The sequence below is a fragment of the Triturus cristatus genome, chromosome 7 (genome assembly GCF_964204655.1).
Source record: "Triturus cristatus chromosome 7, aTriCri1.1, whole genome shotgun sequence".
NCBI lineage: Eukaryota > Metazoa > Chordata > Amphibia > Caudata > Salamandridae > Triturus > Triturus cristatus.
In genome coordinates this window covers 1,166,064,587-1,166,352,944 of record NC_140590.1, presented here as the reverse complement: position 1 = coordinate 1,166,352,944, position 288,358 = coordinate 1,166,064,587, and the positions used below count along the sequence as shown (strand labels likewise).

At 46.0% G+C, this 288,358-nt stretch overlaps 2 protein-coding genes across 7 annotated transcripts in view; one reads left to right on the top strand and one right to left on the bottom strand.

The window, feature by feature from the left end:
• PRR14 (proline rich 14) overlaps window positions 1–12,290 on the bottom strand; it is a 593,350-nt gene extending 581,060 nt beyond the window's left edge. For 2 of the 5 annotated variants that reach the window (XM_085618443.1, XM_085618444.1), the window contains exon 1: window positions 12,133–12,290. The gene's annotated coding sequence lies outside the window, so the exon portion shown is untranslated. Of the gene's footprint in view, window positions 1–11,707 lie in introns of all 5 variants that reach the window. The other 3 variants (XM_085618442.1, XM_085618445.1, XM_085618446.1) reach the window with 3 other exon arrangements.
• A 76,481-nt stretch (window positions 12,291–88,771) lies between these two features.
• Window positions 88,772–271,075, top strand: RUSF1 (RUS family member 1). 2 transcript variants are annotated; one of them, XM_085618441.1, is made up of 15 exons: window positions 88,772–88,903; window positions 118,414–118,565; window positions 140,323–140,400; window positions 143,508–143,622; window positions 175,413–175,458; window positions 176,979–177,011; window positions 186,925–187,030; window positions 192,999–193,100; window positions 227,090–227,160; window positions 227,318–227,502; window positions 243,667–243,724; window positions 244,394–244,464; window positions 244,759–244,917; window positions 252,111–252,188; window positions 265,351–271,075. In XM_085618441.1, the coding sequence occupies exons 2-15, from the start codon at window positions 118,422–118,424 to the stop codon at window positions 265,443–265,445; spliced, it is 1,341 nt and encodes a 446-aa protein (XP_085474567.1). In that variant the 5' UTR covers window positions 88,772–88,903; window positions 118,414–118,421; the 3' UTR covers window positions 265,446–271,075. The 2 variants fall into 2 exon arrangements, with proteins under 2 accessions (XP_085474567.1, XP_085474566.1); XM_085618440.1 differs by lacking the exon at window positions 88,772–88,903 and adding an exon at window positions 89,615–89,767.
• Window positions 271,076–288,358: the final 17,283 nt, after the last annotated feature.

Here is a 288,358-nt window from a genome sequence, read left to right as displayed (position 1 = left end):
AATCATGGTCAGGACTTCACTGTCAGTCGGATATTCATCGTGAACAGTAGGACTAGGTCTTTCTAGCATTATCTAAGAGGAGTATTCCTGATGTTTATTTGGGCTTTCTAAGTTATTTCTAAGACCGCATCGGAGTCTGATTTACCACGTCTCTCTCTGAGTAGTTTTCAGAGAACTGTTTGGCTGCCGCCCCCTCTACCATTTTCTCTTTTTTTATTTATCGTTGAAACATCTTTCTGTGCCCTGAAGGTGTGTGGTCGGCTTACCACTTTACACCTAAATGTGCGTCGGCACCTGTGCTAGAGCCATTCAGATACCGAACAAAAGTAGAATTTGTATCTGTGAAATGTTTTTTTCTCAAATTATGTATGGTGTAAAAAGTGAATATACTTTATGTACAGGAGCGGCCATCCTGATAGACCTGCAAATTCATATACCTGGTCTATATGCATCATTTGAAGTAGAATTAAGTTGTGCTAATTAGTTGAGCACTTTGAGGAGATGCTCATATTATGGTGCTTTGTAAGGCGGGTTACATGTATGTTTTAAAGGTTCTATTGTGTCTTATGACGGTATGCAAGGTATGAATTTTATGTGTGGAGTTATTAAAAAATAGTTTGGGGGTGAGGATTTATATACATGTGCATGCTTGAATCATTGTTTTGAAAACATGTCTGTGCGCTTTAAATGAAATGAAAGAAAGATATTTCCAATGAATTAAGTCTGTGTGTTTCTGTATTTGATTTACAACTATTTATTTTTTTAGCACGTTTTTGGAAGTGGGTTGTCATTTTTCTTTTTGCTTAGAGATACTATCACTTCAGCGCTTATCTTACTTTATAATGCATCACAAATGGCCTATTATAAAGGTATTGGAGACAGGAGTTTAAACAGGGATTGCAAAGTGCCATGAATTATAAAGTCAATATCCAGACAAAATTAACAACATAGCAGCAAACCTAAAATACTTTGCCCAGAATATAGCAAGTGAACAGTTTATAACATGAACTAGGATACAACTTCTCAAACCAAGGTTTCTTCGATAGAGTAATATCAGGACTACTGTTAAATCGATACCTATTCCAAAAGAATTGTCAACAATTGCTTCAACCGCAGAAGCTATATTAATCTGCCCTGCTTTAGCACCCTTCCTCTTTTTGTCTTGTTGCTGCTGAGTTAATAATTGTGCAGCTCAGACAAACCAAACCTATGGACTGCTTCAATGTTGCTGCCAAGGAGGCGGTTTCTGTCAACCTTTTACGAAGTAATCGCACCCAATATTCAAAGCATCTGCATCTCATCAAATGAGGGCCTAGAGGCTAACTCAATGAATAGAAAGCAATTAAGACTCTCTCAAGTAAGAAACCAAGTAGTTATCAAATAACAGGTGGGCACCCTATTATAAATAAAACCCAGAGGAAGACTGTAACGAAGCAGTTGCAGAAACACTCGGAATGCCACTCAGACTGTAGGCAGCCAGGGCACCAGGAGGGTCAGTGTTGTTTTTCACAACTAAATATATCGTCCCAAGCTGCCGTTGGTGGGTTTATTACAGCTTTTACACTTACCAATCTGTTCTGTTGCTCGTTCTGGGCTGGTACAAAGAGAGGCATTGGCGTGCACATGGGCTTTAGAACATTTCCAGGCATTTGTCCAGGGTAAACCTGTCATCATCCGTTGTGACCACAAACCATTGGTAAAACTATTGCCCACGGAATGGAGTGTGTCTGCCTCTGCAAGAATTGAAAGATTATCTATGTGTATTAGGGCTTGGTGTATAATATTGTGCACATGACGGGCAGAGAGAATGTAACTGCGGATTGCTTGTCAAGGATGCCTGCTCCTTTGGAAGAATGTAAGGATGTCGCGTGGAAAGATTAAGTAGTGATTTTCACTTGTTCATTTACAAAGTGTGGTAGTATGGATAATTTTATATTGGATTGTGTTACCCCTCTAACAATTGTCTTTCTTTGTTCTTTACCTAGTTGCGCAGTTTTGTTTTAAAGTAAGGGGAGTGGGTGTGTTGTTGCTTGGTTATTTATTGTTGCAGTAAGTGGGGGGGGGTGTGTTCCTCGTTCTGTGCAGGTGCATGGAATGCCTCAGGGCAGAACATGCAGGTGCATGGAATGCTTGGGGGTATGACATGTGGTTCTATGGCTCAAGGTTCATTGAGTGAGATAGCTGGATTCAAGGAAGCCAAGCAGACATGTTTCCTGTGTACGGAGCTAAATAAAGAATCCAACTATACCGGAGTCCCGTGTGCTATGTTTTGGCAACACTTAATCTTTCTTCCTAAGTAAAAAACAATTATTTGATAAATACTTCGCAATGGAACAGCACGTTAAACTGGTTTCCACAAAGGATGATCTGATAGGTGTGACTTACTGTAAGTCACATATCTGATAATTTGTTGCATTAACTCATGTTTGGGTTTTAGAAACAGTGTAGCTGTAGTAGTGTCAAAATCGGTACTGAAGATGGCAGTAACTATGGAATTTAATTTGTAGCATATTTCGAGAAAGGATAGTGTAGAAGAGCAGTCAAATATAGCCCTTAACTCTATAGTTCTGCTGAATAAACAACTACTATTTACAGCTATTACAATTCCCCCGAGTTGGTAGGGGCTTTATATAATGACCTTGGAAGTCTGGGGTGGCTGAGTTGGATTTAAACTTACGACATGCGGATGACAAGGATGTCAGGAGGAAGGCGTTTACAGAGCATTTGCCATAAGAAACCGGAGCAGATAGCTAAAGAGTGCATCAGAGTCAAATTATAATAATGCCTGATGAATATGAATTAAGTGGGCAATGACAAAACATTCATGAAAAATAGATTAATTAAACCCCAAACCACCAGGACTCTTACAGACTTTTTGACTTATAGAACATTCTAGGAGTTCCGTCCAATATGGGACTGGGCCACTTCTACCACAGTTACCTCAAGTTATGATATTTTTTCACGGCCTACTTTTGTGGTAAAACATTAAACAGAAAATACTAGGGCCTTCTTATAACTCCTCTGTTCACATACGTTTCCATGGTAGTTCAGCATCAACATTTGCTACCTACAGGTAAAAGGTTTATCAGCAGCTAGAGATGTACTAATGCATAGGCTTTTGTACAAGTTATGTTATGTTATGTTGATTTATTATGCGCACAGCTACTCCAGCCAAGGAGCCTCCCGGCGCAAAGACAAGGAGAAACACAACACAACAGAAACGGGAGAACCTGAGATGAACAACTAAAACAAAAAAGTCTTAATGGCTCTCCGGAAAGAAAGCAGATCGTCTAACTGACGGACTTCAACTGGGAGGGTGTTCCAAATTAGTGCAGCTTTCACGCTGAAGGAACGACCCCCCATCCGACTGAGTCTAAATCTAGGGACCACAGCAAGGGCCTGGCCCTGAGATCGGAGGCTACGGGCGGGGACATAGAAAGAAATAAAATTGGACAGGATTTCAGGGCCTATACCTCTTAATATTTTAAAAGCCAAGCAAAGGACCTTGAAAAGAATACGCTTCCTTACAGGGAGCCAATGCAAGGAGCGGAGGACATTCGCCACCGGGCAAAATCTAGGTAGGCCAACAATGGCTCTGGCCGCAGCATTTTGAACCCGCTGTAGGCGGGTTAACTCAGCCTGATTAGCCCCAGCCAGAAGAGAGCTAGCGTAGTCCAGGCGAGAGATGATAGTAGCCTGGACTACAAGCTGTCTGGTTTGGGCATCAAAATATTTGAGAACTGGTCTAAGTCCTCTTAACAGACCAAAACAACAGGCTGCCGTTTTTTTGGTATGTCCTATAAAGGTAAGGCCAACGTCCAACCAGACCCCAAGATTTTTCACCTCCGACACAGGGGTCGGAGTGGGGCCCAGCTCAGAAGGCCACCACTGATCGCCCCAAAGCTCCACTCCCTTCCCAACAACCATCACCTCTGTTTTTGTGGCATTCAGCTGGAGACAGTTTTCTGTCAGCCAGCAAGCCACCGCCTTCAGTCCAGACTGAAACCTGGGGGCATCTTGTTGAACATCTCCGCTAAGGGTAACCGCCAGCTGAGTGTCATCGGCATATGAGACCAAAGTGAGGCCCCACTGCCTCGCGACATCAGCCAGCGGTCTCACGTAAAGATTGAACAACGTGGGACTTAGCGAGGACCCTTGCGGAACCCCCATGGCCAGAGGCTGGAAACTGGACGAAAAGGGAGGAATGGCCACACAGAAGGAACGGTTGTCCAGGAAGGAGCGGAACCACTGCAGCGCCAGACCACTGACACCGATCTCCTCAAGCCGATGCAGGAGGATGCCGTGAGATACAGTGTCGAAGGCGGCGCTGAGATCTAACAATATCAGCGCCGCCGTCTGACCCGCATCCAACCTTGCACGCAGATATTCCACCATTGCGAGGAGGGCGGTCTCCGTGCTGTGACCAGCACGGAAACCGTTCTGTGTGGGATCAAGGGCGTTGGTCCGGGCTAGATGTTCTGACAGGGCCAGATTGACATGGGCCTCTGTCAACTTTGCCGGCCAAGGTAGCAGCGAGATGGGGCGAAAACTTTCAGGCTTAGACGGGTCTAAGGAGGGTTTTTGATGATCGGAGACACTACCGCCTGCTTCCATTTAGTTGGAACTACCCCCGACTCCAGGGAGAGGTTGACAAGGGAACGCACAACAGGGCGCCCCAAAAAGGTCTGGTCTCGAAAGAGAGCAGGCCTTAATGGATCAGATGGAGATCCAGATTTAACTTGCAAAGCAAGTTTGTCAAACCCGTCCGAGGTGAGAGGGGGAAATGAAGGCAGGGTGATCTGACGTGGTGTCTCATTGGAACTTCCCAGCGGAACCCCAATGCTAGGGAAAGTCCGATAAATGGCTTGGACCTTTCCCAAAAAATAGGAAGTCAGGGATTCACAGTGGGAGACAGAGCTCTCGGCTAAAGAGGTAGTCCGTTTGGCCATAAGATCTTTAACCGCCTTGAAGATGGCCTTCGACGGGTTGGTGCTGTTCCGGAATTCTTCGGCATAGAAGGCCGCACGAGCACGACATATGGCCCGATGATAGAGCTTAACTGACGCGGCATATGCTGCTTTTAAATCAGCCCCATATGTCTTCCGCCAGGCCCTCTCCGCCCGTCTACTGGCTCCCTTCAAGGCGCGTAAGGCCCCGTCATACCAGGGACTCGACTCGCGAGGATTGATCTTAGTCGATACAATAGGTATCAGAGCGTCCAGAGCCCTAGTAAGCCAGGAGCAGAAGAGGTCATACCCTTCATCAACATTGTTCAATGGGCCCAAGGGCTCCACCAACAAAAGATGGTGAAAGTCTTCCAGCCTGAGTTTGTTCCAAGATCTCCTGAGTACCCGTCTAGCTGAAGAAGTGGGAGTAGTCACTGATACGGGACACTGGATAGACACCAGGAAATGGTCAGACCATTCTACTGGGGTAATCGCAGTGACTTTGGCCTCAGTCAAGTTGGTGAAGAAAGGGTCCAAAGTATGTCCCCCGATGTGCGTAGGCTGGGAAACCAGCTGGAACAATTGACAAGCCTCTAAGTCCAAGGAGATGGCACGAGCTGTCAAACTGGACAGTGTATCGAAATGCAGATTTAAATCGCCCAGTATAGAAAAGTTGGCGCAGTCAGTGATCAAAGTGCCGACAGTATCCGAAAAAGCATTTCTAAACAGCACGTCACTGCCCGGCGGACGATATACCACCATCCCAGAGAGTGTAAACTCTGGGTTGACAGAGACTTTAAAAGAGGCGCTTTCACAGCCAGCGATCTTAAGGCTGTTCCACACACAGGGAAAGCAAGACCTAACTATCAGCGCTATTCCACCCCCTCTAGATGCTCTATTCAAGGTGAACATCGAATAGTCAGAGGGGCATGCCAGATTGAGAATGGCAGTGTCAGCTTCCTGAAGCCATGTTTCAGTTATAGCAAGGATATCCGGAGCTTTATCCTCAATGAGATCGTACAGATTCTGCTGATGTTTCAAGATCGACCTCACATTTAGGTTCATTATCCGCAGAGAGGGAGAGGAGACCCTGCTATGATGGACAACAGAGGGAAATTTCCGAGGGAGAGGCAATGGGGGGTCAAGTATCAGACCATTGCAAGGACAACGATACGGACCACAGAGAGGGTGGACAGGCGGAAGTGCACAGCAGCGGCTCACCTGGTTGATGGACATCAGGCTCTCCCTAGAATATGTCGGCATGGCACCAACCAGTAGTTATGGCTATCACGAACCAGAGCCCGCCACGTCCCGCGCGGCCTTAGCGCGGACGGGCACAGACGGGCAGGACTCTGGCACGACTCCGGCCACGCGAAGACACGCCTGCTGCGCGATCCCGCTGCGCTAGGGGAGGAGCATTAAATATGCGTTCCCCCGCTGGCGCATGCGCAATGAAGCGCTGTCGGTCTAATCCCTCACCTCACCCAAAACCAAGATGTCCGCCACCCCAGGACCAACCCGCCAAGCGGCGGTGAGGGGCACGATTATAGTGCAAGTAAGGGGAGCAGGAGAGCGAGGGTCTGAAAGACCTAAAAGAAAAACAATCAGGTGAGTTAAAATTCAGCTAAGCAGCAAGCGCCGTAACGCTCCTGCCAGCAGTACGCTCCTTGTCAGGGGGAGGGAAAGGCGGGGACTCGCTTTAAATATGCGTTCCCCCGCTGGCGCATGCGCAATGAGCGCTGTCGGACCAATCCTCACCACCCCAAACCAAGATGTCCGCCTCCCCGGAACCAGCCCGCCAAACGGCGGTGAGGGGCACAATTATAGTGCAAGTGAGGGGAGCAGAGAAGCGCGAATCCGGGTACCTAAAAGAAAATAAACAGGTGAGTTTAAAAGTTGCACAGCAAGCGCCGTAACGCTCCTGCCAGCAGTACGCTCCTTGTCCCGAATCAATCACAAAGCCGGAAATGATGTAGCACTTCTTAACTACCCGTGTTCTCTAGCCTCTACAAGGGCATGACGTTAATTTTCTTCAGCTTCTCGTGAGCACACACTGCCTTTTGCTGGCAGAGTGAGCAAGGCAGGTAAGCTATGTTTCTAGGCAACTATCATGGTTCTTCTCTACTGGAGACCTTGACTTTTTCCGCTGGTTAACAATCACACTCAGGGGCAGAATGTATCATATTTGCTTGTGGTGTGCCTCCATTTCGCTCAGTCTGACAAAGCGCTGCAAAAAGCTCCTGAGATTGCACTAGATCAGTCCAGTGGAGCTACATGGTTGATAGCGTAATGACTAGGTGTATTCAATGGACCTTCAGTTCCTCAGAGTTAAATTTGGTCCTTAAATATCGTACTGTCAATTTTTTCTGGCCATCGTCTGCACATAAGCTGAGGAATCTTGCAATTCAACAGTAAACATGCTTTTTCTACCATCTGTGTGCTACGACAATGATCACCTTAGCTGTAGTCTCCATTCTGAGGGTTTAAAATGCTTTACAACCGCTATCATATTCTTTACACGGATGCAGAATTTTCCTTTTAGAACTGATTTCGAGCCTTTCGGGTGGGAGACTCCGCGAGTACAACGGACATCACTGCACATCTGTAAAATTCCTTCAAGTGACTGAAACACACTGTTAGGCCCCACACAAAAGTAGCGGGCAAGGTAATGTGGGGTGCGAGACAGATAACTAAGAAGAATGTACATTTCACCTGGACCTACATTCCATCTCAGATTGCCCATAAATGTAATGATCTACACACAATGCCGATCTTCAAGATATGTCCTTTAAAGATAGTGGAGGAAAGAGAGAGATTGGTGAACACTAAATGTGCTTGGGAAAAGCTTTAAAAAATATGGGTGATGTAATGCCCCTTAAATGCAATTAAAACATACTACTACCACATGATAGAGATTCTTGGGGGGCAGAGGGAGATGGGGCAAGGCCATGGAAAGAAGCAAACATACTTTGGTGAATACTGGAACGGGATCTGCAACTAACATTAACCATAGTTTCTTTATAAAGACTGTTGCCAAACACTGATTTTTATTGTGATTGTCAAGTTGAAATGATGTATGTATTTATTAAATGAATTATGCGTTGATCTTGAACTAACCACATAATAAAGAATGAATTTGAAATATTGAAAATGTATTTTCATCTTGGACCGAGGAAGGAAAACAAATGAGAGGGCACTCCTAACTAATAATAAAAGGAGAGACAGCACTTTCGCAAACAGCCAGATCTTGATTGCTGGACTCCTCTGAAGACAAACTGAATACTTGATATAACTGTTGCAAACACAGACGAAAACAGCGGGGTTTCAATAAGCAGAAAAATGGGCTAAGAGAAGTCAAATAAGAGTATTAATTTGGAAGGTCGATACCACCCACAAATGTATTTGAAGAAAGACAATAGGATTCTCATGCTGGTTTGCATGACTTGAGTTAAAAGCAATACAGAAAATACACAGATGCTTTAATTACTTTTGGCATCATCTTACGTACCATTAATCCTGTGGTATGACTTGTCAAAATCGGGCTCCCACCTGCGTCAGAGAAGGTACTGTGGATGTTTGCCACACTAGATCAGTGCACTGCCGAAAGACTAACAACGGATGCTAAGTAGACTCATAGGCCTTAATAAAGAGAATAACCGGAGCACTGGACTGAAAATAATGTCTTGTTAGCAACTAAGAAAACTACTTAGTTTCATATCAGTGTATCCCTGGGGAGTTAACTTCCTCGGTAAAGGTCAGTAAAGAGTCTTAGGAAATAGAGCCAATGACAAAGCCCTAAGGGACATAACATCAAGGGGAAGCACTATAAATATCGCCGCTTTAGCGTCAGTTTTCGGGCGAAAAACGGTGATAATTCCATCGCACTATCAGCAAGGACATGCTAACACGTGTTCCTATGCCTAAGCGCCAGTTTCCCTAACGCCCATCTTTGCAATGCCAATTATATGCAAAGTGGGCTTACCCTACTAAAATAACGTGGAAAATGTCGCTAACAGACATTTCTCCAATTATCAAACAAATCTCTAAACTGTGTAGCGACGAGAAAAGTAGCGCTTATCGCAGGTTTCATTACGCCTGCTTTTCAACTGACTAAGCCATTATAGCCTATGGGTGGTGGATTTTGAGGATGAGACCACCCTGCCTTATCATCAACGTATCGCCTATCGCTGTGCGATTATCGCTGTATTTCTAGCAATAATCGCACATTTAGCAGCTATCGCTGGATTTTTTTATCGCATTGGAGATAAGCGTTGCTGATAGCACGCTATCTCTACAATAAAATCCAGCGATAGCCGGCGATAATTATCCTCGCGCTAAGCGCGCTTAGTGATAATTATCGCCGGCTGTTGCTGATATGCCCCTAAATACATTAGGGCGATGCAAAAAATATAAAGCTGAGACTGCTTAAACGCGTAGATGTTTATCGTCTGAAAATAAAGATCCGAGTGATTCAACCCTTCTGGAGTGCTGGACGATTATTTCCTATATACAAAGGAGAATCTTATTTTTGAATATGAATATATCGCTCCTGGAACTTTTCAGCCGCCCACCCGGACTACAGGTACCAGCATGCACCTGCTCGTGGGAGTGTCAGCGCGATGCAAGTGCACGTAATTTGGAGGAGGGGCGTTAAGAACATTGAAACAGGGACGGAATTCACAGCAGCTGTACCCTGTACTGACCCCCTAATGGAGTCAGTGAAACCTGCACTGACGAAGGCGATTTACCGCTGAAACGCGTATGCACCTGCGTTTCATGGACTGTTAGCACTGCGCATTTTCTCAACAATCAAGCCCTCAAAGATTCCGGAGTGTGTCGTGCTTTTCCTTCAGGGAACAAGCGTGGTTTGGTGTTTAGTCAGCAAGCTGGTCGCTGACATACAGCACACCCTCTCGATCTGGAGCACATTGAAAGACCAGCAGTGTGTGGAAAATTGCATTATTGGTAAAACACGGCGCCCCCCCAGCAGTTATATGTATAGGCTGCAATGGGGAGAGAGGAGTGTGGCCCGTGCTCATCCTATTGGGAGCACCACTGTGTGTTCGGAGCGCTCCTGGAACTTTTCAGCCGCCCACCCAGACTACAGGTACCAGCATGCATCTGCTCGTGGGAGTGTCAGCGCGATGCAAGTGCACGCAATTTGGAGGAGGGGCGTTAAGAACATTGAAACAGGTGCGGAATTCACAGCAGTTGTGCCCTGTACTGACCCTCTAATGGAGTCCGTGAAACCAGCACTGACGAAGGCGATTTACCGCTGAAACGCGTATGCCCCTGCGTTTCATGGACTGTCAGCACTGCGCATTTTATCAATAACGCCCTCAAAGATTCCGGAGTGTGTCGTGTTTTTCCTTCAGGGAACAAGCGTAGTTTGATATAGATAGATAGATATAATATATATAAAGCATAACTAGAGAGTAAGTCTGATGACTACACACGAAGTGCTAATTTCATAGTTCAGAAATACAAGATGTATTGGAAAGTGCCTCTCAATTCAAATGCATGCCTTCCCTCTCAAACCCCACACCCACCGCAATGGAAAAAAATATATGTGTACAAGCAACATTAAGCACAACTTTTACTACAAATGTATTACAAAAAACAGAAGACTCAAAAAGAAAGAACTTTGGATTTCTGCATGGGGCAACAGTACACAGCTGGCCGTGTACAATGCATGAGAAGACCTACAAAGCAAGTTCAATATTGCTTGGAATTGAAACGTGATAAGTCCCGAGCCTAGTGCACCGTGGAGTCACTGCATCAAAAGAAAGCTTGCCATTCATTTCATATTACAGCCACTAAGAATGTTACAATTTGAAATATTTCCTTTTAATATGCCTGAACCAACACGAGTTTAGTGCAACTGTTTAAACAAGGCGTCGTGTACCTTAAGGTTCAATAATGACTGCAGAGGTTATTTTGTAACTCTTTACAGAATGCCAACAATAAAACCGTCCTTAACTAAAATGCAAAGATTAACTGCAATAAGCAAATAAACAAGGTTTTTATATTTGATCATCAACGAAAAGTAGGGGCTCTGCTTTAAGAAGGACCTACAAAAAACATTGGCAAAGCCTGTAGTCTAGCCTTTGTCATCAAGTGGCTATGCAAAAGTTACAAAATTACGCGATATTGTGCTAAATGTCACTCTGGCATGTTGCACTATTTTTCAAGCGTGAACTATATCTTTGCAAAGAAGGATTTCGCACAAGGGGGATGCACAAGCGTTGCGAACAAGCATTCACGTACTATTCATTGCGTGCTTCCCGTGCTCGTAAGATTAGATTTTAACCCGAAAGCAATATCAGGCATTTCGTGTATGCAAAATGCCAAAGATTGCAGAGGCATAAACAAAAATGTTCCTAGGCCCAGCCTTCACATTCGACGACCCACAACATTCTCCAGCCCACTGCTGGATGTCCACCAACCCCACCCCACACCCACTCAAGTTGACCCATTATTCCTATTTGTTAAAGAAGACAATCCACTCATACTATAACTACCACTGCTTAGCACCCCCCACATCCCCCGCCGCAAAGTCGGTCCGAAGGCATGTCAAGTTAAAACTTTCAGCCAAACTTGCCGTTCATGCGGAGCTTGTAAGTGTACCGGGTAGGTGTACGTGCGAGTAGATCATTGAAATCCATCATTTCCTTTAATGTTATCAGTAGTATTATTACATTTTAATTTCACGACAACACACACCAAAGTAAACTGAAGAGGCAACCCATGCATGAACCTACAGAATTTTGCAGCTCTGTTCGTATCCCACATTATGTATTTATTCGGGAACTCACTCATGTAGCACTATAAACCGCTATATCAGAGAATCGAAAAAGCCAGAACTGTGAAACGTGTCAGACAGGACATGGGTCTACTTGCCAGCTATGTTCGAGTTCCTTCAGTGCGCGCCCGTATTAACCGCTCACCCTTAGGTGGTGGAGTTACTCAATTGGACTACAACCTACGTCACACACTGCGCTCAGCGCGCGTGAGCTCTTTCTGGTGCCCCGTTAACGACCCCTCCCTCTCGCTTTGGAAGGTAGCTTATTCCTTTTTCCACCAGGGGACCCGATATTCTCGTCCTGCGCTGACTGATTCACGTACAAACTGCTGAAGGCACTTTGCACCATAAAAGGTCCCCAATCCAACTTTTTTACGTCCTCACCGGCCACTTTTAGCACCCCAGGTGCCCATCGTTAACCATACTTCCGGTCTTGACCTGCTCACTTCCGGTTTCTGTGCCGCCACGGCGGGCAATTTGCCACGAACGCTTCCCTGCAGCAGATACTAGCTGTAATCGACTCGGGCGCGGCTCCGCCAACCGAAACCGTCTGTTTTCGTTTCACAAGCCGATTCCACCAATTGGAAGAAACGTCACATTGAACTCCCAGAATTTTGACTAATAATAGATCGCCATACATCAGGAAAGCCGGTCATACGCCAATCAGACATATCTATCAGCTGAAGGGGGCGGGTCGATGCCAGAGCAGGATTGCGTCGTCCCTCTTGAAATGGGTCTTTTTACCGGCGTTTGTAGAGAAGCAGAACAGCGAGCGCCATCTTCCTACGGTTCGAGTGGTGCCATTTACCGCAGTATGTATAAATACAGCGCAGACATCACCGACTTACTCTAAAGTTTTAACTCGAATGATACTTTTTTTTGCCTGGCTCTACGGCATTGTTGTCCGCAAAAAAAAAAAAATCTATATACAGTGGACTTTTTGTCACGAGTGACTTTTTTACGAATGAGAAGTACATTACATCTAAGTCCCTCAACCCAATCATTAATAAGGATTATTAAGACTCACAGGACGGGGGATCAAACGTGAATGCTGTAACTAACCGACGTTCTATAAGAAGAGAGCATCCCGATAGTGCTTCTAGTTCTGGTTCGTGGGATGAGGACATGGCATTGTTGAGGGTTAGCATTTACAACCTCAAACATGTAACAACGTTTTTCTCCCTGTCTTCAAGAAACCAATTCGTACTAGATTAATAGAGCGCTTGTGTAGTGATGCGCTCTAGTGTTTGTGAGCGCGCCAAGGGCATGCCGGGAAGGGGCGCGGCTACGCGCCAGATTGCAGCGAGGCAACGCAGCGGAAAGGACGCGGTCCGGCGCTTGGGGTAAATAAAGTTAATTTAGAAACCTCCAACCTGCCTTTTGAGTTATTGATGAGGCAGGAATTTACTACATAAAGTGGCGACGAGTCCGGGATACCAACACAATGGTCTAAGGAGCAGCAAGTGTCCTTATACACCGAACCTGACAACAACCCCGAGCGCGGCAGCGGAGCGTCCCCACCACGTGCGTAGAGGCCTACGGAAGAGGCCAAGTGCGGTTCCCCAGCACCACTCTCCGCCAACAGGTGAGCCCAACTGCGCCTGCAAGGTCTGTCAGTGTCCTAACAGCCTTAAGGGCATGTGTGAGGCCACGAAGAGACCCGATAATGAAGGCCAGGAGGTGAGGGTCCCGAGGCACCACCATAAGAGTGCAAGGTAGCTCCAAAAGTGAAGGCGCACCAATCCACAAAACCCAAGGCCAGGACCAGCAGCATCACCCACAAGCAGTACCAAGAAAGCATCGGGCGCAGCAGGCCGGAGCAGTGCGACCTTGCGCACGCCAGGGGAGAGTTACCCAGTGGTCAGAACGCTAGAAGGGAGCAACAGAACTAGCGGCCCCAGGGTCATCGCGAGTAGGGCAAGGAAGTCCTTCACCCACGCAATCCGGCGAGTCAGGAGAGAGGCAAGCGCCAGGGAGCCCACCAGAGATAGACACTAGACAAAGCCCTGTCCAACGCAACAAGGACAGAATGTGCGCGCAGGCAACGTCGCTTACCAACCTGGTCCCCTTCCTACCCAAGAGAGGCGAGCCGGCTATGCCATGGGAAGATTGGAAGCGGTATCTCCTGAACTACCTAGAGGCCTTAGAAGAAGAAAGCCAAGGGGAGTTCTCCAGTTCAAGGAGAAAGAAAATACTTCTACACAAACTAGGTCCGGTAAGCATCAGGGTATTCGACAACCTGGTGAAGACGACCAGGCCCGCGGACGACACAAATGTGTTCCAACACGCGCTGGAAGATCTAGACTCTCACTACCGCCCAGTGGTGTGCACAGCCATAGACAGATGCAACTTCTTCCAAAGGAAACAAAGCAGCAGTGAGTCGATAGACGAGTATGTAGCAGCCTTACAGAAGTTAGCAGTGACGTGCAAATTCGGCACCCTCCACGATGAGCTCATCAGAGATCAGATCATAATGCACACCGCCAACACGGCCATACAAGAGATGTTGTGGGTCAACGGCAACGCTCCCCTGAAGGAAGTAGTGACACTGGTGAAAAAGGCGGAACTATCAAAAAGATGCGCAGAAGCGGCAAAAAGAGAGAGCAGTGACAGAACACCCGTATGCATGATATCAGACAAAGACAGACCAGAAACACCTAGGCAGCACGCACCGACCAATACGAGGTACCAGAGGAAATACTCTCAGAAGGCCACAAGAACCCAGAGACCACAAGGAGAGAGCAAACACACATGCTACAGATGTGGCAGCCAAACACATTCAAGCAACGACACGCGTGTCCAGCATTCCGAGCCAAATGCTCCTACTGCGGAATAATGGGACACTATGAGAAGGTGTGCTGGCGCAAGCTCAGCAGAATGGAGGTGAAGTACGTCGCCCAGGAAGCGGACGGTGATGACGAAGTCCGAGAAGGAGGAAATAAAGAAGATGAAGTCCTGTGCATAGACGACCAGATCTTGGGAGTAAACTGCGCGAGATCCAAGAAACCAGCGTTACAGATGGAGATCGGAGGTGGACATGGTGGCGGATTCCGGCTCCCCATACACCATTATTCAACGAACCATATGGGAAAACGACTTCAAGCCCAGAGTGGGTGAGGAGTTACTCCCCACAGACATCCACCCAGTCACGTTTACAGGAGAACCCATACCCATGGTGGGGTACCGTCCGCTACGATTCGAGTTCAAAGGACGAAAGGCAGAGGGGAAACTGTACGTTACGGAGAAAGGGCCCTCCATGCTAGGATGGATGGATCAAGGAGCTTTAGGAATACAACTCAACCCAGGCGGGACCACCCAAGTGTTAATGGTGGACGCAGCACACGTACGCGAAGAAAACTGATGGAAGATGGAATATCCAGAAGTCTTCAAGGAAACAATAGGACGGATGACGAAATTCACGCATGTGAGATGTTGGCCTGGCATATGCTGGTCACTAGTTACAGTGGCCACCTTGCACCAGTCCAATTCGACTCTTATGGTAGATAGGTTTAAGACAACCTTTTAAAGAAAGCTATCCTAGTGGTAGCTGTGGAGAGCAGCCTTCAGGCTAAGTCTCAGAGGAATGTAAAGCAGCTTGTTTTACCTTATAATCTCTTGAATTACCAAATGAAAGGACACCACACAGGTATATATATCAAATATGTTGGACCTGGCCTCGTGGTGTGGTTCCGAACCCTCCTACCCGACCCGACGGGGGCAGCCCCCACCCTTCGGGGTCCCTCCGGATTGTACTTTGCTACCCGCACCAGCCTGCGCGACACGGCTCGCCCTGGCCTCGGCCCCAGCGAAGCCCCGACATCGAGGCACCAAGATCCGGCCAGGGGGTACCAAGTGGCCACTCCACCGATCCCGGAGGAGGGGAGTTTCGATGGGACCCCCAACCGTCCCTCAACGCCTGGCTTCAATCGCCCTACGGCCCTCCTGGGCGCTGGCGCTTCTCCCGCTGGGTGTCTGGCCTCTCCTATCCCGGCCCCTCCGCCCCCCAGGCGCAAGGGTCCGGACATCAAAGGGCTCCAGACTTATATCTGGGGCAACCTCAAGCCAGGACGGCAGTTGTATCCTGGAGTCAAGAGCCCTGCTGATCGGATCGCGGCTGACCCTACGGAGAAAGACTCACTACTTGGAACTTGGACCTCTGAGCCCTGCTGACTGCGTCGCGGCTCCCCCCTTTTGCTGAGAAAAAGATCCTCCCGGAACATCGGAGCCCTGCTGACCTCGTCGCGGCTCGACCTCGCAGAAGTGAACCATCGGAGCCCTGCTGATCTCGTCGCGGCTCGACCTCGCAGAAGTAAACCATCGGAGCCTTGCTGACCTCGTCGCGGCTCGACCTCACCGTATCAATCCCCCGAACCGTGCGGACTCGAGGATTGAGAGCTTGGCGCAGGGTGTCCAGTACCAGGCTAAGACTGAGACTGTCCCGCTACCCCATCCCCACCAGACTTTGAGACTCTCTTGGATCCCTCGATCCACCTGTAAATATTGCCCCAGAAACCTGCCTTGATAACCGATAAAATCTTATAAGAATAAATACCCTGGCGGTGTCCCTTTGTGGTGGTGGGGTTGCTTGGCTGATAAGATCTTAGGAGAAGGACCTCGCCCAGGAGGCTTCTCAGCGGCGCTCGGCTACTCGCCTACGGAACGGTGGCCCTCGGGGTGGTTAGTCCGACACCATCGGGCTCCCGGAGGGCGCCTTTCTAACATTGGTGGCCAGCGGTGCGATCCGAGTCCGACGCAGATTGTACAGCGAGTAACTCACCCACTACCTACCTAGACACAGGGTAACCATGAACGACCAACAGACCACCCCAACCGCGGAGTTCCGACAAGAACGGTTGGAGGAGTATACCCATAAGGAACTAAAACAGTTTTGTAAAGACAAAGGCATCGCAACCACCGGATTAAACACAAAAGAGGACCTGCAAAAAGCCCTAAAGACCTGGGCAGAGTCCGAAGCGGACTCCCCCCAAACCGAAGAAAACCCGGTGCCGAACGTACACCGGCAACCAACCGCTGCCCCGGCAGAGGGGAGGACAACCAGCATAGAGACCGGCCTCTCCCCGGAAGAGATACGAGAACGGGAGAGGGTCAGGACCCACGAATTAGAGCTCGCCCGACTCCGCCTGGACGGCGAACTCCTGCTAGCCGAAAAGAAACTGGCCTTAGAACAACTGCGGCTGCAAGAAGAGATAGAGGAGAAAAAGCGGCACCGAGAACTGGAAGAGAGGAGGCTAACCCTCGAGCATGAGCGGGGCCTTAAAGAACTTGAAATCAAGTCCAGAAATGGAGAGACCGGCACCCCCGGAAACCGAGACACCCCCACACCAGTCGAGGCGAAAGTACACATCCCCAAGGATGTCGTCAAAGAGTACTACAAGAACGACGACATCCAACAATGGTTCAAGGCCTACGAAGTAGCTATGACCGCCCATCGGGTACCCCGGAAAGATTGGGGTGCCGGCCTATGGGGACGGTTCCTCAGCGAAGGCCGAGACACCCTGCTACAGCTCCCAGACGCAGTGATGACCTCCTATGACCATATGAAGGAGGCCCTGATCACCCGCTATGGGCTCACCCCAGAGATGTACCGCCAACGCTTCCGGGACTGCAAGAAGCTCCCCGGTACCACCTGGGTGGAATACGTAGACTTTTTCAGCAGAGCCCTGGAAGGGTGGATCAAGGGCAGCAAAGTCACCTCCTACGAACAGCTGTTCGACCTCATTGTATGGGAGCACCTCTCCAACAACTGCTTCATCGAGCTGAGACAGCACCTCCTCGACAGCAAGCTGACCGAGCCGCGGAAGCTCGCCGCTGAGGCCGATCGATGGGTGAACACCCGGGTCCCTCGGAACTCGATGGGGGAGTACCAGCGGAACACCACAGAGCCCACCAGCCAGCGGGGCGGAGGAGGGGGATCGAACAGAAACAGAGACTTTCAAGCGGGGCCACCCCGGAGTCCCCCCCCGGGGACCGCCCTCAAACCGCACGTCCCCGTCCCTCGCCCGAAGGGGGGCCCCCCTAGCCCGACCAGGGCCTCGACCGACGGTGACGTGCTACAATTGCCAACAACCAGGGCACTATGCCAGTGACCCCACCTGCCCCGTGAACCGACGGGCGGGGACCACCGGGCCACCCCCCGCCAGTTGGCGGCCGCTGCCCTGGGGGAAGGGGGAGAAGAGGAAGAGAACGATGACGCTGGACCAACCGAGTGGGAACCCGCCGCCATGACATTAGTCTGCCTGGGCAGCCGGGAGATGGTACCCCGGGCGCCCATCCCGAGCAACACCCAGAAGTACCAACAGTGGGTCACCATTAATGGACGCCGGGCCGAGGCCCTCCGAGACACCGGAGCCAGCGTGACAGCCGTCCGCTGCCACTTGGTGACCCCCGAACAGATCTTGCCTAATGTACTGTGCCCCATCCGGTCGGCAGACAACACTGAGAGCTTGTGCCAGATGGCCCGGATCCCCTTCGAGTGGGGGGGAGTGTCAGGCATGCTGAAGGTCACCGTCCGCGACGACGCCCCCGTGGACTGCCTCCTCGGGAACGACCTGGAAAGTTTCCCCTGGGCCCACGTCGACCGCCGAGAGCATCTGGGGATGCTGGGACTGCCCGAATGGGTCTGCACAACCACCCGGTCCACGACCGCCCGGGCCATCCAACCGAGCGTCGAGGCTCCCCCAGAAGAGCCGGAATGGCCCGAACCACCAGCCCCCTCCGTCGAAGAAGAAGCCGACACCGAGGCCGGGCTGCCCGAACTCGCCCCGGACGAGGTCGCTGCGCTCGGCGACCTCCCTGAACTCGCACAATGGCGCCAAGAAGGTGGCCCCACAAGGGAGCAGTTCCGCCAAGAACAAAAAACCTGCCCCTCCCTCGAAGGGACCCGACAGCAAGCTGCCGCCCAGGTCGCCGGAGACCAGGCGGGGACCCACTGGGTCTATTGGGACAATGACCTCCTCTACAGCGAGCAGAAGACCGCAGAATTGGGGGCCAGCCGCGTGCTGGTGGTCCCCCTCAGATTCCGGGACTTCCTCCTCAATCTGGTGCATGATGTGCCCCTCGCCGGGCACCTGGGGCAGGACAAAACATACAGCCGCCCGGTGACCCACTTCTACTGGCCCCGCATGCGGAAAGACGTGGACAATCATTGCCGGACCTGCCCGACCTGCCAAGCCAGCGGGAAGAGCGGGGGAAGGGTCAAAGCCCCTCTCCAGCCCTTTCCAGTAGTCAACACCCCGTTCGAGCGGGTGGGGATCGACATCGTGGGGCCCCTGGACCCCCGAACCTCCCAGGGGCATCACTTCATCCTCGTCCTGGTCGACCATGCCACCCGATACCCCGAGGCCATCCCTCTCCGAACAGTGACGGCCCCCGTGGTGGGCCGGGCCTTGATGGGAATCTTCTCCCGAGTAGGCTTCCCCCGGGAGGTGGTGAGCGAACCGAGGCACCAACTTTATCTCGAAGTATATGCGGTCCCTGTGGCAACAGTGCGGGGTCACCTACAAATTCACTACCCCGTACCACCCCCAGGGGAACGGTCTAGTCGAACGATTCAACCGGACATTGAAAGGGATGATCAAAGGCCTGGAGGAGCCCCTGAGACGCAAGTGGGACGTCCTGCTGCCCTGCCTCCTGTTTGCCTATCGGGAGGTCCCGCAAAAGTCTCTGGGGTTCAGCCCCTTCGAACTCCTGTACGGACACCCTGTCCGAGGCCCTCTCAGCCTGGTCAAGGAAGGCTGGGAGACCACCATCCAAGATGCTCGCCCTGACGTCTACCGGTACCTCCTGACCCTGCGAAACCAAACACGGAAATTCAGGGAGCTGGCCGAAGCCAACCTCGAGGCCAGCCAGGAGGAGATGAAACGCTGGTATGACCAGAACGCCTCCTCCATCGAGTTCGAGCCCGGCCAGCAGGTCTGGGTCATGTCGCCCGTCGACCCCTGTGCCCTCCAAGACAAGTGGACCGGGCCCTTCAAGGTGGTCGAGAAGAAGAGCCCCGTCACCTACCTGGTCGACCTGGAATCCCCCAGGAACCCTCTCCGGGTCCTCCACGCCAACAGGCTCAAACCCCACTTTGCCCGAACCGAACTTAGTCTGTTGATGGCTACGGACGATGGGGCCGAGGACGACTCTGAACCCCTACCCGACCTCCTGAAAACCTCCGAAAAGGACGGCTCCGTGGAAGGAGTCATCCTCTCTGCTACCCTGACTCCCGATCAGCGCCGAGATTGTCAAAAACTGCTGCATCGCTTCGCTGCTCTCTTCTCCCTCACTCCCGGAGTCACCCGATGGTGCATCCACGACGTCGACACCGGGGACAGCCCCCCCGTGCGACACCAAGCCTACCGGGTCCCCGAGCGAGTGCGGGCCTGCATCAACGCCGAGGTCACCAAGATGTTGGCCCTGGGGTCATCAAGCCCTCCGACAGCCCCTGGGCCAGCCCGGTGTTCCTGGTGCCGAAAGCTGCCGCCCCCGGCACCACCCCGGAGCTCCGGTTTTGTGTGGACTATCGGGGATTGAATGCCGTCACCAAAACCGATGCCAATCCCATTCCTCGGGCAGATGAACTGATCGACCGCCTAGGAGCAGCCCGCTACCTTAGCACCTTCGACCTCACCGCCGGATACTGGCAGATCGGGCTCACCCCCGGCGCCCAGGAGCGTTCCGCTTTCTCCACCCCCGATGGCCACTACCACTTCTGCGTGATGCCCTTCGGCATGAAAAATGCCCCGGCGACCTTCCAGAGGCTGGTAAATAAGGTACTGGACGGCCTGGAAGCGTTCAGCGCCGCCTACCTGGACGATATTGCGGTGTTCAGCAGCCACTGGGCCGAGCACCTGGGGCACCTCGGGGAGGTCCTGACCGCCCTCCAGAGGGCCGGACTTACCGTAAAAGCCAGCAAGTGTCAGATAGGCCAAGGGTCAGTAACCTATCTGGGACATCAAGTGGGGAGCGGCCATGTGGCTCCCCTCCAGCCAAAGATCGACGCCATCGTGGCCTGGGAGCCCCCAACCATCCAAACAGCTGTGAGGGCCTTCCTGGGACTCACGGGTTATTACCGGCGGTTCATTCAGAACTATGGGAGCATTGTGGGCCCCCTCACGGAGCTCACATCAAAGAAGCAGCCCAAGAAAGTGCACTGGACGCCCCGCTGTCAGGCGGCCTTCGAGACCCTCAAGACAGCAATGTGTACGGCTCCCGTGCTGCAGGCCCCCGACTACAGCAAGGGGTTTGTGGTGCAGACGGATGCCTCGGAGTACGGAATCGGGGCCGTCTTGTCCCAGGTGAACGCTGAGGGGGTTGACCAGCCGGTGGCCTTCATCAGCCGGCGCCTGCTGCCCAGGGAGCAAAGATGGAGCACCATCGAACGAGAGGCCTTCGCCGTGGTGTGGGCCCTCAATAAGCTCCGGCCCTACCTCTTTGGCACCCACTTTCGGGTCCAAACCGACCACCGACCCTTGCGGTGGTTGATGCAGATGAGAGGCGAGAACCCGAAGTTGTTGCGATGGTCTATCTCTCTGCAGGGGATGGACTTCACCGTAGATCATCGGCCCGGCAACGACCACGCCAACGCCGACGGCCTGTCCTGCTTCTTCCGCCTCGGCAAGGAGAACCCCCAAGACGATGGGTGACTCTCCCTGCCTTCCGCTGGGGGGGGACGCCTGTTGGACCTGGCCTCGTGGCGTGGTCCCGAACCCTCCTACTCGACCCGACGGGGGCAGCCCCCACCCTTCGAGGTCCCTCCGGATTGTACTTTGCTACCCGCACCAGCCTGCGCGACACGGCTCGCCCCGGCCTCGGCCCCAGCGAAGCCCCGACATCGAGGCACCAAGATCCGGCCAGGGGGTACCAAGTGGCCACTCCACCGATCCCGGAGGAGGGGAGTTTCGATGGGACCCCCAACCGTCCCTCAACGCCTGGCTTCAATCGCCCTCCGGCCCTCCTGGGCGTTGGCGCCTCTCCCGCTGGGTGTCTGGCCTCTCCTATCCCGGCCCCTCCGCCCCCCAGGCACAAGGGTCCGGACATCAAAGGGCTCCAGACCTATATCTGGGGCAACCTCAAGCCAGGACGGCAGTTGTATCCTGGAGTCAAGAGCCCTGCTGATCGGATCGCGGCTGACCTTACGGAGAAAGACTCACTACTTGGAACTTGGACCTCTGAGCCCTGCTGACTGCATCGCGGCTCCCCCCTTTTGCTGAGAAAAAGATCCTCCCGGAACATCGGAGCCCTGCTGACCTCGTCGCGGCTCGACCTCGCAGAAGTGAACCATCGGAGCCCTGCTGACCTCGTCGCGGCTCGACCTCGCAGAAGTAAACCATCGGAGCCTTGCTGACCTCGTCGCGGCTCGACCTCACCGCATCAATCCCCCGAACCGTGCGGACGACGTCCCGGTTCCCGGAACCCCCCGGCTCGAGGATTGAGAGCTTGGCGCAGGGTGTCCAGTACCAGGCTAAGACTGAGACTGTCCCGCTACCCCATCCCCACCAGACTTTGAGACTCTCTTGGATCCCTCGATCCACCTGTAAATATTGCCCCAGAAACCTGCCTTGATAACCGATAAAATCTTATAAGAATAAATACCCTGGCGGTGTCCCTTTGTGGTGGTGGGGTTGCTTGGCTGATACGATCTTAGGAGAAGGACCTCGCCCAGGAGGCTTCTCAGCGGCGCTCGGCTACTCGCCTACGGAACGGTGGCCCTCGGGGTGATTAGTCCGACACCATCGGGCTCCCGGAGGGCGCCTTTCTAACAAAATATATATGTATTTATTACTAGACACACTCTACTTATCTCTTTATGAGATTAGAACCCAGGAACACATTCAAATATCAACGTTTCACAATAAGTTAAGCACAAATATGGCTGGAGCCCTAGGGGCGTACCAGACCATATACTTAAAAAAATGGGTTAAGAATGTCGACTTGCAAAATGACAAGGCCTAGGGCCTGTAGAATCGCTGGGGCTTCACTACTGCAGTGAAAGCAGGTAAGTAACAGGCCCACGGGAGACGTGTGCAGTGTGTGAACACAGCCGCGGGTTCCCTATTGATTACAATGGAGCAAGTCGCGGTTTGATTTTTAAAGTTTAAGGGTACTTCCAGGAAGTCTGCAAGCAAGCCACTTACAAGGTAAGTATTTCGAAGGCCAACACCGACTAGGGCACCGGAGTGCACGAGTTACCTCACCCAGGGAAGCCGGGTGCATAGGTGTCTTTTGGTGTCGGGTCGCGTCGCTGTTTTCTATGGAGACCAAAGAAGACTTGCTGCTTGTGTCGACTGAAGAAGTGTCCGGTGGAATCCAAGGGTGGATTCAAGATGGAGATGACCTGAAAATTGAAGGGACAGTGTTCAAAGTCACTTGCCAGTGACCGGTGGCCAGGAAGATGGCTGACCACGGATGTCGGGTGATTTCAGGTCATCGATGGTGTTTTGACTCTTCGCCCACGAGGTCCAGGAGAGATCAACGATGACCAGCAGCTGGATTTGGAGTGTCCCACGACGTCTGCAGCTGGCTGCGGTGTCGGCAACCGGATTGGAGCCAACAAGCCTTGGCAACTTGTAACGCCCTGAACGTCTCAGGATCGTTTAACAGACACGATAATGAGGACGCAACCACTTGTGAAGGGTTAGTTATTTTAATTAAGGCAAATATAATACAAAGAATAAACAAAAGTTATAGTCACTGGAATCCTCCAGGCTAAGTACGTTACCAGCCCACAGCACGGATGGTCCTAACCGTCCTCTGCATATACGCCGATCCCGGCGTATGCCAACAGAGGGCAGAAATGAAATGGCCGACAATGCCAATCGGTAGGCTGTGAGGGGCTCGAAGAGTGTTGGGGAGAAGCGAGGAGTCAGGGAAACACCCAGCCGGGGTCTCTACCTGAAGGGAGCAGCCGCTCAACCTCTTCCTCAGACTGCACCGGGACGCGGAGTCACCTCCTGGTGATGCGTCACCGATACCCCAATCACAAGCAAGAAGACTGAACCGAGAGCAGCCGCTCGATCGATCCTGTGGACTTCCGAGTCTGTAACGCGGCAAACACCTCCTGGTGTGCGTTACAGCTGGCAGTCCCTGTGTCTCTGGTCGGGCTGGGAGTTACGACTCCAACCAGCAAAAGCGCCACTGCGCTTGGACTCAGCCGAGTCAAAAAGCGAAGCTCAATGGTTGACCGGTAGAGCTTCCGGGTCCTTCACAGGTGACGATGGGGCAAGACACGGCCCAGGGAGTAACGACTCGACCTACCTCCGTTCTTGCCTTACTGGAGCACCACTCCGGAACACTGCTCTTCACGAAGCAGGTACGTCGGTGTAAACACAATATCCGACAGCCTTGTGCCTCCCGGTTCCTCCCTTTATAGGGCGTGTTTTCCTTGAGGTATGTAACAGCTCTCCTGTTTACATAAGGGCGTGTTTTCCTTGAGTTATATAACAGCTCTCCTGTTTACATAAGGGCGTGTTTTCCTTGAGTTATGTAACAGCTCTCCTGTTTACATAAGGGCGTGTTTTCCTTGAGTTATGTAACAGCTCTCCTGTTTACATAACCTCTCAACCGCTAAGCATCCTGGGAGATGTAGTCCGTTTTCGCTGGTTAGCGTTTTCCTCCCCTCGCATGACATGAATTCTTGACAGTACATCCTCCCTCTCAGCGGCTCCCCACGGGTCCAGCGCTGGCAGGAAAACGCCGATGGAACAAGGAGACCAAGCGCGGAGCATGAACCCCTTCAGCCGGTTCCCATGAATGCTCCTCCGGGCCATAGCCTTTCCACGCAACCAGGTACCACAGCTTCCCCCTGCGCCATTTGGACGCCCGTATGCCCGACACTTCATACTCCACCTCCGACTCCACGCATACCGGCCTAGGTGTCCCAGACGGCTTGGAGGGTGCTGGTTTGAGCAATGATACATGAAAGACAGGGTGTATCCGCACTGACTGGGGCAAGCCCACCTTCACGTTCACGGGACCCATACACTTGGTAATTCGATAGGGGCCCATGTACTTGGGATGGAACACACTGTTCTTTCGAAACCTCATGTTTCTTGTGGATATCCAGACGTAGTCTCCAGTGCGGTACAGTGGCCCGGGCCTTCTCTTCCTGTCTGCCGCAGCCTTGTATCTTCTCTTGGCCTCTATTAGGACAGCCCTTGAGCGCATCAACGTGTCTTTTATGTGTGCCACCCTGTCCGCTGTGGCGGGAATCCTGTCCTCTCTGAACGGATGTAGAAATGGCAAGAACCTGGGATGTTGGCCATAGTTGCTATAGAACGGAGATGACTGTGTGGAGCTGTGAGTGGCGTTGTTATAGGCTATCTCTGCAACCCATAGCAAGTCGACCCATTCTTCCCTGCCCTGGTCCACAAAACATCGCAGATACTGTTTGAGCGTTTGGTTCAGGCGCTCGGTTTGGCCGTCCGTTTGAGGGTGGTAGCTGGTAGACAGGGCGGTCTTAACATGCAGCGCAGTGCACCAAGTCTTCCAGAATTGCGCAGTAAACTGCGACCCCCGGTCCGACACGATCACCCCAGGTAATGCATGCAGTCGTACCACATTCTTTAGGAGTAGAGACGCCAATTCCCCGGCCGTAGGGACTCTCTTGCAGGGGATGAAGTGCCCCATTTTCGTCAAGTAATCCACCACCACCAGTATTGCCGTCATCCCCTGGTCTACCGGTAGGCCCACCACGAAGTCCAGTGATATGCTATCCCATGGTCTATCCGGGGTCGGAAGTGGATGTAAGAGCCCTTGGGTTCGGCCATGGTCGGCCTTCATGGTAGCACACGTAGGACACTCCTGTCCCCACCTCCTGACATCCACTTTCATGGTTGGCCACCAGAAATGCCGTCCCATGCTAGCCACTGTTTTTTCAAAGCCCAAATGACCTGCGCATGGAGAGTCATGGCACCAGATGAATGCTTGTTTCCTTAGCCTAGGCGTGGGTATCAATAGGCACCTGCCCTTCAGGGGTATCCCGTCCTTCAGCTGCCATTCTCTGTGACTGAGGACCCACCTCCGCCATGCGAATGACCTGATCCCTCTCTTTATTCCCCTCAGGAAAGTATCCGGTTGGATAACCCCCAATACCATCCTCGGGGAAATGATGGAACGCTCGGTCGCAGGCAATGGTTCCTTAACTGCAGATTGACGGGACAGAGCGTCCGCCTTCCGGTTTTCCGTCCCCGGCCGATATGTGATGCGGAAGTTGAACCCCGCAAAGAAGATCATCCATCGCAGCTGCCTGGGAGAAAGGTGTCGTGTGGCCGTCATGAACTGTAGGTTCCGATGGTCCGTGTACACCGATACCACATGTCTTGCCCCCATCAACCAATGCCTCCATTCGGTGAAGGCGTCCTTGATTGCGAGAAGCTCCTTCTCCGCAATATGGTAGTTGCGTTCGGCGTCGTTGAGTTTGCGGGACATGTACGCAACGGGATGAAGCACCCCTGTGTCGTGGTTGCGTTGGGACAAGATAGCCCCCAGCGCCACATCCGATGCGTCCGCTTCCACCACGTAGGGGAGATCCGGATCGGGGTGAGCCAACACCGGCGCCTTACCAAAGGCGCTTTTCAGGGCCTCAAAGGCTTTGTTCGCTTCAGGGGACCAGACAAACTCCTTGGACTTCCTCAGTAGCTGTGTGATTGGGGCCACCAATCCCGAAAATCCATCTATAAACCGCCTGTAAAAGTTGGCGAAGCCAATGAAACTTTGGACGTCCTTCACGCTTTGGGGCACCGGCCATTCTTTCACCGCCTTGATCTTTCGTTCTGCCATCTCCTGTCCCTCTGGACTCAGCATCACTCCGAGGAATTCCACGGATGTGACGTGGAAGTCACACTTGCTGAGTTTACAAAACAGCATGTTTTCCCTCAGCTTTTGGAGCACAGCTTTGACGTGGTGTACGTGCTCCTCCACACTGGACGAATAGATGAGGATGTCGTCGATATATACGACCACGTAGATATCCAACTCCTCTCTGAATACCTCATTCAAAAAGTACTGAAAGGCTGCCGGGGCGTTGCACAGACCGAACGGCATGACGAGGTACTCAAAAAGGCCGAACCTGGTCTTAAAGGCGGTCTTCCACTCGTCTCCGTCCCTCATGCGCACCAGATGGTATGCCCCTTTCCAATCCAACTTGGTGTAGATACGAGCTTTCTTGACCTGTTCCAGAAGTACACTGATGAGAGGCAAGGGGTACCGATTTTTTATGGTTATCGCATTCAATGCCCGAAAGTCCACACAGGCTCTCAGCTCCCCATTAGCCTTCGGGATGAAGAAGAGTGGCGAGGCGGCCGGAGACTTGGACGGGCGGATGAATCCTAGCTTGAGGAGTTTATCCAGGTACCCCCGAAGATGCACGTTTTCAGGCTCCGTCAGGGCATACAGCCTGCCGCTGGGAACGCTGGCCCCTGGCACCAGGTCGATCTGGCAGTCAAACTGTCTATGTGGTGGTAGCACTTCCGCCTTCACCTCATCAAATATATCCTCAAAACTGTGATAAGCCTGGGGGAGAGCCACATCTTTTTCTGCCGCTGTAGCCACCGTCTGACTCCCGCTCTCATCTGCGTCAAGGGATTCCGTTCTTATTCCACAATGCAGGATGCAATACGGTGACGTCATTTCGATGCGATGTGTTGGCCAATCCACAGAGGGGTTGTGTTTCTGTAGCCACGGCAATCCCAATATGACGCCATATTGGGGCGCTCGGATGATGTTAAAATCGATTTGTTCCAAATGGTCCCTCCCATATCTCATCGGAAGGACCCCCGTGTGCTGCCCGATGGGCCCCGTCACCAATCGCCTTCCGTCTACAGCATAGACGTCTTCGGGTACAGCTTTGGGAAGAAGTACTAGCCCTAGCCTGCATGCCTCGTTGTGGTCCATAAACATGCCAGTGGCCCCTGAATCCACCATGGCCACAACGGGTATCCACTGGTCATGCACTCCCACGTGCACCGTGAGAAACAGGTGTCGTTGTCCCTTAGTGACCGAGTTGGAAAGTGAAGGGATGGATGAGTGACTCAGAGATGCCCCTTCTTTGGTCTTGGAGTCCTCTAGTTTTCCGCCGGTATGTCCACCACGGCTGTTACCGACCGGTTGGCCCGATAACGTGACGTCTTCGGTTTGGCAGGGCATTCACGTACATAGTGGCCTTTTTTGCCACAATATAGGCACAATCCTTGTTTACGGCGTGACTCTTTCTCCGTGGCTGTGAGGCTCGCTCGTATTGCGCCGATGTCCATGGGTTCTCCCTTGGATGCGGTGGAAGTTTCAGGACTTCCAACCGTCACATAGGATGGAAGGGATTTTCCTTTTCTCCCATGATCCCCCTTTCTTTCACTTAGCCTATGTTCCAGCCGTAATACCAGGTTGATAAGGCCCTCACATGTCTTGGGTTGAGGGTCAATATGAGCCACGGCGTCCTTGAGCTCATCGCACAGCCCTTGATGGAAGAGCGCCGTCTGTTTAGCAACAGGCCACTTGGTTTCCGCAACCAGCCTTCGGAACGCGTTGAGATACTGCACCAGGTCGTTGGATCCCTGTCTCAACTCAAGCATTTCACGGTCCGCCGTGTACGAGTCAGCCCTTCTGTCGAATACCTTCAGGAATTCCTCGCGAAAAGCACCCCAATCACATAAGATGGGGTCGTCCCTGCTCACCAGAGGTACGGCCCATTGTGCCGCGTTTCCAGCCAAATAGGATATAAGGAAAGCCACACGAGCCTGACTCGTGGGGAACGCCTTTGGTTTGCACGATAAATGTAGCGCCACTTGTGTGAGGAATACCTGCACTGTGTTAGGATCCCCACTGTACCTCTCTGGTGTTGCCAAGGGGATGGCTACCTGCATTTCCACTACTACCGCAGGGGTCTGGTTCGTGAGGGAGGTGCTGGGCGTGAGTGGGTCCAATTGGATAGCATCCAGTCTGGCTTTTACATCGGCTGTTTCTTGCCTAGAGGCAGCCACTTCAACTTGCATGGCCGCTAAAGCAGCCAGCACATCATCAAGTGTTGCCATGTCTGTTATCGACCGGGAGACAGTTAGTGTTATTAAGGTCGGATATTTTGTAACGCCCTGAACGTCTCAGGATCGTTTAACAGACACGATAATGAGGACGCAACCACTTGTGAAGGGTTAGTTATTTTAATGAAGGCAAATATAATACAAAGAATAAACAAAAGTTATAGTCACTGGAATCCTCCAGGCTAAGTACGTTACCAGCCCACAGCACGGATGGTCCTAACCGTCCTCTGCATATACGCCGATCCCGGCGTATGCCAACAGAGGGCAGAAATGAAATGGCCGACAATGCCAATCGGTAGGCTGTGAGGGGCACGAAGAGTGTTGGGGAGAAGCGAGGAGTCAGGGAAACACCCAGCCGGGGTCTCTACCTGAAGGGAGCAGCCGCTCAACCTCTTCCTCAGACTGCACCGGGACGCGGAGTCACCTCCTGGTGATGCGTCACCGATACCCCAATCACAAGCAAGAAGACTGAACCGAGAGCAGCCGCTCGATCGATCCTGTGGACTTCCGAGTCTGTAACGCGGCAAACACCTCCTGGTGTGCGTTACAGCTGGCAGTCCCTGTGTCTCTGGTCGGGCTGGGAGTTACGACTCCAACCAGCAAAAGCGCCACCGCGCTTGGACTCAGCCGAGTCAAAAAGCGAAGCTCAATGGTTGACCGGTAGAGCTTCCGGGTCCTTCACAGGTGACGATGGGGCAAGACACGGCCCAGGGAGTAACGACTCGACCTACCTCCGTTCTTGCCTTACTGGAGCACCACTCCGGAACACTGCTCTTCACGAAGCAGGTACGTCGGTGTAAACACAATATCCGACAGCCTTGTGCCTCCCGGTTCCTCCCTTTATAGGGCGTGTTTTCCTTGAGTTATGTAACAGCTCTCCTGTTTACATAAGGGCGTGTTTTCCTTGAGTTATGTAACAGCTCTCCTGTTTACATAAGGGCGTGTTTTCCTTGAGTTATGTAACAGCTCTCCTGTTTACATAACCTCTCAACCGCTAAGCATCCTGGGAGATGTAGTCCGTTTTCGCTGGTTACCGTTTTCCTCCCCTCGCATGACAGGAATTCTTGACACAACTGCAAGTCTCGTGGAAATCGAAGAAAGTCAGTGGTGCAGACCGGCAAGGTCTGAGGGACTCACCCTGCAAGGGTGAATGAGGGCAGGCCTGGAGCAACCAGGGGAGCCCTTTGAATCTATAAGAAATTCTTCGGGGGACCCACAAGCCAACGGGCAAGGGATCGCAAAGACGCCTCTTGAGGAAATGCTTCACAGGAGCCCACGGTCACTCGGGACGGGGTAGGCTTCTGATTTTCGCTGCAAAACCTGCTGAAGGCTTGGGCCACATATGGTCCAGTGCACAATTTCGTAGAACATCGTGAAGTGGTTGCACTCGACAATAGTGCACGGTACCCGGGTATTGCTGTTCCTCGTCACTCATGGGGTCCACTCGCCACAGCTTTGCTGGGGACTCACAATGGCCGCCGAGAAGTCAGGAAATCCACTTCCGGGGCTGCAGGGACTTCGAACTCCGGCGGGAGCGGGAAAGTTTGCGACCGTTGATTAAGGTTTTTGGTGCCTGCCAAGCAGGGGAGTCCCTCCTTGACTCCAAGGGAGATTCTTCTGTATTCCAAAGGTAGTGGAACGTCAAAGGGCCAGGATTCTTCTTTGTAGAGCGTCGTCCAGGGTTATCTGTTTTGCAATGGCAAAGTTTGCTATCTTATACTGAAGATAGGGGAGGGACTAGCTCTATGACCACTCCTCTAGGAGGGTCAGGGTAGGGGGTGGTTACACCCACTTCCCTTTGTCCAGTTTCGCGCCAGAGCAGGGACATGTAGCCCCTGAACCGGTTTGAGCTGGCATATGCACAGAGGAGCCTACTGCTCCCCCAGAGCAGGACTTCAAAGCACTCTAGAAGTGCACCCACCCAGCTCCAATACACTAAATCCTGTCTGGAAGGTGGTGACACCTCCCTGTGACAGGATGCCTATTGTTGGGCTTCCTCCACTGCGAGTTTCAGTCAGCAGCAGGAGGGCAGCCCGGTGTCTGTGCTGATGGCATCCATTTTGTGATGCCAGGGCTCTTTCAGATTTCTGTCGTTTTACTACAGTGGGTACATGTCGTCCTCTCTAGAAGGGTGGGATCATACTCCCACACCAGTTACTGGTGTGGGGGTAGGATTCCAAGTTGTTTGACACCAAACACGACATGTTTTGATGCAGTCATTCCAAAGTTAGCATTTACCATTGGGTTATAATGCACTTAAGAGTATATGGTTTAACCGCATCCACAAACAGCCACAGAGAATAGACTCTGCCAGCTGCAGAGGGGTCCTGCACATGCAGAGGCACCCCCTCACATAGTAAACCAAGCACCCTGCCCTCAGGATTGATAGGGCCTGCCATAGGGGTGGCTGATAGGTTTATATGTGTGTGCATGGTGAGATATAGGAACCTATACCTCAGTGAGGAGTGCTAACACTACCTCACCCAGGCTGCAGTAGCAGGCCTGTGGTGTCAGATTGAGTCTGCTTCCCAGGGGTGGCATAATACATGCTTCAGCCCCTGGTAGGCCTCTGAAGTACCAATGCCCTAGGTACCTAAGGTACCATATACTAGGGGCTCATAAGGTACCACAGTATCCAATCACTAGTGCATCTAATATGCACACCAAGTCGTTTAGAGAGAACAGAGAGACTGGGGCCCTGATTAGCAGGGACCCAGCTAGACTATAGCCAGAAACCAGTGTATACATCAGAAAAAAAGTGGGGGCAACATAAGTGCAGATCCTACTTTCCTACACCCCCCCCCCCCCCCCCCAACGCAGGGACATGAAACTAACCTTGACCGGTTGAGTCTTCATGTTCTAAGTGGAAATACCTTGAGAGTCCATCTGCATTGGCATGTTGGGTCCCAGGTCTATGTTCCACTGTATAGTCCATCCCCTGTAGGGAAATGGACCACCTGAGCAGTTTAGGATTTTCACCTTTCATCTGTTTGAGCCATAGGAGGGGCTTGTGGTCAGTCTGAACTATGAAGTGAGTGCCAAACAAGTATGGCCTCGGCTTCTTCAGGGCCCACACCACAGCAAAGGCCTCCCTCTCTATAGCTGACCAACGTTTCTCTCTAGGGGTCAACCTTCTGCTTATGAAAGCTACTGGCTGGTCTTGACCTTCATCATTAAGTTGAGACAGTACAACTCCCACACCGAGCTCTGAAGCATCTGTTTGAACAACAAACTTCTTTTTGTAATCTGGACTCTGCAAGATGGGGGCAGTGCACATTGCCTGCTTGAGGTCATCAAATGCCTTTTGACAGCTAGCTGTCCACTGAACCTTTTTTGGCATTTTCTTAGAGGTCAGATCATTTAAGGGGGTCACTATAGATTCATATCCCTTAACAAACCTCCTATAGTACCCAGCCAGGCCTAAAAAGGCTCTAACCTGTGTCTGGGTTGTTGGAGCTACCCATTCCATTATGGTTTGGATTTTGCTCTGCAATGGTTGAACCTGGCCTCCACCTACAAGATGGCCCAGGTACACAAACTGACTCTCCCCTATCTGGCACTTAGTGGCCTTGATAGTGAGGCCTGCTTTTTGCAGGGCCTCCAAAACATTCCTGAGGTGGACCAGGTGATCCTGGCAGGTGGAACTAAAGACAGCAATATCATCAAGATAAGCTGAGCAATAAGTTTCCATACCAGTCAGAACTTTATTCACCAACCTCTGAAAAGTGGCAGGTGCATTTTTCAAACCAAAGGGCATTACCACAAAGTGATAGTGCCCACCAGGGGTTGAAAATGCTGTTTTGGCCTTGGCATCATCAGCTAACTTGATTTGCCAATAGCCAGCTGTTAGGTTAAATGTACTGAGATACTTGGCTGAGGCCAACGTGTCTATAAGTTCATCTGCCCTTGGAATTGGATAGGCATCAGTCCTGGTGACTGCATTGAGGCCTCTGTAGTCAACACAAAACCTCATTTCTTTCTTACCACCCTGGGTATGAGGTTTAGGTACAAGGACTACTGGGCTAGCCCAAGGGCTATCTGAAGGCTCAATAACACCTAGTTCCAACATTTTCTGGACTTCAGTCCTGATACAGTCCCTGACATGGTTAGGTTGCCTGTAGATGTTACTCTTTACAGGCAGACTGTCTCCAGTGTCCACCTCATGGGTCCACCAGGAAGTCCGACTTGGGGTCAGGCTAAACATATGTCTGAACTGTTGCAGAACTTGTCTGCATTCAGTTTGCTGATGCTCAGTGAGGCTGCTTGCCAAAGCAACACCATCAACTGACCCATCATCAGGGTTCTGTGAGAGCAGGTCAGGGAGAGGGTCACTCTCCTCCTCCTGATCCTCATCAGTTGCCATGAGCAAGCCCATGTCAGCCCTGTCCACATATGGCTTAAGTCTGTTGACATGGAGCACCCTAAGGGGGCTCCTGGGAGTTCCAAGATCCACCAAGTAGGTGACTTCTCCCTTTTTCTCAACAATTGTATGGGGGCCACTCCATTTGTCCTGGAGAGCTGCTGGGGCCACAGGCTCCAACACCCACACTTTCTGGCCTGGCTGATAAACAGTCAGGACAGCCTTTTGGTCATGCCAAGCTTTTTGTAATTCTTGGCTAGCCTCAAGGTTTTTAGTTGCCTTCTTCATGTACTCTGCCATCCGGGAGCGGAGACCAAGTACATAGTCCATCACATCCCGTTTGGGAGGGTTGAGAGGTAACACCCATCCCTCCTTCACCAAACATAATGGGCCTCTGACAGGGTGCCCAAACAGAAGTTCAAAAGGGCTGTAGCCAACCCCTTTCTGTAGGACCTCCCTGTATGCAAACAGAAGGCAGGGAAGTAAAAGGTCCCATTTTTGCCTAAGCTTTTCTGGGAGGCCTTTAATCATTCCCTTTAGGGTTTTGTTGAACCTTTCAACTAACCCATTGCATTGTGGGTGGTAGGGAGTAGTGAATTTGTAATTGCCTTAAATGTGGATTGTCCCAAAGCTGGTAATCGTCACATACCGGTTCTACTGTATGCTGACGATGCCGTCCTGCTTGCCAGGACGGCCGTGAGCCTACAACAATTGGTCAATGGATTTGTGGAGTTTATGGACGAATTAGATTTGTCCGTAAATTTGAGCAAATCGTATGTCATGATAGCTGGCAAGAAACCAAGCAGGAAATTTGCTTTTAAAATAGGGTCGCACAAATTGGAAACAGTGAGCTCTTTTTCTTATCTGGGTCTACTGTTTGACGGGGATACAAAGTTTGATCTGTTAATGGAGGATAGATGCAGAAAGCTGGTATCGGCAAATGGGGCTATTCATAACTTTGCTCGTAGACTGGGGAGGTGGTCGCCGGAACAGGTGATGAATCTGTATGTGGCGGTTAGCACTGCAAAAGCCATTTACGGAGCGGAGGTCTGGGGATTTAGAGATGTAAGGCCCCTGCAACTGGAGGAAGATACATTTTTAGGAGGATATTGAAGCTACCACAGGGTACCCCAGCAGGAATAACACACACAAAACTGGGGTTACCTTATATCACCGACTGGGTAAAGGTGAGACCCATTATGCTATGGCTCAGGTTATGGGTGAATCCCGCAGCGGAACTAAGCAGGCAAATAGCTCAGGACTGCTTGCAAATGGACAACCACCTACGTATCCCATGGCTGAGGTACATAAAAGAGACATTGGATTCAATCGACCACCTATCTCTTTTCAGTGATCCTACCTCCATTACCCCCACATGTAGAAACCAGATTAAAAGAGAGCTACTGGATAAATTTGAAGCACAAAGAGCAAGCACTGACTCCTTAAAGAAATCAGTCATAGCACACCACCGAGTGAGCAATGGAGCAGGAATGGAGCCCTATTTATATCTAATGCATAATCACCAGGACAGATTTTTAATGTGCCGTTTTAGGCTCAACCTGTTACACCACATTTTAGCTTATCCTCCAGGTTTCACAGTAACGGTTGAGCAGAAGGGTGCCTGCGGCTGCGACAATAGGTCTCCGCAGGACACCCTTCATTTTGTACTTCTGTGTTCTTTTTATCAAATCCCCCTTCGCAAATTTCTTGTTCATATCCTAAAGGAGGCTAAAATACGTGAAGCCAAGAGTGCCCTGAATTTCGTACAAATGGCCGTGGACACCTGCACTTTGTGCTCGATTGTAAATTTCTTGAGAGTGTCGGTAAGATTGAGGAATACCCGTGATTGAATAATGATGAATTAATAATGTAATGTGCCCTTTGCAAAGTGCCTTTTTAAAGTTTTGTTTTTAACCTGTTTTTAATGTCCGTCGGCTCAGATCTAATGTAAATATACTGTACACTGTATATTGTATTTGTATTTTGTACTTTTTATGTTGATTTTTAATCAGCGAAATAAAGATTTACTGAACTGAATTGACACCACACTCCTTCCACATTGCTTTTAGATATCCTGACATGAAGTTGGTACCTCTGTCAGATATAACCTCCTTAGGGAAACCCACTCTGGAGAAGACTCCAATGAGGGCTCTTGCCACTACAGGGGCTGTAGTGGTCCTGAGGGGAATGGCTTCTGGGTACCTGGTGGCATGATCCACTACCACCAGTATAAATCTGTGCCCAGATGCAGTTGGAGGGTCAAGGGGACCGACAATGTCAATCCCTACCCTTTCAGAGGGAACCCCCACCACAGGTAGTGATATCAGAGGGGCCTTTGTTGTGCCACCTGACTTGCCACTGCCTTGGCAAGTGACACAGGAGCGACAAAATTCCTTGGTATCCTCTGACATGTGTGGCCAATGAAAATGTGGAACAAGCCTGTCCCAGGTCTTGTTTTGGCCCAAGTGTCCTGCCAATGGGATATCATGTGCTAGGGTCAAGAGGATCCCCTAAACTTCTGAGGTATTACCAACCTCCTGGTGGCTCCAGGGGTAGGATCTCTAGCCTCAGAATATAGGAGTCCCTCATCCCAATAAACTTTATGGGACCCACTAGCACTCCCAGCAGCCTCAGCAGCAGCTTGCTGTCTGAGGGGTTCAAGAGAGGGGCAGCACTGTTGCTCCTTGCTCAGATCTTCCCTGGAAGGTCCCCCTGCCCCCAAGAGCTCAACCTGACCAGGCTCAAGTTCCTCTGGGGCAGTTCCTTCTTCAGGCTCTGCTTCTCCTCCCTCAGGAGGGGAATCTGAGATCTGAGACAGAAGGGAAGGCACAGCCTTAACCCTACTGCTCCTCCTCTTGGGTAGCAACTGGTCCATAGTTTCAGGATCCAGAACTGGTTCAGATTTATGCATTTTGGCCTGTGACCTGGTCACAGCAAACACCTATGCAGGTATGCTTAACATCTCAGCATGAGTCCATAATTCCACTTCAGACCAGGCTGAAGTCTCCAGATCATTGCCCAACAAACATTCGACCGGGAGGTCTGCACTGACTACTACCTTTTTGAGGCCAGTTACCCCTCCCCAGGAGAAATTCACAACTGCCAGACTATGGTTGGTCCTGACATTGCTTGCATTGGTAACCTGGTACATTAAACCCAGGATGATCTGTGCAGGGTCCACTAGATCCTCTGCCACCATGGTGACACTAGCACCTGTGTCCCTGAATGCCAAAGCCTGTTTGCCATTTATGATAGGCTTCTGTTTGTACTTGCCCAGATTACTGGGGCTCACTAGGAAGGACATATCAAGGTCTCCCTCACAAACTAGCAATGCCTGTGTTGGTACTCTGACTAGGCCCGAGTCCACATCAGAACCCAGGGTCAACCCTACTACACCCTTAGTCTGATTACCACCTCCACCAATGACTGCACTAGGGGCAACAGTTGCCTTAGGGGCTGGAGTGGTGGTGGTTTGGTCTTTGGACTTGGTACAATCAGAAGTCCAGTGCCCTTTCTGTTTACAGAATTTGCACCAGGGCTTCTTTTGGCCTTTTCCCTTTGTAGACTGCGAATCCCCACCAGATGCAGATTTTTGGGGCCCTTGTGAAGACTTCTGGTCTTTTGACTTATCCCCGCCTTTATCTGAGCCTTTAGGATCTTGCTTCTTGGTGTCACCCCCTTGGTTCTGGGTTTTCTGCCTCACCCTGGTTCTGACCCATTTGTCTGCCTTCTTTCCCAATTCTTGGGGAGAGGTCAGATCAGAGTCCACCAGGTACTGATGCAACAACTGTTTTTGGCAATTATTAAGGACCTGTTCTCTCATGATAAGATTATACAATCCCTTAAAATCAGTAACTCTACTACCAACCAGCCAATCTTCTAGAGCCTTGGTTGCACAATCAACAAAGTCAGTCCAATCCTGAGTCTGTGCTTTCTGGGTATCTCTGAACTTCAACCTGTACTGTTCAGTGGTTAAGCCAAACCCATCTATTAATGCACTCTTCAGGGCTTCATAGTCATTAGCATCCTCTTCTCTAACAGTGAGGAGCTTGTCTCTACCTTTATCGGAAAAGGAGAGCCACAAGATTGCTGCCCACTGTTTCTCGGGGACCTGTTGAACTTTACAGGCCCTCTCCATAGCAGTTATCCATTTGTGGATATCATCCCCACTCTGGTAGGGAGGAACAAACTTGGACAGGCTTCTATGGTCTGGAATGTAATCTCTGCCTCTAGGGACACTGTTGCTGCCACCAGGGGTATCTAACCCCTCTTTTCTAGAAGCTCCCTGGAGCTCAAAGGCTTCTCTATCTAAGGCCAATTGCTTGGTTCTGAGGGCAAGCCTAGCTTCCTCATACTGGAGCATCTTGTACCTTCTTTCAGAGGAGGCCTCTCTATGTAAGTATGAGTTCCTCTGATGGACAGAATCCTTGTCAGAGTGATATGAGAGGTTAGATTCCCTTGAAGGGGACCTATGCCTTTCTTCCACTCTTTCATCTCTCTTAGGGAGAATTCCTCTGTCCTGTTCAGACCTTTCTGGGTCTGGCCCTTCAATCACAGACTCCAGGTCATCTTGATTTTCATCATCAGACCCAGAGACTATGGCTGACACACCCCCTGATCCAGATCCACCAGCTCCTAGAGCCAGTCTAAGATCATCTGCAATAAGTAGATTTATCAGGTGTAGTGTGGAGGGACTCTGTCCTAATGCCAGGTGTCTTGCAACACACATGGCCTTCAAGTCAAAGAAGGTCATGTCCTTATACTGGGGTTGGGTTGACCCACTGGCACAGGGTCAGACTGATTTGCATATGGCCATGTTTGAACTGGGGTGGCAGAGTGGGCTAAAGAACGGTGATGGATTAAACCCAGATCAGTTGACTGGGGGTGAGTGCTTGCAATGTTCAACACTCCGTCCATCATTTCCTTTGATTTTTGCTTTGTTCGCCATAAGTTGGCAGGGTATGCTCAGACGTGAGTCCCTTGCTCACTTTGCCACTGGATTCAAGCAAGCCTGGTTGAAGACGGCTGAAATGCTAGTAACCGGTCCTAGGAAGCTTGTTTCCGGTCCAGGGAAGACATGGCTTGGCAGTTCGGCCTGGACTGTTCCCATGAGGCACAGGGTCAGACTGATTTGCATATGGCCATGTCTGAACTGGGGTGGCAGAGTGGGCTAAAGAACGGTGATGGATTAAACCCAGATCAGTTGACTGGGGGTGAGTGCTTGCAATGTTCAACACTCCGTCCATCATTTCCTTTGGTTTTTGCCTTGGACCCACTGGCTCCATCCCTTAAGGACATTCTAGTGTTATGCAGTGTTGCACTACTTAAACTAGTTTGTGGCCTACTGATCCTAGCTTGAGCTGTAGCAAGGGTGTGCTATCCCTTCACAAACAACTCTAAATTCAGTAGAACTTATTGATACTAAGCTTGACTTTTATATGTACCTTGAGTGCCTTTAGTGGTTTTCAGTTAGTAATTCAAATAGAGATTTTCTGGTAAAACAATGGCAAGCTGGAATCCCACACGCTGCCCACCAATGTGAGAAGTTGGCCTGGCATATGCTGGTCACTAGTTATAGTGGCCACCTTGCACCAGTCCAATTCGACTCTTATGGTAGATAGGTTTAAGACAACCTTTTAAAGAAAGCTATCCTAGTGGTAGCTGTGGAGAGCAGCCTTCAGGCTAAGTCTCAGAAGAATGTAAAGCAGCTTGTTTTACCTTATAATCTCTTGAATTACCAAATGAAAGGACAACACACAGATATATATATCAAATATATATGTATTTATTACTAGACACACTCTACTAATCTCTTTATGAGATTAGAAGCCAGGAACACATTCAAATGTCAACGTTTCACAATAAGTTAAGCACAAATATGGCTGGAGGCCTAGGGGCGTACCAGACCATATACTAAAAAAATGGGTTAAGAATGTCGACTTGCAAAATGACAAGGCCTAGGGCCTGTAGAATCACTGGGGCTTCACTACTGCAGTGAAAGCAGGTAAGTAACAGGCCCACGGGAGACGTGTGCAGTGTGTGAACACAGCCGCGGGTTCCCTATTGATTACAATGGAGCAAGTCGCGGTTTGATTTTTAAAGTTTAAGGGTACTACGAGGAAGTCTACAAGCAAGCCACTTACAAGGTAAGTATTTCGAGGGCCAACACCCACTAGGGCACCGGAGTGCACGAGTCACCTCACCCAGGGAAGCCGGGTGTATAGGTGTCTTTTGGTGTCGGGTCGCTGTTTTCTATGGAGACCAAAGACCAAAGAAGACTTGCTGCTTGTGTCGACTGAAGAAGTGTCAGGTGGAATCCAAGGGTGGATTCAAGATGGAGATGACCTGAAAATTGAAGGGACAGTGTTCAAAGTCACTTGCCAGTGACCGGTGGCCAGGAAGATGGCTGACCACGGATGTCGGGTGATTTCAGGTCGTCGATGATGTTTTGACTCTTCGCTCACGAGGTCCAGGAGAGATCAACGATGACCAGCAGCTGGATTTGGAGTGTCCCACGACGTCTGCAGCTGACTGCGGTGTCGGCAACCGGATTGGAGCCAACAAGCCGTGGCAACTGCAAGTCTCATGGAAATCGAAGAAAGTCAGCGGTGAGACCGGCAAGGGTGAGTGAGGGCAGGCCTGGAGCAACCAGGGGAGCCCTTTGAATCGATAAGAAAGTCTTCGGGGGACCCACAAGCCAACGGGCAAGGGATCGCGAAGACGCCTCTTGAGGAAATGCTTCACAGGAGCCCACGGTCACTCGGGACTGGGTAGGCCTCTGATTTTCGCTGCAAAACCTACTGGAGGCTTGGGCCACAAATGGTCCAATGCACAAGTTCGTAGATCGTCGTGTAGGGGTTGCACTCGACAATAGTGCACAGTACCCGGGTATTGCTGTTCCTAGTCACTCATGGGGTCCACTCGCCACAGCTTTGGCCGTCGAGAAGTCAGGAAATCCACTTCCGGGGCAGGGACTTCGAACTCCGGTGGGAGCGGGAAAGTTTGCGACCGTTGATTAAGGTTTTTGGTGCCTGCCAAGCAGGGGAGTCACTCCTTGACTCCAAGGGAGATTCTTCTGTCTTCCAAAGGTAGTGGAACGTCGAAGGGCCAGGATTCTTCTTTGTAGAGCGTCGTCCAGGGTTATCTGTTTTGCAATGGCAAAGTTTGCTATCTTATACTGAAGATAGGGGAGGGACTAGCTCAATGACCACTCCTCTAGGAGGGTCAGGGTAGGGGGTGGTTACACCCACTTCCCTTAGTCCAGTTTCGCGCCAGAGCAGGGACAGGTTTGCCCCTGAACCGGTTTGAGCTGGCATATGCACAGAGGAGCCTACTGCTCCCCCAGTGCAGGACTTCAAAGCACTCCACAAGTGCACCCACCTTGCTCCAATACACTAAATCCTGTCTGGAAGGTGGTGACACCTCCCTGTGACAGGATGCCTATTGTTGGGCTTCCTCCACTGCGAGTTTCAGTCAGCAGCAGGAGGGCAGCCCAGCGTCTGTGCTGGTGGCATCCATTTTGTGATGCCAGGGCTCTTTCAGATTTCTGTCATTTTACTACAGTGTGTACATGTCGTCCCCTCTAGAAGGGTGGGATCATACTCCCACACCAGTTACTGGTGTGGGGTATGATTCCAAGTTGTTTGACACCAAACATGACATGTTTTGATGCAGTCATTCCAAAGTTAGCATTTACCGTTGGGTTATAATGCACTTAAGAGTATATGGTTTAACTGCATCCACAAACAGCCACAGAGAATAGACTCTGCCAGCTGCAGAGGGGTCCTGCTCATGCAGAGGCACCCCCTCACATAGTAAACCAAACACCCTGCCCTCAGGATTGATAGGGCCTGCCATAAGGGTGGCTGATAGGTTTATATGTGTGTGCATGGTGAGATATAGGAACCTATACCTCAGTGAGGAGTGCTAACACCCAGGCTGCAGTAGCAGGCCTGCGGTGTCAGATTGAGTCTACTTCCCAAAGGTGGCATAATACATGCTTCAGCCCCTGGTAGGCCTGTGAAGTACCAATGCCCTAGGTACCTAAGGTACCATATATTAGGGGCTCATAAGGTACCACAGTATCCAATCACTAGTGCATCTAATATGCACACCAAGTCGTTTAGCGAGATCAGAGAGACTGGGGCCCTGATTAGCAGGGACCCAGCCAGACAATAGCCAGAAACCAGTGTATACATCAGAAAAAAATTGGGGGCAACATAAGTGCAGATCCTACTCTCCTACAACGCACAAGATACGCCTGAAGGCCGGAGCGACGCCAGTAAGCCACAAAGCTCGCAACATCCCTTTCAGGAGCAGGGAAGCGGTCCAAGAAGAATTGCAACACCTAGAGAGAAATGGAGTCATAGAAGCCATCGAAAGTGCAGAATGGCTCGCACCACTGGTGGTCGCCCAGAAACCCAATGGGAAGGTGCACCTGTGTATGGATTTGAGGGAGCTCAAGAAGAACATCTTGGTGGATAAGTTCCCGCTACCCCGGATAAACGAGATGTTGGCGAAAACAAAGGGAGTCAAGTGGTTCTCAACAGTGGATCTCACCACCAAATTGCTTTGCATGCATCATGCAATCACCTAACATCGTTCATCGCACCTTTTGGCTGTTACAAGTTTCTCAGGATGCCGTTCGGACTTGCCTCAGGCGCCGCGGTGTTCCAAAAGCTCATGCACCGGCTGTTCCAGAAGGTGGAAGGAGTTCAGTACTTCCAGGATGACATCCTCGTCATGGGGAAATCGAAGGAAGACCACGACGAGAAACTGCACACCGTCTTAGCGATACTAGCACAAAATGGTCTCACCACTGAATAGGAAAAATGCAGATTTGGAGTAGGATCGGTGATGTACCTGGGCCACGAAATCAGCGGAAGGGGGATAGAACCGAAGCGAGCCAACGTTGCAGCCATCAAAGAAGCGCCTACACCCAAAAGGAAGGAAGACGTTCGTTCCTTCCTAGGCATGGCGGAGTTCTACAGCAAGTTTGTCCCTCTCTTCGCATCCCAAACACACCACTTAAGACAGCTCTTGAAAGAAAAGAACACCTTCAAGTGGACGCACGAAGAGCAAGAAGAATTTGGAAAGCTAAAACAAGACATCTGTACCGCCATTCCCCTTGAGGGGTTCGACCAAGAAGCTCTATCCATACTAATCACCGATGCCAGTGACAAGGGACTGGGTGCGGTGTTAATGCAGAGATCCCAAAACGGAGAAGTCACCACTGTCAGTTTTGCCTCGCAGTCCTTAGCAACCAACAAGGAGAAATTCAGTGTGATAGAGAAGGAAATGCTGGCAACCGTCTGGGCCATGGAACGGTTCAGACAGTTTCTTTGGGGTGCGAAGTTTCTACTCCGCTCGGATCACAAAACATTGGTGAAAGTCCTGACATCAACCGGACACGCACATGCGAACCCTCGCATCGCGAAGATGACCCTGAGACTGTTGGATTACGTGTACGATGTGGAGTACCTCCCCGGGTCCAAAAACAAGGTAGCCGACTTTTTGAGCAGAGCAGCCGCAATGGAGCCAGCGGGAGATCAAGTGCCCTCCGAATGGGAAGGATACATGGTGGCACTCACACAAGACCACGAAGGAGCGGTCAGCGCACAAGAGTGGGAAGAAGCGTACGCAGCTGACGAGACTCTAGGAGCAGTGAAGAGTTACGTAACCCAAGGATGGCCAGACAAGAAGCACCTTAACAGTGAATTGAGGAAATACTGGGAAGTCCGGGAGGAACTATCCATCGGAGACAATCCAGTGTTCCTACTGAGAGGGGATAAGGTGGTCCATCCGCAAGCCTTGGTGAGCCATCTTCTAACCATCCTACACGAAGGACATCTTGGCGTCATGAAGACCAAGGCGAGAACGAAGCAGGCATACTGGTGGCCAGCAATGGACGGGCAACTGGAGAGGCACGTCAGAACGTGCGAATTGTGCAACCGGGCAGGCAAAACGCAAGTATTACTACGCCCGCCACTAGGGAAGTTCACCTGTCCGTCCAGCCCGTGGGAAATGCTTTCAGTGGACATACTGGGTCCCATTCTGAATGCAGAAGGTGTACCCAAATACGCCATAGTATTAGTAGACAGATACTCTAAATGGCCTGAGGTGGAAGTATGTGAAACGGCAGACAGCGAGGCTGTGATAGCCTTCCTCACGACCACATTCTTGAGGGAAGGAATCCCAAAGGTGATTACCTGCGACAATGGTCCACAATTTGTGTCAGCAAAATGGAACGCATTCATGGACTGAAATGGAATAGTGGTCAAACACACTCCTGTCTACCACCCGGCGGGGAATGGACTAGCAGAGAGGTTTAACCGGGTAATCATGGGGTCGGTACAAGCAGCGATAAGCGCAGGACTTAACTGGGAAAAGGAGCTCCAACGAATGCTGTGGGCCTATCGAATCACCCCGACAAACACCGGGTACAGTCCATTCAAAATCCTCCGTGGGCGTGATCCTTTCACAAAGGACAATTTAGCATGGAAACAACTCCTTGTACAAAGCAGATGGTCGCCAGCGGTGGTAAGACGCAACATGGACAAGGTGCAAGCCTTATACACCGAGTACTACAACAAACGACGTAACGTCAAGGAAGTAACCCTAGAAAGGGGAGAGTGGGTGAGAGTGAAACAAGCTATTCTGAGGAGGAAAGGAGACAGTAAATTCAGTCCACCATTGCAAGTGGTAGAACCCTATACCAGGTCAGCCCTGTTGAGTGACGGGAAGATATGGTCGCAGGATAGGATGGCGAAGTGCAACAAAATCATGAAGTGGGAAGATCCGGAGGACAGAAGGTTACCAATCTCGGAGGAAGGAAATGAGCCTGAGATAGACAGGGAACAGGATAATGTAGAGCAAGGGCCTGCCACTCCCAAGAAAGGTAGGGAAGATCAAGACGCCTCAGGAGGAAGTGGAGGAAGAGAAACGACTAGTCAAAGTACACCAAAGAACTCAGACGTCAGAGCAAAGGAGAGAGAGATGCAAGGAGAAGCGAAAGTAGGCGGAGAACTCCTGACAGGGGACCAAAGAACCGCTCATGTCCCTAAACAGACCCGTACTAGACTGGGCAGAGTGATCAAGGTGCCGAGGAGGTTTGAAGACTTTGACACACGAATCCAGTAAGACTGTAAATGTTTATGCTAGCTGTTGGCCCCATTGTTGGTTGGTCTAAAGGAGGGAGATATGTAGTGACGCGCTCTAGTGTTTGTGAGCGCGCCAAGGGCATGCCGGGAAGGGGCGCGGCTACGTGCCAGATCGCCACGAGGTAACGCGGCAGAAAGGACGCGTCCCGGCACTCTGGCAAATAAAGTTAATTTAGAAACCTCCAACCTGCCTTTTGAGTTATTGATGAGGCAGGAATTTACTACAGCTTGTGTCATCCGCTAGAGTATCTCCGCGCTGTCTTGGGGTGAACTCTAGTACCATGATGAGTGCTGTGGGGCGTATGGACATGATCCCTAAACTGTTTAAAGTAAGCCTAATTGTTCAGATGCAGTTGGTTGGCAAATACGTGGCCGATTTTGCTGCAGTCTGAATCAGCGATATGTCATTTTAAAAATAATTAACCCCTTGGTTTAAGTTTGAGGGTGGCTTTTGATTAACTTTTGAGTGCCTAAATTTCTGCATATAGCTTAATTATTTCTCTTCTCATATAATCACTTGATTGGGCGTTGTTTTGTGTAATGAGTTGGAAAATCAATGGAAAATTTCAGAAATGATGGAAATCAAGATCACATTTTTGTAGAACTACATGCCGTTATCTCTCAGAAAACTACTGAGGGGTTTCTTTTGTAAGTTCTGTGGTATGCAGCACTGAGAAAGGCATTAGACAGACTGAAAATGGGTGGTTGAAGTTTTGGGTATTATACTTAAGTTACCACAAAAGCAATGTCCTTTTTACAACTTAACCATTAATTCAGATAGGCAGTGGGGGCTATTAGATTTGAAAAGGGGTGAGGCAGAAATTATATACCGGAGTATAACGAGCACACTTGAATTACAAAGGTGGGTGCATTGGAGTTTCACAGGCAAGCACACCCAACTAAACAAGCATTTGTAATGCAATAGGTCGCGCATGTACTAGAGTTTGAGCTATTGGCATTGTAGATTACAATGCCTTTTATTAATGTGTTGGTTTTTTAAGCAAATAAATAAAAGGCATTGTCATTTACAATGCCAATAGCATAAACTCTCGCAAATGCGAGACCTATTGCATTGAAAATGCTTGTTTATAGTATGCCTGCGTACCGCTGAGCCCCAAGATCAAATTGTGGGCCAAAATTGCTAATGTTCGATGCGCCGAACTTAGCCGGTTCGAGTCTCTGCAGATAGTGTTTATGACTTTGAACTCCAACAGTGTTATTGTATATTAAATATGGCCCGCGCATTCCGGTGTCTGCCGCACACTCACCCTACCTCCAGTACTCTTCGATATCTGTTGCGTGTTGGAGGTTCCGTCGCCCTGCTCCTGTTTACCTCCTGAGATTGGTATCTGCCGCCCGAATGGCCGCGCGGTACCAACTCTGCCGTGTGTGTACCGGCCGTGGGTCACGGCGAGGGCTTCTCTCCGCGCTCCGGGGGTAGCTGAGATCAATTACAGGCCTCAATCGGGGTCGCCAGATGCACCGCTCTTCAGCCCGGGTCGCTAGGTTCGCCCCCAGCCACCGTCAGTTGGCAGCACCCGTGCTGTGCAACTACCGCAGCACCCCAGGGCCAAGAGCCCACCTTCGAGGTGGTGCGGCAATAATCAGCCGCACTTACTGCCGCTGTAGGACGTGCCGTTCTTCGGATGTTACATGGGCGGCCGCACATGATTTAGCTCAGTGGAGCGGCCCCAAGGAACCTGTGAGTGGGCTAGTATTCGTCTGCCAGCCTCTGGATCCGCTTTTGGGACGATGCCGGTAGGATATTCAGCGGATTTTGGGAAGGGCTACAGGAGCTGTTCTATCTCGCGTCCACCATGTCTGACTGCTTGGCCACGTCCCCAAGAGGGTTAAGTTTGAGCTGGAAAAGATTAAAGTCCTTAGAAATCGAATCAAATCTTTGTGGCTTTCAAACATCCTGAGTTTGTCCTCTCTCCAATTAAAGCTTGTCAAAATGACTGCCTGCATGCATCAACGTTTGTCACAAGAAGACTTACAAGTCTCTTCAAGAACAAGCGCTCGCCAGTCAGCCGCTGTTTATTTATTTTTGCATCGTGCTTTCACTTTAAAGTGAAAGCGCGATGCAAAAATAAACACGCGGCACCCTGTCTTCTTTTGAGACGGCCCATCCGTACTAGATCGCAGGGCTTGTTTACATAACACGCTTCTTGCGATAAGAAACTGCTTCACAACAGCCGTGAAGTAGGCGATCCAGTTCGGATGGGCCGGACAAAAAAGCGAAAAGTAGGCACCCCAGAAAGCTTATTTCCAAATGGCAGGCCACCGTTTACCACAAACGGTGACGCAAGCCAATGGAAATATGGGGCGGGGCTTCAAGCCCTTCTCTCAAAGTCCTCCTTCACAATAAATCTCGCCGAGTGAGCTGCGCATGTGCGCAGCAACGCTAGGCGAAACCTAAAAAGGCACTCCAAATGTGTCCTACGTGTAACAAAACTCTGCCTCTTTTCTGTATTGGTTGATAAAGTCATGAAGGTCCAGACTGGTGGTAACGTCGTTCATGGTAAACACTACAATAATTTGATTGCGAACGGCTTTGACACTCCTGTTACACCACTGCTAATAATAATAATAATACTCAGAGAATAAATGAATGGATGGAATTAGTATGTGGGTGCCGCAGGCAGCCTGGAGTCCTTTTGTTCAATAGTGTCCCTAGAAATAAGGAGGAAACAGCATGGATACGCATCTGGTGGCTGAATCAACCTTCGTGTGATGCTTCAGGAACAATGTAACACAAACTAGAAGTAATAAAAGTGTAATCAAAACATTTTAGTGACCTGAAGTTTGTTCAAAGCATTTCTTTGTTTTTGTTATAGCGCGTAAAAATAAATGAGACCTATAAATATGAAAAGGCAGGCGTTGGACATGTGTTTACTCAAGACAACATCCATTGCAGTTTTTCTGAGCCCTCAGCACTGGTGAGTGGCAACTGATGAGAGAACTACCTGCATTCAAGGCCAGCTTTTGTTCTGATGGCACCAGGTGCAACAATCTTCATTGGTGGCCTCTTTCCCCCAATGATCACCTTCTCCATGGATTCCCTCACTTCCATCCTCCAACTGTGACCTTCATCTCTCCATAGCCCTCTCTATCACATGCTTTTAATTTCTTTTATAGTGCTTTGTATCCCAATATAGGGCGTCAGAACGATTTATTTTAATCACACATTATAGAGACCATGCCTCTTTTTAAGTGTGTAAATCAATGCATAGGAAATGTTACGTAAGACCATGATGACGGCAAGGTGTAGAAGTGAATGGTCATCCATACGAGTTGACCTTATATGTTAAGAGTGCATGGTTGATAGAAACACAAACTTGGGATTTACAACACAGCACAGTGATTTAGGTTGTACTTACTAATAAGAATGTATTAGCATCCAAAAGGAACACATATTTATAGCAACCTTAGACTAAGAAACGATTGGGGGGACTATAAAGTTCTAACCCCATGCCTTGCTGTTTGCATGCAGCTGTTTGGTGTTAGTTCATAGCTACCTGTGCTATATTAGGATGGTAACATTTGAACTGTAAGTAACAAAAGGATCTCTGAGACAAAAGCAGTAACTCACTGTGCTATACTCTGTGATCTGAGTGTTACATGTTGTAATTTGCAGCAGGCACATCAACCCTCTACACTAGTTAACACTAAATACAACTCAGATCTCTTGGTGGGTACATTAATCACCAGCTTTACCATGCCATTTGTATTGCTGGCTGAGATTTGCTGGAAACACAAGGAACTCTTCACAAATAAATGTCTTTAACCCATTAAGATGTTTCCCAATTGAAGCCCCCACCCTGCAGCTTGGCGCCTGGTGTGGAAAGCATGCACTGGTGGTCATACCATGGTGACTTTATTGGCACACTTATTAGGGCTTTTCAAATGGGAAACGTGTCTCCAAGATTTTACACTGCCCTATTCTTTTAGGATAGGAGATTACAAAACAACTGCACCCTTAAAACAAAAAATACAGCAGTGCTTCCGATTAAGCCACACAGGCCTCCCAAGCCCCTCCAGAGGGTAGGAGAAAGTGACATTTGATTGTGTACAGGGTATGGAAGGAACTGACTAGCAGCCCTCTTTCCAATGGAAGCCGAGCACATGACGGGGCTCCGGGCAACATTATTATTTTATTAAATGATTCTAACACACGTCTTTTTAAAAATATGGACTATGTTGGCTACAATTAATATAGGCAAACCCCAAATGCTTGGGTTTCAGCATGGAAATCGGAGGGAGGCTAGAGGGGAAATAACATGTTGCTTAGAAACTTCGGAAACTTAGCGCCAAGCAAATTTCACACCCAACTGAAATTAGCGTGTGTCCTAGAATAATTCACAACATTACTAAAGTACACAGGTTAGATCCAGAGAGATTCTGAGTTTGTGGCTAGCTGTGAAGAGGGGGAGGGTGCTGCTGTGAAAACATGAAAAAATCTGAGCATGATGCTACAAATCTGCCACACACCTAAGTGCAAGGTTGCTGGGTTCAGAAACCCTACAGAGTTAGAGTTGGGTATAAATCCAAACACTTATATGAACACTGTGCTCCCACACATGCAATGCCCACACAAGTGCGCAAAATGGTTCACTTTCGTTCTCTGAGAAACTGGCTACTTTAAAATCTGTGTGTGTAAACCTCAGAAGGCAGCAGATATTTATTTTTCTTTCATTTCGAGATTATAATATTTAATTAGACCTGTACCAGCCTCACCACCCTCTCCCTGCGAAACCTCTGCCTAGCGCAAGCTGGAGTCGAGTGAAGCCCCCTTCTCAACTTGCTGCTGTGGGGACATGCCGAGTTTAAGAGATTTATATCGAAGAGACAACAGAAGCCAGAAAATTCACTAACCCGTACAGCAAATTAACTAATATATGTGGAGAGAGAGGGAAGCACAGAGAAATAGAGGGAGATGACCAGATATGAGAGAGGGGGACTTACTGTTTCACAAAGCCCAGAGTCCAATAGAACGTTTAGGTAGCTGAGAGCTCTCACAAATGTAAAGTACTTTTAAAAAACACAGGTTTTTAATAAAAACAAAAACTAACTGCACACCAAGACTCACCAAGATATTCTTCCTGGTGGTGACTGGTCTACACTGGCAAAAAGAAAACAAAAACCCATGCTGTACCTCTTTCCTTGACCTCGAAGGAAGCTGCTGGACTCCTCCCTTAGACCCCAGCCTACCCATTAGGAAGGTCATCAATATGTGTTGCTAGGTGGTAGTGACTGAGGCAGAGGTCACAGACACACCCCACTCCTACAGTATCTCAATCGGCCTGCCCCACCCCTGGATATTAAGATTAATGGGGCTCTTCGGACCGCGCTCTGGACCATGAAACTAACGCCCAAAACGAAACTACCACACCGCACCCACCAGTGTGATGTCACTGCCCTGGCTTTTGCCTCCATAGCAAGGAAAACCTTGTCCAGTTAACACATAAACAGGGCCCAGTCAACACCCCCTTTCCCTCAAAATAAATACAGATTGAAACTATTTTGTCACGGAGCAACAAGCGCAATATATTTACAGCAGCTCGGTGCAAATTCTCATCCACTTGTTACTCCCCAAGGGGTGGTAGGGCGATGCCCCTTTCACTCATTCTTACCATACGCCCCTGCAGATAAGCTAGATAATTGGATTACATGGCCCATTGGAACTATAACGTGTGGTAAAAGTAGCTGAAATCTCTATGTGAAACACCAGGGGAAAAAAGTGCAATAATCAGTGAGGAAGCACTGATTCCCACATATACTTCCTTCAAATCTCATACTCTGTGTTATTTCCACGTCTGGTTACTTTAATTCTGGGGGAGAGGGGATTCTGCAGATACTAATAAGCCATTTTTAACATTGATGCTAGACTCAGCCATTTAATAGTTAGCATTGGCACTTGGGCCTTGATTCTGACTTGGTCAGAATTTACTGACCCCTGCGCAAACCCACACTTGGTAATTACTAGTGTGTTAAATATTTCATCCTTCATTAAATTTCAGGTGGTAACATTTGCCAGAAATTAACAGGGGAAACAATAGAGTATTCACCCCAGTAGGCAAATGTTGGTGTGTTAAGCCCTAAAATCCTTATCCTATTCCCCCAAAACTCTTGGGATATGTGCTATTTATCACACCCAATAAATACCTAACCTCACAGTATCAGATGTTATGAGGTGCAATGAATAGCAACTACACTTCAACTCAACACAGTCTGAATCAGGGCCAATGTTTGTTTTAGCTGAGCCTTAGTGCTTAACTATTAAGTAATAAGGTAGCCAGAAAAAAAGCACAAAGGCATACTTCTTAACTCAACCTCATTTGCATGGCCCAGTGAGTTAACACTCTGCCCCTACGTCTGCTGTATTATGCAGGTCGCAATTCTGCATCTCAGCAAGGCTAACTCAGGCTTCTGTTCTTCCGATGTTGATTTAATGGGCACCATTAGAATGGCTATTACCATTACATGTTATTTACAACACTTAAAAAGTCAGTAGTGGTTCATGAAGCAGTACTGTTATATTGTTTTTTCCACTCAATATATCCTTCTCATGATGCCTGTTTACTCTGTCTTCTTTCACCTTTCCCCATCGCTTTCTTTCTCCTGCAAGAAGGTTCCCATAAATTCTATGGACAGAATATTAGGGAATAAGGGTTAGAAGCTTAGTGGTTGGGAACTCATAAGTGAGAATGCTTCTTAATGATATGTCAATGCTGTGAGATGCTTGTCTACTGTTAAATATTAAACCACATTACCTGAAGCACTATAGAAAAACAGGTCAATTATTTCAGCGTTAAAAAAGATAGCAGTGAGTTGGAGTTGGCAGAGGGGCCAGACTGGGGATAGTGTGATATTCATCTTGGCCAAAGGAGGGGATTACTCAAAACCTTTATTTTAGAAGTTAAGGTAAAACTTCTCTGGTGAAGCACAAACATAATAAGAAAGCAACTGCTTCTTTCTTAGCTCTTTAAATCACTCTTATTTTAAATAAACTTTTACAATTACAGATTATCTTCCAGGAATGTAAGATATTATTTATATAATACAATTAATTAACTTTTGGCCACAGCGCTCTTCTATTAAGGAGTCGGGGAAGTTTGTCGTTACATATAGTTCCCTAGATAAGGTGCAAGCCTCACTTAAAAAAATCGTTGCTCCTAAGGTTTTTCCCCAGGCTGGCCATGGTAGAGGGCTCTTGGCCAGACGCTTCCCCTCCAATTCCCCACCAAGAGGCCAAGGTTCTCCGCGTGGACAGTGGCATGATCAACATAGATTTGGAGGTTTCTTCCTTCCAGAAGTTTCCAGAGACAACGGGGGCCAGAGAAAGTGTGTGTGGATACATGCAAGGTGCAAACCAAGGTAAGACTTCTCCTTTCTTCCCATCTAAAAGTGGGATGGAGATTGCCAAAATTATTCCACAAGTGGAGAACCCTCTCATCAGATGGTTGGGTTCTTCATGACAGTCCAAAGGTTCCACATAGAATTCTACAGTACCCTGTTTCAACCTCACAAGCCAAGACTTTTATCCTTCTCTGCTCAGGAAGCCACCCTTATCAACAGAGAAATAGTAGATTTGCTGGAAAAGGGGGCAATTGTTCCAACCAGCATCCATCCAGATAGTTTTGTGAGCAGCCTTTCCCTCAGTGGAAAAATGGGATGGTGGCGAACACCTGGTAATCAACCTTCGGGAATTCAATGAGTGGCTGGTGTGCTGTCATTTCAAGATGAAGGGCATCCACCTGTTACGCGATCCACCGAGACCATGCAACAGGATCGTACGGCTTGATCTAAAGAGTGCATATCTGACAGTGCCAATATTTCCCCTGCATTCCTGCAGTTCGTGTGGGCTCATCAAACCTTCGAATTTCAGAACCTGCCCGTTAGTCTCTCTTCAGCACCACAGTCCTTTAAGAAGGTGCTGTGGCCAGCCATGGAATACCTTGGTTCCCAGGGAGTCTGCATCTTAGTCTCCCTGGACAACATTCTTTTAAAGGATCAATGTCCGAGACGGTTGTTGGAATATATTCAGATGACAGATCTGGGCATTGTCAACAAGAACAAGTCTCTCCTTACTCTCCCTCCCCCTCCAAAAAAACCGACTTTCTTGGGTTTAGTCATAGATGCCAGAGCAACCACCTTAAGTCTGCAATCCAGGAGATGACAAAAATATGACTCTGGAAAACATTGTCACGACAGACAACCTAGCTAAGACAGATTGCCTGTGTGGTGGGCTTATTGGCATCTTCAATACAAGCAATATTTCTGGGCCCCCTGTATTGCAGGGAGCTCCAGAGGCTGAAGGCGACCATCTGCACAGGGGCTTGTCTTATTTGGAAATGGTTCCAGTGATGGAGGAGGTCAAATAAGAGTTGAGGTGGCGGTTAACCCATTTGGAGGCCTGGAACGGGAGAACAATCTTCAGATATAGCCCGGATATCATTATGGAATCTGATGCCAGCAAAACCGGTTGGGGTTCCAGATGTGGGTGCTGTGTCCACAAGAGGAAAATGGTCTGCACAAGAACAACAATCGCACGTAAACTGGCTAGAATTTTTGATGGGATCCTTTGCAGTATAATGCTGGACAAAAAAAAGTGCAATGTTGCGTGTTGCTGTAAATGGGCAGCATCTCAGAGGGATGCTAATTTAGCCATTTGGGAGGTTCTCGTTTCAGAGCCCTCACAGGCTTTACAAAGGATTTCTGGCAATTCTACCTGGATCACAATATCTTAGTGATGGCGGACTATCTCCTGGGTCAAGCCAACAAAGTGGTGATTGGCATTCAAGACGTCTGCAAGACCTAATCTTGTGGAAGTTGAATGCAGATGTGTTCAAGAGTATAAATTTCAGGTGGGGACCTATCTAGATCTATTTGCCTCACGACTGGATCGTCAAGTGGAGAAATACTTCAGCTGGAGACCGGACATGCAAGCAACATCCACGGATGCATTTCTCCATGATTGGAGTCAGGAGAAAGGGTATGCCTTTCCCTCATTTATGATGATCACAAGGTTGCTGGCTCAGGTTAGAAGATAGAGCTGGCATCATCACACTGCTTTGGCGATCGCATCCCTGGTTTCCAATGATAATGGAACTTTCTTGGGATGCTCCAGTCTTTCTACCCAGAAGAAAGCTCTTCTCCAGGACCCTCTGGGGAATCACCATCATCTATGAAAGAGAAGCTACAACCCACGTTATGGATGATTACAGGGAACGATGGAAAATCCCAGGAGTTTCAAAGGAAGCTGAACAGCTCTTGTCAAAGGCATGGGCAGATGGAACAGTTAAACAATATAGATCTGCCTGGCCTATAGGGATGAATTGGTGTTTGCAAAGGGGTACAGGTCCTGTGGGGTCGATGTCCATATGCAGAACTTCTTATCCTCCTTGGTTTCCGCAGGAATGTGGTACAGGTCAATGAATACCTTTAGATCGGCCATTTCTGCGGGACATCTCCCCATAGTAGATTCCCCAGTAGGAGAACACAATTTAGTCAAAAAATTGATGAGGTGAATTCAGTTATCGTTTCCTCCTTGGAACCCATGTACTCCTTTCTATAGGGATGTGAATAAGGTCCTTAATCTCTTCATCTCCTGGCAATACAATAAATACCTTACCCGGCAGTAATTTTCTCGTAAGTTGGCTATGCTCCTGTTCCTCATCTCTTGTCTGACGTTCAAGCCATAAACATTACAGATACAGTATTTACTTGGAAAACAATCCTTAGCACACGTACTAATTATACAAATTTAAAGGTATAACGTGTTTTCACAGCAAGATTCAATCAAGTGTACAAAAGAAATGAATTAGTCTTTTTCTCTTCTTGGTCGTTCTTTTATTGGTTGCCAGTCTTCTCAGTGGTTCGTAACAGCCAACACGTGTTTCGTCGCTACAAGGGAATGTAGTACCGCGACTTTTTCAAGGCTGTGTTTACAGAAAAGATTAAAAGAACTAAAGTATCTATCCTGAAGAAAAACATGTTGTACTTATTGATAATATCACAACATCACGGTAGTGGAACTAGAACCCAAACGGGGTGTGGGTGAAGCCTATATCCAATTGAATAAATAACTTTACGACCAATTGTCATAGTAACAATACAGTGTGAATTCGTGACTCTAATCGCGATGGAGAGAGCTAATAAAAGTGCATTTTGTGAAAAGGTTCGGTAAATACTAGTCGAGTCCTAATTGTGAACAACACACCAGCATTGTAAATATCAGAAGGAAGTGAGGTGGGTGTAGTTGGTGTTCATAGGTTCTAGGGAGTGTGAGTTCGCGCATTTCAGGTGATTAAAAACTTGTGCTGTACATTGGTGCCAGACCTGTGAGTGAAACAAAGTGCATCTAATCATAGCTACCTATTTCCGGCTTGGTACACATATCTGGAAAGAATAATATCAGACTGACGTCAAAAGGAAAATGTTCTTTTAGAGTTCAAAAAATAAAAATAAATATATCATAAGTGAGAGACCTACTTAGTAAGCGGTGATAATTCCAAACCGCCTATGGTTTCTGAGGCTGTGGCGTCACTTGTTGTCATAGGATACTGCAATCCTTAATGAAATCCTGTTTCCCTTTTAGGACTCGACTAGTATTTACCGATCAATAAGTACAACATGTTTTTCTTCAGGATAGATACTTTAGTTCTTTTAATCTTTTCTGTAAACACAGCCTTGAAAAAGTCGCGGGACTACATTCCCTTGTAGCGACGAAACACGTGTTGGCTGTTACGAACCACTGAGAAGACTGGCAACCAATAAAAGAACGACCAAGAAGAGAAAAAGACTAATTCATTTATTTTGTACACTTGATTGAATATTGCTGTGAAAATACGTTATACCTTTAAATTTGTATAATTAGTACGTGTGCTAAGGATTGTTTTCCAAGTTGTACTGGGCCAAGGCCCATAATTCTGGGAAGTAAGGTGGTACTTCTCACCTTGTAGCACCGTCAATCAATAAGTTCAGGACAAATAATATATGTAAATTTTCCCTGTGGTGCCTTTACCTAAAACCAAAAACCACCGTTTACAGCATTTCAGATACAGTATTTACCCTGGATGGGTACTTTTCATATTTCAAGAAGACTTAAATGTAATTCCAAACTAGTTTCATAGCCAGCTTTCGATGAGGTGCCCAAACTAAGTGTGGTACGGTGCATTAAGATCTATGAAGCCGTGAATGAAGAAGTTCACCCAGTCAAGAACAACAACTTCTGATTTATCTACAAAAAAAGTTTAAAGCAGTTTTTTACCCCCACTATAGCCAGGTGGATGGGAGGTATCATGTAGGAAGCAGACATTGATACTTCCCTTTTTGGAGCACATTTAACACAAGGAGTAATCTCCTCTGAGGCTTTTTCACTGGGGGCAAGGCACGAGGATATTTTTAATGTTTCAGACTGGTCTTCAGACACTACGTTGAAGAGGTTTTATTTTAAACCAGTTGTAAACATGGCAGCCCTAGTGGCGGATAAGCTTTAAACTGGCATAATCCTAGCCTCCGGTCTTGACATAGAATATATCTGTCAAAACTGAAAGTTTCAATTCTATTAAGAAGAATAAATATTTCCTTTGGTGGTTTGATCATATATTCAGATTAAAAAAAACCTCATACATTCATACTCCACACATATCAAAGCCCAACAGTTCTATAATTGTAGTGCCACAACTACACGAAAGGTGAGAAAAGATATAATATATTTATTAAGGTACATAAGTCATAAGTTAAAACATTGCTCCACACATAAAAATCATTTCGTGATTATAACATTTTCCTTGTGTAATACATGATTATAACATATTTTTTTTTTTAATATTGGGAGAACAGACCAGTTTCAATACAAAGATAGCTTCAATATTTTATACAGTCCAGTACAATACCTTGTAAAGGAAACATAAGTAAAAATTTGAAATTAGAAACAAGGAGGAGAGACAAAAAGAAGGAGAGACACAAAACATATATGACAATACACTTCTTTATAGTTTGTGGACTAATCCATAAAGAAAATAAAAAAACAGGCATATGATTAGTACAAACATCTTTATCGATTATGCCAGCCTGTTGAGTGGATTTATTTAATTCAGTGCATCAACACGTTTCAGCGGTGTTCTTAGGAATAGTAACCACCTTTTTCAAGACAGAATTATTTCTATGTCTCTCTTTAAAAATCTTTTTCAATATGACCGAACAAACTCATAGAGTTGTCTTAAAAAGTAGGATCCTTATGGGTAAGTGAATATTTCACTGGGCCTCATAGCTCCAGCCCCACAATGTAGGGGTTCAATTACATATATTCTTTTGTTTGGGATAGTTGTTGTAAGAAAGCTGTAACAGCTATATCATCAGTCGTGAGTATATTAAAATCACTCCGATATTGGGACCATTGGTCTCCCAAGAGTATAAATTCACCCTGTACTCGCGTAACTGCTGGCGTTCATGCATCCTGCCTTCTGCCTTCTTATTTCAGTACTTGGGGCCTCTCTCATAATATTGGTCAATTCTATTAAGGACACAGAGGCAAAGACTGATTATTGACATTGTTTTCCCACCCAAAGGTAAAGTGTAGAGAAGGAACAACTCTGTATGGGGCTAATTGTCGCCGCCCTGTATAAGTATAGTTTTCTGGATTCTTATTGCTTAGGGTGATCTTTTTTTTCTCTCTGATGGTCTGTTACAATGTATATGAGATAATTTGGTAAATCATAATAAGTCGAACAAAGGTCTTCAGTTCTGAAAGATTGGTAATGCTATCCTTATTGTTGTAGGAAATGAGAACTCCAAGCAAAAATGAGGCACAAATTGGGAAGGACGGCTGTTGCATGAAGAAAGAAGGGGCATAAAGAAAGACAATGGACTATGAATACTGGCAGAAGCTATGATTGGTTTATATTATTTTCTGTTTCTTTTCCTTTTTGGCTCATAAGAAGGAGGGTCTTTTTCATTTTTTGAAGGCTGTTAAATAAAAAGGAAGGAAAGTTGAGCATAATCCTCGCCTCTGTGTCCTTAATAAAATTGAAACTTTCTCTTACTATAGCTAGGAAATTTTATATTCGTCTTTTGAAAATCTGATCAACTAACATACGGCTGAAAGTTTTTCTACTCTATTATCTTTATAGGTGCCATAAAGTAAGCTATGTTTGAATGTCATTGAAAACATGATGCACATTATGTACTGCTGTGTGGCTTTATATTCAGAAACACGTTTTTTCCAAGACCAGCTTTCAGGTATTTTAATAGCTCAGATCTTCAGTTAGTAAGGAGCTTTGTAAAGTTCATTTAAGTAACACAAAATCAGATAATTGCGGTTAATGTCTCATTCAAGAATACACACCTTGACTAACAAATTTTAGCTTTTGTATTTTAGTTTCTTTGTGTTTGTTTGCTAGAACACTGGCTCATTTGACTACGATAGCTACTGATATTAACTGTTTTATTTGTTGTAATTATTATTATGGTTTTGTAATTGATATGTTTTTCTTTAATTGTTCAATAAATTGATTTGATTTGCCTTCATGGGCAGGCAGAGCAGGGTAGAAAGGAAAAGAGCTGACCTGAAGGAAAAAACACACATTCTTGGTTATTTTTTCCTGCTGCTTCTGCGCATTTAATTTAGATAGCAACCTCTATTATCCATTCAATGCAATATTATATTCATTTTATAATGTCTCTGATGTTACTTTCCACATTCTCATTGTTACCAAAAGTTGTGTAGCAGTATATCCTGTTATTCCATCAAGTATGCTAATTTGTTCTAGCAATTCTGAAGTTTTGAGACCTCTGTTCACGAGCACATTCAATAACAGACTGTCGGGGTTGTTGGCAGTGGGGGTGAAGGGAAGAGGGGGGAATGCCCGGTGCCCGCTACGACCAGTCCCGCCCGGTAGACTGTGCACCTTATTCAGTGCCACTGTGTGTCACACAATATCGGGTCTTTTCTAATGGTCACTTGATGAATATCTGATATCACAGGGTGAGCACAAGAAAAGCCGGTAACTCCTATTTAGAGTGGGTTTCTAGATTCTATTTGGAGGCTTTGCACCTAATGATTTCACAATTGCCCAATAATATATGGGAGGTGGCTTCAGAAGTCTTTTTTGTTCGGTCAGTGTAGGAGTGACCATCCCCCTTTCTGTGTGACCATCCCCCTTTCTGTGCCCTGCCTCCAAAGTTTTTCCAAGGGCCTCAGACTGTGATGGCCCAAAAGCCCTTCCCCGTTGCCAGAACCATGTGTCTCCAAGACCTCACCTCCTCTCTCACATGGTGAGAAATATTGCCTAACTGGCAGGCTTTCAAAAATGAACACATTAAATTCTTTAATTCATTTATGCATTATAATTTCCTAAATTACCACCACCATTACTACCACACATGCCAACATTTTAGAACGGGAAAGTGGGAGATATTGAAACTAACTGGGGTAATATATTTTCCTTATTGACATGTATTGAAGCAGGGACAATTTCAGATGGGAGACAGCTAAAATGAAGCCATTTTTGGATTCAAATATCGGGAGTATCCCGTCTCAATTGTGTCTATTGGCATGTATGCGCTACTATTACTGCCACCAGCATCAAACAAGCATTGAAAATGCAATAGGTCTCGCCTTTCATTAAGTTAAAGCCATTTGCTTTGCTATACAATACCATCAGCAAAGCAAATGGCTTTAACTTAATCAAAGGCGAGACCTATTGCATTATTAATGCTTGTACTCCTTTGTGCATTTTCCACAGTTTTTCCATAGCGCGGTATTGGAGCACTTTACATACGCACAAGTTAGATCACGCACGGGCACATTCATCTTTTAATGGCACTGGTAGGCAAAGTGATTTGCCCAGAATCACAGGATGTTGAGCCCACAACGTGTCTTGAACCTGGTTCCCCAGTGCCACAAAGTGAACGGACTCGACACCACATCCTGGGTAGAGCGGAGGGTGGCAGGCAGCAGCCACATGAAAGCTGGGCTCGCTATGGTGCCAAAAATTGCAGCTCTGGCCACTGCACCACATCCTCTTCATGAAGCACATTCTTTCGTCCTGGAGGATGATTGATAAAAACAGGTCTTTATTGATCATATAGGGAATACCAATGCATTGCCAATGCGTGTGTAACATGCTGTCACTGCCATCTGAGTTCTGCTATCCATCCGCAGTGGATAAATTAAGTGTCTCTAGCGCCAACAGACAGTAAATGTGTTGTGCACGCTTTATGAAATGACCAGGTTTGTTACTATACTAACGCAGGCTGATTCAGGTTATCGTTTCCAATTTGTGGAACTTTGTCAAAAATATTTCACTCAAGAACAGCTGGACTGTTCATGAGCACTCTAGAGTGGGGCGGGATACGGTTTCTTTTATCCAAAAATGGTAACATGTTTATAAGTTTATCTAATATCCAGAAGGTGGGTGTTGTAGGACCTGTGCATTCCTGGCCCACTCCTGGAAGCAGTGGCTTCAGGAGGAACGTACACCTATCTAGGTGGGGCTGACGGAAGAGCGCAGGAAAAAATCCAATTATTCAGATGGGGGAAAATGTACACTTCTGAAATACACAAAGAGATTAATCAGCCCAGCTGGTATCACTACATAACTGGCAGTGGTATGCTCCTAGCCAACCACAGAAGCGTTATAGCTAGGGAGATATGTGCATCTGCTCAGGATCAGGCAACACGTCAGAGTAGAGTCGGGATTCCAAACACAGACCCTTAACAGTTACAACAAGCATCAATCCGTATAGAGCATCCATACCGTATGCTTTGTTATAGAACATCCATACCGTACGCTTTGTTATAGAACATCCATACCGTACGCTTTGTTATAGCTGCTGTTTTATTTGAACAGGGAACTGTTTCTTTCTGGTTTTCTCACGCATGGACCGGGCCATTTGAAGGTTTGGAGGGGCGGAGCGTTGAACACTAATAATGCATGGGCTCAATGTTTGTACTACTTGGCAAGGGTCATGGTAAGATGGCCATGTCTGTAAATCTGCCCAATACAGATACTAGTCTGTTAACAAAGGTTATCTTTGTCTGAGCAGGTTTGACTCAGCCTTTCATCCATGGATGTCAACACACTAAAATGGCAGGAGCAGCTCTTTCCTTCGTTCTTTAGTCCTGGACTCCGACCCGCTCATTATCCATCACATAGGCGAAGCCAATGCATTACCAATGCCTGTTACTAGTGTGAACTCAACTTGCGTGTTTTGTGCTGAGATGTTGGGCGCTTTGCTTTGGGGCGCCCACAGCTGAGGCTGTGTGCGGAATTAGAAACAGGTTCCACAAGGACGCCTTTCAGGTCTCCCCTCCAACCTGTCCGCCTTGTTGAGTCTCTGTGGGCAGCCGTTTCCCTGAAATGTGCCTGGCTCGAACCCACCACTATCGGCCTTGTAGAGGTACCAGTCAGCTCCTCCGAAGCCCTTCCGAGGGGACCCTGCCATATGACTGACTTTACTCCAACCACACTTGTCCTTTCAATATAGCCTGACATACAGGTAAACCTGATATGTGGCTGTCTGTCCCCCAGCCTTTCTCGGGCACTAGCCTGGCACGGGGCTCACCCTGACCCGCCCCTGGCCACCCTACAGAGGAACTGGCCACTGTCCCAGCCCAGCTGTCCTTTCAGTAACTCTACTCCAGCCACGCTGTCCTTTAGAGAGCTTGCGACATTGCTTACTCTGACCCACCCCTGGCCATCCTGCAGAGGCACTGGCCACTGTCCTAGCCCAGCTGTCTGTCCTTTAGAGTGCTTGCCGCATGACTTGTTCTGCCCCAGCCCAATTGTCCTTTATGGAGGCACGCCCCCATGTCACCAGCCAGCCCGGCTCCCTACTGGCATTCAAGATGTATTAGCCTGCAATCTGTCAGATGCATCCGCCTACCATGAAACTCACTGTGCCCCAGCCCTGCAAGCCTTTCCGAACCACTCTCCTTCCACTAAAGCCCAGTGAGCTTTCACTGGAATATTATCTTTTTTATAAAATGTCCAATCATAAGGGACCTAACCCCACCCTGTTGACCGTCATTTGCATAAGGCATTCGTCCCAGGATGCACCTGTGCGGATCTCGCGTTTGGCTGCATTAATTATGAAAGAGTAGGAACGCGCGTGAGACTTTGACAACAGAGGAAATCCTCAGGGTAAATAGACAATTTAAGTACAGCCTGAGAACAATATCTGTAGAAGCAGCCTAACGCCAAATGTAATGGAGAACTCAGAAATCAGAGTAAATTAAGCAAAATATTCTGGCACCTAGCGAAATTAGTTTTTTTCCGGACATTAAACACAGTAAAACAGGAGATTCACATCTGTACAAGGTCACACAATACACCTGCTACGGTCTTGCCAGAGTATGTCCTATGCATTGAGCCCCTCGCCATCTTACCCCCCTCCCCACCCACCACACAGCACAGGGGAGCGATAAACGGCATTTGGTCATTTACCTGGCGGAGGTAGCTCCGTCCGGGCTGAGCAGAGGTCGTCCTCGCAGTCACAGCACCTCTTCCCTCCCTGGACTGGGCTCCACGCCGCAGTCACTGCGCTTCAAGAGACCCTGGGTGCGAGCCAGGGAGAAACTCTAATGAAGAAGAGGAGGAGGGAAAGAGGAAGCAATAAAAAACACAACCTCGCCAGGTTCTTTCTTCCGGCGGCGAGGCCGAGGCAGCGGCCCTCGCCAGTCTGTGGTGGTAAACTGGGCATGTGGAAGTCTCAGAGAGACAGACCGACAACTATAGAAAACCACACCAGGCAGTCACCGACAGCACACGAAGAAGACACCCACATATTGGCAGGCAAGCACAACAAACTGACAACAAGCATTTGCAATGCAATAGGTCCGATTGCATTGTAAATGCTTAAGTTTAAAGATCAGCGCGGCGCCGCTTCACGGACACCGCGCTTGGTTTCTTTATATATTTCTTAACTTCAACACTGAGCGCGGTGTCCTTGAAGCGGGCGCTGCGCTCAGTGTTAAAGTTAAGAAATATATAAATAATCTGAGCGCGGTGTCCGTGAAGCGGCGCCGCGCTCAGTTTCAAAGTTAAATAAAAAACAAACTGTTGTGTTTACATCTATCCCATCCTCGTCGCCAATTTGTAGAGATGGAATTCCGGAAGCAGGTGTAATCATATTGTCCTTACAATTGCTCACTCTACTTTGTGTTTACCGCTCCTCCTGTTTTTATTTTTCCTGTAAATGAGGAGATGTGTTGTGTTTACATCTATCTGTCCTCGCGACTCGTCTCGCGCCACCTTCCGCCACGAGCCCTCGCCCAGGGTTCCATGACATTTCCCTGTTCTATTCTGGAACCTTGGGCGAGGGTGACGGTTGGAGGGACAGTTGACAACTTCTTGGTAGATTGTCAGACGCTTCTTGGTGTCAGGGCTTATCTGGATTAAACTTTATTTATTCAACCATTACCTGCTTCCAGAATTCCATCTCTACACAAACAAACAGGCACGGTTCACTCTGATTCGTACCCCACTGAAAATGAAAACAAAACTATCCAATCCCGGTGGGCAGGGATAAAAGGAGACAGGCTGGCAACAAGCAGTGAGTGACATGCCTTCGGTGCAATCATTGCACTGCCTTAGGCATAATTTGTGACGCCAAATGACGTGCACGAATCACCACTGAAGGCGGAGCTGGGAAACGTATAGATTCCAAGAAGCCTCGTATGACGAGGCAGCGCATGCGCAGCTTACGTCAGGCCGAGACCTAAAAAGGTCACGCAGTTTAACCTACTGCACAGATGGAAACAAGCATTAGCAAAACCAGTAGGCCTCAACCTATCTGCTCTGTGAAAGCATTTTACCATGCTGTGCACTATCTGGAAATAAATAAATAAAGGCGCTATGATGTAAACATGCACATGAGTGCATGAGCATCTGGATGCTCCTGGTGGCCACGTCACTTTGAAGACATGCTCATGTGATGAGTTTGTTACATGCGTCACCACACATACGTGGCCCATGAAAGGACGTTTTTAATTTTTTTTACCGATCTTAGATGGTGGACGCCACTTAGAGCAATACATTAAAAAATAATTACATTTTACTGGTCCATGAGCACGTTTTTGAAAATTGAGGGACCAGTCTGCACATGGCCGGGACCTTCCAAAATATGAAAAATAAAATATTCTCTTTTAAGGATCACAAGGGTTCAGGGAGCAAAGGAGAAGTGGATTGGGGGAATCAATGACGAGTGGGTGGGTAGTTTAAAAAAATAACAAAGTAAAGCCAGAATGGGAATGAAAGGGTTAAGGGGAGAGAGCAACATGGAGTACATAGGGTTGGGGCAGGTATTAAACAGGAGAGGGTTAGAGCAAGTAGCTGGAGGAGGGAGCAACCTGGAATGTGTACTGGGGCAGATATTTTAAGCAGAAGAAGAACACAAGAGGGTGCAAGAAAACACATACACTCTTATGCATTGCTTAAATAAAAAAAGTAGTTCTCTAAATGTGAGCAGTGGAAGGATACACGTCATTCATTCAGAAGGATGGTAAAGAATCTATGCCCCTTGGGGGGGGGGGGACAAACACCAGAAGAGGAAAGAAAGCCATTAAATAATAAGCAAGCAAATGAAAGTGACATTAAAGGCAACCCACGGTAAGTAAATGGAGGGCTCTAAGCCCACTGCAAGTTTTTGAAGGATGCACAAAAGGTCTTTTGCAAACAGACATCTAAACCTGTTGTAGTCGAGATCTAAAAAGTAATCTTTCATTCTTAGGCTAGATGAAAGCCCACCCAGTTCAGCAGTCAAAATGTATCAATAAATGATGGAGCATCTAAAGAGTTCCCACTCATCTACCCCTGTGAGGTTGGTGAATTAGTCCATATCATAGGCAAATGTTGGTCTGCTGTCAACAGATAGCAATAGTGAAGAAATGTGACAATATTTTGATGTAAAACCGAATGGGAAAAGGGCTCGTAAACTGAAGCTGTTAAATAGACTCGCAATTTCTTTTCACTTACCTCCCTTGGGGCTTGGCCAAGATGGTGACCGAGTAGGACGTGCCTGCTTGTCACTCCGTCTGACTTCCTGGGCCCACTGCCCTAGAGTTACATAGCTGGACCAGAGGACTTGCTTCGCACCCCCGCTGACACACCCGGGGACTGGCGAGGACAGAAGGCGCCCAAGAATCGTGAGCGGTGAGGGGGCTCTGGTGGCCGAGCAGCAAGAACAGACTGGCACACGAGAGGCCGCCATAGATCGGATCGAGGGAGCGCTACGGACTTGGTGACTCCTCGATGGAGCTTACCAGCTTGTGCGGAGGGCTCTGGGCTGCGGCGGGGGCCCTGCGGAGCAACCCAGCAGTGGGTTGTGCCCTCCAGAGAGCCGAGAGATCCCGACTTGCCCTGGGGCGGAGGCAGTCAACTGGCCGGTCCGAGCAGGCTGGACCGGTACTGCTGCGACTGGCGGCTGACTACAGAAGACCTCAGCTCTCCTCCGGACCCGTTCCCAGCGAATTGTGAGACGTCCGCCTCCCCGAGCCTCAAGCTCAAAACTGGTGAGGAGGCCTGTGCCAGGGGCGGGAGACTGCAGCAGGTATAACGGAGAGGTGGAAAGAGTCGGAGGCCTGGGACTGCATTTATCTCTTGGCAGCGGCCTGCTCAGCTCACTGCCGGGAGAGGGGTGGGTCTGTGCTCCCTCCAACGCAAGAGTACTGCACCCCCCTCCAGAGGCCTGGGGTAATCCCCATGCATTAAACACCATACTTGGCTGTAAAGACTTGGGAAAGGAGAGAGGGATGGAGGGCCCGGCCCCAACGTCTCAGAAGACCAGATTGCCCCTGCTGAAGTCCCCGGCAGTATTGTGGCCGGACAGCCGTGAAAACAGACCTCCTGCTGGCTGGAATACCAACCAGGCTACACCCTCCTATTCAGCTAGAGATGCGGTGTGTAACTGAAGCCTTACTGGCAGGATAGTACAACACCCTTTTACTCACTCACCTGGTCAAGGGCCACTGGAAACCACATCCTCCTCCCTCCCCCTGGCCTGCAACACATCTACTATTAGCAGCAGAATCATCAGCTTGCTCTGCACATTGTTGAGAGAGGGGTGAGTCCTGTGCTTACTCCACCGTGGCCCCTTTCCAGAGGCCTGGGACCTTCACCTAGGCCCCGAGTACTGTGCTGGTCCTGCGGAGACCTGTGAAGGGGGCGAGGAGGGAGGATCCTAGCTTCAACATATCAGAATATTGGACAGCTTCTACTGAGGCCCCTGGTTACACTGTGGCTGATCAGCTGCGAAATTGGGCCTCTCACTGGCCGGAACATTAATCAAGGCTCTGTTATCCTCTCTTCCCCTGGCCTGTGTTGGGGCGAGGACAGATCCCATGTAGACCAGCAAATTCAAGCTTTCCTCCCAACCGATACACACAGAGGCTGTCGGAGGGGAGGTGAGTAGGGCCCTTGCAGTGTTTGACTTACTACCTCTAAAATGGCAGTCAACAAAGGGAAAAAAGATTGCTCAGTCAAAGATCTCCTTCTCAAGACACCCGGCTCTGGTATGTAGGCCCCAGAAACGCAAGAGCCCCCAGACCAGGCAGATGCTGAAGCTCCGCTCACTCGCTCCTTCATTGAAACGCTCTTTGCCTCCTTAAAGGAAGATCTGAAAACCATGAAGACGGAGCTGGCACAAGAGATACGAGAGGTGAGAAGAGATGTAGATACATTGGGGGAAAGAGTCGGCGCACTGGAGACGCAGGGCTCCAGTCGTGACAAGGAGCTCGAACAACTCCAGCAAGAGGTGATCCACCTCAGAGACCAACATCTAGACCTCCAGGCACACGCCAAAGATGTTGAGAATTGCTCAAGACGCAACAATATCCGTACCCGTGGTATTCCACACGGAGTGAGGGCCAGAACATTGCATCATTCATGAATGGCCTTTTTAGATCTATTTTGGAGGCCCCCTCGGACTTGGAAATTAAGCTTGACCGCACGCACCAAGTGGGACCGAAGAGGCCATCCTCTAAGCCCCCACTAACATTCTCACTTACGTTCATGATTTTCAACTAAAAGAGTGCATTCTCCAAAAAGCAAGAGACAACCACCCAGTTCAATACCAGGGGCACCAACTCACTCTGTTCCAGGATCTTGCTGCCTCCAACCTACAAAAAAGGAGGACATTCCGGCTGATCACAACCCATCTGCGAGACATTAAAGTTCCATATTCCTGGGGGCACCCGTTCCGACTAATCTTCCGCCGAAATGGGAAAATTCACCAATTACGCTCACTTCAAGAGGCTCGCCAACTGCTGAATATCACCGAAGACTTGCCCGAAGGGTCATTGCCGGCTCCAGCAGAACTGGAGAGTCTTGCACACGGAAGACGGTGAGACATACCTCCAGGAGACTACGCCCGGACCCAGAGACAATAGCTAAAGACCGTCAAGTGGTCATAGACTCTCTGGGAGACGACTCCGCCAGCCCAGCATGATCCGACCTTCGCTTACCCCTTGAGTCACCAGAGCTATGTTAACATGAGTTTCTCCTAGTCCTTTATTTGCCTGTTCAGAGAGGGGTGGGCCTGGGTGGGACGGTGGGGCATGTCGCTCCAATTAAATCCACTCCTTTCCTGTGGGTCTTATCACCCGGGACATTAACTGTAAATCCCGTCAAATGTTGAACTTTAATTTTATGGAAATGGGCTTGTTGGGTCTCCTCCTTCCCCCACTCTCTAGGCCCGATTCCAAGGGCAATATTGCTACTGAGTCACGGGCATGGGCCACCGACCTCCAATGCTGGAAAGTCACAATGTTCGCCCCCCCTCCATCAATGAGGCACTTTCTAGCTTTTTTCAATGACCGTTGTAATGTCACAGTCGCCTAAAATAATTACCCTAAATGTTAAAGGACTTAACAATCCAGTTAAACGCCGCGCTATCCTTTCTTATCTCGAACACTCAGTGGCACATATTTGCCTCTTCCAAGAAACCCATCTCCTCCCTGGGGTACATATAGGCTTCGCTCCAAGGCATTCCCCCAACAGCTTTTCTCCTCCCTATCCACAAAAACAGCAGGGGTAACCATCCTGGTCTCATCCACGTTTCTTGGAAAGCTGGGTTCTAAGCAAGCAGAAATTAAAGGGAGACTGTTGTATATTCCTTTATTTTAGGCTCAACCACACTCACTATAGGCTCGGTCTACGTCCCCAATGAAGTACAGGAGGTATTTATTCAGAGGATAGTTGGGGAGATTAGTGGATCTTCTGACAAGGGGCTATTATTGGGAGGAGGCCTAAATCTGGCTTTTGATAACGCTCTTGACAGGTCGGCCCAAAGGCAGGGACAGTCAGGGGCTCTCTCCGAAGAGGAACATCAGATTCTACAAGGGGCGGGCCTGCGAGACATCTGGAGAGCCATACATCCCACAGACAGGGAATACACCTTCTACTCCAACTCCCACAAAACATATGCTAGAATCGATTACTTCTTGGGCACACAGAGTATACAATCCCACACTCAACAAATGAGAGATATTACCTTATTCACTGTTGGACCCCTCACCGCTATTGCTTGTCCTCTCCCTACTGGGTACCCGCCCTCCGCCACGATCCTGGCGCCTCACGGACACATTATTACACCGCCTCAGGGGATTTAACAGATCTCAAAAACACTACAGGACTACCTGGAGATAAACGACACCCGGAAACTCAGGTGACCATTCTTTGGGATGCCCTAAAGGTGGTTATCAGGGGGGAATGTATTGCTATTGCAGCTTCGGACAATAGGACCCGTAGAGACAACAGAGACCTTCTTACAAGAATTAGAGTGCATTCACCTGAGGACAGGCACCTCTAGTGTCTGGCGACAACTGGAAGCTGCACGAGCCCAACTAAACGCCTTAGACATAGATAGGGTGGAGTATGCAGCACTCTGACTCCACCATACCTTTTACACAGGGGGAGATAGATGTGGGAGGTTGCTAGCTAACCGACTGAGAGTACAAAGACAAACAGATGGGATCGCATCACTCCTCACCCCAAACAGAGAGGAAAGGGTCACAGACTAACAGATTGCTGAAACATTCAGGAAATACTGCGCGGGGCTCTATGAGGCACAAGATCTCCTATTAAACAGCCCGCCCAGTACTTGCGAGACGTCACTACTGCCAAAATAACACCAAATCAAGCTGAGACTCTAGAATCCCCTATTAGAATAAAGGAAGTCATAACTGCTATCTCAAAACAGAAGCTGCTTAAATCCCCAGGCCCAGATGGATTTACTGCTCTTTTTTACAAGACCTTCTGCCCCCTCATAGCCTCTGTCCTCACTAGAGTGTATAATGCCATAGGTGTCTCCTCGCCACTCCCAACAACAATGCTAGAAGCCTTGGTGGTTGTAATACCCAAACCTGGAAAGGACATGCACCAGTGAGCCTCCTACATGCCAATTTCACTTCTCAACGTGGACCTCAAACTATTCACTGGAATCCTAGCCTCAAGGGTCTCCCCCTTCCTCCCTGGCCTAATAGACCTGGACCAAGTGGGGTTTGTTCCCAATCATCAATGCGCCGACAATACTGAGACTGCTTCACATTATAGATAAAACACAGCGCTTTGACACCGAATGCATGCTCCTCTCCATCGACGCAGAAAAAGCGTTTGATAGGGTATTGGCCTTACCTGAGCGACATTTTGGGCTTCCCGATAGATTTATAAATTAGGTCCTAAGCAGCTACACTAGCCCAAGAGCATGGGTGTGAGTAAATGGATACACATCCATTCCTTTTCTAATACAAAGAGGCACTAGGCAGGGGTGCGCCCTCTCTTCCCTACTCTTTGCTCTATATATGGAGCCAATGGCCCAGAGGACACGCAATAATCCCCATAGCACCGGCATATGCTTTGGGCAAGAACATCATACCCTTAGCTCATAAGCAGACGACGTGATAGCAGCAGTAGAAAATCCCCGATCATCCCTCCCGGCCTTCTTGGCTGAACTGGTGCAGTTCTCCGTAGTGGCAGGCTTTAAAATCAATATTCATAAATCTCTGGCTCTCAACTTATCTCTTAAAGATTCAACGCTAACAGAATTACAACATACCTGCCCTATCCAATGGACACCTGCTGCAATACCGTACCATGGAATACAGATTACAGCTTCCATACAGGTTACTATAACACTAAATTACTAAACACTACTCACCCAACTAAAAGCAGACCTATGCCGCTGAAGACCCTACACTCTGTCCTAGTTAGGTCTCATAGTGGCAGTCAAGATGACTATACTTCCCAAAATATTATTTCTCTTCCAGACCCTGCCGCTAGAACCCCCACCGACACTCTGCACTCCCTGCAGAGGGAGGTAGAGTGATTCATATGGGCCGACAAGCGACCCTGGCTACACTAAAATCTGTGATACAGGTCTCCCAAAGAGGGTTGCCTTGGGGTGCCAAACTTACAGGAGTACTACTGGGCGGATCAGATGAAGATATTCGTGGAATGGTCACGTCCCGAGTCAGAAAAGCACTGGTTTTTCATGGACAGGGCGGTGGCGGGCCAGTCACTGTGGAAAATTCCCTTCCTTCCCAAAAGGGCGCGACCCCAGAGACTTTATCTCTCACCTGTCACACGTGCCCCTCTAGTGGCATGGGACAGAGCCGCGGAGAAGAGAGCACTAACAGAGTTCCCATCTCCACTAACACCTATAGTAGGTAACTTAGAATTCACTCCAAGCCTGAGTGAAAGGACCTTTACCCAGAGGATTCAGGAAGGCCGCTGGTACCTAGGACACCTCTTTGATTAATGCAGCCCCTTTACCTTCGAGGACTTCTGGTTACGCAAGCACTCCCAGAATATGAACGATACCGGTATCACCAAATCAGACACTGGGTGATGCACCCTGAGGTCCACTCGTAGGCACAGCGACATCTAACCGCATTTGAAAAATGGCTGCTATCTAAATCCTCAGACACCTATCTTATATCCGAATTATACAGCCTACTACAACCGGCCCCAGCGGATACTAGGACCTCGGGACAGAGGAGGTGGGAACTGGACCTAGGCCGTACACTCAAGCAACGGGAATGGGAGGACATATATTATAGGGCCTGACACACGGCACGCAATGTAGCATGTATAGAAGCTGCCAATAAAATAGCCACCTATTGGTACCTTACACCAGCCAGGCTACACAGGGGGAACCCTGCAAGAGATCCTCTGTGTTGGCGGGACTCCGGGTCTCCTAGTACACTGACACACATACTATGGGAACGCCCCAAACTTGCAAGCTATTGGACACAAGTGCTAGATGATGTTGATAATTACACATGTACCTCGATTCCCGGCCTACATCCTCCAAGGATTGCCTAACGTTCTAACATTTCCTCTTAAATCTTGCAGAGGTCGCCAGATAGGCTTAGCATTAGGAGAGGGCCTTCAGAATATTCTGGCGATGTGGGGGTCCACACGCCTCCCCACACATTTAGGGTGGCTACACCACATATGGTATATCCTAGGCATGGAGCACATCACCCTTTCTTTGAGTAATCAAGGAACCTCGTTTCCTGAGCACTGGAAACCGTTCTTGACAATACTCTCCTATGAATTCTGAGAACTTACATGCCCAAAGTACCTACGACTCCTAAGACTTACAGACCCCCCCCCCCCCCCGTCAGCAGCTCCTTAATAGAGGAGGTTGGCCAGCAATGACTCTCTCAATGAATAATAGATGGATGGAGGGAGGGAGAGGGCAGGTGGGAAGGTAGGCCCAACTGGGGTGTGGGGGGAGGTTGGGGTTGTTTAGTTTTGACAATGTTATATGCCCCTTACCTTCGTATGGTCATAGACTTGTATTGCTTTCCTAACTATTTTTTCACGTATTGAAAATCAATAAAGAAATGTAAACCATAACTTACCACCCCTTCTTCGTTAATGACTGCATTTTTAAAGAGGGTGGGATTTCTGCTGAAAAATGTGGGCAAGGAGCAACACAAATTACCTTTAAGTTGCAACCGATGAAGGGTCAAATTGGTGAAACTTCTGAAGAGCTAATCACTTTGATGCCAAGGTTAGTCCCGATGAAGAGACTATTAAATCTGAAAACTTTTACAATTTAACATTTAAAAGCTATCCTGATTTAGTCCCTCAGCAAGTGAGTGTTAGGATTGACTGCCTGAGTGGGTCAAAGTATCTCTGATCATAGTACCGATCAGCATCAGAAAAGTGGTCTCGATAGCACCAATACTGATAACTTTCAGTTGGTTATTTCAAATATAAATCATGATATGTCCCCCTGAATGTTTTATAGGGATATGCTTCTCTGTACTGTGAATCGTATCCGACAGAAAATGCTTAACAATGTCAAAATTTTGGCAGCGATGTCTCGTGAAGGGGGGGTATATGCTCAGTCGAAATGATCAAATATTAAAAGAAATTAACTTCATGGATTGCTCAGGTCTCCATGACATTCATTCCAGGAGACGCGGCTGGGGGTGACTCAAGTATAAGAGAATATATTACCCTTAGTAAATATCAATCTCCTACCATTTAGGGCAACCTTCAAGAAGGTTGTTACTGTTAATATCAAAAAAGACAGTAAGCTCAGTGTGTTGGTTCCTTAATACCTGTGCATGTGCTGATGCCTGCTGTGTTAAACTGTAACTATAATGCCTTTGTGTTAATAATGTGTCTGATAAAACTAATATGTCTAATTTTATCACTTTCAGAAATGTTTGAAGTACCTCATCCAAACTATTCCCTAGGGTTTGAAAAATTGTAGCAGGTGATTTTAACATGTAACTTGTATTTGATTTTCTACAAACTTTCAACACACCAAGTGCTCAGTCTCCAACAATATCTGGTTTGAAATATGCCTTACCGTTGGGTGAAATATTTGCATGTTTAGGCATGGTCTGCATAAATGGTACCTTTCCATCTGACGGACTGCCTGGTTTGACTTTTCAATGCAGACAGAGTGGTGGAGTAGCCGGGGTGACATGGGCCCTAGTGCGATCAAGAAAAGTGGGGCCCCTACTCCTAGTTGGATAGAAAATTACAAATGTCATCAGGGTTCAGTGGGCCCCTCAGGACACTGGGCCCCAGTGCCACTGTTGATGCTTTCCTTCTATAAAAAAGGTACAATCACAAGCTAGTGGAAAGCACTCCGACGAGTCGGATCCGGAGTGTTTTCCGACCGAGCCGGACCCCTACTGTCCGACCGAGCGAGTATGATGCGCACGTATGCTGTCGGACTCGGTTCGGTCGGACCGCAATAGAAGTCAATGGGAGCCAGTTGTACGACACGTACATGTGCTCCCATTGACTGAATGGGTACGTCTCGAACAAGTGCGCCCCCTACAGTGAGTACGCGTCGGTACCATCCGCGCTGTACATTCCTGTGTGGGGGAGTCCCATGGGTCTCCCCCTGTGTGCGAGTCGTATGGCTGCGGGTGTCGGGGGGTCCGACGTGGACCCCCGAAGTCCGACCCTGGGAGCTTTTGTGAGCCGGTCACTCCGGCTCGCACAGGCTGTCTGATGTCTTGAATAGCATCCATTGCAGGCCACGGTTAGCTTACGACCGAGACGTACGGAGCGGTTCGGACCCGGAAACGACTCGGTCAGTGAATTTCATGTAGCTCGCATCATACTGGCTCGCGCGTACAGCTGTACGAGTCGGGCGGAAAACACGCATACAGCTCGTAGTTTTTCCGGCCAGATCGCGTTCGGTGCCCTTCCGACCCGGATCAGAATCGGCCCCTTAATGTTTTTATCATTAGATTCATTCAGTAACTGTAGCCAACAAAAATAGTACAAAACATAAAGTCAATTGTATGTCTAAGGAAACAATTAAACCAGATTAAATAGACATATTCACACAGTCATGTTATTCAGAATAAGTAACAAAATGCTCTGCACAAGAAAAACAAAGCCCGTAAAATGCCAAGTAAGTTAAAGTGAGCCTGCCAACAAGGGAGCTTCAAAGCAATAATATAATTTAAAATAATCACTGGCAGCAAAAAAGCAATTTTGCAAAACTATCTGAAAAGATCCCAAATGAAATGTCATCGAAAAAGGGCTCTGAAAACAGGGCAGAGAGCAACAGACAGAAACTTCAATCCATTTATACTGTTTTGCCCAATAAACATTGTACAAAACAAATTGTGATATTTTAAATACATAACATTCTGTCAGCAATGGATTTAGAAAGTGAGATGTTACACAAGAATAAAAACATTTGTCTTGCTTTCTGTCTGGACACTGGTATTGTTACTAAAATATTACTAAAATATTCTAAAAGTATTCATTATTATTGTAATTTTTGCACCAAAAATAAAATAACTTTAAAATGTATTGCATAATGCATCCTTTTGCACATCGTTCTTCCTGCTTGTATCCTGCTGAAAGAAGCTTTGTATAGTAATGAAAACATTTGCTTCTGCCAACAGGCTGCAGTCTTCCCCTTGAGGTGTAATAGCTTATTAACTAAGGAAAATTACAGAGACCCACAATGGCCAGGCCAATTAAAACTATTTAACTATATTTTTCTATTTTACAGGGAGAAAGGAGTTGGAGGAGTTGGCCTAAAGGCTAGGGCGCTCGACCTCGGACCTGGGGAACTGGGTTTGAGTCTCGGTAATGACGCTGAACTTCCTGTGATTCTGGGCAAATCACTTAATCTCCCCGTGCCTAACAAAAAATGAATGTGTGTCCTCATGTAACGTAACTGGTGCTATGTAAAGCGCTCTGATACCTGATTGGATTCGGGTCAAGTTCGCGCTATATAAAACTCTGCAAAAAAAAAACAACACTTTTTCACACATTCATTTGCCATGCATGTTTTAAAGACCTTTTGTTAGCAACACAAAAATGATGTTGAGTACATTTTTAATTTGTTAATTAGCTTTCTCAACACTGCACCTTCTGCACCATTTATAGTTATGTCCCTGGGCAACAGTTTTGTTTGAACGTATTGACATTCTTCTCATTTGGTGTTGTTTACTTATCTCCAGGTGTCTTTACCTAGAATGGATGATCTACACTGTTTAGAGAATGCCCACATGAAATGTATATAAAATATATCATGTTTATTTTCCTTAATTTATAAACGCAAAATCTTACCAGTCTCTCTGCTTTTGAACGCCAGGACGCTTCTACTGAAGCAGCCGAGCACTTTACAAATGGCATTGCTTGATTGATTACAACAAATCATAAACCTTTTTAAAAAAAAAAAATTGTTAGTCAACATCTCACAGAAGTTCTTACTTGCACATGCCTTATTACCATTTCATATCATCCTTTAATTTTTAATCATCACACAATATTGTAAGTTCTTCCTTGTTCCTGTATTGTATAATGTAAAAAACAGTGATGAGTTTCTAAACAATTGCCGATGCAGCACTTTAGTGTCTTGTTTGGTTAACTCTGCCTTCTTCATGACACTATATAAAATCAAATATGTCTTTAAATGGGTAAATAATCTTGTGATGCCCAGTATTATCTTTTAGCCACCATCAAACTGTCCTAGATCAAGCTTGGTCCAATTCCAGATTTTAAATGACCAAGGTAACTTTTGCAGGCACAGATAAAGATTCTGCCCATTTAAATACTTGAGGTCAGATGTACTAAGGCTTTTCGTGATCACAAAGGGTCTAAATGGCATAATCGGGCTGTTTGTGACCATAAAAAGGCCATTTGGTATATAACTAACACAAATTCAGATTTCGTAACACATTACCTAATTGAATTTGGTTTGTGTCTACAAACCGATTTGGTATTTGAAAGGGGCATGTTTAGGGCATCCATTACAAAAACTGATTTGGAATCGAAAGTATTGATATTTTGTGATTGAAATCCAGTCCCAAAATAATAATATATTACAAACAAGACACAAAAATAGTGGTAACCCATTCACAAATGGGAAGAAGTCCACATGGGACCCCTTCCCCTTTATGAATGTTGACAAAACATTTTTAAGAGTAGGTAGTGGTCCACTCTTAAAAATTGTTAAACTTTTCATTTTTTAATGCATCCTGTTTCCCTCTAAGGAAAACAGGCTGCATTAAAAAAAAAAAACAATTGCTTTATTTAAAAACACAATAGCAGGACCATCCCCGCGATGGCTGCAAATTGTACTGGGTCACAATTTGTGATGCCCCTCATTAATATTCATGAGATAAGTTGAATTGAGACCCACTACGATTCCGTATTTTGCAAGCTGACCTATTTGTACATGGGCCAGTTTGTAAAAGGCCACACTGGTCACAAAAATACTGGTAGCAAATTGCGACCAGTTTTTTCCGACCAGTGCTTGTGTAACTTGCCCTTGATTCCATTACTGTGCAGATATATTCTGAACCCACATATACACTGATACACTATTCCTGTGCCAGATGATTCCACCAATCTCTCAATTTGAAAAGTGTTTAAATTGCATGCATCTAATATATGCCTTTAACATCTCAAATTATTCCACATGCCTTTTGTAATGCTGTCACAGATATGCGTTACGTATGTAACTAAACCATATAAAACGTCACCTGAAGTTAGATTGTATGTTTGGTCCTGAAAAAGGTGGGGTTAACCAATACAGCGATAAACATGATATATTTTTATATAAATTTCACATTAATTGGAATGATGTTACACTTCAATAAACAGGTTTAATAAATTAGTAGTGTGCTCTGTCAATTTTGACGATATAGCAAATAGACTAAGAATAAATATCTTGTAACTGTTTCGGCTATAATCAACAAGAGTTGTTTCTGTTGTTCTTTGTATTGAGTTAGTCCATTAGTGTTCCATTTTTCCTTTTAAAAGTGTCCTTTGACTCTTTCTCTCATCTCCTTTTTTTGTTTGTATTGAATGTTGCAGCTCCCTAGTCAGTCCTACCGGGCTGCCTGCTTTCCAACCATTTCATCTGCGATGTGTACATTCTAGGCTGCCACCATTTTTAAACTGGGTGGCTTGTATGAGTGCAAGGATGAGTGACAGAGCTCATGTATGATGACTTATTAAGATCTTAATGTCGTCAATGACTGAAAAGGCACTTTCAATTAAAGCCTGACCTATTGGAATCGCCAGGTTTTTTTTCAGGCATGGATAAGTTACTTTACTTTGTGAAGCCATTTTCATAGTAGTGATCTATTGATCCATTGCCTCTGCTGCTATACTCATCTGTTGGCTGTAAAACTATCTGTGAACAGGCAGTCTGGCGATAGACATTTCAGAGTCCAGGTGTGGGGCATGGGGGGAAAGGAGATTGGCGGATGAGTGACCACTATGAAGCGTGTTACTGATGCAGAGGTAATTTCACAGTAATTTCTGAATGCAAAACCTCATTACCTCCAATTCACTGCTGTAAAGGTACTGGACCCTTCTCACTGTATATTACCTTCAGGAGACTAAACATGAAAAATCAAAAATGCATTTAATATTTAAGCCAATAAAGAGAGTTGTGAGTATTTTTAAAGGGTTTTATTTTCTTAGTTAAAAGTGAAGTTTTTCTGACCCTTTATTCATTAGTCAAATATCAATCAGGTTACAGAATTTGGAAATTAGGAAAAATAGCATTAATATAGAAAATATTACATTCTGCATAATAGCATCACATGTAGAAAAGAAAATGGGGCGCAAAATGTCAGTCAAAACTCTTAAAGAGTTTCTAAGGAAAGAGTGAGTCTTGCAAGGCTAGTCAATAATTAATAAATGACAAAAATCTCCCATAAAGAGAAATAAATGCATAAGACAAATAAATCTTTTCAAAAACTAATTAATTAGTCAAAGCATGAACCTGTTCTATCCAGCTCCACTCTCTGCCCTGGTCTGATCATCTGTGTCTCTGTGCTACACAAGGAGTAAGACCGCCCCTCCTTCACAGACCATCAGAGGAATGTGATCTGCCTTGCCAAAAATATGACGTGCAAGGACTCTCTGAAAAAATATGAGCAAAAGGCTCCCCACCTCCCTCTGTTTCTCCTCGGACGCAATCTCCACCCAGGCTGCACCCGCGACAATCACGTACCTAACCCCTATAATTTCTGGCCTTATCTGCTGCCTTTCCTCTCTCCTCCTCCTAAAAGCAGCTAAGCAGCAAAAAGGCACACGCCCCCAAAGAGGTCATTATTTATACTCTAATTCTTGGCAGACTATATTAATAATTGTTTCAAATTCAGAGAAACTCGCACTGTGATTGGTTACCATAGATGACATGAGGGTCTCACCATCCTGTTCTCATTGCAAATTCCAAACCATACTGGTTTTAACAAAAGAAGCGTTAATGATAAATATATTCATATATTTCAGCAATATTTACTAGGAAAAATGTTTCAGTCCAGTTTTCTGCATCCTGTGACATCGCACGCAGGATAAGCACTGTCGGAGGGAGGGTCGGAAACAGAAGCGAGGAGGCCGTAGGGGATGTATTTTTGTGAAGCTTTATTAAGGTGGGTGAAGAGGGTTTAAAGGTGAAGGTATTTGGTGTAAGATCTCACACTTTTTTGGGCATGCGCAGGTTGGGGTGGTGAAATGGCACAAAAACAAACAAAGTGGTCCTCTATGCTCCCGCTTTTCAACCTTCCCTCCGCCCGATTCACGTACCGCTCTCCGCCGCAACCCTCCTGGGTTGCGGCCGCTCTGCAGCCTCCTCCGGGATCCACCAATCCTCCGTCCACACTTCTGGGTTCTCCGGGTCTGCGTCTCCTCCGTCACCGTCTCGGTTTGCCACTCGGGTACTCCGTTCATCCTCCGCGTCTTCCCTTGAATCGCCAGCACTTCCTCCACTCTCCCGCCTCTCTTGCTCGGTAGCTGAACCACTTGATAGGCTCCCGTCTTCCTTTTTCAGCCACTCCCGCGGAGCGTACGTCCTTCCTGATTGGATGTCCTGGACTTCCGCTCCGCCCCTCCAAGGATGGATTGCTTCCGGGTAATGTTCGCCGATCTGTGTTGTGGAGAAAGAGTCCGTAATTACTGGGGTGATTGGATCCATGCCCCCGCAGTCCTCACTCTGGCGCGAACGGTATGGTTCCCATGGGTCTTGACTAACTGTCCGCTCGGGAGTAGGAAGGGTACGCCCACGGGTTTCCTCACAAGCACATTCCACAAACTCTGGTACTTTGGCAGAATAGAAAGAATTTAGAGTTCACAGTGGCTTTGAACTAGGTCTTCACTCGAGGCAAGCTGGTATAATCTGCGCATCCCGCTCCACTTCCTGATGCTGGCTTCCCCGCGACTCCCGCGTTGCTACGGCAACTCACTGGGGGAGCCGCGCTCAGCCTCAGGAAGAGAGGCAACTTCTTCTCGTCTCACCCGGGCCCCCTCCTGGGACCCGGGACTTGGCCGCGATGCCGAGGGAGGCGGGGTAGGCTCCCGTCCTCCCTCCCGCCTGTACTGCTTCCGCTCCTCGCCTGGCTTCCGGGTCGGCGACCATCATTTGCTCGGGCCGCGGCGATTCCTTCGGCGACATAAGCGGGGTGGGCACCCGTATTCTAAACATAACAATAGCAGGGTAGGCTCCCGCTAGGCCGCATAAACATAAGGAACAAGCATTTGCAATGCAATAGGTCTCGCATTTATAAGAGTTTGAGCTATTGGCATTGTAAAATTACAATGCCTTTTATTTATGTTTTGGTTTTAAAACAAATAAAAGGCATTGTCATTTACAATGTCAGTAGCATAAACTCGCATAAAAGCAGTGTGTGGAGTGCAGCAGTGTGCGGCGTGCAGCAGTGTGTGGTGTGCAGCAGTGTGCGGCATGCAGCAGTGTGCGGCATGCAGCAGTGTGAGGCGTGCAGCAGTGTGCGGCGTGCAGCAGTGTGTAATGGAGCAGTGTGTAATGCAGCAGTGTGCGCAGCAGTGTGTGGCGTGCGGTAGTGTGCGGCATGCAGCAGTGTGCGGCGTGCAGCAGTGTGTGGTGTGCAGCAGTGTGTGGCGTGCAGCAGTATGTGGCGTGGTTTGTAAACAACAAGAAAAGCGGACATCAAAGGAAGGGTGGGAGGGAACGAGCATATGGGGTGTGAGTTATAACGAAAGTTACTTGTTGTAAGAGGGGATGCAGGAAGTGAGGCCGAGCGCGCGCTGGGGAAAGCAGTCTGCTGCTTTCAAGTCCAATGCCAGATGCCAGCTTCGCGCTTGAATGCCTCACATGCACTGGCCATAAACCACATTCCTAAGGTCTTGTGCCCCTTACTAAATCTCTCTGAATGCGTGAGGCGGCGCACGCGCAGGAAGTAGCTGATGGCAAATGGAATGCGCGTGGTTGTGCGCGTAACCGCCACCCGATCCGCCTGGGAAGCCTTTGAGAGCATTTTCTGAAGCCCCTACATAAGTCTCGCCTGGCTATCGCTTACGCGATAGCCAGGCGAGACCTAAAAAGCGGGGTAGGCTCCCGTTATTGCAGGTAAAACGCGGGGGAATCCCTACACCGGGGATTCCCTCCTGCACAGACAGCTTTGCGCTGCGGAGCCCTCGCGCTCCTTCTTAGGACAATAACAGCGCCTGGCTATAATGGAAATACAGCGCTCCCAGGGCGCTAGAACAGCAAGCAAAAAGGTCCTGTACCAAGAAGAAACAAGTCCCAATAGTCCTTAGAGCATCCAGGGGGCAATGCAGGGCCCAGGGAGGCAAGCCCTCATGGCAGCCCCCCCCCCTGGGCCCCAGCAGCAGCACGCCCCGCAGGGTCAGGATCCAAAGCAGAACTGAACCTTTGCATGGGGTCACAGCCTCTTCTTGTATACACCATTTCCCTGTGTCTACCACTGTAGGGCAAGGGGAGAACCAGATACAACTGGTTCAGGGGAGCTCCTGAGCACTTTGTTTTGCCCAGCTTCTCTCTCCCTTTCACAGGACAGGCTAGGTGCTCAGACGCACCACAGGGGGCGGAGCCAGCATTGTGGAGGGAAGGCACAGCCCTATTCAGGTCCCAGGTGCAACTCCTCCCTCCCATCTACATGCAGATCTCTCCATTCACCACCGGGCAGACTCACCATGGCTCCTGGAATTCCCCAGCCCTCTCCGCTCCTGTCAATCACAAGCCAGACATGCACTCCACATCAGGCAGGCAGACACACAGTACAGAGAAAGGCCAACTTCTAGAAGTGGCACTTCTCCACCAGTCACCATAAATCTGCGCACACCATTGCGCAGCATTTATTCTCACGAGTTCGCACATACCAAACTCAACCCTGCACTCCTCTCATACCAGGAACTACCAGGGACACACATATCCCCCATGCATTCCTATGGGAGGGCAGGCCCATCTCACCACACCTACACAGAGCGCACGCACTTTACACTGGACCCCAGTGCTAAAGTGCTCAGAGGCCTAAAATCACCAACACCAGGTTACAGGAAAAGGCTAGGAGAATGCAAAAAGTTTTAGGGGTGACCTTGCCAGAAGGGCCAAGTCCAACACAACCCCCTTCCAGTCAAAATGCAGGGCAGACCAATCACCACTGTGATGGTCTTTCCTGCTTTGGGCGATAGAACGCGGACGCGGGCCCGCAACGGCAGGGACACCCTCCGGTTCTACGCCACTCTGAACCCACGTGGTTCCCTCTGAAAAAGAACTCTCCGGCCCAACTAGGCTACCCCACTGGTACTCCCTAGTTGTCCACGGCCTGGACCAGGCCCTAAGCCATCCAGATGTCACAGGTCCTTGCTAATCCACAGAGTGGGGGCAGTAACCCCTGGCACACAAAAGCCATTCTCCACTCTCCCTCTCAGTGTAGTCACAAACTACCACCGATGATTCAACCTAGGGTCCTCACCCTCAGGCTGACCAGAGGTCACGGGCAAGAGTGCCGCACCCTACCTCTAATTCTGGGGTTCCGCACCCTCCCAGGTAAGCCCCCAGCAGAACACCACTCTCCCACCAGTTCAGGACCTCTCTCCATCAACTGGTCTACCACCTGGGATCTAGAAACTTTTGTCTTCAGACAAACAAAGCACACAGCACAGTTCCTCTTCAAGCTGGGGGGGACACCGCACACAGCAAAGTTCCTTAGTCCTCTACCTCAGCAGAAACAACAAACTATAGATCAGCCCCCAGACACATATCAATGGCGGCACTCAGCGTCGAAAAACAAGCAACAGCATCAGTCCTGAAACCCTGGGGAGGCGATGCGACAACCCCGCTGCATGCAGTGGGCGTGTGCAACGAATCCGGTCTGTATGGGGAGTGAGGCGATACTTGTATGGATTCCAAAGCGTAGCTTTTCCTAAGTCTATTCAGCTGTTCTCTTTGGCAGGGATTCCCCCTCGACCACAAAGTTTCCAAGCCTCCCAACCTAGGGTCTAAAGCCTCAGGTTGCACCGGGGTCAGAGGCGAGGACGCCCTCCCTCTGCACCCCCTTCCAGAGTTCTGCACCCTGCCACCTAGGAGCGGTACCCCTGGAAGACGAACCGGTCAGGACACTGATTACAGATGCCCTTCCCTCCAGGTCAGGCTGAACCTGAACCTGGCCTCCCCAACCTCGGAGCTTAACCCTTTTGGTCAGACAATTGCCCAGAGAACCAAGACTTCCGGGGGAGCACGCATGCCCCCCCTTGAGGGTGACACATAACTAATGGGTCATGTGACAGTCTGCCTGGCTCTAATCTCGCGACCTCCTGTCCACCTGACAGGGCGCAGAGATTCCCCAGGACAGAAGTAGCGTCACCATGGTCACTCATTGGTCGCTCAGCCCTTCTGGCTGGCCCTGACCCAACGGCTCTTCCACTGGGGACTCTTCCCCCTCTCACCCCTCAACCAGGACTTCTGCACCCTCCACTTAGGAGAGGTACTGCCCAACACCAGGACCCCTGGAGCTCTGGTTACAGACACTCCACGTCCTCTAGACACTGGAAGATCCTCCTCAAATGACCTACAAGTACAGCCTAGGCCCCCGACCTGGCGCTCCCTTAGGGTACCCTCCAGGCCCTGAGACGGGGTTTCGGGCCACCGTGGGACACACCGTCCCACACTCACTCCATCTCCACTGAGACCGGACGTGAGCCCCTACACCCCTCCCATTCCACTGGGACCTAGCTGGGCTACACTGAACCTCTTCCCCCACACAGGAACAGAAGATACCTAAGCCACTACTTTTGGAATCACTCCCCAATGCCTCTGCAAGGCCTCTAGCACACAGCCAGAGGTCCACCTTCCATGCAAGCTCCTTATCACAAAAAGAACTCACACTCCTTTGTCCAGTGCAATACATCACTCATCCACACACGACCCCCCCAGACTGGTGGGACAGTTCCTCACTGCCACTGAATCTCAACCTGCACCCCTCTTACTGAGTACCAGGTACCATACTCTGGGAACGGGAATGGGGCTTCCTGCACTTGACACACTTCTGCTGCCACCACTGGATCCCACCCTTACTGGTGAATCCAGACACTCACACTACGCTCAGGGGATAACCACCTTCCTGAGCTAGCTGTTTCTCCTCCACACTCCCTCTCTTCCCTCCTATCTACCCACACCTCTGGGGACAGGAACAGGGATTGGGCACTGGACCCAGCAAGGGACTCCCTATCTATGGGAACCTCCCCACCTACTGGCGTCCCGCCCTGTCATTTTCTCTCTTCTGCCACACAACATAAAGGCGCAGAAAACACCATTTAAAAATGACACTCTTGAGGAGAAAACAAAATCATAAACAATAATCCCCAACATGTGACTATCTAAAATGCAGAGTTTTGTAGTGTAGCCAGTTGTCGCTGTGGTACTGCGCAAATGCAAGTCCTAATCCCACCGCTGCCACCAATGTTAGAAATGGGATTTCTGGTTGGCTAAGGCTTGCGCCAAAGCCAGGCAGAAACCACCACTCTAGTCAGGGCAAGGGAGTTACACGCCAAAGATAACCCCTGCTCACCCCCTTGGTAGCTTGGCACGAGCAGTCAGGCTTATCCCGGAGGCAATGTGTAAAGCATTTGCGCACGCACACAGCAACAACATCCCAGGCACACCACAAAATGAACTCCACACAAGGTTATATCAAAAATAGCCTTTGTATTCTCATAACACATTAGAATAGTAATCACACAATATAAACTGTGCCAACTGGCACGGGGCAATATTTACAAGGGATTATTTACACCTGACAGGGCCAACTGGACCACTGTCAGTACCATCACAAAGTGAACTTAGTAAAAGTAAAACATACAACCAGTAAACACTAGTAATCACTGTACTTAGCATCAGCCTGTAACATAATCTACATTATGCACAGCATCACATCAGGCGCAAATTACATTCTGCGCCAACCTCACCAGTATAAACACATTATGCAGTCCTCTCACAAGTCTAAACACATTAGACCCTAACCTCCTAAGCGCAACTCACATTAGGGGCATAAATCACACAGAGACATAATCTCACTAGCATAAACCATGATATGCAAAACAACCTCATAATCATAAAAGACCACATTTAGAGGTATAACACAGGGTGCGTAAAACATACTACATGAATTACATTTCCTAGCACCACATCACATTAGCACAGGGTCTCGTACAAAGACCATAGTAGAGGCATACATTACATTAGGGCCTGGCGCCCTAATAACCTAATAGTCCCAAAAGTCAGGGCGCGCTGCCTAAGCAGCGAAAGTCAAGGGTGCACAATCTGCGCAGACCTAAACGTTGCAGCTGCCCACTACTTGCTGGGCAGCTGGGAAAGTATGGGGCAAAGGAATGCGTCTCACTCCTAACTCAAAAGATGCCCCAAAGAACTGTGCGCCTAAACGTTGCAGCTGCCCACTACTTATTGGGCAGCTGGGAAGATTTAAATGGGGCCTGGCACCAAGGTGCTTTCTGGAACAATTTCCAGAAGGTTGCAGCTGCCATCTGTCTGTTGGGGCAGCTGTGAAAATCGCCAAACTGGTAGGGACACAGGCCCCTCTGGCCCTCTCAAGACAAATATGCCCCCTTCGTTGGAGCCACACTGGGCTCTAAAAGTAATTATGCCCAAGCTGTTGCAGCGGCCCGCAACTGCGGCGCCGCTGTGAAAATCAGCACCACACAGGGGCACTGAAAATGCTCACGGGCCCCTCTGGCCCTTTAACCAACAATGTGCCCCCTTCGTTGGAGCGACCCCTTATCAGGCGGGGGCCGCTCTGGAAATAGGCGGGAATGCAGGGAACAAGCCGGGCCCCTCTGGGCCCCCTCAGGACAGGGGCCACCCATGTAGGATCCAATACTGTGCCTCACAAGGCACCACACCATAGATGAAGCCCCTACTCACCGGGGCTTCGCAGGACTCCACTCGCTGCTCTCCGGGTCTCCTCACCAGGATCGGCAGCACTTCACCTACGCCGGCACTTCTGTTCACCCGGGCCCCCTCCTGGGACCCGGGACTTCTGCGGACATAGGCGGGACTCTCCTTGTCACACGGGAGCCCCGCCTCGATGCTGGCAGCTCTTCCTGGCATCCTGCTCCACTTCCTGACGCTGGCTTCCCCGCGACTCCCGCGTTGCTACGACAACTCACTGGGGGAGCCGCGCTCAGCCTCAGGAACAGAGGCAACTTCTTCTCGCCTCACCCGGGCCCCCTCCTGGGACCCGGGACTTGGCCACGATGCAGAGGGAGGCGGGGTAGGCTCCCGTCCTCCCTCCCGCCTGTACTGCTTCCGCTCCTGCTGCCGGCCCCGCCCAGAAGCAGGCGAACTTCGCCTGGCTTTCGGGTCGGCGGCCATCATTTGCTCGGGCCGCGGCGATTCCTTCGGCGACATAAGTGGGGTGGGCACCCATATTCTAAACATAACAATAGCGGGGTAGGCTCCCGCTAGGCCGCGTAAACATAAGGAAAAAGCGGGGTAGGCTCCCGTTATTGCAGGTAAAACGCGGGGGAATCCCTACACCGGGGATTCCCTCCTGCACAGACAGCTTTGCGCTGCGGATCCCTCGCGCTCCTTCTTAGGACAATAAAAGTGCCTGGCTATAATGGAAATACAGCGCTCCCAGGGCGCTAGAACAGCAAGCAAAAGGTCCTGTACCAAGAAGAAACAATTCCCAATAGTCCTTAGAGCATCCAGGGGGCAATGCATGGCTCAGGGAGGCAAGCCATCATGGCAGCCCCCCCCTGGGCCCCAGCAGCAGCACGCCCCACAGGGTCAGGATCCAAAGCAGAACTGAACCTTTGCATGGGGTCACAGCCCCTTCTTTTATACACCATTTCCCTTTGTCTACCACTGTAGGGCAAGGGGAGAACCAGATACAACTGGTTCAGGGGAGCTCCTGAGCACTTTGTTTTGCCCAGCTTCTCTCTCCCTTTCACAGGACAGGCTAGGTGCTCAGACGCACAACAGGGGGCGGAGCCAGCATTGTGGAGGGAAGGCACAGCCCTATTCAGGTCCCAGGTGCAACTCCTCCCTCCCATCTACATGCAGATCTCTCCATTCACCACCGGGCAGACTCACCATGGCTCCTGGAATTCCCCAGCCCTCTCCGCTCCTGTCAATCACAAGCCAGACATGCACTCCACATCAGGCAGGCAGACACACAGTACAGAGAAAGGCCAACTTCTAGAAGTGGCACTTCTCCACCAGTCACCATAAATCTGCGCACACCATTGCGCAGCATTTATTCTCACGAGTTCGCACATACCAAACTCAGCCCTGCTCTCCTCTCATACCAGGAACTACCAGGGACACACATATCCTCCATGCATTCCTATGGTAGGGCAGGTCCATCTCACCACACCTACACAGAGCGCACGCACTTTACACTGGACCCCAGTGCTAAAGTGCTCAGAGGCCTAAAATCACCAACACCAGGTTACAGGAAAAGGCTAGGAGAACGCAAAAAGTTTTAGGGGTGACCTTGCCAGAAGGGCCAAGTCCAACACAAGCCCTTGCTGATTTCCTGCACAAATTTGCATTTGCCACAGATTAGTTTGTTTTGTTTTCCTTTTTGTACTGATTGCGAGCCGTCTCTTGGGCTCACTCTTTTAGCATGGACCAGCAAACAAACGGAGTAGGCAGCTTGGATGGGTCTCTTCCCTTTCTTCGCCTGAGCCCTAGATTGTAGGACGTCCGGCCTGGTTGAGCACCCGCTGCCTGTGCGGTCCTGGCTGAAACACTCCTCGGCCCCTGGAACACCCAGAACACTAGTATCAAACGGAACCGGACTGGAGCGGCCAGAAACAGGCTGCAGGCTCAAGTGGTGATGATCCCGACACGGCCCCGGCCCCCGAACCGCAAGAGTGCGATGGTGATGGTATCAGCCGCGGCTGAAATATACTGTCCCCGGGATCCTAGGTCAGAAGCTGTCCCACTCTGGCTCTGAATGTGCCTCGACTAGGGGGGGGGGCGCGCCGGAAGGGAACAAAGTTTGTGAGTATATCCCCTCAAATCTCTCAAGTCCTTGATCTGCTGGGTGGTTCTTCAGCCTTGTGTGCCTGGATTGCTGATTTAAGCGGATTTTAGCTGGCTGACTGGCTGAGGCGGTGAGTCACTAAGAGCTGATAGTTTGGAGGTATACTTAAATGTTAAAAAAAAAAAAAATACTGCGAAGTGCAACCAGAATATTTGTAGATGTTAATGGCCAGCTCACCGCTCACGGCTCTCAGCTCACAGCAGTTCTACCGGCTTCTCTCGGCGAATCTTGGTGCTCCTTGCCCCTCGCTCCGTCCTTGAGCAACTGTAACTGTGAACTCCAGATGAGAGGAGCGGTCACAGCCGTGGCCGCGGCCGTGCCTACCGCCCGGTCGCCAATCTGTAGCATTGTCGCCTGATGTTGTCTGTTTCTCCTTTCTCAAGTACAGTGGAGACTCCGGAGACACAGAAATGCGGGGAATGCGGGTACGGGTACGCGGTATGATTGTCAACCACCGGCCGTTAATGTTTTTCGCCGCTCTGCTCCGCTCCCGCTCTCGCTCCCGCTGCTGCTGCTCTGCACGTCATGTCTCGCTTCAGAATCTGGGCGAAAACACGGACTGAAGAAAGCAGCAGTTTGAGGAGACGTTCAGGCTGACCCCTAAAATCAAGAGTATTCTCTACACTGCATAAACACATGTTAATTCAGCACAAGCATTTCAGACTGAAAGCATTGACCAGGCCTTATTTCATGCCTTTCATTTGTAGGTACCAAAAGTGTTACCCTTTAAAAGCATCTGATTCTTGTTTTCACTTTTCATGCACCAAAATCTGCCACTTAAAAAGAATATATTTGACCAGGCCTTATGTCATGTTTTCATTTTGCTTGCGCCAAATCTGCGTCATTTTAAATGCAGTCTGTCTGAAGCACAAAAATAAAGCAATGCCTAATCTTGATGAAATCTAGCTCTATCATTACCACCAAACACTGGTGAGTTAAAAGGTATGTTTACTATCATTACTACCACCACCATGCCCAGTCCTGTCAAGTTCTCCAGGTCTGTGTGTGATATGCTGCTCCAATCCAGGTTTTTTCTTTTATTTCTGTGACCTGTAGTCTTGTTTATTCCAGTATAAAACAGCACTACAGTATAAAACAAAACTACAAGTCCCAGAATTCAGAGGAAAACACATTGACTAGAGCAACACATCACACATGGCATACATGCCAATCCTCCTGATTCAGACGGGAGACTACCGATTTAAAGGCAAGTCTCCCGCCTTCCGAGTCCTACATGCAAAAATCTGATTTCTCTACAGGCTTCTGGTGACAAGGACTTGTCTTGTGTGACTCCAAGTATTCCCTGCCATTTACCTGCTCCTTCGTCACGCTCTCTTTGCCTGCCATAGTGCCTTATCCCTGCTTCTGACAGGCAAGGGAAAAAAATTGTATATTTGCATTTCTAATATCCGATCCTGCATCAGCACGCTTGCAAGTCCCATAAATGACAATATACCCCATTCCGGCCTCAACAGGAGCCAATGGAAGAAATACAGTTTCCAGATTATTTTTTGTAAATCTCCCACTTTCCTCTTCTAAAATGAAATGTTGGCACATGGACCTGGGAAACTTAGCAGCTATGCATGACTGGGGCAGGAAGTGGGGGGGAGGGGTGGGGGAGGCTGTTAGACACTGCGAGTGTGCTAGCGGCAAAAAAGCTTTGGGAAAGCCAAAAGGTCTTCCTTTAATGTGGTAAATCATGCAAACGCCAGTTCTTCATAGCAGTTTGTATGTATTACCAAGTTCAATGTAGAGATGGTGGCATTGCGTTTCAAAATACATAAGAAAAAGAGAGGCAACAGAAAAGCAGTAAAGTAGTCAAAGAAATGTTTTTGGGTCTTCAGTAAAAAGAATTATTTTTATTGATTTCAATCACGTAAGAGGTCCATTGCTGTTCATCTTTGCATGCACGCTAGCCTTAGTTCACGAATCATTCCCTTCTGTACTCAGACTCGAGGCTGTTATTCTAGTTTGCTATTTATTTCGCTCGTATTTATAGAATGTGATTTATTTCCATAACTAAACATATACTCTGAAGTGTTTTTTCTAATCCATAGGCTGTCTTCACTTCCTATAGCCCTTAGTCCTGTTACCGTGACTAATTGTCCTTCTTCTATGTTAGTTGTTCTCGGTACCGCTCTTCTGTTGATCCACACAGAAGCCAATGGTTGCTGGCCGCTAAGGCTCTGCCCAATGAAAATATTGTAAGCAGCAGGCCAGCCAATCATAGAGCCGAAAAATGGGCGGCGCATAATCCCACAGGGCCGCCAGCCTTAAAGAGTAACTGGTGAGTGCCACGTAGCTGGGGGTCGCTTTGTTGTGCTGTACTTATATCTTGTAGTGAGGATCTTCTCACGTCCCAGCAGGGTCCCACCTTGGCCTTACATCTATTCGAAGTCGAGAAATGCTGTATGCCTAAATTAGCTAACAAGAACACCTATTATTCACAGCGTTTAAAAAGGAGAGCGTTTGATATGAACCGCTATTTAACAGCACACCGGTATTAGAAGCAGTATACATCCCCGAAGCTCGTTAGCACATTGCAGTGTCTCTGTGCCGCCGTCTCCTAATTCGATGTGTCGCTATGATTTGCTTATAACCAGGCAGAATGGTAGCACACTTTTATTCTTAATATCGTAAATATTGCTGTCCCGGAGAGCGCCTTGATTTGTAGCGTCTACCCCAGACTGGGAATGTTGGAATCTGTTTATGATGCCGCAGGTGATTGTGTAGACTGATACCATATGCATAACATCTTACTCCCACGGCGGAAGTTGCAGTTTGCTCGTGGTCCCGCAGTCCGATAATTTACAGCCTGCTGTTCATTTCTCGGGCAGAGAATGTTAGTTCGCATGCGTTCCCCCTCCTGCCAGGCAAGATACTCTCTAGTCTCACCCCCGGTGTACACGGGCAGCTCAGATGCTCTCACAACCAGGACACTCCCCTTCCCAGGTGTCCCCAGCCCAGGAGCTGCCGCTAACTCCTGCGCCCCTCCCCTGGCTCTGACAGGTGTTCGTAGCTCGGCGAGGGCGGATCTAAAAAGCTTACACTATGTGCCTGGTGCGCGAGGAGCAGACTGCGGCTCCGGCTCGAAACCGAGATTATTGAGGGCTCAGTCTGGCAAGGATCTCAGGCTAGGACGACATCACAGGTACGTTCGTGCCAACTCGCCAGCATTTGGCGAATGCAGTGACGTGACAAAATAATGGGGCTTCCTGTAGAATGTGAGACTGATTAGAGGTCCTTGAGTTCTCTATGTCTCACAGATTTTCTTTGCTCTTGGTCTTCATGGGGTCCCTCTGAAGGTTGGGACCCCTGAAATCTCCCCCCTTCCCCGCAGGGGTCTGCATTACGCGTGTGTGATTCCCTGTTTATGTATTATCACCCTTCAGAAGAATAAAATGTATCTAGTGGTGTCACGTCACCCGCTAAATTTTTCATCCCGCATTCACCTTATTACTGGGATCACCCTGTTAAACACTTAACTCCATCTGCATTTTTGGCCTATATGGTCTCATTCCACCATAGAGACCATGTGGGTTTAGCGAGGCCACTTAGTAACTAACTATATGCGATCACAAACCGAGATCCCTTTAATATGCTGCTGCATAGACAGGGCGACTTTCTTCCTGTTCGTGCTTCATGGGCGGGTGCGGGCTAGTTGTACTCTTTAGGGCAAAGGCTAGGTAGGACATCTCTCACCTGCGATCATCATCCTATCCAGTATCCACTCCCTGCCTTCCTCCTATCCGGCTCCCGACAAACCAAGACTCGAAGATAAAAGGACCACCTCCTAATTAATATTAGCACTTTTCTTGGAAATCGCTTGCGATACTTTTCAAACAGCACGTTGGGAGAGCGTCTGACTTGTCTGTAACATAGCTGGCAAGTAAACCACCTGCTATTGCTATCTGCCTACAGCCTTGGATTACCGGTTCACATCCCAGAAGAAGGGTACACTCAGCCATTCATGTTTTGTGGGCAAATAAATTCAGTTATTTAACCTTTCTTCGCTGACATCTGCGGTTATCTACAGGTACTGAGTTCTAATCGCGCAAGACCGTCCCATCCATTTTTATTGGGTCGTGCAATTGAACATCCTAAATCAGGGAAATACTAACTAATACCTGGTGGGTGTATGCAGTGCTTAGAAAAGGCAGGTCTATTAAACGCTATATTGAGAGAAGTTATTTTGTGGTTGATAAAATGGGTGTTACTGAGATGATTATTACGGATCTGGTACGCGTCTCATAAGGGAAGACCGTCGGGAAGGAAGTATGCCCCAACGCTGAGGTTAACTTTGTGTAGCTCTGTTTTCTATATTCACCGTGACCTAGCCCAAACCTATCTTGCGAGCTTGCCCGCCCGCGCATTCTTTTGTTCTAACCGCATGCACTGTATGCTTTAACCCCATGATGGTGCCTTCCCAACTACTGCAAATATCTTGGGAGACTTCCAGGTGCGCAACTAGACCCGAACTTCGGGGTGGGGAAGGTGGGGCTAAGACTCCCAGTCAGGGCCGGCTAGTGGCGCCTGTTACGACTTTTTTTTTTTTTTGGCACTCTCCTCCCCCATATCCTCTTTCTCCATTACTACCCCTCTCCAACAGAGTACCTCATCTCCCCATCGCCTCTTTCTGTCGTACATTTAATTTTTTATAGTGCTACTCATAGTCCACTCACGCTCTGTTGTGTGATCTGCATGGTACACGTTCTTTGCAGCAGGCACATTAACCCTCCCTGAAACTTTACGATGAACCAAAATTCCCACTAGACAAAATTCTGAACTCTCACCAGTAGGAACATTATTCACCAGATTTATCTTCAGATTTTTATTGTTGCCTGACAACTACCTGATGCACAAGGCAGTCATATGCTGTTAAACCCCCCAAATGTTTTTGAACACAGCGGCCCCCACCAAAGGCAGTGCCAGGTGCGTCTGCACTGCCCTAAAACCAGTACTGCTCCCAGCATTGGTCCATGACAAGCTTTTCCAGAAAAGGCATGAGAGCTAACCTCATAGCCATTATATAAGGAAAAAGATCTGTGTAAGTGATGGGGTGTGACCCCAACTTCAAGCAAGCAAAAGAAGTTAACAGATTTCGTGTAGATGATTTAAGGGAGAGTAGACTTCTCCCCTGAGAATTTTTTGAAACTTTTGGGATCAAATTTGCTAGAACGCCGCAGGCCCTTATAGGGCATTCATGAAATATTCCAGTACTTTTGTGGTGCACCAGGGAAACCTGGCCTTTCCTAGAAGTCCATCTCGTTTTTCCAAATATCTTAAGTAAGAAATTACTTCCACTATAACAAGGCCCTCGTTTTTTCACGAGTGAACCCCTTCTGCCATGGAGTACATTCAATATGACAGTGCCAGAAATGTACCATGGAAACTTCACCCACAGTCATGGGTACCTCTAAAAATTCCCTTCGGTATACAAGGGTCAGCATTTTGCCAATGATCCACCAATAAAATGAGTACATGAAATCTTATGACGAGTTAACTCAAGTATCCGTTCCAACATTTTGTTATGGATCCACCACGTATGCTAAGAATTATGTGCATCATGTCAGGAACTTCGACCAGGTGTGGTGGTGCTTGTTCTGTATTCCTGCCGCTGGATATCACTGGGCTAGCGGCTTTCTCAGATAGTTCGAATCCCCACAGCCAATAATGGTGTCTGAACAGAAGCATGTCAGGGCCTGCAGTTTGCCATAGGTAACACCAATGCTATTCGCGTCCTTGTACATAAGGCAAGAATAACCTCTAGTCTGCCAGACCAGCAGCACACGTAACACACATTCTCACTATTTCTTTTGCACTCTTTCGTACATTTGTTCTGTGTCTCACTCTCACTCTCACTCTCTGCTTTTGTGTTAGGAAAGTTTGCCTTGCTGCTTCTGCTATACCTGCCTTGCCCATTAATGAAGCTTAATAAAAACGTATTCTCTATATGCTATTCAAAAATATATTGCCTTGTCAATGTTTGATACAAGCATGATGTGAATGAAAAGTACACTTCCTTTAAAATAGCTGTACAGGGCTTATATTTGGTTTCACATGTGGATCAAGCAGCTACAGTTATGGAAGTGAGCTAATATATGTTCTAACATGTAATATTACAGCATCCAACTGATCTTATGAAATACTTGACTTCTTCTGCAACCATGGATTTTATCCGGTAACACTTTGCATTTTAGGGTTTTTGAGACCCAGCATACATTGTAAAAAAAAAAAAAAACCTACATATCTTGGAATGAAGCATTGTGGTGAATGGAAAGCCAGGAATGGCTGAAGGTGTCACACAATTCTCGATCTATCACCATACCCCAAAGTCTCAGCCCGTGTCTCCCTTCCTTGTGCCATCCCACGTTCTCAGTCCACTCTCCCCTATTGCACCAGCCCCTTTGTTGCAGATGGAATTAAGTAGGAGTCTAGTACTGCAGAAAGAGCAGGTATTCTGTGGGTGCCTATGTAGAAATGAACTTTAATTCTTGATCCGTGAGGTTAGAAGCTTGGGTGGCACGCGGAAGCCACATGAAAACTCGACTCGTTTTCAGGATCAAAGAGTACCCTCGAGCTGAGCAAAAGCCAGCCATCTGGCTCAAACTGGCAGTGGCTCGCCCACCTCGAACTTCAAGTTCCATCTTAGCACATTGCCTATGCTGATTAGACCTCATGCCACCATTTTTAGGTCTTGCCTAGTGAACGCAGCGCATGTGCTGCTTTCGCCTTGGTGAGACATTGTTGTCGGTTTAGCTAGCGAAGGGAGACAAACCACGTGCGCGCACGAACAGGCGATGTGCACGCGCATGGCGTCTCCTCTTTTGGCGTTTCAGGACAGGAGATGTGCACGCGTATGGCGTCTCTCGTGGGACTCTGCTTTGTGATGGCGCACGCTCCTCGCAGGGATCTCGTTGCCTTGTCGCGCGTTCACCACTTGTCTTTAAAATATTGCCTTAATCCACGTTATTTTATATAATTAACACACAACAACGGTAGTAATACTGAGTCCTGCTCCTGTGCAGAAACCAACTCCTGTCGGGAGGTTGAATTGTAGAAAGGACATAGATGGACCAGAAGTAGCCATGGTGTTCCTCTGTAATTGGGATTTTTGTAGCCTATACTACGCTATATTTTGTTTTGTACAGAGCAAAAATGGGTAGTATCTTGTTGTGCTATTCGTTGCTTAAGAAGGGAGCTGTCTAGTATCCTGTACTGCGCCTCAAATGCCAGAGTACTGCTTGGTGAATGTCTGTGGGGTTTCCACGCTCCTCTGAGGTATGTGAGATGTAGTAGCCATCTACGGGTCTGTATTAGTTCCTACTTAGTCTAGCCAGTTGATAATATGGACGAGCAGGGGAAATAATGCCATCTGTGGGACGTAATTAAACAGAGACCAGTCTGCATCATAATTAGATTAAAATAGATGATTTTATGTGCGACACCCGAGTGATATACTAATTGGAACGTTAATGGTCAGAGTAGATGGTGCTCTCTTCGCCGAAAAACACAAAGCACCTAATCTTAATCAATATCATAGAGAGGTGTCCTGAATGAACCCTCTAGCCCTTTACTCTATGGTTCCCTCTTGCGTGCTCTGGTACTTCCTCATTGGCAGTGACATCCCATTGAGAGACAGCTCAGAGATCGAAGTGACACTTAGGACAATGGAGTCCTGTATTTCTGGACTTAATGCAAATGTGCCTACCTGGACATTAGCAATATTGCTCGAGTGATGTGTTTAACAATTAAAAAGAGAGGACAACTAATATTCCGGAAGCTGAGTGGATGCAAATCTCAAAACACTGTTGTATTCAGACAAGCACAAATACATTTTCTCAACGATTAAGGTAGGTGGGCATAAGAATAATTTTTCAGGATCTGCATCACGCTCATCCTTTTGATGTAAATATTAGTGAGCTCTTTCTACAAGTGCACCGGAACATGTCATCACTCGAGTCAGAGAGCGGCTCTGGAAATACAACTATTCCTGACTAAACTCAATGACCCATTGGAAGGTTTGGATGCATCCGCGTGAGGAGGGGGCACGCTTTACATTCACTGACACTGTGCTGACCCCGACTAATAAGAAAGGCCACCTCACAGGAATCTTGTGCTGACTGAAAATGGCACAGGCACCTTTTTATCCTGTTGAACTATTATTTGGAAGTAGCAGTCTCGCTCAACAGTCTGTGACATTATTTACTCTGTGTGTGTGTGTGTGTGTGTGTGTGTGTATATATATATATATATATGTGTGTGTGTATTTATAATATTTTAAAAGTTTGCCCGCAGCATTTCTGCTTTTTAAGAGCGGGATGCAATAAGAGTCAAGACAACTGCAGGACCAGACCAACCATCTATTCGAACGGGCATTTCCGCACAGGACTGGAGTCATTGGAGGCCAGTTTTTGAGGCCCAGGGCTGCGGCTGGCACCTTTGTCACTTTCTCCAGATCTCGTAGGATCATTCAAGCAGGCACAGGCAGGTTTCAGGAGTAAGAAAGAGAGATAGATAGAGAGAGAGAGGAAGGGCGAGAGAAGGGAATGAATGGATGGATGGATGAATGGACGGGGGTCGAAGAAAGCAGGGATCGTTTCAACATTTTTGCCAGAGCTGCTTTTAGTTACCAGACAGTTACATTTTCTGATATCCGCTTCACTTTGGAACATAAGTGTGAGAAAGTTCCATAGGAATGAGTCTTCAGTGGAATTACTTCACATTGGACTATTTGTAGCACACCCAGCAAAACCGGAATCTATTCTGGGCAAACAAACTTAAAAATATGGCCTGTGGCTATGAATGCACCAACTTTGACAAGTATTGAAGTGCACGCTGTCCAGTGCTTTGTGTATAAGACCCATGGTTGTAGTGTGCAAAAAAGAAAATGGAGTCAAAAAGTGTGATATTATACTAATATCAAAATCATGCCAATATACTGTGGCTCCCACCAGTCTGGTTGCAATACGCTTAACCCATAAACATTTGTCATAGAAATTATTTATGCAAATAACCTCAAGTGCGCCACAGTCGGGTTAACAGAAATTAAAATTCCCCTTAGCATGGATAACACTGCACCTGCTAGGAGTGAACATGTCCCTCTGCAGTAGTGCTTAGTGATGGTATGTGTGAGCTATGCAGAAGTTTCATTAGGTCTCGCTAAGACAGCGAAAGCTGTCTCTTTGAGACATTTTGTAAGTGAGTTTTCAAAGTGCTTCCCCTGGCATAGAGCTACAATGCACGAGGCGTGCACGCGCGCAAAGCAGCCATATGGCTTTACGTCGCTCTCCCTCGTAGCCCCTCTCCGCCCCTTCCCTGCTGCTATTTCACACCAGTTTATCAGAACTCCCGCTTCTCTCCCCCACCCCCCCACCATCGCGTCTCGCGCGTCCAATGCTTGTTCATTCTCCCCGCCCCCCATCGCGTTTTGCGCGGCCAATGCTTGTTACTTTCTGCCACCACTCAACGAAAACCATGGGAGGAAAAACGTGTTTTAATTTTACAGAGCTCCTTATAATTTGAGTTGATTAATGCGCCGCTTTCAGTAAAAAAAATTCCATTCCATTTATGCACACTCCGCTGTATTCTTCTTGCCAGTCTGTCCCTTCCGCCCCCGTCTCTTGTTTTCTCGATCGGTTTATTGCTTTTTCCTCTATTATACACCCACACTCCTTTGCTTGTTTTACATTTTTTTTTCACTTTTGTACCCCCACTCGAACCCGGTATCACAGCATCAAAGTGCCGCTCCAGCCATATCCTCTTCATTCCCCTTTCTGCTTGCTCCTTCCTTCTCGCACCAATCGCAGGCGCTTTCTGAAAAAGCGGTCACGTACCAGAGGTTACCATTCAAAAGAGGGTTCCATGTCTTTTACAAACAGGGAGACAGATTTCCTCTGCTCGGGTCCTGCCTTGCAGTTTTGGGACGTGCTCCTTTTCTGGTAGGGGCTTCTAAATGAATTACGAAAAATGCAATCCTGGAGAGTATTGGGAACATCGAGCCTCATTAGGTTCAGCAGCGGGAGCGTCCTTCACATCAAAATTGTGTATCTTTTTCTACAGAGCATTAATTTTGCTTTATTAAGTTTCACATTTGAATTTGAACATATTTGGTGAGAATAGTTTTTCTGCGCGTTACATATTTCATATTAAGTCTACACAACAGTCCATAGTTTGCAAGGAATATTTATGGTCTTTTATTGTTTAACATCGTTTTACAGAAGTTGTCAAATTAATTAGGATATGAGATAGACATCGACGTGTTTAAGATTTCACATAGTTGCATGTGAGCACGGTAGGTTGTGCGGTGGTTCTTCACATATTTCTTACATGTTTATTTAGGATTAACTTTCACAGTCACATGTTGTTAAAGCTCAGCCATGAGGCGTTCAACGAAGGCAGCATGCAAGGCAAGGAGGCACCGTGCATAGCTCTTATTCCCCAGCCTCTTATGGCGGTATCACACAATACCACTCAGTGCCACACAATTACACGCCACATTTACACTCTACTCAATGCAACATAAAAACACTCCACATAATACCACTCAGTGTCACATAATTATATGCCACATAATTACACTGCACTCAGTGCAACATGCACTCCACATAATACCATTCGGTGCCACATAATTACACACTCCATAATTACTCTACTGAATGCAACATACACTCCACATAATACCACACAGTGCCACATAATTATACTCTACTCAATGCAACATAAATACACTCCACATAATACCCCTCAGTGCCACATAATTATATGCTACATAATTACACTGCACTCAATGCAACACACACTCCAAATAATACCACTCAGTGCCACATAGATACACTCCCCATAATTACACTCAACTGAATGCAACATACACTCCACATAATACCACACAGTGTCACATAATTACACTCTACTCAATGCAACATAAATACACTCCACATAATACCACTCAGTACCACATAATCACACGTCACAATTACACTCTATTCAATGCAACATAAATACACTCCACATAATACCACTCAGTGCCACATAATTACACGCCACATATTTACACTCTACTCAATGCAACATAAATACACTCAACATAATACCACTCAGTGCGACAGTTACATGCCACATAATTACACTCTACTCAATGCAACTTAAATACACTCCACATACCCCTCAGTACCACATAATTAAACACCACATAATTGCACTCTACTCAATGCAACATAAATACACTCCACATAAATGCACTCTATGCCACATACCACCAATCAACATAAATGCACTCCACACCATGACACAATTTCACTAAGCATAATTTAATTCAACACCACAGTTCAAGGCCACACAAATCAACTCCACATATATCCAATACTCACCAAACAATATATTTCAATTCCACAATGCACAACGTACCTCCAATCCACACCATATAGTGGGACCACCTGAGCACCAAACATCACTTACCACCACCATTTTGCATCAGCGCACCATCTAAGCATCATCTAAACATCACCAAATAATCACGTCAGTTTGCCCTCTGAATCTGGCATCTGTTGATTCTCCCCTAGTGTACGTCCGCTCGTATTCTAATTAAATTACTGTTTTCCAACCTCCACTTCCCCGTTATTTATGTCCCGCTCCCCCATAACAAAATTTTTTTTAACAAACAAGCACGCGCACAGGCAGGAAGAAGTTGCCAGCAGTGCAAGTACAAAAAATCTAGAAGACATTTTTTATGTTAAAATCTTTTTTTAATCAGGTTGTTCAGTTGTATACAATGTCGTCTTGGTTTGTATGCAAGTAACAAAAATGCTTAACACTTATTATAACTTTTCAACACGATGCACAGCAGCCACAATGCTCTACAACATAGCCCAAAAGTTCTGGCTAAACACATAAGGCCCCAAAGGCGAGACCTATTGGCTATGCCAATGCTTGTTTTTTTAGGCACGGGGAGATTAAGTGATTTGCCCAGAATCACAGGATGTTTAGCGACATTACCGAGACTCGAACCCAGGTCCGAGGCCGAGCGCCCTAGCCGTTAGGCCAACTCCTCTCCCCACACTTGGTGCCTCCTCAGGTGCTACTGATTGTAAACACTGTGAGGCACATTACTAACCCTTATCATTTATACTTAATAGAACCTTCTACATGATCAACTCAAATTCCTATGGAAAGAGCTCTTAAAGATAGTAAATATTTATCTAATTCAGTTCATGTATATTGTAGGTTAATTAAAATCATAACAATATGAATACATATATAGAATCAAAAGTTTTTTAAAAAAAGTTAAAGACTGTGACCGACAGTGTTCAGATCTTAATAAGTAATCATTCAGAGTCTCCTTGGGAGCATTGTTACAAATTTGCTACATCGTTCAAAAGACTGTCAGTCTTTAGGTCATGATCAGTCGCTAGTTCTTTTCCAAATTCTGACACTCACCCAGGTCAGTATTAAAAAGTGATACCTAGTTCTAAAAAGTTTTGTTTTCACAAAATGGATATTAAATTTTCATTGATCCTGTTTCTATTGGGGAGCCAGCTGTGTCATCTCCTTCAAGCTTCACAAAATGCTCAGTGAATGATAGGTGCAGTGGTTGTGAGCAAATGAAGAATTTTGTCAATGAAATGGTCAAACACACTGCTTCATGGCTTATTCTATGGACCATAAAAAAAACCTGTAGACATTGAATGGGGTGTGGTCTTAAGTTTCTCCGTAATCCGAAGACGCTGCAGGTTTCTCATTTCTTTCCGCAGGATATAGCATCTGCATGGAAGTCTTGCGCCATTAGCCACCCAGTACTTGCATTAGCTGTAGCAAGAAGCAAGAGTTACAACCTCATAAATGCTGTCCCTATATTATTTTTAAGTTAGCTTGAAGGACCTGCTGTAGCAGTGGTCCACTATATGATTCTAGTGTGAGATGGATCCTTTTGTATTATAAAAATCTTTCCACATTGTCCACACAGGAGAGTAGTTTATGTTTATTTTTAGCTCTTTTTTTAATTTGGCGCATGGCAATGCATTATTCCATTCATCTGCCATATTCAGCTGTGCTATGATTCTATTTATGCTTTCAACCACATGAAAGATTGATTGAGGAATATTTTACTAATCTCTTTACATATTTAAGATTCGAGAGCTCTCCTGAGACAATTACAATAATTTCAAAGTGTGTATTGATGGTATGAGACATGTCTAACAACCAGTTATAGCCTTAGCTGTTCAGGTGGACATGAGTCTGGTAGAAAATGATGTGTCTGAGGGCTTTGTTCATTGTCTTTTAAAGCCCAAAGTTCAGTTTGCTCCCAAATGTTATGCGCCATATGTAATTGTAGGGATACATGTTGCTGTACTCAGCAATGGTTGGAGATGCCCTAGGGCTTACCCTGTTTATGTACAGCCCGCTCGGTATGTGCTGTAGAAAGGTTGTTTTTTTTACTTTCTGCAGTTGGGTTTTGGGACCCGCCCTTCTATCTTGCCACAAAGAATGCACATTTTGCATCTCGTCGTACTATATTAATTGTTTTACTGATCTCCAGTACCAGGTAATTCTTGTGGTTCTGCGTATTGTGTTTTCAGGGAGTGATGTGGCCCTATTGGACTTACATGTAGGATGACTGCTTCGTTGGCGTGTTGGAGCAGTGGTGCATTCTTGGCTTCTAATACAGAGAGAAAGTTTTTGGCACTGTGTAGGGCCTCTCTCCCCTGATTATAGCTTCCCATTGCTTCGATGGAAACGGGAGTTTTGTATCTCATCCTGTTGTACTAGGCCCTTTTTCCAGGGTTATCTTTGTGCTTCTTCCTCCTATTTTTTCCTGACCTGTGGTTGTTGGTTTTAGGACTCTGGGCACTTTACCACTGCTAATCAGTACTAAAGTGCATATGCTCTCTCCGTAAATTATTATGATTGATTCTCCCTGATTGGCATATTTGATTTACTGGTCAGTCCCCAGTAAAGTGCACTGAGTGTGCCGGGGCTAGTAAATCAAACACTACTAGTGGGCCTGCAGCACTGATTATACCACCCACATGAGTAGATCTGAAAAGGTAACTCAGACCTGCCACTGCAGTGTCTGTGCGCAGTTGTTAACTGCCATGTCAACTTGGCAAGTGCACCCACTTGCCATGCCCTAACCTTCCCTTTTCTTACATGTCAGTCACCCCCAAGGTAGGCCCAAGGTACCCCTGTGGGCAGGGTGCAGTGTATGTGAAAGGTAGGACATGTACTGGTGTGTGTGACATGTCCTGATAGTGAAATACAGCCAATTTGGTTTTTCACTATTAAAAGGCTATCTTGCCCCATAGGACAGAAGGGGAATTCTTTGTAACATTTTACAAGCATATCTTTCCATAGGGATAAGATAGAAAAATAAAGTTTAGGCTCTCTGAACTCAGAATTTAATAACGCATCTTTTACTAAAGATGGTTTTTAAATTGGTGTTTAAAAATGCCAATTTTAGAAAGTAGGCATTTTGTTGTTTAACCATTCTGAGTGCCTCTGCCTGTTTGTGTATTGACTGTCTGGTTTTGGAGTGACAGGGGCTGGGGAGGTGCATTCTCTCAGACAGCCGTTGGGGTGGGGTTGGCTGGTTTGATGTATGTCCTGCCTTTCCTGAATGAGTCAGCACTAGGTTGAATAGGCCTGATCTGCATTTGGAGTGCTGAGAGGAGTAGCACCTGTATCTGAATAGGGCTGTGCCTGCCTTCCACAATGCTGGCTCCACCCCCCTGTGGTGTGTCTGGAGCCAAGGGCTCACACTGACAATGGAGGTTGTTGTGTACTTGCAAAGTGCCCCCAAAACTGGTTTGGACTGGGCTCAGAGTCCTGGGCCAGTAGAGAACAAAGAGATTTACTGTATAAAAAGAGGGGCCCAGACCCCAGACTTTTAGACTACTTCTGGAATCGAGAAGAACCTTTTCCAAGGAGAAGAGCTGGAGAAACTGAGGTGAAGTACTGCCCTTGTTGTGTGTCTGGGGTTGGCCTGCAGTTGCTGTTTCTGCCAAGGAAATGAGAAGGACTTTGCTGTGTGCTGTGTCCCCTGCTTGAGGAAAGTCTCCAAGGGCTTGAGTAGAGCTTGCCTCCTGTTTTGAAGTCTCAGGAACACAAGACTTCACCCACAGCTCCCCTGAACTTCCTTGCTGGGAGTTCTGACCTGCCAGGAGAGCCAGTGGCTGTATGTGGCCTCTGGAGGTTGTTTCTGCTACAGGGAGCAGGAAAGCAACGCAACGAGAAAATCAACGCATAGCTCTTCTTGCACCAGTTTTTCTGACGCAACGCCGTGGTGCGAGAAGAATCTCCCTGCACCGCCGTGCTGCTTCTGAAACCGCCGCTGCGCCTGTCGCCGCTGCAAGAATCTACGCATTGAGGGATCGCGGCTGAAGAAATCGACGCAGCGCCGCTTGACGCCGCTGCATCGTTCGCTGACGCAGCCTGGATTTCCACCCATCGTTCCTGTGCGGGAAGTTTTCCCCAACACATCACCCGCAGATCGGAGTCATCTCAGAATCGACGCATCGCTTCTCCCTACAGACCGGACCCGAAGCACCGCTCCCCTGTGTCCCGCGAAACTGTTGCATCGCATCCACGAACTTCTCAGAAATCGACGCATCTCTTTGTTTGTCTACGCATCCCATCGCTGCAGCTGTTTGGCTTGGTGAATTTTGTTGCAACAACAGGTACTTTGCAAGAAATCACGCATCCATAGTTTTCTATGGACTCAGTTGCTAAAACCTTTTGAAAGTAATTTTTCTTAATACTTGTATGTTGGATTTTTGTCATTTTGGTCTTGTTAAGTTTAGATAAAGATACTTTATTTTTCTAGACCGGTGTGGTGTCCATTTGTGGTGTTATCACTGTGTTACTGTGAGTGTTGATACAAATACTTTACACATTGCCTTTGGGATAAGCCTGTCAGCTCGTGCCAAGCTACAAAAGGGGTGAGCAGGGGTTATCTAAAGTGTGTATACCCTGACTACAAGCAAGGGTCCCTATTTGGACAAAGGTACCTAACTCTGCAAATTAGAGACCCCCATTTCTAACACATCCCCTTTTTAGGTCTCACATAGGCAGCGCATGCGCTGCCTCTCCGAGGCATCAAGTAATCAGTATTAGTGGTGAAACTCCACCCATTGCGTTTCTATTTGTTTTGTCACTTGCCATTGTTTAAATCTGGCATTGCTCTTCTTATCCCGCTCATTGATCAGCTGGTGGTACGATACGTTGCTTCAGTTTTGAAGGAAGCAGCACCGGCTAACTACAGTTTAGTTCCGCTGCTGGGCTGTTATCTTTTTATTTAGGGACTACTTCCTTGTTTTGTACTGCTGCTCTTCCCTGCACTACAAGCCTATTTCGTGTGTTCAGTGCCCCTGCTCATCAGCACCTAATCTCTCCGTGCGCCGTCGCTGCGCCTATCCACATGGCTGCAGCTGCGTGTCTTCATGCCCCTGTGTGTCACTACCCCTTCTCCGTGTGGTGCACTCCACCACCATCTTCCGTCGCTGCGCCTATCCCCATCAGCCGTGCGCTGCACTCACTTCTGGTTTATATTGCTTATCATTATGGGGAAACACTTGCCCATTTCCCTCCCAGCATTGCATGCAGTATTCCGCCTGTCTTCACTTTGCCTTTCCCTTTACTTTCTTCTGGTTCCGTTCACCCCTAACCTTAACTGCTGCCTTTTTCCGCCTTTCTGAAAAGCAGACAAACATACGTTTCGGACCTGTACAGCGATCTCATGTATGAGGTGAAGGTAAGTGAGCACACAAGTCAGATTTGATCCTTTGTTTAGCATTTAACCATGTATTTTCTTCTTCAGTAAATTTGGTAACAGGAGCATAAAATATTCTGTACGTTTTTATAAAAATAACGCAAATGATATTGGTCATTTTTATATAGCACACACTGCAAGTTGAACTGCCCGCTGTCAATTTAATATACGCTTTACCAGTCCCACAGTTCAGTGGGCCCCTCGCATCCACCATGGGGAGATAAAGGTCCGAGCTGGCCCTACTGGGGCTTGCTCCTGTAGGCTCAATACAGACATTTACAACAGGCACTCAATGCACAGTACTATCTCACCTGCTGAGAGTGTAACTCTTTATGTATCGCGTTATTCGTGTGACCCCCAGGACACCTTAACGAAGTAGGGAAAGAGGAAAGGTTGTGTGTTGTTTGCTGTACGACAAATGCACTGTTCACTAATATCATTTGGATCAATCCATTTCAGACATGGTTTAGGAGACTTGTAGACTGACTTACAGAGCTCGCAAGGTTGTAAGATTCAAATGGCAGAATGGCCTGGAGGCTCAGGTTTCGCGGGCTCTGGTTTTCGTCCTGCTCAGGGGTATAAGAGGAGCGACCAAAGTGGCCCATTGCGCATGCGCAGGTTTTCCACAGGTTTTGAAAGCATATTTCTCATTCAAATAGGATTTTTGCAATAAATCATATCAAGAACGGCTTTTTAGAATCTTCAAAAGAGACGGCACGGGTGCGAATGTGCACTCTCAGTTGGAGCCCCAGCCCATCCAGCCTTCCTGTGCTTCCCTCTCTGCCCCTGTGCGGTCTCCAGCTTCACCCATGTTTAGTCAGTGCCATTGTTTGTTAATTTAGAACGGTTTTGCCTTCACCAGTTCTTATGGGACAAGCCATCCTGCATTCACCACATTTCAGGAGAAAAATCCATTTTCAGAGCGCACTTCGCTGCAAGGGGAAAATGAGTACAAGCTGTTTGCATCTGGCACACCTGCTATTTACAGTGCTTCAAATCAGCATTGGGATGCATCAACCGCTACCTAAAACTTTGTGTGTGTCGAACGTATTCAAGTGAGAGCATTATACATGACATCACCCATTTTGGAAGATAAGGGGCTCCAGCCAATGGTTTATCTCCCCTCGTCATCACTGTTTATTTGTTTGGCGCCGGCATAACACAGACAATAATGGAGATGTCCACGATTAGAGTCCCTGCATCTCCACTCTGCATATTGCTGGGAGAATCATGCTTTGTAGTGACATGCAATGTAATGGTTGCGTTGTAGTGAAATGCGTTGTAAAGGATGTTGCAATGTAATGACTGCGTTGTAAATGTAGTGCGATGTAATGACTGCGTTGTATAGGTTGTTTCCCTGCTAATAGAAATGCAACGCCAAATAGTCCAAACTTGCAGTAATGCGAGACAATCTTACATTGCAAAGGCTTGCTTGTACACTACAACGCATGTCACTGCAACGCAGGCATTACATTGTATGCCATTACAATGTACACCATTACAACGCATAGTACACCTACACTATCCAACACTTACCCTACTGTTGCACCCCCTGGAGTTAGAATAGTAATTTTTACCTCTACACTATCCAACACTTACCCTACTGTTGCACCCCCTGGAGTTAGAATAGTAATTTTTACCCCTACACTATCCAATACTTACTTTAAATGCAATGTAATGGTATGCGTTGTAATGGTATGCCTTGTAAAGGTATAATGCAATGGAATGTATTGTAAATGTAGTTTTAAAAAATTTGTTGTAATGGCATGCGATGTAAATGAATGCGCTGTAAAGGATGTTGCGATGTAAAAACTGCATTGTAAAGGCATGCGTTGTGAATGTATGTGTTGTAACATCATACATTCCAATTAGAAAGGCCAATTGCTAAAAATTTTGGTAATGCGAGACCTATTGCATTGAAAATGCTTGTTTTTTACTAGTCACTCATTGCCTTTCCTGGAGTCATTGAAGAGATCAAAGTTCACATGAACAGGACTAAATTGGGAAGATGGATTTGGCATGTCCTAGATAGACACAAATTTTCAATCTGTGCTGACGGAAATTAAAGTACATTTCCACCCAAGTGAACAAAGACGATAATTAAACAACCAAAAATGAGATCTAAAGTGCACTAACACTTGAATCACAAAGACCTGCACGAGACACGGAGAGATGCAAAATACACAAATATTACATTTCTTCACTCTCCTGCTTAAAAACGAATTTCTGCAATGAAAGGAGCAAAGAAACTGACCTACCACAGGTAGGAACAAAGTACTACTTTATTTGGAAACCAGGAACCACAGAAAAAAACAAGCATTTGCAATGCAATAGGTCTCGCAGTTGAGAGTTTGAGCTATTGGCATTGTAAATGGCAATGCCTTTTATTTACGTGTTGGTTTTTAAAACATAAATAAAAGGCATTGTCATTTACAATACCAAGAGCTTAAACTCTCCAAATGCGAGACCTATTGCATTGCAAATGCTTGGTTTAGGCTTGTGCTGTGCTTAAAAGGCACGAGGACAACGAGCAAATTCAGCCCTTTACGGAGAATAGAGTTTTTATCACACTCTTTCAAAATATGAAAGAATCGGGTGAAATTGCCCTGCGAGGGCTTAACTCATGTTAAAAAGTCACCTAACTTACCGACAGGAGAATGGTTCGAGCAGCAAATGTCTCTTGGCAGGATCGAATCGGTCTCCATGGGCAAAATATTACACAGAATTGCATAATGCAAATTTTCGTCAAGTGTCATTAAAATGTCGCCCTGGCCTTGTCTGTATTTCGTGCATTAATTGAGGGTTCTGCCACCTCTGGAAAAATATATTTCCAATTTAAGTCCCCCCCATTGGTTGCTGTCACTCAGGCCAGGTGGCTCAGACAAGGTAACACATTTTTAACGATATTGATAGATGCATTTTTTTTTTTTTTACTACATTTTGTATTTTTTGTTTCATAAACATTGTCTTCAAATCTGGCTAGACGGGTCCCTTAATATAATTGAAATATATTTCTTTTGTGACTTGTTTGCTGATTTTGAGCTCTTTGAATAGTGCAGTTGACTCATTAATTTCCTCTGATTTCAGTTTGGCATAAATGTACGAGTAATTACCCGAGAAACTCTTTTCTTAGTGTGCAAACAGCTGGGTGATATTTCTGTTTTCAGTTAGTGCTGTTTGGATCATTAAGTTCATGCAGTCCCGAGGGCATTGTTGCCAACACAGCAAAAACTCGCTTTGAAGGTTGTGCTGTCAACAAATTATCCAGCGTTGTTTTTAACCTGCAACCTCCCCATGGGGCGATCTCTGCCTTAAAATATAAAAAACATTAATGCCCGAGAGACTCCGTGCACAGCGGTTTATTTTTACTCTTCTTATCAGATCTCTTTGTCGTAGCAGAAATCCGCACCCCGATCGTGAAAGTGCACCCCAATACAGGGACCCTGATCAGGTTTTTAAAATGATCCACTCTGTAGGAAATGAGCCCATGTTGCTTTTTCCTGGCCATCTTTGATTTAGGTGACTGTGTGCAGGCTTACAACCTCTCTCTCATCCTTCATGAAGACGTCGACACTAACCGTCAAGAGTGGCTTTCATTAGTCCGGGTAAAATCTACATGTCCACGATAAATATGCGTTTTCAGGTAAAAGGTTTTGTAGGCACGCGCGTATTTTCTCATGCTCTTAATTTACAAAAAGATAATGAGCAGAGCTGGTTACGCGCTGAACTTGATATATACCAAAGGCTTTCTGTTTTATTGGATTTGTGTGCACGAACTATAATAGTCCACATGGGTGTCGACAGTGCTTTAAATTGGCTGGTACTGCCCGGTATGGAGTACCGGCACTTTTTTATTTTGAGAGGGAGAGTACCAGCACTTCTCAAGAGAGACGTAATACTTTTAATTGGAGAGTACCGGCACTTCTTGGAAACAAGCAGGTACTCTGGCACTGAGTACCTGCTCTTCTATTTTTCCATTTCAAGCACTGGGTTTTGATAAAACGCTTTCAAGGGGCACTGTTGGGGAGGATTTGGCCCAACGGCCAGATCTGCCTACTGTGGAGCTGGGGAATCTGGTTCGAATCTCGGCGTCTGCTCAACATCCCGTGATTCTGGGCAAATCACTTCATCTCCCAGTGCCCACCAAAAAATGAATGTGTCCTTTGTGTAATGTAACTGGTGCTCATGTAAAGCGTTCTAATACCTTCGGGTTCAGTCCGCGCTATATAAAACTGGAAAAAAAAACGTTTAAGGACAAAAAGGCGATTGAATACTTCCCCATGCGGCCACACACCGACAGGCACTCTCGCACATCGACCAACTGCCATTCAGTAATCTAAGCATCCAAACATAAATATAGCCATTGAACATGTATCACCGGTCATGCAGTCATCTATGCACCTAGGCCACCAAAAATACAAGTACCAAAGCGCACAGACTAGCACATGTACAAGCACACACAAAGAACAGAGCAACTGACTGATAGATAAAGGCATGTAAGAGTATGTAAAATAATATTCCCCTAGTACATGTTTACATAATTTGTCATGCAATTGTATCATTTATATATATATATATATATATATATATATATATATATATATATATATATATATATATATATATATATATATTGTTCAACTACTAAGGACTGTTTCCTATTTGGACATATACTAATAAAGAGTTGGACGTTTCTGGCTGACTCACAAAGTCTTGCAACAGTACTCTTGTAGCACTATTTCCCATACTCATAAATGCTTTTGTGAATCCACCCCATATTGCCCAGGAACACACAACCTCGCACACAAAGATGGATGGATGGATGGATGGACAGACCGAGTGAAGGCCAGGTGGAGCCAGTGGCAATAGGTCCTGGACAGTTGGACGTAGGCTCCATGTCAACTACATCTTTCGCTCCTCTTCAGAGGATATCACATTTGAGGTGGAAAACAGAGTAGTGTTATTCATCCATTCAGTCATTTCTATTTCTACTGGATGATTGAACAATCACAAATGACTTCACAGCAGAGTTTGGGTAGGTCGTCCGGTGGAGTCTTCACTACAACTTTTACACCGAATTAGCGTACTCTCTGCTCCCACTCAAGGAGACAGAATTGCTACCCTAATTGGGACAGCTTTTCCTTTCAAAAGAAAACAATACCAAGGTATCAAAACATACCACATCTAGGTCATTTGTGATTGGATATTCTTTGATATAACCCCAGATTCCAACCACAGTGTAGATTATGGTAAAATTGGTCCTGACGAATTGCCAGCTGACATTATTGACTTACCAGTAGTAAGAAACATGTTGACCGTTTAAAGCTATTGTAGATTATTATGTCTGGTGATAGCCACCACGTTTTTAACTCGACAAGTAGACTCGCCTATTAAAATCTTATTTAGAGGACTACCTTGTCTATTTTAATATGCACTTTTTAGTGCACATATTCACTCCCGCACTTCAATCTACACAACAGGCCCTACACCCACACTTCACATACAGGATTGGGACAAAAGATTTCTGATAAAGAGCCCCCTTGTGGGTGCCCATCGGGCATTGCAGCACCGGCCAGATGAGGAGCACACCCTATGATGAAGCATGACACCCATCTGGGTGTGTGAGGGCTCCTGTTCCTAAGGGAGCTGACCCCCGTCCGTTCCCTTAATTTCTGACCGACCTCCTATTCTCTCTCTCCTCTTTTCTGGAAGGAACTTCATACCCTAGTTGTAAATACTTGAGCCATGGGAGCACGTATGCTGGACCTATTAGCTCTCCCAGTCCCCCCCCATCTTTTGTGAGATGTTCTAAAATGCTAGCATGTATCATTTAGCAAGTAATATGCTGTGTCTCTTTAAAATTCATGACTTGTTAGCATCAGGAAACGGAGCGATATCTATGCACACTGGATTCTACAGCAAATTCATGGCTTCAAAGTGGTTTCTGTAGAGACCGAATGTTATTTTGAGCAGGGCCACTGCTGAAAACCACAGATATCACGTTATTGTGATGCAACACCTGAACTTCGTTTCTGAATCATGATGCTTGTAATCCTCTCTTACTCACCTAATTACAAAGCTAGCAAATTCCAGACATTTGCCCCCTAGTCCTGTATCATGAAAAAATGATATGAATGCCACATGCAGCATTCTCCCTCTAACTCTCTCTACCCCCCCTCTCTCCCCCCTCCTCTCTCTCTCCCCCCCTCCTCCTTCATCGTTTTACAGCGCCCTTATGAGGTTGGAGTGAGAGACCAGGTGGTTGCTTGGCTGCTTCCCTTTGTTGTGGTCCAATATAGGCAATATATATCCTTCCACTTAAAATCTTTGTTTGAGACCCTTGGCCTTCAGTCCCTCCCCTCTCTCCCAGTCTCACCGTTAAGTCCTTATGACTTCCCATTGTTTTCCTGTATGGCTGACACACTTGTCATCCTCCATGATGAAGGAAGGGATGACGGTCATCCAGAAGAACTTTAAGGATTGTCTCTGTCATTGCCAGGTGGATGCACTCAAATCGCCTAAGGTTGAGGTCCATCTAACAAGATGGAGGTCATTGTCCTTTGTGTCCCTTAGATTTTCTGATATGACTATTTGTGGCCCAGTGGCTTGGACTACCTCAAATCAGTTTGGTCAGCCCAGAATTTCGGCATTATGTTTGACTCTTGCATGTCCTCCTAAAGTATGTCAACAAGATGCTGTCCATCTACTTCTACTTTCTCAGGGTCCTATAAAAACCCTCGTTTGACTTCTGTCTCCTTTTATAGTGCCAGTGTCCACGCAGCACTAGGGCACCTGTATAGGTAGCAATGCGCTTAATAAAACTGATAAAATGTCTTCCTTGCTGGTCTCATCGCAATCCTCTGTCCCTAAGCCTTCCATTGTATTTCTTTTGCAGATTTTGCAGGGGTACAGAATGCAGCATTCTAGTCTCAGAAGATACTCTGACATTACTTCTCATTTTCCCTTTTTGTATTTGCTACATAATGCTAAACAATATCTCTTTAAATTCCCCTCTATCTCTTAATACTCTGTCTGCCTTCATCCGCCTTGTGTTTACCAGGCAAAGGCCCTGACATGTTGTGCAGTCTTTCATGGCGAACCTCATTGTATTACCCCAATGTGCTTGCATTGTAGAGCATGCTTTTTCTTTCCTGACTACTAAAGCGTGGAGCTTTCTTCTTTGTTCTTTAAGATCAATTGCCAACTAGTATAGCTTTGGTAAGACACTCAAAATGTGTCTAATCCTTTTTTTGTAATTCCTCTACCTCCTTGTTCTCATTTGCCCTCAACCCTTAATTTGTCTAGGAGCCAGTGCAAGGACCACTGTACCAGTTGGACTCTATAGATAGTATTAATTCATTCTTCAGCCATTCACCTTGGGCTTGTGTTGAACCTTGAATAAAAAATGAAATGATGATTGCCTCCTCCGAGCTCTTGTCCTCTGACTATTTTATCCTGTATTGGACCCGCCCACCTCCCAGTCCTAGACATTGGCCTTGCTTTCTTGGTAGATTCTGGAGCCTTGCACACACTTCAACAGTGATTGAGCTTCTTACATGGGCCTAGGCCTTTGTGACAAATCTCTCCAGCAGTACCCGCTCTCTATACTTTTATTCTGACTACTACTTGGTAGTTTAACTTTTTTTTAGCTCCCAATGACACGCCTGGGCATGGAATTGTGGCTTGTACTTGGTCCACTGCTTCAACATTCTCTCGTTTGAAAGTGCCACTAAATGTTTCCATGTTGGGTGCTCGTGTATTTGCAAATTTATACCACATCAAACTGTCCAGTTTGGTGGTCAAAGTTATAGCAGGTTTCCAAATCCTCTGCCTTTAGAGTTTGGTGGACTTGATGCATCATTACATTACTAGTTTAATTGCCTTGTCATTGGCCTTTACCAATGTGGACATGCATGTGTTGGCTTGCTTTCTAATCCCGTCATGAAATGCGCCAATTGACTTGCTTGGATTTTGTTTCTGTCTTAGTAGACATCTCTTGCAGTCCTCGTTCTCTTGAGCTTCAACAGGCAGGAAAGGTGATGACTGCAACATTGACATCTGCTCCATCGCCTAGAGCAGCATACAGATATTTTGTGTGAATCCTGTCTTTAGGGTGCTGACAAAGCTGCTGAAGCTTGCGAAAAAGGTGGCTGTCTATTGTGTTGTAATGCTTACTCTTTAAACTTCTCAATTTTTACCTTTCAGGTTAGTAAACTCTTTTAACAAAGCCTGTTTCATAGAGATGAGCAGCATTTGCTGACATCACCTAGGATCTTTCCATAGCCCTGTTCAGGGATGTGTAGCTATCCCAGCGGAGATTAGGTCTTTGTCAATCCTAGGTCTCCAGTTGACTTTCAGTGCTGAGAGAAGAGAGCTCAAGTGGCACCATGGTTTTTCATAGATATTATGGAGGGCAAGCAAAGGTTTTAATGTGTGTAGTTGTGTCGCAGTCCTGGAAATTCTGCAGTCGGTCACATCTAAATCTGAAATGCGACCTACCTTCTCATGGAAAAAGGTTTTGTGAAAATTATTTTAAAACCCAGGGAAAAGAATATACATGGTTGTGACAAGCTGATTTTAAATACTGATTTGAGCAATTAGGTGGCATTGATCTCGGGAGTAAACATTGCCAAAAGGCTGGCTTTGTACTTCCTTTTTCTGCTGTTTAGATGCATTGAAAAGGGACATTTTCTAGACCAGGCTGGGGGTGGGTAGAAATTCCACCTATATAGACATCAAGCATCAGCCTTCTTAGGTCTCGCTGAGCCAGCGCATGCGCTGCTCTGCGAGAAATTTAGTGAGTGGCATTTGAAAGTGCTACCAGAGGCTTTTGCTGGCCTCAAGCTTGCGTTCACGCGTGCGTGCACGTGCACAGCCGCCATGTGGGTTTCCATCAAGGCTCATTAAGCCTTGCGTGCCTCTCTCCGCCTTGTTTCATTTACTTTTTGCGCGCGCACAGAACTCCCAGTCGCGGCTGAACTTCTTGCTCATGATCACTTTTTTCTTTTTGCGTGCTTGTTTTTATTTCCTTTTTGCGCGTGCGCACACAACTCCCGGTCGCGATCACTTTTGCTGCACCCTGCGCACACAACTCCCGGTCGCGATCACTTTTGCTGCACCCGTACTCGAAACCATGCCTGTAATAGGTTCTTAATTGTGCCCCAGCCAGATTGTCCAAACAGTGACTTTTATTGCTGTAGTATTACGACATCACAGTTAGCGATGTTAATATGGCTACTGCGATTGGTAAATGTATTATTTAAATGTTGTTCCTCTTAAAGTCAACATTGTTTTTGGTCTCATAAACCTCATTAGTAAACAGTCCACTGAAAATATGTCCTATATCCTTTTTTCTGTCTCTCTGTTTCTTTCTCCTTCTCTCTCACCCTGCTCAACCACTCTGTATATCTCTCTGGCTGCTTCTCTCTCTCTCCATTGTATCTCCATCCCGCCCCTCCCTTTTCTTTCGCCTTTTATATTTCTCCAGTCTCTTATGATTTTTCTCCTTTCTCCTCTCCCTGTGTTATCTCCCGTCTTCGCCCCTCTCACTCTCTCTCCTTTCTTTTTGTGTTTCCTCACTCTTTCTTTCTTCTCGTTTTCTCTACATGTCTTTCTCTCCATTTCTTTCACTGTATCTTCCCTCTAATGTTCTTTTTCTCGTTCTTTCTTTCTCCGTCTTCTCTGCTCCCTCTCATCTCTCTCTCTGTCATCTCACTTTTTCTCTCTTCTCTCCATTCTCCCTCACCTCTCACACTCTAGTTCTATGACTTTTTCTCACCTCTTTTTCTCTCTGCTCCCACTCCTTCTCTCTCTCTCTCTTTCTAGCTCCATTGCTTTTTCCTCTCTTTCCATATGTCTCTTCCTATACCGATCCTCCGTTTTCCATTCAGATAAGGACAGAAAATGTGGGTCTTTGAAAGGAAGTGCTAGCTCTGTTCAATTAAAGGTGTGGCAGACATTACGTACTGAGAAGTGCTAGTATGTGTAGCACTAAATGTATAGCGGATTTGGTCATATATATATATGCTGCTACTGCCCTACTACGAGTAAAGCCTCCCTGCTGAGGAGTTAAGGTACTCTTATAATAAATATACAGCAGTCTGCTGAGCAGCACTGAAACTGCCCCATTAGGAAGTAAAGCAGCCCTGCTGATAAGTTATGGCACTGCCCCACTAAACGTAAACATCGCTGCTGAGAAGGTCTGGGACACTCGGTTAATAAATTTATAGTAGTCTGCTGAGTCCCCTGATATTTACTGTCCGATGAAACAATAAAGTAGCCCTGCTGAGAAGGTCTTGTACTGTCCATTTAAAGTGTAAACTAGCAATGCTGAGAAGTGCTTCTACTGTCCTAATACAAAGTAAATAAGCCACCTGAGAAGTCCTGATTCTGTTCCACTAAAAGGAAAGACTCCCTGCTGAGATATTCTGGCATCTTCTTCATATATTCACAACAGTCTGCTGGGAAGTGCTGTGACTGCCCTGTTAAATGATAACACAGGCCTGCTGAGAAGTGTTTGTACTGTCCCACTAAAACGTAAAGCAGCCTTGTTGAGAAGTGCTAGTACTGTCCCACTAAGAAGTAAAACAGCCCTTCTGAGGCGTTCTATCACTGTCCCATTACAAAGTAAAACATTCCTTCTGAGGCGTTCTACCACTGTCCCATTACAAAGTAAAACAGTCCTTCTGAGGAGCTCTAGCACTGCCCCATTACAAAGTAAAACATTGCTTCTAAGGCGTTCTAGCACAGTCCCATTACAAAATAAATCAGTCCTTCTGAGGCGTCCTAGCACTGTCCCATTAAAAGGTAGCCCAGCTGAAAAGTGCTGCTGCTGCCCCACTGCCAGTAAAGCATGCTTGCTGAGATGCTCTGCTACTGTCTTAATATATTTACAGCAGCCTGCAGAGAAGTACTGGTACTGTCCCACTAAACGTAAACCATCCCTGCTGAGAAATTCTGGTACTCTGCTAATATATTTACTGCAGTGTGCTGAGAGGCGATGAACCTCTTCCATTAAAAAGTAAAGCTGCCCCGATGAGAAGTGCTCGTACTGTCACATTAAAATGTAAAGTAGCCCTGCCGGTAGTTTCCCATAACTTGTCTGGGAGCAGTGTTGCGAAATCCTTGTATTGTCCCATTGGAACCACAGCACCCAGCTAAGAAAGGCTACCATTAAAGGGATTTTAGCCTTGCTGAGAAGTGAAAGCAATATCCAGTTCATAGTAAATCAGTTCTCCTACTAAGTGCCGGCACTATCTCACTATTGCATAAATGAGACATTCGAGTCATGCCTGTTTAAAAAAAAAAAAAAAAAAGTGCCCCTACAATCTGTTACAGGTATATCATTCTTGGTGATAAGTGATATCACTTTCACATTGAAGGGATTGCAGCCCTTGCGATAAGGGCTGATACTGTCAAATGTTAAACATAGTAGCCCTGGTGCAAAGTACTGTTACAATCCTGTTCAAAGTGTAGCTACTGAGAATTCAATATTGTAGTATTAAATTGCAGGCACTTTGCTAAGAAGTGCTTTTAGTATGCCATTCAAAGTATACCAGCCCTGCTGGACAATACTCGTGCGTGTCCTTTAAAAGCATAGAAGACCTGAGGCCTTACTGAAAAGTCTTGGTCCTTCTGTCCAATTGAAGGTCTAAGATCACTGCGAGAATGTTCGGAGCTGTGTCTTCAAAGATATAGCAGTCTAGAAATGAAGTGCTGATTCTGTCCAGATAGAAGTACTGGCACTTAAACCAGCTGCAGCCCCACAGCAGCCCTGCTGAGAAGTATTGGTACTTTTCTATTAAAGGTCTAACATCACTGTGAGAATGGTTTCATTCAAGAGATAGCAGCCTAGGAGAGCAGTGTGCATTCTATCCAGTTTTGAGTACTGGCACTTAGAGCCGACTGCAGTACTCATTAAAACTAAGCATACCAGCCCTACTGAGGAGTACTGCCCCCTTCCAATTAAAGATCTAACATCACTGTGAGAATTGTCAATTATTGTCTCATTAAAGATATAGCAGTCTAGCAGGGAAGTGTTGACTCTTTCCAGCTAGAAGTACTGGCACTTACAACCAGCTGCAGTGACCCATTAAAAGCAGAGCAGCCCTACTGAGAAGTGTTGGCCCTGTCCAATTAAAGGGCTAACATCACTGTGAGAATTGTCTCATTACAGATATAGCAGCCTAGAAGAGCAGTGTGCATTCTGTCCAGTTCGAAGTGCTGGCACTTCCAACCAGCTGCAGTGACCCCTTAAAAGCATAGCAGCCTTACCGAGGAGTACTGGTCCCTTCCAATTAAAAGTCTAACATCATTGCCAGAATTGCGTGTGCTGTCTCATTAAAGGTGATAATCCTGAGGGAAGTGTTTGAAGTACAACCACTGACAACTGACTGTACTGTTCCTTTAAAACTTTAGAAGGCTTGCTGAGAAGTCCTGGAAATGTCCTACCAAAAAGTAAACCAGCATTGGCATAGCCAATAGGTCTGGCCTTTGGGACCTTATAAGTGTTTAGCCATGCAACAGTTGATGTTGTTGCACCAAGGATATTGTGCTGCATAACTAAATACTTATAAGGTCCCAAAAGTGAGACCTATTGGCTATGCCAATGCTTGTTTTAAGGGATCTTCCTTCACCAAAGCAGGACACACAAGATGTACATTCCAAGACACAGAAAATATACTGGTAGGAAGATTACATCCCAGCAACCATTAGTGAAGTAAATATTTACACTTCCATTAGAGCTCAGGATGGCCTCAAAGTATTTTTATTTTATCCCATCATCACACTGTATGGGTGTCAAAAGAATGATATTAGACGAGTTATAATCCAGTCTCCTCAAAACATCTTATGCTTTAAACATCTATTTACAGCAACAAAGTACAATCATTGGGGCTAAATATGCCCATCATGCATAAATCTTTGGGCAAGGTCGACGAAAGTCCATAGCTTTGTATGAGAGTTCCTGCAGACCACTCATCCCATAAAATCTTCAGGCGACACTGCATAGATGATAGTAAAAACAAAAAAACCTTCTCCAGGATTTTATACATGCATTTTTATAGCTCCTGCAATCTTTTACATTTCTACTACACATGTGTAATTGCTTGACTTGGGAATATAAGCACAGGCAAGCAGACTTCCTTCATACCAGACTATTCAGAAAACCCACAACTATTCACTTGCATTCAATAAGCTGGCATCCAAAACATCAATTACAAATGTACTAAAAAATGACCGTGAATTAATATAAATTGCAGCAACAAGAGTTTTAAAATCAAGACCTGAAAATGTACCAACAAATTTCTTCAATTGGGTTTTTCTCACATAGTCATCGATACTGCATTTACGTCACTTTGTCAAGAAGATGGAACAAAATTGAGTGTGCTCCAAAGAAGACCCAAGGCTGGACAACATGTCATACGCCAGGCCCTTGGAAAATCTGGTACCAGAGAAATAATATATTTTTTTTAGATATTGTGTTGAACAATCAGTAGCTTTCAAGAAGTTAGCTAACTTAAGGCACAAACGTTTCTCATCTGAGTTAAAGACAAACTCATTAATCTTATCCAATAGTTGTGGAACAAAAAGGTTTTTACATATGCTGTAAATTTTCTTCTTGTGTGGGTGGCACCATATCAAAATAAACAAATGTAATTACCACAGTAGCACCTTTTTGATTGCGTACTTATAAAAAAAGAAAAATCATCTTTAGGATCCGTCATTTAGCCAAGCAAAATCAAGATTCAGGAGCACTACTGCATTATTTAGAAGACGGACCTCAAATTTCCACAAGCCAAACACTATATGGTCAAAAATACATGACCTTTGTCACTGTAGATAAAATTCCATAGATTTCTTGGGGAGGAAATCACGATTTATTTTTTGCTACGCCAACCAGAAAATAAGTGGATCACCTGACTTGACACTTGATTTAAAATTGACAATGTTTTACTCTATTGGCTCGTGTAGGGATTCTCGCATGACTGGTTTCTACAGTTTTTTTGTTTTATTGCAGTAAGCTTGGTCTGACCCGATGAAGAATATCTATTTGTACCTACCAAAGATTCTGTCTGGTCTTTCTTATCGGTTTCTAATTGTTTGAACTTATTACTACATTGCTGTAATCTGCTTTCTGTCTGCTTGCTGCTTTAAATGTGTACAAATATACATTCTAGTCCCAGAATGGGCATCTTTTCAAATGACAAAATGTACATATGCTGTGAATTACTCATGCCCTTTTGTAACGTGTCTGTAAAGTATTTTTATGTATTATCATTATTAATCTTATTATACATTAGACCACTCATGATCAGAATTGTACACTGTCCTTGGACTTGCGAGCAGCACTTTAGATTTTGTGGACTTCGCTGTTAAAATCTCATTAAATTATACTGTGCACATTCATTACTCAAAATGCTTAAGATGGCTGATTTAGCGGCCCCTGTTACTTCCCCCTCACTAGTCTTTTGATGTTACTTGGATCATCCTCTCTTCAAAAGCACTTCTTAGAATTGCCCAGACATTTGTTGCTGGCGAGGTAAGGCACAACACTTAGATTATAATGCTAACTAGAAACCTAATCTTCTGGCTGCATCTGTATCCCTTCTGTTACATTTATTTATTAACTTAAATTAAGCTTTATGTGACTGGTATTTCAGAGTTTGTCTGACTCTGTTCTCTCCCTACCTGTTCCTTCCATCCTAACTTTTCTTGGACTGGAAAAAAAAGTAATAACTTGTGGTGAGGCAGTTTCAATGTTTAGATATAAATTTAGGTGACTGCAAAGTGGATCCTGAATTTGAGAGAGCACAGCATATATGGATACATTAAAAGTTTAATAAAAAGCTAGATAAAAATAAAGGCTGCCATTCACACAGTGGCGGCATGATTCCTATTGGTATCTATTACTCCCTATGAAGTTCTGTACTTTGCTGTCACTGTTGAACTCCTAGATCACTGCCTCTGCATTACTCCTCTTCACTGATGATTCCTTCCTCTTTTGGTCATTGGCGCCTCTTTACTGCCCTATTTAGGAGCAGTGATGGAGTTTGGAGAGGATCTCATCTGCACGGAGCGGTATGGCACCCGTTTTATGCAAGGATACATTGAGGATCCGAATGGGCAGCTGCGGTGTGTTAAAGAACGAACGGATGACCGCTACCGGTCTCTCCGAGACTTCTTCACAGTGAGTAATATTAAGAAGTAATGTATTAATGTTGACCAATGTATTGTGCCCCGGGGATTATATAACCAGTGTCATCACTCCTGAATTATTAGTTGTCATTTCACATTTCTTAGATGAAAAGAGTTGGGGAAGACACCACCGTATTTAAGCATCTGACTGCAGATTAAACCGAGATCTCTACTACAGATGCTAAATGATGAGATTTTCAACCAGCTTAGTCAATGTCTAACATGTGGTAGGGGCTGGCCTTGCATCTCTTAATGACTATGTGAGATCACAAAGGACTTCCATTGCTGTAATGATCAGGATATGTGAGATCACAAAGGACTTCCATTGCTGTAATGATCAGGATTGTTGTGCCCGAGCCACAAAACACTCCAAATCTCCTTTCATCATTCCACCATCACTGGGTTTGACATACTAAGGTTTTCTCATGAAGAGACCTGTCTGGGCAAATCCAATGTATTATTTTAGTTCTTAAATATGTGGACAGGAATTAACTGAAGGCGGTGTAAATAAGTCGGGGAATGTTAGGAGAAATTGTGATGCATGGGAGGAAATTTACATTTCAGGGCACCAAAAGATGCCAGTGCATGGGTGCTATTCAGGTCTTTATCTAGAGCAGGGAAGGTTGTTTCCTGCCATGTCTTACATATTCTAGATCAGTGACCCAGAACAAAGCAGCTGTGTCAAAAATCCTGCTCCGAGTTGGTTATTCCAAAGTGACCTAAAGAATTAATTGAGCAGTGATCTGCTAGAAGAATTCTATCTCTTTGCTATTAAACACCTTTGATTTTGCATGGTTCCATTTTCACCAACAATAACATACATATACATTCCACTGAGAAGTCCACATTCTATGACAACATCACAAAACGGCCTTATGAAGTATCGAGGGAGCACAAAAAAGCTACTTACGACAGATCACAACGGTCTCATTAAGAAAACCTCATACTGACCTGGAGACTGATTTTATACGTCCGGATTTCAGTTGCTGACTAACATTTCTTTGCTCTCTAGGGTTTATACATCTGATTAGTCCACCCACTGAGTCTCTATTGCTTAGATGACTATTCCTGTTCTGTGTAGAAAGAGACTGTTGTCTGATTCTGTGCAGAGCATGCAGGCTCGGACTGTTTTTTAGGTCTCGCCTGCGAACGCAGCGCGAAGCGCTGCTGTCCGCCAGCGAGATCTAGTGTTGCTGACTTGCCTCGGAAGTGGGACAGGAGATGGGCACGCACAGGCTTTTGGCGGATTTGAGTTGGTGTACGCGCTTACAGCCACGCGGCGTGCACATCTCCTTTCCCCCTTCCCTCGCAAGCCAGCATGCAGTTTCACTTTCGTTTTTTTTAAAACTCGCCCTTTCGTTGGAGCGGCCAGCAACGGCGGGTCTGCTCAGGAAACAAACATTGACACTGCCTTGGAGAATCCCCCACTCACCCGGTCTGCGGGGGAATCCTCCTGAACGGCAGCTGGCTGCGGCGCTTCCGGAGCACTCCAGCTCCACTACTGCAAGCACGACGCGAGGCGCTCTCCTTAGGCATGGGAGCCCCGCACAGCTATCTGCCGCTCTTCACCCGGGCCCCCTCCTGGGACCCGGAACTTCAGCTCCCGCACTTCCTCTCTGGCACCGGGGCTCCCTCTTCACCACGGGAGCCCCGGAAGGGGACAGGCGCTGTCTGCACCGGCTGCACGCGCCACCACTGGGCATCCGAAACTTACTGGTACCGCGCGTGCGCGGGCAGCCCTCGCCCTCCCGGCCCGGATGTGGAGCTGCTTTCTGTTTTGCTTGTTTTTATACCAACCGGCGGGCACACCTTATGTTGTACCGCTTCCAACATGCAAAAGAAGCGGCATGATGCAATGGGCCATCGTGTAGCTAAAACATTTTGATTTTACAAAAGGCACACCGTGCTTTTTTGCCTGCTTTTATTTTTTAAACGCATTTTATTTTACCCAGAACACCTACTGCGCTTTATCCATAACACGGGCGCACACTTTTAACAATGTCGCCTGTGGCTCACAGTCCGTCACCTCGTCCTGGGTGATGTGCTTAATGTTTCAGCACAACGCCTGCTCATACTTTCACCAAATGGCAGCGCGCCTTTCTTATTTTCTGTATTTTATATTTTAGGGAAAGATGTCCCAGTCTGTTTTGTTTATTTATTTTTTTATTTCTCTTTTCAGTCCTAAATGGCACTGACTGCACAGTTTGCGGTGTCCGGTGCTGAGCACTCTGTAAACTTCTCGTTGTTGAACCTTTCGCATCACTGTGTGGGCTCGGACTCTTTCTGTCTTCTTCTCTAAGCTCTTGCAGTAAGTGGTATGCATGTTCTGTGCAAGTAATATGGTTCATGAGGAAAATGGTCCAAGAATCCCCAGTGAAGCGGCGATCGTCCCCGGGAATAGTGGGGGCAGCTTGGAGTCCTGCCTGTGGTACGGATGGACCAAGAAACGACTTGATAAGAAATACGGTGGAACTTTCACTGAGCAGCGCCAGAGTGTATTTTGGTGTTTCAGACCCACACACAGGTGGGGAGAAAACTCAATAGAAATGCAGGTACCATACAGTCAGGGCTTTAAGTGGGATGAAAAAATTGGGTGGGGGGGGGGGTCTCTCAAAGGGGCCTGGCCAATGGCCGTGGATTAAAACTGCTTTAAAACACGTAAGCTAAAAATCGATCGGTGTTTAGCATAGTGTGCTGCCTGACTTGTGTGTTGTTGATTTTGTCACGTTACAACAAACAAATGATGGACGGAATGCTGACAATGCAGACATTCTCCCCCAGTCAAGAGATCTGGGTTAAATCCATCGTTCTTTTGCCCACTACACCACCCCAGTTTAGACATGGCCATATGCAAATCAGTCTTGACCCTGTGCCTCATGGGAACAGTCCAGCCCGAACTGCCAAGCCATGTCTTCCCTGGACCGGAATCAAGCATCCTAGGACCGGTTTCTGGCTATCAGCCGTCATCAGCCAGGATAGCTTGACTCCAGTGGCGTAGTGAGCACGGGTCCCACGTCTGGGAATACCCATCCCACTTAGGGCGAAAAGCGTTACAACAAACAAATGATGGACGGAATGCTGACAATGCAGACATTCTCCCCCAGTCAAGAGATCTGGGTTAAATCCATCGTTCTTTTGCCCACTACACCACCCCAGTTTAGACATGGCCATATGCAAATCAGTCTTGACCCTGTGCCTCATGGGAACAGTCCAGCCCGAACTGCCAAGCCATGTCTTCCCTGGACCGGAATCAAGCATCCTAGGACCGGTTTCTGGCTATCAGCGGTCATCAGCCAGGATAGCTTGACTCCAGTGGCGTAGTGAGCACGGGTCCCACGTCTGGGAATACCCATCCCACTTAGGGCGAAAAGCGTTACAACAAACAAATGATGGACGGAATGCTGACAATGCAGACATTCTCCCCCAGTCAAGAGATCTGGGTTAAATCCATCGTTCTTTTGCCCACTACACCACCCCAGTTTAGACATGGCCATATGCAAATCAGTCTTGACCCTGTGCCTCATGGGAACAGTCCAGCCCGAACTGCCAAGCCATGTCTTCCCTGGACCGGAATCAAGCATCCTAGGACCGGTTTCTGGCTATCAGCCGTCATCAGCCAGGATAGCTTGACTCCAGTGGCTTAGTGAGCACGGGTCCCACGTCTGGGAATACCCATCCCACTTAGGGCGAAAAGCGTTACAACAAACAAATGATGGACGGAATGCTGACAATGCAGACATTCTCCCCCAGTCAAGAGATCTGGGTTAAATCCATCGTTCTTTTGCCCACTGCACCACCCCAGTTTAGACATGGCCATATGCAAATCAGTCTTGACCCTGTGCCTCATGGGAACAGTCCAGCCTGAACTGCCAAGCCATGTCTTCCCTGGACCAGAATCAAGCATCCTAGGACCGGTTTCTGGCTATCAGCCGTCATCAGCCAGGATAGCTTGACTCCAGTGGCGTAGTGAGCACGGGTCCCACGTCTGGGAATACCCATCCCACTTAGGGCGAAAAGCGTTACAACAAACAAATGATGGACGGAATGCTGACAATGCAGACATTCTCCCCCAGTCAAGAGATCTGGGTTAAATCCATCGTTCTTTTGCCCACTACACCACCCCAGTTTAGACATGGCCATATGCAAATCAGTCTTGACCCTGTGCCTCATGGGAACAGTCCAGCCCGAACTGCCAAGCCATGTCTTCCCTGGACCGGAATCAAGCATCCTAGGACCGGTTTCTGGCTATCAGCCGTCATCAGCCAGGATAGCTTGACTCCAGTGGCGTAGTGAGCACGGGTCCTACGTCTGGGAATACCCATCCCACTTAGGGCGAAAAGCGTTACAACAAACAAATGATGGACGGAATGCTGACAATGCAGACTTTCTCCCCCAGTCAAGAGATCCTGGTTAAATCCATCGTTCTTTTGCCCACTACACCACCCCAGTTTAGACATGGCCATATGCAAATCAGTCTTGACCCTGTGCCTCATGGGAACAGTCCAGCCCGAACTGCCAAGCCATGTCTTCCCTGGACCGGAATCAAGCATCCTAGGACCGGTTTCTGGCTATCAGCCGTCATCAGCCAGGATAGCTTGACTCCAGTGGCGTAGTGAGCACGGGTCCCACGTCTGGGGAATACCCATCCCACTTAGGGCGAAAAGCGTTACAACAAACAAATGATGGACGGAATGCTGACAATGCAGACATTCTCCCCCAGTCAAGAGATCTGGGTTAAATCCATCGTTCTTTTGCCCACTACACCACCCCAGTTTAGTTCTGTACTGGGGTGAATGTATGACATTGTTCTGCATTCTGTCCATCAATGTTGTTTTTGCAGTTGATTTTGTCACAGCATCCAGATATATAATACAAGTAACATTACTCCTACAACAAGCCGGGACTATTGGCTTTGTCAATGGTTGTTAGTTGCATAAAATAAATAAGCAACTACTACGGCTTCGTTGTATATAATATTGAAAATGCTTCAATTCTGATTGAGACTGTGAAAAAAGTAAAACGAGTCTCTTGGAAGTTATATCGAAGCCTGTGAAGGATGGTTATGCTGCAAAGTGAAGATTTTTATTTTCACCCTGAGGGTGAAGGCAAAAATTGGAGAGCCTAATAAGGACCCTTCTCTGCACCTGCATAGCACCGGCAGGACCCGGGCCACTTAAAGCGCTGTATAGAGTGTATGTTTTTGGAGGGGACGCAAGATTCGTAGAAACATGAATAGCTTTAGTTGTATCCAGCGTTTGCTATCACCAATTTGCTGGTTCGTACCACCATAAACAGAGCTGCCAAGTATTTCCATGTAACGTCTTATCAGTAAGTCATGACTTTTCAAACAACTGCCTGTTACTTTATGGGACTTTCATTTTTTTTATCGTAACATTGTAAGTGTAGGTTAAAAGAAATCCCAGCAGGAGTAGTGGTATTGAAGTAAGAGCCACTACTGGCTGAAGGTGTCACACATTACACGAGAGATGGGCGGTTATGACTGAAGTGATTCATTTCAGATAGCAGCCACATAATTAATATGTTGTCTAGTGCTTCAAGCAGGAATAAATAGCATGAAAAGTTGGAAGGCTATACAAACTCAGATAAGAATAATCCTGTTAGTTGTGGCTCAACAAGCGTAATACAGAAACATGTTGTGAGGACCTTGTCATTTAGGTAAAATAGGGCAATCACAACAAAAGACTGTTTATAGGCGGTAAGGGGAGCCGTATTTGACAATCACCTCACCAATTCATAGATCAAACTATGCCCAAACCGCCCTACCCCTCTGGGCCTCCTAGGCGCAAAACCCTCTGTAGCATTTGTAATTGCATTTCACCTTCCGTCTGTGATCTATCTGAATGCTATCCATGAAACCGTCCTTAAGCCTCATTTCAGCTGTCTATTCTTTCCAGGCTATTTCAAGTTATATTTCTAAGCATCTGATCTTCAGAACAATGATGTCACCACACCCCCAACTCCTCCCACTGGCCTGCTTGTCCTGAATATCAAAGTCAACCCTCCTGTAACACAGAAATTGCTAAAAACGTACCTATATTTCTCATACGTTTATTCCTACATAATATTACTAAATTTTATCATAATACAAGCACACACAATCCCACTCTATAAACCTACCTCCACTATACTACACCACTTCACTGTACCACACCACACTACACTCTATAGGTCTACATTAATAACATTTGAGCTAGTAATGTTGCATTAATATTTGCTACGCCAAAAACTCAAACTTTTACTAATGCGAGACCTATTGCATTGCAAATGCTTGTTTTTTTTCTTCTGTAGTGCAACACGCCTGTCTCATTTATTGCATTGTTGATAAGCTCAACTCATCCGCTGTCCGACTCACTGCATCCAAGGGACCTTCACCTCATTCTTTATAGTATAATTGACAATGGCTCCCAGAGGGCCTTTGGTTTCTAGAAGCACAGATGTAGGAATGGGATGTCGCTCATATTTTTGGGTGACTAGCTGCATAGATACCTTGGACATTGCCCAGGCCTCCAACTCGGTTATAGGCACTGGTGACTGGTAAACAAGTACCCAAATGTAAGACTGATTTTGTACACTAATGCACACCCCAGTATGGAAACTACCTGTATCTTTAGTATTTTACTTTGGATTATAAGCACATCATCCATAAATGTGGTCTGTACTGATGTTGGCAAAAGCCAAAAGGGTTCTAAGAGTATGTCTCCTCCAGTAAATCACACAAAGAGGAGCAACATGTCAATATCTTAAGGAATGAGTCACATGGGGGAGAAGCAGTCCTGTCTGTTAAACCCATCCTGCTACCTAATTAATCCCCACACCAAACCATCCTCTTGTTAAGTCAGCTTCTAGGAGTTAAGGGGGAAGGGTGAGGAATCAGTGGATCAGGTAGTGTGGTTAGCCCAGGAGTTTTAGAATTTTGGAAATGCTCACCTTCGAAGGAATGTTTTAATATGCTTTTAAATTTTGAATGGGATGTATAATCGAGGCAAGCTCTCTTGCTAAACATTCCATTGTGTAGGCACAAATTTAGAGGGGGAATGCTCACAAGAATATTTTTTTTAAAGGGTTTTGTAAGGCCAAGGAGTTGCCATGCGAAAATGTATGCATTCTTGCTGATTGAAATGTAAGTACACTAGGTATGCTTACTATGCCACCCCATTGACTTACAGGCAGCAAGCTTCTTATGGTTCTTAATTTGGTTCTTGTAGTTAATGTGCTCACTTTTTTGTGCACCCCATTACTGTTCAGTAATTTGCTGGGCAGGCCAGGGTAAGAGATATTACAGTGATCAGTTTGTAATAATTCAGGGCTCTGACAAGGGAGCTGCCATGTTGTCACTCCTGAGCTGAAGTTTGTCTTCACCATATGAGTGATCATGAGTTTAACTGAGAGACTTTGATTTAAAATAATATCCTGGTTGCATATTTCAGTATCTGGTTAAGTAACTCACCCACTTGGGTTGGCCTGGAGAATGCCACAGCTGTGATGTCTGAGGTTTCTGCTGCTGAAAGTGGTAAGACCGCTTCAAGGCTTTGGTCAATAAGAATATGGCCTGCATTTAATGCGATTCACAACTGTCTGCTCTAAACGGTGTCGATGCCTTAAAGGTTCAGTTCTTCGCACTGTTTAAAGTAGATATTTGTGAATCGCATTAAATGCAGACCAGATTCTCACTGACCATAACCCTTGAAGCAGTTTTTCTCTTCCACCAGGCGATTCACAAAATGTGTGTTTTCTGCCTACTTCTGAAAATGAAGAATATGTGTGTGTCTCTGTAGGCAAATTAACAAAGAGGAGAGGAAAAAGCCTTCTTGGACACCAGATGTTAAAAGCCCACAAGGGAGCAATTATCTCAGAGTTTCACCTGTTGCATTTGGTCTGTTGCAACTATTGCCTGGTCAAAGACACTGAGCCAAGACAATAATTTGTCCAACCAGATCGGTGCTGTACCTGGCCTGATGCAGCCAACAAGTCCACCTGCGCCTGCCCATTGTCTTCTTACTGCGTCTTATGCTCCTGGATGACCAGATATGCTGATTTGGTGCAACAAAAAGGTCATAGTTTCAGATAACTGGAGTTCAGTGATGCACATCACTCTGTATATAACCTGACGGCAACTTTTTAATCTCTCCACCAGGGAACGATAGATAGAATAAGGACCAGTCGTTCCCCATCCCTTTGAGTCCAATTTAGTTTTCTTCCAAACAGGGGTTACTACTACATATTCTATATCACTTTGAACTACTCTTTTTGCAGGCGATTGACCTGTCGTGTGAATGATGAAGGGAATTAAGAGGTGGGGCAGTTCTGGATGATGGACATTGGGGAAGTATCTACTGGACCTGGGTCCATAGAGTGAACTATCGTCAAAACTACTGAAACAGATCGGAAAGCGATGACTGAGCATGAAACAATAGGCTGTACAGTGTACAATATACTGCTGGATTTTGAGAGGATTACTATGGCAAGTAGTAGTAGTCTTTATTGTTTGTTAATTAAAACCATAACAATTCCAATAAAATTAAGCAGTCTGCAGAGGAAACTATGCTGTACATGTTAAAATCTTGATTACCATTAAAAAAATGTACAGCTTTTAATAACATCATATCAAGACAGTATTAGCACCAATGTATATACATGTCAGACTTATTAGTTGTCCGCTGAAGAACCAGTTACAAATAGATAAAACAACATTAAACAGTACATCAGAGGTTTCCTTTTTTTAGTGAAATACCATTTAAAGTACCAATTCAAATTAATTTTTCATATAAAAGTAAAAAACCTTACCAGTCTACAATTAAGTTGCGGGTCACATGGATCAAGACACTTTAGTATAGCTGACCTACAGGTGCGTATGCCCCTATCTTTAAAAGGATTTTTTAACAATAAAAGGCGATTTAATTTTAAAACAGGACATGTACAAATCAGGTGAATAAAGTCCTGCTTCGGAGCACCACATAACGGCAGACCACTGTATTTCCAGGGGGGTTGATCGGCATTAGTCGGTAGTGCCCCAAGACGTATTGCTATCAATGTCCTTTTTAGATGTATGGAATACTTATGACTAAGTAAGCTGCTGGTTGTAAGATCGTATAAGACTGCAGTACCATCCAGGCATGAGAGCGCTTGCTGAATATAGTTTTGTCCTCCGTTAAAGAGTGTCTTTTTGCTGCTCTATTTATTAGTTGTTGAAATGTTGCGAATGGTAAATTCAGGTTCCATAACTACAACACCTTCGTTATGGCAAGTAAGATGCCACACTGAGTTAATTTCTAAACATCTCTGCTTCCATTTGCAAAGTAATAATTTCTAGGCAACTCACATCTAGGCTCACAGACCAATCTTCTCGGACTGGCATCGTAAATGAAGGAGGCTGTGAGTAACTTTTATCTCCTGTATAGAAGATTCCATGTCTCACTGTATAGGTTTAAGATATTGAGCCTGTGTGCCATCTAGGTCATTATGTCCACTGGCTTTGTGTGGAACAGCCTAGTAATGGGAAGCCATCAGATACCTATTCTGAAGGACGAAGGTTGTAGTATTCTAGCACATTGAGATGGGCCCCGTGGATGAGCACTTTTAGCTATACCAGTAGCTCCAATTTGTGTAGCCGGCCTCTTGGGTAATTTGCTAAAGTACCTGCTGGGCTGTCACCCTAGCACCTTGCTTCCAAGCCACATAATTGGGTGAATCCACTGTCAAGTTCTTGGAAATGTTACAAACACAATTGTTCCGTGTCTACATACTTGTGGAGCGGTCCCAGCCCCCTACAGGTGCACACCTCTGTGTACCTCTGCAACTATCTACCCTATGTCTCCATATATCTTGGCAACTTAAAGGGGAATTGGTTCATGTCAGCACCATCTATGGTTACTAGCCACACATGCAGGCAATTCCCATGGGGTGACATATGAGTTGTTTGAACTGAGGCTCTATAGGAGAAATGTGAAGTTGGACTGGCGGAAACATGGTTTTACAGCGTTGTCCTTGTCATGTCAAGCTGCTATATGTGGTCATTTCTGGAGATGCTGCATGTCACCCCACACACCACAGAAACTTTTATAATCACATGTTTACTTATTAGAACTTCACCAGAATCTAGATAGCACCTCGCCCTTCACCTTGAATCTAGATAGATTTAGGGAACTGAAGAGTGCATTCACGATTTTTAGCACCACAGAATGAGCAGCTGCAAAGAATTAAAACAAAACTAAATGTATTTTAAATCCACACACTATTAATGGGTAGATTAAAATATAATCTTACAATGATTAAGTAGGATGGCTGGACTCACAAGATATTTGTAAAATGTCTGGCGTTCTTTCTTAGTATTCTTCGCACGTGCTGAAAATGATACATGTAGGTGAAAACTGGTAAATTAGTCCCTAAGTAGCCTGAATTAGCTTTGGGAGTCAACCAAAATTCCCCATTTGTAGAAGAAGTGTATTCTTCTGTGGTGTCGATTCCACTGGCGTAATGATCTCCAGATTAGAATCCCATGATATAATTACTTCAATTCATATAGCGGAGATGATTTTATAGCAAGACAGGAGGCCAGCATCATGCATTAAACCTTTTGTTCACTCCTTCTGAGCAGCAACCTTAAAAAAACAGAACTTTACAGCATCCCAAAATAATTTAGACCTTTCAGTCCCATAAGTACTCCATGACAGCCATTTTTTTCCTCTTTTGTTTGCTGCTTCTGAGCAGATAAGTACATAGAGCTTTGCTTATAGATTTTTAATAAGATGGTTATAGGTTTGTTGCTTTACCCAATTTATGGGTAGCTTTTAGGGAGATTGTGTATGTGGTATTTTTCTATTTCAAATGTTTTATCTGTGTTTCTAGTGAAGCCAATATTGGTATTGAATAGGTATATTGTTTATGCCTATTTTTTTTTTAAATAGATATTCGTTACAGTAGTTTCCCAATGTTTAGTGAGAAAGAACAGGTTTTCAAAGTACTTACTCGTACTGTATTTCAAAAATCCGCAAAGCAACAATCGGCTGGAGTACGAAAGCCCGTTGTTGTCTTGGGAGTGCAAGGGGAGTTGTCTGATCTCTGCGCATGTAGGAGTGCGTGTGGGATGAAGCGCATGAGGCCGTAAAGAGAAAAACATTAGATCGTCGTATGCGTTATTTTGTACTTCCTCAACAACATTTGTCGCATAGGCCATTTTCTAAAGGAATTTGGGTCCAAAGAAAAATTGAGGCCTGTTTCTGAGGAAAGTAGACATGGAAGCCTGTAACTAAGGCAACGTATTGCTTGGCAGGTGCGTTGTTGTCAGAAACGGTCAACCGCGCTTCATTGCAATTGAATAGTGGACATTCAGCTAGTAATAAATAAAAAACATGAATTCTAACAAACTATCAGAAATAGGTAGCAACAAGTTGAGGTGATTTAAATATAGGTTGTGACAAGGGAAGCACAACATGACTGAAAATCAAGGTAAAAACTTCAGTCAGGAGGAAGTAATAAGGAGAATATTGACCAGGAAGTACAGGCAGTTGCACAGGAGATGGTAAAACAAGTTTTGGGCAAAAGAGAAAGGCATAATATGGATGAGGAGGTATAATATTAGATATCAGGATGAAGAGCAAAACAGACGACCTGGGGGAACGTGCCTCAGAAAAAAAGAGACCTACCGATGGTTGGTTATCTACTTACAGAGGAGCCCAAAGAGGCTTGCAGGGAACGGGTGTCCGAGGCGGCACACATATGGGTCAGTGTTACTCCTGCTGCTCAGCCAATGTGACTGTGGTGGTGGGATGTTAGTGTGTGAGGGGGCTGTGGAATGTTGGTGATTTTAAAACACTTTGGCGACCATTTTGAAGAAGAACTAAGTGTGCAAGTGGACTGGAAGAGGGACCAATCAAAACTGACCCTTCATGAAACAAAGCTGAGAAATCTACTGAAAGAAGAAACTGTGGAAACAAACCTGATGAAACTGCAATCTGAAAGTAGGAAAAAACCAATGTTCTTCTGCGCAAAAGAATGGAGAAAAGAAATAATGAATAGAACAAAGAACTCCTCGTGGACCAATATTATTTTTTTCAAGAATTAATCTAGGCATGGGTTAGTTGCTTCTATTGATTCATATGTGTAGTTAAATATACAAATGCATAGTCTTTACTTTAATAAAAAATCTTCATTTTATTTTGCAAATTGATCATAGGTTAAACTTTTGACATGGTCATTGAACATTAGTCTTCATATTTTGCCTTATAACTAGTACAAATCATTTCACTTAGACAAACATATATATTTTTTAGAAGATTGTATTTTTTAAACAATTTACATATAAAAAACAGAGCAGCTACAACCTACTCGACATGATACAAATAGTTCACATACATACTAACCACTCTTACTACTACACACTCATACATAACACATGTACTTAGAGGGTACAGGGAGCATCGGAATGTGGCGACGTCTCCAGTGTTTGGTTAATAGATGGTAACAATCTAAACAGATCCGGGCGCACGTGGTCAAAGAAATAATGAAACAAATGACTTCTTGAAACTGGTTTCTAACGAACCTACAATTGAAAGAACTTTTCATGAAACCAAGAGTACGGAGTATTACATCATAGTTCTTCAGTCCTGTGCCCCACCAGTGACCCCAAGATTGGTCGGCCCCAACCAGGGCGTCCCTGAACTATGTGAACAATTAACGAGACTCGAGGAGACCGATTTTAGCTCTTGTGTAAAATTGCTGATGTGGACCGGGCTGCTTCAACAGAGTCATCTCGCTTATGTAATTTTTTTCTGGGCAGAACTGCCTCATCTTGTGTGCTTCTATGGTGTGACAGTTGTCTCGGGTTTAACTCGATTTTGGGCAGTCATGGGCATTTGGAAGGGGACCCGAAGGAACTGGTGAGAAATCTGTTGCCGCTGTTCTACGCGGCATTTGAAAGGGCACCCAGAAGAAATTGTGAGTCAATTTAAGACGTTACTTGTGGCAGTATTTGAAAGGGCCGCGAGATGGTTTTAACTTGTCTCGCGCTTACCTTACCTTGTCACCATTGTCATGTGGAACTGCAGCATAGGTACGTTTGCGACATCATCGTGGCTGGAGCCACCCTGCGCTCCTTACGTCTACTTGCCGCTATCTTGAGGTTGGTCTGTGCTCCCCTAGCGAGGCAGAGTTGAAGCCAGTGATAACGAAGATTACAGAATTGTGTGGAGCAAGTCGGTTGTGCAAGTTTATGCCTGGAGCCAATCGGCGCAGCGTTAGATAATGATGTAGAAAACTACAAGGCGGTAATGTGACTTTGTGTTGCCACGAATAAAATGCATGGAAAGCAAACAAGTTTTAGTTCATCAAGGCATTTGGGAAAGGTAGTGATTTGACTTGGGGGGGAGGGGGGGGGGTATGGAAGGGGTGTTCCATTTCACTTTTAGGTGAATAGCTGGTGACTTCTGGAGGAATATCCGCTTCTGCAATATTGGTGGTGTTCGAGCTCTTCCTTTGAAACTGGGGGTAATGTAGTCTTTTCACACATCTGAAAACGTTGTTGGCAAGACGAGGAATCGATCATCTAAGATATTCTACTGCAGCAGATTTTGCACATTATAGACCGTGTGTTCTAATTGATCTCCCTATGGTGCGGTACTGACTCGATTGTAATGTACGTGTGCAAAACAATTTTTTTTTTACTCTGTCTCTCCAGTGTTTGTGTTGGGAGAGTGCAGCTGGATAGAGTATGAGTGTTGGAGTATGCAGCCATGGTGTTTGGGTTGTTCAATTTAAAGAGGAGATTTCTATCATTATGTTTTATGAGGTGGAGCAGTGTGTTGTCTGTTGTATCCCGGTGTGTTTTTATTTTTGTGTATTGGGATGAGTTGCAGTCGTGGGATGGTGCAGTAATACCACCCACCGTGGGGTTTGTGGGATGGAGCAGTAATACCACCCACTGTGGAGTTTGTGGGATGAAGCAGTAATATCACCCACTTTTTGTTTTTATGTCACGTTTGTGATGATTTGGGTTGAAGGTGTTTTTTCCACCCCTTCTATGGGTTTGGGGGTGAAGGGCAGAGAGGAAGCCACATTTTGAAGTATAGTGAAGCCTTATTACTTGTGTTTGCAGTGTACACCCTTACTTTGGGTTTGGGTGGAAGGGCAGTGTAGATGCCATATGGTTGGTGTGGAGTGGTGTTCCACACTTACTAAGTTTATTTTTGCAGTTGTTTGGATGGTTCTCTACGGCGCCCTGTAGTCGTTGCCCTTCGTACCACTATTATGTTTGCCTTGCGAGCTGGGATGTTTGTAGAATCAGGGTTTGGATTGTGGTTTTGTGGTGTGGTAGAGTGGGTGTTCTGTTTGGTTAGAAAGGGAGATGATGTATGTGAGCGTATTCTTATTACTTTTTATCTGTTTTTCTTTGCATGTATTATTTTATGACATGTTGTGCAATTTGCATTCTATATTTATACATCTGCCTTTGTTTGCATTTTTCCAATTATTGCCTTACGACATGTGTGTGAAATGTTTCCACCTATTCTGTTCATGCATTTACATTAGTTCTTTGCTACATTGTTTATACTCCTGCAATGGTTCTATTGTCATGCTTTCAAGAGTTCCAATGTTATTTTGTGTAAAGAAAGGAGATGTGTTATACCTCCTGCTCAGCCAGTGTGACTGTGGTGGAGGAATGTTCGTGTGTGAGGTGGCTGTTGAATGTTGGTGAGTGGGAGAGTCAGTTGGAGAATGGGCTGAGCAGCCGGGAAGCTTCTCCTGTTCGGGCTCTAGGTGATAACATCCATCTTAACCCCTTCGGTGCTCATGACGGAATGGTTCCGTCATGACCCACGGTTGAGCTGTGCTCATGACGGAACCATTCCGTCATGACCACACCCGCGCAAGATTCCGTCAGCACAGCGGCGGAATCTGCGCAGCATCGAAGGGGTTAAATGAACCAACCTAAAATCTGCATGGACTAGGCGTCTTTTATTCAGAACAGTCCGTTTTACACTGAGAGAGACAGGAGTCTTAAAGAGAAGTTACAGATGAAAGGAGAGAGATCGAATGAGGATATGGGTGAATATTCTCTAGACTTAGAAATAAGGATGACTTAGATGAGGAAAGTGAGATAAGCAGTAGACGGAAGGTAAAAGCTATGTAAACAGTGGTTGACCCTTTCGAGAAAAAATGATCAAACCCACAGGACACTAGGCATTCAAGGGGCAAAGACTGGTGGCCTCTGGACCTCATTTCAGAGTATATGAAAACTAGATTGAGAAAGTCCTTAGAAAAAGAGCAAAGAAATATCATGCAGGCCCGTGATTGATGAAAAGGGGACTCTTACACCACATTTGGACCCCGTATTAATCGCCTATATGTTCAAAATGGGAAGGGATCCCAGAATGGGGCTTGAGAAATCATTTAAATTGTCAGGATAAAGTGCAATACATCCTAGGACCCGTAGCAAAAATATTTGATGCTGTAGAGGGGGCCCTTTTTGAAGGGTACTCATGTGGATCTCACTCAGTTACGAGGGTAGTGTCAGCGTGCGGTTTGCTTTTTAGGTAACGCAAACTGAGGACTATTGGCAGAGAGGCGTAAGGCACTTTTTATGCATATCAATCCAAAGTTAAGTGATCTGGCTAAGAAGGAGTCGAGCGAGGATGCAAATGTCTTCTGTTTTCGGGGATGGAATGGTTAAGTCCCTAACCAAATATGTGAAAACATTCACCAATTTAGACAAATCGCAGTCCAAATATGCGCCGAGTATTCTCAAACAGTAGTTTTTATAATAGGGCTGGTAGGAGAGGGCACCCTTCTAGCTGTTCAAATTATAAAGCCCATTACCAACACACTGCAAACTAAGGATATGGATGCTACAGAGGAAACCAAGGAGAAAATCAGTTTTACCCCCAGAGGGGCAGAGGACGAGGTCGCAGTAATAAAGTATGGTGATAAAATCCCAGACAAGGACGGGGTGAGTACGAGGACGGTTTCTGTTTTTTTCCCCCAACAAACGTGGGAGGAAGGTTGTGGTTTTTAAAGGACCAATGGGAGTCGATAACACAAAATACATGGGTTTTGCAAATAAGAGGCTGTTGAATAGAGTGTGATTCAGAGCGATATCAGTTGAGTTAACCAAACGAGTTGGTGTTTCAGAGGGATCTGGGAGTGTAGTTCAATAGGAGGTGTTGCAAATGTTGGAGAAGAATGCAATAGCAAAGGTAGGGGAGTAAGTAAAGTTTGTAAGTACCATATTCCTAGTGGGGGGAAAAAAGGATAAGGATGGTATGGTTACATTGGTGCTTGGAAAGGGATTTGGATCCCGTGAAGGCAGATGATCTAGACTTAGCAAATTTCTTGGAAGAATTATTTGAGAAAGGAATGTCATACAGGTCTGTGGATTGTTCTAGATCAGCTGTAGCAGCAGGTCATTGTTGTGGCAAGGATTGTCTGTGAGTAGAAGTCTTTTGGTGGTCTGTGGAGTGATGAAGTGAATTCGATTGAAGAGACCACCTAATACAAAGTTTCAGATGTTGTGGGATGTAGATCTGATATTACAGTTGTTTGAAAACTGTACGAGCAACATATTTGGAGGTAAGGGTGTTAACAATGTTGCTATCTTCCAAGTCATGTCTCATTTAATTCAGAAGAATTTCGGAAGCAAGAGCATTGGAAGTATCTCGTTGATTTTTCCAACCAGATGGAGTCGTTTTTAGGTCTCGCTGAGACAGCGCAAGCTGTCTCTTTGAGATATTTTGTAAGTGGGTTTTCAAAAGTGCTACCCACATGATTTGGCAGGCCTAAAGCTTGAGTGCACGATGGCGTGCACGTGCACAGCTGCTGCTTGCACTCCTTCCTCCCTTCTCCCCCTCCCTTTTCGTCAGCTTTAATCAGGCTTCTCTGATGCTGGCATTCCCCCCCTCCCTTCTCGCCCAGCCCTTCTTGTCACCTCGGCTTGTTTATGCACAGCTGCTGCTCCCACTCCCTCCTCCCTTCTCCCCCTCCCTTTTCGTCAGCTTTAATCAGGCTGCTCTGATGCTGGCATTCCCCCCCTCCCTTCTCGCCCAGCCCTTCTTGTCACCTCGGCTTGTTTATGTTGGGGTCCCCCGTTGTGTCCTTGCATTTGCTTCAGCCTGAAAGTCTGTCTGCTGTGTCGCTTTGCTTTTTTAAGTAGACTGAGTTGTGTGCTACGTTATTCCTCATAATAAACTGTTCTATGCAGCGCCACGCCGATGCAAGGTTACATTATTGCTATCTTAGATCCACTGCGGATGCCCTCATTAGAGATGCTGGGATGCGTGTAAACCTGTTAGATGCACGGTGAACAGGTTCCTGCACATTTAAGACTTTAGACTTCGAGTTAGAGGTCTGGGGGGATGATGGGTGTTTAACTGAAATAGTTACAGTTTGAGCCACATGCTGTAAACAAGTAAAGAAGGGCACACCATGCACCGCCCACAAGACGTATGAAAAAAGACTCTTCTTCAAATATTACAAAGGGCTGTAGTGCAGGAAATAGCCGTATGTTTGTTGGCCTCCATTAAGCATGTTCAGGAAAAGAGATTTACAGGAAACGCCGTCTCTTCTTTCTGCTTTGCTGGGTGAACACAACACAGAGGTTTTTTAGTAGCACACTGCCAAAAAACATCTTTACATTTTTTTAAATAAGGATTTGCTTTTCAATTGATATTTACATATATTTCGTAAGAATTTGGCATTTTAAAGTGAATTGAATGGAGCCTCCCCCTAATAGTTTTTAAATGTTTTCATAAAGTCCTATATTTTCAATGAGTCTAATATAATACTGGGCTTTACAATAGCAAGCATCACAACCTAAATTACGTATTAGCGCTTAAATTACTAATACCGATCGGACTGAAATGCTAATTGTGCCATTCCAGAACAAACCAGTTAACTGCATCTTACACATTTCCTCTTAGGCTGGAGCTGAACTCACCAACCTAACCCACTGTGCAAATCTTTTCTTTATTTCCGTGTATGCCACATACAGGTGTGGCTTGTGGTTAATGCAATGAGGAAGTTTCGTTACATCACTAGGTGGGTAATCTGATCACGTGTTTAACATAACCCCGCTACATTTTGAATGGATGAGTGAATCAACTAACGAACACCAACAAATAAATAAATAGGTTCATGAAAGAATGACACAGGTTAAACGAATCACACAGTGTGCTTCATGCACCCAGGTCCGACCTCGGGGCGCTTTGGTGATCCTGGTTAGAGCAGCGGAGGGACCGATTTAGAATTTGGGCACATTAGTGAAAGATGCTTTTTCAGGAACCCTTTTGAATGGCGTTAAAGGCCGCTTTTCAGAAAAAATTATTCAGTTGGATCGAAGTACACAATTAGAAATTGTTCAACTCTGCCTTGTACAAAGGTTTATTGATGTATTTTTGCGTGCTCTTTCATGTGCACCATGCGCAAAATTAAAACAGTCTTAGAAATACAGGAGACATTTTATTTTGTGGCGCAGAGGCACTGTGAATTTACAGCGTCATCAGTGCTGCCGACAAACAACATATTTACAGGTTTGTTATGTCAAACATGTGCTCATAAGCATGTCTCCCTGTCTAATTTTTTGTGTGTGTGTTTATGTATTATTGTCTCTCTTCAAGTGTTTGTTTTCAGGTATCTGTGTTTGACCTCCATAGGTGTGTGTGTGTTCGTGTTTTTGTTTAGGCTGTGATATGCGACTGTAAGTGTGTTTGAGGTCTTGTGTTTATCAACCGATCTCCATACCTAGTCTGTTTCAGTTGTGGTGAGTTGATGTAATTTTGCCTCTCCTGGCACATTATTTACTTAGCCGTGCCGTATAATTCCAGTGGCCCTGGTCTTAGCCTATGTACGTTATTGTGTGAATATGGAAGTATACTTCAATGTGTCTATTGTAGTGTCTATCTGTGTATTCTGGGCTAATCACTTAATCTCCCCTTGCCTACCAAAAATAAATGTGCATGTGTGCAATGTAACTGGTGTGCACGTAAATCACTCAAATACCTTTGGGTCAGAGTTAGTGCTATATATAATTGCAAAAAAAAGAGGCAATTTACAAGCACAAAACCATTTTCTCCCAATTTCGAAAGGGTTTTGCAATTGTGAACATACCTATTTGCGGTTCTGAGGTTTCACTTATATATACATGCCAGGAGATTTGACAATGAGCTGAACACCACCCCCCCCCCCCCACGTTTTCCCACCATATTAGAAAGATTACTGGTCTTACTTCTAATATTCGAAAAAATAATACTTTTAATTCCACTTCTTCTCAATAAGCATTGCAAGAATAAGAAAACTAGAAGACATTTTTTATGTTAATTCTTTTTTTAATAGGGTCGTTCAGTTCTATATAATGTCTTATTGGTTGCATATAAGGTAACAAAAATACTTAACACTTTTTTTATTATAACTTTTCAACATGCTGCACAGTAGCCATGCTGCTTTACGTCATAACTTAAATACATTGCCAAAGCCAATAGCTCTGGCTAAGCACTTACAAGGTCCCAGAGGCGAGACCTATTGGCTATGCCAATGCTTGTTGAAGTCTGTTAGAGGACAAAAACTATGTTGGCGTCCATTATTATTCTAGATTTAACGATTTGCCAAATTTGTGTGTGGTACGATGCTTAAAGGATATGATATCTTTTGTAAAACTGTGTAAGGTTGTTTCAAGTGCAACAATAGCCAGATGTGTAAAGGCTGTAATGAAGGAGGCAGGTGTGGATATGTCAACTATTACAGCTCATTCTGTCAGGGGTGCTATGGCAAGTAAAGCTTGTATGATAGGAGGAAGATTAGAGGATATCCTGAATGCGGCAGATTGGTCTACAGCAGAAACATTCAGGAGGTTATATTTTAAAGCGGTAGAACATGTTTTAAAATGTGTTTTGAAAAACTTTGAACATTCATAATGTTACCCTCCTGTCTTGCTATATAATGACGATTTTTAAAGGTTTCCTAAATAACGAATCACAATTTTATTACAGACAAGGAGACTAGCATTATCCTACCCACCCTTCCCTTGTGTAGAAGTTGTGGGTGGGGAAATCTTCTAAGATTTACTGTCATTTGATTTGTTAAGTATTTAAGGGAATGAAAATTATTTTAGGAAATTCTTGAATGTTATAGGTTGGGATTTGGATATATGTGTGCGATTTATTTTGCACATATTTAGGAGTGGTTGAAGATAGTGATGCAGAAGACTTTTAGAAGAAAAAGTGAAGAAAGGAGACAAACAAAAAAGGAAGAACATGGCGGTCATGGAGTACTTATAGGGCTGAGAGTTCTAAATTATATTGTAATGTTTTAAAGTTCTGATTTGGAAGCTTTTAAGGTTGCTGCTCAGAAGGAGCGAATGAAAGGTTTAATGCATAACGCTAGCCTCCTTGTTTTTAATAACATCATGATTCTTTACTCCGTAAACCTTTAATAATTTTCCATTCCATGGATAAATTCTTCACCACTGGAAAATCCTTCAATGAAGAATTAATACTTAGGCCACCAAATAAACACATTTTATGTTACACATCCATTCTAAATCAAACACTTCTGGGGAACATTTATATCTGCGTGTAAATGTATTTGGCGCATGTAACAATGATTGGTGCTCCAGTTACACCTAGAAATTAAGTAATGAAAAATAATAACTTGCAAACAGTGCAGCCCATTTACCACGTTGTATTACTCCTAGCATCGGGATTTGCATGAGCCATGATCACTAGACAGGACCTGTTTGTATTTGTCCACCCGAACCCAGGAGTAAGCACCATAAGCACTGCACTTACAGATGAAAAACTGGCATATTTTACATTTGAGCACATTTTTTCACCATGGCCCTGTTAGAGGTGTTAGCCTGGCTGCAAATCTAAACTAATTACTGCTATTAAGTTCTGTTACTGCTATTAAGGACTGTAAAATACCCTAGTCCTGAGAGTGTGTAGTTCTCTGATATAAACCAGTTCCGGCTGCTTGTTAGGTGACTGGTGCTACAGGAGCTGATGTCTCACAGAAGGAGACTGCACTAGGTCTGAAACTCATCTTGCACACAGTCACCTTGCTCCTACTTTGAAGGTGGGTGGCAATGGAACAGCCATCAAAAAATGACTGTAGTCCAGTTCCTGTAGCTCCTGTATTTGTTAGGAGAGCAGAAGACTGGTATTCCTGATTGTGGAACTGCACCAGACTCTTCCGCTGGGCAGCAGTGACTCTACTGGAAGTATCGTCGGACCGGGCATTCAGTTTTGACTCGCTAGCCTGTCACTTGTTTCATTGGTGCCCCCACCATTGCACAGTGCAATAGCCTGCAAATGTGCGTGAACTGATGAGAGAAAACTGTAGGTCTGGGACACTTTTAACATGGCTAGTGGAAATGAGCCCTTGCTTTGGGTTACACTTTCAGTAGGTACTTTATCTAATGGTAATTCATTGTGGTACCAGGGCTTGGTTGATTGGACATCAGAGTTTTTCTCCATGAGGTGACTGATCCTTGGGTAACTGCCTCTTGAAGAACAAGCTTCATTGCGACAGCCATCTTTAAAAGGTTCGAGTCTTTGCAAGAGTTTTTCAAATGTATTTCCTCTGCTGCAACTGGATGGTACATCCACCATTCTCACTATAAGGTTCCTAGGGTCTCTGAAATACAGTTCTCTTGAGCATACATTTATAGCTTTCAGGTTACAGGTATTGCCGTTGATGCACCTCCCCAGTCGCACTTAAACTAAACCTATTGCCTTTTCTTTTCACAGTCTGTTTTTTTGCCTCAGGGTTACCCTGAGAGTGTGAGTGAAGATTACCTTTCCTACCAGATCTGGGACACAGTGCAGGTGAGTGGAAAGTATATCCCGAATTGGATGCAGTCATTGACGTGGGCGGGAACTTGGATGCTGGTGAGAGACACTGAGGAGTGAGGGCCACTGTGGGCCAAGGATGTGGTTAAAGGAAAAGATAAGGCCACTATCGGGGTGAGGGCACTGTAGTAAACGTGTGGTCATTGAAGGGGGGGGTGCAGTCGCTGAGTGGGCCTGTATACTCAGGGTGGCAAGGCACTAAGGAGGTTAAGAGCGCTGAGAAGGGTGAGAATTTAGATGTGACGTTTAGGGAGGTGTGGACACAAAGGGGGGCCTTAAACACTAGCGATGTGGTCACAGAAGGTGAGGGGAGATGTGTTCACAGGGTTGCAGTCACTCAGTGGATACTTAACATGGGCTGCAACAAATGTACTTGGTACTGAGTGAGTTTGAGGGCTAGAGTACTGAGGAAAGGGAGGGTGGCACTGTGGTGGGAAAGGCACTAAGCAGGGCAATGGGAAACTAATCATGAGGAAAACGAAGGTCCTACAGAGGGAGAGCAGGAGAAGGGAACACCTTGGCTTAAGATGGAAGTGAAGGGTAGGAGGAACTGGAAATGCCTTGGTACTTGTCAGGATGTGATGGGGACGAAATTTGAAATATTGCTGCCCTGTACGATAAAGGTTTTTAAACCTTCCTACAAAGGAAAATCTGTGTCTCTCCCCCGGAGTGTTAATAAAGGGAGCTGGTTGTTGATTCCAGGCCCTATATTACCAGGCCCGAAGACAGGGTCTGGTTTCTCTGGCTACAGACGCAAAACTATTGAAACTGCTGCAGGGATAGGGGTAAGGCTGCAGTCATGGGCATATCTTGGCAATGTCTGACCCCTGCAGTGACCCATGCATGCTCCACTGGCCTACGGTTACATTGCTCCGAACCCCAAACTCGCCCAACTCTACTCTCTCAAGCTGTTTTCCTGAAAATGTCTGCCTGCTCTGAGCAGGGAGAACATTTCAGCAGATTTGTTCTCCGAATTAGAGAAAATAACAGTAAAAAAAGGTATTTCCTGGCTTGTACGGTTATCCTTTGTTCCAGGGAAAAATCTTGTAATTACTCTATTTCTGTGGGGGTCGAGACTAAAACTAGAGACTTCTGTCCCCCAGCTTGCCCGCACCAAAATACGACACACTCATAAAGGGGCATTTTTGTGGGTGGGACACAAGTGACCATTGGGATCTGTCAGTGTAGGAAAGCTGGGGACCATTGAGACTGTATTGCAGTGGGGGAGCGGAGATAATTTTGATATATATATTTTGCTTTGAAGTTGGAAGAAGGCTTTGCGGTTTCTTTTTATGAGTGGCTTAATCCCACAGAGTGCTGGGACCTCTCTGCAAACCGAATGGAGTAGACAAATTAATCTAAGGAAGCAGGATCAAAGATTTAAGTTTTGGAATTTAAGATTTAAGTTTAAGGAACCATTGAGTCACCTGTGCATGGTATATGGTGCAAACTCTTCAATCTTCTGAAGTGGTACGACAGACACATTTAGGGTCTTTCTTGGGCGGGCATGGGAGAAGTTGTTGGGGGATTGCTGTAAGGGAAGGGAATGTCCATTGTTGTACGCTTTATAGAAGAAGTGTATGAAGAACCATGAGGTCACTTAGGATTCTAGAAGTGGGGGGAGGGGAGGCAAAATAAAGTATTGTGCCTCTTTGAATGTGGATGTAGGAAACCTCTCGCTTCTCTCAATATTGGGATGGGCCCAATTATTGTGTCTCTATATTGAAAGAAGAATTGTTGCATCCTGGAGGAGTTGTGGGCGTACTGTTGAGGTGGCTCTAGAAGGGTTATATAGGAAATCATTGAACACATCTGAATGTTTGGTAGCTGAAAGCAATGGGATCGTTTTCGGGAGGGTATATGAGAATCTATAGTGGCTTTCTGTGAAAGAGATATGAGAAAACATTTAGGTCTTTCCTAGGGATATGGGTAAAACCAGTGAGGGATTTCTGGAGGGAAGCTGAAAAACTATTTAGAGCTCCATTACGGTATGGGAGAACCTATTGATACCTCGGAGTATGCATAAGTGGACGTGTTTACTCATTTATGGGGGATATTGAAGGAACTAGTAAGGCCCCTGTACATGGACAAATGAATCATCAAGGCCTACCGGGTCTGGTAACTTAGAAACCATTGCAGCCTGCCTGGGAGGAACCTTGAAATCCTCTTTATGTAAGGGTATGTGAAACCATTAAAACTTTGTCACACAACAAGGAAACATTGAGTCTACCTTGGAGAGTTGGAAGTTAACTTTGAGGCCTATGTATGAGTGAGAGGAGCAACTATTATGTTTGTGGTAGGAAGTGCTGAGGGATCTTGGTAAAGCACATGGGAGAAACCATTGAGTGATCAGGAAGGGCATAGTTGAAGCCATCCAGGCTAGGCCAAATATGCCATCTGTTCTTCTGAGGTCAATAGATTGAGCACCATTAAAATGGGGAACAGTCTTGCCTGGTATTTACAGCACCTAGAAACATCTGAAGTCCATAAGAAGACTACATAATAAACTAATTAGCATTATGAATAATGATGTTGATGTTATTATTGTCAAAGGCCTCACTCTCGAGGTCAGATAGTTGAAATTATAGAGACCTCTATGGATTGGTTTTGGGAGAAAACGCAGATCCTTCTTAATAGAGCAAAAGAAATAAACTATTGAGGTATCCTTGGAGGGCGTGAGAGAAAACTACAATAAGTCTCAATTGTGTGTCTGAAGGAATTGCAAGACCCATTGATACTTCTGTTGTGCAGAAAAATTGAACTATTAGGCCTCTCCAGAAGGTAATAGAAGACATTAAGGACTCTGGGATGAACAATTGAAGTCTCTTTATAAGGAGATGTGGAGAACAGTAGGGACTCAATTTGGAGTAGGGGTTGTAGAGGAATCCATTCAAGCCTCTCCGAAGGGGCAGATGAGAAATCATTGAGATCTTACTTGGGGTGGGGACATTGAGGGTTTGTGGCAGGCCTCTCAGGAGTTCACAAAAGGAACCATTAAGGCCTTTCTCTTACTTTCTTACACTTGAATCGTTCAGAGGCAGTCTGATTTTCTGCTGATCCATCTTATTTTCCCCCTCCTGCAGGCCTTTGCGAGCAGCGTCACAGGGACTTTGGCAACTCAGGCAATGCTCCGTGGGGTTGGTGTTGGTAATGAGTCAGCCACAGTGGCAGCAGCCACAATTACCTGGATCCTTAAAGGTGATGGCCCCTCCTAGCACTGCAAATAACACCAAGTATTCATACGTCATCTTTCATATGTGAAATATGTTTTACGTCACTTTAAATGCACGATATCCTTCATATATTTCTCATTGCTTATAACCTCCTTCACACATTCTTGAATGTTCTGGGCTCTTTCACTATTATCTCTGTTGTCCAGTACTTGCGCCTATATACTGATCGTCTGTGCCCCTTCCCCTCTTTACCCATTGGTTGGGTGTTCCTGCATCAGATGCCTTACACATTCTTTCATGACCTCTTTTACTAGCTCTTGTATGGTCCCCTTTCTTGTTTTGTATGAATCCTACACATGTTTATGTATGTTCTTCATTTATTCTCGTTTAGTCTGTAAATTCTTTATTATGTATGTATGGCTTCTATTGGAAGCCAGTAACATGAATAACCTGCTTGAAATTCACTGTAATGATGTAACAGTGGGAAGGCTGGCAGGTCTACAGCTTTCAGACACAACGATGTCTGCACCGGCTTGGTGCCTATTGGACACCCTGCATCTGTTTCAGCCCTGCACATGAGCGCAAACACCTGATCCCTTACTTCTGAGAGTGACATAACACTGCTATCGTAGATCTCTCTACCTAATGCGTACAGTGACTCCTGCAGTATCTTTACTTGGCACGTCCAGACGGTACATCATTATATTGTCAGCGGAACTAACTGCCTGCCACGTGGCGGGTCTTCACACTATAGGAGATCTCTACCGCAACTGTAGCCTTCCATCTTATGAGCCTTTGATGGAGGAGGACGGCCTACCACTGGGCCATTTCCTCCTGTACAACTCGCTGGTGGCAGCGTTGGGGAATAGCTGGGGTGATATGGTACAGGTGCACCTGACTCGCATCACCCTGCAGTACTTCCACATGATGGGGCCGGGCAGACACCTGATCCATTAGTATGTGGATTCGCTGTCCTGCCATGCTGCACTAAAGCTCACATCCCTCCGTCGCAGATGGGAAGAGGACTGGACTGGTCCCTGTACGGACAAGGAATGGGCAGCCCTGTTGAAAAGTTTGGTCTACATCCCCCACAATGCCCATTTCCGTCTTAGTCAACTCTATATTGTATCTCACCCCTGCCAGGATGAACACTATTTCTAGAAGACAAACTGCCTGTCACCGTTGTCTGGTGGACGCAGACGTCCTTCATATTCTATGGTTGTGCCCATCCCTACAGCGGTACTGGCAGTGTGTTGCGTGTCACCTGTACGGGATGCCCAGCACTGCATATATGGGAGGTATGCCTTCTAGGCCTATACCGTAAGAACAAGAAAAACAAGGTCACATCTCTCCTCCTTGACCGGGGGTTTCTAACAGCCCTATATTTCATTACTCGATGCTGGAAATCGCAAGACTCCCCAGCACTCCCAGCCTGAGTGCAATCCCTCACAGCTTAGGCGTCCCCTTACACTTGGAAGTCCGTTTAGGGCTACACAAATACGCTATAAGAACCAACTGGGACACCATCCTGGTTACTTTGCAAACTGCTGTTCAACAAGCCCCAGATACCCTGACTGTCTCGCTAACAGATGGGGAGGAGGGAGTTGTAAACTAAAGTTTTGACTGATCATTAGACATGCTTAGGGAGTGCATTGCTTTCCGCACACTATGATCCAGGACTCCACGTGGCAATTTCACCCTGTTGCGTGATCTCTTCTGCTTAATTCAAGGAGTGTGGCTGTTTGAGAGGAGGGCAAGGGTGGGTTGAGGTTATTGTTTCTGTTAGACTAATCTGTTTATCACTAGATGCACAAGCGGCCTCCTCAGAGAGCTGCCAGGGTTGCATTACATCTCTTTTCCTAAACAGGGCAATGTACTTAGGTGTACTTTTTCAGACTGCTGTATGCTGATGGATGTGTAAAGCATCTCTTGTGCATAACTTGCTGTACGCCATGAACCCAAGCTCTGTTAGCTCTCTCACCAGGCTGGGACCAAGTCTAGGAACCTGTTTGAAGCGGCGCCTGTTGTGTTCTGAGAAGAAACCGAGGGCTAAATTGACTCCGTGCAGAGCTGATCATCACCTACTTAGGGTATAGAGGCCGGAGAGGAGGCCGGAGAGGAGGCCGGAGGCGAGGAGCACCGGAGTACTGGAGCAGAGGTGTGCTGCGGGGAAATGGAGAGGTGATAATTGGGCGATAGCGGGAGCCGCTCAAGGCGTAGGAGGGCAGCACTACCCCAGGATTGACAAAGCGTGTTGCTGTAGCCCCGTGGACGCTTCTTCTCCTGGGTTTGTCTCCTTGGAACGTGTGACTCCACGCTTCGCAGGTGCCGCTCGTGCTGTGCTGTCCCATCTTTCTACTAGTTTCAGGATTTCAGGATTTTCAGGATTTCATCTTTCTACCGGAACATTACACAGAGGCCCGTAGCGGGACTACGAGGACCAGCGTGCTGTGCGGCCTGACCTGCCGCAGCTGGTCCTCTTCCCGCCTCTATCGCTAATCTTCAAAAAGTGGGCTGGTCAATTATCACCTGTGTTGCTTGCAAAGGGGCGTGTTCGCTCCTACTATATAGATCGACTCTTATCCCCGGCCCGTGGGACGCGCGCGGGCCAAGGGCGGGCCCGTTTGTGCCCGTTAGTGACCGATAGAGATTGGACTGGGCCCTTTCTCGAACCTCTGAACCCTTCTAACTTGTAAGTCACTGTTCGAGTGTTTTGACTTGTTCTCCACCATCTACTACTATAGGCGTTCATTTTTACTCACACCCCGGGTCCATCTACTACGATGTCTACCCGAGGCACACGGAGCAAAACTGCAGCGGGGGGGGGGAAACTTATAGGTCCAATAGACAATTTTATAACAAGGGCAAATTCCTTTATCGATCAAGAGATAACCCAGTTGGAACGAAGAGTCTCACAGGATCTTGCCCTCGCAAGAAGATCGTCCCTGGGTCTTATCTCAGCCGTAAAGACTCCTGATAAGGCTAAGGACAGAGCCCTCGTGTACGCTGAAATTTATAGCGTACCGACCGAGGTAGACTTATCGGTATCACAGTTTCTAACTGACTCACAGCTAAGCCTTGCCCTGGAAAAAACCCCGGACCTCAGCCTGAACCTATCTACTGAAAGTAACGTCACTAGACAGTCCAGGGGAAGGCGGGAGGGCGCTATACCAAAGAAAAAAACTAAAAAAAAGAAGAATATAGAAAAAGTTGGTGTTACACATAAAATGTTAGATAACACTAGAGAGGAACCTGATCACATAGCACCTTCAGGTCAGTCACACCCTGAAATTAATCCGACAAACGGGGGTGTAATGCCAATGTGCCCCGAGGCTTCTGCTATCCTTGTGTCCGACAGTGATACTGAAGAAGTTGAGGGGCGACTTTTAATTAAAATAGATAATTTATTTAAATTCCATCTTTCCCCATTGGAGGTTAGATTGTCCCGTGTAGAGAATTTGCTATTTGAATTATTAGCTCTTATTAAAAATGGAACACCTAATACTGTATCTAAAAGAATGGTGGCTAAAGTAAATCAACCTCCCAAGCCACTGAGTAAAAATACGGGGGGGGGGACCCCTGCTAACACTAAAACTATACCTACTACTGAGTCGCAGCCAAAACCTAAGACCTCTGCGACTACAGATAACAATAAGGGAACTAGCTCCAAGAATACTACCAATCACCCCATCCAGGAAGTGAAAACAAATGGGCCTTTGCCTCCACTTCCTAATAAAGCTCGGTTTGGGGGAGGAGGCTTTGGTAGACCCATTGTAAACTTACCACCCGAGTCAGCCCCTTATGTGGTAGTGATGACAGGGGTCCCTGAGTTAAATGACCACAAGGAAGAACTGAATTGGTCATTGAAAAATAAGGTCATACATTGGTTAAACATCAACCGACCACCACCCCCAAATCACCCTAGTAGGATCTTAACGGTCCGTAGGGTACATTGGATAGGGAAGGAAATGAAAACAACCCAGGGTGATTGTGTTGTGATAAATTTTGAGGATCCCTATATGGTCGATCACATATGTTCCTGGAGTTTGCATGGAGGAAATGACGGGATTCAGACTAAACGTCTCTCTTTCTTTTACCCTCCCAGTTGGCGCCCTGGTTTTGACTATGATGCTTATGAGGGAAATTGGCGCAAAGTAGGCAGACGTGACTGGGGGAGCGATTGGGGGGATTGGAATGGTAACTTTGGTTATAATGGAGAGCGAGCCTTTAGAGAACCTTGGAGAGGCATACAGACCACCAATAGATATGAGTGTTTGGAGATGGTGGACTGACTGGACCCGATCCCCGTGGGAAAGCTTACGGAACAAGTAGTTCCCTCCAACCCTCTTTGCCCCATAGTAGACGAAAACCCATGGTTAAGCTTACAAGTTAAAACCTCAACCGAGTCGCCCAGGATAGATAGTCCAGCATGTAGTATGTCTCCTGTTGAGATCATAAGGGATGATGAAATGACTTTGGCTCCTTTATTAAGCCCAGGTTATACTTCGAATCCCACCACGCTAGACATAGGATCATCACGACGTGCCCAAAAGACTAGGATGGGGTTATTATCATGGAACATAGCGGGCCTTTCAAACAAAATTAGGGACCCTATCTTTGTGGAACTTATAGATAGGTTTGAAGTAATTTGCCTGCAGGAATGTTGGGTGAAGGATGAGATACATATGGTGGGGTTTCGCACACATTTCCTTGCAGCGCAAACTAACTATAGAGGGAGGTGTTCTGGGGGGCTATGTACCTACATATCGAATAAAAGTAATATAACCAGTAAATGCTTACCCAACGGGGGATCTCAATACTATCAACTTCTCTCCCTAAGGTCAGGCAAAAACCACCCTATCCTCCTGATTAATTTTCACAATAATATCCCAAAGGCCGCTTTACAAAGGACCTTAGAGGAATTAAATGATGCTGTCCGTAAGGATTGGGATCTGACCAAAAAGAACACTTTATCATTTTAACGGGGGATTTTAATTGCCATTTATGTATGCACAGTGAAACGGAGATATGTGGCATGGTGAATCTTAGGGGTGATCCCTGTACTCATTTTGAGCATTCTGTACTCGGAAATTTACTAAACCATTTTCTATTTGAGTGGGACCTGGGCTATGTAAATGAACTTTGTGTTCCTCCGATCCATTTCGAACCCACCTTTTGTGGGCGGGGGTCCCGGACTATTATAGACTTTACATTGGTCTCTAACAATTATCACCGCAGTGTACTCTCGTTTAACTTAGAGCACATTGCACTTAGTGACCACTATCCAATTGGCTCTAGTTTTGAAATAGGGCAGAGAGACAGTAAAGCCACCAATGTGGTGGAAAATATCTATTTACATGGGATTTCCTTGGCTAGAACCAATGGATACGTTATTAAATGGAGTAAGGTAAATCCGACTAATTTCTTAGAGAACCTGGTAGTAGAACAGAAAAATGATTTTATGACCTGTTTAGAGGAGAACCCTAACCCCACCAAGGTCATTGCAGCTTTTGACAAGATTTCAGTCCACATTAGCAACAAGTTAACTGGTACAGCACGAAAGGGGGTCACAGTAGAATAGAGAGATGGTTTAATCAAGAGTGCACCAAAGCACATTCTCATTTGATCCAGAACTTAAAAAAAAAAACCCAAGAAACCAGCTAGATATTAGAGTAGCCAGAGCTTCCTATAAGGATGCCTTAAAAAAACGGAGGAAGGATTTGAAGCACTCTGCCTGGGAAGCCCTATTAAAAGCGAGTGCATTAAAAGATACGACTGCATTTTGGAATGCAGTCAATGCCCCATTTTTTGTGGGGAGAAACTCTGACCAGGTAGAGATTGTCATTGAAGAAACGCTCTGGGTTAAACATTTCACCGAGTTATACAAACAAGAGACTCGTACTGGACTAATGAGTTCATTGGTGGGAGTTACGAGCACCACAGAACCTGATGCATTAGTCCTATTTCCCCTTAATGTAGTCTTCTCTTTAGACGAGGTGGAATTAGCATTGGCAGATAGTTCAAATAGTAAAGCCCCAGGCCCAGACGGTATTCCACTTCACATCTATAAGGATAACGTCGCCCTGTGGGCACCGCTGATGACCAACTTTTTAAACAGTTGTAACATCAAGGGTTTTCCAACTACCTGGCAGGAAGCTATTGTAGTCCCCATCTTTAAGAAGGGGGACAAAAACGATCCTAAATGCAATAGGCCAATCTCCCTCCTTGACTCGCTAATGAAGGTAGCGGGCAGAATTCTTTTAAATCGCCTCCAATCATGGGTTGAGGAGAAAACCGTTCTTTCGAAATTCCAGTACCGCTTTAGGTCAGGTCTTGGCACTGTCGAACAAGGCCTAAACTTGGCCTTAGTAATAGGTAAATATTCGGCAGCAAAAAGGGGAAATTTATTTATGACCTTTGTAGACCTCAGCTCGGCCTTCGACTGCTTGAATCATGATATTTTGTGGGCTACCTTAGCAGATCTTGGTATTGATTTTAATATTCTTAATTTTTTGATAGAGCTATATAGAGGAGCAGGGGCTAAAGTCCGCTATGGAAAACTGGGAGAATGCACGCCCAAATTCCCAATTGAGAAAGGTGTCCGCCAGGGATGTATCCTGGCTCCTTTTTTTTTTTTAATATATATATAATATATATATAAATGGGGTGGCAGACCATTTATTAAAAACAGAGGTGGACTACCCGCAAATAGATGGTGAACTTGTCCCTATCTTTCTGTATGCCGATGACGCGGTCATTATGGCCCGAACACAAATCGGCCTCCAGAAGGCCTTAACCAGCTTCTCGGCATACATGGGAGACAGGGGCCTTAGGATTAATATTGGAAAGACCTTCACTATGTGCTCCTCGAACAAGGTAAATATTACCTGTAATATTCACTTAGAAAAATCACAGATAGGCTTAATCGATACCTTTTCCTATTTAGGAATTGTTTTTAACAAGAGGGGTACCTGGAGATCAGCGATCACGATTAGGAATTTAGCGTTTTCACGGGCTATTGGCGCTCTGAAGCAATTCGCAAATAAGCTAGGGGGTAGGCCAGTACGCATCCTGATTGACATATATAAGGCGAAATGTGTATCGACGGCTATGTATGGAGCTGGTATATGGGGGGTTGGAGATTGCCATGAAATTCAAATAAAGGAAAATGGTTTTCTCTGCTACCTGCTCGCTGTTCCCCGCTCCACCTCTTCCTATGTTTGTCACAAAGAACTAGCCTTGTCTTTTATCTCGGATCTAATTAAAATCAGTCTTATCTTGTTGTGGCATAATATCTGGACTACAGCAGAAACTGCTCTTAATAGGGCGATTATTGCTGATTGTATCAAACTTGAAGGCTCTAAAAAGATCCAGTGGCTCTCTTATGTTCAGGAATTTTTTAAGAATATCGGACGCCTTGAATTTTATGATTCCCCCGAGACAATGTCTTCGATTTCCAGACAGGCTCTGAAAGAAGTTTGCCTTGCCCATCTGGAAGATCGACGCTGGTGCCTCGAGGGAAAAAAGGCCTCTGTTGTTTATCATCAATTCCTGCTGCAAAATCCTGGGCTACCGCTTTATTTGTCACCCGATCAGACAAGTTATAGCAGAATGCTGTTAGCTCGTTTGAGAACTGGAAGTTTTTTCAGGATGTTAACTTTTCCTACCCAAAATGATTGGTCATCGCAATTAACGACTTGTCCGTGTGATGATTCTTCCACCCAGTCAATCATTCACTCCGTTTTGTTCTGTAGATTTTACGAGTGGGGGCGGAAAAGATATTTACTACCTCTCCTTAAACTTTGGAACCTGAGACAATGCAGACCAGCATTATTTAAATTATTGACCTTATCTGATGAAATGACTATTACCGCTGTGTCTAGGTACCTGAAATATGTGATTAGATGCAGATCCACCATGGTTTGATTGAAATCCTCATGAGTTTGTATGACTGTTGTTTTATCCTTGCACCCTTGGAGCAAGGGGTTTTGGTATTTACGAACTATGTATTGTATATAGATTTTTAAACATTAATTGTTACTGTTTTACTGTTTGTAATTACTCTATCTGCTGTTATGATTTTAATGTAAAATCGAATAAAGCTATCTTTGATTGATTGACTGTTAGCACCATACTGACGGTTTACATGTAATGTAAGTTACTCTTTGTAAACATTGTTCATAAACTACAAACCAGTAAAACTAATTGTGAGAAGTTGGCCTGGTATATGATGTCCACTAATTAAAGTGGGCACCTTGCACCAGTCCAAACAACCCTTATGATGATTTAAGAGGTCAAAGGTAAACCGTAGAAAGCTATCCAAGTGGTAGCTGTGGAGAGCAGCCTTCAGGCTTAGTCTTGAAGGAATGTTAAGCAGCCTGTTTTACCAGAATGCAATCTTATTGTATTGGTTAAATGAATGCAGAACCACACAGTAGTTATAAAAATATGTATTTATTATTATAACACACTTTAAATACCTCACAGTATCTGCTACACGCAGATAAGCACCCAATACTGTAGCACAGAAACAATCGTAACTAATACACAGTGGGTTCCAGGGGAGACCAAACCATATACTAAAATAGTGGTATTAGAACCACGACTCTAGTCAAGACAGTGTCTAGAGGATGTAGAATCGCTGGGACCCCAAGGAACCACCCAAGGTGAGTAAGTCGGAACCCCACGGAGGAAGGATGCAGTGTGAGAACATGACTGCCTGCCACGTACAATTCAGTGGGAGAGTCGCAGTTGTAGTTTTAAAGTTTAAGGACCCTTCCCAGTGGATTACGAAGAAACCCTTTGGAACCTAGAAGGTTGGAGAGCCACCCACCCGTGGATACCGAAGTACCAGAGTTACCTATCCCAGGGAAGCCGGGTGCATAGGGTAGAAGTGGCGTTGGAAACCGCTGTTGTTCTAAATGAGTCTTCAAAGAAATACCACTGCTGGAAAGAAGAAAAGTGTCCGGTGGAACCCACAGGTGGATTCTTTTTTTTTTTTTTATTTTTTTTTGAAACCGTTTATTGCATTTTGAAAAAGTTACAGGTATGGGCCTACAACCACCCGGCCGGCCGCTAGAGTGACAAAAGCATATGACATACATACAGTAAGAGTCTCTTGGCGGTGCAGATTGGTAAAGCAGGAGACATCAATAGCGCAGGCCGCATAACTCCAAGCCCACAATACGGTTTCCTTTTATCAAAACAGAACAACACAAAAAAACCACACCCGCAAGGCAACCCGCAATCCAAAGTGACGGCACGTGCTCCGTAAGTGGGGGGTCCCAACCAGCAGCAAAACTCTGAAGAGGGGAATGGGAGTAGATCAGGGACTGGGGAACCACGTGCCCACGGCTGAGGGAGGGGGGTCGGCTAGGGGGACGGAGCTGGCGAGGCAGCCGGTAGCAGTGGCGGCTCACAAATACCCCCGCGGTAGGCGTTCCAGGGGCCCCAGATTTTCACCCACGCCCCAGGCTTACCCCTCGCCACATACACCACCTTTTCACGAAACATACACCAATCCATATGTTCTTTCCAGGCCAACACCGCCGGGGGCCTCTGGGATCCCCACAATTGAGCAATGTCACGCTTAGCTATCATGTATCCCAGAGTCACCCACCGCGTCTGCGGGACCGAATAGTCATTTGGTTCCCACACATTCAGCAAGCATCTCCTCGCTTCAGGCAACAGCGCGACACGCGTAACCACACGCAGAACCTCATGCACACCACGCCAGAATCGCTCCACCTTTGGGCACTCCCACAGTATATGCATGAAAGTTGCCAAAGCACCACAGCCACGCTTACACAATCCGTCACCAGCAAAGCCCATACGTAGAAGCCTTGGCCCCGTCACGTAAACCCGGTGAAGGATCTTAAGCTGGACGAAGCGAAGGCGAGCCGGGATGGCCACCTCCTTCGGAGAGGCCACCGCGGAAATCCAATCCTCGTCGTCCAGTTCCAGCCCGTCGGCAACCCAGGCCTCGCGGAGACTAGTCAGCAGGCACGATCTGTCGTTGATCAGTTTTTTATATATAAGGGAGATTGTGCTGTCTGGGACATGGCCATCCAGCACTCTGTCCTCCAGGGGGGAAGACTCCGGAATGGACGCGACATCCGGAAAGACGGAGCCCAGCGCGTGGCGGACTTGTAGGTACCGAAAGTACTCACTGCCTTGCAGCTGAAACTCCGTCTGCAGCGTCTCAAAAGTTTTGAATCCCCCCTTCGTCCAGAGATCTCCCACCGTGCTGATTCCGATCGTGTCCCACTTCTCAAAGCCCTTCGATGTCCACAGGGAGCCCAACCTCTCAGACGCATATAGCGGTGACGCCCGGGTCAAACGGTCCTTCCACCCCATAGCTGCATTAGCCGCGTGCCAGACACGCACCATGACACGCGTCGGTCCCGTCAGACGGGAGTCGGGCGCGCCAGAGTAGAGCGCTCGATTGTAATCGCCACCGGGCAGGAGCATCTTGTCCATTTCAAATGCCGGGTTCAAGGCGGGCCCGTAAAGGCCATGATTAATTGCAGCTAGTTGGGAGGCCCAGTAATACCGTTTAATGTCCGGGAGGGCGACCCCCCCATCGTACCACGGGAGCGTCAATTTAGCCAGAGCAATGCGCGGCCTCCCGTCCCAGAACAGGCGCCGCTGGAGGCTCTCCACCTCACGGAAGTAGCGCGCCGGAACCAAGTCCATAGTGTTCTGGAGGGCGTACAGAAAGCGCGGCAAGGACATCATCTTAAACTAGGCCGCTCGGCCAAGCGGCGAAAGCGGAAGACGCCGCCAACGCGCAACGTCCTCCTTCAAGCGCTGGAGGGGGGGTAGCAAGTTCCGCTCATAGCGGGCCTCCGGGTCTAGAGTAATATATATACCCAGGTACCGGAACCCCTGGGAGGCAATCTGGATCGGGCAGTCCCGTGGTAGGGCCGGAGCCTCCCCGGAAAGCACATATACGCAGGATTTCGCCCAGTTGATGACGAGGCCTGAGTTACGACCGAAGGAGCGCAAAACATCAACCAGGACAATCAGCGATTTACGCGGGGAGGCAAGATACAAAAGGATATCATCGGCGTAGAGGGACACGCGGTCCTCATGCTCGGGGGTCCAGCGGAGACCACGGATAGAAGGGTGCCACCGTAGCCACTCCGCCAAGGGCTCCAAGGCCAGTGCAAACAGGAGCGGCGACAAGGGGCAACCCTGACGCGTGCCCCGCCCCAGCGCGAATGGGGCCGAGACTCGCCCATTCACCACCACCTGCGCCAATGGGCCCGAATACAACAATTTGACCCAGCTAATGAATCCCGGTCCAAATCCAAATTTCGCCAGCATCGCCCAGATGTATGGCCATTCAAGCGTGTCAAACGCCATGGTGGCGTCTAAGGACGCCAAGATGGCCGGCTCCCGCACAAACGGGACACGCGCGAGCACCCCGTGCAAGCGTCGCAGATTAAGAGCCGTGTTGCGGTGGGGTATAAAGCCAGATTGGTCTTGGTGGACCAAATCGCCCACCACGCCGACCAACCGGTTGGCCAACACCTTGGCGAGGATTTTGGGCTCCGCGTTCAAGAGCGAGATCGGCCTATAGGATGTGACCCGCTCACGGGGTCTCCCCTCCTTGTGGATCACCACGATTGTGGCCAGACGCTGGTCCGGCGGGAGGGAACCCTGCGAGTGGGCCGCCAGGAACATCGCGCGCAGGTGGGGCGCTAGTACATCCGGGCGTAGCTTGTAAAGCTCGATGGGGATACCATTGGGGCCCATGGCCTTGCCGGATGCAACCGAGCGAATAGCCAGGGCAATTTCGTCCGAGGTGGGAGGAGCGTCCAGCAAATCCCTGTCCTCCACCGTAAGGGAGGGCAGCGCGATGTCCCGAAGCAGGGCATGGGAATCTTCCTCCGAGCAGGGGGAAACCGGGGAGTACACCTCGCGGAAGTAATCCGCGAAGCAGGAGACAATGGCTTCCGGCTCGGTGACACACGCACCATCCATCCTCTCAATCAAAGGAACCACACGACTCGCTCTCTCCCTCTTATCCAACCACGCAATCAATTTGCCAGCCTTATCACCCACATCATACAATCGCCCCTGCTGCTCTCTACTGAGGCCCCTGGCCGCCTCCGTGACGAGGGCCCTATAGGCCGCCTGCTTGAGGTGTAGAACATGCAGCTTGGCATCCGTTACCCCGCTCCCCAGGTCACCCTCCAGTTCCGCAATCTCGGCCTCCACCCGGGTCACTTCCTCCCGCTCGCGCCTCCGGGCATGGGAGATAAAGGAGAGGGCCTCCCCTCTGAGAACTACCTTAAAAGCCTCCCACAGGGAGATGGCCGAAGGGACAGACCCCACATTCTCGTCAAAATATCGCTGTAAGGATTTGATCAAGTCGGCACGAATGGTGGGGTCGCGCAAATACCATGCATTGATTGGAGCCACCCTGCCCTCCCCCCTCGGGACGACATCGAAATGTAACAGCAATGGGGAGTGATCTGAAATACCCCGCGCCAGATGGCACACCTCCCCCACCCTCCCAGCATAGGCCGCCGGGACAAGGATGTAATCAAGCCGCGAGAGGCTACCATGGGCACCCGAGTGGAAGGTGTATTGCAGCTGTGCGGGATGCTTTAGGCGCCAGCAATCCACCAGGCCCAGTGTGTCTAAAAGGCCGGACAGCCACGCCTGTGCCCGGGGGAGGTCCCTAGGGGGATGACGATCCATAGACCCAGAAGCTACCGCATTAAAGTCCCCCCAACCACCAGCAGGCCACCCGGAAGGTCCAGGAGGAGGCGCCCCAGGTCCGCAAATGTAGTAGCTTGTAACCCAGGCGGGACGTACACTGATATAAAAATAAACACTCTACCCTCCATTCTACCCACCAGGACAGTGTAGCGTCCCCTCTCATCATGGCGCACCTCATCAATCTCCAACGGGAGCGAGTTCTTGATCATGATACCCACCCCCCGCGAGCCCGAAGTGAAGCCCGAATGGGCCACCAAACGATAGCCCCGCCGATTCATAGCATGAAAGGAGTTACCTATAAGGTGTGTCTCCTGCAGGAAGACAACATCTGGTGAAATACGTTTCAAGTACTGCAGGACCACACCACGCTTAATCCTATCCTCCAGGCCGTTAACATTCCATGACAACACAGTCAAATCCCTACCCCCCATCGTACGTGGAAACAATCAGTCGTCCCCCACAGAGCATCTTGAGAGCAACAATACAGTAGCGGGTTTGCCCTGCGGTGCAAACAAACAACACACCCCCCCCACCCCCCCATCCCAACAGAACTCCCCCCTCCCTGCACCCCTGCATGAGCCCAGACAGCCCCCCCAAAGTGCAGTGTGCCTGTCGCCCCATAGATGAAAACTAACTAGTCCCCCAGAGGAGGAGGGAAGCCCCCAACAGACCCCGAACGACCTCCATAGGAGGGGAACATATACGATCAATAAATGGTAAAGGAATGTTGTCCAGAGCAAGGCCTATTATTCACCCCTCAATTCTGATCCGGCGGGCCCTCCCCGCTGACCGCACCCCCCCCACCCCCTCGGCCCCGATCTCCAGGCAGAGTGTCCAACCAGTCCCCAGCCGCCTCGGGCCGGTCAAAGAAGTGCGTGCGACCATCCACCTCCACCCTCAGCTTAGCTGGAAAAAGCATTGAGTACTTAAGGTTCAGGTCCCGTAAGCGACGTTTAACACCGAGAAAACTCAGTCTCTGCTTTTGGACCACCGGAGTAAAGTCTGGGTAGAAATGCACATCCATGTTATCAAGCTTGACCGGTCCCTGTTGCCTGGAGGTCTGCAGGATAGCGTCTCTGTCCCGAAAGTTAAAAATCCGGGCAATGAGAGGCCGTGGCGGGGCACCGGCCTTAGGTCTGCCCCCAGGGACCCGATGAGCACGTTCCACCGCAAAAAGCTTACTCAGCCCCCGGGGCTGGAGATGGGTAAGGATCAATTCTTCCACAAAAAGATCTGCCGCCTCCGCCTCTCGTCCCTCCGGCACCCCCACAATACGAACATTATTCCTCCGGGCCCGACCCTCGGAATCCTCCAGTCGCCGGTCCATCAGGGCGCTCGCCTGGCCGAGCCGGCGCACCTCCTTCTGGAGGGCCACCACATCCGTCGTGAGGCTCGTTGTGGTGTGGGCCAGGGAATCGACCCGGTCGTTCGTTTTGGACAAGTCAGCCCTCACGAGGCTCACATCCACAAGGACCGAGTCTATTTTTTGCGCTAGGGTGTCGAAGCGCTGGTCCACCGAGGCCTTCATCTCTGCGATGGCGCCCATGACGTCCCGGAGGGTCAGATCCACCGGCTGAGCAGATGCCTCCGTCGGGCCCGCCGGGGATGTGCGCGATGTCTCCGGAGATCCCTTCTGGAGAGTGTAGCGGTCCATACTGTTGGATTGGTGCGCCGGGCCACGGCGGGTCGTCTTCACCTTCGCCCGGTCGCCATCTTGTTTGGTGGACATGCTTGCTCTCCCACCGTCGTGCCAATCTCCTTAAACGGGCCGATAAACCAGTTCACGGGTTCCGGGGGGGGGGGAGGGCGACCACTGGACCGCAGGACGACCCACATCCGGCGGGTCAGCCGGGCACCTTGACAAGGCCACACCACCGCACCCCGCTCCGCAACCCTACCTCGCTTGAGGGCAAGGAGGGCGCAAAAGCGAAAGTGAAAGCGCGGGGTACGCGAGTCGCCCAGCCTTGCCCGCCGCTGTTGTTCACTTTGTCCCCGGATCGCCCCACTACTCCAATCCGGGGGGCCGGCGCGGAGAAGGCCGCAACCTTCGATCGGTGCTCCCACCGGTGTCCGGGGTCCGATTCGAACCCGAAAAACGGGTGGCGCCTCAGCTCGGGTTCACCGACACAGTCCCCTCAACAAGGACAGGATATCGCCAGGATTAATTCAGGAGGTCGCGGAGGTCCTCGGGAGCCTCGCACCTACGCGGCCATCTTGGTTGCGCGCTAGGCTCCTCCCACAGGTGGATTCTTGATGGAATGAAAGCAGAGGGGACAGAGTCTGGGTCACTCAGGAGTGACCAGGGGCTCAATAGACGAATGCCCACCGATGTCAGGTGCTTCAGGTGTGATGATGGAGACCTTGACTCTACAACTGCAGGAACGAGGAGATGTAGAGGATGACCAGGAGCCGGATGCGAGCTGTCCTGCGAAGGATGTCGAGTGCTCAGGGGTCCGTGTCCGGCTGGGACACCAACAAGCCTTGGCAGTGCAACCCACGAAGAAGGTCAAAGAAGGTTACGGTCTGGCCCAGCAAGGACCAGGGGATTCACTACAGCAAGGGGAGTCAGGGCAGGCCTGGAGAAACCAGGGGGCCCAAGAAAAGCAGTGTTGTCCCTCAAGTGGACCCATAGGCCGAAGGCACAGGAGTCGTGAGGGGACCTCCATCAGTTTCACAAAGTAACAGCTTGCAGGGCACAGAGTGTGAGGAGGTCAAAGTCCTTTGTACGAAATGTGCGCACAGGTTGGGGCTAGCGATAGCCCAATGCACTTAGTTTGGGAACGCCAACAAGCACATGCACTTGCAAAAGTATGCAGTGCCCAGGGGTTCGGGTTATGCGGTTCGTACGAGGGATACTGGCCTCAAACGTGGTGAGAGGGCAGCTCGACCTCAAGGAACGTAGGAAACCACCTCCTGTGTTGCTGGAGCCTTCTGCATCCGCAGGAGCTCAGGATCAGCAGACCGGTCAGGGGAGTGACTCCTTCACCCCAAGGGAGATAACTTTAGTTGTCCTTGATGCTCCACTGGTCCTGCACGGAGCCTGTATAAGTGCACGGCACAGACGATGCTTTGGACGGAGAGGGAGATAAAGTCGGGCCCAGGCGAAGTCCAGAGTGTCCAGACGGTCGAAGGTCAGTGGTTTCCTGATCAGAATCTTGTCCATGTCAAATCTAGGGTCCTACAGCCAGGTAAGCCCTTTTGTACCCACGGGAGAAGGTTGGATAGATTCAGGGGACACACCCAGGGGAGGGTCAGTACAGTGGGGAGGATAGTTCCTTGTCCTTTGTCTAGTTTCGCGCCAGAGCAGGAGCCAACGGCTCCCAGGACTGGTTTGAACTGGAGTATGCACAGGGACACTAAATGGGCGATTCGTGCAGACTTACAGGCACTTTGGAAGTGCACCCACCCAGCCCCAATACACTAAATATAGTCTGGGAGGTGGTCGCACCTCCCTGTGACAGGATGCCTATTGGCTGCCTTCCCCTGCTAGAGCATGGCTCAGCAGCATGAGGGCAGAAATGTATCTCTGGTCGGCAGCAACCCTTTTGTGCTGTCCTGGTCGAGATGGCCGGTAACGGGAAGACCAGGGATCCCACGAAGCTCACTTCAGAAGGGTGGAATCATACCTCCCACACCGGTTACCGGTGTAGAGGTGTGATTCAAAGGTGTTTGATACCAAACACAATCTGGTTTGTTGCAGCCGTTTTCTAGATCGCATTTTATGCGAGCATATAATGGACCTCTACCTATATGTCTGGCTGCGTCGCCGACAACCCGGGAGAATGGTCTCTGAAGGCTGCAGGGCTGCTCTGCTCATGTAGGGGCACCCTTTCACGTAAAACCCAGCACCCTGCCTTCAGGATCGTCAAGGCCTGCTAGCGAGGGGACTGATAGGTTTTAAGTGTAGTGACCTAGCGATAAACCTATATCTAACGTAAGGGGTGCATGCCCGTCTTGCAAAGACTGCAATGGCAGGCCCGTTGGTCCATTTTGCATGGCCTCTCATGGGTGGCATAATACATGCTTCAGCCCATGAGAAGACTCTGGGGTACCTATGCCCCGGGTACATGTGTATCATATATAGGGCTCCCGGTTTTATGGTATTTATTTTATTAACATTTCCGTCTGTATTTATCCATATTTATTTTTGGGGCATTTTACCTGTATTTATCCATATTTATTTTATGTTTTGCGTACAAATGTAGTTGTAAAACTGTACATTTCCATATTTATTTAAATGATCGACGCGCACCCATACTTTGATGTCCGTCGTGTTTTAGCCATTTAAGTTACCACATATTACAAAGCAGTACATCCTCTGGCTAATATTAGCATTATACCACAAATGTATGTTGATACAGGCAGTTATTTAAATACATTTCATCCTGTTTTTTAATTTCCCATGCTGTTCATCTGCTCAGCTGTTGGGCTATAGTTCATGAAAGACAGCACGAAGAGTCACTTAAAGGAAGCACATTTTCTGTATTTATCCACTTTTAAAAATAAATGCAGACAGAAAACACATTGTTTTCTGTCTGTATTTATCTGTAAAAATCCGTAAAAAACGGAAAACAGGGAGCCTTAACGACTGACATGGGTACCCCAGTATCCAATCTGGAGTGTACCTAAGTAAAAGGCATAACATTTTAGAGAGAAAGCAAATAGACTGGGGTCCTGATTAGCAAGATCCCAGTCAGACTAGTCAAAAACAGTGTAACATCCAGCAAAAAGTGGGGGTAACCATAAGGAGCAGATCCTACTTTCCTACACTAATAAACAGATAAAAAAAAAAGAAATGATGTAACGGTGGAAATAATAGTTGTTTCCCATTGTTGTTACATTCCCAAGATAACTAGTTGCTTCCCTTGTTTCTTCACCTCACAAGGTCTGTGGAGATCTAAGCGTGGCGACGGATTGGCGGTTTCATCTGCCTTCTATCACTCTCCCAGTCTTCACAGACCCAGGGGAAGCAGGAGAACGTGGAACATGCGAGAACGTGGAACATGCTGTTCTGTGCTAACTGCCTCATTCCCTGTACAAGTGGGTCTATGTGGCGTGGGTCAAGCTGGCTGACCAGCGACCCTCAAAGATCTACTGTCAGCTCTTATGTGGGGTAGAGCACAGCTTTAAATGGGCACAGTTGGCAGACAGCTGGCAGTGTCCTAGCCCGTTTTTTCAACCTTTTTCCCAACTGCCCTCCACCCCCTCCCGTATTGTGCTGCTTGCCCCCATGTTATGTTGGGTGTTCGCTCCTCGTGCCAGACAAAAAAGTGCTATGACGCAGCCAGAGATAGCTGCGTCATAGCACCTTTTTCCATGACTTTTAGTCGTGCTTCTATACAACATGGATAAAAGACATTGACAAAACCAATAAGCTCTCGCATTGCACAGAGAAATAGACTTTACCAATGCTTCTCTCTTTGTTTGCTTCTTAGTCAGGTTGCCCCTCTCATTCCCTGCCTCTCCCCTTTTTTTCCTTCATCTCTCTTTTTTTCCTTTAACTCTCCTCTTTTTTTTTTTTCTTTCACCTCATTCTCTTCCCGCATTTAACACAGTCCAGTAGTGGAATATGCAATAATGGTTGGCTGGCGTACAGAAAAATAACCAGCCACCTCACCAACAGTGAAAACTGAGTCAGTACTTATTTTGTAAAACCAACCAAATAAATCCTGCTAAAGAAGTTCAGGGGTCGGAAAGGTTTCTGAGACGCCAGCCACTGATGCTGCCAAGCCGGGGTTGCCGAAGTCTAGGCTACCTAGTCTTGATTCTACCTCATGGCTCCCTCTCTCATCTCCATACATTTTCTTTCATTTTATCTGTTTACATGTTTTCCCTCCCTGCTTTCCTCCTTTGTCACCGTCTTCTATTTTTCTCTTGCTTCTTCTCTGACCTTTTTCTGCCTTTTCTCTTGCCTTCGGTCAAAATCTGATGATGAAAATTAAGTCAGCGTTCTTAAATACGAGTGCTGGTGGCCACATTGATATTGCAAGCATAAGATAACGCATGATAACTGTAGTAATGTTATCTGTGGTAAACATATCGTGACAATACCAAAAAAACGGACATTTCAAAAAATAACTACAGGCTTGCATATTTATTCCCCTTCGGTTAACTGCTCTGCTTTTTTAAACAGTCCGGTTCTCCTGACCGCCAACCGAAAAGCTCTTTCTCAACTGTTGTTTTTTTTCCCCTCAATATTTGCTTCCAAGTTGTCTGCAACAGCTAGCCACACATCAAAGAACAGTCGACTTTGCTGCTGCTTCAACCACAGCCAGTCTTTGTTGGATTCGAGTGTTTGTGTTTATGCTGGTTACCAGGGAGACCGGCCTCATCTGTTTTCTCTGATATCAACGGCTCATGCTGCATTTAACGCATGCGCAGTTGTTAGGTCTCGCCTGAGACAGCGCTTTAGCGCTGCTCTGGCGAGACTTATAGTAAGCACTTTTGGAAGTGCAAACGAGTGCTTTCAGGCTGCCAACTACTGTGCATGTGTGCCGGGCGCGCGCACCATTTGGCAGCCTGAAAGCACTCGTTGTCTTTCACTTTCGCCGCTTTGATGTTTTATCGTGATCGTGATCACTTTCACATTCGCGGCCGTACGGCCGCTTCCCTTCCTACTTTAATGCACTGTTGATTGGATAATAATGTACAACAAGATCTCATCTAAAGTGTAAGACCATCTAATAAGGTGTAAATAAATATCGGCCTTGCATTTATTAGTGTATGGTGTTGATGCAGACTTCAAATAGATGATTGTCTAAACTTGATCGTCTTGTCAGTTCTAAACTTTTAAAGGGCCCAGTTGATTTCAAGTCTTTGCATAGTTCTGCTTGATGTGAGCCTCTTTTCCTCGGCTTCCCTAGATTGCTGGATTGTCTCCCTTGTCAGTCAAACATGGGCATAGGTGGCGGATCTGGGTACGTGGCGGGGGTGCCGTGCGTGTGTGTTTTGAGTGGTCAGTTATTTGAGACGGGAGGGGGCAGGGAGGAGGGGGCAGCAGCTTGCAAGGGTTGATCTGCAATGCAAATTATGCAGCCTGCCAAACAATGGGGAAGGGAGCAGGGCCATTTCTGGGGTCGGCCTCAAAATCAAATTTGTGCTTTCTTAAAAGGGACCCTTCCAGACGTCCCCGTGAGCACAGAATTAGCTGGAGGGTAGGCATGGGGGTGGTGTGGGTGACTTTTCTTGCCCCGGGGGTCATCTGTGATTTCCCAGGAGAGCAGGACAAGAAAATCAATGCAGCTATTAAAATTCAGGGAATAGGTGTCTGTTCGCTTGCCAGGTTTTACGAACCGGGGATGCTTTTGTTCTGCGCTTAGTCTGCTGGGGGCTTGCTGTGGAGTTCCACTTTTACCTCTTACTCCTGTAGATGGACAAACACCGCCATTTTAAGATCTGTAAGTTCTGTAATGGGGATTTTCATTGTTCAGTTACAATCAGAGCTGTTTCTAACTTATGGCTGTCACACGCGAGTGAACGGGGCTATCTTAACCATGACCCGTTTAAAAATAATAACATTCTAAGGAACACAATCATTGTGCTACAGTGGTGTTTGGGTTTTCAAAAATAGAGGAAATCCAAGATTGTGCGTTTAAACAATCGAATGAGGCTGGTGTGTGGAATCGACCACTTTGAAGACATTCTTCGTACACCCAACAGAATCCACGCGTCGTAAAGCATGCCCGCCCCCACTCCCCCCTCCCACTCCCTCCTCCTCAGCTTCAGTGCGCTCTTGTTTTTTATGTTGTAGAGTGCATGTGCAGACTGCTCGTGTTGCACTGTCTGCGCTCGCCCATACACCTCCCACTCCGTTTGTTCCACCCCCTCCCTAGTTAGTACATTCCGAGTTTTACAGCCACTCTAGTACGTGGAAGTACACAAAACAGCTTAATTTGATCTGTTGGGAGGGGCAGGCTGGAAAGGGCAGTGGGGGTGAAAGACATTTGTCAGAGTTCTAGCCTGGCTTGTAGTCGCTGTCGGAAGTCAAGGATGGACAGGACACGGCAACGCTTTTCCTCCACACCCAGCACGGCATCTGTGCAAACAGCTAATAGACACACAAGAATATACAAACGACATGGTCAAACTCAGGGCTTTAAGTGGGATGAATAAACTGGAGGGTCTCTCAAAGGGGCGTGGCCGATGTAATTAAGGGCGTGAACGCACTCCAATATCTTAGGGTAGATTTCACGTTATATAAAACTGCAGAAGAAAAGAAAAACTGAGCTTTTAATGGAGTGTTTTCTACTTTGCAGTCAGCCTCGCCATCATACTACTTCAAAGGGTCAGCTTTCTTATCTTTATGGGGCCATGTGTTTCAAACACATGGCCCCATAAAGACAACAAAGCTTTAACAACGGACGAAAGTGAAAGTGGGCCGTGGACATTAGATTTAAATGCTAAAAACTCTAACTTTCACAAATGCGAGACTGCTGCACGCCGCACACTGCTGCACGCCACGCACTGCTGCACGCCACACACTGCTGCACGCCACACACTGCTGCACGCCACACACTGCTGCACGCCACACACTGCTGCACGCCGCACACTGCTGCATGCCGCACACTGCTGCACGCCACACACTGCTGCATGCCTCACACTGCTACACAAAACACTGCTGCACGCCGCACACTGCTGCACGCCGCACACTGCTGCATGCCGCTGCACGCCACACGCTGCTGCACGCCGCACGCTGCTGCACGCCGCACACTGCTGCACGCCGCACACTGCTGCACGCCGCACACTGCTGCATTACTCACTGCTGCACGCCGCACACTGCTGCACGCCGCACACTGCTGCACGCCGCACACTGCTGCATTACTCACTGCTGCATGCTGCACGGCACTGCTGCACACAGCACACGGCTGCACGCCGCACACGGCTGCACGCCGCACACGGCTGCACGCCGCACACGGCTGCACGCCGCACAATGCTGCGCACACTGCTGCATTACACACTGCTGCACGCCTCGCACTACTGCACGCCTCACACTGCTACACACCTCACACTGCTGCACGCCTCGCACTGCTGCACGCCTCGCACTGCTGCACGCCTCACACTGCTGCACGCCTCACACTGCTGCACGCCTCACACTGCTGCATGCCACACACTGCAACACGAAACACTGCTGCACGCCACACACTGCTGCACGCCACACACTGCTGCACACCACACACTGCTGCACGCCACACACTGCTGCACGCCACACACTGCTGCACGCCGCTGCACGCCACACTGCTGTACACTGCTGCACGCCGCACACTGCTGCACGCCGCACACTGCTGCACGCCGCACACTGCTGCACGCCGCTGCACGCCACACACTGCTGCATGCCTCACACTGCTACACGAAACACTGCTGCATGCCGCACACTGCTGCACGCCACATACTGCTGCACGCCACACACTGCCGCACGCCGCTGCACGCCGCTGCACACTGCTGCACGCCACACTGCTGCACGCCGCACACTGCTACACGAAACACCGCTGCATGCCACACAACACTGCACACCGCTGCACGCCACACACCGCTGCACGCCACACACTGCTGCATGCCTCACACTGCTACACGAAACACTGCTGCACGCCACACTGCTGCACGCCGCACACTGCTGCATGGCGCACACTGCTGCACGCCGCACACTGCTGCACGCCGCACACTGCTGCACGCCACACACTGCTGCACGCCACACACTGCTGCACGCCACACACTGCTGCACGCCGCACACTGCTGCACGCCGCACACTGCTGCATTACTCACTGCTGCATGCTGCACGACACTGCTGCACGCCGCACACTGCTGCACGCTCCACACCGCTGCAAGCCGCTGCACACCACACACTGCTGCACGCCACACGCTGCTGCACGCCGCACGCTGCTGCACGCCGCACACTGCTGCACGCCTCACACTGCTACACGAAACACTGCTGCACGCCTCACACTGCTACACGAAACACTGCTGCATGCCACACACTGCTGCACGCTGCACACTGCTGCACGCCGCACACTGCTGCACGCCGCACACTGCTGCATGCCTCACACTGCTACACGAAACACTGCTGCACGCCGCACACTGCTGCACGCCACACACTGCTGCACGCCGCACACTGCTGCACGCCGCACACTGCTGCACACCGCACACTGCTGCACACCGCACACTGCTGCACACCGCACACTGCTGCATTACTCACTGCTGCATGCTGCACGACACTGCTGCACGCTGCACACTGCTGCACGCCGCACACTGCTGCAAGCCGCTGCACGCCACACACTGCTGCACGCCACACGCTGCTGCACGCCGCACGCTGCTGCACGCCGCACGCTGCTGCACGCCACACACTGCTGCACGCCACACACTGCTTCACGCCACACACTGCTGCATGCCGCTGCACGCCGCACACTGCTGCACGCCGCACACTGCTGCACGCCCCACACTGCTGCACGCCCCACACTGCTGCACGCCCCACACTGCTGCACGCCACACACTGCTGCACGCCACACACTGCTGCACGCCACACACTGCTGCATACCACACACTGCCGCACGCCGCACAATGCTGCGCACACTGCTGCACACCGCACACTGCTGCACGCCACACTGCTGCACGCCACACACTGCTGCACGCCGCTGCACGCCACACTGCCGCACACTGCTGCATGCCGCACAGCTGCACGCCACACACTGCTACACGAAACACTGCTGCACGCCACACACTGCTGCACGCCACACACTGCTGCACGCCGCTGCACGCCACACACTGCTGCATGCCTCACACTGCTACACGAAACACTGCTGCACGCCGCACACTGCTGCACGCCGCACACTGCTGCACGCCGCACACTGCTGCATGCTGCTGCACACCACACACTGCTGCACGCCACACTGCTGCACGCCACACACTGCTGCACGCCACACACTGCTGCACGCTGCACAATGCTGCACGCTGCACAATGCTGCATGCCGCACAATGCTGCATGCCGCACAATGCTGCATGCCGCACAATGCTGCATGCCGCACAATGCTGCACGCCGCACAATGCTGCACGCCGCACAATGCTGCACGCCGCACACTGCTGCACATTGCTGCATTACTCACTGCTGCACGCCGCACGACACTGCTGCACGCCGCACACTGCTGCACACTGCTGCACGCCGCACAACGCTGCAAGCCGCTGCACGCCACACACTGCTGCACACCACACGCTACTGCATGCCGCACACTGCTGCACGCCGCACACTGCTGCACGCCGCACACTGCTGCACTCCACACACTGCTTTTATGCGAGTTTATGCTACTGACATTGTAAATGACAATGCCTTTTATTTGTTTTAAAACCAAAACATAAATAAAAGGCATTGTAATTTTACAATGCCAATAGCTCAAAATCTTATAAATGCGAGACCTATTGCATTGCAAATGCTTGTTGGTATTGTGAAGTTTGCTGTACTGTTCACATATGGTCATACTCCTCTAGCTTCCTACCCTGAACATTGCTAAAGGCACGGGGAGCCCTTTGTTCATAGGGGCAGGGTTGGGTTTGCACAGCTGAGTCCGTGGTTTTATTTGGTATTTTTTTGTAGGTAGTCCGTGTTTTTTTTTTTTTTTTATTCTCTGGGTGTATTGCCGTCGGTCTCGCAGGGTTACAATACCGCTGCACTCCAATACCCATTGATCCACTGAAGGCATTTTACCCTCTCAGTGTAGTGTAGTCAAGGCTTACTTCAAGAGGTGGACTGGGTTAGAAATTGAGATTCTGTTTGACACGGTAAATAACAACCAATAATGTCTATTCTAAAATCTACTTGCGAAAAAAAACTTTATATAATAGGCCAGTAAAATTAGAATATATGCAAAAACACAGAATGTGCCAGCAATTTCTGGGACTGTGATGCCACTAAACCATTATTACAGCATCTGAGAGCAAGGTACGAGATTGCCGATAACTGTTGTATGAGAGCACACGGTTCCTTAGTCTTTAACAAGAGAAGTAAAAAAGGTCTGAAAGCTGAGAGGGATTCAGATACTTGGACCCAACTCTAGTTCTGGGCCATCATGAGTACCACACTGGTACCAAAGCTAGAATAAAAGGTCTCGCCCCTTAAAGTAAGAATCCTGACAAAAGCCACCACCTAAACGAGTAGAGATCTAGCCAACAAAATCTCTTGTGTTCCTGCAATACCTTGGTGGTAAAATCCTGATTTTAATTTTAAATGTTTCTAAATTTTCTGCGCAGTAGGCATCACGCTCAAATGACGGTGGCCACTTCCGAACTCCAATTCAGATTTTCAATATCTTTTTCAGAGAAATCTACTCTACTCTACTCTACTATGCCCATTTCACTTGCTGTTTCTTCAAGTTTCTCATGCAAACTCCTCGCTCTCCAAGTTATACCCTTGCAAAGAAACATTAGCTCTTCATCCTGATATGCCTTTAATTTTTCAGTTGGAATAGTCCCTACTATTAATTCTTCCAATGTTACCTTTAATTTTGCCACATCTAAAGGTTGAGTCTGTATCTTTTCGCTGTAAACTCCTTGACCAATCGCTTAATTCATCAGAAGTGGGACTTACAGGGATTATTTCATTTCTCATTTGCTCCATATTTCTTTCTGGGGTTTCTGGTGCTGATTCTGTTTTCATCAGCGTCTTACTTGCTGGACTTTGATTTATCGTCAGATTTTTAGGGGTACTTAAACCCGATGTTCCTACCAATTTCCCCCATGCATTTTCTCCGGAACTGCTTTCTTCTGTCTTGATTTGTTTATTACTATGGTAGGGAACTGTTAAACAATGCTCACTATCTTTCTGTTGATCAAAGACAGGCATCACTGGCCCTATAGTTACAAGTACAGTTACAGCTTCCATGTTTTTAGTTAATTCTCTAATTATTTCGGTTAATTCCAGAGTAGTTCTAGCCAGTTCAGCTGAGTTTTCATTTTCAGTCCTGACAGGCTATGCTATTTCAGAGTCTCTAAATGGATTATTTTTCCCTAAATCTGGTGGAGTTTGCTCAAAATTTTTATTTCGCAGTGTTTCTTTTACTGGCGCACTCGGCGTCAGCAACGTAGAATTTGGTTGATACGGGGGAGGATTTTTATAAAACATGTCCTCTAACATACCATCCTCCGACTCATTCACACCATACTTATAACTTTCTGACCCTGTATTGTTTCTCTTCGCTGTACACTTTCTACCACTTGTCTCTTCAGTATTTCTCAATGGAAACATCCCATCAGTCATGTTTACACTCCGCCATCTCCTCATTCTGTCATCATGACTTTCCTGCCCACACGGTCTACCGAACATGTAATTATACCGTCTTCCACTCCAATGCCGTTCCCTCTCATACATCTCTTCTTCCCACTCCGTCAAAGCTTCGAATTGAGTAGGTCTAGTTCTTGGTTCTAACCTCATCATTCTTTCTCTTAAGTTCCTTAATACAGCTAAACTAAATGAACCACTTTCTGGAAACGCTAAGACTCCATCTTCTTTTGTATAATTTGCCCAATTATCTAGCCAAATACATGTATGGTACCCATATTTCGCTACCATAAAGAATGCAGGCGATTTCGGTGGAGGAAGTATCTGTCCTTCCCTAGTCACAATTGGCTTATCCTTTTTAAATAAGCTTTTAATTTTCCCAAACCATGACTTTTTCTCCTTCTCCGGTGGATCGTAATACATCATTTTAACTTATTCTTAGTCCTGAATCACTAGAATTCTCAAATCGCTTCTCTACGACTATTCCGTTTGCTGTCCAATCCCAGCGTGACTCACACTAACGCACCAATCCGGAGCGTCTACGTCACACTGGCAGTTCTCCACTCCTAGCGCGGCTCGCACCAATCCGTGAAAGCTTCGTCTCTCTATTGCTGGCCAATCCCAGCGCGGTCTTTCTGACGTCTGTGTTTCTCACTACTCCGGCTTCTGCTGAGCCCTCCTTTACAAAATTTATCGGCAAACTTTTTCTTATGTTTTCTTCAATCAAAATCTGTTAGTAACGACATCAAAACACCACCATTGCCTGTTTCACTAAACCAGAGGGATAGTTTTGTTAATTTACACAAGAATTCTGTATTTCCAGTAGGCAGCGCTTACCTCTACCCTACCACTGAATTATTCAGTTTCGCCGATAAAGTAGCACTTCCCTCTACCTTACCCTTCTAACAAGCAAAAAGGCTAACCGTTTCTCTGGGGATAAAACACATGTGGAGACTACACTGCTCCTGAAAATTAAGGCCAGAGTTTCACGAGAGAACCTGTTGCTATTGCACTCACGCACTTTCACACAGAAATGTCCCTAACGATAACACACGATGATGTTACCAACTCGAAACCAGTCAATGCGTTGTGCGACTTCACTTGTCACACGTTTTCCCCGTGTACCTACAGGGCTTCCAACTTCTTACATCCCGGAAGTCTTCAAAAACAACATAAAACGCTACATGACTCAACATAGTGTTAGAACATAAATGAATCATCAATAATCACCAAACCAATGCAATAAAACCATCCTCTGCTACCAGAAAACTGCTCCAGCGGAAAAGGGCAAATTTCCATATCCTCCCTGCGTCACAGACATCACCCTTACTTATTCACGCACGCATCCATTGGTGGGGCCCATAACACCAACACTCATACGTCTCACTCGAATCTGCACACAGGAGGAAAGAAGCGCTGGACATGTGGGGTACCTTGTTACCTATCGGAGAAAAATTCTTTACATTATATACATCCGTACTTAGAGAGTCCTAACTTTAACATCTACCACTTGGTCGATGGACCAATTAGATGGACTGGTTGATGGTGATTTAGAACCAGCTAAAACACATTTAAAGCTTCGGAACCTTTTAGTTAATCAATACCTTATTAAAGAATCACAGACTCATTTCTTATTAATCAATGTTTAGTTTATCTAGTTAATTCACTCAGTTTAGCATAATCAAAATTACGGTCAAATCAGAATTCTAATGAGCGATTTCTTACACTTTGATTTTGAACACAAATTAACATGACAATGATATTTACCTAAATTTGAATTTTGGCGACCATTTTCCGGAAGAACCCGTCAACCCACAGCGTAACTCAAAATCTCTTCAGATGGAATCAGCCTGTTAGCCTTAAATGGGAACCCAATTAAGTCCAGTAAAGTCACTCTCAGCACGACCCAGTCCCACGAATGTAGCCAAGGGACCGGGCGAATCGAACCTCCACACCAACAGTCACCAATGAAAAACAGTACGGGCTTTTTTTTTCCTCTACTAAATTTCCCTTTATATACTCCCCTTCCTTCTAGGACAATGTGCAACAATTTTTAAAGCAGAAGTGTTCTGATTGGATAAATCCCTTGAAATTTTACTTGTTCCCAGGTTTTCTTGGTTCCCATGAGATTGAACATGTCATCTTCCAATTTGTATTCTTTTATGCGGTTCACAGGCGAAAAGTTCCGAAGTAAAAACATGTAGACCTCCGGGTACAGGTCTCTATTGTCTTTCAGTCATTCATACTAGCTGGGTCCTGGCAATCCTCCACGTTCCTATCCTTGATAAGGAACACGTAGTCTTGTGGTTAGAAGTTGCGTGGAGATCTTCAGAGCCATCCGAGTCTGTGCAGTAGGCATCGCGCTCAAATGACGGTGGCCACTCCCGAGCTCCATTTTGAATACCGTGGCCTAGTAGGCCCGAATGCCAACTTAAGCAAAAATAAACATAAAAGTAATTAATATACGGAAATGAAGATTCTAATGTTTAAACACACACTAATCCCAATATATATTAGTATTGGCCTAGCTTATAGCAACATTTAAAGCAGTAATACTCACCATTCCACAACACTAGGAGCACATACCATCACAAAAGCAACCTAAATCATGCAATCTTCTATGTCAGCACATTCTACAATTAGTTTGCGTACCATTGTTCCTCAATAAATTTATTAGCCATGCAATTAGCATTTTAGTCCCACGTGTATCTTGTGTTTATTAAGGTGCAATTTGGTTAATCATAACACTCCAAACAATTAATACAGGTTAATCTTTAGAATGTTTACGTGATTAGTATTTTCCATGCAAAATAGAGAAGGTATACACATTTTTGCTTTACCTGCTCCACCACTCCAGAATCTGGTTAGGGGCACAGTGTCAGTGGAGCCAAGCAACTGGTTGGAGACCGCACTGGTTGTCCTATTTTATAAAAAGCATAGATATACGAGCAAGCCAGTACTTGCTAAAAGGTTAACAAGGTTTATCATTGCTTATGTGGCCTGTGTCGTACAATTCATGGGTTCTGTTCATGTTTTTCTGGTTTTCAGCTAGAAGTTCGTTGAATCCTGTCAAGAGAAAATAAAGAGGATGAACAAATGCCTGTCACAAATATTGATGTGGACCTTTTCTAATAATTTGGACAATTTTTGCTCAGGACATTAATCCATTGTTTGTGTTAGGTGTAGAATTTTTGTTCTATGCAAGTGGTGATGGTGAATGACCCTCACTTGTGTCCTTTGAGCATTTGTCATTGAGAATTCTTACTGTATGCAACTCTGCGCAAAACGTAACCCAACAATCCTCTTGCTGTGATACAACTATGGGAGTCACTAGTCTATCAGGACCTTAAGGGCTGCGTCTTGAACAGGACTATAATGTCAATAGGTGCAAAAGATAATTTGATTGGTGGTGTGAAGTCCATCTAATTTTTGGTCTTTTGGAGCTTAAGTTGGGAAGTGCAGGGTACTCGATGGGTCAAAGATGGTTCTGGCCCACCTTTGTGTCAATGACTAGGAATGTCACAGCTCCTTTGCCCAGATAATATTCTGGCCTGGTTCTTGGCATCTCACAGTTGGGTTGTACCAACCTCGTGGTGCAAGGTTGAAGTTGAGCCAAACAGATGTCCTCATGAAGGTTCAGTTGGTTGGTGACTTGTGCAAGTCTTCTAATTAATCAGTCGGCTCCACCTGGCAGTTACTTTTCAATCTCTCATGCAGGCAGGAAAGCTCCTTCTATCACAGGTTACCACAGCAAGCCTTACTTGAAGACACCGGCCAAGTCTGGAGGGACAGCGGAACCCAAACACAGACTGTACACCTGGTCTGTTGTTTACTCTAACACTGTGTACAGGCCTACTCTGTATTCAGGTGATAAAGTGGAATGGCCCCAGATATTGGTTGATGAGTCCAGTACTTGCATTCTTCTGATGGCCAAAGCAGGATGCTAGAGTGAAGTAGGGGCTTCCATCATTCAAAAGCTATCTAGGGCTTCCATTTCTGGAGTACAATTTTCCGTTCTTACTTTCCACATTCTGTGGCCTTGTGAGCTTAGAGTCCTCAGTGAGACTAGTTTTGATTGGTCCTACCTGTGATGTAATTCGGGCTTGAACATAGCCCGGCATCTTCTCCCTTTGCTAAATGGTATGGCTGCAGCGCCAGGAACGAGGGACAAATGAGTTTCACACAGGGCAGGGGAAACCCACTCTGTGTAGTATGGGTTGGAGACCTACCCTCCAAATAAAGTAGTACAGGTTTCACGGAGGAGTCAAAAAATCATGCATGGATGCTAGTATGTCTGAAATGGGCATAGCCAACTTGTACAGCTTGTATCACGTACAGTACTAGGTTCAAATGGGCTCTAGAATTCACCAGTCCAAGCGTGAACCACACATCCCTCACACACATGCATCTTTCATACATATTCCAGACTTTATGAAGGCCAAGGACTCCATTTAGGTGGGCTAGAAGGACTTTTGTTGCTGTGAAGAGCTCATTGACAGTCTCTCCATAGGAGTACATGTGAAAAAACAAGCCCCTGGGTTATAATCATGCTGGCACTGCCACCAAACACTGCACAGCCCGGGTTCAGGTGATCATACCCTCCTACAGAAAGGAGGCTCACTTAGAGTGTTCCCTTGACAAAGTCCCCATGGAGCATTTCCAATGGGTTTACACAATTGTCAAGTTCACCAGAGGAAAACCGCAGGGAAATCATAAAAATGCTACAGAGCAGGACAGCACAGCCTTACAATGCTAGGTGACTGTAGTACCAATAGTACTTAGCAAGCCCAATAAGATGATGGACGGAGTGCTGAAGACCTGGCTTGACAGTTCGGACTGGACTGTTTCCATGAGGAACATGATCAAGACTTATTTGCATATGGCTCGGTCTGAACTGGGGTGGTAAAGTGAGCTAAAGAACGATGATGGATTCAACCCAGATCTGTGACTGGGGGTAGGTGTCTGAAACGTTTCAGCGCTCCGTCCATCATCTCCTTGTGTTTGCTTTGTTCTCCCTAAGTTGGCAGGGTATGCCAAGACTTGGGTCCATTGCTCATTTTGTCGCTGGATTCAAGCTAGCCTGGCTGATGAGGGGTGTTATCCCAAAACCGGTCCCAGGATGCGTGTTTGTGGTCCAGGGTGGACCTGGCCTGGCTGTTTCGGCTGGACTGTTCCCATGGAGAGCATGGCATAGACTGGTTTGCATATGGCTGGAGTGGGTCCAAAGTGAGGTGATGTACTGAGCACAAAACGATGGATTAAACCCATATCTGTGACTGGGGGTGAATGTTTGATGTGTTCAGCATTTTGTCCATCATCTGTTCTTTTTGCTCCTGTTTCATTAAAGGCAAAAAGTCTGCCTTGCGAAAATCCCTGATCTTGAAGACACGGTTATTGTCATGCAGAAAATCATTGCCACACACTGGGGCAACTCCTACTATCATCCGTTCACAAGTTGTTCCACTTTCATGTCCCCTTTCCCCTTCTCAACTGCCTGCTTAACCTCTGCATGTCCTCTTTTCCTCCTCACAGAAACACCCAGATGTGTCCCCATTATGGCACTGTCTCGCATCAACTGTTCCCCATAACCTGTCACACTCATCTGTCCTCCTCGTTTAGGCTTTTCTCGCTGGTTGCCTTCTCTTGTTCCCCTCTGTACTGTTCTGCTCACAACTCTTCCCATTACCATTCTCCCTTCACTGATCTCCTTTGCTATTACCCCTGCATTCAAACATCCCTCACCTGTTTCTCTTGCTTCCATCCTTTACATGTCGCCAGCGTTATGTTGTTTGGTGGCTCTGACTCCTGTCTTTCTCTTTCTGCAGATGGTACTGGCATGCTGGGCCGCATCTTCTTTGCATGGATGAAGGGGTAGGTGATGTTCTCACTGTCTGGAAGGAGTGAGAGCTCCTCACTAGGTGACCTCTACTTTGCTTATCTTTCCCAAGTCCACTGTACAGTATACTATTCCAGCTCAAGCGCATAAAAAGTTATGTTATGTATTGATCTTTTTTAGAGTTTTGTGTATGCCAAATTGTCACCTTCTGGGCACCTCCAATCACTAGTACAGAAGGCGATGCATAGTATTTGGAAGTGGAGGCTGAGGTTAGAGGAGAGGCAGACACGTCGCAGTACACTGACATATCTGGGAGAGTTGTATTGTATGAATTCCCAGTCTACACTTGGAGGATTAGGTTGAAACCCTCTGCTTCCCAAAACAATATTACAATCACTGGAGAGGGTCACCCCTGCTTTCTGAATCCCGTTTTCATCCGCTAGGTGAGAGGTGTGGGTCCGATGAAGAAGCAAGCCACAGGTGGTACCTCTGGGAGAGGACCCAACAATATGTCTTATAAGGTGTACTAATCTACAGATTCACCTGGGTAATGATCTCACACTTTGATGCGATATACATTGGGCTACGCAACAATCTTGCGGATGAAAATGGGATTTGGAAAGCAAGGGAGACCCTCTCTAGTGATTGTAATGTTGTATGAATACACTGTATATCCTCATGAACTGGGGATGAAATTATTGACTTAGGAGTGTGGTTTGTAAAATACCTTGCACAGGATTAGGCACTGTTGTCGAGTGCAAGAATCATGCTTAGTATGCAGGAGTTGTGGTACATAAAATCACTTAGGAGAATGAGCTTTATGCACATTGCACGTATTCTCCACCGGCTTTTTTACTTCCCCATTGCGAGTTTTTGGTCCAGAATATGGAGTTGTACGCGACTGCGGTTTTACAGTTCTTACATTAATGAGGATTGTAGCTATACCGCTCGCTGCCTTTTGTTTGGTCCTGATGCCTCTGTAGGGAAGGAGAGGAACCTATCATTTTGGACTTTTCGGTAAAATATCACTTGGCAGTGTTTGGTAAAGGTTCTTAAAATGTACCATTACAATGTCCTAAAAGTGAAGTGCTCGGTCTCGTCCTGGCAGCACCTTTCAACTCAAAATTAGAGAACATTTTGGGGGAAGGGGGTGGTGCTAGAGAAATAAGCCATTTAGTCTACCTCTAAAAACACCCTTGGTTAAAATGTGCAGGGAGAGCTGGGAAACCCCAGACTGAAGATGTGTTTGGATAAAAGCAATGCAGTGGCAGCCAACCTGAGAACAGGCGGTATTTCTAGGCTTTGACGCTGAGGAGTGCAAACATGTTGTGGCCACACCGCACTGCAAGATGGCGACTAACACCTTCTAGTACCTGGGTGCATAGCCTAGGTCCAAGGGGCCCAAACCTATGCCAGATTGTCAGCACAAGCACTGATCATTCAAAAGAGTTAAGATGAGCTTCATTTAATGTCATTTCAGCATATTTATATAATGGGAATCTGTGTTGGCCAGCAAGATGATACAGCTATCACTAACCTCTTTCATCTCTTGCAGGAGTAAGCTGGACTGTGATGCCAAGAAGTGGAGGTGAGAGGCAAGGGGTAAATGGGGTAGGGTGAATTAGGGAAGGTTAGTTGGTAGTGCAGACTTACTGAACTCGGGATGTGACCAGGTAAACAGAAATCATTCAAAATGTATGTGGCGTTCGGGCTCGCTGTAGTTCCTGCAGGGGGGAAGTGAGAGAGAAGTTTCCCTGTGAGGTACTAGTCGGTCGGAGAGGCACTGTAAGAGGTCTGTGCAGATAAACAGCTTGTGGTACTCAGCATGCAATTTGGAAACAGACATTTCATGTATGAATGGATAGCCATGTAAAAAACTCCTAATACTTCTGCAGACATGTTCTTACCCTCTGCAGTTGGCATAGACATGAAATCTGATCAAGCCAGAAACCACGGCATGCTCTCAATGATCAATTCATGCTAAGCTCACAAACACGTCAGCTCCAGAGATTTGTTGTGCTGTTTAGCTTCAGTTCATTAAGCAGAACTTGAGATGTATACTAAATGATAAAATATCATTCTGCAATAATGTATCCAGGACATTGGCTAGGTTTAGTATTTATTAAGCACATCTAGGCACCTTGAAAGTGTGAGTTTGTAGATGTGGGTTAAGAATAGTAAATCTATACTTACCTATGTATGCATATTTCAGGATATTATCACAGTCGATATTCTGCATATGATGTTTAAAACTAGATGTTGTGGTAGTACCGTATATTTTGTAGCCGATTGCTTTCCCATGTAGTTAGTCTGTGGCGTGTGTGGCATTGTTTGACGTGATTCATTCAGATCGTGCAGCTGTTTAATACACAGAACCTAATGATTAGTTTCCATGAGATGTTCTTCAGGCTATAATGCAGGATCTTAAGCACTTTGGGTCTGAAGGTAAAACTGAGAATACCTCTGTACAAGCTTGACTTTATTTTTTTTAAGTTTCTAACTAAGGTTTTGCTTGCTTGCCCTTCAAGGGTGTTGGTATGGATTTTTTTTTTTTTTTGAAACCGTTTATTGCAATCTCAAATATATACAGGTATGGGCCTACAACCTTCCGGCCGGCCGCTAAAGTGACGATAACAAATGACATACATACAATGAGGCACTTAGCTATACATAGACACTAAGGCAGGAGGTATCCACAACGCGGGCCTTATGGCTCTGAGCCCGCCATACGGTTTCATTTTATACAACACAACAACATAAATAAACACACACCCGCAAGGCAACCCACGATCGAAAGTGGCAGCACGTGCTCCTCAAATGGGGGACCCCAAACCATCCACTGAAAACCCCTGAGAGGGGAAGGGAAACAGGTCCGGGACTGGGAGAATACCGTGCTCGGAACTGAGGGAGGGAGTAAACTAGGGGGATGGCGCTGGTGAAGCGGGAGGCAACAACGGCGGCTCGCAGATATCCCCGCGGTAGGCGTTCCAGGGGCCCCATATCTTCACCCATGCCCCAGGCTTACCCCGCGCCACATACACCACCTTTTCTCGGAACATGCACCAATCCATGTGTTCTTTCCAGGCCGACACCGCCGGGGACCTCTGGGATCCCCACAGCTGTGCAACGTCCCGTTTAGCCACCATATAGCCCAGAGTCACCCATCGCGTCTGCGGAACCGAGTAATCGGTCGGTTCCCACACATTCAGCAAACATCTCCTCGCTTCAGGCAACAGCGCGACATGCGTAACCGCTCGCAGGACCTCATGCACACCACGCCAGAATCGCTCCACCCTCGGGCATTCCCACAAAATGTGCAAAAAGGTCGCTGAAGCACCACACCCACGCTTACACAATCCGTCCTCGGCATAGCCCATACGCAGAAGCCGTGGCCCCGTCATGTACACCCGGTGGAGTATCTTAAGCTGGACGAAACGAAGGCGAGCCGGGATGGCCACCTCCTTCGGAGAGGCCACCGCGGAAATCCAGTCCTCGTCGTCCAACTCCAGCCCATCGGCAACCCAGGCCTCGCGGAGGCCAGTCAGTAAACCCGAGCGATCATTTATCAATTTCTTGTAAATGAGGGAGATTGTGCTGTCCGGAACATGGCCATCTAGCACTCGATCCTCCAGGGGGGAGGACTCCGGGATGGAGGCCACGTCTGGGAAGACGGAGCCCAGCGCGTGACGGACCTGCAGGTACCGAAAGTATTCACTGCCCCGCAGCTGAAACTCCGCCTGCAACGTCTCGAATGTTTTAAATCCTCCCCTCGTCCAGAGATCCCCCACTGTACTGATGCCTATAGTGTCCCACTGCTCAAAGCCCTTCGAGGTCCACAGAGAGCCCAACCTCTCAGACGCATACAGCGGTGACGCCCGGGTCAAACGGTCCTTCCAGCCCATAGCTGCATTAGCCGCGTGCCATACTCGCACCATGACACGCGTGGGTCCCGTCAAGCGGGAATCGGGCACACTAGCGTAGAGCGCTCGATTGTAGTCTCCACCGGGCAGGAGCATCTTGTCCATTTCAAATGCCGGGTTGAGGGCGGGCCCATAGAGGCCCTGATCAATTGCAGCTAACTGGGAGGCCCAGTAATACCGTTTAATATCCGGGAGGGCAATCCCTCCGTCGTACCACGGGAGCGTCAACTTTGCCAAGGCTATACGCGGCCTCCCATCCCAGAACAGGCGGCGCTGTAAACCTTCCACTTCACGGAAGTAGCGCGCTGGGACCAAGTCCATAGTGTTCTGGAGAGCGTATAGGAAGCGCGGCAGTGACATCATCTTGAACAACGCCGCCCGGCCGAGCGGCGAAAGTGGCAAGCGCCTCCAGCGCGCGACATCCTCCTTCAAGCGCTGGAGGGGTGGAAGCAAATTTCGCTCGTAGCGGGCCACCGGGTCCAGCGTAATGTAGACACCCAAGTATCGAAATCCCTCCGAGGCAATCTGGATCGGACAGCCCCGCGGGAGGACCGGAGCCTCCCCGGAAAGCACATAGACACAGGATTTGGCCCAGTTGATGACGAGGCCTGAATTGCGGCCAAAAGAGTGCAGAACATCGACCAGGACGATCAGTGATTTGCGCGGGGAGGCTAAGTACAAAAGGATGTCGTCTGCATAGAGAGACACGCGGTCCTCATACTCAGGGGTCCAACGGAGACCTCGGATAGAAGGGTGCCACCGCAGCCACTCTGCCAGGGGTTCCAAGGCCAGTGCGAACAGGAGCGGCGACAGGGGGCAACCCTGTCGCGTGCCCCGTCCCAGCCCGAACGGGGCCGAGACTCGACCATTCACCACCACCTGCGCAAGTGGGTCCGAGTACAACAATTTGACCCAGCTGATGAAACCCGGCCCAAAGCCAAACTTCGCCAGCATCGCCCAGATGTACGGCCACTCGAGTGTGTCGAACGCCATAGTGGCGTCCAAAGACGCCAAGATGGCCGGCTCCCTCACAAACGGAACACGCGCTAGCACGCCGTGCAGGCGTCGCAGATTAAGAGCCGTATTGCGATGGGGGATAAAGCCGGACTGGTCTTGGTGGACCAGGTCGCCCACCACGCCGACCAGCCGGTTGGCGAGCACCTTGGCGAGGATTTTAGGTTCCGCATTCAAGAGCGAGATAGGCCGATAGGATGTGACCCGATCTCGAGGTCTCCCCTCCTTGTGGATGACCACGATGGTAGCCAGACGCTGGTCCGGCGGGAGGGAGCCCCGCGAGTGGGCCGCCAGGAACATTGCGCGGAGGTGGGGTGCCAGTACATCCGGTCGCAGCTTGTATAACTCGATAGGGATGCCGTTCGGGCCCATGGCCTTGCCAGAAGCGACTGAGCGGATGGCGAGGGCGATTTCGTCCGAGGTGGGGGCGGCATCCAGCAACTCCCTGTCCTCCACAGAAAGGGAGGGGAGCGCGATATCACGCAGCAGGGCATGGGAATCCTCCTCCGAGCAGGGAGAAACCGGGGAATATACCTCGCGGAAATAATCCGCGAAGCAAGAGACAATGCCTTCCGGCTCAGTGACACGCACGCCATCCGTCCTCTCAATCAGCGGGACCACACGACTCGCTCTCTCCTTCTTATCCAACCACGCAATCAACTTGCCCGCCTTATCACCCACATCATACAATCGCCCCTGTTACTCTCTGCTGAGGCCCCTGGCCGCCTCCGTGACGAGGGCCCTATAGGCCGCCTGCTTAAGGTGCAGAACGTGGAGCGCAGCGTCAGTCACCCCACTCCCCAAATCACCCTCCAATTCAGTAATTTCGGCCTCCACCCGGGTCACCTCCTCCTGTGCGCGCCTCCGGGCATGGGAAATAAAGGAGAGGGCCTCCCCTCTCAGCACTGTTTTGAAAGCCTCCCACAGGGAGATAGCCGACAGGACTGACCCCACATTCTCCTCGAAATACCGTTGTAAGGATTTAATCAAGTCAGCGCGAATAGTGGGGTCGCGCAGGTACCAAGCGTTGATTGGAGCGACCCTGCCCTCCCCCCTCGGGAAAACATCAAAGTGCAACAGGAGCGGGGAGTGATCTGAAATGCCCCTCGCCAAATGGCGCACCTCCCCCACCCTCCCGGCATAGGCCGCAGGGACAAGGATATGATCAAGCCGCGAAAGGCTACCATGGGCACCCGAATGGAAGGTGTACTGCAGCTGAGTGGGATGCTTTAAACGCCAGCAGTCTACCAATCCCAGTGTGTCCAAAAGGCCCGACAGCCACGCCTGTGCCCGGGGGAGGTCCCTAGGGGGATAGCGATCCATAGTCCCAGAAACCACCGCGTTGAAGTCCCCCCCAACCACCAGAAGCCCCCCCGGAAGGTCAAGAAGGAGGCGTCCCAGGTCCGCAAAGGTGGTGGACTGTAACCCCGGTGGGACGTACACTGAGACAAAGACGACCATTTTGCCCTCCATTCTCCCCACCAAAACAGTGTAGCGTCCCCTCTCATCATGGCGCACCTCGTCTATTTCTAGCGGGAGCGAGGTCTTGACCATAATGCCCACCCCTCGTGAGCCTGACGTAAAGCCCGAGTGGGCCACCAAACGATAACCACGTCGATTCATGGCACAAAAGGAGTTACCAATAAGGTGTGTCTCCTGCAGAAAGACCACATCAGGCGAAATCCGTTTCAGATACTGCAGGACCACACCCCGCTTAATCCTATCCCCCAGCCCGTTAACATTCCAGGACAACAAAGTCAGGTCCCTACCCCCCATCACTTACAGAAACCATCATTTGTCCCCCCGAGAGCAACTCAAAAACACCAGTACAATAAAGGGTTTGCCTTGCGGTAGCAACGAACCACACCCCACCCCAACCCACCCATCCCAACAGAACTCCCCCCACCCTGCACCCCTGCATGAGCCCAAACAGCCCCCCCAAAGTGCAGTGTGCCTGTCGCCCCATAGAAAGAAAACTAACTAGTCCCCCAGAGGAGGAGGGAGATCCCCCAAGAGACCCCGCACGACCTCCACAGGAGGGGAACTTACCCTAACAGTCAATGGTGACAATAACACAGCCCGGAGCAAGGCCTACCATTAGTCCCTTAGTCCTGATCCGGCGGGCCCTCCCCACCAACCGCTCCCCCCCCGCCCCCCCGGCCCCGATCTCCGGGCAAAGTGTCCAGCCAGTCCCCGGCCGCCTCGGGACGATCAAAAAAGTGCGTACGGCCATCTACCTCCACCCTCAGCTTAGCTGGAAAAAGCATCGAATATTTGAGATTCAGGTCTCGTAGGCGACGTTTGACACCCAGAAAGCTTAGTCTCTGCTTTTGGACCGCCGGGGTGAAGTCAGGATAGAAATTAATATCCATGTTATCAAGTCTGACTGGCCCTTGGAGCCTAGAAGTCTGCAGGATAGCGTCTCTGTCCCTAAAATTGAAGATCCGGGCGATGAGAGGCCTCGGAGGGGCGCCGATCTTAGGCCTACCCCCGGGGACCCTATGGGCCCGTTCCACTGCAAAGAATTTGCTCAGCCCCCGAGGCTGTAGGTGGGTGAGGACCAGGTCCTCCACGAACAGATCCGCTGCCTCCGCCTCTCGTCCCTCCGGTACCCCGATAATGCGGACGTTGTTTCTCCGGGCCCGACCCTCGGAATCCTCCAGTCGACGATTCATCAGGGCGCTCGCCTGGCCAAGCCTGCGCACCTCCTGTTGGAGGGCCGCCACGTCAGTTGTGAGGCCCGAGGTAGAGTGGGCCAAAGAATCGACCCGGTCATTTGTTTTAGACAGATCGGCTCTCACGAGGCCCACGTCCACGAGGACCGAGTCGATCTTCTGCGCCAGAGTGTCAAAGCGCTGGTCCACCGAGACCTTCATCTCGGCGATGGCGCCCATGACGTCCCGGAGGGTCAGGTCCGTGGGCGGAACAGGAGCATCAGTCGGGCCCGTGGGGGACCTACGCAGCACCTCTGGAGATCCCTTCTGGAGGGTGTAGCGGTCCATGTTATTGGATTGTTGGGCCGTGCCACGACGGGTCGACTTCACCTTGGCCCGGTCGCCATCTTGTTTTGTGGCCATGGTCGCAATCCCCAAATCGAGCCAATCTCCTCAGAAAGGGGGCAGACAATCCCGTTCAAGGGCTCCGGGGGGGGGCGACCACCGCTCCTCAGGACGAATCGCAGCCGGCGGGCCGGCAGGGCAGCCCAGCGAGGCCACAGCACCGCACACCGCCCCGCGACCCAACCTCGCCTGGCAGCAAGGAGGGCGCAAAAGCGAAAGTGAAAGCGCGGGGCACGCGAGCCACCCAGCCTTGCCCGCCGCTGTTGTTCACTTTGTGTCCGGATCGCCCCACAACTCCAGTACGGGGGGCCGGCGTGGAGAAGGCCGCAAACCTCAATCGATGCTCCTGCCGGTGTCCGAGGTCCGATTTGAAAACGGAAAACGGGCGTCACCTCTGCACGGGCTCACAAATACAGTCCCCTCATCTGGGACAGGATTCTGTCAGGATTTATGCAGGAGGTCGCGGAGGTCCTCGGGAGCCTCGCACCTACGCGGCCATCTTGGTTGCGCGCTAGGCTCCCCCCCCCCCGTTGGTATGGATTTGATTGCAAGTGTGGGAGTCTCAAATTGTTTGACTGCTCCCCTTTGACCTCAGCCCCGGGAATATTAAGTATTACAACATGGCAGATCTAACCAGGCCTTTAGTTTGCATCCATTCATGAGAGCGGGTGACTTCTCTGGCACCTGCGGAGCTGCCTTGCACCTGTACTTGAATTGAATCGAAACCAGCATTTGCAATTCAATAGGTCTCGCATTTGTGCGAGTTTAAGCTATTGGCATTGTAAATGATAATGCCTTTTTATTAATCTGTTAATTAACACATCAATAAAATGCATTGTCATTCATTTACAATGCCAATACCTCAAACGCTTGTAAATGCAAGACCTATTTCATTTCAAAGAAGCGGCCGCCATTGTCCTGGACTGCTTGGAAAGTGAAAGCGCGCATGGCCCGCTGAATGTATCAGGAATGCATGTTGTGCCTGCAGTAGGAGAAATTCATTAAAGAAAATAGTGCTTACAGACTAAATAAGACGCACCATTTAACAACTGAAGTAAAAGTGCCAGTTCTCATGGGAGGTTATAAAGGAAGACAAGGCGGTACTAAGGAGGGACTAGCAAGCCTATTAACAAATCAGAAGCCAGCATTTGCAAAGGACAATGCTACAAGCCGATGAAAAATATGGGTAGAGAGTGGGCGGAGCTTCAAGTCCATACTCGAATACAGCATGCCTTGTAGAGCAGTGCATGCAATGCCCATTGCTCGACCTAAAAAGATCGTTGAAGACTTGCACATGGTGCTGCCTGATTCAAACAGTTAAAGGGCTACTAGTGAGGCGCTCACAGGGGTGTAGCTATCATTACTGCAGCAGGTGCAGTGGTACTGGGACCTGGGGCTGTGAGGGGCCTACTGTACCTCAGTTCTGGGTATCCTTTACTGTCCAGCTCGTGGCTGAAGGGGCTGCTTTCCTTGCTAGTATTGGGAGCTCATGACATCCTTGCCATGCTATTTCATAATTGAAGTGTTGTGAAACCACAAATGAAAAAAAAGCCATAGTACAGTTTACTCTTGTAGGCGTTAGTTGCCGTACGGTACTATCCCTGAAGCAATCATAGGGACTGCAGGTAATATAGAGTGCATGTTCAATGGAGTTGGAAGGACCTGCAGTAAAACTGTCTACATCTGGGAAGCAAAACATTAGGACACTGTGATTCACTTAACTTAAAAGGAGCTGTAGCCCACAACATGTACACTAGGAAGACTCTAAACTCCTGAGTATAATTCTGGATAATGCAACAGAGAATGTCTTCACTAAGCAGACACCAAACAACCTCACAGACATGGTGAAGTAAGGCATACTTTAGGAGATAAAAAGAAATGAAGCTGAAACTGGATGGAGTTGGCGAAGACTAAAGTCACCATGGTGCTAAATGGAACAAATTAACAATGTAGGTTCAGGCAAAACCTTTGAACCAGAGTTTATCAGGATGCCTAAAAATAAAATACAATGCCCAGGGATACGCAACAAGTAAAGACCATTCCTGGTCCTGTTTATAAGTGATGCACGCTGCCAAACTCATGTTCTGCAAGCATGCTGTGGCATTCTGTTATTAACACACATCTAGTATTGTTCAGAAATTTGTCAGAAGTAAACCATAGGAGGGATTTATTTTCTGGAGCAACATATTTGTGTGTTTTGGGAACAGTTTGGCATTTCTGAACCCAGACCAAGATTCTGTTACCACAAGAGGTTACATTTAGCATGTAACAAGTACTCTGAAAGACATTACATGAATAGTGATCACTTTTGGACAGGCAATGGAAACTGCCAGGTAGAGACGCTTAGTCACCAAAAGGCCACATCAGTTCAGTTTATTTAATATTGATTGCTTCTAGGTTAAAACCTGATACAACAATAGTTAACAAATCGTTAAAACAAGAATCTAATGCATACATCTTAGTAAGACAATAGTTGAAATTCAATGAATAAAACCAATAGATATTAAATAAATTACATTTATTCCCACATTCTGTAGCATTCATTAAACTCAGTTAGTAGATATCGGACCATACACATAGATTCCATAGGGTCCCTATAAACACATCTGAACTGCACAACACCCCAGTATAACAACAGCTTTTAAGGATGTTTGGCAGAGTTTGTTCTGTTTATAGCCAATTGTTGAAGACGAACAACACATGCTTGCTGCCGATTGGTCAGGGTATAGTCAAAATGTGATTGTTGGGGCTTGCTTATTTCTTACGTTCCTCAATAAAGAACTTGATGTTTTATCTTCCAAACTGCAGTTACCCACACATGGGCGCCAGCCCTTGTAAGCGACAGAGAATCTTGTACTTCCAACATTTACACCAATGAGCTACCTGCTCCAAAATTTCCAAGTGTCTTAATCTGAACTGTTGAATGCTCTGACACACCTTGGGTGCCATAGCTAGAATAAAGATCATGGCCAACCTGCTTAGTGCTATGGATGCAAATATCATCTGAAAATTACACTCTCTTTTTGAGAGTAATGATAGATTTTTCTAGTCCACAACTAAGCAGATTAACCCCCAAGATTCTTTTGCCCATATTTCCATGGATTAGTTACTAGGTAGGTTGCAAGATCACGGCTTCTCTTAATACTTCTGAATTGTCTATTCCAACGTTCTCAAACCTGGGCTATAACAGTATTCTGAGATGACATTGCTAATTTAGGGCCATTTTGTCAACCATCTTAATTATTTTGCTAATCAATTCTTGCAATTTCAATCTCGTGACCTGTCTAAACCTCTGAAAATCTTTCCAAAGCTGTCCTGTCTTATCCTTTTAACTCTTCTGCCCCACTAGAACTCCTGCCCCCCCAATCTCTCCTGTGCCGACCTTTTTGATCACTGCTGTTCTTTAACCATTTATTTCCTTTGATCTGTCCTGTCCCCCTGATCTTTCCTGACTGCTTCTGTGTACTGACCTTTCCACCCTCTAACCTGTCTCATTCTGTAACCGTAGGCTTTTCGCTGATATCCTCAACGACCTTGCTATCTTCATGGAGATTGTGGCTCCAGCTTTTCCAGAATTCTTCACTCTCATAGTCTGCGTCGCTGGGCTGTGCAAGGTAAGTGGCACTGGGAACTGATCCAAGGGTACAAATAAACCAAATCCACTGCCTTTGTTGTAACTTTTCATGATAAACAAATCGGATCTATGGCATCGGAAATTCTTTTTTCCTAGTGAACCAATCAAACTGTCAGTCAAGCAAATAATGTTATCATTGGCTTGCCACCATAAATAACTCAGGCCTGCTGATTGAGCTTAAGCTTTCTAACTAGGAAGCCATCGGGAATACAGTCATAAAATTACTAAAGTATACAAACTTATTGTTGGCAAAGCAAAATACTATCTCTTTTAAGAGAGTCTAACAAGGATTCTCAGAGTGCAAATCCTCTATGTTCATGGCTTGTTAGAGGGGGTAATCAACACCAAAACCCTTGCCTCCAACGATAATTGGTGAGATTCCATATAACGAAATACTTTTCTGTAGACTCTAATTCAGAGTATTAAAATCCACCCTTAAATCCCTATTGATTTTGACATAAACTTTTTGCGATCAATATGTCAGACCTGCGGCCTTTTATTGTAACTTTTCATTATAAACCATCCGGCATATAACATTTACCATTGGTTTGCTACCATACCCAAATAAGACCAATTGTGTTGGTCATCCGTTTTCCCACTAGGAAATCATCTGGTATACCATAATAAAATTACAAATATATACTAGGTTAAACTTTTCAAAACAATTTAAAATCCCACCCAAGGATTACCATAGTGCAAGTCTCTCTCCCTGTGGTTTGTTTGAGTGGGTCACCAAAATCGTTGCCTACCGCGGTACGCTGAGACTCCATGTAACAAAATAACTTCCTACAGTCTTTAGCACAGTGTAATAACACTCTAAATATATCAGGCCTACTGCCTTTATCATAAATTTCGTAACAAACCATCAGGCCTTTAACCTTAATCAACTGCTTGTCACTATAACTTGCTCAGTCTTGCTGTGTTCAGCATAAGTTGTCCTACAAAGCAACCATCAGGTATGCCACAATAAAATTGTAATTAGTACAAAATTAGAGTTGGCAAAACTATATCAAAACTCCTCTAAGAGGGCCTTATATGGGTTGTTATTAAAGTGCACATCTATCGATTGCCTACTACAGTAATCTGCAAAACTCTGCGTAACAAAATACCTGCCAACAGGCTTTAACACGGTGTAATAACTATCCTTAAAATCCTATTGCTTTTAACACACTTTTCACATGAAGTAAGTAAATCAGGCTTACCTGCTTTCTTAGAACTTTTCATTGTAAACCGCTCACACCTAAGGAATTTGACATAACTTTTCCCAGTGAACCTTTAAAGTCTATAGCTTTTATCATTGGCAACACCATAACCAACACAATCCTATTCAAGGGCACATAAACCCGCAACCATCCGGGTGCTGGGACTGGAAAATAGCAACGCATTCCTTATCCCATCTATGTTGCTTCAAGAGAAAAATCACTTATCTAAGACACTTTAACAGCATTACAGTGCCATGTGTTCCCCTGAAAGGAGGTCAAGCTAAATCGATCCCATTTAAACTCTGTACTTCGTGCATATTCATGAGAATTCTCTATGCATCCAAAATGCTACTGGCTCCGGCAGCCTGATGAACAAAGTAATCACAGCTGTGTGAAGGGGGAGCCGTTTTTCTGTGAAAGCACACAATTTCTTCCTAGTCAAAAACTGTACTCCTGTTCACCAACATGTGGGTGGAGCCACAGCTCCCATCTGTAGTACTCCTGAAAGCTCTTTTTTAGGTTGAACACATAAGGTCTATCGACGGCAGCGCTGTCAAGGCAGATCTATAAAGGGAAGAACGCCTAGTGGTGATACACCGGACTGTCTTGGAAATGAGGCCTGAAATTAAAATTGTGCAATGATGGGTAAAATTGTATTATTAGTACCCTTTTCTCACAAGATTAAAAACAGGATCCACGTTGATTATGACCTTATCTGTGTCTAGAAGTAAACATATTTCTGCTCTCAATATGGCCCCAACAGTAGGGTCTGGGGCATTCATCAAGATGAAAGGCCCCTTCAATCTGGCACAGTCTTTTGTTGATTAATACTATGACCCTATTCGCATGAACATAAAAGGGTACACATAACCCACCCCTGTGATTGTGTGATTTTTTTTTAAAGTTTTTTTTTTTTTTTACTACCCTTTAGTTGGACAGGTTCCTGATACATTTTGGTAAAATACAGAAAGACAACCCATTCAGCTGGTGAAAAATAATCACTTCCTGTTAATCTTCAAGGCAGGCAGTTATGTTGGATGTTGGCACAAAAATAACTATATATATATATATATATATATATATTCTTCTGGCGGTCGCCAGTAGATAGTTATAGTTAGGACCGTGTTTCCATAGGGAATCTCAAAATTCTATTTTGAATAACTTTGGCGCCGGTTGACGAATCTTTGCGAAATTTTCAAAACTAATGGGGCGCTCCGCTCAGCTCCTACCCTGAAAGTCTCGGGGTGATTCGTCAAGCGGGGGCCGAGAAAAAAGGGGGGTCCCAAAACGCGTTTTCCCCATGCATTTTTCCATAGGACCTTTAGTCGAAGGTACAGCCCGAACGGCTGAACAGAATTACTTGAAATTTGGCAGAGAGGTAGTCCTCAGGTCAAGGAAGTGCCTTTTGCATATATGGAGTCAATCTGTTCAGTATTTCCTGAGAAAATTGCATTTAAAAGAACATACATATCTATAGCCGCGCACCGTGCGCGAGCGTAATTCTGATTGGTTGTTACATGTCAGTCAACGTTCGAATCGGTCGAAATCAGGAAGTGTCGGCCGCCATTTTGTTTGTTTTCAGTGCGAGAGTGGAAAAGGAAGGTGGCGAACGTGAAAAGGGGGCAGGGTAGAGAGTTCCTGACCCCCTAGCCTTGGTCAGGGGGTCCCTGAAGGACCCCGAAGGCAGAACATTTTTAAATCGCAGGGGTGCGCGCACCGTGCGCGCTAAAAACCATTAAAAAAACAACAAATTTTAATACGCAGTTTATTGAAAAAAAAAATATAAAAAAGATAATAAGACATGCATAACTTAGCATTTAAAAAACCATACAAATTCACTGAAAATACCATAGGTTTCACACACGTTATAGTTAGGAATTAGCATTTAAAAAACCTTGCAAATTCACTTAAAAAACCATAGGTTTCACACATGTTATAGTTAGGTGGATATTTCACTCGTAAAAAAACAATGAAATTCCCCCGTTATAGTTAGTTCAGATAACTATAACTCGCGCGACGGCCACTCTATCACAAGGATGATGTCATCAGTGATGTCATGAGTGATGCCACTGACCATGTCATGAGTGATGTAATATGTGACGTCATGAGCAGAGGATTGCGGGCGCGCGAGTTATAGTTATCTCAACTAACTATAACGGGGGAATTTCATTGGTTTTTTACGAGTGAAATATCCACCTAATGTGTGAAACCTATGGTTTTTTAAGTGAATATATTATTAAAGAGCATTCTAACCAAAAAATGATGGGATGGATTTTTGCAAATTGACATTACACACACTCGCACTCACACGCCTTGAATAAAAACTTGTCAAAACTATGGTAGTCAGTCTTAAATTCTCCTGATTGACTTGAATATTATAAATTCTTTGGTAGCGGTGACGGAGACGGGAACATTATAACACAGGTGAAGTGCAGGTCAAGCTGAAAGATTTATAGAAAATAAAGTTTTGACCTGGTGGAGCACCATAAAATGCAAATACATTCTCAGAAACTTGTAGTTCTGTCACTAATTCATATTCATACATCAAACGGGCCCAACTCCTTTGGGCCTGGGTCCCTACACACTGTCTTGTGTGTGAGTCTGAATGAGTGCAAGCTTTGAAGCTTTTCTAGTCTTACACAGAGATGGTCCGATAACACTGCTATTGGCATTAACAAAACAAAGCAGAGCGTCGCTATGTAAAGTGACGATAGCATGTGGGAATGCATGTTGATCCTTCCAGACAAGTGTTCATGGGTTATGAAGCCCATTATATGTAACCTAATGTGGCAAGATGTGCAATTGTGCACTGCAGCGCACAATGACCTCCAACTCGAAGTGGTGTATAACTTCTTCATTGGAAATAGCCATTGTGTGATATATAGGTGGAAGGCAATGTACCTAATATTCTATACCTTATTATAACAGAAATGTGTTTGATATTGAGTTAGAGTAAATGATACTAGACAATACTACCATACTGTGGGTTATAAATGTTACAGGAGCAGGGACTCTGTACATATTATGAGTTTGGGGTTCCATTTGATCTAATTTGCTGTTGGGTTCTGGACTGTGACTTCTTCCTTCACTTTGGAGCTGCCCACTCTGATCCCCGCTACACATAGCAAAACAATGTGTTCTGATCAGGAGCCCTCAAGAAAGTTGCAATTGAGGAAAAGCCCCGACGGCAAAAAACCTCCAAAGATAGATGAAAGAAGGTGTTTGGAGGAAAAGGAAAAAGCTTAGGTTGTGTGTGCGTAGTACATAATCCCTTAAATTATTGTCCCTTTTGAATGCAATATATGTTTGTTGCATGCTATTTTGTCCAATACTCAGTGTTTATTCACTATTCATTTCACCCGGTCTAAAAATTGTCTAAATGTAGTTACACATGTGAATCTAGGAGTGTTATACTTAGCATGAGATTTGAGAAACACAACTTGATTATTATTTCTGGCTCTGCAGATAATATTTCTTGTTTTCTTTCTCCCTTAATTTGGTTTCTAAGGGCTCTGCTTTTCTCTCAAAACTCCTCATTGGTTCTTCAGTTTCTCAGACATTGGTAGAAAGGTAGATTTCTTGTAAGGCTCCAAAATGATGTCTACCAAACATTAGTAATCTGTCTAGATCTGTAAATCTGTGGTAAACTGCAATCTGTCCTAGCTGTCCTTTGCTATGAATAAGAGATCCAAGACTTGAATACTGTGCTTGTCCACGGTTGGTGGAAACGGAAAGCCGACCTGCACGTCCTGTTTGTTATTACAATGACCCCCCCCCTTCATCACTGCCTCAAATTAATTTACAGTAGATGGCGGAGTCAGATGACTTTAAGAATGACTAAATTTGTATCCAACGCATAATGTGTGGAGATCACTAAACATAGTATGTGTGTTAGTGGGGTATTATTATGTTGTGTAGTAGTGATTTCTGGTAGTCCACAACATCATTTTGTTAACCTGACCAAAAAGTTGGGTCAGTATTTTCTAATAATGAAAAAAAATGTTTCAGGTAGTACAACTTGCCTCCCTTGAAAGCTTACAGGACACTGTCTTTTTAACCAGCTGAATGTCTTTATTGCCCAACAGGTATTAAGAACCTGCCCAATTGAGAGCAACATAACACAAATTGCATGCGTCGGTAATTTTCATCCATTTATAGTCGCACAAATACAGATATCATAACAGCCCTGTGATGAAGCATGACACATTTGGTAGGTGAGGGCACTCCATCCTTTTAAACAAAAGCCAGCCTAATGAACCTCACCTGGGTGTTTGACTTTTTTCCCTTGGATGTGATAGTCACTTTTTTGTTTCACTTAGTAGTGAGGTGATAGATCCTAATCCCTATTCATTATAGGTTAGTTTCCTCTTATTGTACCCTTTGTGATGAATATTAACTTCTGGATGACAATAAATGTCACGTTGTGACTGCACACTTGTTTCTGTGCAGCAATGGAGGCTACTTCCTTAACTATTGCTGCTAATGCCTTAGTGTACTGGTGTCTGTGTGCTCCTCCAGGGTAACCGTCCTAAGCTATTTTCTGACTGACCAATAGTTGTTGCTGCTGTATTTTCTTGTAATTTAACAAAGTCATACTTTAACTGACAACTCTAAGTTGCTGCTTAATTAATGTCTGCCTTCACCGTCCCAGACTTCAGCCAATGCAGTGTAATCCCTCCAGAAAAAACACTTCTCACCCATTACCTGTTAGTATATTACATATTATTTACATCTCTTTTACTCCAGTGCATCGTGGGAGTGGCTGGTGGTGCTACACGAGCAGCGCTCACCATGCACCAGGCACGCCGGGACAACATGGCAGATGTGTCGGCTAAAGATGGCAGCCAGGTGAGCTTTTCAAACGGCAACGTGATATAACATAACTAAGAAAGTAAGTCCGCTTGTTTTAGAGGTCTGTGAATAACCAGCACATAACAGTTTTAGATCCTTTCTGGGTCAATGTAGGTGTCATTTAGAGGTTGGCAAATTTCATGTCTGTCAACATGAGTCATGTTCTCCGGCCCTATTTAGTGTTGGGGAATGGCTGGGTTTCTGTGGGTGGATCTTCAGCCAGCTCTGCTGGCGGAAACCCTTGAACTCACAGCCCATCCGTAACTGGACAGCCAGGTCAAGGAAATGATGCCTTGCCCAATTTAAGGCAGTGTAGCACTCGCTGGCTTTCCTTGCCTGTGTCCACCAAGTGAGGCATGGCAGAACCGGGCAAAGAAGACAACCGGTTGCCCCAATGGAGAACACTCCTTGCACATTAGGCCACTGACTTTTTTTCTTTTTCAGAAACATTTCCCTGAATTTGGAGGTTGTTTCTGAAAAAGAATAAAGAAAGCTGGACCAGCGGGGAAAAAAACATGGAGGGCTGTTCACCATTACAGTGAGGGGATCTCTAAATATTGTGGGTTTTTATTCATTAATGGGGGTTGGAGACCAGAGCCCCTGCTGACCAGGTGGCAACCCACCAAATTATACATGAACGCCTTAGTAGTTTACCCTTTAGAAGTCAGTAAAGGAGCTACTTTTGAGTTGTGTGATATTGGCACCGTTTATTGAAGGAGAAAGAAGATATTCAGTTTGATGTTGTGGGTTGCACATTTTCTAAACAAGAGCAATTCAACACACATGTTTAGAAAGATGCAAAACCTCTAGGGAAAATACAGCAAAAGTGGACGAAATTAAATTAGTCAATTGTATACAGCCTCCATAGGAAAAAGTTAAAGCTAGATTCATTATGCATGTACACAAAAGATTCATAACCAAATACACTATAGAAAGGAAAAATCTTTGCTCTATTTTACAAACACACTGGGATATCCTGAGATTGAATAAGTATTTGGAAAAACATTTAGCTACAAATGTTCTGTTACATACTGTAGATCAACTGTACTTAAGAATGTACTTAGCAAAAGTGATACAATTTTGTATGAAATGAAGTGCAATGAAGAGATTTTTCTCTTCCTCGGGGAACAGACACTTTTATCCCCTCCTTGAAATTCACTGGGGTAAGATCCCCCCTCCTATTCTAACCTATGCGTTAGAATATATTTCTATAAAAAATTGGTCTTTTCTAGATCTCAAGGAAGGGATGTTTCTTTGTAAGATTACCACCATGAGCCAGGCCATGCCTATTAAAGTGATACGCCTCGAACTATCAGTAGCTAGCTCCTATTCTAGAGCCTTGGCAAATGTAATTAGATGGACGTATAGCCTGTTACATGTTCCCGACAGCTCCTTAAGTGCTCTGTTATAACAGGAAACGTTTAAGGATAGCACAAGTCAGTTCACTTTTAGAATCAATCATTTTTATTATGTGGAAAACAGGATCTATGAACACAGCTTCCTGCCTACATCTCAAGGACAAGACATGAGGAAGACATGAGCGTAAGTACACAGCTTACTGGCCCACAACCTGGAGGCCGGCCGCGTATAACGTAAGCGTGAAAGACTTCTGACTGATGGAGAACAATCAAAAGAAACAGCCCCCCTTATCGCACCCCCCACCCTTTTCCGCACCAGTTCCGTCATATATTGCAGAACCTCAGTCCACGGCATCCCACGCTACAAGGTATATGCTCATCATGTCGACTTGCGAATGGGACCCAGGGGCTCGAGTGGCAAGAGCTTGAGAATCTTAAGTATTTCGGGCATGTCACTTCTCTCAGGTCCTCTGTGAGGAGGTGCAAAAAGGGGGCCCACAATTTGGCAAGATCTTTGCCCTTCCCCTCCACACTGAGCGACATGCGCTCCATAGCTAGAAGTCGCCACAGGCGGTGAACCCATGCTAGCACCTCAGGGGACGCCGTCGCCCCCCATTGAGCCAGGATAACCTGTCGGGCCGCCAGCAGCACCAGAGCAATCTGCCTGCCCCTGAGCGAACGTAACGGGAAAGGCTTTGGGGTGGGAGAGGCCCAGTAATGTGTATTTGGGGGAGCGGGGCAGTGCAATCTGAAACGCAGCATCGATATCATCCCGGACCTTTGTCCAATAGCGTTCCAGTTTCGGGCAATGCCAAAGCAGGGGAATCAAGGTTCCAGTTGAGCCATAACCCCTCCAACAGAGATCAGATTTATTCTTATCCCAGCCGTGCATGCGAGCAGGGGTGTAATACCAATACGTAATTACTTTAAAAGCAGATTCCGCCCCAGCAGTGTTATGTGCATTGTGGTGTGCTCTGTATAGAACGTGCTCCCATTCCTTAGGTGTTAAGGGCCTGCCCAATTCAGTTTCCCAGTGCACCTGCGCCGTCGTACAATGACCCGAGGGATGTGTCATAAGCATGAAGTACAATTCGTAGATAAGCCGGCGGTCGTCTTTCTTTCGCACCAACCATTTTTCAAACGAAGTAAGTGGTCTGGACATGAGAGCATAATTGGCGGGGCTAGTCACCCAGTGACGCACCTGACTATATGAAAATGCTTCCGTTATCAAGAGACCATAATCCTTTCGAAGTTGCGCAAAGGGGACCAAGTCAAGTCAAAAAAACGTTATTTCGGACAAAATGCCCTAGAAAGTACATGTAAATAAATAAAAACAATACAGTTATGCATACACTTCCAAATTTAGGAAATCATTGAAACATTGCATCGTAAAATTTGGACAGAGATATCTCGGTTTTGATTAGAGAGTTCATGGAACAATAAATATATAAATTAAACTAAAAACAATTACCCAATAAAAATAGGAAAGAAAGTTCCTATAATTAAAACTAATGCATGAATAGATAAGTAGGAGATAAAAATACAGCATATGCTAACACAATCAATTTACATTCTGGATTCTCAAATGGGCCCTTCTAGTGCACCATACCGAAAATAGAAAACCGCCCACCGAGTAAACTATTGGGATACTTGTATCAGATTTCAGTATCCTAAATGCTTCAAAACAGGACCTGGTGCCAAGATTCCTGCAGATCTGGGCCAACCAGCGCCTCCTTGCCTTCTGGTGCCCAGTACAACAGAAAAAAACATGGAGCTCTGTTTCCTCAGGGTGATCACACATTGGACAATGGGTCGGATTTTGTTTACTCCATTTAGATGTAAAACAACGTAGTGGAAGTACCCCGTATCTGAATTGTAGAAAGAGCTTCCTGGCTGCAGGTGGAGTAATGAGATCAATTGCCGGTTCAAAGCGCGAAAAGGCTTTGATTTCTAAAAAGGCACTAGTACATTTCCCTGTCCCAGAGGAATTATTAAGTTGTGCTAGTTTATACTCATTATAACAAGCCTTCATTTGATCCTTTGATATTAACAAACAAGCAGACTCGGGGTGAAGCCAACAATCTCCAAGGCCCAGGCTAGTTAGGAGAAGTCTTATGTGGTCAAGCCATGGAATTTTCAAAGAACCACATGACCTTAGTACCTCAGAGAGCTCCTCCCTGTATGATGTAAGCTCAGGTGTTGTCCACAGACGTCGCCAATACATAATGGGTTTAAGTCCCACTACTTCATCTATTGGCGTTATGCCTGTGTCCAGGCGAAGCGGAACCAGAGGGGTACTACGGGGCAGTTTAAATAGCTGTCTTAAATATTGGTTCTCCACCTGCAGTAATTTTGGCGTATTTAGGTGGCCCCATAGCTCTGCACCATACAATGCTCCACCCCTTGCCTGAGCCCTATAAATTTCCACAGCTGGACTGACATTTCTTTTACAGGACTTGTTGAAAACCTTCATGATCCCTCCTGAAGTTTGTGCTAGTTTTAACGTAGATTTTGTAATATGCGCCCCCCAGTCCATAGACTCGGTTATTGTAAGTCCCAGATACACAAAGGATGACACCCTTTCAAGGGGTTTACCATTTAGGCATGGATTGGGACGTGTACTTTTTGGGCAATTAAATGCCATAAATTTGGTTTTTTGGAGGTTTATTTCTAAACCACGATCCCTACAAAACTCCTCAAATTTATCCAAAACCTTTTGTATCCCCATGGGTGATTTAGCAACCAAAAGGGTGTCATCGGCAAACATCATGGCCGAGATTCTAACTTGGGGGCATCTAGGTCTTTTGCTGCTGACAGGGTATCAATTAGGCCATTAATGTAGAGGCTAAACAGGGTTGGTGCAAGAACACAACCCTGTCTAACTCCACGGTTGATTGGAATAGGAGCAGTGAGATTTCCATCCTTCCCATACCTAATTTGGGCGTAATTACGTTCATGCAAACGTTTAAAAAGATCTATTAAATAAACAGGAACCCCCATCCTACCTAAAACAGACCATAATTTCTCCCTTGGGACCAGGTCAAATGCTGATCTTAGATCAACAAATATTAAAAAAAGACTACCCCCCTGCAGGCACACAGTTTTCCAATATAATAATTGCAGTCTTAAGACTTGGTCCAGAGTTGATAATTTTTCTCTGAACCCGGCCTGGAGGATAGACAAAATGTCCCTCTCCTCCATCCAGGATTGTAATCTGAGGAGGAGAACTCTCGCGAAATTTTTTTGGGGGATGTCTATTAAGCTTATAGGTCTGTAATTGGTGGGGAGAAGTGGGGAACCCTTTTTAAAAATCGGGATTATTTCCGCACCTAACCAGCTTTTAGGAATCTTCATGCCTTGCATAATTGAATTAAAAAGCATCCAAAGATAAGGAGCCCAGATAACAGATTCACTTTTAAATAGATCACCGGGTATCTTGTCCAACCCTGGGGCTTTGCCTGGAGCTATACTGGCTAATGCGGTATTTATTTCCTTTATAGAGATGGTCAATATCAGATCATCTTCAAATAAAGGATTTAAATCTTCGTTAATCGCTGGGCCAGGGGTTGGTGGATCACAGCCATGAGCATAGATAGCTTCAGGTTCCATGGCATACAAGGTTTCGAAGTGGGTCCGCCAGGTCTGTTCATCTAAGTTTGGTTCGACCGCACTGCGTGAAGTAGTTGTCCCTGAATTGGCTATTCCCCAGAAGGTCCTCATGTCTCTATCACCCAAAGCGATTTTCATAATAGCCCAGTTTTCTACTTCCCAGCTTTGTTTTGTTTGATTTATAACTATTTTATAGCGTGCTCTAGCCATCCTTATTAAGGAGCGATCTTTGTTTTTAATAGCTGATACCAATACCTTTTTTGCCTTTCGGCAGGAGCTATTATACCAAGGATGGATAGGGTGCTTATCTTTTTTCCGTTTTTTTGATGGGAAAAAGAAATCATAGGTAATTTTACCTAGTTTATCAAAATTTAATTGGGCAAGCTGAAGGTCTAAACTCTCTTTAGTCGAGTTCGACAGATTGGACGCATCTATAAAAACTGTGAGCAAGGCATCGTATAAAGTGGCCATTTTTATTTCTGATTGGATAAAATTAGACCATTTCACTCTCTTTCTACAGTGAGAGACCACAAGTCTAGGGTCAAGGGGGTTACCCATATCCAGCAAACTCCCTGTGTTCAGCGCTTTAAGTTCCACCACAAGGGCGGAATGATCACTGTCAGTGCGTGGAATTATCTTAAAATCCAGCATCATGTCCCAAAAATGTGAATTGATTAAAATATAATCTAGTATGGACCCCTTGTTCTTACTATAGAATGTATGGCTATTCGATGTCACAGATGTTGCTCTCCCATAACAGGCACGAAGACAATGCCTCATAGTGAGGCAACTCATCTGGATCGCCAAAGGGGACCAACTTTTAACTTTGGGGCACCCTGACTCTGGGATTTTTAAAAACTGGTCCTCCTCATACAAGCCATCCAGTGGCAAGCCTTCCAGCGGTTCAAATTGACAGTTAAAATCCCCACCTAATATAATCAACTGGCTGGTATCAATGGTACCAAGGAAGGTGGTTAATTCCTCCAAAGTATTGGATTCAGTACCTTTTGGAGACGGGCGTGAGTATACATTTATTAAAACAACGGGGGGCCTAGCCGGAAACTGTAACCTGACATAAAATATCATTAGAGCCTGTGTCTATTACGGTTGCAGAGCACCCCAGATGGCAACGTACCCAGATAATAAGACCCCCAGAGGGTCTTCCTTTTCCCCTCGAGGAAGCCAGGATGTTAAAACTGGCATATCCTAGTTTAAAAACCTCTTTTCTTGCCCAGGTTTCTTGAAACATGCAGATTTCAAACCCATCAATGAACGTGCCCCACTCAGGATCGTCAAGTTTACTGGTCAATCCCGCTATGTTCCAAGATAAAACCCTAGTGATTTCAACTATTGATGAGTTCTTATACGGTAACATAGCTATTTTATATGGGAGAACATTTAATGGTTCTACACAGGCAATAGGATTACAAACAAGGTGGCTCGAGTGATCTATGAGTTCAGAAGGATCGCAACACAGAGAAGAACAACTTGAGTTACCGGAGCCGCTCTGACTCACTTTAACTTGTTCTTCCCCAGTCTTAAAAGTCATCCCTATTATCCTATCCTGGAGCTCAAAATCGGGTATTGACATATCTGTTCCCGCATTGATAATAATGTCTGGGTCCCCATGTCAATCCACGCCTTCAAGTGAACTATACCTGTTACTGGTGGGGATATTAAAAATTGGATAATTATAAAACAATTGAGCCGGTTTGGGAGTATCCATCTTTAAAAAAGGAGCTCTCCTCTTTAACTGGAATAGATGTTTTTGGTGGAGAGGCCTTATCGGAGGGTAAAAATATCCCAAAGGAAGTAGAATAATGGACCCCCTGTTTTTTCTGTGCTCTGTCGCTAAAATGTGTTCAATGATACACGAATTCCTGAAATTAATTATTACACAGTCTCCTTGAATGTCCTTTTGGTGTTTACCAATCCATCCTACCCTTCTTGTGGTCAAGATCTCATGGGTGAACTCATAGCTAAAATTACTGTGATTAGCAAGCCAATGAATGGTTTTATATTTTAGCTCTTCATGAGATTCGGATGAACCCTCCCTTAAAGCAGGAGTTCCTGCTAGGATCAAAACATAAGGTGCAGACTCGGGTGGTAGATTGATTGTTGGGGGACCCTGTGTTTGAGTGTTTAAAGCAAAATCGTTAAAATCTTGGTTTGGAAGAAATTCAACCGGCCCCCGTCTACGTGTGACCTCTAGTAGCGCTTGAGGTTGAACCTGAGGCGCCAAGTTGATTGGGGCCAGACTACAACCCGCATTAAGGACAGAACCCACCCTATCGTCAGCAGTTATTCCCTGTGAGGTCATATTGGAGGGGGCCTTAGATGCTAAGATCAACCCAGATTGCTTACTACTCGATAGGGCCGGGGCATTCGCCATACTCCTTTCATTATTTATATTGGTTGACGTTTCTTGATTTTGTGCCCGTGCATTCCACGTTGATAACAGGCTATCCAACCTTGCTAGTACAGGGGTTAGTTCTTCTTTAATGATGAGTCTTATCTGCAATTGCAGATTTATCATCAGAGCAGAAACCCACTCAGGTTGAACATTTGCAATTGCAATATCAGCCTCAGAAGGCCTACTTTGGTTTCCCTTCTCCAAGGACACGGCCTGTCCTTTGCTTTTTTTTGTGGGTGGTTTCGTAATGTGTTTGGTTTTTTCTTTACATTTACGGCCAAAGCAGCGGGGAGCCTCCTCTCTTGAACAATCTAAGGTTTGGATCACCTCAATTAGGGAATGTTCTTTGGGCGGCTCCGTTTCTAGTGATCGTGTAGTAGTTAAAGAATCAGAAGCTTGAGTAATCTGCTCTGAATTTGGAGTAATAGAGAGACGCCGTTCAGTGCGTTCTATTTCAGTGGCCACTACCCTTAAGGCTTTCTCCAACATTCTATCTATGGATGTGGGTTTGGACATGCTCGTTGAGGGGGTAGGATCGCGTTGTCTCACAGTGCAAGCCCGTTTCCCCATCCTCAGACCAAGGCACCATACACTTCAAATTACTCAGTCCCGACAACTTTCAGCTGGACAACAGAATATGAGTGTGAATAACAGTGTCTGAAGCTGTTGTAAACTGTTCGTTATCACTGTCACAAAAGATGGTATACTCGGTCCCAGCAACACACAACTTCACATGATCGGGCTACTTACAGTACGCAAACGAAGGAGATGTGGCCCAGCCCTGCCTCCTCCTGCCCCGTACGGCCACAGACGGCCTGCCCTTTGCCCGGCGCGTCCCGCGCGCGTCCCGCGAAGCGGGCCTCTTTCCGATTTGTAGGCTGTCGCGACGTTAGGTCGACGCGCCGCCGCTGGGGCTGGCGGGAGTTGTAGTCCCGGGGCGGCGACGCGAGAGATGAGGCTTCCCTGACGCTGGTGCTGGCGCTGGCGCTGGCGCTCTGCTCCCCTGGACTCTCGGCGGTGGCGGTGTCAGCGCGGACCAAGGGTCAAGTGGCAAGTCACGGCGGTGAGTAGCTGGTTCCCCCAAAGGGGACCAGTCCCTCCGTATCGAAAAGGGACTCAACCCGCTTGCAGCCCTCCTCGCACCACCTGTGAGACACTGGTGATGACTGTCCTGGCGGAAACTCTGGGTTGTCGACAATGGGGGACATGGGTGATGGGAACGAAGTCCACTCTTTCTTCAAGGCTACCCTATCCCAGACCTTAAGGGTAGGCAAAGTGACTGGAGGGGAATAGAGCCCCCACGCTCTGTTTGTGGAGTAACCACAGTTCCCTCTAAATATTCACCCCAGCAACTGACTGATCCATAAAATTCCAGTGTTTGCTGGACAGAGGCCTATTCCACTCCACGAGGTATCGCAGGCAAGCCGCTTGGTAATAGCCGCCTATAAGTGGGAGACCCAGTCCGGCCCGGAGCCTTCGTGCAGGTCATTTGTGCGAGCGAGAGACGCGTCTTTTTCCCTTCCCATACAAATCTATTAATAAGGGACTGCAGTTTCTTGAGCGTACCCGGTGGTGGGGTCAGCAGCAGCATCTGAAAAGTGTATAAGATACAGGAGAACCGTCATCTTCACCGCCGCTATTCTCCCGAACCAAGCTAACCGAAGACGTGACCAGACGTCCAGCGCCTTGGTCATGTGTTTCAGCAGCAGGGCATAGTTTATCGAGACCATCTGCTCGATGGTCCGCTTCAACTTGACCCCCCAGGTATGTTATGTCCGTGTGCGTCCAGGGGAAAGTGAAATCCCGTTGCAGGGCCTCCACTTCCTCGGCAGGAATTGAAAGGTTCAGGATCATCGATTTCTCTAGGTTAACTTTAAAACCCGATACATCCCCGAAGGCAGCGAGTTCGTCTAGCAAAGCAGGTAGCGACGTCTGAGGCTGTGTTAGTGATAGAATCACATCGTCTGCGTACAAACTAATCTTATGGACGTCCGTCCCAAACTTCTGACAACATTCCGGTTAGCCTGGATCCATTGAGCGAAAGGCTCCGTATAGAGTGCAAATAAAAGTGGTGACAAGGGGCAGCCTTGCCGCATCCCCCAGGCAATGGAAAAGGAGGCCGACCTGCATCCATTGACCCGCACAAACGCCTTGGGTGTACAATATTTGCAAAAAATCAATGAAGAATGGACCACTTGTCCTGTGTAGCCAGGGTCTTTTTGGTCTTGGTTCCGTCATAAAAAAATCCTTATAACTGTATGCTGACCTCCGCCAGGGGGAAGACCAACTGGTTTTACAGTAGCGTCCAGTTAGTAAAACCAGTTGGTCTTCCTCCTGGCGGAGGTCAGCATACATACAAACAAAAGACCCTATGATGATGCTGTACTAGTACACTCAAGCGGTGACTCAGTACATACCGCCATTTCCACCTGTGTACAGTTATGAGGGTTTTTTATGACGGAACTAAGGCCAAAAAGACCCTGGTTACACAGGACAAGTGGTCCATTCTTCATTGATTTTTTGCATTAATAATTGGAAGCCGAATGGATCACAGCTTCTCCTCCCCCCCCCCCCCCCCCATTGATTATTTTGTACAATATTTACACCTGATCCATTTCAGGAAGTTATCGCCGAGCCCATAGCTGCGCAACACTGTGAATAAATAGGCCCATTCTACGTGATCAAAGGCCTTTTCGGCATCGATGGCTAAGAGAAAGGCCTGTTTCTGCGACCGTTGTGTGCTATTGATGAGGTGCAACAATCGTTTGGTGTTGCCCCCCCACCCCTCCCCCCCCCCCCCACCGGGAAGGAATAAGACCCGACTGATCTGGGTCAATAATATCAGCCATAAGCGGGTTAAGGCGTGCCACTAAAATCTCTGCAAAGAGCATCGCATCTATTTTAAGAAGCGAAATAGGTCTGTAAGACCCGCATACCCGTGCGTCCTTATCAGGTTTCAGAATAACAGAGATCCCCGCTTCAGACATAGAGGGCATTACCATCCCTGTTGCAAGAAAAGAATTAAACAATCGAGTCAAAAAGGGAGCTAGCTCCACACAAAACGTTTTATAGAAAGACGCCGGGAACCCATCTGGACCCTGCGATTTGGCCAGCGTCAGTCTGGAGAAGGCTGATATCACCTCTTCGATGCGGATTGCAGAGTCAAGCTCCTCTGTTGTGTGTCTAGGAAGGGGCGAAATGTCACAGGAGCTCAGATAAGCATTGGGGTCCCGTAGTGGCGGATCTTGCTCTAAATATAGAAGTTGATAAAAACAATGGAAGGCGTCCACAATCTGCTCATCTGTGGACTGTTCTACCCCCGCGGGATCCCGGATCGCCTGAATAAAGGACGTCTGAGTCTTAGCCCGCAACCTATGGCCAACATCTTAGCACACTTCTCACTGCTAAGATAAAATATGTGGCACAACCTTAGAGCATGTCCTGCTCTTTCCAAATCTAAATGCTTCAGCGTGCGCCTACGGTTCTCCAGCTCCCGCCACACTCGCGGCGCCCCTGTGCACTTATGTATCGCTTCTAGCTCACCGACCTCCCTCTACAACTCAGTGCATTTTTCTCTGCGTATGGTGTTGTAAGTTGCCGCAATGGCGATGAACTCCGCACGCGCAACCAGCTTTAGGGCCTCCCAACCGAGGACAGGGGAGTAGATCCTACATCGTTAGCCTGTAAGTAGTGTACTATAGTGTCTCGCATGCGCTTAACTACGTCCTCAGAATGCAACAGATTCTCTCTAAGCCACCATCCAGGAGGGAACGCTAGTGTACGCTGCGCAGGCAGCAGGACAGAAATGAGGGTGTGATCAGAAAGAGAGCGGGGAGTAATTGCAGTGGAGTGCAGGCTAGACAGGAGCGAGGTAGAGGACAAAAAATGGTCTAGGCGTGCATATGTATTTTGCGCGGCGGAGTAATATGTATAGTCTCGGTTAGTGGTATGTTGAACCCGCCACACATCATGCAATCCACTATCAGCCAGCCATTCCTTTCCAGACGGTGAAAGAGCCCCAGCTTGGTGCGTCCGTTGCCCTGTCCAGCATTGCATCCATCACAAGATTCAAATCTCCTCCCACCAGAATCGCAGCATCCGGGGAAGTGAGAACTTCCGACAAGGCTCAGGGAAGGAAGGGTTCCAGTTTCTCATTCGGGGTGTATAGTGACCCAATAGTAAGGTGTGTCGCCCCCCCCCCCAATTGCACTCTTATGACCAACAGTCGTCCCTTTATTTCTGCCACTGTTGATAGTATCTTGCACGGGTACCGGGCTCCCAAAAAGATAGCCACTCCATTTTTCTTGGACGGCCCCAATGACCATACTTGTTGCGGACACTGCCTATCCCATATGTGCATGATATCTTTGGAGAGCAGGTGAGTGTCCTGGAGTAGGCAGATGTCACTATTGGTGTTTTCAAGGAGGGAGAGCACTGCAGCGCATTTTATCGGGTTATTTAGCCCACGAACATTCAGGCTTATCACCTTAAGATCCCTGCTCATGGATCAACCAAGAATGTGCCTTGCATGGCGACCACCGGCGCCTGACCACCACATGGCCCCCGATACATACCCTGACTCGCCCCTCTGCAAGTTGTCCTGGTATGAGAATTGGTGCAGAGATCCCCATCTGCCACCCCAACCACCCCCAATCCCAGCAAAGAGAAAACAGAACGTCAAAAGGAAAAAAATGCCAACAACAGAAACATGACCAATGTTCGTCACTGTAAATAAACTCCAGGGGATCGTGACTGCAATCAACGTCCAGCCCGTGGAGAGTTCGACCGGTGTCCATCTCGACGTTAAAGAACCACCAGTACGATAAATCGGACATAGCCGTCCGCCCCTCTATGAGCCCACCCCAGCACCATCGGCTGTTATCTTCATGGGCGCTTTGTAGCCTGGGATAGGGAGGAAAGCACCGCCTCTGTCTCTTGTAGCTTGGTCTGGTTTCTTAATCGGTGACGGTCTGCCCACACGTTGCCAACCTGAGTCGCAACGCTTCTGCCAGGAACCAGGTCGTTCAGCGTCCTCCTCGGAAGTGGCGAGTTCGAGCCCGAGGATCTTCAGCGCCTCTTCGAGCGAGCTAATCTGCTGCAGCTTGCCCTGATGTTTAAATACCAGACGGAATGGGTGGCCCCACGAATAAGGAACATTGTTCTCACGCAGGTGCGTGGTCACAGGCCTGAACGCCCGCCTCATAAGAAGGGTGGAGGTCGCCAAATCTTGGAATATAGTCGGTTGGTAGCCGCGGAAGTGTATGGGTTGCGCCTCACGCGCTTTCCGAATAATGCGCTCTTTTAATTAAAAGTCGTGAACTCACACTAGTATATCAGGAGGAGGCGCTTTATTGCATTTTAATGTCTGAGAACTCCTCATCCCCTAGGATGTGCTGAAATAGCGCACTGACGTAGGCCCTTAGATTGTCACCTTCCTCCTTCCATGGGACGGCCCTGATTCGAACATTGTTCCGCCTGGAGCGGTTCTCCAGGTCCTCTGCATGGGCCTGGAGATCTATGTTCTGCTCTCTGAGGTGCAGCATGTCTTGCTGTAAGTGGTGAAGCTCTTCGTCTCTGTTAACATCGTGTTCTTCAAGGGTCGCCACCCGCTCCCCAATTTCATCAACGTCGCGACGCACCTCTTTTAAATCTGAGGCCAATTGGGACCAAAGGTCCTGAATATCTTCTTTTATGGCCTCGAAGAGGTCCACCATAAAGGCTTTGCTCGCCCGAGGTCGCGGAGTGCCCGGGCTGCTTCAGGAGAAGTTCCTTTAACGATTTTTGTTTTCGAGCTCGCGCTGCCGCCATGACGCGTACTCTCCTCCCGGGCATGACTGGACCCAGCGGCAATGCAGCTTATCAATGATGATACCACCTGAGACAGCTCTTCTGACCGTAAGGCCCCACGTGTCCTTCCGCACGGAACCTCTCCAAGACAGGCCGTCTGCCGAGCCGCGGACCGGTAAGGCCTCACACCTGGCTCGGACCGTCAGGTTCTCAATAGGGCGGCACGTCTCGCCTGATCAAGCCACTGCTCATGAGACAACCCCGTTGCATTCCTGGCAGTCCGCTGTGCCAGAGTCGTCAGCTCAGGCTCTCCAAGGACGAGGTGGCAGCACCGGTCCTCCGCCTTCACGCACCCAGCAACGGCGTGACCTGGTAGTCCCTCAACCGCCCCACTTCAGACAAATCCCGTCCGCTGATCTGCAGACCGCCGCACCCCTGATGAGGCTCAGTCCAGTTCACTTCAAAGGCCCTGACCGCCGACACACGCCTTCTCTCCGGTCCGCTTCCTACTCTACTAGGTTGGTTAATGCACACTGGGCCCCAAGGGTCACTCTCCACCCACTCCGTGCTCTGCCCGGGGTCGGCTGCTGCTTTCCTTTGCTGGCGTCAGCATATCAAACCCACGGGTCAGGGCGAGAGCGCTGTTTCCTGCTGCCTCACTGCACAGCTCACGGGCGCCAATCACGAGCCAGGCAAAATTCCAGGAGCCAGTGACCAACAGGGCCGCAATCCAGGCACACGCCTTCTGACGAGCCGCGGACCGAGTATGGCTATCCCAGACCCGGCCTCACTCTCGTGGACGCCCTCTGCTGCCGCACACCTCTGAGGCCGCCAACTGCAAGCGCCCGTTACCGGGCAGCCATCCTGCACACCAGTCCCAGTGTTTCAGACCAGGAGCGCGCGATCAAGCCATCAGCGCCACCCCCAGAGCGTCCTCCGTCCGCCGACCTACGGACTGGGATTGCCTCCACAAGGCCGCGCCGTGCAGTACATAAAGCCCGCTCACTTCTTTTGTGTAGTTGGCCCGAGAAGGGGCACGCCGCCGCAGCCGAACGCGGGCCGGAGGGGGTCACCACATCGCTCCTCTGCAGGTGGAAGCAAGCGAGTCCTGTCTCCTCAGTCTACACGGGCCTCGGTGTTCCACCTTCCGCCACTCAAGAGGTCAGCTCCAGGAAGTCACAAAATGGTGCCGTCGCAGTCGTCCTCACCACATCGGCAGCGCGGTCCCTGCCGTCACTTTACCGCAACGCACAACTTGCAGAGGGGCACCTTCCGCAACTCCACCTGCTGTCACCTCCACAGCGCGGCACCTCCAAGTTTCGGCAGCCGGGGGACCACCCAGCGGGTCCGCGCACTCTCGCAGGCTCGGCAGGCCGCCTGCCACGCAGCTGCAGAGGCTCGCCAACAGCAGGCTTCAGCCAGCAAGATTCAGTCTGGCAAAGCAGTACAGAGTATGCGGGTCATTCAGCCCCCACGGACGGTCGGATGGCACCAGAGGTGGGTGAACCAATGCTATTAACTTGGCGGCGCCGCATGTACAGGATTCTACGTCCTATCTCGCCGCCATCTTGGCCACGCCCCCATCAGTTCACTTTTAAAGGAAATCTTGAGACCGAGCTGGGGCTCTTTCAATGCTCCATCAGTCTCTTGCAGTCATGGTCACCGGCCCTTTTGAATCAACACGGAAAATAATCTTTGAACTTGATAAGGAACATTGCTCTCAGTTATTTCATTACAGGCTATACGCAGCCAAAATAGAATATAAAGTCGGTCAAAAATTTCTCAGATTTACACTAAACCATAGAGTTAGACGATGCATACTTATATTACAACTAGGGCATCTCCCACTAAATGCTTTTACTAAACACTGGGCTAAACAACTGACAAACTAGGCTCCTGTGACCTTTGTTATGGAGGTGTCCAAGATTTAGCACTTTTCATTTATTTGTCCAAGTAACATTGATAGAGGCTCAACATCGTTTTATAAAACTGATATGTTTTAGATATAATGTCTCTAGAATTAAGGATCTGTTTGACCTAATACGAATACCATCTAATGATTTTCTGATATAACCTGTTCAAATTAAAAAAAACTTTTTAGACTTTTTAAAGGTCACCTTTTGATAATGATACTTGTTGTTTATGCTAATGTTGTTGATCTCAGATGAGATCTTAAACAATAAAAAAAAATATATATGCGTGCAATGGGAAACGCTGCTCAAAAATGGATGCCTAGTGTACCTTTCAGATGTGGATTTTTTATGTGTGGAAAACTTGTTTTTACAAGGTGGTTGAATTTGAAAATTACAATGTTTCTGAAAGTTTAAATTTAACAATTCATACATTTTATAACACCTTATTGTGTTTACATAATGAGATGTATATATAATTAACAAAATGAAGGTACTACTTAGCAAGATACTTGGGAAATTATGATCAGGAATATCAATGTATTGGGTATGACACATTTTCCATTAAGATGAAGGAGAGGAGACGGAGAATGTCATTAGGGAGAAGGAAGCATTCTGGATTCATGTCATTCACAGTGTTTCACATGGTTTGAATTACTTACCTTCTTATAAACAAATGGTGTTGAGGATAGTTGATAGGCATGATTCTTTGTTGCATTGGCTTATTTTAGGATTCTTTATGGATCATTTCGTATCCTCTTTAATTGTGATATTTGGTAGTGATTTCATATCACAGCATGTGATTTTGTTGGAAGGATAGTACACATGAGATGGCATCACATACTGAGCTGAAAGTTCAAGGTTCAATTCATGGCTATCAGTGTTTTTTTGTTTTTTGAGGGGGTGCTGGGGAGCTTGTTTATAATATGCAAAGAAAGGCTTTAACCAAACGTTAATGAAGGTGGTTTCAGAAATTGATAGCTTTCTTAGTAAAATAATAATTATTGGCGAACATACAGCTTTGGTCACAAGGGTGAAGGATTTTACTCACTTTGCACTCTAGCCAGATACAATATATATCGACTATTATTTTTAGTAATAGATACTTAGTCTATTCAGTAAGATAAGCAAAAACATAGGACGTGGCATGAAGAACTGGATTTTAAGGGACATAAGAACTTTGTGGGATATTGCATTTTTGACATGGAATGGTATGAATCGATATTGAAGGTGATCTAAGGAAAGGATTATTCTTTTTGTTAAGGAGTATCGACGGATGTAATATATCTTTGAATACTAATGTGATTCTTTTGAATCTCTCTACAAAAAAAGAGATGTTGCTCTCATTGGTTTGTTGCGGGGCAATAAGGGACCGGTAGCCAGATCGAGTCAAAGAGGGTTTTATTTTTCCAAGTACACGTCTGCTCCTAAAGGACGGCTTCTCGGGGGAATATGGAGCCGGGTCCGTCTTATGACTGGTCATCCGTCTTCTTCTGGGTTTTAATGGGCTCTTCCTCCCAGCGGGCCGGTAGTCGGCGTGTCGGTGGTTTGAGGGGAAAAAGAAACAACAACGCGTGTAAGGGAACTGGAGGTAGGTTGCTTGAGGGCAGGGGAGTGAGGGGACACCGCAAACCGTGACTTGTGTCTAAGAAAGTGTGGGTGCTCAGGGTAGGGTGCAAGCAGGTATAGCAAGGACGGAGCCGGCTTTATTCCGGGGGACTCTCCCTCCTCCCTCTGCAACCTGCAAACCGTTCCCGTACCTGTGATAGCCACGCTCCTCCTGGAGAGTGGCTGGGCGAAGCGTGGTGCCGCTGGCCACCTGGCACTCGCGGGGCTCCTGATGGTTCTGACTCCAGGCTCTTTCTCTTCTCCAGCAGTCTTTTCCCTCCACAACTCGCGATGTCTTCTCTTTCCGCTCCTTTCTCCTCTCCGGTGTTCACACACACCGGTTCCGTAATGCCTCCTCTTCTTATTGGGCCGAAGGTGATGACCTCATCAGGGGGCGAAGCCTTGTCATAAGGGATTCCCCAGTTAAAGGAGCCTCCTCAGATTTCTGCTGTTGATTCTAGCAACGGCAGGGTTGGAGAGTTCCAATCATCCTGTTGTGGAGAGACAAGAGGGGGAGATAGTGGTGTTGCAGCCCACCAGTCGGTGACATCTTTGTTTTCCACCACACCGACCACACCTTGTCACATGGTTGTAGTACATTAATGAGCCTAATCATAAGTTATATTTTTCAGTAAAACTTAGATTTGATATGGTACTACGGGTAGTGTTGATTTAGTTAACGAGATAAAATGATAGTGTAGGAACTATTAAAATGATGAACATGGATTTCCATGTGAGTGATTGCACAGGAAACCGTCTGCACTCACCCCCAGTCAACTGATCTGGGTTTAATCCATCATCCTTCTATAGCTCACTCCGCCACCCCAGTTCAGACATGGCCATATGCAAATCAGTCTGACCCTGTGCCTCATGGGAACAGTCCAGCCCGAACTGCCAGGCCATGTCTTCCCTGGACCAGAAACAAACATCCTGGGACCGGTTTCTGGCTAATCAGCCAGGCTAGTTTGAATCCAGTGGCAAAGTGAGCAAGGAACCCGCGGCTGGGCATACCCTGCCAACTTAGGGGCGAACAAAGCAAAACCAAAGGGGATGATGGACGGAGTGTTGAACATTGCAAGCACTCACCCCAGTCAACTGATCTGGGTTTAATCCATCATCATTCTTTAGCTCACTCCGCCACCCCAGTTCAGACATGGCCATATGCAAATCAGTCTGACCCTGTGCCTCATGGGAACAGTCTAGCCCGAACTGCCCTGCCATGTCTTCCCTGGACCGGAAACAAGCCTCCTGGGACCGGTTTCTGGCTAATCAGCCAGGCCAGCTTGAATCCAGTGGCAAAGTGAGCAAGGGACCCACGACTGGGCATACCCTGCCAACTTGCATTTGTCATCCCGAGTGGGTCGGGTATGCCCAGACGTGGTTCCCGTGCTCTCCATGCCACTGGAATCAAGCTTTCCTGGCTGAAGAGGGGCGAAACCCCGACAGCTGTCCTAGGATGCTTGTTTCCAGTCCAGGGAGGACCTGGCTTGGCAGTTCGGGCTGGACTGTTCCCATGAGGCACAGGGTCAAGATTGATTTGCATATGGCTGGGTTCAAACTGGAATGGCATGGTGAGCAAAAAAACGATGGATTTAGGCCCAGATCTCTGTACTGGGGTGAATGTATGACATTGTTCTGCCTTCTGTCCATCAACTGTTGTTTTTGCATCACTTCCACAGACAACACCTTGCTGGGAGACCTCAACTTCCACCTTGACCGCCTCCAAGACCCCGACTCCACCTCCCTCCTGGACAAACTCCTTAACATCGGACTCAAACAGATCGTACCAGAACCCACGCACTCAGCAGAACACATCCTTGACCCCATCTTCATAGCAGGAAACTCCATCACCTTCAGCCACATCTCCGAACTCCCATGGACAGACCATTGTTGTATCCACTTCCCCTTCAAAACCACCATCACCTGCAAACCTCCACTCCAGCTCCCATACAGAATTTGGAACAAGATCTCTGACGACCAGCTCACCGCCTCCCTCAGCAGCTCCACCACAGTCACCACGGACGACCCAAACACCGCAGCCCGAACCATGCTCAAATGGATCACAGACTGCGCCAACACCATTGCCCCCCTCCAGAAAACCACCTATACACATGCCAAGACAGCTAGCTGAATCCAGACGAGCCTGCAGACGCCTCGAAAAGACCTGGAGAAACTCCAACTCAACAGTAGCCCACGACCATTTCAAATCCGCCACCACCGCCCACCACCAGCTCATCAGAAACACAAGGAAGAAGGCACTCCAGGACAAAATCTCCACCCACTCACACAACAGCAAGGAACTTTTCAGCATCATCAAAGAGTTCGCCCAACCCAACAGTGAGACTACAGATATCCCCCTCTCCCAGGACCGCTGCAACAAACTCCGCTCCTACTTCCACCACAAAATCAAGACCATCTACGACAACTTCGACAATGAACCCACCCACCCCCACGGACCACGTACGCCACCTCGGAATCATCCTGGACTCCGAACTCAAAATGGACTGCCAAATCAACGCGGTCTCATCCTCCTGTTTCCACACCCTCCAACTCCTACGAAAGAACTTCAAATGGATCCCCCCTCAAACACAGAAAGACCGTCGCCCACAAACACAACAGCCGCAGACTAGACTACGGCAACACTCTCTACGCCAGAATCAACAAGAACCTCACCAATAAACTTCAGAACGTGCAGTTCGCCGCCGCCAGACTAGTCCTCAACCTACCACATCACTGCCACATCAGACAACACCTGCGTACGCCACATTGGCTCCCCATCGATAAGAGAATCACCTTCAAGCTTCTCACTCATGCCCACAAAGCCCTCCACAACACCGGACCTGCATACTTGAACTAACGCCTCACATTCCACGCACCCCAAAGATCCCTTCGCTCAGCCCAGCGCTCCCTTTTTACAGTGCCTAGCATCAAGAAGAGCAGAACAGGATGTCGTTTCCGTCATCCTCCTCGTGGCCAAGGCATGAAACACCCTCCCGCTCCACCTCAGACAAACGTTAACACTGTCCAAGTTCACAAAGGACCTCAAGACCAGGCTCTTCGACGGACCTGCGCTCAGAGCCTTGAGTCCCACTCAGGTGTGTAGCTGCGCTTAACGAACCCAAGATTGTTTGTTGTTTATGTAATTAGTTTGTTCTGACTCCTCCTTATGACATTAGGTCAAAAGCTCTGAATCAATATTAATATAGTGAGTTAGTGCTTAGGTAATAGGGTTATGTGATGATTCATAAAGCTGCAAAATGATTTGTTGAAAATTTTATACTTTACTCACACCATGATGATTTTGCATTTCCAATGCTTTCTTTTGGAGAAAATGGCTATATAAAGCCTAGAATTTGGGTTGAGCCAGAGATGCTTTTGTGTTGTATTAGGGGTGCTTCCTGATTTCTTAATGATTCTGCTGCACATTTGAGACTGACTATTTCTAATTTGCCCATTCTTCTATATTTTTCTATTTGAGTGCCTTCATGGCAATGGGGTGCACATTTAAAGAGAACACTTCTGCATCTGCATTCATTACTTCTGCACTGTACCTTTTGAATTTGTATAGTAAACGTTCATGGTTTTATGAAATTCAACTCTAGAACTCACTTTGTGAGTCAGTCCTTTACTTTATTAACTGTATTTAGAAAGGCTGATTTGAAGCTTGGCTCTAGGCCACATTGGTTTGCGATTTGAGGTTAACACCAACCGAGCTCCTGGACAAGATACAGATTTCCTAGGGGTACAGCGCACCCACAGAATTTGTAGAAATCTGTTATGTTTATTGTAAATCTGGATACCATTAAACTCTTTTAAATCGGCCCAATTCCTATTGGACACATTTTTACTCTTCTCACAAAATACACTAGCTGATCAAGGAAACACAAAGGTATTTCTGATAATATTGTTTACTCTCCAAATTACATTATAATGTTTGGCCTACATTGATACCCCCCCCCCCCCCCACAAAAATCTTCCTGGGATCTAAGAAAAACCTTTTAAACCCCAGCACTAAAATTCTTACTTCCTCCATTAACTATTCAACAGCAGAGAACCTAAAGATAGGTGCACTTCAGCAGGGGAACACAACGGAGGGCAGGCTCAGTTACACCACGCCTACGGGCCCAGATATTGATACTGCTAAGATTATGGAAACCTCAAGAACTCAAGAGGGCCCCCCCAAACCCCTGTTCTTGTACAACCACTTACTAATGTCACGACCCTTCTGACTCAGCCCTCCCTGCAAATACAGGTCTCAGATAGCCTACATAGTGATACTAGCCTTGGGACCCCGCTTCTCAATCTTGACTTCGGAGAAACAGGGACTAGTAAAACCATTCAAAATCTGGCAGTACCCTCTGGCTCCCAGAACCCCTGGACTCCCGAGGCTGGACCAGAACACTTCTATTCGGTCTCTGACGGCACATCCACTTCCTCACTTGAGGATGGCTCCGAGGACATCAGCGATGGGGACAGTGAGGACTCACACAAGGATACAGGCACGGTCTTGCGTCATAGAAAACCTCTCAGCAAAAATAAACGCCGCAGCCAGCTTAAATGGGATTACTCTGACTCCCAGATGTCATACTTGCCTGAGGAAGATGAACAAAACGCTACTCAGTGGGGGAGTATAAAGAACTTGCATGCAGACTCCTCTGAGCCTTCTCTAGCCTTCATTCTTACATCTATTAAAGAGCTTCATGAAGAGGTTCGGACGGACAATCGTATAGCCAAGACCGCTGCCAAGAAACTACAGGGCGGGCTGAGACGATTGAATAAGACTTGTGTCGACATCTGTGATAGAGTTACCATGATAGAAGCACGAACCGAACATTTGGAAACTGAAGCCCTGGCCACTAAACAGCAGGGTGAGTCCAATACAGCCTGTATGATTGATATGATGGTAAAGATTGAGGAACAAGAAAATCGCCAGCGCCGAAACAACCTCCGCTTACTTGGCATTCCGGAGGGAAAGGAAGGGGATGATCCAAGGCGCTTCATAGTTAAACTATTACAGGATTCCTTCCCCGACCATCCAGGCTGGGACTGGGACCATGAAATACAGAGGGCGCACCGATTCCCCTTCTATCAAAAGCGACAACATAACAGTGGTAATTCATTAGGGGGACAACCAAGGGTGTTCCTCGTCTACTTCGGAAATTTCCTTCTCAGACAGATTGTATATGACCAGGCCCGCTCTAACTCAAAGAAAGGAGCCAATGGGATAGTTTTTTTTCCCAAACCAGATTTCTGCCATCAGACTGTTGAACGAAGATGGCGTATGAGGCAATTAATCTCACCTTTTCAACAGCAGGGGGCGGAAGTGTATCTTATGAATCCTTCAAGGCTCAAGATAATCTTCAATGGGAATGCTAGGATCTTTCTCTCCGAAATTAAAGCTGGAGAATTTCTGGAGGAACTGAAATCTAGAAAGAAATAATAACATTTAACTATTTGGATGAAAATGAAGTTAGGCTTATGATGCGAGCCCTTTTGACTTTAAATGACTTCACCTGTTAGCTCCTTATATTTTTTACTCAATCTCTCTGCTTTCTTTATTTCATTTCTCTTTTTTGACACTGTATTTTACACAGGGCAAGGGTAAGAAGGGCAAGAAGGGGCTCCTGGCCGACTTTATCAAATTAGAGTTAAAGCTAAAGCTTTTTTTCTTTTTTCTCCCAGTCCGGTGTGGCTGGCAGCGGAGCCCAGGTTGACTTCCATCATTCAGGTTTTTCCTGATTGCTCAAAAAAGGGGGGGGGAGGGGCGAGGCCTGGGAATGGCATCTTAATGGGAAAGTTTGACGCAGAAAATTTAAACACTAGGTTTTTATGTCTCTGCACACATACACATATACACTTAATACTCACTTATTTTAGACTAGGACAAGAATTTGGGAGTTCTACTTGGTATTACTTATTTTCTCTTTGTATTTCTCTTTGTATTTTTTTTCTTTTTAAATGGCTAAGCTAGATGCATTAAGAATTGTGTCTGTTAACATATGCGGATTAAACGACCATGCTAAAAGGCAAAATGTTGCGCTGGGGCTTCGATCTCTGGGGGGGGATGTTTATTGCCTACAAGAAACTCATATAGAGGGCTCCCAGAAGCATCTTCTAGACTCCTTGGGGTTCCAAGTTCTGGGGGCCACTACTCAAGGTTCTAAAACTAGGGGGGTTGGAATTCTCGCTGAAAGAAGACTTTCTATTTCCTCGCCCCGGGTTAAGACTGATCCCCTAGGTAGATGGGTTATTACTGAGTGTTATCTTTCTAATAATGCCCCTTTTACCCTTTGTTCAATTTACGGAAGCAACACAGATGACCCTGGAGTCATTAACCTAGTTTCAGGGGAATTAGCACATTGGCCTACCCCTATTGTTTTATGCGGCGATCTTAACCTGCATCTGCCTTGCAACTGGGAGTCCGACAGCCATTGGAAATACAAAGGCAGAAAGCCCCTAGTGTTTCAGGCCTTGAAAAATCTCGCACAGATACACGGCTTAAAAGACTGTTGGGCTAGATTGAACCCCTCTCAACCTGGTCACACCTTCTTTTCTGCTCCACATCACACCCTTGTTAGGTTAGACTACTTTTTTCTTTCATCCTCAATTATTAATAATTGTAACATTGAAATAGCCCCACGCTTTATGTCCGATCATAATCCCATTATTATTAACATCAGAGGGCTAGGCAAGCGTAAAGAGGCCTCTGCTTGGAGCTTTGAGAAAGCTCTGCTTCAGGATTTATCATATCAGGTTCATATGCAGGGATGGCTAAAGGAATTCTTAGAAACTAATGTTGGGTCTGCCCCACTTATGATTGTATGGGATACGTTAAAAGCAGGGATTAGGGGGGAAACCCTCAGCTTCTCAGTCCGCAAAAATAAAAAGGAGAAGAAGCTGCTAAATAATCTACAGGAGAAATTAAAGAATGCTGAAATGAAATTAGGCCATTACATTCAAACAGGGCAAAACATAGAGACAGGGCAGAAAGAAGTAGTGTTGGCCAGAGCTGAAATTGGGGCAATCTTTGCGGAAAAAACCGCGGCAAAATGGGCAAGCTTCCGTGAGAAAAACTACGAGTGTAGTGATAGTATTGGGCATCATTTGGCTGTCAGAACTAGACAACAAGTTTCTAACAGTGAGATACATACAATTAGACTTCCATCGGGAAATGAAACCAACGATATTTATCTTATACGAAAGGGATTCCAGGAGTTCTATTCTAAATTATATACTGAGGAGAACCAGAGTCCTAAAGATTTAGTTATAAGGGAGACTACTGGCTACCTCAGTGAGATCAATCTTAGATCTCTTTCCTCGGACAACAGAGTCCTATTAGACGTAACTCCTATTTGGGACGAGATACTGGAATCCGTTAACAGTCTTCCCGACGGAAAAGCTGCTGGTCTTGACGGCATTCCAGTAGAATTTTATAAGATCTTTGCCCCACAAATCAAAACAATTTTTACAGAAGTAATAACCTCTATATTTAACGGGGCTCTGCCCCCAGCTTCCTGGTCTAAGGCCAGAATAGCTATCTTTCCAAAAAAGGATAAATCCCTCTTAGAGATGGGCGCCTATCGACCCATCACACTTATTAATTGTGATTCAAAAATCTATTCTAAAATACTAGCACAGAGAATCTCCTCAGTGGTCGACTCCTTGGTTTCAGAGTGGCAGCATGGGTTCATCCCAAAAAAAGGAACAACTGAGCACGTTAGACGAGCTATTACTCTTTTTGACGCCGCACAGGCCGCCGGAGACCCGATGTCACTTATACTCTTAGACGCTGAAAAAGCTTTTGACCGGGTCTCCTGGCGATACTTATGGACAGTCATGAGCAAAATGGGCTTCGGGCCAAAAATCTTACAGGCGATACAAGCCCTTTATGTGAAACCAACTGCTTGCGTCACCATCAATGGGCAATCAACTGAGCAATTTGAGATCTCCCGGGGCACCAGGCAGGGCTGCCCTTGCTCCCCTCTGTTGTTCGCCCTCTATTTGGACCCCTTTATTAAGCAAATTCAGAAAAATAATGAGATCACCGCAGTCAATTTTCAAGGCAGCTATACTAAAATTATGGCCTATGCCGATGATCTGGCTATCACCTCACCCGACCCTTTAACTGCCATTGTGGCCATTGAAAAAGAAGCGGCTAAATTCGGAAAGATCTCTGGCTATGCCCTGAACCAAAACAAAACTCAAATAATAACAAATAGCCAAATATCCTGTATTGACTGCAGGGTGGTCTCTAAAGCTAAATATCTAGGAGTCTCTATCTCATCAAATTTGTATGAAATTGTTGAAGACAACTTAGCTCCATTAGCCATACATACCAGAAAGGCTTTGAAACAAATTGATAATTTACATCTAACCCTTGTTGGCAGATGTAATGTCATAAAGATGACATATTTTCCTAAGCTCCTATATTTCTTTCGAACGATACCCCTGGAATTTAACAAAATGAGTCTGCAAAAATTCCAACAAATATTCACTCAGTTCATTTGGTCATACTCTCAATCCAGGAGGGCTTTAAAGCAATTATGCCTACCCAAAGAACGAGGGGGGTGGTCTTTTCCTAATATTACTCTCTACTATTGGGCCTCGGTACTTCAATATAGCTCAGAATTGTTAAAAGAAGCCCCACTACCTCAAACATCAGAGCTTTCTTCGCCATTTCAGCTACTTCTGGGTGAACAATCTTGGGGCTGCCTACTCCGAGAAACCACTTACGGATACTATAAACGGGTGAGATTTAAGACATTACTTAATTCTTTTAAAGTCTTCCGCAGTATCAGTAGAGTTTTTGGAATCGGCAGATTCAACCATTATACTCCCACTCTAAACAATGATAATCTGCCTGCCATTTTTGGCAAGGCCTATTTCTCAAACTGGCATAAAGCCGGTATTTTGAAATTAGGAGATCTCATGACCAATGAAGGAGTAATACCTTTCTCTGAGCTACTGACCAAATTCAAACTCCAAAGCGAAGATGCTTTTAAATATTTCTCTGTCTCTAACTTTCTATCTAGGAAGGCTGGGGGCCCCTCAGGATTTAAAGAAATTGACCTGTTAAACTTGTTACGTAATCCATTAACCCCTCGAATTGGCCTTCTTTATAATACTATAAACAGACAGACACCTGATGACCTACAAAAGACAGCTGACAAATGGCACAACACACTTACTTCTCACAGTAGTACCTTTTTTAACTCACTTGCATTATCACAGAACATTTTAATCTCAGCTAAATTACAGGCGCAACACTTTAAAACTATCTTTTTCTTGTACTTCACTCCTAGCAAGATTGCAAAGTGGGGGACTGGCCAAGGCACCTTTTGTCCCAGATGCTCTGAGTACGCGGCTGATTCAATACACGTGTTTGCCACATGCTTAAAGGTCTCTCATACAATAAACCGCATACAGGAATTTCTAAGGGAAGTCACACTTCAGCCTATAATGTTAAATCCTACTATCATAATGTTAGGCACACAGACTGAAACTTCACGATTGAAAAGAGATGGCCTAACATTCATCGCAATGACAGTTTGGAGGATTTGTGTGGCATCCGCCTGGCTAGATCCGGAACCACCCTCTTTTTCACAATGGCTAGCCAGATTTATGGCAACTTATCATCTAGAAATGACTGTTTACGCCAGAAAGGGCACTAAAAGTCGGAAAAAGGGGCTCGAGGTGTGGGATAATCTCACCTCTTGGCTGGCATAGATAGGATAAATCGCCACGCTTTTTTTTTTCTTTTTTTTGGTTTTGCTGGCTTTTTTTTTTTTCTCTCCTTTTTTTTTTTTTTTTTTTGTTTTCCTTCTTTCCTTGTCTTTTAATTTTTTCTCTTTTCTTCTTTTCTCTTCTTTTTTTTTTTTTTTCTGTGTCTACTATTCCCAACCTGCACGCTATTTTTTTGCTTTCATTGAGAGGGTGGGGGGTGGGGGGAGGGGGGAGGGTGCTCTATCGAATAGCTCTTTGTATTTCTTCACTGTTAAAAAAAAAAAAAAAAAAAAGATATCATGTGAATGTTTTGTTTTGATAAATGCAGTACGCGCATAAATAAGTGGGCCACCTTTTTATATGATTTCATTATGTGCAAAAGTAAATCTTTATTAGTCTGTCATTTCAACAGTTATATATTTTCTCCTCCGCTGTTTATAGAAATATTGTTTTAGGCGTTTGTCATGATTCAAGCACTGTAGGATATTCAAGGCCTTGGGAAGCAGTAAGCCAGACTCCATAACCCACTTAATTCCACATTATTATTATTATTTTTAAAAAAAATTATTCCTTTTGTATACATACAAGCATTTCAGTTGCCATTTCCATGAATTTGACATTTTCCAACAGGAGTAAGCATCATAACATGATAAAAATAAAGTCTACACAACCACGTTAAATAACGTGTTGGGACACATATCAGTAACGTGCATTGGACAATTGCAGTTTGCCGTATTAGGTATGGCGGCTTTATTATCAATGATTTAGTATCTTCAATACAGTGCCTGCATGCTATATTCTTTAGATTAACTATATCCTGCATGTCTAGAGGTTATGACTTTGTCTAACCAATCCCCGATCTGTTATGCCCCTCCGGCTCCTCTTCCCCTGCAGCTCTGCGGGTGAGGTATGTCTAGTATGGTCATCAAACGTCCTTTGGCCTGCAGCGTGCTGGCATAAGAGCATAGTAAGTATCTGTGTGTTGCAATAGGACAGGTCTGTGCACCCAGGGCTCGAGTCGGGGTACCACGCGGGTGGACGGCGTCCCCCCACTTATTTTACCGGGAGCTCGAAAACTGGAGCAAATGGAGTCACACATTCACTCTTTGGCCTCTCTGGGGCGAAATCGGAGCTCATTCAGAACGCTGCTCACGCGCTGGCTTCTCTGATGCAATCGCATCTAAGGGGTGAGTGAGGGGAGGCAATGAGTCTGATGGTGCAAACCACCTTTCGTGACATCACTTCCTGTCGTGACGTCAGCGGCCCCCCACTTCTTTTTTAGGTCTCGCCTGAGCCAGCGCTTTAGCGCTGCTCTGGCGAGAGCTTTAGTAAGCGGGATTTGGAAGTGCAGACTAGTGCTTTTCAGGCCTTCAAATACAGTGCATGTGTGCCGGGCGTGCGCACCATTTGTCAGCCTGCCTGATCACTTTCGCGGCCGCGCGGCCACTGAGAACATCAAAGCGGCTGCGAAAGTGATCACCATTTGCCACCCCCTCCCTTATCCCACTTCCTGCTTGTTTGTTATGTCATTGTGGAACTTCCTCGTGCTCATTCCAGCTTCTCAAACTCCATCGTCTCTGCGTTGTGGACAAGGTTCTGTGGGCGAATTCAAACAGCTCATGCTCCACGGTACGCTCCCTGTCTGGCCCCAACAGAAGGCTTTCACAGACCACAAGAAAGACTTGCAAATCACAGGCCCTCTGAGGTTTTTATCTTTGTGGATTTCATCTCTCCAAAATATAGAAGGGGCCCGATTTCTAGAAATTGGAACCAACTTTTAGATGGCAATACTTGCATATTACAGCGTATGTGGACTCTTTCCAAGGCAGTATTTTTAGTTTGGCTTGAACAGTATGCATTTAATATGCTATTCAATGAAATGCTTTTATGAAAGTAGCTAAGGCGAGGGAGGATGGAAAGCAACTGATGAATTCATTATGTAACAATGCCCGATGCAGTCGGACTTTCAACTCTAAATCGCCATAGTCATATTAAAGCAGTTTCATTTACAGCTGGGACCCTGCCAGGCTGGCGGCCTTTTCGCCGGCCCTCGGCTTTCTGCCAGCGCTCCGGAAACTCTCCGATGTATCCACGTCCCACATTCATAACTGTGTCTACTCGGAGGCCTTTTATTTCAGGGTTCAGCAAGTGAATGTAGGTCACAGCCAATGGGCGATGGTGTCTAGAGACCAGGGGATCTTGACTTCAGACTGCCACTATATATGTGTTCTCTCAGAACCAGATTTAGAGTCAGTGCCACACTTCTAAGAGGCGAGGTTGCAATTTGCACAACAGCGTTGCAGCTCTCACATGCACCAAATGGGCCCTGCTTGGAGCACAGCGTGAGTGCTGCTCAGTGCATGTCAAAGAATGCTTTCAGATATATGTATTGGACACACACATCGAGCTTTTCCATATTGTTGGCTTCTATGAGGGTGGAGGGGAAGGAGCATGCTGGCATCAGTTAGCTCCACGCTTCCAATCAGGTGGGCAGGAGCCAGCTCACGTCAGCCTCTCCCAGGTCTCCTCGGGTGGTGGTGGGGTGCCTGCTCATGTCCGATTGACTTGGGTCTCCACTCTGGAGGTACGTGATTGCTGACATCAGTTCCATACTGGCCTGCACTTGGAGGGACTGGTGAATACTGGCATTAGATGCCACCAAGTCTCCGCTCAGATGTGCAGGTGTCTGCTGACGTTTGCTAGCTTCGGGTCTTCTCTCAGGGGGGCAAATGCCTGCTGATATCTGCTTTCTGTGGGACTTCAGCCAGGTGGTTGGGAAAGCACATTTCCCTGGAGGATCCTTCAGAAGTCTCGCTAGGTGAATGTAAATAGTGTAATTTGTACCCCTAAAGTTGCACAGAAACAAAGTTGGATATATCAGTCCTCAGGTTCAGAATGATTATGAATGATTTAGGCACCCTGGAAACACTTTCTCGGGTCCTCTCTTGTGTAGTAGTCTTGTCCCCTTGATATACCTCCATAATAAAATTGTTGTCCAGAGATTTTCATTTTTGATTTGTGTTTGTGTCATTAGAGAAGCCATTTAGCTTGGATAAGCATTGTTAATCCGGGACACATTTTTCTGGACGTCATTTTTTTAAAATGGCAGATGTGTTGCAGTGATGAGACCTATATACTTTATTTTGGTGTCAAAACATAGGTTTGAGGGGGGCAAGTAGTATATGTATATGTGTGTGTATATATATATATTACACTATTTCTTTACTTTCAGCAGTAACAATGGCGGCCACGCAGGTTTGCACAGCTTGCTGAACTCTTTGCCGCTCCCTTGCGCTACGCCTGCTTTATGGACGTCGCGCTATAAGTTTTTAATATGCTCCGTCTCGTCATCTGGTGGAGTAAGATGATCACTACTTGACCTAAGGTTTGTAAGGTGTTCCTGAAGGCGGTTACTGTAAAGGTGGTGGGCATCTGAGGGTCTTCATTCCATGTTGTATGGAGGCCCTCATGTTCTCAGTCACACTGGTGACTTTCACCATTCGCCTTCCCAAGTATGTTTGCTCCCTGGAAGTGAACAGACAGCATCAGAACCGTTCGTACAAATTGAACTTTTTGTTTGCATAAGAGTCTTTAAGTTATTGTTTTGAATGCATTTGTATAAATGGAAACATAGCACGTTACACAAACTATTGGCATTGTAAATGACAATGGCTTTTATTTATGTGTTTTTAAAAACCTGCAAGCGGTGCGTAAACACGCACTTTGTACTTCTAGTCGCTGCCTATGAGAAGCAAGGCTGGCAGTAACTGAATCTCTTTTACTACCAGCCTTGCTTCTCGTAAGCAAGGACTATAAGTACCAAGTGCGTGTTTATGCACCGCTTGCAGGTTTTCAAAGCACATAAATAAAAGGCATTGTCCTTTACAATGCCAATAGCTCAAACTCTCGCAAATGTGAGACCTATTGCATTGCAAATGCTTGTTTAGGACTTGTGCCCTGTGTGCACCATTCTGTAAAGGTGGGTGTTGGGCCTTTCATCCAGCGCATAGCTAATCTCCTTTTTGCCATTAATATTCCTAGCACTAACAATTTACGGGCTCACTTGGGTAAGTCTTTGATGTATCCCAGGAGGGCCACAAACGGTGTCTCAGGCACGGGTGCCCCAGCCATGTCCTGCAGTGCCGTGAACACCGCGGCCCAGTATCAACGGATCCCAGGGCCGTCCCAAGCAAGATGTGTGAAGTTTGCCTCCGCAGCCCCGCGTCTTGCACATTTATCCTCTTCTCTCAGTCCGTATTTATGTAGTCGGGCCGGAGTGTAATACACTATGTGCAAGTATTTACAGTGTGTTAGTCGGTGTCTGCCGTTCTGTGAGATTGATTTCGTGCTTGTGCAACAGTATAACCATTACTCCTCCGTTGTATCTATGCCTCGTTTGTTGCACCATTCCTGCAGTGCCTTCGTGTGTGTAGTTCCTGTCCTTGTGAGTGTATATAGTATTGAAATTGCGCGCGGAGGGGACTGGGCTTGCAGGAGATATGCAAGTGAAGTGTATTCTTGCGGTTCCATCACGCCGTCTCCTAGCACCGCACGTAGCGACTGTCTTGCTCGATGATAATGATACCTTGTCATTCCACATTATTAATCTTAATACGGAGGGGGGAAAAAAGCACTGTATCATTGAATTAGGTGTAGCAATATTGTCATTTTGCCCTATCTGACGGCACAGGTGTCATCACTGCTAAGGTCTGTACTCTTGGAAGATGTCCTCTACCTGAGTTAGAGAGCCAGCAATGACTAGTGTAGATCTTCTTAGCAAACATTCTAGTCCTTCTTAACGTATACCCTTGGTGGGTGGAATGTTCTAATAGCATCGCAACCCTTCTGCCTCTAGCAATCCTCATTATTTAATGCCCTCATTATAGGCCCTCACCTACGGCCTATTACTCAGGTAGAGGGCCTTTAGCAACCGTCCTAGCCCAGAGCTTTAACGGTATATTAGAACACTGGAATGTTGGGAGCTCCACTAAAGATAGCAGAGTGCCAGGGGGCAATGTTTGTGGGATAGACCTTCTGCTGCAACATTCCTAGACCATCTACATCAATCTCCACTTGAAGGGACAGTTCATTGTCTGCCACAAAATAGTGTTGGACACCCTTTTACAACCTGTAAAGCTCTTAACCGTGAGCTGTGAGTGAGAATGAGAGAGTGGGCCTTTAATAGGCTTTAGAACATTTGGAGCTCCACTGAAGATAATAGAGTGGCAGAGAGCCCGTAACGATTAATATAGACATGCTCCGGCAGTCCAGTGCTGTTTAATTTATAACATTCTAGCCTCAGAGGTGGAATGTTCTAATAGCATTATTGCCCTTCTTCCTCTAGGTTGTTTTAGGCTCTCTCTCTTCTTACAGCCCTTCTTCTAGGGCCTGCAACTCCGATGTAGGGCCTGTAACTATTGATATAGCACTCAGTAGCAGCTGTAAAGCTGCATTAGAACACTGGAATGTTATAAGCTCCGCTACAATACAGAGTGCCAGTTGGTAAACACTGGCGGTATAGACCATTTGCTCCAACATTCTAATACTTGTTTTTCTGTTAACTCCCTATTTAATTTAGACCATTCCATTCTCAATGAGTTTAGTGTTCTAAAAGTATTATGGCCTTCTTGCTCAGACTACACTGGTTGTTAAAAGTTCTCTTCCTCATCTGTGGATGTTGATGACCTTTAACTATTGATACGGCTGGAGGTTTTATTTGGGATAATGTATCCCCTACTGTACATTATAAGGCTATTGCAAGGAACTGAGGAGTTCCTGGCTGTACAGAGGAAAGAGACCGAAGGCAGAGTTCCATGAAACTCCAATGTGACTTCCAATTATTTTTTAATAGAGGGTATTTTATTCCTTATAATACATGGTCACATCACACTTCCTTCAAACTGCTTAAATCCTTGATGTCTTGCTCTTTCATATGAAAAAATTATGGTTTCAGATATGAAGAATAAAAGTGGAATAATTAGTGTGAAATTAAACACACCAAAAACGGTTACTAACGTGTGGAAAAAGGTATTAGTTTATTGTAAATCAGATAAAAACACAGTAACTCCGAATCAGTAGAAATATACAGAGTGATTTTGTCTTTCCTTTAATGACATATATTGCAGAACATAAACATGTTATAATAATCTTGTTGAACTCTGTTCCTTTTATGAAAAGTCCGTTCTTTTTTTCTTTGTTCAAACTGAAACTGCAGTTATGCTCTGCGACTCAACTTTCACCTTGACTACTAGTTTAACAGGATGCGTTATGACTCCACAACTAAACTTCAAAACGGTGCAATCCAGTAGCTATGTCATATCGTTATTACAGGTGACTAGAAACCTCTCAACTCGTCTGTAATAAGGAAATTAGAGACTGGCTTTTATACAGAGATTGCATGCTTCCATATATTATAATGCTTTAGTGCAGCTTTTAAAACCATTCAAATTCTGATTACACCCTCTGATTTCACCATTATGAAGGGCTATTGCAGTTTAATGTTTTTTTTTTAAAGAAATTCAAATACAAGCTTTCTTTGCACCTTTCCGAGGTGCATGGCTTCCTATCTTGCATAACGAGACCAGCACATATAGTAATATTCTCTGTACTCCTTTCCAGGGTCTGAATGTCGTCGATGTCCCTGCACACATCATACATAAGCATTCACACACCTTTACCTTTGTAATATGTTTTCTTTCTCTCAACTGAGCCTATGTAGTCCTTTTTCTGTTTTCAGCCATGAGGTTCTAGTACAAACGTCCACAGCTCCTCCTTTAGATCTGTCCACTACCTCTCCTAATAGCATCCTATGTCGCGTTATTAAATAATCCCCACTGTACATTTTGTTGCATTTTTGGCTCTTCCTGTTTAGTATTGTTCTAGTAATTCCTGCAGGGACATCACCCCCACACCTTGCTAAATCAACTTCCTCCTGTAGTTTGTCTTCCTTCTATGGTCAAGTAGTGTTCGCTAGTTGCATACATTTTCAGTCTTCATAAATGTTCACCACCTTTTACCATTTTAATAACTCCAACTTCTCCTTGTCCCATTTCTATTGTTTTTAATTTCTAGAGCTTGTGCTCTCCTTTAGTCTACAACACTCGGTTACTTTGCATCTAGCTTTGTGCTACATATACTTGTAATGACTCCAAACACATTGTTTCTGTTTTTGCAGTTTCTCTTTTCATCTCTCCCACTCGTTCTCTCTCTCCCTCTCCCTCTCTCCCTCTCCCTCTCCCCCTCTCCCTCTCCCTCTCTCACCCTCTCCCTCTCTCTCTCTCTCTCCCCCCCTCCCCCTCCCTCTCTCTCTCCCCTCCCCCTCCCTCTCTCTCTCCCCCCCTCTCTCTCTCAACGTCTCTTCCACTGCTGCAGTTTATTCCTCCTCTTTCTCTGTTTCACTGTTTTTCCCTTCCTTGATCTCTCTATCTCTATTGCTCTTAGTCCTTCCTATCACTCGTCCCCATATCTTGCACTTTCTCTTTCTCTACTGTGAGCCATTTTTCTTCTGTGCCGTCCTATCATTCTGCCTTTAACTTGTGCTTTCTCCGTTCTCACACTCTCTATTACTTGTCTTTGTAGGAGACCCTGGTCAATCTCGCCGGTCTGCTTGTCAGCCTCCTCCTGATCCCTTTGGTCACAGATAATCTCTTGTGAGTGAAGGGTATAATGTGTGCCGGTTTCTGTGGGGGATGGTGACCCGCTGATTGTGGGAATGATCTGTGTTGGCATTGGTTGTTTGTTGATGTATGCTTGTCTTTGGCTTGATTAGCTATTTATTCATTATCCTCTTTTCTCTCGCCCCTTCAGTCTTGTTTATGTCCTCTTCTTCTTCTTCACTGGTCTTCATCTCTACGCCAATTACCGAGCAGTCGGGGGCATTGTTATGGATACATTGAACCAAGCGCGCCTTACCATCCTGGTGCACCACTTCCTGCAGGATGGGTGTGTCTTAACACCGTCCGCTGCCAATCCTGAGGAGCCACTGTTTCCAGGTGAGGCTGCTGGTGTCTGCGGGAGCTAGTGCTCTTCTGGGGACTCAATTTTTTGGACAGAAAGTTACTTTCTTATTTTTTTATTTCTTTTTATTAGGAACAATCAACAATGCATACTGTTTATGACATGAGCAAGAAAGTAGAAATCTTCCAAATCTCCGATTTGGGCTACAGTGAATCAAACACAATCATACAATATATGACAATTAGGGGCTTTCAAGAGTCTCATCACGTAACAGTATTGGTGGGGTACAATTATTTCCTCTATACAGGTTCCGTGGCCCCCATACTTTACTCCACTTCCTGGGACACCCTTTGGCTACATACACTGAGAAAGTTACTTTTTATTACAGTTTTAGCTTTTTGTACAGGCAGATCACCACTTACATTCGGTTCAATGCAGAACTAAATTTCTTGAAGAGCCTTGTTTTCTCTTCCTTACAATGTTTAGCTTTACCTCCCAGGTTGCTGTTATTCCCTGAAGGACATTATTTATTTTACAGATGTCGCATTATTTTACAGATGTCACTGCTACCATTGATTGTAAGTTTGAGAGAGATGTTACTGACATGAACTGAAGATCTGAATCTTGCATTATGCCTACAAGAAAGTCACTCATAAGCTATGCAACGTATATAATATTCAATCATGGCCCATGGTATTTTCAGCAAATTGGAGGATTGACAGAACACTGGAAAACATTGAGGAAGTAAAGCTTTCACCACGGTGGGAGTTGAGTTGTTGATGCAGTTATTAGGAAGAATAGTTAGTTTAGTTGCAAACCTCAAAACGTACCTGTCAACGTTCCTCTATAAAGTGCTTATTAGTCTGTCGCTAGCCAAGACCTTTTGATTTGACTAAAATTATATGTATGATATACTTATGAGGGCTTTCAGCCAACCTTCTTCATCTTTGGTATCATATTGTTGTTCACATTTTTCTCCTGCCCACAATAGCTTAGGCGAGTGGGGCATCCAACTTCAACCACTGGCTGACTTCACGGTGATTGACGACATTCTACTGTTCCATGAGGAGCACGTATACACAAAGTAGTTTTGTCAAGGACATTTATGGCAATATGTGCTTCTAGAGACCAAAAAGTATATTTTTGCATTTACCTATTTTTTTTATTGATGAAGGCACAGCAGATTCCCCAACAATAAAGTTTTTCAAACATCAGGACACACAAAACAAGCATTAACAAAGCCAAAAAGCTGGCAGCTAGCACCAGACCTATGGCTTAGCCAATGCTTAAAAAATAAATAAATATATATATATATATGTATATATGTGTGTATATATATATATATATATATTCACTGAAAAAACCATAGGTTTCACACATGTTATAGTTAGCGGAAATTTTAATCATAAAAAAAATTGAAATTCCCCCGTTATAGTTAGTGCAGGCAACTATAACTCACGCAACCGCAATCCTCTGCTGATGCTAATACTGTATTTAGAGACTTATTTGCCCATGTTTTCTTCCATTAAATTTTAGCTATACATATATTGCAAATATTTTTTTATAAAGACACATATGTCATCAGCAGAGGATTGCGGTTGCGTGAGTTATAGTTGCCTGCACTAACTATAACGGGGGAATTTCAATGGTTTTTTATGATTAAAATTTCCGCTAACTATAACGTGTGAAACCTATGGTTTTTTCAGTGAATTTGCAAGGTTTTTTAAATGCTAATTCCCAACTATAACGTGTGTAAAACCCATGGTTTTTTCAGTGAATTTGTACGGTTTTTTAAATGCAAATTTTTTTTTTGTGATTTTTTTTAAATCTATGTTTAAAATAATATATGTACTATATCCTGCATTATAGAAAGTTTTTTTTTTTTTTTGCATTTTTTTCCGTGCGCGTACGGTAAGATGACGGTACGCGCTCCGTACGTCATAAGTACGGTGCGCGTACGTAATAGGATACGCGTACGGTAAGCTGACGCTACGCGCTCCGCACGTCATAAGTACAGCGCGCTTACGTGATATGTGCGCGACGTACGCGTACACGCGGAAGCAACGTCGCGGTTACGCAGGGGCGTGTAATGCGCATGCGCGAGTGCATCTTACGTACGCGCTCCGTAAGCGTCACGTTTGCGCATGCGTACTTGTTTACGAGCGCGTACCGTAAGTTTACGGAGCGCGCACGGTAGGTCATGTGATCCACAAAGAACACTTTTCATTGGTTGAAATTACTTTCAGTTCCAGAAACTTCCCACAACACACCCATTCCCCTCATTACTGCTTGAAAGAACACTTTTCATTGGTTGAAACTACTTTCAGTTCCAGAAACTTCCCACAACACACCCATTCCCCTCATTACTGCTTGAAAGAACACTTTTCATTGGTTGAAACTACTTTCAGTTCCAGAAACTTCCCACACCACACCCATTCCCCTCATTACTGCTTGTGATTCTCTAGGAGCAGGAGCTGAATTGTCTTTGGGATACAATGGCAGAACAGCAGACCTCTTCTGAGAGTGAGGCTAGCAGCACCACCATCATCCAGAGAAGGAGGAAACAGAAGAATTATTTTATATGGGAGTATTTTACTTTTCCAGAGGGGGAGAAAAAGGTCAATGCTCCACTGGTCACTTGCACACTTTGTGACCGTGTTTTATCAAGAGGAAATCCTAGGAAAAAGTATTCCTTTGGAAATCACTCTATGATGAGACACCTTAGGGATAGACATCCCAGGACCTTTGCTCGACATACTGGAGAAAACTCTTCAGTAAGTCACCAGAGCCCAGCCTCAGAAGCTCAGCCGAGTACATCATCAGCAGCTCAGCTGAGCCCTTCCTCTGAGGTGGGAGCATCACCTTCTTCTGCTCCTCTGGATGTTAACCCCCGATTTGGGAGGGTTGTAATGAGGTGTATAACATGTTCTGGTCTTATTGTTTTTGGGGAGACCAGTGTTCCCCTTATTAACAATAAAATAGACCAGCACGTTTGTAGACGCACATAATATTCCCATTCTTTCTTTCCTCCATCCCTCTATGAACCCAACGGCTCTTTTAAGAGCCAACCTTACCTCACAATTTTTTTTATTTTTTTTTAAGCTTTCCTTTTTGAAAATTTTTTTTTACCGTGCGCGCACGGTACGCGTAATTTTGCGAATTTCGCGGAATTTCTCCGTTTACGCGTGTGCGTACGCTGCGCGCATTCGGCGATTTTTAAAAAAAAAAAAAATATTTAAATTCATTTTTGGCCCTTGGGGGTCCTTCTAAGACCCCCTGACAAAGGCTAGGGGGTCAGGAACTGTCCAGCCTGCCCCCTTTTCACGTTATCCACCTTTGTTTTACACCCCCTCAGACTGCGAGAGACAAAATGGCGGCCGACACTTCCTGATTTCGACCGATTCGAATGTTTACTAAGATCTAACAACCAATCAGAATCGCGCTCGCGCACGGCACCGTGCGCGTACGGTAAGCTTACGGTAAGCGCACGGAGCGCGCCTATAGATATATATATTGATTTAAATGCTATTTTCTCAGGACCTACTGAACAGATTTACATCCGACCTACAAAAGGCACTTCCTTGACCTGAGGACTACTTCTCTGCTAAATTTCAAGTAATTCTATTCAGCCATTCGGGCTGTAGCTGTGTCTAAAGGTCCTATGGAAAAATGCATGGGAAAAACGCGTTTTGGGACCCCCCTTTTTTCTCAGCCCCCGCTTGACGAATCCCCCCGAGACTTTCAGGGTAGGAGCGGAGCGTAGCGCCCCACCTATTTTGAAAATTTCACGAGGATTCGTCGACCGGCGCCAAAGTTATTCCAAATAGAATGTTGCGGATTTCCTATGGAAACAGGGTCCTAACTATAACTACCTACTGGCGACCGCCAGTAGGTAATATATATATATATATATATTCACTGAAAAAACCATAGGTTTCACACACGTTATAGTTAGGAATTAGCATTTAAAAAACCTTGCAAATTCACTGAAAAAACCATAGGTTTCACACATGTTCTAGTTAGCGGAAATTTTACTGATAAAAAACCAGTGAAATTCCCCCGTTATAGTTAGTGCAGGCAACTATAACTCACGCGACCGCAATCCTCTGCTGATGCTAATACTTTATTTAGACACTTATTTGCCCATGTCTTCTTCCATACATTTTTAGCTATACATATATTACAAATATTTTTTTTTCATAAAGACACATATGTCATCAGCAGAAGATTGCGGTCGCTTGAGTTATAGTTGCCTGCACTAACTATAACGGGGGAATTTCACTGGTTTTTTATCAGTAAAATTTCCGCTAACTATAACATGTGTGAAACCTATGGTTTTTTCAGTGAATTTGCAAGGTTTTTAAATGCTAATTCCTAACTATAACGTGTGTGAAACCTATGGTTTTTTCAGTGAATTTGTACGGTTTTTTAAATGCTAAGTTACTTTACGCCATTCGTGGCGTGCGCGCCCACTTAACGCAGTACGTTCCGTGCGCGCACGGTGCGCTTCGCGCACGGTGCGCGCACAGTAAGCACGCGGTGCGCTTCGCGCACCGCGCGCCCACTTTACGCAGTTAGTGCCGTGCACGCACGGTGGGCACGCGGTGCGCTACGCGCACCGCGTGCCCACGTTACGCTAGATCGGCCATGTACGCACGATGCGCTTCGCGCACCGTGCGCACATGGAGGACATATGATGCACTTCGTTTTGAAAGGTAATATTTCAATTTTTCGTAATTTTTATAAGCCATGCACAAATGGTGCCCTTCGGGCACCATTTGCACACGGGGTGGAGAGAGTGTGGATAATTTTTTCTTTTATTATTTTTGTTTAAAATATTGTGGTTTTTCACACCTCTAATAAGCACTGAACATTTGGTGGCCTGCGGCCACCAAAACCACAGGGGGTGGGGAGAGTGTGGATAGTGTTTTTTTAATTACATTTTTTACCGTACGCGTACGGTAAGCGTAATCGGCGAAATTAGCGAAAAAAAAAAAATTCAATTTTTGGCCTTGGGGGGTCTTTGGGGACTCCCTCAACATGGCTATGTGTGTGGGAGCTGTCTAAACAGCCCCTTTACATGTTTATTGGTTTTATTTAACAACCTAACTCTCAGTGCGAGAGAGAAAATGGCGGCCGCCGCTTCCTGGTTTCGGCCGATTCGAATGTTTACTAAGATCTAAGAGCCAATCAGAATCGCGCACGCCACCGTACGCGTACGGTAAGCTTACGGTAAGCGTACCGTAAGCTGGCTCAGATATATATATTGATTTAAAGGCTATTTTCTCAAAATCTACTGAACAGATTTACACCAAACCTACAAAAGGCACTTCCTTGACCTGAGGACTACCTCTCTGCCAAATTTCTAGTAATTCTGTTCAGCCGTTCGGGCTGTAGCCCTGTCTAAAGGTCCTATGGAAAAATGCATGGGAAAAACGCGTTTTGGGACCCCCCTTTTATCTCAGCCCCCGCTTGACGAATCCCCCCGAGACTTTCAGGGTAGGAGCGGAGCGTAGCGCCCCACCTATTTTGAGAAATTCGCGAGGATTCGTCGACCGGCGCCAAAGTTATTCAAAATAGAATGTTGCGGATTTCCTATGGAAAAGGGGTCCTAACTATAACTACCTACTGGCGACCGCCAGTTGCGGTCGCCAGTAGGTAGTTATAGTTAGGACCCCTTTTCCATAGGAAATCCGCAACATTCTATTTTGAATAACTTTGGCGCCGGTCGACGAATCCTCGCGAATTTCTCAAAATAGGTGGGGCGCTACGCTCCGCTCCTACCCTGAAAGTCTCGGGGGGATTCGTCAAGCGGGGGCTGAGATAAAAGGGGGGTCCCAAAACGCGTTTTTCCCATGCATTTTTCCATAGGACCTTTAGACAGGGCTACAGCCCGAACGGCTGAACAGAATTACTAGAAATTTGGCAGAGAGGTAGTCCTCAGGTCAAGGAAGTGCCTTTTGTAGGTTTGGTGTAAATCTGTTCAGTAGATTCTGAGAAAATAGCCTTTAAATCAATATATATATCTGAGCCAGCTTACCGTACGCGTACGGTGGCGTGCGCGAGCGCGATTCTGATTGGCTGTTACATCTAAGTAAACATTCGAATCGGTCGAAACCAGGAAGCGGCGGCCGCCATTTTCTCTCTTGCACTCTGAGGGGGGGGCTGTAAATAAAGGCAAAAAACATATAAAGGGGCTGTTTAGACAGCGCCCATGCACATAGCCATGTTAGTTGAGTCCTCAAAGGCCAAAAACGGTAAATTTTTATTTTTTGAAAATTTCGCCGATTACGCTTACCGTACGCGTACGGTGCGCTTACGCTAAAAATTTTAATTAAAAAAAAAAAACTCTGTGCATGGTATATTATTGTCATCACTTACAAATTAAATTTAACAGATTACCTATAACAAGGAAGCGCATAATATGTCCTCCATGTGCGCACGGTGCGTAACGTGGGCACGCGGTGCGCGTTGCACACTCCGTGCCCACCTTGCGTGTACGGAACGAACTGCGTTAAGTGGGCGCGCACGCCACGAATGGCGTAAAGTAACTTAGCATTTAAAAAACCGTACAAATTCACTGAAAAAACCATAGGTTTCACACACGTTATAGTTCGGAATTAGCATTTAAAAAACCTTGCAAATTCACTGAAAAAACCATAGGTTTCAGACATGTTATAGTTAGCGGAAATTTTACTGATAAAAAACCAATGAAATTCCCCCGTTATAGTTAGTGCAGGCAACTATAACTCACGCGACCGCAATCTTCTGCTGATGACATATGTGTCTTTATGAAAAAAAAATATTTCTAATATATGTATAGCTAAAAATTTATGGAAGAAGACATGGGCAAATAAGTGTCTAAATACAGTATTAGCATCAGCAGAGGATTGCGGTCGCGTGAGTTATAGTTGCCTGCACTAACTATAACGGGGGAATTTCATTGGTTTTTTATCAGTAAAATTTCCGCTAACTATAACATGTCTGAAACCTATGGTTTTTTCAGTGATATATATATATATATATACACACACACACACACACACACACACACACACACACACACACACTACATGTTAAAGTTGAACATAGTTGGCAAGAATCGGCTCATATGCATGCCAAAGCAAACATTTGATTAATTTAAAATCCAAACGACTTGGTTAAATAGGTATGAATGGCAGTGGAGTGTACAAGTTGCTCGGAGTTAATCCTAAACATGTCTCCGTTTGTAACAAATTCTGCTTTAAGAGGGTTCCGCTTTAGTTAGATTTCTGACCTCAAGGCAGAGCCTCAGGCAATGGATGACAAATGCTGATAAGACGATAAGATTCAGTTGAGTATCAACCGAGCACTGACACTTTACTATGTCATGCTCTGGTTCTAGAACCCCAGGCAGTCACGTATAGAGATTAAATAGCATTGGTTAAGAGACAGGAACGTGGTGGCTCCATCTGTAACTGGGAGAGGAGGGGATTTGTCATAGTCTGTTTGTGACCGCTAAGGATTGTCTTTAGGCCACATCTAAAAATGTGCTTTTGTTGTTTTGGTGTAAAACTCTGATTCCTTTTTGAAGACGAGTTGTGTTGGATGAGCAAGCTTTCTTCAAAGGCTTGTAAGTCAACAGAGGGTTTGCAAGAGCTCCATGTTTTGCCAAGTTTCCAAATAGTGTGTTTGGGGGGATTAAGATTTTCATAATCCTAGGTGCCATTGGCTTTGTTTTGATTTCTTTGGCATGGAGCGTCAGCTTCCACAAGAGGTGCTTGTGTATCATTGAGAGGAGAGTCTAGTGCAGTTATCGTCTGAGGGATAGAGGTGAATGGAGGATAGGGTGTGAAGGCTGGTTCTATTGAAGAGGTTCTGAAGGACTGACCAGTGCAATGGATATCTGCATGCATTAGCTGCAGGCATTTGTCTGTTAGTTCTAAGTGCATCCTATTTGCTGCGCTGTCAGATTTTGTGATGTCTGGAAATGGCATGCTCTCAAAGGGGGGGCTCGAGTTCAAGGGAGAGTGTACCCAAACAGTCACATGTTCACTGGTATACAATGATCAGTGTTTCTCATTCCCTAATGAAAAGCTTATCTCGAGGTGAGCAATCTCGCCGTAGAACCCCGGTAATATTGCAGAATGTAGCCAAGGTTGACTGTTCACCGGAAACACCCACCTACCTTGGAGAAACAAAGTGAAACGTTTCCAGCACCTGTAGGTTCCAACAATCTGGGTGATCAAAAGCACAGTGAAGATTCTGTACAAAGATGAACCAGTACATTCCTTTATTATATGGACATGGCATAAAATCAAACCACACTCCAGTCTAACTTGATACTGCGTAGATCCAAGACACTTCAACATGGTAACCTCCATTTTAAGTTCCACACCCAACATTCCCACTCACATATGTAGGCACACACACCCTTGGTGCAAAAAAAGCAGGAATCTCCCTCTTTGTTGGACTTTGTTCAAATGTCATCATACAGGGGCACCATTGAGCATTTGATTTTTTGAGTACTCTGAGGCGTAAATGATTTCTAGCCTTAGATTGTTTCAGTAGTCTGCAGCCCAAGATTTTCAGCTCATTCTTCGGGCAGCAAATGGGTGCAAGTAACTCACCATATACATCCCTGCTGCTTCCAAAACCCTGAACGATAGATTCTGTGCTTTTGACCAATGGATGACTGTTCGGATGCTGACCACCCTCCTCTTTCAACCAGGCCTAAATTCATGAGAACCTTTCAGCAGAGGCGATGAAGGTTGCATGGTACATATAGATGTATACCGCGAGTCTGTTATTTGTAGACGCATTAGCCTGGAAGAAAACGTATTAAAAATTGTTATTAGTGACCAAAACGTTGTCAAAAAGTGACATGCTTCCACAGGTTGGAAGTCATACCAGAGCCATCATGTGTAGCTTGCCTGTAGGTGTAAAGTAAGCATTAATGGTTCAAATGTGCTATATATTACTTCCTGTTGAATATATCAGCAGTTGTTTTCAAAATACTAATATATCCTTGATATACCTAATGGTGCACTATGAATCCCTCCTCCTCGGGTGACACTCTGCATGTGTGAATCTTGATGGTGCTAATCTCTACAGGAGTGGGCTGATGTCATTGTTCACATGTATACCATGTAATATGGGACTTAATACTTCTTATGTAAAACAATCATAGCAACTTCCTCCAGGGTGCAGGTCCAGGAAATCATCGGTCTTGTACCATACCAGAACAACAAGTAGAACTAAGTTATTGTCGTTGAAGAGTGAACAGTGCATTATCTGTTTAAATAGGTGTTCTCCAAAGTAGTGTGTTGCCAGGTGGGTGATAAAGAAGGTGGCATTTTGTGGTTTTATTGATCGTTGTCGTTATGTTTGTGCTGATATCTTCAAATGAGGCTTAGGTATAGGCGTAAGTTTCTGCTATGTGGATGTTGTTCTTGTGGATAATGGCTATGCCACCTCCGTTGTGATTCTCCCTCTCTTTCTTGATGATGAAGCCAGGAGGGACTAGTGGGTCAAAGATGGGATAGGCAGTGTTTAGCCGTGTTTCTGTGATAAATGCTATGTCAATGTCATGGTTCAGGATGGTTTCAGCTAGGTCGGTTACATGTTTAGTTGCTGATCTGTAGTTTGTGAGCATGCAGTTGATGTTACTGCTGCTGTGGGCTTCTGAGGGGGTGGTGCCTAGGAGGCCCTGATGTGGTGGGTTGGGTTTCTGGCAACTTTTGGAGGGTTGATGTCTCTCCCGATTCCAGCAATCACCTGTATCTTGGAGGTGGGGTTGTCTTGGTGGGAGTTAAGCCATAGGTGTTGGCTAGGGCTGTTGCTTCCTTCAGAGACATCCCAGGGGTTGATCTTTTCGGCCTGTACGCTAGGCTGTTGAGGGGAGTTGTGTGCCAGCTGTGAGGCTGGCTCTTGGACAATCGTGTGGGTTGTCTTGAGTAGTAGGAGAAGGGGAGGGGTGGGCTTTGGGCCAGTTTAAGATAACATTTAAGAATTCATAGGATATTGGTAATTCCCTGTGTTACTTTATTAAGTTGGTTATCCATGTGAGTTAGTCATTCCTTTATCTGTCGTGGGCATATGGTTTAGTGTGGGAAGAGAAGAGTAGTTGAGGTGAGATTTATCTTGTATGAGGCATTTTGGGTACGGAGGGCAGAGTTTAGTGAGGGCGAGTGTGGAGTTGCTGCCAGTATCTACCCTGATTTGGACAGGGTTGGAATAGGGATTCAAGGAGTATCTGTGAACTTTAGTCTTTGTTGGGTCGAAAGGTATGGTGGGACACTTGGGTTTGTCTGGCGCAGGCACCTCTCGGTCTGCTTCCCGCGAGGTGTGGGAGGGAGATAGAAAGGGGGTAGGTTAAGGTTGACATGGGTGATGAAATGCTGTGAAATAAGGTTGCTGATTTTGATAAGAGCTGGTCTGCTCTCCGTAATTGGCTTAGCTGGGTGGCCTGCCGCTGGAGGGTGACTGGGTGCGGTGTAATTGAGAGGAGTGGCGGAGGCAAGATCGATCGGGGCGGTTGAGGGGCAGCGTGAGTTATGGCGGAGGACCTAGATTTGGGATGATTGGTGGGTCTCGAATTGTTACCATCCTGTATCATACCCTGAGGTGGAGGTTGGGCTGGAAGGGTGTGGTTGACCTTGAGGTGAATGGCGTACCTTAGTGTTGGGGAAATGATGTCAAAGTAACATAGATTGATGTTGTTATCTTGGATCATGATACTTCAGTTCCCGTAGATGGTTATGGTGCTCTTGCCCTTGAAGGTGGGACAGTTGGTGATTGTCCGTTTTTTGCCGTATTGGATGTTGGTGAATTTTGTAATATTAAGGATGTTAGTTAGGGTTGTGCACCATTTTGCGGGTCTGGGTGTGTGGAATATGAGATCGGTTTTCTTTTGCCCTTCAGAGGAGTTGTAGAAGATATCGGCAATTAGTGTTTCTGGGTGTTGCTTGATCAGTTTGTTTTTGAGGTTTTTGGTGCTATTCGCTGAGAGGTTTGGGGCTAGGTTATGGAGAAGTTAGGTCCATGGGGTTTCAGGTTGTTAGGCAGTGTATTGGTGGGGGACCATTGTTTTTTGGTGGCTGCTGTTCCTTGTGTTTAATTAGTGGACATGTGTCCTCTCTAATATGGCCACTGCTTTTGAGGTTTTCAACCTTTTTCTATTGTTTCAGTCTACTTTCTGCTGTAGAAGTTAGAGGTTTAAAGGGGACCTGTTTTCTTTCTGAGGTCCCCTTGTTCTTTTACGGCTCCTCTTGTAAGTGCCAAGACGGCTACTGAGAAAGCGTGGGATGGGGTCTGGAGAAGTGGTTGGACCCGGATCCCCAACTAATGCTTTCCAGAGTGGTCCGCTATACAGTGGTTCAGCCACAAAAATTGTCTCACGTTCATGAGGAGCTGGGGAGTATTGGGAGGCTTGCTGGGTGAATTCTTCGTGTGAGCGCTGGTACTACCTCAAGCGTGTAGTGCTCCTCTGGCTGCTCCCGAGTCACACCGGATTTTGCAGGGGCCCTGTGGCTGATTGGGCTGTGGCGCGGCTCCGGTCGAGGTCAACCACAACCCTCCGATCACTACATTAGTTAGAAAAAGTAGAAATGGAGCCTGCTCCTGTTTGGGGCATGTCTCCAAATACAGGCCCGTTAGTGGGTAAATACCTGGTATGGAGCCAGTTGCTGTCTGGTTAACACTGCTCCGAATACTGGCCACGACCGTTCAGGCACAAGGGGAGTAGCAAATAAATAGATTGCCTGTCTAGCACTCAGGAGACTGGCGCCGCCATTGTGAGCAGGACCCAGGACATGTGGTGGTTCCGGGGTGCCCAGTTCCCATGGGGTTAGCGATCATCAGCCGGTCCGACAGTCGGAGCATTTGGGGGGGAGAGGGGGGCTAGTGACCTGGCTTACGTTGTCACCACCATCATGGGTGCATGCATTGCAAGGCTGCCTCCAGGCGCAGTTGGGTGCCGTCTGTGCTGCAGCCTCATTGGCCAGATCAGCAGCTGGATTATCTGAAGGGCAGCGTTGGTGGGCAGCCCTGTTAGATTCTGATAGGTTGTTGCTCAAAACGTTTAGTATTTTTTACCCTCAGATACATTGATGTTGCGCTGGATTGGTAATGTTCTTTTTATATTGATGGTAGAGTGGTCGATGTTGATCCCTGGCCCAGAGCTTCATAGGAGAGCTCCTCTCCTTCGGCCATCTTGAAGATACCATTCATGAAGTCTTGTGAAATGCTTGTTTTTGCTTGGTATAGACTCTGAAATCCAGGAAGAGCAATAGTCCTTTCTCATCCTCCTGGAGAGATTGTCTCATTGCAGCCGCTTTGCACATGACTGGTCCTGTAAATCGAGTGATTAGACTGAAGGCACTGAGGGAACTTCTAAGAATGGAACATTAGATGCTTCACTCTTGTTTTTCAACAGACCGATATTTTCAATACCTCTATTATCCTCTCAAGAATTAGCAATACATCAGCATATTTTTCATGCATTTTCGTAGTCTTCCCTAATTCCCAATTCTACATGGCTGACTCTATTTTCCTTATTTTCCATCCTGCTCTTAGAGCTCTCACTTGGCCATCACAGTTTGACATCCTGTTAACCATTTGTTCCAGACATCCTGTTCTCCATTTGTTCCAAATGGGCTTCTATCACACCTGAGGATTTGTCAACCTTCCACAATTTCTTAATGATGCCATCTAGCAATGCCATCATCTGTATGGCCCTTTAAAGGATACCTGATGATAGGCTTGCTTCCTTTTCAACTCTGCCTACTTTTTTGCATGTGTGGGGAATAAGAATATTTTTGCTACCCTTTTTCGGCTGTTCACTAGCTATATCGCACATTCCTGCGGGCTTGGCGACTACCATTTCCCTCAGAAAGCACTCCCCAGGATGTCCCACACCTCCCAGATACGGAACCCTCACTTTTGCTTGTACTGGTTTAACCAATGTCTCCATATTGTTTACTAATGGTAGCATAGGGGCACCCTGCTTCACCAGTAGCACCGCTGCTTGGTGAGTGCAATTGGCTGTTCTCTGCCATCCTGGTTCGCCATATTAGATGGAAAGTTTATATCTACTCTTGAGTTAGAATCAAGGCAATAGTACCTAGCAGAAGTGTGAACTAATCTCCAGATTGCTACTCTTCAAATGTCTATAGTAAGAAGGTTCCTCACGAGAGCAGTGGTAAATGCTATCCTCCTGCTTTTCCCCGATTGTAATGAGATTTAGGCCTACCTGGTAAAGGCCTGTTAGCCTTTTGATGGCCTGTGATAAAGAAGGAGATGGCCCATCTAGACATTTTTTTTTACATTGATTGCATCCTGGTGTTGACCATCCATTTAGGATTAAAAAGAAAAGCTGCTTAGTTTCCCTCAGATGTTAGTTTTATTTAGGTAAAGTTCCAAGGCAAATAACGCTTTTTTCCCTGCTTCTATATTTTGAAGAGTCCTCTGTGTAAGAGAGGAAAGGTCCAGAAAATAAGATTGATAGAGAAATAGTTGGGGAAGGAAACTTTATTGCAGTAAAAAAACAATATAAGGTTCCTCCATGCACAGTGCTTGAAGCTCACTCGCCCTTCTCGGTGAAGGCACAAGGAGGGCTACCATCCATGACAAGTGCTGCAGATCTGCATTGTGCAGGAGTTCAAAAGATGGCCAATCATTTTTGAAAAGACAATGTTGAGTACTCAGGGAGAGGAGGACCTTTTGTTTGGGGGGGGGGTTATAATTTCATAAGAGTTCAAGGAAATCTGTAATCGCAGGGTGGAGAAATAAGATGTCTGAGAAGGATTTTTCCTTTAAATAGAGGCGGTAAGCAAGTGTACTTTGATAGAGGCCAGTTTGTGAAGTAAAGCTGTTTAGGTAGCACTGCACAACGGCTTCTGGAAACTCCACATGCAGAATCTCCTCCTCTTGAAGGTCTAGGACCAGAAGGTATAAGAACGCTTTTGCTTTAAAAAAAAAAAAAAACGCTCATGAAAATAATGTTCAGCCAAATGCATTTTACAATTATTGTGTCTGATTGGATTTATTTGAAAGAAATATATTTATTTTTTAAAGTATTGCCTTTTAAAGGCTTGTTTTCCTTTTATGTACTGCTTTTTTCAGACGAAAAGGTTTGTTTAGAAAGGGTTCCTGAGACACTGTAGAGAGAATACCTGTATGTAAGATGATGAAATTATGAACAAATAACTACGAGAAAGAAAAAGCATTGTAGTCTAGTACATTTTCTTTCTTGTAGGTTAAAATTGTAGACCCGGAACTTGCATTGCGATGGGGGTGTTTTTGGTTCGAGGTCCTCCAAATGCCAATTCCAAAGGTCTCCATTATGCTTGTCAAATAACAGATATCAAAGCAACACTCTGTAAGACAGTTGATTTAGATGTTGAGGTGACCCAGCAATTCAAAATATATTAACATCATATTAAACATACCAAACTCCAGGACTGTCATACTGGAACAGTCCCCAAGAGCCTTATTTAAAGTCTGGCTGAGGGGATACTCCATCACAAACATGGCAGATGTCCTGTCTGCCTTATTACAAGTGCATTATAGCCTACAGCACTTGTAATACGGCGGATGGGATATTTATCACGTTTTGACAGAGCATCCTATCCGCCAAACTTTAAATAAGACCCTTGGTCATGTCACATTTTAGGATTTATTACATTTGCTCAATGCCGAATTGCATTTAAGTAGTTAGGTTGCAGTTCTTGTGGCCAATCATCTTGCAATATGAGGCACCATACACTTGACCTTCAAGAATTTCCACTATGGTCTAGGGTCTTTTGTTCAGTGGCGGCTCCACCCCAATGGCGGAGGAGCGTTGCCCCACTCACTGGCTCTGAACCAGTAAAAGAACAATAAAACAATGTCATTGTTTTCTATTTTTAATTTTCCGCCTCTGAGCCAGCTGGCGAAGGGAGGGGCGGGGCATTGGGAGGAAGAGTGCGACGTGCACTCCACTCCCTAAGTGCGCATATGTGTTTTGGCTAGCCATCTCAGGCCGACCAAAACACACATACGTACTTAGGTTTTCTCCAGCCCAGCTGCATTAAGCATCCAGGCCGGAGAATCCCCACAGACTCCCTGGTCTGAGCAGGGCGTCTTTCCTGCCTGTTCAGCCAAATCCCAGCGCTGCTCTGCAGAAGAGGGATTGGATGAGAGCCAGTGACGTGGCCTCAGTGCTTGCTGGGATCAGGAAGGACGAGACCAAGACTGATGCAGGAGGCAGCTCCAGGTAAGTTTTTATTTTAAATAATTTTTTTATTAAATCCACCCTCCTGGCGCGCTCCCCCTCCTGCGCTCCCTCTACCTGCCCCACCACTTCTTTATTGTGGTGGCCGCAACTGATTTTGTTTATGTTCGACATTGTTCATTATAAGTGCTGCTTATGAGTCTTATCCTCATGAGGTACTTATGATTGGGTGAAGGCGAATGATGGAATCCCACATCAGTCACTCTTTGGTGTAGGGAGTGAAAACTTAACTGGGTTGTGGCTGTCCACCAAAAACATGTTCAGTTTGATAACCAACACACTTCCTGTTGGTACAGCATGTCCTCTGAGGTTTGGAATGCTGCTGTTGCTCAGGGTGGTGTAAGAGTGGAAAAGCATCCTCAACCACTAAACACTCTGACCTATATCCAGACCACAGCCGTCAGTCTCCTGGTTAGTCCACACTACAGTAACAACCTACAACCCAACAAACTCTCCAATCATTTGTTGTCTGTATCCCTGCCTTTCATCCTATACAGCGCCCCACTGCCTTTTGACTAGGTTTATAATCTACAAATTCCATCTACATACATACAAATCCTCTGCTATCCTCTTGGAGCGCAGGCAAGCACTGTGATCTTGCAGAGGGCAAGGCATAAGTTGGCTCCCTGGGCTTCATCCTTACTTTGTGTTACATACCACTCTTCCCTCTACTGCAACCAAAGGAGCACACCACAGTTCTCCATGTTCTCCCTCACATAATCCCTAACACACCTCAATTTCTGTTACACTGTATGTCATATTTGCCATTGTTTTGAAAAGCACTAACATTCATTGCCCAGTGCTTCAGACTTGTCCACACAGAATGGAAGAACTCTATTAAATCCTCTGACAAATGTAATCAATTGTGGGGTCAAATCTGCTGCAGTGTTTGTATCCAGTGATCGGTTGCTGCTAAACTACACTTCTTTTCTTTGTTCTCATTTAGTGTTGTACCGAAGGCTCAGTGTAAAACTAGGGGCTCCGCTACACATGCTTGTGACAAGGTGAGTGAGCTGTGTGTTGCTGTATTCTAGAAGAGTAGACCTAGTTGTAGATCATTTGGCATAGGGCATTGGATGGACTGAGTGCTGTGACAATGTGTTCTGCATTATTTGGAAAACTTCCCAGTTTGACTTAAGAAGAGGAGTGAGGTTTCTTCTGCAACCCTTCGATTAAGGTCTCTAAGCACTCTCTAGTGTCTATCATCAAACAGTTAGAATAGATCTATGATAAGTGTTTCTATTGTTTGTAATTCGCTTTTGGATATTTGTAAGTAACCTTCCATTACTGCAATTCTGAGGTCTGCAGTCTTTGATTATCACTGATTAGCATTCAGTTGGTGAACCCTTTTAGTCTCTGTGAGTTATGTAGGGCGGGACTATAAGTGTGGATTGGCAATTCCAAAATGCCCCTTCGTTGTCGCAGTTCAGAAGTGTAAACTGATCAGAGGGTCTTTCTAAGATTTTGGTATGGGGCGGTTGATAGTGATTTCGGCTTTGGTTGCTCACACCTCTCCATGATGCACTTTTTTATGAAAAAGGATTCTGTAACACTTGTAGATGTTTTTCGAGGGCTGATCTAAAATGTCATTGAAATACTGTAGAGCGGGGTGGATGTATCCTTGTGACTCCCTAACATCTGTCCACCCACATCCCTCTTTCTCTCTGTACTAGAACATCAGACCTGGAAAGGGCTCAAGATAGGAACAAGAAAAATTATCTTCTGACCTGGAATCGAGATGCAGGTAAGATTCTAAGTTACAATTGCAAAAGATTGTGGATGAGACAGCATGGATGCAATTCTGGGGTTACATTTAATTGTGTATGTGACTTTCTGGGTGTGTGGTGTGAAATTGGGGTCTGGCTGCAGTTGGCCATGTGGTAAGTGCCAGTAGTAGTTAGATGTAGGAGGCTTGCGCCGGGGAGAATTGATGAGATCATTACTAGAGCATGCATCAAGCTAGAAGATTCAAGCATACTGTAAGCGTTACAGGCTGCCCACTCTTTACATTAGCTTGTTTCCCCTTTTATCTTTCCAGAGACTGCAGCTGTTGCCCTCCATGAAGTGGCTGGGACTCTGGATATGATCCAGGCGTGCGTGCATGTGGAGCTTCTGAACACAGTTCTCCACAGTGACCTTGGGCAGTACAGAGTGCAAGTCAGCACACTCAAAGCAATACAAAATAAAGCCTTTGAAGGTAAGCCAGGGCATTATATGTGTAAGAAAAAAGAGGGGGCCCGGGTAAGAGCGATAGAGGAAGGTTATAGTATGTGGGACAAGACATGAGGCTAGACGGAAGAAATACAAGTTAGATTTAATCTGGTTGTGTCACTGAGAGACATACATGCACCATAACACCCTCAACACTCAATAAACACACCCATTAGGCACCACAAAATTCACTCATTACACTCAACCACCATGCACACTACACTAAATATACACTGCACGCATTTTCCTGCTCCAACCTGTGATAGGTAAGACGTCTTGCTGCACTTTTGCTTCTACAGAAAATAGGTCTATTATAATTATAATTGGTAGTGGTCATAATAGTATTACTATTTTTAGTTTTAGTTTTTCACTTAGCTGCATAGGACTCACACACTGAAGAAACTCGCAGTAGCTGTTTGTCTACTGCAGGCTGTCTGATGCTCAGGTGTGCATTCATGCCTCTGTGGCTCTCTGTACATTCGTGTTAGCAACAATTTGCCTATGGTTGATGCCCTCTTTCTCATGTAACCTCGAACCTAAGGCCTCTCTCTGAGGCAGGTGTCTTCTAAATGGATTGGGAAAGCTTATGGTACAAGCTCTGAACCATCCATTGGAATCTTTTAATACAAATGTGGTTTCAAGCTCATGTAACCTAGACCATACAATTTTATTGAAATTAATTATATTTATAAATTGAACGCCTTGATAAATGTAGCCCAGTTGTCTTTAGTTTACCAAATAGGCAAATAATGTTTGTAATGCCCAGGATTGAATGGTGTATTTTTAGTCTGAGTTGACGAGGGTAGTCAAGCATCCATAATATTTTTGAAGCTGCCTACAAAGATTGGTGTTGCCCAGACACTACAATACAGCTTTTTTATTTCTGCTGTGCAAGAATGTTTTACATCAGTCTGATAAGATAATATATTAGGGCGTTGTAGGATTGTTGTATTTTTGTTTTTAACAAAGTTGTGACCATTTACACTTCTTAGAAGAAAGATTTTTTTAAATAATAGCCTTCATGAAATCCACATGATAACTGGAACCACTCAATCCATTTATTATTTTTATTATTCAGTTCTAGAAAGTGTGCTCTCATCCTTAAGGAACCACAAGAGTAATTGACCACAATGCATCATCATTTCTGTTATATCAGCTTGTCCTTTGCTTTATCTGGTGCAGGAAACTCTTGAGCGTCTGTCGTGCCTCTAAAGTCTACAGACCGCTCCTGTGCCAGGCACCACCCGAGCTATCAATTGTCACTCTCACCTCTATGCTGCTGCACTGTGGTGTTTTAACTTAATCCCTCCCCAAATTTAATCCTTGCCCCCCCCTTAATCTAACACAGTCTACTTCTTGCTATGTATAATGTGTCACTTAGCTGCCTTCCTTTAACACATCATTTTGTGCCAGTAGCCTAACATGTTAATGGACATCCAAATGTAGCTATCTGTGTGTCTATGGGACGTTGCTCATGGCACAATGATTTGAGAACTTCTATCAACTTCTTCTCAGAAAATAGTTTTGGTTACTCAGTTACTCTATTTCTATCGACAACCATTATTTACACCACACAGTCGGAGGTCTTTTTTTCCAGCATTTCATTTCTTTTGATATGCAATACAAGGTCACACCCATTTCTATTATTTTCTACACTCCATACTTGCATGTTTAATTTCATTTTTTATGCACACTTGCAAAAAGGTCCATTATCTGGCAATTACTGCACGTTGCATTTCCATCTGATGTGCTCCATGTGGCTGTGGCTCCATTAACAGTAGTGTCTTACAGAATGCTTCTTTACCTTTTCTATTTTACACACACTACTTTATTTTTCAATAACTTGTGGTTTCATTCCCATCGTTTTACTCACTTGATGGGCAACATCAGCACAAACCAGATTCCCTCACTTTTCTCCCTTACTGCTGTCATGTATTCCATTTAATTCTGGGTTCATTTCAAAAGCTGGGGCTTCCTGTAATCTGCACCCTGTGAAGCTCACAGCCCTTTTTGTACTGCCTCGATTTGTGTGCATCATTATCTAGTCTCTGGTTAACTCTTTCTGAAAAGCTTTAGCCAGTTCCTTCACCCTTTCTCAGGAATAAGTGTCCATGTACTATGTACTATGAAACTGCACCCTTATCAAAACCATTTACTTAATTTGCTTCTTCAAATTACATTCTATCTCAGTGTAGCTTGAGTTTATCAGGATTCAAGGAATAAAGCTTTTTATATGCATCAGATATTCATCCTTAGCAATAAATATAATTTATTAAGTAGTCATTAGTTTGCCTCCATTCCAAAACTGGCAATATAGCATGGCAAGAAATAGTTGAGTAGGTCTTCGCGATAATCCTGGAATATCCCTTGACAGAGACGTTTGGAATTGCACAACGTGTTTTTCTTTTTTCTTCACCCTTATAGGAAATTGTTCAGTGTTCTTGTCTCATTCAAATCGGAGTTGGTTGGAGGAAGAAGCAGATGTTCATTCAGCTTCTGACTTAGTTATCGATAAGAGGGTGAATGAACCACATTAGTCTGTGTACCAATCTCTCAGGGAAGATAGTTCTGGAGACCCTCAACCACAATTTCACCTTTCACGATGTATATTTTCTCCACTCGTGTGGTTTTGTAGATAGCATCATCGTCAGGTCTATCACTTGAGTTTCCTGTTCCCCAATTGATTTACCTCCCTCCACCAAAAGGGAGACTCTCTGGGTATTTGCAGTGGTATATCACTTAAAATTATCTCATATCCAGTGAGGGAAGTTTTAATATGAAGAAACTGGATAGGGATAAGATTAAAAACGGGTTGGTGTGTATGTGGGTAAGTTACTGGCCGCTATTCCTTTGGATCAGGTCTACATGTTTCAGCTCGTTTGTGCCCTATTGAGTCTAATGGCCTTCATCAAGACTGTATTGTGGAAGGCCTAGATTTATAGGATACTTCACTGGTAATGTGGACGAGTATATATAGTCACCAGTCTTGGAGCTCACTATGCTCGCGACGAGATGGTGTTATAGGCACTGCTTTCGGCCCATAACTTAGAGGAAATCAAAAAGGAAAAGAACACAATAATGTAATACAATACAACTTCTCACAGTATAAATGATCCCCATTGCCCCCAATGTAATGCTCGTGAATGTTCACTTAGACAATTTCTACTGGCATTTATTCAGCAGTGAGTTATAGTGTGAGCTATTATAAACTACACTTTTGGCAGTTCCCCATGCTGCTTAGAATCCTAAAAACAAACCATAATTATTCTTTAGCTTATGATGTACTTAATCTTTCAGAATGCTGTCATTAATATGTAGTATTTCTACTATGTCCATTACTCTTGCGTGATAGTAACTAATTTGATTTGTCACATTATTTACACAAAATCAAACACTCATAACAAATCAGTTTGGATAGCTATAATAAAACTGGATATCACCAGTGAAGTATCCTATAAATCTAGCTCTTCCACAATACGGTCTGGACGAAGGCCATTTGACCAGTTTAGGGCACAAACTGGATGAAACATGCCGACCTGATCCAAAGGTGTAGTGGACCAGTAACTTACCTACGTATACATCAACCCATTGTAACCTTATCCCTATCCAGTTTCATTCATATTATAACTTCCCTCACTGGATATGAGATCATTTAAAGCAATATACCACTTTCAATACCCAGACAGTCTCCCTCCTGGTGGAGGTTGGTGAGTCACTTTGGGAACAGGACACTCAAGTGATAGACCTGATGATGATGCTATCCACCAAACTGTAAGTCTCAAGAGTAATCCCACTGTGACAATGAAAACAGAAAGGACTAGTTGCAGAGTTTCTAAGTTATACTATGTTGATTTGGGGATAAAAACTGTTTAAGTCTATAAATTCAATCCCTTGGACCCCCACTCTGTTAGAGATTTGTATATTTTCTGCTATCCACCAAACAACATGAGCTGAGATAATATACACTGCGACGCATGAAAGTGGGGTTGAGGGGCTCCAGAACTATCTTCCTTGAGACTCTGGTACACAGACTAATGTGGTTCATTCCCCCCTTATTGATTTTTGGATCAGTGTTCTTGTCTCAGCAGACCACTCCACTGCATGGAGGACTTTGGACTGATGCACATCTTTTTCATTACATGGTTCCCTTCTTCAGGCTCATCTGCATTTTATTTAGACCTCACCGGTTACAGTACATGTGCTCAAGACCGATTGAGCCATCATTGCCCATGTTCATGCTGATTGCCATAAGGGATCTTGGTTCCTTGCCAAGGGACTATGCTTGTGAATCATTAGTTAAATGACTGTGGAGCAAATATTAGGACAGCAATAATTCCTGTAAAGTTACATGTGCTCATAAACACAGTGTCAAGTGCAGGTCCAGCCCTTATGGAATACCCTTTCAGGCAAGGCAACACTTCACCCTCTAACTCCTATTACAATGTAGACTAGTTACCCACCATATTTTATGCAAGTTGTTGCCAATCTGAAGTATACTCTTGAGATACAAAAGGTAAGTACAGAAACTTTATTGAGAACAAACCCTTGTGCCTTCAGCATCAGTTTAACAAACCGGCATCAGAATTATTTGCATTTTTCTCCCTGAAAATAATTGGGATGAAGCTGATGATCGTATTATAATCATATACGCAGGGTGTTTCGTATTACTAAGACGGCGCCTTTAATAAAATATTCCTAGTTACACTTCTTTGCCCATGCTTTTTTTAGAGTACCCTCTCAAACTTTTTTATCCCACTTACAGTGCTAGATAGAGCCCATATGCATGTAGGGCCCATTGCCAAAGTGTTTCTGCGCTTAAAGAATATTTGCATGCACTTCCATTTCTACCCATGTCATACGTGCTAACACACTTGTCTCAACAGGGTGACTAATGATTTTTTAAACCACATACAGCTTTATTTTTGTTGTCTCATCCCTAAAATTGCCTTAAAATCAATGCAAGTAAAATTAATTCCACTGATTTATTTATATATATGTATATATATATATATATATATATATATTTTCCACAAAGTGCCCAAAGCATTGAGAATGCACACGACTTCGAAAGAACCATCCGGTTTATTTACACAAGGAAAACGAGCTTCAGTATTCATGTAAGAGTCTTTATCTGACGCGTTTCAAGGCTCCTGCCTCTTAATCATGGATCTTTCACAAACAGTCAGCAGATGGCTCCGATTAAGCCTGCTTCATTTAAATACCCTCAGTGGGCCTCGCACATTGCGTGATTCTATTATTGCAGGATGGGACTTGTAGTCTCAAGGAGTTAATTTTTACCTTTGGTAGGCTCTGCATTCTGTCAAATTAATTGTTACCTTCCAGTAGGTCATGATACTGAGCGCGTTTATTTTCTCCACTTTCGAAGTGCTGTAGAATGAGTTTAGGCACAGTCCTTACTCACAGCCTTTCCATTTGCAGTTTGTTCGGAAATGGTGCTATTCTCCACGGCAGGGCTGCCGTGTATTAACATTTTCCACAAAGTGCCCAAAGCATTGAGAATGCACACGACTTCGAAAGAACCATCCGGTTTATTTACTCCTTGAGACTACAAGTCCCAGCCTGCAATAATAGAATCACGCAATGTGCGAGGCCCACTGAGGGTATTTAAATGAAGCAGGCTTAATCGGAGCCATCTGCTGACTGTTTGTGAGAGATCCATGATTAAGAGGCAGGAGCCTTGAAACGCGTCGGATAAAGACTCTTACATGAATACTGAAGCTCGTTTTCCTTGTGTAAATAAACCGGATGGTTCTTTCGAAGTCGTGTGCATTCTCAATGCTTTGGGCACTTTGTGGAAAATGTTAATACACGGCAGCCCTGCCGTGGAGAATAGCACCATTTCCGAACAAACTGCAAATGGAAAGGCTGTGAGTAAGGACTGTGCCTAAACTCATTCTACAGCACTTCGAAAGTGGAGAAGATAAACGCGCTCAGTATCATGACCTACTGGAAGGTAACAATTAATTTGACAGAATGCAGAGCCTACCAAAGGTAAAAATTAACTCCTTGAGACTACAAGTCCCAGCCTGCAATAATAGAATCACGCAATGTGCGAGGCCCACTGAGGGTATTTAAATGAAGCAGGCTTAATCGGAGCCATCTGCTGACTGTTTGTGAGAGATCCATGATTAAGAGGCAGGAGCCTTGAAACGCGTCGGATAAAGACTCTTACATGAATACTGAAGCTCGTTTTCCTTGTGTAAATAAACCGGATGGTTCTTTCGAAGTCGTGTGCATTCTCAATGCTTTGGGCACTTTGTGGAAAATATATATATATATATATATATATATATATATAATATATAATATATATTTTTTCAAACGGCCCTCTTTCTTGCTTCCAAATGTTGGCATTATGCCATATATGGTGTTTTACTTCCCTGTACTCAAGGAGAGAGTAGGCCTGTTTGGAAATGTGTGTGCACTGAAAGAAATGTGTACTGGAAGTACCTTTGATTTAAGAACAAATGTCAATACTTACTAAAACTTAGTGTGTTTAATAGACTGGACAACTGTACTTTCCTGATAACTTAAATTGGTGTAAAATGCATTTGAATTTTTTTTTTACTATTATTGAGTCTAACAAAATTAATCAGGCATCTTCCGCTTACTTTGGGAGTGCTGGAATGTGGGGATCCCGTGAGATATGGAGGTCATCTCCCTCGACATGCCATAAATTAAGCACAATGTTTACAGCTTTAGGCATGTGACTTACAACTCATCAACATCATGCGTTTGTCTAATTAGTTTAACTGAAGCCAACCGACCCTTCAACATTAAATGCATTAAAGTGCTTGGTGCGCGGCTCCCCTGGCTAGGTTTGATGGCTCCCCAGGGAGCCACGGCGCACAGTTTGGGAACCGTAGAGCTCGTGAGTTTGAAAGCTTTCAGTTATTCTTTGCATCTTATTTCCTGACAGTTGTTCAAAGTCATCATTGCCACGTTATGTCCTTGTGGCGCATTATCTGAAAGAGAAGACTGAAGAGCTAGGTGTGCACTACCTGGGATGTGCACGTTTCTCGGTTAGCTAAGGTTCTTGAGGATGTGTATTGTGGAGGGGATGCTGCATGACTGAGGGCGAGGCCAGTATGCTGCTCATTCCCTCTGCTCTGATGTGCTTTACCTACTTTCTAAGACCTTTTTTTCTTTGCCCCTCAGTTCCGATTGATCGGGTGTGGGAGACGGTGAAACAGACACACCTCCTTATGGATCAGATATTCCCTGAGTTTCTGAAAGGTAAGAATCTTTCACTCCAGTCCCAAGCTGCCGCACAATTGAATGTCTTATTAGCATGCTTCTCAGTCAGTTCCAGCCACTGGCATATGGGGACATACAGATTCAGCTCACAGATGCTTATTCATGTGCCTCCAGGGACAACCTAAGGAACACTGATATTAGGACTTTGAAAATTAGAGGTAGCACCAATTCCACTGGGGTAAGCTCTGGGGATATTGTGTCATGCTGGGAACTCTGGGGGCTGCCACCTGAAACCAGGATAGTTTTGATAAAACCTGATCAGTGCCAGGAATGTTGGGGCATGTGGTTATTATTTAGAGCACAATTAAACTCAATGTGTTTAGTACTGGGCACACTGGTATCATTTTCAGGTTTGCAGAGAGCATCACTAAGCACAGTTTGTTTGTTATTGGACACACATGGGACTGTACTGTCCACAGTGGTTGAGTGTCATGAGAGATCTGACCACAAGTCCCCATTTCCAGCGACACTGTCCCCAAGACCTCTGTTCAACTGATCAGAAAGTCATACAGCTGTAATATAGAGATTCCCACAGTCAAGGTGTTGTATTCTTCCACTCTCCTGGACCTCCACTCCTTGCAAAAATGTTTATATAAAAAACATCTTTTATATCCTCTCTTATCTTTTCTCTCTGCCTCATAGCAGGGAAAGACCGAATTGGCAAAGTGATTGTCAAGAAAGAAAAACAAGGATACCCGCCTGTACTCTGACTAAATTGCCCCTGTGGTTAAATACTCCCTCAACCATGGCGTTCTTAATTGTGACATGAAAAATGTCCCTGCACACTCTAGTCATTACATGATCTACTCAAGAATGACATACCTGCTGACCTGTATCCTGGTTTAACTCTATATTTTTGATGTCTTTAAAAGACACTGAACAAGGTGCACAGAAAAGTGCAAGAAGTTGTGCAGTTTACAACAGCACTCGAAAAAAGACATATTATAACGCAAGGTTAAAAATAATATCCTATTGTGAGTTAGTAATCCGCAACTTGGTCATCTCCCTTGCACTTTGTACACTGTTACTTCTGCACTTTCTATATCTACCACATAGTAAGTTATATTGATCAGAAATACATATTCCATTTTTGATTTCAAGTCCTTTACTGCGCTGTGACCAAGTTATACATTGATTTGACTTGTGTCTATACCATTGCTTTTATAAGTGTTTTCAGTAAATGAGTCTAGAGGGGACATTGTTATTAATTTTAGTAAAACCGAATTCCCATCTGACATACTTGGTTGCCCTCTTCATTTGTTCCTCCATCTCTCCATTCCGTGCACACTAGAATCCTCCTCAGGCACACTGAGTCTAGTAGAGGGCATATTGCGATCAGTACTGAGTGCACTTGGTTTAGTACTGAAGAAGTAGTGTGTGAGAAGCTTCTTTTTTTCTTTAAGTTAGTCTCATGTTCAGATGAGATACCCACCCAGAGGGTGAATCTCCTTACTCATGCATTTTGCCACTCTTGTTGCCTTACTCTACTATGATCTTTTTTCTGGGTCAGCCTCACTTGCCTCTTCTAGTACGCCATCTCTCTCAGCTTCCCCTTCCCCTGTACATTGGCTAGTAAATATACAAAGAGAGAACGGTGGAGAATGTATACCAGCGGCGGCTCATCTGCTTAGGTGGAGGAACGTCGCACCACTGCCCTCTGAGCAGTACAAAGGAAAATAAATTGATAATATCAGAGCGTTATTATAATTTTATTCTTAGTAGGGAGCCAGGTTAGGGTGGGGCAGGCTGGGCTCACGTCCGATGGAGGAGGAGTGGTTGGTGCTCCATAAGTGCACATGATGGTTTGGCTGGCCATTGTGTGCCAGCCAAACCGTCATACACACTTGGCATGCTCTCCACCTGGCTGTATTGCACAGCCAGTGTGGAGAATATGCACAGGCTCCCACTTGCTGTTTGAGCGCTGAACCAGAACACTCAGACCAATCACGATGCTGCTGTCATGCTAGTGACAGCTTTGTGGTGATTGGCTAGGGGAGTCTGGGAGCCCTGGGGTTGCCGGGAGCCAGGAAAAGAGGGAGGATGGAGGAGAGGCGGCGACTGACTACTGTAGGAGGATCTGCTTCTTAGTTACCCCCGCTTTTTGCTGATGTTTCACAGTTTTTTTTTTACTTTAGTCTGTCTGGGACCCTGCTAAATGATTGCATGTACTTTAGGTACACTCCAGATTGGATTCTGGGGTACCCTTATAAATCCTTAGTATATAGTATACTAAGTACCCAGGGCATAGGTACCCCAGAGGCCTATCAGGGGCTGCAGCATGTATTGTGCCATCCCTGGGAAGTCATTTAAAATGACACAACAGGTCTGCTACAGCAGCCTATGTAAGGTGGTGTATGCACCCCTTACTGAGATATAGGTTCCCTATATCTCTCCATATCACTGCACATATAAACCTATCAGTCACTCCTATGGCAGGCCTAATCAATCCTGAAGGCAGGGTGCTGGGTTTTATGTGAGAGGGTGCCCATGCATGAGCAGAGCCCCTCTGCAGCCTTCGGAACTTTTATTCCTGGGTTGTTTGTGATGCAGCCAGACCATATACTCTTAAGTGCATTATAACCTTGCGGTAAATGCTAACTTTGGAATGGCTACACGGAAGCATGTCATGTTTGGTGTCAAACACCTTGGAATCATACCTCCACACCAGTAACTTGTGTGGGAGGTATGATTCCACCCTACCAGAGGTAGAAATATGACAACACCGGTATACCCGGTACCAGCTTTGCAAGCCCTGGCATCACAAAGTGGATGCTGCCAGCCACAGACACAAGTCTTCCCTCCTACTGCTGGATGAAACTCTGGCAGGAGAGGCCTGGACAATAGGTTTCCTGTCACAGGGAGGTGTGACCACCTCCGAGACAGGCTTTAGTGTATTGGGGCTGGGTGGGTGCACTCCAAGAGTGTTTTGAAGTCTGCACTGGGGCACATTTGGTGTCCCTGTGCATAGTCCAGCTCAAACCGGTTGCAGGGGCCACTGCTCTGGCGCGAAACTGGATAAAGGATATGGGTGTAGCCACCCCTCTGTCCTGACCCTCCCATAGGTGGGTCCCCAGAGTTTGTCCCACCCCTTCCTTGGGTATAAAGTAGGAACCCCTGACTACAGGACTTTAGATTTACCTGGACGAACCTCTGCTACAGAATCCCAGAACTTGTACTATCTACACGACGTTGAATGACTGAAGAATCTCCCTTGGAGTAAAGGAGTTTCTCCCCTGCAAGGCAGGCACCAAAGACGCAACTGTCCGATTGGCCACTATGCAGCTCCTGAAGGACTCCGAAGTTTTTGCAACACAGGAGGTGGGTTTCCAAGCTTCCCCAAGGCCGATCCGTGCTCTCAGCAAACCTGAGATCCAAAGCCCTCGTGGGGACCATGCACAACCCGAACCCCTGGACACCGCGACCATTTGCAGTAGCATACGCTTTTTGGCGACCTCTAAGGGCTGTGCTTTGGGCTACTTGTAGTCCAGACCCCGAGCAGTGATTCCACTGAAGATTACTGGCCTACACTACTCGAGTGACCCGTGGGCTGGTATTGAGTGATTCTTCTCGAGGTCCCTTCGCGATCCCTTGTCCGTCGACTTGTGGGTCCCTGAGAAGGGTACTTTAACTTTCAACTGGCTTTCCTGGTTGCTCCAGACGTGCCCTGACTCTACATCGCTTGGGAAGTCCACAGGACTTTTCAGGTCCACACCGAAGCCATTTTCTCTCACTGCATGGGTTGCCGTTGCCAAGGCTTGTTGGTCTCCAATCCGGACACAGTCCCTCCCAGCACTCGACATCCTTCGTGGGACAGCTCGCCTGCGGACTGTGGTAGTAGTCGACGCCTCCTGGTCCCCGTGGCAGTGGAGTCAAGCTTCACCTCTTCGCACCTAAAACACCCGACATCGGTGGGCATTCATCTATCGTGCCCCTGGTCACTGGCAAGTGATCCAGGCTCTGTCCCCTCTGCTTTCAGGTTCTTCACATCTTCGATCCAGGCTTGGATCACCCCGGACACTTCTCCTTTCCACGGCAGCAGCACTTTGCAGCACATCGCCATTGAAATCAACGACAATTCCCGACACCATTTGACACCTATGCACCCGGCTTACCTGGGTGAGGTAACATGAGTACTCTGGTGCTCCCGTGGGTGCTGGCCCTAGAACCCTCTAAGTCTGAAAGGGTTTGCCCAAAGTCCTCTCCTAAGTGTCTTTATTCTTTAATATTCCAACCGCGACTTTCCCATTGAATTGTACGGGGCTCGCGGCTGTGTTCTCACACTGCACACGACCCCCGTGGGTCTTGCTTGGGTGGTTCCTTGGAGTCCCAGCGATTCTACGTGCTCTAGGCACTGTGTCTAGTCAAGTCGTGGTTCTTATGCCACTTTCTTAATATATGGTTTGGTCTCCCCCTGGGGCTCAGTGTATATTGTGCTATTTACTGTCGTTTAATAACTGTATGATTGTGTGCCTTGCTCTCTAATCTCAAAAGAGGTTAGTAGAGAGTTTAGAAAAAAATACATATATTTCATATATATATAAATATCTTGTGTGGTTTTTCTTTCATTTGGTCATTCAGGAGGTTATAATCTGGTAAACCAAGCTGCTTTACATTTCTTAAAGACTTAGCCTGAAGGCTGCTCTCCATAACTACCACTTGGATAGCTTTCAATAACGGTTGTCTTAAACCTAATCATCAATAAGGGTTGTTTGGACTGGTGCAAGGTGCCCACTAGAACTAGTGAACAGCATATACCAGGGCAACTTCTCACAACGACCAGCAGGTAAGTCTTCTTTTTTCTAAACCCCCCCCCTTCCAACCGGCCACCGCCACCATTCCCTACCAGCTGCCACTGATGTATACTCACCTACCTTATCTTCGACCACAAGTCAAACAAACATAATGTCCTTGTCACAAACCTTGAATGCCTGATAGCTGACAAGTATGATGGCACTAGAGATTGATCTATCAAAACTGACATCCCTCTTTTGCTCCCGACACTCATTTCGAAACCTTTTGTATATATAATAAGTTACTCCGCCATTCTAGTGGGAAAGAAACGAGTAACCAACGCATTTGACAGCCAAACTTGTGATCTTCACTTCAATATATTTAACCAAAGGAAGATCATTCTCCAGTCCAATAATATAAGCTTCCATTTTCCTCGTCTTCAGCTGTCTGTAAGACATTAAGTAATATGCTTCATATTAACACACCATTGCCAAAAGGAGCTCCAGTAGGAGATGCCAGCCCTGTGGAGCAGTAGTTTTCTTAGCCACACTTGCCTATGGCTCCTACTACACGCTGCTTCTAGAATCACCAATGAGGTGACTGATGCACTTGCAGAGAATATAGTGAACCTCCATCTCCCTCCTCGCCTTTCATTTTGTCCAATTACATTTCATTTATTTTCAAAAAGAAAACAAGAACCTATCTGTGATTCCACCAAGCGATTATTCACAGTTACACACCATCATTAGTATAAAATGTATAGACTGTTTGTATCCAACTCCCTCCCTCGGGGTAGAGCACACTTGTAACCTATTCACTAAGTGTACCTCCCTTGATGGAACAATCTACACAACATCTTACACTTGAATGGCCAGTAAAATACCAATAACCAGCCCTGTGATCTAGTCCGCAAGTCAGGGGGACTTTAGGATTTTGGGACAGCCATATACAAAGTTCTTGTCTTTCAAATAACCCTCCCAAGGGTGCCACGTGCTGTCATATTAAATGCCCATTTCATTGAGTTTCCATGGTTGACAACACCCAAAGTTTGCTAGCTCACTCTTGCATTGTAGGAATGATTGGTGATTTCCGTTTGAGTGCATTCAGTTGTTTCACTGCCAAAGTCATATTGTTGACTGTCTACTGTCTGCCTTGTGCAGATGCATGATCTTCATTGATCCGAGGTTTAGTATGATGGTTGCTGGGTTTGGTTCCAGCGGGTACCCCAGCACTGCCTTGATATGACTAAGAATATCCTTCCAAAAGTGGGTTAACGTTGGGCATGTCCACCAGACATGCAACAGGTCTCTCTATTGACCACATCCCATTACAGCATAGATCATTGGTTTGACCGTACATCTGTTTAAGCTATAAAAGTATGAAATGCCATCCCATCATAATTGTATACATCCATTCCCTATTCTGCACACTTTTACCGATGGAGGGGATGTCAGCCCAAAGCATCTGCCATTGATCTACGGAGATGTGTCACTCCAAATAACCCTGCCATTTTCCCATAAATGGCCACTCTGGGGTAGCACCCAGGTCGACGTTAATGTTGGACATAACCCCTTGGGGCCAGAGTAGGTTGTAACACATTTTCCCAATGCTGTCACGGATTTAGTTGCAGCCTCTTAGGTCAACTATTAAAGAGCCCAGTGCCTCAATTGGAAATTGACAGTGGCTTGCAGGTTATATTCCTGTTTGCAGAGATTAAATGATTTGATTTCAACCTTTTTGGGAAAGTCCTGTAGCATCCTTCACCCTCCCTCTGTCCAGTTCTCTAATTCACCCCACACAGATCCTGGCAAAAAATATAGGTTATCCTTAAGTTATGTAAATAGGTAGGGGTAGGTGGGTATTTTCTGGTCTTTAATGGACAAATCCCCCACTTCCCATGTCGGTTTCAAGATCTCTGGTTATCAGCCCACTGAGGGTCTAGAACTTTTAACTAGCTACGGAGCTTAGCTCACCTCTGCAGCATCCATGTGTTCTAATGTCACTCAGTGTGAAGTTGGCCTGGCATATGCTGGTCACTAGTTATAGTGGCCACCTTGCACCAGTCCAATTCGACTCTTATGGTGGATAGGTTTAAGGCAACCTTTTAAAGAAAGCTATCCTAGTGGTAGCTGTGGAGAGCAGCCTTCAGGCTAAGTCTCAGAGGAATGTAAAGCAGCTTGTTTTACCTTATAATCTCTCGAATTACCAAATGAAAGGACACCACACAGGTATACATATCAAATATATATGTATTTATTACTAGACACACTCTACTAATCTCTTTATGAGATTAGAAGTCAAGAACATATGCAAATATCAACGTTTCACAATAAGTTAAGCACAAATATGGCTGGGGCCCTAGGGGCGTACCAGACCATATACTAAAAAAGAGGTTTAGGAATGTCGACTTGCTAGGGGACAAGGCCTAGGGCCTGTAGAATCGCTGGGGCCTCACGAATCCATCCAAGGCAGGTAAGTAAAGGACCCACGGGAGACGCGTGCAGTGTGAGAACACAGCCGCGGGTTCCCTATTAATTTCAGTGGAGCAAGTCGCGGTTGGAATTTTAAAGTTTTAGGGTACTTCGGGAGAGTTTACAACCAAGCCACTTACCAGGTAAGTAATTCGAGGGCCAACACGCACAGGAGCACCAGAGTGCACGGGTTATCTCATCCAGGGAAGCCGGGTGCATAGGTGTCTTTTGGTGTCTGGTCGCGTCGTCGTTTTCAATGGAAGCCGAAGAAGATTTGCTGCTTGTGAAGACTGGAGAAGTGTCCGGTGGAATCCAAGGCTGGATTCAGGATGAAGAAGACCTGAAAGCAGAAGGGACAGTGTTCAAGGCCACTTGCCAGTGACCCGGGGCCAGGAAGATGGATGCCCACAGTCGTCGGGTGATTTCAGGTGATCAAGGGTGTTTTGACTCTTCAGCCACGAGGTCCAGGAGGCATCGACGATGACCAGGAGCTGGATTCGGAGTGTGCCACAAAGTCTGCAGCTTACTGAGGTGTCGGCAACCGGATTGGAGCCAACAAGCCTTGGCAACAGCAAGTCTCGTGGAAAATGAAAGTCAGCGGTGCAGACCAGCAAGGTCTGAGGGACTCACCCAGCCAGGGTAAGTCAGGGCAGGCCTGGAGCAACCAGGGGAGCCCTTTGGTTTGATGAGAAAGTCTTCAGGGGATTCACAAGCCAACGGGCAAGGGATCGCGAAGACGCCTCGTGAGGATTCACTTCACAGGAGCCCACGGTCACTCGGGACGAGGTAGGTCTCTGATTTTCGAGGGAAATCCTGCTGGAGGCTTAGGCCACACGTGGTCCAATGCACAAGTTCGTAGAACGCCGTGAAGGGGTTGCACTCGACAGTAGTGCACGGTACCCGGGTATTGCTGTTCCTCGTCACTCGTGGGGTCCACTCGCCTCAGCTTTGCTGGGGACTCACAATGTCCATCGAGAAGTCAGAAAATCCACTTCCGGGGCTGCAGGGACTTCGGACTCCGGCGGGAGCGGGAAAGTTTGCGACCGTTGTTTCAAGTTTTTGGTGCCTGCCAAGCAGGGGAGTCACTCCTTGACTCCAAGGGAGATTCTTCAGTCTTCCAAAGGTAGTGGAACGTCGAAGGGCCAGGATTCTTCTTGCAGAGCGCCGTCCAGGGATATCTGATTTGCAATGGCAAGGTTTCCCTATCTTATACTAAAGGAAAGGGAGGGACTAGCTCTATGACCCCTCCTATGGGAGGGTCAGGGGAGTGGGTGGTTACACCCACTTCCCTTTGTCCAGTTTCGCGCCAGAGCAGGGACAGGTAGCCCCTGAACGGGTTTGAGCTGGCATATGCACAGAGGAGCCTACTGCTCCCCCAGAGCAGGACTTCAAAGCACTCTAGAAGTGCACCCACCCAGCCCCAATACACTAAATCCTGTCTGGAAGGTGGTTACACCTCCCTGTGACAGGATGCCTATTGTTGGGCCTCCTCCACTGCGAGTTTCGGTCAGCAGCAGGAGGGCAGCCCAGTGTCTGTGCTGGTGGAATCCATTTTGTGATGCCAGGGCTCCTTCAGATTTCTACCGTGTTTCCACGGTAGGTACAGGATCATACTCCCACACCAGTTACTGGTGTGGGGGTATGATTCCAAGTTGTTTTACACCAAACACAACATGTTTTGATGCAGTCATTCCAAAGTTAGCATTTACCGGTAGGTTATAATGCACTTAAGAGTATATGGTTTAACCGCATCCACAAACAGCCACAGAGAATAGACTCTGCCAGCTGCAGAGGGGCTCTGCTCATGCAGAGGCACCCCCTCACATTGTAAACCAAGCACCCTGCCCTCCGGATTGATGGGGCCTGCCTTAGGGGTGACTGATAGGTTTCTATGTGTGTGTATAGTGAGATATAGGGAACCTATACCTCAGTGAGGAGTGCTAACACTACCTCTCCCAGGCTGCAGTAGCAGGCCTGTGGTGTCAGATTGAGTCTGCTTCCCAGGGGTGGCATAATACATGCTTCAGCCCCTGGTAGGCCTGTGAAGTACCTATGCCCTTGGTACCTAAGGTACCATATACTAGGGGCTCATAAGGTACCACAGTATCCAATCACTAGTGCATCTAATATGCACTCCCAAGTCGTTTAGAGAGAACAGAGAGACCGGGGCCCTGATTAGCAGGGACCCAGCCAGACTATAGCCAGAAACCAGTGTTCACATCAGAAAAAAAGTGGGGGCAACATAAGTGCTCTCCTTCACTCAGTCTCCATCCCCAACTTTCATTGACTAAAACAGCCATGACCTTCCTCTTGTCATTGGAAATGTATACCTGCAGACTTGAACTAAAAGTGAAGCATCAAAGACTCTACTCGGTCTATGACTCTCTTGTGAATTTGCAGCACACTATCTCTGGCTTGAAGAGCATGTCTTCTGTTGCCCAATGTCATGCACTAATGAGGATCACCCTTCGCTCACATCAATGTATGGCTCTTCCTATGATGAGTCTTACCCTGGAGTAACACGCATACTAGTTCCCCTCGTATCACCTCTCACCTTCTCTCTCTCAAGGCACTGAATCTCCGTTTTAATAGCCCCCTCTTGAAAGTTTTACTGATAAAGGTCCCCTCAGACCCTTCAACATCTCTTCTTTCTTCAGTTCCACCATCACCCAACTGAGACTGAATCCTAAATTAATATGCAGTAAAAATCTGAACCCCCTACTCCAAGAGTCTACCACATCTACTAACGACTCACTACCCATGGGCGGATCATCATAAATTGTGGGTATGCGATCTCTAACATCTTTCGTACTTGATTCTGGGTAACAGCTGTGAATTGTTTGCACTCAAGAAAACATGGTTCACACCCTTGTCCACAACTCTTTTTGCCTCCTGCTGCTACCCAATTACAAGTTACTTCACTCATAAAGAATTGCTAGAACTGGTGCAGGGTAGCCCTTAGTTCATCAGAAACCTTATTTTACACCCGGGTAGATACTTCTCACAAAGACGCTCAATACTCTTACTGTTGACATTGTTAATATCCCACCCTGAAAGCTAGACAACGTATTGTGTATTGCTCTCCTCCCAGAAGACATTAGCTGTTTCTGTGAGAATGTTATGGACTAAATGACAGCCCAGCTTAATCTTGTCTGGTAAGCCCATCATTCTCAGAGGTTTTAATCTTCTGTGGAATTCTACAGCATTCACACATACCTGTCAACTAAAATTGTTTCCTGATGAAAATTACCTAACCCAACACTGCAACTTTCCTACCCCCACCAAATGCGCCACCCTGGACTTGATGCTGTCCAAACCTGGCCACATCATGATGCATAATCTCATCCGTTTTGTCTAGTTGGACCAGTCCCTTTTATTGGCTATTCTGTAAATATCCCTCCCCAACTGATAGAAAGGGGTAGGTCATAACCCAGGTCAGAGACGTTCAAGGTATTGATAATAAACTGGATTCCTCGATCTGTTCTCTTACATGTGAACAAACTCCTACTGCTGGACCTTTCCAAACTAAGCAGTCTTTAAACTGATGAAATATCCAGCATATTGATATCCTTCCCCCAGCCAAAACAAATCCTAAAATGTCTAGAGTCTGGTTCAACATGTAATTTTATAATCTGAGAACAATCTTACCTGCATGTGAGAGAAGATGGAGGTAATCCCCTTCTCCATTCAAACTCTCAGCCCTACAAAAGGAAAGAAAAAGCATCGAGAAAAACTGCTTCCAGCCAAAATCCATGTTTGTCAGCTACAGACTCCAAAATAGAAAAAACAGACCCTACTATTTTCTCCATCCACAACTCTTTCTTCCTACAAATAAGCCCAAACTTCTCTCACTCACAAACTGTAGAAGTTCCTCTAGGACTGTAACTGCCTTGCATTCAACCATAACAGGAGTGTGTTCCTCTTACCTGGAAGAAGCCTCTGTGACTTAGTTTTGGAAGTGCTACTGAAGGAGCACTGAGTTGAGAATAACCAACTCTTACCTGATGCCTCATACCTTTTGAAGGACAATACTGATGCCCTCATACCTATATGACCGAAAAGTGAAAATGTCTCTCTTGCACAGGGCAGTTTCAGATGTACTAAAAATGAGCCCTTATGTCCTCTGTTAACAGCTGACCTCAATTCATTTGACAACTATTTCATGGCTACACTTTATGACTAAAATTCTAGAGAATTGTTTTGCTACCCAACTGGAAAAGCTTACTTCTTAAAATGAGTTACTGGCTCTGCACCAGTCTAGTCCTAACACAGAAACGACCAAGCTAAAGTTCATACATGGGCCCCTAAGAACATATGAAAAGAGTAGACATTACTTGTGGATACTCTTGGACCTATCCACAATATTTAATACCGATGAACACAACATCCTTGAACACCTTATGCCCAATAAATGGCATCAAGGAATTGTCAACTTGTTCAAAGAATATCTACCCAATAGAGGACATTGAACAATTGTATAAAATGGTTTTACACTTACCTTGTAGTGCTGTAGGGTTTTGTCCTTGCCCCTTTTCTTTTCACTGTGTACATAGAACCTTCAAATGAGATGTTCTCCAACCCAGGTATGAACATTTGCCAGCACACACATGCTACACAGCAGAACCTTAAGCGTGAATGTACAGACAACATTGACCCTCAAGCCAGTGGATATCTGACAGGAGCTTATGGCTATACGGGATGAAATTTAACACACCAAGCACTAAGCGCCTCCTACTATCATAACAAATCTTTCCCGAGATTGTATTACTAAACTATAGGCTTTAAACATCGTTCTTTACTAGGATTGAAAAATCTGCAAAATCACTAGGATTCTTATTGGACAAACCTCTGTTTCGTGACCTCCACATTTAAGAAATCATTGAAAAGGACATATTTCAGTGATAGCTGTATTATAACATTAGACCCTTCATCTCCAAGAGTGCCTTAAAATACACCACCCAGGCGTTGGTGATATTGTGCCTAGGGTAATGGAGTGCTCTGCTAACCAGATTGCCCAAGGCCTGCCTAACCCCACTCAAATCTATCCCCTACTCTTCAGCCAGGTTGATCATTCATACCAGAACAGTTCACAGAATCACTCCAGTTTTAACTTGATAACAGTGGGAGTTTGTTCCATTTATAAAACAACCACTTTCACATTCAAAGACAATCCGTTAAACTCCACCTCTAACGTGCATGCAGACTGGAACTATCAGATAAAGCAGGAACAAAAAAAACAAGTCCATATTCCTTCTATAAACACTTCACCTGCAAACGTTTCTTCTCAGGGAATGCCTCCTGATATTGAATGCCTTTTCCATACACATAATATCTGCCCATTCAGTTCATATCTTCAAACCCAAGCAAAAGTATCCTCTTATGAACCACCCCAGAGGCTCTGCTGCCATAGTTACTCTACAGAAGCCCTACGTCTCATTGCAGTCTGCATCTTTTTACTGCAATATCATTATATGCATTTTGTCATGTGCAACACAAGTCTTAAGTTTACCGCTACCAGCCTTTTGTACCCTTCAAATGCGCTTAACTTCTACCTCTGTCCTCTTTCTTATCGAGTCAGTAGCTGCTGACCATTGCAATGTTTATCCTTAACAAGTCCTAATATTGGACAACCGATGACCAAATACATAGACCCTTTGTGTATCTTACTGATGTACTGTTTTATTGTGTTGCTGCTCACCTCAAATTGATTTATCATTTTATCCATTCTATAAATCCACATGTCCTGCAAATGTTGTGCAGATGTTCCCGTCATCTGAAAGAACTTTTGTTGTACATCGCTCTGCCGCCGTACAGGGTTTAACAGCATTATATTAGGCCTGATGGTGTGTTATAACTTTTGCTCACTCTTTCCCCTTCCTTCTCTTCCTCTTCTTCTATATCTTGTTCCTTTTGTCCCCCCCCCCTCTTCTCTGTCACAGGACTGACCGCAGCGGGGTGGGTGACGGATCGACACCTTCTGGACTTTGATGAATGGAGAACAGATTGGCATCTACTAGCCAAGAAATCGGATTAACACCTGAACACGCAATTTATAGTGGGACCAATCAACTAATACAAGGACCAGTAGTAGACCGGAGACGCACTGTTACAAGAACAAAGCATCTGATACCAGGGCAGAAAACAAATTCAATAATAGCAGAACTTACAAAACCGACCAGTACTGGAACCGGACATCGGAGGGTGGTGGCTTGTCTCTGCCCATCAACGCTCTTGTTTCTTAATCCAAGGATCATACTTTCTTTCTAAGCCTGCGGCAAGATGAGTACCTCTGCCAGTCTAGTGCACCTTTTGTTGCTCAGCACGATGAAGCTTTTCAGGTTGAACTTAAACCTTTGTAACAACAGCATGAAAAATACATTGTTGGTCACCAGGTATATGATTTATTGACATTGGCACAGTAAGAAAAGTCTGAGATATGTTGGGATACTAGTGTGAGAGCCAGGCCCCAGCTCCTGGCATGCGGACACTCCAGAATTCTAAAAGTTGGCCTTCCTGCTTGAAGCAAGTAGCCCACGTCCCTCACCAAGCCTTGGGCCCACAATAACGTCCAAAATAATGCACCCTTGTTTCCCAGATGGATACTAATTGGGTTATGCAAGTGGACTCCAAGAACAGTATCAAGAGGTACTGACCTCGTATAGCAAAAAAGGGTGATAATTATATTTACACAGATCAAATAGGAAAATGCTAAGATTGTCAAGATTACAAAAAGACGTCATAAACACTATATATGGTAAATAACATCTAAAATATCTTTGATGAAAGGGCAGCTGCAATTGTAGCTTTAGTTTCAAGTGGTTGTAGTGTGCAGAGTTTTGTAAGTGTTTCTTCAACAGGGTGTGTCATGAACATAGCAGCTCATGTGCATCCTGCTGTGATGTGCTAGTCCTCCACAGTTTTTGCAAGGTAGCAATCGTAGCCATCCCTGTGATCCATAGGAGGCATGCTAGTCCTTATAGTTTGGAGTGTCTGCTCCTGTGTCTCTCTTCACTTTCTTCTTCATCTGGGTACTGAATAGCACTGTATGATGGAGAAGGCTTCCCTGCAGGCCTTAGCTTGATGTATGGATAATCACATCACATGCATTCCTGGATTGGAGATGGAGGACATGTGCCATTTCATACAAATTATCTCTTTATCCACCTAATCACAGACCTGAAGTTTCAGTCAGCACTCTGAGAGCTTTTTCACCCACACAAAGATGAAGTGCATTACATCAGCCTGTCCTTTGTCCGTATTCAGTGCATAGAGTAAAAAGTGGGCTGCGGTTGCAGTAACATGTCAACGCTCCAGTAATGTGAGCCCAACCAGCCCTTAGACTGCTCTTTCTCCTAGAGACTAAGACTGAGTCCTGCAAGTGGTTCTGGGTCACTGCACACCCATTACAGACATAAGTCTGTAAGGGTATGTTTGGCTAGAGGACCCACCTGAATTCCACTGGTTTCGTAGTTGCGTTTTAGGCCTCTCATCAAGATGATGACCTCAAATGTTAACCATGAACACACCTAGCTGCAAAGTTTTCAAAGTTTAACAACGGTTTTAAAGTTTAAAGGTTCAATATGGCTGTCATTTTTTCTTTCTCTAGCATTTTTGCCCTGGCAGGGAGTCTGACCTTAGATTTCCTATGTATGTGAAGTGAGGGTATCTCTGCAGCTGTTAGTGCTTAGATGTGAATAATAAGGTTATGTGATATGCCATCCTTCGGTCAGAAGGAAGCCTGATCTGGGCTTATCAAGCACTAAGTGACGTCTCCAAAACAAGCTTACCTAACAGTGCTCAAAGATGGAGGGAAAATGTTGAAAGCAGAAGGGCTAATTGCCCACTTTATAGGGACAGCTGGGGGGGTCAAATGACCTCCTCTGGAAGCCAGTAGGAGGCTCTGCTAAATAGGCAGCACAATAAAGAAACCATAAGCAAGCTTCTTTCCACCTAATTCTAGTCTAGAAAAATTAAAACTCTAAACATGTTTAAGAATCAAGCTCTAGTAAGCAGGGAATAAAAACATGTCTAGCTGTTGTGTCAATTTTCAGTTCTATTAAGGACATGAAGGCAAGGATTATGGTACTGTTGCTTTAGTAAAGTTTTACAGCCGCCAATCAAAATGTATTCAACTCAAAACTTCATTTCCCATGATCCACATTACATCATTACAGTCCACAATCACCACCTACATATTCAATCGAACAAAAACAAACTGCAAACATCCGAGCCCAACACCAGATGGCGATCTATGCACAGTATATGAATCTACAGCTCCACATGCCAAGAACAGATGCATACTGGTAAGTAGCATTTTCCTTCCCATTATCCACATTACATCATTACAGTCCACAAATCACCACCTACATATTCCCTCAAATAAGATCTGAACCATTTTGACTGCCTCTTCCTTTGTGAACAGCTCAGTCCCAATAACAGATCAACCAATTGCAGCAACACCGGTTCTCCAAGTTGTAACTTTTTCAGCCGTCAAATCAACTGTACTTGGCCTTAAGCACATCTAGCAGGACAGCCCCACTAGTCTTATGAGTAGGCCTCAATCCTCAGAAAACCTTGATGAGGTCCAACTCACTCCCATTTCTGATCTCCTCCTAAAGAAAAGAAACATTGCTTAAACCATGCCTCTAGAGCATAGAGGAATTCACAATTTTAGCAAAACATGAAATTGAAACAGGACAATTATAATGTCACGGGCAGGAAAACCACCCAGTACAGAAGCAAACATGCCCATACCACAACAACCTTCTCCATGACAATCTGTTCTGTCAACCATGGGATAATCCTCGTCCTCGTGTCCTTAATAAAATTGAAGGTGCTCGATGCAATAGCTAGAACATATTTTTTTATTCTGTGTTCAGATCAGAGACTCAGATTATGTTTGTCTGAAACCGTTCCACAACTACAGAAGCCACATCAACCATCTGTTTAGAATAGAACATTTTAAACGTAGATTCCGAGACCAGTCTGTGGCCAACATAATATCCTCCAGTCAAAAACTCAGAGCATGGCTCTTGGATGCAATCACATTCCGAACTGAGTGTGCACCAAAGTCAGAGACATCAACTCCTGCCTCAGCTAACAGCCAACTATCTGGTTAATGTGGCTGCTGTCGCAAGTTCAAAAGGATTTCGAAGGCAATCAGTAACTGCACTGTGGAATCGTATCGGTACTCTCTTGTAACAGCCTCATGTTCGTTTAGGCAACCCACCACACACAATTTGATTATTTGGGAGTGCAGGAAACTGGACACAGTAATATAATTTACATACATTTCCATCAGGAAAAGATACCCCACTTGTAAGATCGAGGGCTTGCACTCCCAACACTCTTTTACAAGAGATCAAACATAATAACACAGTCAATGTATCAGACAGTTGATTCCAGAAATAGTAAAACAATGTTCACATCCCACAATTGGGAATAGCTCAGTCGTGAAGGATTGGAAAACCTAATCTCTCCCATGAGTTTACTGACCAGAGAATGTTCACCAAAGGGCTTGCCATCCACAGGAATGTGTGCTGCTGAAATTGTGGAACGAAAATTGACTGACCTGTATGCCGAATTGCTGTTGGTGGTCCCATGCTCTACCTTTGAACAGGTATACAGAGTAAGATGTTCTTTGAATGGGAGAGGGATGAAACTAGGCCCCAGGATGTGCAGAGTCAATAGGACTCGCTAGAGCTTTCAGGAGGTGGGGTGGCATGACCATAATCCTTCAAGGTGTAGGGCACCAAATTGTGGAACCAACTGTCAGTGCATCTCTGATATACAAATACAGGAACCTCTGACACACTCTGTCATGCCCTTATTTAAATTGCCCCATTCAGGCCTTAAACAAGGTTCATACTGCTGCTTAGTAAGGCGTCAGGATGCTGATTTCTGAGTGACAGTGCACTTCAGAAATACGCCATTCATTAATTCATGGCTGATGGTCCCTGAAGCTGATGCTTCACTCCAACGCGTGTGGGAACCTCAAAGTTGACCTATTTAACACACAGATGGGAATCTCAAAATAGATTGCTTTTGCAAGCTTCCCCCTGTGGTTGTGGTCTGGATTCTCTTTGGAGCTCTCTATGTAAAGAAAAGAACAAAACATACACATTTTACCTTACCTGATCCATATATAGTAACTTAAAGTGAATTATTGAAACATTGCCTATAACGTTTTCAGAGAATTGCATTACTTCGAGTTCTCTGTGAAGTTCAATTGGCATTGACTGGCAGTTAACTTTTAAATATACTTCCCTTCTGGTATTCAAAATGTGCATTTAAGATGAGTTCCTGAAGACGTTTGTTGTCTGGGGATACTCCAGAGCATCTAAACCAACTGCCCGGCTCCCTATAGAGCACAAACCGGACAAGCAAGCATCAGCGCAACAACCATGTGAATTCCACCATATAAGACCAAACGTAGGAAGCTAGGCCTTCCTCTTTCATAGTCCATACCTCGAAAGTATATTTCCGCAGATCAGCCATCATTCCCTAGTTGTTCTGAAACCTGTACATTCCAGGGAGAATTCTTATTAAACCAGCACTCGTCCAGTACACACACCAAGTTCAATAAAACCCAAAGTGTGGCCATGGAAACTTTTACAAGGCTTCTTTACGTTTCATTAGCGGCATCATCTTGCATGTGCAGAAGTATACATTCAGAACTGCCTCATTTTGACAGCCTTTTGCTCCCCACTGTCAATTAAACTCGCCAGTCTGACCAACAGTCAGTTTCCTGATTGTAGGCTTTCCCACTTTCTAAAAACGTGCTTCCCCCATAGAGTTTTACAGGTTTTGTATTGGAACACATAAAATAGTTTAATCTGAAAGGTTTCATAATCCTGTCCTCTTGTGGCTTCAGAGCGTGCTTTTCAGGATCAGATCCATCACAATTTATCATAATGTACTTACCCATTATTGACCAGAGGCGGCTTACACTCACGTTCAGGAATATGATTTTGTTCCAGTGGCATTGTAGGTAGAAAGCATGACAGATGTCAGACATACCAGGCTTCAGCATTGAAATATGAAACATTTTATGAATGTCTTTGGCGAAGCATCAGGTGCAGAATTAAGATATGATTAACTACTTTTATACTAAGAAATGGACCTGCGCTTTGGGGCTGCAATGTATATGCAGCAATAGATTTGTAGTTCTCAGTCACAATCTTCCATTTGATAAGCCTTAGCAGCCATATTTTTTAAAAATGCATCCTTTTTATAGAATTAGCATTGCAATCTAAAAATGTTCAGGTTTTTATACAATACATGTTGACTAGTTCAATACATGTCTGCCCACCAGTCCTGGACAAGTATCAAGAATGAGAAGCTTGTAAGCAGAAATGTACAAAAAAGTTCTGTGGGTGCTTTTGATGTGTGGCACTAAGTGGACTCCACAGGAGCTATCCTGAAACACAGTGGTAGAACGTTGGAGACCATGTTCTAAAGTCCTATTAGTTTGTTCTGCTTACCCATCTGACTGTGGATGAAGAGTTGGTTAAATATGTAATTCTGTTTACCAGAAGTGCTGTTCAAACTGAATGTTATCTGTATTTCCTGATCACTCACTAGAATATATGGGATCAGAGTAATGCAAAGTAGTTCTTTGGAAAATACCTCTGCTTATATTAAAATAAATGATTATAAAATAGCCTTAGTAGTAACTGAGTGAGTAATCCCGGAAAACACATCCATTAGCACTAAAATGGAAATCTGGTTATGAGGTACTGGGAGGTCGGTACATTTTTTTTATAGAATACAGTGTGCCATAGCTCCTTTGTTGTTGCTAACAGCAATTGTAACGTATTGTGATTCTTCAAAAAGACTTTTCTTTGGATGCATATGATTTCACCTGATCTTTAATTTCTTGATGCACAATGGAAGCTAACCATAACCAGCATTTTATTTAATGAGTAGTCCTGCTGTCTATGGGGACTACCTGGATGGAAACTATCCTAGTCCACTGTAGTTCTTCTCTTTTTGGCAGGGTAGCACCTGCATTGATTTGCATACTTTCCATGATGAATTGTCTTCAATCTGGTATTTAGCAGGTTCATTACTGATTCATTCCTGTATGCTGCACGTGTGGCCATGAACCCAAGGAATGATGACATGGCTGCTGTATTTCTTTAAGGTTTCAGGATGGTTAACCATGCTGTGGTGCCAAGAAGGGCATAGCCCCAATATTCCTATGTGGCAAATAGGGTATGAGGTGGAGGAAGAACTTCATTTTCTGGGCTTGATATCGGTAGTGTGAACTTGGGGATCTAAGTTGCAAGGACATCATGACTTGTAGACAATAAAGGCAACCAACTTCAATATAAATACCAGATATTTAAATGAGGAATCTAAAAAGAGTATTAATTCTGCATAGGCGTGTTTGTAGTGACTTTTGAAGGGGTTGAGAAGGCAGAGAATTTACCCGAGCAGTGGAATGGTGCTTTCAGACCTCATACCTCCAATCTGTGAAGCCTAGGTCTAAATTGCTGCTGAACCTGGCTGCATCCCGGAACATCATGCTGTTTAGGGGCATCATCACTCTATACTGGATGATGGCAACGCTAGGGATGAATGCGGTTGGGGCTTTAAGGATGTGAATGATGAAGGGGGCAACTGAGTGATGAAGAGAGCTGTTCATTAAGATCCTAGAGAATTGGAGATGCTATAGGAACTTGCACCATTGAAGCTACAGGTTGATGAAGTAAGTCCTGGCTTCAGCTTGTGTTTGCAAATGTGTTAACACATAATGGGAGGTAGCGATATCTGTAAGTGTTGAAGCAAAAGTGTGATCAATTACTCAGACCGGTGAGAGATGATGATAGTAGAGACTATAATTGGCCAAGAGACTTGCCTAGTAAATACTGTGGCATCCTTTTAACTGCATAAGATGGGTCAGTGGAACATGGGATGGAACTTGAAATCATAGGCTGGGTCTGTAGAACATGGGATGGACCTGGAAAGCATAGGCTGGGTCTGTAGAACATGGGATGGAACTGGAACGCATAGGATGGGTATGTAAAACATAGGATGGAACTGGAAAGCATGGGATGGGTCTGTAAAACATGGGATGGACCTGGAAAGCATAGGATGGGTCTGTCCCCAACCCCCAATTACTAGGAAACTATGTTCACATTCACTGGAACCAATAAATACGTTGTTATATTCTGTTTTAAGTCTATGGAGACAGATTTTCCCTTTCTTTTCAAAGTCCAGAGACAAAGCAGCATGAGTCTTGCCAGTTACTAAAAGGTCTTCCCTTTCAGCCCATTTAGGTATCTGAGGTTTCGGTTCAGAGGCTCTCTTTGGAAATCCTGTCTCCTGTTTTCTACTAAATTCAAAAATATCTTTTCTTCTTCGTGCAATTTACAGGTTAATTTGCGTTTGTGCATCAGCTATATCTATTGTCTTCTTTGTTAGGAAATATTCACCCATGAATTGTGAGTCTTTAGAAATAAGGACAGGATTCATGCTCTTTCGCATGGGAAATTCTGAAAATATTACATCTACATTTGAGTAATAATACTGCAGTTTTCCAGTTCTATAGAATAAACTAGCCAGTACACAACATGAAATTCCATAAGTCAAGGGTAAATGATAAGTTACCCCTTCTGCTACTGTGCTTGGCAATTTCATGCAAACATAACAATCATTAACTTCCATAGCTTCTACATAATGTACTTGGAGATTTGGAAATACATTTAAATCAGTTTCATTCTTATCTACAGTGTGGTGTAAATCTAACTCATCTGGTGTTTCTAAGTCTACTCTATTGCCCTTCATGTTTGCAACTTCCGCATGTGCATTAGAACTATCTGTTGATCAGTAACCATCAGGTAGGGTATAGCTATTACTAATATCACCCATATTATGAGGACTAATATTAAACTACATATACAGATCCTAAAACGCTTCTTTATACAGCTTTGTTTTGGTTTTCCAGCAACATTCTTATCAGACATCTTGGGCAAGAAGATCATATCTTCTTAACCTCAGAACCTAGTATGAGAACACCTTAAGCGTCTTTTCTCTTTCAGTTCGGTCTCACTTCTTCTTTAATTTGTTCAACATTCAGTTCATCATCACTTTCTTCATTTAAATCGAGATTTTCAAAGTCTTCAAGGATAACACATGTCCATTCAGGACCCTTGAACTTGTTATTCAATGTCTTCAATCTTTTACTCCTTCGCTTTGGTAATACTTTGGAAGGTCCAGATTGACTAGTTACTTCATTTACTTGATCAGGTTCTTCATTGATTGTCTTAAGTCGATATCTCAGTCTCTTGATAATTCTTGGCCAATTATCACCTTTTCGACTTTTCTTAAACTTCACTGCACTGCCAGGGTCTTCAAGACTCATTTATTTTCTTTAGATTTTGGCACAACTTGATCAGCTTCGTCTTCAGGTTTCCTCTCTATCTGACCTTGTCCAGGGCCTATTATTTTGGTCTGTTCTGCCTGGATGGGTTCATCTACCTTAATCTGACCCTGTTCAGGATTAGTGATGTCTGGTTTTTCTTCTGTATCCTGAACTTGCGTTTCTATGCCTATCTGGACCTGTTCAGGTCTTTTTACCTTTTTACCTTCTTCTGCCTGAATGTTTTCTAGAAGTCCTAACTGTCCCTCCTCAGACTCCGGAATGGGGCTTTGAATTTCTTCTGTCTGAATATATTGTTCTCCTTAGCTGTTCCTGCTCAGGCTCCCTAACAGTCGTTTCCCTACTTTCCTGAGCGAGTTCTTCTATACCTGTCTGGTCCTTACTCTCTTCCTGTCTATCTAACTGTGTTTGACTTCTAGTTCTTATGAGTACTTCAGGTATCTTCAGCACTGGGATCTAGTCGTCCTGGTAAGTTCTCGGTTGATCTTGGCTACATCAGGATCTTCTATAGGAAGTTCTTCAGCTGCACAACCTTCAGCACCATCGATATCTGATTTCAATTGTAACTCTTCTTCAGGTGCTGGTACCCTTTTGGTATGGCTTGCATGAATCCAATTAGGCAACCCTGCACACTTTACAGCTGTTGAGGTAGTCAATATAACTTGATGCGGTTTATCCCACCTTGGTGCCAGGCACGATTCTCGAGTGTGATTCTTCACAACTACCCAGTCACCGGGATTCAGATCATGCGAGTGGCTAAGCTGTCTGTCGAAAGCGTCTTCCCCAACCTGATGAGACATAGAACTCACTCCGTCAGCCAACTCTTTGCAATACTCCAAGACCAAGTCATCAGTTATATTCAACAGCTTGTGTCCTGGTACACATGCTTATCTCATTGCTCTTCCCATGAGTATTTCATGGAGGACTCAATCCAGTATTTTTGTCTGGAATACTTCTGAGTCCCATCAGAACAAGAGGCAAAGCATCAGGCCATTCCAGTGGGGTGGATGCACACACCTTTCCGAGGCTTGACTTGATTGTGCCATTCAATTTTTCTACCACTCCAGAAGCCTCTGGACAGTAAGCGCAGTGCACTTTTTGTTCGACTTTGAACGCTTCACAGATTAGACAAATTATTTTATTATTAAAATGAGACCCTCTATCTGATTCAATCGTTACTGGAAAACCAAATCTAGGAATGAGTTCTCTTAATAAAAGTTTGGCCACTGTCAAGCTGTCATTTCTTCGGGTCGGGTATGCTTCCACCCACTTTGAAAATAAACAAACTATGACAAGTACATATTTCAACCCTCGACAAGCAGGCAGTTGAATGAAATCTAGCTGAAGTCTCACAAAAGGTCCTTCTGCCTTTCCAATCTTTCCCATGCAAACCACAGTTTTCCTGCCACGGTTCATATGTTGACATATTAAACATCTCTGGCAAAGGCTCTCTGCTACATTCCTGAACTTTGCGTTAAACCAATCCTGTCTGAAAAGTCGAATCATTGCATCCCTGCCCACATGTGTATCTCCATGTTACATTCTAGCCATTGGTGCTAGCATACTGTCTGGCATGACTGGTCTGCCATCATAACAAACCCACACACCATCTTCTGCCCTTCTTTGACATCCTATTTTCACCAACTCTTCCTTTTCTCTCATGTCTACTGCATCCTGCAGATCTTTCACCTCCTCCCAGGTTCCCACTCCTGCAAGTAGCTTAAGTTGGCAGCTGATTCCACAAGTTTCGATTTTCTTATTTAAGGCAATCTCATGCCTTGCACAATGTTGGGCAACCTGGTCAGCATATCGGTTACCGGCTGTCACATAGTCATTTCCTGATTGGTGAGAAGCACACTTAACCATGGCCACCTCTTTTGGTAATTGAATTGCTTCTAGTAATTCTTTCACAAAAATTCAATTTTTAATAGGGGTCCCTGAAGAAGTCAGGACATCCCTCTGCATCCACAGTTGGCCAAAATCATGCACAACCCCATAACCATATTGACTGTCAGTAAATACGGTTACTCTCCAATTGTTTCCAGTTTTGCATGCTTTAATTAAAGCGATCAATTCAGCTATTTGTGCAGATCTGACCTCTAGTAAATAAGATGCTTCAACTACTCCAGTTAATGTACATGCAGCGTAAGCAGCACTTAATCCTCCCTCCTTGTGTCTCATGCATGAGCCGTCTACAAACAGTTCATGTTCTGCGTTTTTCAATGGTTCCTCTTGTATGTCAGGATGTGGTTTGGTGCTAAGTTCAGTCACCTCGAGACATTCATGCTCAACCTCATCTTTCACTTCTTCTTTGTAAGGATCAGGTAGTAAGGTAGCTGGATTAAGAACTGTACACCTCACTATTGTCACATTTTCAGCTCCCAGTATTATTCTTTCATATTTTGTCAGCCTACTGGGTGTTAGGTGCTGTGTTCGGGTCCTGGTCAGTAAAATCACCATGGCGTGAGGAACATACAGCTTGACAGGGTGTCCCATCACAATCGACTCACTCTGTTCTATGCTTACACAAGTTGCAGCAACAGCTTTCAGGCAACCTGGAAATGCGCAGGCCACAGGATCCAAGGTAGCAGAAAAGTATGCCACTGTCCTTCTCATTAATCTGTGTCTCTGTGTCAGAACTGAAAGCGCACAATTACCCCGCTCATAGCAGAATAATGCAAATTCTTTTGAATAGTCGGGCATGCCTAAAGCGGGTGCTTCACACCTACTCGTGCAATTTTCTAAAAGATCCTATACTTTCCTCATCCCATTCTATAGAATCCTTTGCTCTCTTTCTGGTCATTTGTATCAGAGGTTTGGCTAGTAAAGCAAACCCTACAATCCACTGTCTACAATACCCTACAACTCCAAGAAACATTCTTATTTGTTTTTGGGTTCGTGGCAACTGCATTTGTTTTATTCTGATTCTTTCAGAGGTCACCCTTCAAATTCCTCTTTCTATTGGATGTTCCAAATATTTAACTGAATTTTTACAAAACTGGAGTTTTTCAGGGGACGCTTTATGTCCACCCTTTGCCAAATGATTTAACAATGCAATTGAATCAGTAAAACAGTCCTCTCGAGTGTTTGACGCCACCAATGGGTCATCAATATACTGCACCAGGACGGACTCTGTGGGCAATACAAGAGATTCAAGACTTCTTTCGAGAATCTGATTACAAATTGAAGGACTTTCGGTGTACCCTTGAGGCACACGATTCCAGACATAAACATGCTCTTCAAATTTGAACGAAAATAAGAACTTTCTATCTGGATGCAATGGAATAGAAAAGAATGCATGACATAAATCGATTACTGTGAACCATCCTGCTTTCCATGGTATCTGATAAAGAATCACAGCTGGATTAGGCACTACTGGGCAGCATGGTACAACAATCTTGTTAATTTTCCTGAGGTCTTGAACCACCCTATATTTCCTGTTAGGTTTCTTAATGCCAATTATGGGTGAATTACAAGGGCTACTCATTATTTCTTTCAGGATACCTTGTTCGACCAATCGCTCTATCTCTGCTGCAACACCTGCCTTTACTTCTGGACTCATTTTGTATTGTCAGGTGTTCGGGTAAACAGCACCTTCTTTCACAGTCACTTTTACGGGATCTACATTTGCCATGAATCCTATTTCTTTTCCAGTAAAATCCCATATTTCTGCATTTACAGTCAGTTTGACTTCTGCAGATAATTCATTTTGTGTCATCATCGAATATAATTCATTTACTTCTGTTCCTTGTTTAGCTAACATGAATTTGTAAACTCCATCTTCATCTGGGGTTTGTATTGCAACACCATCCGGTGTGCAAAATAAATTGCAATTCATTTTGCACAACAGGTCTCTTCCAAGCAAGTTTACAGGGCGTGAGTCACAGACCACGAACGTATGCATTTCTTTAAAATTACCAATTCGCACCTCCTTGGGTTCTGTGATTGGGGTTCTAATCTGTTCAACTTGGATGTCCTCTCCCGAGAGGGGCAGGTTAGGAATGTCAGCTGTTCTCACAGTAGACCTGGTAGCACCAGTATCCAACAAGAAGGTAATATCATTTCCTTTTACTTTACCCTCTATGTATGTACCTGACTGATCTACCGGTAGGGATGCGCCAAGTACGCACTCACACTCCCCCCCCCCCCCCCCCCCCCCCCCCCGGCACCGTCATTCCTGATCATAATCAATCAGTAGGTCCTGCAAAAGAAACTGTGATGTTACAAATAATTTCTTACCACTTCTTCTGGAAATCCGGCATCCACACTGTACTTGGCTTGACTCACAAAATTTGATTTAGGGGCAGGTGGCAATTGACTCGGAAGATCTATACCCTGTTGCTGATGACTCATTAACACCTCATTCTGCGTCTGTAGATTTAAATTTTGATTCAGGGCATTATTAATTTGTATAGCTTTACACTCGTTCTTCCAATGCCCCAACTTCCCGCACCCGTGACAAGGAAATTTTTTCTTTGCCTCTTCCCGAGTTAATTTTCCCCATGGCTTTCCCCCATTATTATCACCTTGACCTTGTGCTCTTCCTTGATTTTCTGACTGTTTATTTAATTGGAGCTCTTGCTGTTCAGCTAATTTTACTTGAGCCCACATTACTTTTTCTTCTAACGCCTTTCGCTTGTTATCAATGTTGTCCCCACAATATTTTGGATATTTAAAAATTTCGTCAATGGGCTTTGATTGCCAGCACAGCAAGTGCTGCTTAATCATTTGAGATATGTCCAATCACAGCCCAGACACAAATCGATACACAAAAGGAGTCATGTCTTTTTATTTTCTAAACCTTCAAACCCAATATACTGTTTGAGCACCTGTAAAAGACATTCGTAGTAGGCATGTACAGACTCATTCTTTTCTTGGGTTGTTCTGTCTATCTTTACCCAATCGGTTTCTTTCAGGGGAATTTTACCCTTTAGAAAGGTGATTACCTGATGATACTTTTTCATTACATCCTCTGATGGGGCTCCTGTTTTTGGGTCTCTTGGATATCCCTCACTAGGCCAATCCACAGTAATCTTACATTCTGTCCACAAATCTGCAGGTACTACTATGTCAAACAGACCATCCAGATCCTTCAATAAAAATTTTGAAACTTTAACAAACCTTTCAACTTGTCTGTACCACTCCACTGGTTTCTCTCTCAATTTTGGGAAATCATTCGTAAAAGAAAAAATATCTTGTCTATTCCATGGCACATGTACCTATCCGCCTCCGGGTACTTCTCTCATCGGATACAACCTTTCAGCTTTTTTGGTTTCCCTCATGACATATTCAGATGTCGTTCGATTTACCTGTGCTTCTTCCTTTTTCTTTGCCCATCTAACTTTCCATCTTTCAAGATCTCCCCATTTTTGTAACAGAAATAACGATTCCCTGATCTGCAACTTTCTTCCAGACACATTCATGTTTTCCAAATCCTTATCCGAGAATTCTGCTCTATATGGATTCTGCAACACCTTTGATTTCCCAATGTCAATTCCCATTTCCGATGTGAAATTTGTCAGCTTTTCATGGAATGCCTTTGTATTTCGTGTAATGCTTCTACAGATAAACAGTAATTCTTCTTCACTGTATGTGTTTAACCTGTCTAGACCCACATTTCCAGCAACCATTTCTTCCAATTCTACTCTCAATTTGAAAATGTCTAATAATTTTGGCTGTGGCTTCTCTATTTCTTGAGACCATCTTTCTATATCTTCTGGGGTTACCATGGTGGCACCTCTAGTTCCTGATGATGTTTCCAGTCTAACTTCCTTCGAACAACTGGGCAAATTTCTTTTCGGGGTTTCCATCATTGGCTCCCGTGTGGGCAAATCCATCAATGATATTACTGATTCACATTCACTTGCTTGATCATCTATTATTACCTTTTCTTTTCTAGGTTCTATACTTGGAGTAGGCATCACAGGAATTTTAGGACAGTTTTATTTTTTCTCCATACAATGGAACTACCGGACCTATTGTCACTGGTATGGTCAGTGCTTCAGGATGTGCATTTATCTGAGGTTTTCTCTGAATCAGTTCATCTCTATTTTTTTTTTTTAATTTGTTTTTATTATTATCAAAGTTAGGGCAGAACACTATCACATAAATGTCTATACAATTGCAGTTTGTCGGTACATTGGCTTACATCAACGCTCATTGCACTTTTACACCACAATACAGGTCAGGTCCCACCGACGGACCCATAGGTATCGCCTCACCCCCTCCCCGATTCATCTCTATTTTTATTTATCGCTTCCCTATCTTTTTCTTGAAGAACCCTATCTGTGGTGTTGTGTATTATCTAGGGAACCAAAGGTGTTCCTATCATTGGGGCACTAGGGGTCATTCTATTGAGTCCATCATTATAAGGTGGAGGACTTTTCATCAATATGTCTCACAGGTATCCCTCTTCTGTTTCTCCGCTACCTAACATGGTTAACTTGGTTTTCTCTGTACATTTACCTCCTATCTGCTCTTCTGATGTTAACACAGGATATAAACCTTCTGCCACCATGGCCTGTCTCCATTGTTTCATTTGACTGTCTCTTGCCTCTCGGGGAAATTTCGGGTAATATTTGCTTAAAGTCCGGTTACTCCGTGGTCTGTCACGTTCAAAGGCTTCCATTTCTCATTCTTCTAAAGCTTCATATTAAGTCAATCTTGGTCTGGGTTCTAATTCATTCATTCGTGTTCTTAAATTGTACAATATTCTTCCATTAAAACTTCCGTACTCAGGAAATACTAATATACTATCATCCTTTGTGTATTCTACCCAATTTTCTAACCATACACAGGTATGATAGCCTCTCTCCACCATCATGTAAGATGCAGGCGTATTTGAAGGAGGAATGAGAATCCCTTCTCTACTCTTAATGGGTTTGTCCTTTTCGAAATAATTCTTAACCTTTTGCATAAATGACATTTTTCTTTTTTCTCCGTACATTGCGTGCTTGTGCTTATTAAGGTACTGCTTGTAAGCAAACCCCACAAACCTTCTATCTGGTCTAGTCCTTGTTAATGTTGGATCGTACATGCAAACTCCACTATCTATTATTATTCTCAGGATCTCTATTTTGATGACCAATCAGACGCTTTTTTTAATTCTAAAATTCTCCAATACCAGCTTGTTTTCTAGTCTGAGGACCAATCAACTTTTACTCTGCCCGCTTGCTCAGCCAATGCTTGCGCGGCTTTTCTGTGACATCAGTATAACTCCTTACAACTGACCCCTCCTTTACAAATTTCACATCAACTACACACCCGCTGTTTCAACCAATCCCAGTGCGGCTCTCAGTGACGTCAGTGCAGCACCCGCAACTGACCCCTCCTTCACAAGGTAATGCGAAAACGTATTTTCTCACAATTCTTTACACAAATGTCATTAATTAACAACGTATAACATTCGCTATTGTGTCTGACCCACTAATTCAAAGAATAGTAAGATTTCTTTCACTACGAGTAAAACTTATCCGCTTACTCTTCACACAAGCATTAGAGAACGTGCTACTCCTTCAGTATTACCCTTTCTAGGTGATATAATATAAATATTTCACCAACGAACTCCTCGCTACCAATTATTCCCACTAACATACAAGAAATTTTGTGCTTCCGGTCCTGCGTAACTTTCAGCATTTTCTCGATCCAGACCAATAACCTCACTGCAGTGTGGCTTCCACTCGCCACCCGCTATTCAATATTCCCCGGAATTTCCAGACCACATAAAACAATACATAACGGGTTTTGGTTAAAACATAAATCAATAATTCAAATTTCAAATACACTCCTCACCTAACTAACTATACTAACCATGCCTCTGCTACCAAGAAAAACTGATGCAGCGGAGTTTACCATCTCTACACATTCATACACACAACACTCATTTGGGCCCATATACATTCATACATGCAATGAGCTGACAAATATCCACCGGTCATCAATTTTGTTTACCCTATGGGAAACCTTTACACCAGTATTCTTATCATTCCTGTCTCCTGAGTAAATGAACTATTTGAAAGATCTAGTAGTAGATTAGAATAGGAAGGAAAGACAATAATGCATTGAACTTTAATTTTAAAGAACCACAGACTCAGAAGAAGTTTAAAAGTTTATCTGAATTAATAATTTTGTGAGTCAAATCAGAGTACACATGGATATACCAGAATTCTCCATCAGGAAAATAGTACAGTTAGCTTATAATCAGTTGCATCAATTACATTCTTGCAATGACAGTACCTGAGGAGAGAAAGAATAGAGAGCAGGCACAGATCATTTACCCTACAGATATATTTACCTAGTATGGTATGAGGACCCCAACATAAGAGAGTCAAGGATTCAGGACAGGTTCAGGACAGGGAAGGTGGCCTCTTCTAATGTAACGCCAGCGCTACACCCCTCTCTGGGGCTACTCTCTCCGGCTCGGGCTCGTCCGGACCCCTTCCTAGATGTGCCTACTCGGTTGTTCCGCAAATTTCCCTAGTGTTGCATTCTTCAGTCAGATTGCAGCAAAATCAGACAGCATCTCAGCATAGCAGCAGCATCTCAGCATCAAGTGTGTCTAATTATCTAGAACCTACCTCTGTTATACCAATTCAAATGTATGATCCACCCCCAAATGTTTCAATTCCATGTTCATCCACAATTTTTATTAGGCCATGCAGTGGGGTGAGGACATCACACCATACTAAGTGCACTATTTTTCTTTAGTCTAGCTCCCCGCCCCTTAATTTTAATACCCACAAGCTTTATTCCCACAAGCATTTCATACGTGGATCAATAAGTCTATTTTACAATGTTGCTTCTTCTTCCTCTCGTAGGGTCAAGAGTTGGTTTCCCATGTCCTTGGTGGGCTTAGGATTTGGCAGCCAGTCAATTTACTTCACTTGTTCAGAATAAGCAGATGTTTGCACATGCGTAGAAGCCACGCGGTCACCCTCCAAGGCCCAAATATGAACTATTAATAAAGTCAGAGAAGAACATGTAGATACCATACAGACACACCTTCTACTCTAACCGCATTTTACTTAATAAATCTTTTGCATTAATAGCTTAGTAAAAACTGGCAAAGGTTAGTTTCAGCACAGCATGTGCGTTAATGCATTACTTTTAAGCGGCCATTTTAGAAGCTATTGCGCAGCTGGAAAGTTTTCCCCCCCAAGCGACAGAAAACGTCATACTACGTAGATGTAGGAGACGCATGCGCAGAAGAGTTCCCGCGTTTAAGAGCCATTTTAGGACACTTGGGTTATTCATTAATAAGGCACATAGAAAAGCGTCCCCTGGATACAATATGTAGAATGGGGTGCACTGTTAGTACTCACACTCAGGTTGATTATAATGTTACAGGTTATTCGAGAAGATTGCATACGAGCAAGTTTCTTTTATACGAAACCTTGCTTCATCACCTGGAAAGCATATGATGGGTCTGTTGAACATGGGATGGAACTGGAAAGCATAGGATGAGTCTCTAGAACATGGGATGGATCTGTTCAGCAAATCTTGGTATTACTGCAGCACCTTGCTGTCTTTGGGACCATGTTTGTGGATAATGAAAGGAGATAACAGGCTTAGCATGAATGATAGCATTTTAGTTTAGGAGAATATAAAACAACAGATACACAATACCATCAGAAACTCCTGCATACAGTCTGTGGAGATCTTACATGGTGTCAGGTCACAGAGCTTGTATGCAGTGCTCAGAATTCCATGTGGAAAGGATGTATGTGACAAGCCTGCCTGCTTATATGGCTGAAAGAGTTGATCCGACCCAGCTCCCCTTTATATGGTCAGGTTCTAGGATGAGGCTGCACATGGCGGCCCACACATCTCTAATATTTGTACATACTGCTAGAAAAAAGGTGCATTAACACATACCCAATCTAAAGTAACACTGCTACGTGGTCCTGTTTTGTTTAGAATGAGGACTGTTGCAAAATACTGAATTTAAACACGTCAGTGGGTGGCTATGCTCTCCCAGTTGTTAGGCTGTAGCCATTGTCTGGTACCTCATGATTGTGACTGACCAGTACAGTGTGGTTGTGCCTTAGCAGGTGAGTACTAAGGAAGAAAAACCTGCTGTGCTAATGACAACGTTCTTCAACAGCGGAGACATGCTAAGGGTTGCATGAGTTCGTGGAGAATCTTGCAATGATTAGTACTGTTCCGAAACTAAGCATTCTAGAGACTGTTCCAGTCTGCAGTCATGGTGGGGGTGGGTGCGGTCTGACTGCAGTAAAAATGGCATTGATACAGTATGTTCAAGCTCAAAGAAGAGGACTTAAGAGGGACAGTGTCAAAAAACAGCCAAATAACCCCCCCCCCCCCCCACAAACATGTTAGATGAAGTTTCTGGATTTCCCCACCTGGAGAAAAGCAGTTAATCTGCAAAGCTGAGGTCACACACCTGAAAAGGCAGTTACCTAATTCGGGTAGTGTGAGATATCCCAATGGCACCCTGGTCAGGGTTTAAAGCCTTAGGGATGTGCTATAAATGAGTTGTCTAGTTCTTCTGAAAGGATTTGTACCATGACCATGTTATTTGTACCTCCTGAGGAGCTTGGATTTATGTGCTGTCCCTCCTCTTCTTCATTCTTCTTGACTTGGAGCAGTTGGATTCCCACACATGGCATTAAACTCCACCCCTATGTCTAGGAAAGTCCTTCACACAGCGCCGCTGTTAGAACTGGGGGTCTCTAATTGGCAGAGGTAGGTACCTTTGACCAAATAGGGACCCTTGCTTCTAGTCAGGGTAAGGGGGTACACTTCTAAAATAACCCATGCTCACCCCCTTGGTAGCTTGGCACGAGCAGACAGGTTTATCTCAGAGGCAGTGTGTAAAGCATTTGTGAACACATACAGTAATACAGTGAAGACACTACAAATGGACACCACACCAGTTTAGAAAAAATAAGTAATCTTTACTAGACTTAACACAAGACCAAATGACAAAAATCCACAATACTGTCATCAAAAATAGTATCTAAAATGGTAGAAAATAGCTTAGTTCAATGTAGATAGTAAATGCAACACTTTACTCTCAAAGTACCTTGGATGCGTCATGCAATACAAACAAAAGGGTCGCAGGGAAGGTGATGCGTCCGTTCCTTGCTTTGGGGGAGGTGATGCGTCGGTTATTTACTGCAGTGCAGGGGAGGTGATGCATCGGTTCCTTACCGGAGAGGAGGTGATGCGTCGGTTTCTTACTGTGATCCGGTGCGATGCGACAAGATGGCGCTGCGAAGCGACGATCCAGTGCGATGCGAGAAAAGGGCGTCTTGATGCAACAACGTTGGATGTGATGTGTGCACGCCCGAAGGCTGTGCGGTGAACTCGGTAACTTCTGAGCCATGACAGGCCCTGCAACACGCTTCTCCGGTGATGCGAAGGCGACCTCTGCGGTGGCAACACGGTTCTCCGGTGATGCGACGCGCTTCATCGATGATGCGACGGTGAATAGCTGCAGCGGCGACACGCTTCTTCGGCGATGCGACGGCAACTGCTGCGGTGGCAGCACGCTTCTCCTCGTTGCGTTCTTGCTTCCAGCCCCCAGCAACTCGCAGTCTTCTCAGAGGGCCCAAACAACAGTAGGCACCTCTCTGCAGGCAGAATTCCACAGTAGGGGAATTCAGGGGAGCTGGTGGTAAAGTCTTGTATCCCTGAGACTTCAGGCAGGAGGCAAGCTCAGTTCAAGCCCTTGGAGATTCTTCTTCAAGAGTGCAAAAGTACACACAAAGTTCCTTTTCTCCTTTCCTTGGCAATAAAGTAACCACTGCAGGCCAACCCCAACAGCACAGCACAGTCTTTTCCTTCAGCTTCCTTGGTTCTTCTCCTTGTCAAAGGGTTGTCTTGATTCCCAGAAGTGATCTAAAGTTCTGAGGTCTGGATCCCCCTTTTATACACCAACATTTTGTCTCTGAAGGCAGAGAGTGTCTGTACCTAGTCCAAACCAGTTCTGTGCAGACCTGGAGCACTTTGTTTACAGGACTCCTTATTTCCTTTGACAGGGTGGGCCAGGGTCATCAGACGCACCACAGGAGGTGGAGCCAGCATTGTGGAAGGCAGGCACAGCCCGATTCAGGCCCAGGTGCTACCCCTCCCACCACTCTTCATGCAGATAGGTCTATTCAGCCTTATGCTGACTCACCCTGTCTCCTGGAGCCACCCCAGCCCTGTCACTCACAAACCAGACATGGAAAACACAACCTAGCAGAGGCAGGCTTGGATGTTTAGGCAAGAAAATACCTACTTTCTAAAAGTGGTATTTTCAAACACAGAATGTTAAAACAAACTTCACTAAAAGATGCATTTTATCATTCTGATTTCAGGCATACTAAAATTGAATTTCTACCTAGTTCCCCGAGTCAGTTAGGATTATAAGATGTTATAATCAAACTGCCCATTCTGGCCTATGGGAACAGGTAGCCTTGCAATAGTGAAAAATGAAAGTGGCTGTAATTCACTATCAGGACATGTCACACACATCAGGGCATGTCCTACCTTTTACATACCATGCACCCTGCCCTTGGGCCTACCTTAGGGGAAGGTTTAGGGACTGACAAGTGGGTGCACTTGCCAAGTCGACATGGCAGTCACAGACTGCACACAGGGTCTGCAATGGCAGGCCTGAGACACTTTAGAAGCTGATTCTGTGGGTGGCACAACTAGTGCTGTAGTCCCACCAGCAGCATTTGATTTACATGCCCTGGGCACACATAGTGCACTGTATTAGGATCTGACAAGTAAATCAAATAAACCAATCATGGAGTCACTAATCAAAAACAACACTTTACAATAGGGAGCACTTGCACTGTGGCACTGAATAGCAGTGGGAAAGTGCCCAAAGCATCTAGACCAGCAAAACATATAGCAAAAACACAGGAGACAACAGCAAAAAAGGGAAGGGAGACCCACGTCAATGGTGCCAGGTCTAAGGACCGCCTACCAGGATATCCACAACACAAGTGGACATACCTGTGAAAAAGATAATGCACAGTAAACTGCAAGGAGGAAGATAGGACAACTATTGCTATGCACACAAACAATCGTGTCACTACCCTGAAGCCACATCCAGGGTAGATACCATACAGACACACCTTAAAGAAGAGTCTGAATTAATCAAACCTGCCAAAACACACTGGGCAGGAACATGACGTTTGAAGAACTAGGAATGCATACCACTTGTGCAAGGAATGAAACATTCTGGATAAAGGACAGTAAAGTAGGAGGCAACAGCGCTGGGGTGATTGAGCTAAACATACCACCAGAGAAGTTCTAAAGACTGGAGTTCTTTGATCAGTGTCTTTCTACAGCTGGGTACGACTTACTGTATCATAACTGAACCATTCTTCCTAGAAATCCGTTCCTCCTGGAAATCGGTTCCTAAGCTTGATTCGGTTTGAGATTTCTTTGTCGGGTTTCTTTCATGCGACCGCCATTTCTGGATTGGTCTTCTGCAGACATGGAACGTGTAAGCTTGTAGAGGACCAGATGCTGAACATCCAAGTATCTTGGGAGAATGTTCTCAATCGTCACCTTCCAAATATCCATACAAATGGATAACTGCTATGGAAAGGGCCTGTAGAGTACAACAGGTCCCCCAAAAACAGTGGGCAGCAATCTTGTGGCTCTCCTTTTCTGATAAAGGTAGAGACAAGCTCCTCACTGTTAGAGAAGAGGATGCTGATGATTATGAAGTCCTGAAGAGTGCATTGATAGATGGGTTTGGCTTAACCACTGAACAGTACAGGTTGAAGTTCAGGGATACCAAGGAAGCACAGACTCAGGACTAGACTGACTTTGTAGATTGTGCAACCAAGGCTCTGGAGGGTTGGATAATTTGCAGTAGAGAAACTGACTTTAAGGGATTGTATAATCTAATAATGAGAGAGCAGATCCTTAACAAATGTCAAAACCAGCTCTTACACCAGTACCTGGTGGACTCTGATCTGACCTCTCCCCAAGAATTGGGAAAGAAGGCAGACAAATGGGTCAGAACCAAGGTGGTGACCAAAAGAAAGATTCCACTAAGCCCAAAGAGAAAGGTGGGGATAATAAAAGTACAGAAAAGTCCTCTGAAGGGCCACAAAAATCCTGTTCAGGGGGTGGGTCCCAAAATCCTTCCGCCTCCACTAAGAAACCATATTGTCATGTGTGCAAACAACCTGGCCACTGGAAAACTGACTCCAGCTGTCCAGAGAATGGCAATAAAGAAAATGTTCCTCCCACTGCAGCTCCAACACCTCCTGTTACTACCAGTAGTAATCCCCCAGGTGGTGGGAGTGCACCCAAAAACTTAGTTGGGTTTTCTTGGGGAACTCAGGTGGACTCTGGCCTAACCAGGTCCCCTACACAAGCAACTCTAGTCTGTGATGGTGGCATGGGGTTTGCTAACTTTACCATGAGTCCCAATATTTTGGGCAGCTACAGACAAGAGCCCATGATCAATGGTCAGAAGGCTGTGGCCTACAGGGACACAGGGGCTAGTGTCACCATGGTGACAAGGAGACTAGTGCCCCTAGAACAGCTTTTACCTGAGTTTAGATACCAGGTGACCAATATTGATG

Coding starts and splice junctions, on each gene's coding strand:
- RUSF1 (XM_085618441.1), top strand. CDS start 118,422: ATGGAGTTTGGAGAGGATCTCATCTGCACGGAGCGGTATGGCACCCGT. Junction 140,401..143,507: donor AGATCTGGGACACAGTGCAG/GTGAGTGGAAAG, acceptor CCCCTCCTGCAG/GCCTTTGCGAGCAGCGTCAC. Junction 244,465..244,758: donor GACCTGGAATCGAGATGCAG/GTAAGATTCTAA, acceptor TTATCTTTCCAG/AGACTGCAGCTGTTGCCCTC.